We start from the raw sequence: 260,827 nt of genomic DNA on the forward strand, positions 1-260,827 counted from the left end.
GCAGACACTTAACCCACTGAGCCACCCAGGCCCCCCTGACTTGTTTCTGAAATACATTTTTTTCATTTCTATGAAACCACACTCCTAGTTTTCCTTACACTTTTTTTATTGCTCCTGTATTTGCCAGTTCCTCCTTTTCTGCTGGGCTGTACTTCTGAGTTCATCTCTCCAAGGAGGGGGGGATCTATTATTATGGCATTCATTATTTTCTGGTATATCCATTCTGTCCTCCTGAGCACCAGAGTTTAATGGCTTAGTTGAGTGTTGTGCCTTAAGTCTCTCAGTCATACTTTTTTTAAAACAAGTCTTAATTTTTCAGCCAAACCAATCTCTCTCTCAACCTACTACTTACTCCAGCAACCCGCACTACCTATTACTTGTTCAAACTAAAGAGAAGTCCTTTTAGTTTGAAGGGGCACCTGGGTGGCTCAGTTGGTTAAGCGGCCAACTCTTGGTTTTGGCTCAGGTCATGATCTCAGGGTCCTGGGATTGAGTCCCTCGTCAGGCTCTGTGCTCAGTACGGAGTCTGTTTGAGATTCTCTCTCTGCCCGTCTCTTGCTCATGCTTCTCCCACTCTCTTGCTCTCTCCCTCTCTCTAGAATAAATAAGTAAAATCTTTTTAAAAAATGAAAGTCCTTGAGTCCATTCTCATCCCCATTTCTAGTTTATACACAAATCTTGTGGACTCTTCTGAATCTGCCTTGCCTCTTCTCCATTGTTCCTCCATAGGCCAGGCTGTCTGTTTTTCGCTTGACACTATTGCCATGCCTTGCTGACTGCCCTTCTTGTCCTCACTCCCCCTACCCTGCCCTCATCCCATCTACCCTCTACATGGCAGGAAAGGTGATTGCTTTAGGATTTGAAGAGGCCAAGGGACTGCCTTATTTAAATCCATAGTGGCTTCCCTTTATACCACTTTTTTTTATGATCAGACTTCTGCCTTCTGTGACCTCTTCATTTTTCCTTTGTTTGCTTACACTGCTGTAGCCATGGTGGCTTCATTTCTATCCCAAGGCCTTTTCACTTGGCTTGCTGCTACTTGGTCCACTCTTACCTAATATTTGCATGGCTAACCCTTTCTTGTGATTTGGGTCTCAAGTCCTCCTGTATCCCTTCTCCTGTTTCTTATTATTTTGCCTTTATTTTATTCATAATTCTTAATCACTATCTGAAATTATCTTGCTTATTTTTCATCTTCAACAATACTACCCTTTGCCTAGAAAAGAGCTTGTTACGCTAATAAGTGCTCAAAAGTTGTTGAAACAAGGCCCTAAATTAGCACCAAATCTTACCACACCAGGAAGATAATTTTCCAGTTATCCCCCATGCAGCAGATCATCCTGTTCACTGAAGAATCAGACATGGTAGGAATCCATTCAAACCCTTTGCCCATGTACAGCCAAACGCAACCTGAGGCCCACTTACCCAGGAGAGTCCAGCTTGTATGATGGTCTCATCTCCACTCACTGTTTCCCATTCCATTCTTGCTATAGAGCCTCCTCTTTGTGTCCTACTGTGCAGTAGGTCATGGTAACTGAATTCCCTTCTAGTTTTTAGTCATTTCACTTGTGTATCATTACTTCTCAGTTTTAGTATCATCCACAGGTTTCGCCCAAGAAACCAGGATTGAGTGTGGTCAGTAAATTGTCTTGAGAATTTTTCCTACCAGTAAATAAAGTTAACACATTCTTTTTAATGGCTATAAAATAGTATGGTAAATAGGTGCCATGATTTATAATTTAAAATGTTATGTTTTTAGTAGTTCTAATTTAGTGGAATTATTAACTGAGCTGCCTTTTCTTCTTTGAGACTAAGGGTAGAGGGGTGGGGCACATAGATGTAATCTTCCAGAAGGAGAAACAACAAAATGGCAATTGAAAATGCAGACTAGGGGAAAACATTTCTTTAGTATCTACTATGTTTTACACCAGGAGGATTAATATTTTGAAACAAAAAATGATTCCTGGGGCCCCTGGGTGGCTCAGTTGGTTAAGCCTCTGCCTTTGGCTCAGGTCATGATCCCAGGGTCCTGGAATCCAGCCCAGCATTGGGGGGGGGGGGGGGGGTTCCCTGCTCAGCAGGGAGTGCGCTTCTTCCTTTCCCTCTGCCCCTCCTCCCTGCTTCTGTTTGCTCCCTTGCTTGCTCGCTCGCTCTCTTGCACGCACGCACTCTCTCGCAAGCAAAAAAAATAAAATCTTTAACAAAATAAAATAAAATCTCCTACCACAGGGACTGGCTCGATCTTGGACAAGCCACAACTGAGTTTTCTTTCTCCCAACAGAGTGGAGGTGCCTCTGATTGTGAGCAGAGATGAGTTGACTAGTAGTCTATGTTGAGTGACTCTAGACAATTTTAACCTCCTGGTTACAGAAAAGTTAGGCTGAAAAAATGTGACTATCACAGATTCAGAGTTTAGAGCTCCAAGAAATTGTCAAGGTCATTTCTTAGAGATGAGGAAAATGAAGCTTAGAAAGGCAATTCATGTACCTAGTGTCCCCCTTAATTGCCATCCCTGCTATGCTGAGAAACCAGACTTCTCACTTCTAAGGCCCTACCCCCGCCCTGCAACGGAGCTGCTTCTCTTCATGAGGTCTAGGTTAGAAGTCACAGTGTGCTCTGGGCCATTGTTTGCTCGCTGGCTGCGAAGGGATCAGTGCTGCCCTTCAGGTAGAGGCTGCAGAGCTCTCTGCACTTGGACAGTTAACTTAATCTCGTTTCTTAATCTTACAGTGAAAAGTTTCTAAACGTTTATTCAGTGCATTTGGCAACTCAAACATTTTAAAACGGGTTTTGGTGGCATTATTTCGGGAGCTAGTACTCTAGTCCCACATTTGGGGGAGTAGTGCAGGAGAGCGGCGGTAGGATCTCCCCGCAAGTGAGCGTGCGGTGGTCGGACCGAGGCACCGAGGTACCGAGGTCCGCGGCCCCGCCCCCAGAGGGAGAGGGGCGGGGCGAACGCGGCGACGCTGCGGGGCGGGCGGGAAGCAGGAAGGTCTGGGCGTTGAGGAGCCGGCGACTGCTGCAGCGGCCCGCGCCATGTCCGCGCGCAACCGGGGCACGGAGCTGGGTAAGGGCCCCGCGGGTCGTCCCCACCCGTCTCCATCGCCTCCCGCCTCCCGCCCTCGCCCGCCGGGGATGGTCGTCCGGGCGGGAAGCGGCGGCGCCGGGTCTGTGCGCACCCACCCTGAGCAAAGGCCAGTCCATAGAGACTTAACTCTTGTGCACATTGGCACCCAGGCCTTATGTGGTGAGCGGAAGACGTAGGAAAGGATTCGACTTTTCATTTTCCAGCTTAATTCGTTCACCTTCCGGCTCCCTGTTTGCAAAGAATAAACCAAACCAAAAAAACCCACAAAAAACCCAAACCCGAAAACCAGAACCAAAAACAAACCCCCGAAACCAAACCAAACCAAAAAAAACCCCAAATAAAACAAGATAAAAACCTTTCTTACCCACTCAATCGAACCACTGTGCGATTTAATGCTGATTTCCGTAGGTGAGTTTACCACAAGCCGTAACCCTGAAATGGCCATGCTGGTGGGAAAGTTGTTAGATCTCTGTACTGTGTAACTTACTGTCAATTGCGTATGATTTTAGTAGTGCAGAGATTTGTGAAAGTGCCCGAATTATTTCATCATCTTTCATTTTACTGATATTATCAAATACGACTGGCAAGAAAAGTTTAGTTCTGATTTCCTAAAATGTAAATAATTTGTAATTCAAACATAAGCAGAACCATAATTGGAGCCAAAGGTTAAGGATCTCTAAGTATTATAGCTCGGATATCTGTATCCTGGATCTTCAATTTAGCTGTGTGACTTTGGGCAAATTACTTGATCACTCTGTGCTTCAATTTTTTAATCTGTAAAATGCTTATACTTCATAGGGCGGTTTGGAAATCAAATGAGGATTTAAAGTGTTTGGTACTTGTGGATACCTAGTAAGAGTTAATAATAGTATGATATAGAATTCTGGTTTTAAGTCCCAATTTTCAGAAAAGTAGTTATAATTCTAAATAACACATTCAGGCACTTTTTTTTTTCTTTAAAAGTGACTAGTCTAATGAAATAGTCTAGACTCGAAGAGGTAGTCCAGAACTCTTGTTAAATGGTACTCGTGTGTCTCTATAAAGACACTTGATTTCTTCACCATATTGATTCTCCTTTAGTTATTGCCCTTTAGCAGATTATGTTTTAAGCTCTAGCTATATCCCTGAAATGTGGACTTTAGTAATAAAGGAATATTTCCTAGATTAGGTGATCCAGAAAGATGGTGGATGGGCTACAGGGATGGAGTATCCTCAGGGATATGGCTCTCTAACGTTGTACACATCGAGGATACACCCATTATTTTTCCAAAACTTAGACGTTTATTTTTTTTCAAGAAATAAAATTAAAGCTATTTTTACTTTTTTTAATTTTTTTTATTTTTATTTTTATTTTTATTTTTTTTTTAAAGATTTTATTTATTTATTTGACAGAGAGAGACAGCCAGCAAGAGAGGGAACACAGCAGGGGAGTGGGAGAGGAAGAAGCAGGCTCATAGCAGAGGAGACTGATGTGCGGCTCGATCCCATGACGCCGGGATCACGCCCTGACCTGAAGGCAGACGCTTAACCGCTGTGCCACCCAGGCGCCCCTACTTTCTTTTTTTAATTGGTATAATTGACAGATGACATTTTGCTTGCTTTATTTGCAAGAATTAGCATCACATCCATACATTTGTTGAAAAGTAACAGTAAAGGGGGGCCTGGGTGGCACAGTTGTTGAGCGTCTGCCTTCGGCTCAGGGCATGATCCTGGCGTTCTGGGATTGAGCCCCACGTCGGGCTCTTCCGCTGGGAGCCTGCTTCTTCCTCTCCCACTCCCCCTGCTTGTGTTCCCTCTCTCGCTGGCTGTCTCTCTCTCTCTCTCTGTCAAATAAATAAATAAGATCTTAAAAAAAAAAAAAAAGTAACAGTAAAGACAAAAAACAATTGCTAGGTAGAATAATAGTAAATTTGATTTTTATGCTGCAGCTATTTAAAGGATAAGAGTTTTGTTTTATTCTTTTCGTTTAAATAAAATCAGATATATTTCAAGGACTTTTTCCTTCACTGGTATTAATGATTAATCCAGACAGAGGTTTAGCCTAAAATGTAAAATAAGTTACTTGAATTATTTATGTGCTAGGGAAAAAAAATCATTCAGTATTAATTTATGCAGTATATTAACTGATGCCTTTTATAGTTTTCTAATTAAAAGTCTTTTTGAATAAACACTGTCACTTTTAAAGAAATTAACATGTATTCCCTTATTACAAAAGGAATTCGTGTTTATTGTAAAAATTTTAGAAAATACAAATAGCACAAAAAAACTAAAATTATTATTAATCCCATCACTTATTTATATTTTAGTGTATATACTTTTAGTTAATAGACGTTTTTTAAATAAATAGGCTCATCTGAGACTGAACCTCACCCTCATGATAAAATCCTTTAGGGCAAACATTCTTTTCTCTCATGGCATTTAGATATGTGAAAGAAAGAACAAATCCTCTAACTTTAATGTTAATTTTTGTGTCCGTGTATAGTGATCAGTGCTGTCTGCCTGCTTAAGGTATTTTATACTTACAACATTCATTTCTGATTTTCTCCAACTCAAACATAAAGCTAAAAAACCTTTTTCTTTGGGCAGTGTTTGCCTTAAGTTGGTAAGTGACAGCTGTATCCTCATAAAAGCTTGATCAGTTTGGAGTCAGAAGGGAAAAAAAAAACAACCCTAAATCTGGGCCTGGTATCGAGTAGCCTGTGGTTCTGGCCAAGCTACTTGATTTGTTTCCAACTAGGTCAGTGGTTGTCAAAGTTTGCTGCCTGGACTAGCAGCGTTGACGCTGTATGAGAGGGTATTAGAAATGCAAATTCTTAGGGCCGGTTGAAATCTTAATGAATCAGAAGCTCTGGGGTGGGGTTGGGCCTTCTGAGTATTGATCAGTCCTCTTGGGTGGTTCTGCAGCACACCGCAGTTGGAGAACCACTAGCTTGATGATCTCGATGGTGCTATGGAACGCTTCTGGCCCTATGTATTCTATTAAAATGGACCTATGTTCTTTTCTGTATTCTCCTAGACACCTCCAAAGTTTTGCCTAAAATGTACGTACAGTACAGGCAGTGATCTTCCTTTTGTTCATTGATGTATCTCAGGCACCTAGAATAGTGTCCACCACACCAGAGGCCGTTAAACATGTCTGTTGAATGAACGAATGAATTTAGAACTGCTCCTTGTTTGGGAGAACTGGGGCATCCACCTAGACCTTTCTGTGTAAGTCAGGTGCTAGTGGATGTACACCTCCCTCTTTTCTGAATATTATTAAAAATTAGATTTGTCACTTTTGTCTCAAGAGGCTTCTGAAGGATGTTGACTGTATGGCTTCCTTTCAAATGTGATTTTCTTTGGCGGCATCCGGAATATGGGGCTGTTGTATTAGGTGACTTCTAAGGATCTCTGTATCTGTGTATCTGTAAGCTCTTGTGTACAGAAAGAAAATTTTCAAAGATATCTGAAAAACAATGGGAAGAAAGTAATTGAAAGCTGATTTTTAATTCGGAGGGATAGGGACAATTCTGTGGCTTTCCTGTACTGCATTAACAAGAGATGGTTTTAGGCATCTATTCTCGATTGGAATGATCAAGGACCATGATTACTGAGGAATGTAAAGATTCTTTTACTCTGTGGAGGTTCTTCCTGTAGCGCAGATCAGAACAAACAGAAAGGGTAGCTTATTTGTTTAAAACACAGATAAAGGAGATTAGCTTTGGCTAGTTGCCAAGCCAAGAACCATGGTGGGATTTTGTATTGTACAAAGCACATTTATTCATTTAAAAAGTAGTTATTGAGTACCAATTGTGTACTGGGTAGTACTACCTTGGATACAAGATGGACAAGGATAGTTCCTGCTTTCATAGACGTACGTCTGATTCATGACCTGGGCATCAAGCCAAAGCTACAATGAAAATAATTGCAAATGTGATAAGCAGTTATTTTTCATTTATTTCTCTCTATTTAAGAAATTAGATAGATGTACCTAAACTGTACCTTAAATGGATTGTGATAACCAAGTGTTCTGCCTTCTTACATTGTAACTCTTATTTTCCCTTGAAGAACTTAGATAAGAACCAAGAATGTAGGCAGCTCATTTTTGCCACTCTCGTGAAAGCATGACTTTGGTGCAGAATGTAGATTTTGGTAATGGTGATTTTTCCACTGCAAAGTTACCTTTAAACATTTTTTAAGAAATATTTCGAATGAAATTTTAAATCTTAAAGTTAGGCCAAGCATACGATGCTTGAGAGTAGTTCTTTAACACTGGCCATGTGCCAGACACTGTGCCTAGATGCTAGGTACAAAGACAGTGGTTAACATAGAGCTCTAGCTCTGTGCCAGGCACGATGTTAAATACTTTTTGTGTTATCTCAATTACTCTTCACAACAGCCCTGTGAAGATTCTATTATGATGCCCTTTTTACAGATGCATACACTGAGGTATAGAGAGTTTTAAGTAACTTGCCAAAAAACAGTTTGGCAGAGCTTAGGGAGAGCTAATGTGGCAGAGCCAGAATTCAAATGTAGGTGGTTTGGTGCTGACGCTGCATGCTTAACCACCATGTGTTGTCTCTTGGTGGTAGTTGGAGGCACTCAATCTGTAAGACAAGAGAAGGCAAGTTACAGCTGGTGACTCTTTGAGGTTTTGCCTATGTCTTTGTGAAAGCTTTTTGTTTTCTTACCATAATCCATATCTTTTTTTTTTTAAACCTTTCTCTTTCTTTCTTTCTTTCTTTCTTTCTTTCTTTCTTTCTTTCTTCTTTTTTTCCTTTTTTTTAAAGTAAACTCAATGCTTAATGTGAGGCTTGAACTCATGATCCCGAGACGAAGACTCGAGTGATGTACAACTGAGCCAGCCAAGTGTCCCCCCCCCCCCAATAATCCACATCTTAAACATTGCAGTTTGTTTTAGAGAAGATGAAGTTTATCTTGAGAGAGAATGGAAATATCCGATCTTTGGTAGATTAGGAAAGTAGGTTTAGATGTCACTGCATAAGAAATTTTCTGGGATGATGTGTTAAAACCAGCCTTCCTCTGGGAACTTTTTTTTTTTAATTAAGATTTGTTTACTCATTTGAGAGAGAAAGAGAACAACAGAGAGAGAGGAGGGGAAAGGGCAGAGGGAGAGAATCTCAAGCAGATTCCCCACTGAGCATGGAGCCCAAGGTGGGGCTCGATCTCACGACCCATGGGATCATGACCTGAGCTGAAACCAAGAGCTGGACGCTCAACCAACTGAGCCACCCAGGTGCTCCTGGGAATTCCTTATGTAGATATGCTGATTTGCCTCAGAGCATCATGGGGTGGGGACCTGGGAGTGATTGCCAAGTGATCTGAGTAAAGGGGTTTTAGGGTTTTTTAAATTTCTTTTTCTTGTTTCTTTGTGTTTTTATAAAACCCCAGCTCTCATGTTCCAGTCTTTGGGCTTACCTTGGCTTGCTAGGTTTAAGAACCAATCCTGCCTCTTGATGTCATCTTAAGATAAAAAAAAAAGAAGAAAGAAAGAAAATACATACTGAAAATTTGGGGCCTAGCATGGAGCCCAACGCAGGGCTTGAACTCCTGACCCTGAGATCAAGACCTGAGCTGAGAATGAGAGTTAACCTGCTGAGCCAACAGGCACCCCTGTGGGGTGGTACTTTGAAACTATTTAAATATCCTGTTCCTCTGCAAACTTCTAATGTATTTATGTTTGCTTGTTTATATTAGTAGGTATTTGAGGTTTCTTATTTTTCCAATGGGTTGTAATTGTTACTATTATTATTTACTATTCAGATTGTTTCACATTTTGCTAACGGGAGCCCCTTCAGCCTGGCTTCTCTTTCTTTTTGACATGACCATTACTTTTAAGTACTCCCTCATTTTCTGGCTTCACAGGTTATTCCAGGCTTATTTTATACTTTCCCTGCCCTAGCACCAGAGCCAGCCATTTCTCCAAGGAGTGTTTCTTTTGCTGGATAATGGTATTTAGAAGCCAGATCTGGGCTGTTGGTATGCTCATGGTAAATGGAGTGTCTGTTCCCAAGCCTCCCACTTGGCAGGGCTAGAGAATGTATGTACTACACACACACACACACACACACACACACACACACACACACACACACTTACTTCTATATCTACTTATCATCTATCTATATCTCTCTATAATGAAAACCTTACTTCATTATAATGAAACCTTGCTCTCTATTATGAAACCTCCCCCCCCACCTCTCTCCCCAAACAATGGTAAGAAAGGGAAAGGGAAGTGGGGACCAGAATAATTTTTTTTTGTATATTATAAACTTCTACAGTTTTTAAAAAACAAACTACGTGGAGTGCCTGCTGTTCCTGGCACTTGTTCCTGGATGCTTCTGGTAATGGCTGGGATGTCAAAGTAAGCATTACCTGTCCTCTGCTCTCCCTGGAGCTCCCAGTCCGCCAAGGGAGATAGTCCTATAAATCATCACAGAGAAGTAGTCAGATTGCAGGGATAGAGAGGAGTTCACAGACAGTTCAGGGTAGGTTTTTGGGTAAAGGATATTTTTGACAGGGAGTAGTTTCTGCAAAGGGACTGAGTAAAACCAGCGTGGCGTGTTTCGTTAACTACAGGAGCCCAGTTTTTAGATTTCTAGTGTAATCTTCTCATTCTCTTATAATGGCTGAGAGTAATATTTTAGTGAAGAAAAAAAACAGTCCTTCATCTTCTGTGTATGAAATACAGACACAGTCAATATAACAGTTATGTGCATTTTTAGATTTTAAATTGCGCATCCTTTTATGAACGTTTTGATTTTTACCTTATATGTCTTCTACTCTTTGTGAACGTGAGTGTTGAGGCTGTCTTTTATTATTCTGCTACTGTTCTGATAAATAGAAAAAAAAAAGCTAAAGTAATAATTGGGGTTGGTCATATAATTAAATAATTGAAAGTCCTCCATGGTGCCTCCTAAGTTAAAAAAATTTTTTAAGCATCTAAGCCCTGTAGATTTTAATTGTTAGGAAGGAAGATGAACTTCAAGCACTCACTTAAAATGGGATGCCTCTGCCAGGAAAGAAAGACTAGTAAATAGGACAGCAGATAGAGCCCTTGAGGATGCGATTTAAACATGTCACTAGAAATTGTTTAAGTGGAGAGCTCTGGCCGTTTTAAAACACTGTCTGTCACTTGAGGATTGGGTCACCTTGAAATGTGTTCGTCTTTGAGTTAAAGGCATAAAAAGACACTTTGAAATTTTTCAGTTAACTTTGGTGTGTGTTGTGTGTGTGTCTAACGGATGTACCTCTCGTCAGCCTGCCTCAGCTGTAAGTCAGTCCCCTGGAAACCAAAGTGGTTGCAAGAGAAGGATAAATGTTTCATCTCAGCTCCAGCAAACTATACAGAATTTTTAAAATGTTGAGACACTGACTGCAACTTCTGACTCTTTTTGTATAGTCAGGTCTTCCTCCCCTAAAGCAAAGTCTGAGATAAGAGTAGCTTCTGGTAATTACTTCCTAAAAGAGTGCCACTTACTGGTGCTTTGGTTCTTTTGGAATGTGGTTAATGATGTCAAGATCGTGGTCTTTAGAGTCTGGTAAGAATATCCGAATTAACTACTCTTGTAATCCAGATTTGAATAAGCTTTTCAAGTGAACACCTGGTGGACACACTCCCGCCCCCATGGCCACAAGGTAGGAGAGAGAGAGAGAAAGAGAGATTGAGTGTGTGTGTGTGTGTGTGTGTGTGTGTGTGTGTGTGAAATTTCATTCAGATTTAACATTTGACACAAAACTAGGGGTCCGGCATACTTAAGGTATGCAGACCGCTCATCTCTGATGTTGAGATCCTTGAATGAACATTTTCGAACCCCTCAGTAGCTTTAACTATCCATAGCAGGGGGAGGAGCCCAGGAATCTGCATTTTTACAAGCTCCCCAGAGGGTTACTATGAACACTTCAGATTCCGAACCCTTCAGGAAATTGTAGAGTGACCCAGATTAATTAGAGATTCAGAGAATCTTCAGTGACAGTGTATCATTTTTGACAGATCTTCTCTGTCACTTTTACGTTTAATTACTTTATCATATTTTTATATTTGGTTAGCAACATTTCTGTAAGTAAATTTGAGGAGAAATTAGCCTTTTCTTTTTTGATTGCAGGAAGTGAAGAAATGTACATGAAGGCATTTTGGAAAAATCAGGGGGGTTAGGCAGTTAAGTAGTTGCATATAACTGAAAAGTGCATTGTGTCTGAAAAGGAGTATGTTTTATTCAAATAATGCCAGTGACTAATGGGAAATATCAGTGCTCTTCATGGTGATTTTGGAAATTGACATGAGTGTATCTTCTCCATGGTTTCAGACCCTGGAGCGGACAGACCCTAAAGATTTCTCATTACCTGAAGATGCGAGATGATCTACCAGAAGGAGTGGTATAGTTAATTTCCTGGTGGAAGGAAAGAACATATTGATGTTTCCTTGAAGATTATTAATTCTGTTTTGTGAATTCAGTGGGAAGGTAGGTTGTGACAATTCTCATTATATTTGTATTTGGCATAGGAGCTCAAGCTCTGTATGTTTTGATGTGTTGAGGGAGATTATTTTTTTCTCTTTAGTATGTAGGGAGAAACTTCAGTGCTTCTGATAGTTTTCCAAAGAAGAAACAAGAAACATATCTTAGTCTTCTATCTTTATAAGCAGAGTTTATTTTCCTTTTTTTTTTTTTTTTTTTTAAGTAAGCTCCACACCCAGCATGGAGCCCCATGCTGGGCTTGAGCTCAGGACCCTGAGATCAAGACCTGAGCCAAGATCAAGAGTTGGACGCTTAACCGACGCTTAACCCAGCTGCCCCTATTTTCCTTTTTTTCTTTTTCAACTTTTGACTCTTCAGGATACAATCATTATTATAATTCAAATTCTTTTATTCACAGGTGTATATATATATATATATAGAGAGAGAGTATCTACTGTATACTCTGTATTTTTCATGTCTTTGTGAAAGACAGAAGAGCAATAGAAGTTAGGAGGCCCTGCCCTTGAGAAACTTCCCTTTAATCCAACTAAAATATCATTGGGGAAGCGCACTGCTGTACACAGAGCAGACTTCGCTCATCATCAGCATATGCAGCTGCCCTGTTTCAAATGATGGACCAGTCAATATTGGATTATTAACCTTTAGATAATCACTTTAAAATACTGTGGGAAATCTCTTCATATAGGCAAAGATCTGATATGGATTTCTATGAGTGAAAACATCTCCATAGATGTGAAAAAAAAATCAGTTTCGGTCTGTAGATGGATACTGTGTTTGATTGGTTGTAGTATTCCCTTCATAATTGCATAGTACAGAGAAACTGTGGGACACAGTGATTAACATGTAGAGTCTAGACAATAGACATCGATGCTAACAATGCCGAAGATATCCCAGAGAAAAGCGGAGTTCTCTCTACTCCCGAAAGAAAGTTAAGTTGTTTTGGTACATGACAGTAGTTACTTGTACAGACCGGGTTGAAATTTGGTATCCTATGGGATGAATGATGGGAATCTGTACTTGGCCATGTGTGCTTCACTGGATGTGTTGTGGTTTATTTGGGAAGGATATAGGATTGGGACTTAAGCATTTTGGCCCTACCTCTGCATCTGGCCCTGTGATCTTGGGCAGGGCACTTCAGTGTACTGGCTTTATATGATGGAGGCTCATCAGTTGTAACAACTGTATCGCTGTGGTGGGGGATGTTGATAACGGGAGGAGGCTATGCATGTGTGGGGGCAAAGGGAGATGGGAAATCTCTGTACCTTCTGCTCAGTGTTGCTGTGAACTTCCCTAAAAAATCAAGTCTATTTAAAAAATTAAACAAGAAAGCAGACACATGATCTCTGAGAATCCTTCCAGTTCTGAACTTCTTTGAGTCTTCTGATCATTACTTAGAATTACTCTTCTATGGAATTGTAGGTCTGTGGTGTTCCCTGTGCTTGGAATTCATACTTTTTATTCCTCTCCTGGCCATCACAGTCCTCTCTGGCTTTTGAGGCTCTAAGTTCCAGTGATTGGTTTACATTCCCCTTCCCCCCTTTCTCTGATGATTGGACATGATTGAGTGCATAACTATATATTTTCTTTCTCTCTAGATGTTTTCATGAGTGTACATCTTGACTTTATAAATCTTTATGTAGGCAGAGCCTTTTATTTTGTATTTATTCCTCTGCATGGCAGAGTATTGATTATAGTCTTACTGTATCTTCCGTAAAAAATATCTTGTGGATTCACCCCTTTCTCTTTTCTTTTATTCCTATGCTTGGCTTGTTCTACGACACACCTAAATCACAATGGTAGCCTCATAGCTAATTTCTCCACCTCTGGTCTGTATTATCTGCCCCAGGAAAATCTATATTCGGCTAAACTTCTTATTGTTTGTTCACACAGAACAAATTATATTTATCTTCTCAGATTTGCTATTTTGGTTATTTGGTTTCTTTAAGATGTACTTCCATTTCATGAGAAATACCCCTACTTAATCAAATTAACATAACCATTGTCTTCAGTCAAAGGAAATACTTGAGTTAGTGGGGACAGCAAAATAGTGCTGTCAGGAAGTAGTGAATGGGTTTGGCCAGGGAGGAATTCTTACAAGACTAGGAATAGAAATGCCTGTTAAGTTCTGTTAAGATGGTATATTGAATAGTTGAATTAAGTAAATGTGTTTCTCACTTGACTGATTGTGTGTAACAGCATTCTAGAAGTAAGTTGGGTTTGGAATCATGGAGACCTGTGTTTGAATCTTAGCCCTGACATATCCTGCATGACCTTGGACAAATGATTTCATCTCTGAGTGTCAGTTTCCTCATCTGTAAAATGGACCTAATTGCCTATGTGGCAGAGTTAGTGTCAGTATTCGATGAGAAATATAGTTGGATCACCCTTAACTTGATGAGTCACTAATAGATGGTAGACATTATTCCAGTAATCTTCCAAAAATACTGTTTTCATTATTTTACCTTCTCCCTGAAGACTCTTTGTCTCCTCTGCTGGACTGTTCATTGCTCATCTGCTGAGGTCCGTTGCCTTCTCTTCTGGTACTTACTGATTTCCATCTTGTGTTTATATGTTGTAATGATACTTTATTAATAAGCCACTTGAGGGTAGGATCTGCATTTGGTAGGTCTCTGTATCCCTCCTTGCACTTAGAACAGTACTTTTCATGATGTAAGTAATTTGTTTTTATCAGTGTTTATTAACTGGAAAGAATGAAGAAGAATTGTCACCTTTTCTAGGAACTTACAGTGGTTTTTTTACTGCCTGGTGTGCAAATTGCAACCCTTCTCCCCTTTCTTTCTTTGAGGATCCTGGGTCCTTTGGCCTGTTCCTACTACCTCTACCTGCCTCTGCCCTTCAAGGTCAAGCCTGATCCCCCTCCCCCTCTCATGAAAACTTACCCCTCTTGTTTGATAGACGTCCGTTAACACTTATTTTGATTTTTTTTTTTTTTTTTTTTTGCTACAAGTTTTCTTCTCACCATTTTGATCACATTTTCCTTAACACCGAGGACAATAACTGTAAGATGCATACCTGTCTGTGGACTTCGGAGAATGGATCACTGTGGAGTGATTTAAAATGTTTAAAACTTATGTCACCTGGGATGAAATTTTCGTAAAATTAAGTATCTTTAAAAGATATTTTGGTCTACTTACAAAGGTAATACACAGTCATTATAGAAGTTTTTGAAAATTCACAAATATAAAGAAGGGAGTAAAAGTTGCCCAGTATCATCCCATGGAGCAGTAGAACTCTGAAGGTTTAGTCCCTGTCTGTGGGAGAGTACATTGAATAGAATTTAAGAGTTTTGGGGGACTTGGAGGATCATCGTTAGAAGCATGTAACTCCTTGTGAGTACTGAATATTGTAAGTACTCAGTAAATATTAACTTCTAGTATAAAAGGTATAAATGGACTCTTAAGGCTTTTAGAGCTACTTGCCTCTAATTAGGAGGCCCGGCTGCTCTGCTTTTTTGGTTCACTGAGTGCATTTTTAATAAACTTTTAAATTTCTCTCCTGTGATCACTCTTCTGCTCTAGAGATTCCTACCTTCTGATTTGCTGTTTCCAATATGCTTGAGACAAGAGCATCAAGGTTACTAGCAATATGAATAAATAAACTAAGAGCAAGAGGGCTCTGCGTGGAGGTTCTAGCAGCCTTCTGCAGTTGGGGTTCTGCATGAGAATTCAGCCTTCCTGCCCTAAGGCATTCATTATATATCACGGATTAACTTCTCTCTGATGCCTCCAGAAGGATACTGGTTCTCTATTGGGAGGAATGAGAAAAATAGTCATTCAGATCATTTTTTTATTCTCTGGTTCAAATGAGGAACCCTGTCTGAGAACTGCTGCTGGGCTCTCCTGATGAGTCGTGTGCATAAGCACTATTGCGGATGCTGGGAAATCCCTATTCACAGATCACAGCCCTTTCCTTTCCTTGTTCTTGGATTCCTGGCAACATGCCAGAAAGGGAAAGTTGATGCCTGCCTGGTTTTTCTTTTTAAGCAATGGTTAACTGTTATCTCATGTCACCAGTTCTATATTGGGCTCCTGGAGGATTCTTAATAAATATATATTGATGGACCAATTGATTCTTTTAACCTTTTAATTATGAAGGTTTTCTAACATTCACAGAAGTGGAGAGATTAGTGTAATGAACTCATAGGCCTGTCCCCCAGTTTCAACAGAAATCAATTTTGCCACACTTGCTTTACTAGCCCTCCTTTTCTGCTGTAGTAACTTAAAGTAAACTCAAAATGACATCATGCCGATTTGCCCCTCTTCGATATGTATCTCTAGAAAAACATTCTCTTGTTACAAAACTACTTGATTGTTATCATGCTAACAAAATTAAAATTGATTTACTTAAAAGATTTTGAAAGGGAGATACTCTTCATGAAGATAATATAAATATTATAAAAGTTAATATTTATTGAATACTTACAATATGCAAGGCATTGTGCTAAGTACATGGAGTAGCTTGTACTTTACTCTTCCCAACAATTTTATGTAGTCAGGTTTCATCCTCATTTTACAAATCAGGGGGCTGAATTTTGAGAGGTAAAGCATCTTGTGGTCATACATCTAGCAAGAGAGTGGTGACTTGGGACTCAGCACTGGTCTCTGTGACTGAAGAGACTGCTCCTCCCCTGAAAACAACACTGCTTCTATATAGACTTATTTAAAAAATTTTTTTTTACTTATATTTTTTGTTGTCAGTATCACCTCACATTCCATATATGACCACTTGCTGTCTTAACTCGAAACCCAAAATGAAGGGAGGTAGGATATCTATAGGTAATTTCCAAATGTTATTTTAATTAATAATTTTTAAATTTCCTGTTCATTCTTCCTCTTAGGGGAATTCTAAAGCAAAAATGATTACTTTAAAATTCAACTCTGTGTATTTGCATTTTGGACTATATGTTAGACATGCCATGGGCAAGCAGTGAGAACGGGAAAAAGCCAGGGGCCTAGATCAACCTGTTGGGATCATTAATCCCTGAGTAACTGAGAATCAGCCGGTGTCAGGGATACTCCCTGTGAGGCAGGGGAGGTCTTGCCTCTGGGTGCACCAGCCTCTTGTTGCACACCTTCCACACCCTCTGATTGGTCTACTTTCAGGGTACCCTTCCCCTTGTTTTAAACACTGTCTGGGAGAACAGAAAATTCACTTCCCACTCATGTTTGAGAGATTGATGGCATCAAGAGCCACCTTTTCCTGGGAAAGCTAGCTTAAATAAGTACCAGGGAGTGATACATGAATTGTGTAATTGGAAATATTTACCCATAGGGAATATTGGGTGATGGGAGCCTTATTGCTATACCTGAAATCCCACCATTTCTCTTACGGCCGCTCTGTGTTTTGTCTAGTTGACCTTAAGTCAAGTCTCTCAGCCTTCTCTGTGGCTGTTAAATCCTGCCTGCAGACAGGAATAGCCTTATCTGTGAAAATTGGACAAGACCCAGCTTCCCTAGAGAGCTGACACAGTTACATGCCTTCCACAGCTGCTTCAGGTTCCCCCAGCCCCCGAGGAGCAGGCTGCAGGAAGCCCAGTGTTCCTGCGGTGCCCCACCAGGAGGAATGCTTCCAGATGAACATGGCCGCCAAGTTGTTATCATAGACCTCACTCAGACGAACTTCGGAGTTGGCACATCTAATGACTTTGTAAAAGGAGGGGTGGTGGGGCTTTAAAGTTTCTGATGACTTGTCACAGAGCATCTGAAAGCACTGGGAAAATCAGCCACCTTGTCAAAATCTGTGCCATGAAAGAACTTCCTGAGGAGAAATTGCAGAAGGAGATGAGGTGCTGGGGGAAGCGGTGTTTTGAATCAGCACCCAGCAGGTGGTGAATTCCGTTTGGAACAGATATTCGCAGGCAGTGTTGGCAATCATTGTGCTCCATAATGTAGCGGGGGTTTGTTTGTTTGTTTTGGAAGACAATATCAACTCGAGCCCTGTCTGCTTACAGGCAGGGTATTTTAGCACATGTTAGATGCCTGCTGCTTTAGGGGTACACCTACATGCCAAGCTCCTTCTGCGTGTGTTTAAATATATTTTTGAACACAGATAAAGGCATTACCAGAGAGCATGAGACGGTGCTAAGTAGGGATCTGGAAAGCATTTGATATTTTCTGCAAATCAAAAGGTAGGGAGGAGGTGATTTAAGGCTTGTGTAATACGTATGGTAGTCTACTAGAAATATTTGTCTTTTAAAAATTTTTCTTTTTCTTTCAAAATTTATTTCACTTTGGCTTTTCACTTAGTTCACGTAGTTCAAAGGATGATCTCTTATTCAAGTTTGAGAATTTGGTTCTGCAGTTCTAGATGACCCGGATTAAAATTTTCTACAAACAAATCTATGCTTGAGATGTTTACCCATTTAATTAAATAGAGCTTTTGGAGGGGGAAAGGAAGTTGGACTTTGAAGTCAGACTGCCTGGGATTCAGATCCTGATTCATCCATCTATGATTTTTGAGTTTGCACATCTAAAATAAGGTGGTGGATAAAATCTAGGTCATAGAATAATTGTGAAGATTAAATGAGGTATTACAAGTAGAGCAAGTGGCATGGTGCCTGGAACATAGTAAGCCACAATGAGAATTATTTGCTCTTCCCTTTACATGGATAGAGTAGGGAATGTTGGAAAGTTCTGACCTTAAAGCTAAAGAGTAACTCATTTGTGAACAAGGGTATTTGTTGACTAGATTATAACATGGGATTATGAGGAAGAGATTCAAAGGGTCTAGAGCAGTTGGAGCCCCAGTGTATGCTGGAATGTAATGGGAGTTGAAACTAGATATGTACCCAATACCTTTATAGTGATTTGCTTTCCTTCTTATCAAAATGTGATAAAAGGTAGATATCACTGTATTTTTTTTCCCAGATGGGAATTAGTCATCCCATATTCTTTCATTTTTCTAATTTTTTTTCCTGTGATCAGCACCTGTGAAAATTGATCAATACCCAGACTATGGAGTAGGTGTTCATTCAGTAAGTCTCCTTAGTGCCACAATATGACCATTTTAGGTAAATCATCACAGACAAGTACTTGTATGCCATTCAACTGAGAATAGCAATATTTTTTGATAAAAGTAGACATGGGTTTCAAAATTCAAATATACACATTTTAGCATATCAGAATTATGATTCTCAGTAGGTCATTTAAAAAATATTTGCCTAAAAGGTTAAGTATCAGGGATAATAAAAATTCACAAACTTTTGGAAATAATTTAACATCCTTTATAAAACTTGTCATTCATAGTTTACTATATCTTACCATAGAGGTAAAACTTAAAAGTAAATATTCCTGGGACAGGTCATATATTACCTTAAAATCATGAATAAAGTGCAAATGACTAATAATAGGTTTTTCCTGAAATGAGATTTAGGGTGGATAGTGTGTGGTGGGAGCAGAAAGACATTGAATACTGGGCAGTGAAAGTGGGGCAATAGGTTTCAGGAAAAATAAGAATAGATTTTATATAAATTCTAGGTTTCATTAACATGCTAATTTTTTATTTTCTTGGCTTAATGTGCTTATTTAAGTTTAAATGAAATGGATTTTATTATTTTGTTCATTCTATTCTGTAGCATTTAAATTATGTTTTTGATATTTCGATGGGGTGAATTATGTGCAGGTTTGTTTTCGCACGTAAGTATCCCTACAGACTCTGACTTGTAATGGCTAGCACAGCATCTGGCACAGGTGGCAGCTTTATGAATAAGCTTTTCTGTTGCCGTATGGTAGAAACTCATTAAGTAACAGGGCATTTTTGGACATTTTCAAATTTTAATTTAGGAAAGGCTGTCATCAGCTTTCTCATTGAGAGGAAGGAGTTAAATAGATTTTCTTGGCAGCTCTTAGCTCCTGGAGTAATTGATCAAATCTTCTCAAAGGACTGAGAGTTGGATCTTTACCCAACAGGGGGCCACAGTTGTCTAGCTTCTTGGTGAATTTCTCTGAGGTCTAATGTTTCTTTCTGAACACTAGGCACATTTAGGGGCTTGGGGAAATTCTCATCAGAAGTTTTCCCGCAGTATGTTAAATCGAAAGACTGTGTATTTGGAAATCCAGACATGGTTTAGTAAGTCTTATGGTGTATCTTCATGAGAATATAAAGGAGTAAAACCAAGATCTTGGCAATGAAATGTCTTGTGATGTGGGAAATTTTGTCTATTAGCAGTTTTATTTAAGATGTTAATTTGAAAAGCATGGAAGAAGTGATCTTTAGGTTTTTTTTTTTTTTTTAAGATGTTATTTATTTATTTGACAGAGATAGAGACAGCCAGCAAGAGAGGGAACACAAGCAGGGGGAGTGGGAGAGGAAGAAGCAGGCTCATAGCAGAGGAGCCTGATGTGGGGCTCGATCCCATAACGCCGGGATCACGCCCTGAGCCGAAGGCAGACGCTTAACCGCTGTGCCACCCAGGCACCCCTAGGTGACGGTTTTGAAGGATATTGTCAGTTTAAGGATTAATTCACAGCAATGTTTGGTATGTAAATGTGGTGTGTGTGTGTGTGTGTGTGTGTGTGTTTCGAATTTGAGAGGCATATATGAAACCCATGTAGATCCCTAACTTGCTTTGCCTGCCAAAGTCACAGGCATAGATAGAGACTGAATAACCAATACTTGATTTAGGTAGACAGAGTGAGTTTATTTCATAAAGGTGAAGGTTAGTCCAGTTAGACAGTAAAAGAAACTGTAAAGGGGCACCTGGGTGGCTCAGTTAGTTAAGCATCTGCCTTTGGTTCAGGTCATGATGATCCCACGGATAGAGGCCCAAGTCAGGCTCCCTGCTCAGTGGGGAGTCTGCCTCTCCCTCTCCCTCTGCCCCATTCACTTATGCTGTCTCTCTCAAATAAATAAATAAAATATTAAAAAAAAAAGAAACTATAAAGAACTTTTTGTCTTCTTGCTTCTAAGATACTTTCTCTTATTCTTATAAAGCAAAGCATCTGGAATACAGTGATATTTCAGTCACGGTGGAGGTCCGTATGTTAAGTCTTGAATATAAGTCTGGATGGACTGTGAAAAAGGAAAAACTGCCTCATTTAGGTATATAATGGTTTCTAATGACATTGCTGCAATAGAGGGAAATGAAATAGCAGAATGGAACATAGAGAATTACTGGGAGACAATCAGTGACCCTTAATGTTAGATGTGTCCCTGGCAGCAAATCTCTTGGGGGAATTATTAGAGTGACAAAGGAATTTATAAATATCAATAGTTTATAAACACTGAGAAGGAGTTGGCTCTTTGGTTTTAATCTTGGGCTCAAACTCTCACACATGAGTTTTTTGGTCAGCAGATCCTTTGAGAAGATCCCCTTGAAAGAACAAGAGAAATGAAAACCACGCCCTTTTGTTGTACAACATAGAGCCTGCTGATATTGTCTTGATTAATTATAAAATGCTTCCCCTCTCTTCCCTTTTAAAGTATTATTTTATTTTTATTGACCATATATATGTGTGTGTATGTGTGTGCGTGTATACCGTAGATTATACTCTCTAACTCCATCCATGTTGTTGAACATGGGAAGATTTTATTCTTTTTTATGGTTGAGTAATATTCCAGCGTGTGTGTGTGTGTGTGTGTGTGTGTGTGTGTGTATCAAATAATTTTTTTTTAAGATTTTATTTATTTATTTGACAGAGAGAGAAACAGCCAGCGAGAGAGGGAACACAAGCAGGGGGAGTGGGAGAGGAAGAAGCAGGCTCCCAGTGGAGGAGCCTGATGTGGGGCTCGATCCCAGAATGCCGGGATCACGCCCTGAGCCGAAGGCAGACACTTAACGACTGAGCCACCTAGGCTCCCCTATCACATCATCTTTATCCATTCATCTATTGTTGGACACTTGGGCTGCTTCTGTAATTTGGCTATTGTAAATAATGCTGCAGTAAACATAGGGGTGCGTATATCTTTTCAAATTAGAGTTTCTGCATTCTTTGGGTAAGTACCCAGGAGAGGAATTACTGGATCATATAGTAATTCTATTTTTACTTTTCTGAGGAACCTCCATACTGTTTTTCCAAGTGGCTACACCAGTTTGCATTCCTACCACAGTGCACAAGGTTCCTATTTCTCCACATCCTTGCTAACACATGTAGTTTCTTCTGTTTTTTATTTTAGTCATCCTGACAGGTGTGAGTTGGTATCTCATTCTGGTTTTGATTTGCATTTTCCCCTATGATGAGTGATGTTGAACATCTTTTCATGTATCTTTTGTCCACCTGTGTGTGTTCTTTGGAGAACATCTGTTTATGTTTCCTGTCCATTTTTAATTGGATTATTTTTTGGTGTTGAATTGTGTAAATTCTTTGTATATTTTGGATATTAACCCTTATTGGATATATCATTTGCAAATATCTTCTCCCATTCAGTAGGTTGTCTTTTTTTTTTAATTTATTTTTTATTTTTTTAAAGATTTTATTTATTTATTCAACAGAGATAGAGACAGCCAGTGAGAGAGGGAACACAAGCAGGGGGAGTGGGAGAGGAAGAAGCAGGCTTCCAGCGGAGGAGCCTGATGTGGGGCTCGATCCCAGAACGCCGGGATCACGCCCTGAGCCGAAGGCAGACGCTTAACCGCTGTGCCACCCAGGCGCCCCTCATTCAGTAGGTTGTCTTAATTTTGTTGATTGTTTCCTTTGCTGTAGAGAAGCTTTTTATTTTGATGTAGTCTCAATAGTTTATTTTTGCTTTTGTTTTTCTTGCCTCAAGAGACATATCTAGGAAGATGTTGCTATAGCCGATGTCAGAGAAATTACTGCCTGTCCTCTCTTGCAGGATTTTTATGATTTCACGTTTCACATTTAATCCATTTTGAGTTTATTTTTGTATATGGTGTAAGAAAGTGGTCCAGCTTCATTCTTATGCATGTACTGTCCAGTTTTCCCAGCACCATTTGTTGAAGAGACTGTCTTTTTCCCATTGCATATTCTTGCCTTCTTTATTGAAGATTAATTGACCATATAATTGTGGGCTTATTTCTGGGATCTCTCTTCTGTTCCATTAATCTATATGTCAGATTTTGTGCCAGCACCATACTGTTTCAATTACTACAGCTTTGGTAGTATATTTTGAAATTTGAGATTGTGATGGCTCCAGTTTTGTTCTTCTTTTCCAAGATTGCTTTGGCTATTTGGGGTCTTTGTGGTTCCATACAAATTTTAGGATTGTTTGTTCTAGTTTTGTGAAAAATACTGTTGGTATTTTGATAGGGATTGCATTAAATCTGTAGATTACTTTGGTTAGTATGGACATTTTAACAGTATTTGTTCTTCCAATTCATGAGCATGAAATATCTTTCCATTTGTTTGTGTCATCTTCAGTTTCTTTCATTGGTGTTTTTAGTTTGCAGAGTATAGATCTTTCACTTTCTTGGTTATGGTTATTCGTAGATATTTTATTATTTTTGGTGCAGTTGTAAATGGAATTGTTTTCTTAATTTCTTTTTTTGCTCCTTCATTATTAGTGAAATAGAAATACAACAGATTTCTGTACATCGATTTCGTATCCTGTGAGCTTACTGAATTTATCAGTTCTAGCAGTTTTTTGGTGGAATCTTTAGGTTTTTCTTTCTTTTTTTAAAAAAAAGACTTTATTTATTAGAGAGAGAGCATGTGCGTGTGCAGCAAGCAGAGGGGTGGGACAAAGGGGGAGGGAGAGGGAGAGAATCTCGAGCGGACTCTGCTGAGTGTGCAGCCCAACATGGGGCTGGATCCCACAACCCTGAGACCATGACCTGAACTGAAACCTAGAGCCAGATGCTTAACCCACTGAGCCACACAGGAGCTCCAGGGTTTTTCTATATATAGTATCATGTCATCTGCAAATAATAGAAGTTCTTCTTATGCCTTTGGATGCCTTCTATTTATTTATTTTTGTCTGAATTGCTGTGGCTAGGACTTACAAGTAGTATGTTGAATAAAAGTAATAACAGTGGACATCTTGTCTTGTTCTTGATTTTAGGGGAAATCTCCATTTTTCACAGTTGAGTGTGACGTTGTTAGCTGTGGATTTTTCATATACGGCTTTAGTTATATTGAGGTGTGTTCCCTCTAAACCTACTTTGTTGAGGGCTTTTTATCGTACATCGATGTTGTACTTTGTCAAATGCTTTTTCTGCATCTATTGAAATGAATATACAGTTTTTATCCTTTCTCTTGTTGGTGTGATGTATCACATTGATTTGCGAATATTGAACCACCCTAACATCCTAGGAATAAATCCCACTTGATTGTGGTGAATGATTTTTTTAATGTATTGTTGAATTCTGTTTGCTAATATTTTGTTGAGAATTTTTGCATCTGTGTTCTGTCACAGAGATAATGGCCTGTAGTTCATTTTTTTTTTTTTTTTTTGTAGTGTCTTTATCTGGTTTTAGTATTAGGGTAATGTTGGCCTCATAGAATGAATTTGGAACCTTTCTTTCCTCTTCTTTTTTTGGAATAGTTTCAAAAGAATAGATATTAACCTCTCTTCAAATGTTTGGTAGAAGTCACCTATGAAGCTGTCTGGTCCTGTAATTAGGTTTGTTGGGAGTTTTTTGATTACTGATTCAATTTCATTGCTGGTAATTGGTCTGTTCAAATTTTTTATTTCTTCTTGCTTCAGTTTTGGGAAGTTATGTTTCTAGGAATTTATCCATTTCTCCTGGGTTGTCCAATTTGTTGACATATAATTTTTCATAATATTCTGTGATAAACCTTTGTATTTCTGTGTTGTCAGTTGTTATTCTCCTCATTCATTTCTGATTTTGTTTGAGTACCCCTCACCTTTTTTCTCTCTCTTTTTGATGAGTCTGGCTAAGGGGTTTATCAATTTTGTTCATCCTTTCAAGTAACCAGTTCCTGATTTCAGTGAGATGTTCTATTGTTGGGGTGCCTGGGTGGCGCAGTTGATAAGTGTCTGACTCTTGGTTTCATCTCAGGTTGTGATCTCAAGGTTGTGAGATTGAGCCCCATGTCAGGCTCTGTACTGAGCATAGAGCCTGTTTGAAATTGTCTTCCTCTCCCTCTGCCCTCCCCCCCCATACACACTCACTCTCTCAAATAAATAAATCCTTTTTTTTTTTTAAGCAATTTCTGTTGTTTTCTTAGTTTCTATTTTATTTCTGTCCTAATGTTTATTATTTTCTTCCCTCTACTGGTTTTGGATTTTGTTTGTTCTTTTTCTAGCTCCTTTAGGTTTAAGGTTGGGTTGTTTATTTGAGATTTTTCTTGCTTTTTGAGGTAGGCCTGTATTGCTATAAACTTCCTTCTTGGAATAGCTTTTGCAGCAACCCAAAGATTTTGTTCTGTTGTATTTTCATTTTCATTTGTCTCCATGTATTTTTTCACTTCCTCTTTGATTTTTTGGTTGACCTATTCATTGTTTAGTAGCATGTTATTAAACCTCCATGTATTTGTTCTTTCCAAACTTTTTCTTGTTGTTGATTTCTGGTTTCATGGCTTTGTGGTAGGAAAAGATGCATGGTATGATTTCAGTCTTTTTGAATTTGTTGAGACTTGTTTTGTGGGCTAATACATGATCTGTTCTGAAGAATGTTCCATGTGTACTTGAAAGAGTATGTATTCTGCTGTTTCAGGATGGAATGTTCTGAATATATCTGTTAGATCCATTTGGTCCATTGTGTCATTCAAAGCCACTGTTTCTTTGTGGATTTTCTGTTTGGATGATGTGTTCTTTGATGTAAGTGGGGTGTTAAAGTCTTGTACTATTTTTGTATTCTATTGATTACTTCCTTTATGTTTGTTATTAGCTGCTTCATGTATTGGGTGTTCCCATGTTGGAAGCATAATTATTTACAATTGTTATGTCTTCTTGTTGGATTGTTCCCTGTATGATTATTATAGTCCTTTGTCTATTGTTACAGTCTTTGTTTTAAAGTCTGTTTTGTCTGATATAAGTATTGCCACCTCAGCTTTCTTTTCCCTTCCATTTGCATGATAAATTGTTTTCCATTCCCTCACTTTCAATCTTTATGCATCTTTAGTTCTGAAATGAGTCTCTTATAGACTGCATATAGGTGAGTCCTGCTTTCTTATCCATCTGTCACCCTGTGTCTTTTGATTAGAGCCCTTAGTCTATTTACATTCAAAGTAATTTTTGATAAATATGTACTTATTGCCATTTGTTACTTATTTTTTTATGGTAGTTTTTGTAGTTCCTCTCTGTTCCTTTCTTCTCTTGCTCTTCTCTCTCATGGTTTGCTGGCTTTCTTTAGTGATAGACTTGGATTCCTTTCTCTTTATTTTTTGTATATTTATTACTGGTTTTGATTTGTGGTTACCATTAAGTTTGTATATAATATCTTATGCATATAGCAGTCTTTATTAAATTAATGGTTGCTTAAGCTTGAATCCATTCTTTACTCCTCTCCCCCTACATTTCACATATATGGTGTCATACTTTACATCCTTTCATTTTGCGAATCCTTTGACTTTTATAAATATATCTAATTTTACTGCTTTTGTGCTTCCTCCTTTTCTTACTCCTACTTATGGTCTTTCTTTTCCACTCAAAGAATCTCCTTTAACATTTCTTGTAGGTCATGAATTCCTTTAACTTTTGTTTGTGTGAGAGACTCTTTATCTCTCCTATTCTGAATGATAGTCTTGCTGGATAGAATATTCTTGGCTGCAGGTTTTTTTCTTTCAGTGTTCTGAATATATCATGCCACTTTCTTCTGTCCTGCAGTTTCTGCTGACAAATCAGCATATAGCCTTATGGGGTTTCTCTTGTATGTAACTGTTTTCTTTTCTCTTGCTACTTTTAAAATTCTCTCTTGATGTCACTATGTTTTGACATTTTAATTACTATATAAGTTGGTGTGGACTTCCTTGGGTTGATTTTGTTGGAGGCTTTTTGTGCTTCTTGGATCTGGATTTCTGTTTCCTTCCCTAGGCTCATGAAGTTTTCAGCTGTTATTTTTTTAAGTAATTTTTATGCCCCCTTTTCTCTTTCTTCTCCTTTTGGGATTCCTATACTACAAATGTTATTATGCTTGGTGGTGTTGCTGAGTTCCTTAGGACTGTTTTCATTTATTATTATTTTTTTTTTTTTCCCTCTCACCTGCTCAGTTTGATCGCTTTTCATTACTCTGTCATCCAGGTCACTGATCCATTCTTCTGCTTCCTCTAGTCTGCTATTTATTCCATCTAGTATATTTTTAATTTCAGTTATTGAGTTCTTCATCTCTGATTGGTTCTTCTTTACAGTTTTTGTCTGTTTGTCGAGAGTCTCACTGACATCCTTCACTCTTTTCTCAAGTCCCCTGAATATCTTTATGACCATTATTTTGAACTCTCTGTTAGACATGTTACTTATTTCTATTTCATTTAGTTCTCTTACTGTGAATTTATCCTGTTTCTTTCATTTGGGACATATTCCTCTGTCTCCTCATTTTGTCTAACTCTCTCTTTCTATGTGTTAGGAAAGTCAGCTATGTCTCCTGCTCTTAAAAGTAGTGGCCTTATGAAGAAGAGATCCTAAAGTGCCCTGAAGTGCAGTGTCCCTTGTTGAACTTGGCACTTTAGAAGTGTCTCCCATGTGTGTTATGTGCACCCTGCTGTTGTGGCAGAGCCACTTTTGCCTTCAGTCCAGTTGTCTGCAGTGGCTGTTTTTGCCTCTTTTGGCCAGGGTTTTGTCCTTGTGTTGTTAGTGGGCCAGTCTGGGGCCACCTTGGACTGGAGTTGAGTCAAACCAGGCATTTGCAAGAGATTTCAGTAACACTGAGCTGTAGGGCACTTTCTCTGTGTTGTACCCTGAGAAGTGTTCATTTGTGAGTGGGGCCTGCAGTCAGACCAGATGTCTGCCCCCAGCCCACTTCTGGGGCCACAGTTAGACTGGTGTGTGTAGTTATGTTCCCTTCCCCTCAAGGTAGGAGTCACTTTGGGGTGGTGCTGGCCCCTGTCAAGGCTGCTTGCATACTGCCAGGCTTGTGGCACCACTTTGGATGGGCTGTAACCAAGGTTGTATTGGAGCAGGCAGGTCCGCCAGAGAATGCTGGTGTGTGGTGCACAGTGTTAGCAGCGTTTGTACAGGTCTGCTGTGGGAGGGGACCTGGAGCACTTTAGAAAACCTTGTTTCAGGACTAGAAGGGCGAGTCCTTGGGAGAATGCGGGGTTGGGATGCACAGTGTTAGTAAGGTTTGCAGGGGTGTGCTGTGGGAGGAGACCTGGAAAGGAGACCTGGCTGGAGGTGGCCTGTGTACAAGGGAATGTGGGGGCAGGGTGTTGTTAACAAGTGAAGTGGAGAGCATTGGCTGGTGCTGGTTCCAACGGATGTTCGTGTGTATAGGGTGGGGGGCAGAGGAGGGAAATGGTGACCACTAGCTCTTTAGTTCTTGGGGAAGTCTTCCAAGGATCCCTGCCTCTCCAGCACACTTTCTGAGATGTCTGATCTCTCTAAGATTAGTAAACAAATCTCCCTTCAACATACCAGCGTTTTCAAACCACTGCTTCTGTGCTGTATCTCCCCAGGGGCTGTTTGTTGTGCTCTCTTTCTAAGGGCAGGACTCAGTTTTCTCTCCTCGCTGCCCTCTGACTCTCCCAGAGCTGAGCCTGCTGATTTCTAAAGTGCCAAGTGTTAAGCCCTTCTGATTGTAAGGACTCATGAATTTATGCCCCTTTCAAAGCCAGATGTTATGAGGATTCATTTTCCTGGTCTGGGTTCCCTGTACCTGGGGTTCTTGGTGGGAAGATCTGTTTTTCTCCCCTATCTGCACTTGCATGTCTCTCCCTCCTGAGGACAGTCTGGTGGTCTGCCCTTCCTACCCTCTTCTGTGTAGCTTCTTCTGCATTTAGCTGTGGAGAGTCTGTTCTTCCAGTCTTTGGGTTGTTTTCTGGGTTATTCACACTGTGGGTATTATCTAGTTATATTGTGGGAGGAGGTAAGCTTAGGATCTTCCTATTCTGCTATCTTCCCCAGAAGTCTACTGTATTCTAGATTCTATCAGTATTCCTGTTGACAAATTTGTTGCTATTCTTATCCCTATTATATAATGTGGTCTCCTTTATTCTTCTTTCTGGAAGGTGGAAAAATTTTCTCATCGTGTTCAGGGTTCTGAAATTTCATAGTGATGTACTTTGGTGGGAGTGGACTTCTCATTTCTGCCATCCCATTTTTAATTTCTAAGAGTTCCTTAGCTTTCTAACTGTTTCTTTTTCTTTCTTTTCTCTCTCTCTCTCTCTCTTTTTTTAAAGTAGCCTCTATGCCCAGCATGGAGCCCAACTCAGAGCTTGAACTCACAACCATGAGATCAAGACCTGAACTGAGATTGAGTCAGATGCTTAACCAACTGAGCCACCCAGGTGCCCCTAAATGTTTCTTTTTCTTTTTCTTTTTTTTAAAAAAGATTTTATTTATTTGAAAGACAGAGAGAGCACAAGTAGGGGAGAGGAGTAGAGGGAGAGGGAGAAGCAGACTTCCTGCTGAGCAGAGGGCCTGATATGGAGCTTGATCTCAGGACCCGGGGATCATGACCTGAGCCGAAGGCAGATGCTTAACTGACTGAACCACCCACGTGCCCCAAATGTTTCTTTATCTTAATAGCTTTCTTTTCTCGTTTTGTGGATGAGGATGTTACTTATAGTCATTTTCAGGTTTTCTTCTGCTTCCTACAATGTTTTATTTCCTCTAAGTGACCTTCACTCTCTCCTCTCTACTCCCCTCCAGTTGTTTTTCTTCTGCATCTTTCTCATTAGAAGCTTTCCTTATATATCAGGTAATCCTTTTTTGTCCATTTATATTTAAGAATAGGCATGTGTGTGGTAAAGAATTTAGTCTTGTCCAAAGAGGTGTCTCTTTTCCCCTTGGCCCATGGGAAGTAATCTTAAGCTCCTGAAACGTCCTGCCTTATAGACCGTCTTTGTTTATTTGGGGGCTTTGGGCCATGCCAGATAGTCTAACAATGTGGTTCATGTTGAATGCTTTGGGTCAAGTGGTATCAGCTCTTACGTCAAGGGGCTGGAGACTGACCACATCTTTGTGGCCAAACCCCAATAAAAACTTGGGATACCAAGGCTCCAGTGAGCTTCCTTGGTTGGCAGCGATCTGCATATTCTCACACATTGCTACCAGGAGGTGTTGATGCTGTCCCTTGCTCCACCGAGAGAGGACAGCTGGAAGCTTTGCATTTGGAACTCTCCTGGACTCTGCCTCATGTGTCTCTTCCCTTGGCTGAAACTAATCCATATCCTTTTGTTAAGGTAAACTATCACTGTGAGTAGAATAGTCTTCTAGCTTTTGGTGAGTTCTGTACACTGCCTTATAAATTATCAAATCTGAGGTGGTCTTGGGGATCCATCCCCAACAAGCTTGCAATTGGTATCAGAAGTGAGGGTTGTCTTGTACATTTCCTCCACGGTTTGTAGCAGTAAGCTCATTTGAACCTTTCTGGACATGGATGAGGCTTATAAACCGTAGAGTGATATTGCTGTGCCATTTCGGTGAAAGACTCCAAGTTCCGTGTCTCTGAGTCTTTCTTCTTGGCCTGGGCAGTTTTGCAGAAATGAATCCTCCAGTCTTTTGCTTAGGCGAGCATAAACCTAACTGCTAGTGTGTTCAGAGTTGAGTAGGGGGAGGGTAATAGCGCTGAATATCGACTTTCATTTATTCCTTTTATTTTTCTCTATAATAGTCTTGACAGCAAAAGCAGTACAGGGTTTTGAAAGGGCACCTTAGCAGGGACACCTAATGTATATGGGGCATCAAGGAAAGAGTCAAAGACAATGTTTAAACGGATACCCATGGGTGGGTATAGGAAGCTAGGTAAGTGAGAATGGACGGAATGGTATTCTAGGCAGAGGGCTCGTAAATTTATTTGAATAGATGTGTCAGTTTTACTTGGGAAGGGGGAGTAAGTAAGGTGTCAGTTTGTTATAACGGTCCATATAATCAGAAAAATAGTACTAGGGATATAATACCATAGGCAACTTGTAGATTGAAGAAAGTAACCTCTATTGGTGGTTAATTGTGTTATCTAGTCAATACCATATCTTTTTCAGATATGTATGTAAAGGCATTGAGGACCTAAAGTAAATTTTTGTTTAGGAGTCAGGTTTTAAACTTAAACACACTGGGTATGTGAAGTTTGACTTCTCATGAAAAGTTGAATATTTAGGAGTCATATATTTTCTTGTTAATCTGTATTGAGTTCTTTGTTGACTTTGCCTTCCAGATATCATGAGTTTTTTGTTTTGTAATGGTAATCTAGCCAACTAGAATAGTTTTAAGTAGACACTGAAACTTAGATTAGCTATTGCTTATACCTAAGTATTTAGATGACTTGAAGAACTTTTTAATTTACCTTTAGAATACTAGGGCACTGGTATTATACTTTCCAGGTTTAAAACTTTCAGTGTCTTCCATTTGTCTATTGCATTAGATTCAATCTAGTGTTAATCTTTCAGTCTTCACCTTTCATGATATGTTCCCAACCTGTCTTTCAGTCTTTGTTTCTGTCTCTATGTTAAAAAAAAAAAAAAAAAAGTTAGATTATTCTTGAGGTAAATTTGAGTTATTTCCCCTCAGTGTCTTGCTTAGAATACTGCTCTTGCCTTCTCAGCCACCACCCCCCAATCTTAGAGAATGCATGTAAGTGTTCTAAGTTATACTTGTTCAGAATATCCCTTCAGGATATCCCCATTTTATTTACATATTCATTTGACATTATAATTTGATATCAAAGGTAAAAGAGCCTACCCATTTGGCCCTGTTTCCCACTCCCCTTTACCTTTTTCTTTAAACCATTTTATTTATTTATTTATTTTAAAGTTTTACTTAGTTAAGTAATCTCTACACCCAACGTGGGGCTCGAACTCACAACCCTGAGATCAAGAGTTGCGTGCTTTTCTGACTGAGACAGCGAGGCACCCCTCTTTTAACCATTTTATTTTATTTTATTTTATTTTTTTATTTTTAAAGATTTTATTTATTTATTTGACAGAGAGAGAGAGCCAGCGAGAGAGGGAACACAAGCAAGGGGAGTGGGAGAGGAAGAAGCAGGCTCCCAGTGGAGGAGCCTGATGCGGGGCTTGATCCCAGGATGCTGGGATCATGCCCTGAGCTGAAGGCAGACGCTTAATGACTGAGCCACCCAGGTGCACCTCTTTTAACCATTTTAAACTAAGCTTTAGTTTTTCCCTCCCAGGTTTTTAAAGAAGTAAATGTTCATTATACAGAACTGGGAGAAATTTGACTACAATTTTTCCCTTTTTCATTCTACGTATACACAAATTGATCAAATAAATTAGTAGTGGTCCAGTATTTCAAGTTTGGAGTGTCTTGTGTCTGAATTTCAGGATTCTCTGTGACCTACTACCGCCTTGCCTGTGCAACCATATATTTACTCTCAAACACACCTTTTGCCATTGTTAGTGTTCTGAGAACAGGCCATTCCTATATTGGTCTTCATTCAGATTATATCCAATAGTTGAAATGTCTTCCTTCTCCTTGACCTGTAGTTAATTTCTACTAATCTCTCAGGGCAAGTTGGCTTGTTGAAACCTTCTCTGGTCAGCCCAGAGTTCTCATTATGACAGAGTTGGAGCTAGGAACCCGTCTCTTGCCTTGTTTTGCGTTATCATGCCCTCTGCACTGTCATGCCTGCTATTCTGATTGATTGAATGGTTAAAGTAATCAGAGAAGACCTACACTGTCAAATTAACTATACCAGGATAAAACATGATAGGACGCCTGTTGAGTGCCTGGCATAGGGCCGGTGCATCATCAGCAGTTGTCCCTGGTTTTCCAATTCCGAATCCAATGATGACGCATATCACAGAGCCAGAACGTGGAATTCCTTTTTCCAGGGTAGTGCTGTGTACCTAGAGCTGACACCCCCAGGAGCCTATGAATCTCCATCATTGCCAATCCAGTATTAGGCCCCAGTAGATCGCCGATGGCTTCGCGTTGTTACCACTGTACTGTTGAAGTTTTATTGTAAACTCACTTGGAACTATAGTAAATTAAAAACGAAATAGGTGGGAAACTATTGGATATTTTAACTGCCTCTTTCTTGCACTTCTTGATTCAAGCCAAGAGTACATTTCTCAAACAGCTTTGATATGTGGATTGCTGAGGAAAACTATAGTGTTCCAACCTGGCAGGTTAAGAGTTCTTTGAAATAGTTAATGAAATGCTTCATACTGGGAACCTAGTAGAAATACTTAGTTTCTGAAAAACCTTTTGATAATGCTTCCCTTAAGAGTTTAAGAAAAATGCCAACGGAGTAAAAAGTGTTGCTTTTTTCATAGATTTGAACATATTTAAACAATAGTAAAAAAAAAATGCCAGTGAAAAGCTGCTGTTCATTTCCCAGAGAGGTCAGTCATTGGATGACACCAGTTTTATTATAGTGCATGATATTTTCAATGCTAACAGAACTCTTTGGAAAACAGATTAGGAAAACAATGGGTGGATATCAGGTTTTGAAAAGCTAAAAAATATGCAAGCTTTGTAAATAAATTAGGCTAAATTTAAAAACATGGGTGTCCATCACAATGATACTTAGCTTCTAGGGTTTCACTAATTTTGTAAAATAAATTTTATTGAAGCGTGTCTTAGTCTCTCTAGGCTGCTGTAACAGAAATACCGTAGACTGGGTGGCTCATAAACAACAGAAATTTATATCTCACAGTTTTGGAGGCTGGGGAGTCCAAGATCAAGGTACCAGCATATCTGGCTTCTGATGAGGACTGGCTTCCTTGTCGATGGCTGTCTTTTCACTGTAACCTCACATGGCAAAGGGCCAAAAGATCTCTCTGGGGCCTCTTATAAGAGCACTAGTCCCATTCTAAGGGCTTCATTCTCATGACTAATCAATTTCTAAGGGCCCTGCCTTCAAATGCTGTCATACTGGGGATTAGGTTTCAACATAATGAATTTGTGTATGTGTGTGTGTGTATGTGTGGCAGGGGACATGCATAAACATGCATTCATACTGTTAAGACAAAATATATATATGGTAAGCTGTATTAATCGTAAATGTATAGATACCTGTACAAACAAGTTTCAGTATAGTTTGATTTATACATTCTATTAGTAGAGTGTTAAGTATTTACATTTTAAAGTCTGGGAAAAAAATAACTTGTAGTCTGCCATTTTATACTTGTGACACTGTTTGCTATTGGCACCTTTTCATATTGGTTTTTATATGTTATGTATTACTATGAAATAAATGGCTCGCAAACTTAGCAACCTAAAACAATAACCATTTTTTATCTTACAGTTTTGGGGGATCAAACTTGGGAGTGGTTTAGCGGGTTGGTACCGCTTTGGGATTTCTCACAAGGGTGTAGTCAAGTTATCAGCCACGGTTTACCTGGAGCTGGAGCTGGAGCTGCGCTTTCAAAGTGGCTCCCTTCCATTGTTGGCAAGTTAGTGTTGACAGTCAGAGCCCTCAGCGCTTTGTTATGTGAATGTCACCCTAGGGCTGCCTGAGTGTCCCTGTGACATGGCACCTGTCTTCTAAAGAGAGTGATACAAAATATAAGTCAAGAGCTACAATGTCTTTTACTACCAAATGTTGTAAGTCACACATTGATATTTCCCAGGTATCTTAATGGTCACATAGGCCAGTCCTCTTCATTGTGGAAAGAACATGAATACCAGGAGACGAGAATCACTGGGGGCAATTTTGGAGACTATCACTGTTTCTCTTATTCATTGTATTTATTTTAGCTTGCTTTTGTTTACTGTTTAATTACTAAAAATTACAAACATTCTGAGAAGTAGAAGGACTAATGTAAAATCACTGATAGATACCAGTCACCTAGAAGTAATAGGTGTTAATGGTTTACAGTTTGCTTTGGCAATTTTTTTTCTATATTTTAAATTAAAAATTATAGACATCATGACATTTCATTTATAAATACTTGTTTGTGTCTTTAAGGAATAAAGATATTTTCTTACAATATCATGTCATTGTCACAATAACCAAATTTGAAATAATTCCCTGATGTTATCTATTACCAAGTCTTTTTTTTTTTTTTTAAAGATTTTATTTATTTATTTAACAGAGATAGAGACAGTCAGCGAGAGAGGGAACACAAGCAGGGGGAGTGGGAGAGGAAGAAGCAGGCTCATAGCGGAGGAGCCTGATGTGGGGCTCGATCCCATAACACCGGGATCACGCCCTAAGCCGAAGGCAGACGCTTAACCGCCGTGCCACCCAGGCGCCCCAAATACCAAGTCTTTATTTAGATTTTTTTCACTTGGCCCTAGAATGTATTTTGAAGCTGATTTGTTCAAGCCAGAATCTACGTAGATTGCCCCAACTTTAGGATTTATCTGATCATTTCCTCATGATGTCATTTAACTTATTTTTCTCTCTTCTGTATTTCCTTTAATTTGGAAGTCATATCTTAGTTTGGGTTCTCTAGAACAACAGAATCAGTAGATATATGAATAGAGATACAAATATAGATGAAGAGAGTTAATATAAGGAATTAGCTCGCATGACGATGGAGTCTGAGAAGTCCAAGATCTGCAGTTGGTGAACTAGAGACCTAGGAGAGCCACTGCTCCAGTTCCAGTCCAAGTATGAAGAACTGAGAGCCAGGAGATGGTATCGGTTTTAGTTGTAGTCCAAAGGTTTAAGATGCTGGTGAGCAGATGGTGTAAGGTCCAGTCTGAGTCTGAGAGCCTGGGAACCAGAAGAGCCAATGGTATAAGTTCTGGTCCAAGTCCAAGTCCGAAAGCAAGAGAAGACCAGTGTCCCAGCTCAAAGACAGTCAGGCAGAAAGAATTCTTTCTTACTCAGCCTTTTATTCTATTCAGGCCTTCAGTGGATTGGATGATGCCCAGCCACACTGGGGAAGGCAACCTTCTTTACCCAGTCTACTGATTGAAGTGTTGATCCCATCCAGAAACACCCTTGTAAGACACACCCAGAAATTATGTTTAAACAAATGCCTGGGCATCCCGTGGCCCAAAGTTCAAAACCTGATTAGATTCAGATTAAACAGTTCTGGTAAGAGTACTTCATAAGTGATGCTGTATATTTTATATCATGAGGCTCATAAGGAGTGTCTGGTTATCCCACTGTCAGTAATATTAAGTTCGATCATTTGTTTAAGGAGATTGCTAGCTGCATCTGGCAATTGTAGAATTCCAGTTTACCTGCCCCCCTTTTTAAAAGATTTTATTTATTTATTTGAGAGAGAACAAGCTAGGGAGCCAGGGGGAGTGGCAGAGGGAAAGGAAGAAACAGACTCCCCACTGGGCAGGAAGTTGGATGCGGGGCTTGATCCCAGGACCCTGAGATCACGACCTGAGCCAAAGGCAGACACTTAACCGACTGAGCTACCCAGGCGCCCCTCAGTTTACCCCTTTTGGCCTGCAAGTAATGTATAAGGTGATACTTCCATACCATGTGAATATCTGGTTCCCCATAAACCTTTCACTCAGTGTCTTTTACATCTAGGTCTCTAGGATTAATGTCCCCTGTAACATTGATTCGGGCTGCCTTTGGCTCACTTTAACCAATAGAATGCAGCAGAAATGAGGCTTTAATAGCTGTTTTTATGATTTTGGGAGCTCTGAGCTGCCTTGTAAGAGGTTCATCTACCCTGCTGGGGAAGGCACATGGAAAGGAAGAGGTTCTGGTCCTCCATAGAGACCTACTGTCCCAGCAGAGCGTGCCTATATCAGTTATTTCATTAAGTGTGGCTAAATAATGTAGTTTGTTTTAATTTGATTCTTTGTGTTAAGTCCCACATTTTTCTTCTCTCTCGCCCTCAGATGCCAATACTTCTTCCACAGTCTTTGCTGTTTTTGAATCCTTCCTTGTCCCCAGATGCCCCTTCCTTCTGAGGTTTTCTCAACAGATAGTATGTGATGGATCTTGGTTCAGTGAATGGCTGTAATTCTTTTGTTCTAGGGTCTCAAGGCTTCCTCAGATTGTCAGTCCCCTTTCTCTATAATCTATGTGCATTTTTTAAAAAAGATGTATTTATTTGAGAGAGAGAGAATGCAAGGGGGAGGGGCAGAGGGAAAGGAGAGAGAATATTACACAGACCCTGAGCTGAGTGCAGAGCCCAACACAGGCCTTGATCTCACAACCCTGCAGACCTGAGCTGAGACCATGACCTGAGCTGAAACCAAGAGTTGGCCACTCATCTGACAGCGCCACCCAGGTGCCCCTGTAATGTATGTGTTTTTATCATTGATTCCTCAAATGATAGATGATTTGCCGCATGTCACTTAAGTGCAGTGATGGAGAGCTGGGCTAGGGGAGGTAGAAATTTGTATACGAATGAAATGGTCTGAGTGTCTTAGCTTTGTGGAAGCTTCTCATGTTGGCAACATCTAAATAGTTCAACAAACAGTCCAACATAACCCCTAGATTATGGACTTGTGCCTGCTACATAGTAAACACCTAAATATTTGGTGACTGGCTTGGGTAAGAATTGTAATTGTTTATTATCTGTTAAGGTTCTTGTGGAGCCCGGAGGAAGGTTTTGTACTTGAAAGGCTTGGGTAAGTTGCTCAAGGTGACGTAGAGTAGGGTTTTTGATAGGGGTGACCTAGCATGCAAACTAGATACTTTTGACAGTGAAAAGGGGTGTTAAAATACTTAAAATGATATAATTAAAAATATTTATTTACTGACTGACAAATTGTTTTTTATATTTTTAGTGACCTTCTATTCAAGAGAAAATAGTTCTATTCAAAAACTTTAAAAAAACACTTCATTCTAAAACAAAATACATTCATGTACATCAAAGCCAAAGAAATATATTCATCTTAATTTTCTCAGCATATAAAACAACAGAAGTTGAGTCATTGCTCTGCTTTAACCAGTTGCTGAGCTGAATCAGTCTGTTACGTCATTGGTATCTTTTTGAAGAACATTGAAAAAAATTTTTAAATAATTAAAATTCATCAATTTTTTTATTTTTTATTTTTTTAAATAATAATTTTTTATTATGTTATGTTAGTCACCATACAATACATCCTTAGTTTTTGATGTAAAGTTCCATGATTCATTACTTGCGTATAACACCCAGTGCTCCATGCAATACGTGCCCTCCTTAATACCCATCACCGGCCTAGCCCAATCCCCCACCCCCCGCCCCTCTCATTAATATTTTTAAAGTTGCTTTTAAATTTGAAATTCTTGACAATCGATTCTTCTCTGTGGAGCGTATTATTTCTAATTGAGAACATATTTTCTCTATGGATATTGAGGTGTCTGGTAAGCTTAGAGCAAATTCTGTAAGTAGAGATTGTTCTTAGTTCTCATCTTTTAAAAATTAAAATGTATAAATATTTTGGCACAAATAGCTTCACAGCTAATGTATTTCTCCTCAATGCCAAGGCAAAATAGTATGTATTTTTATAAGACAAAACTTGTCAAATAAAATGTCTCCATTTAAGGTTCTTGTGAATGTTTTGCTAAATGTAAATGCTGTAAAACCTCAATTTCATTTCTTTCCAGTACAGAATATAAATGTATCCCATTTAAAATAGGGGTTTATGATAACTAGTCTCCAGAGATGGACCAAGTCTCTAGGATTGTCGTCCCCGACAGCATTGGGCTGCCCTTGACTCACCTTGACCAGTAGGATACAGCAGAGGTGAGGCTTTAATTAACTGTATGATTTCGGGAACCCTGAGCTGCCTTATAAGAGGTTCAGCTACCTTGTTGAAGAAGGCACCTGGAAAGCGAGAGGTTCCCGTCCTCCATGAAGAAAGAGGAGGATGCCTAGTGTCCTAGCAGAGCCCAGTCTTCTGCCTGCCTTCTCTAAGGCACTGGGTATGTGAGTGAAGCTATATTGCATGTTCCAGCCCCACTCAACCCACAGAATCAGGAGAAATAATAGAGGGGTTGCTGATTTTCACCCTGACGTTCTGTGGTGGTCTGTTTTCAGCAGTAGATAATCAAAACAGATTAAGTTGTATTCCAAAGTGCAATTTTAGAATTTTGAAACTAAGGCTTGTTTACTGGTTGAAATGCCCTCATTTAATTTGTTGAAATGTCGTCTTTACTTCTGTAGGGATACATTTAGTGTCTTCCTATTTTCAATGTTTACAAACAGTTGTCATCAGTAATTGTGGTTCACAAAGTTTCAAAAGCTGGAGGCTTTTGGTGTTTTATTTACTTAACAGGTTTTTTAAAAAAAAGATTTTCAGCTGATTTTGAAAAACAATAAAGCCAACCTTAAAGGTCTGATTTACAAAATAGTTCAGGGCTAGTTCTACATCAGCTTAGATTGATTGACAAAATGGTTCTTCCAAGAGTCAGATGTTTCTAATATTCAACTGACGATGATCAGTAAAGAGATAGTACATACTGCCAGGAAGAAATATTTATTTATTTATTTATTAAGATTTTTTTTTTTTTTTATTCGACAGAGATAGAGACAACCAGCGAGAGAGGGAACACAAGCAGGGGGAGTGGGAGAGGAAGAAGCAGCCTCATAGCAGAGGAGTCTGATGTGGGGCTCGATCCCATAACGCCAGGATCACGCCCTGAGCCGAAGGCAGACGCTTAACCGCTGTGCCACCCAGGCGCCCCAGAAATATTTATTTTTAATTAAACATCAGCTTTTTCACAAAGATCAGGTAGTTCACTTATTCTGTGGATATATAAAATATTTAAAATTTGACAGCTATAGCTTGCACTTCGTTACAATATGGAAGCTTATTTGGATGAAATTATAAATTATGCGTCTATCACAAACATCTCCAAGTATATTTCTCCTCCATACGCTTCTTAATTTAATAAGAAAATTGTTTTTATCATGATACTATATTCCAACAGAATTTATATCCATGTTATCATTGCAAAATCAAATATATGTTCAACACCAACTTATTGAACTGAATTTACAGGGTCAGGCAAAATGATCTCAGATGTTTTACCTTCAACATACTAGACTTCTAAAATTTGTCTTTGATTTGATAAATTAGTTTTTTAAAATGAGCCAGTGTTTGAGTTAATTTAACAGATTTTCTCTTTGAAGCACCTGTGCCTCTGATATAAAACTAGTATTTTCTAGTTTTTTGTGAAATTCTGCTTCTGGAGCCAACAAATTGTTTCTTTACTTTGTGTACATATACTAGGAAATTTGGGTGTAAGAATGAACTGTATTTAGAGGACAGATCTTCCTTGACTTATGGTGGGGTCACGTCCTAAGTTAATTAGCCCGTCATAAGTTGAACATACTGTAAGTCAAAAATGTATTTAATGCACTAACCCACCGAACATCCTAGCTTCACCTAGTCTACCCTAAACGTGCCCAAAACAGTTACGTTAGCAAGTGGGCAGGATCATCTAGCACAAAGCCTAGTTTACAGTCAAGTGTTGAGTAGCCCACGGAGTATATTAAATGCTGTTCTGACGGTGAGAAACAGAATGGTTGCTGTGGGTACAGGATGGTTGTCACTGGCTCGGTGGTTTACCCTCGTGACCGCGTGGCCGACCTGGCGCGGTGGCTGCCGCTGCCCAGCATTATGAAGGAGGATCCTACCACATCTTGCTAGCCTGGGAAAAGGTCAAAATTCCAGATTGGAAGAATGGTTTCAATACTGAATGTATATATTGCTTTTACACCATCATAAAATTGAAAAATTGTCAATCGAACCGTCTTAAGTTGGGGACCATCCATACTCATTTTATCCAACTGGAAAGTCATGCTTCAGAGCTTTCTGTAACTGCATCTTCTGAAGATGTGTTAAATTGCCATCTTTAAGCGCAGGCTTCTTAACATAACTGCTAATTTTTGCAGTGTATAAAGATGCTTGTTAGCAGATTTGGGTCTTGGAGTCAGTGATATCGCTGTAGAGCTATTTTGGCACGTGATAAATGTTGAAAAGCATTTTGTGCAAATTACAGATCATCAACTTTTCTGAGAAGTGGAAATTCAGAATTTAATATTTCATTAAGCACCCTTTTTTGGAGCTCATTGTTGCTAACAGATTTTTTTTTCAAAATGAAAAGGGTAACCCTAAATAGGTTTAGGTATATAGAATATGAAAATGACAAAAGCGTTGCTTTCAGTTAGTTCCCCTCTAGGAATCCAGATAGTCCCCATGCATACTGCTTATTCACCTTACCTACAGGTTCTCGCACTTCTCATGCCCTGCTGACTGGTGGCGTGGTGTGTCTGTGTCTCTTGTGGGCTTGGGCCCAGGCCACGGCCCGGCTGGCTGGTGTATTCAAATGACTGCAGAGACACAGGAGCACTGCATACTTCTACCACCACCCAAGACTAGAAGGAGCCAGCCGTGGCTAGCGACAAATATTTCAAGTACCCTCAGTTGTCAGTGAGTGCCCTGCATGCTGGAAGTGTTAGTTTTGCTATGTCTGGGAGATGGGGGAAGAGTCGAGTTTTCTCCTTACTGAGTGAACCACATGTTCAAATGAGGTCTCCGTTCACTGCACTTTCCTCTTATACTGTGACTGGAGAACATGGTAGAAATGTCTGCGAAACCCAGCCTGATTTATGTTGTTTATTAAAAAATGAAATATAGGGTACCTGGGTGGCTCAGTCGGTTAAGTGGCTGCCTTCGACTCAGGTCATGATCCTGGAGTCCTGGAATCGAGTCCCGCATCAGGCTCCCTGCTCAGCGGGGGAGTCTGCTTCTCCCTCTGACTCTCTCCCCTCTCATGCTCTCTGTCTCTCTCATTCTCTCTCTCTCAAATAAATAAATAAAATCCTTTAAAAAAATGAAATACAGAAGCAAATGCTAAACTGGATGGGACAGGGCAGGGTAAATGGGGCATGTCCTGGGCAAACTGGGATAATGGGATCATCCTAGTGAAGACAAGAAGCTCAGCAGATGGACCAGATTGGGAAGAGTAGTCGATTTTATTCCAGTGGTCAGGGCCTGGAGGCAGGGGATCAGCTCTGATGGTTTGTGCCACTCTGTGAACTCTTCCACACAAAGACTTATCTGAGGCTATTTGTGGGTACTGAGCAGAAGGAACTCTTTCTTGAATTTTGTGCTCTGTGAACCTTGGAGCTGTTTCTGGAATATCAGCTTTTCTTGGACTATTCACTCTCCAGACTGGAGAAGGAGCAGCTCGTATTTGTTTGAAGGCGAATTTAAAAAACAAAATAGAAATGCTACATAAGTAAGTCAGTGCACCGATGAGATTTTGGCCATTCTCTCCTCCCCGCTACTATGTTCTGGTTCAAGCTACCACTTGCTGTTGCTTGAGCCTCCTAATTGGCTTCCCCTTAGCAGCCAGAGGGACTTTTTAAAATGTAAATCTAAATCAGATCATTTCATTCCTCTGCACAGAGTTCTCTGAAGACTTCCAGTCTCACATCTAAAGTCCTCCATGCTGAAAAAGCCCTTCTTGAGGGGCTTTCAAACCTTACGGGCCATGCCTCACAACAGGCCATGTATTTTATATGGCCACACAGTACATGCCTACATAGTATAATTGAAACAAAATTTCTGTAAACTACCCTTACTTGTATTATATATAAGGTGTCCTGATGTTTTCCATTTTATTGTTTCTTCTTTTTAAAAAATACTAGTTGCAGCTGACAAACTTGATTTCATGACATGTCCATGGGTCATGACTCAGAGTTTGGAGAATATCTTACTATCTGATCTGGTCCTTGCCCTGCCTCTCTTGACTTAATCTGTACCACTCCCAGTCCTTGCTTACTGTCCTCCAGTTACACCTGGGTCCCTGCTTTGCCGCAAATATGACATGTTCACTCTTGCTTTAGGGCTTTTGCATTTGCTCTTCTCTCTGCCTAGAACACTGTTTCCCCAAGTTGATGGTCTTGTTGCTCACTTCCTTATTTTTTTTTAAAAGATTTTATTTTACTTATTTGACACAGAGAGCCAGAGAGCACAAGCGGAGTGAATGGCAGAGCGAGAAGGAGAAGCAAGCTCCCCAATGAGCAGGGAGTCCGATGCTGGGCTCAATCCCTGGACCCTGGGATCATGACCTGAGCTGAAGGCAAATGCTCAACCATCTGAGCCACCCAGGCTCCCCTCCTTATTTTTTTGTTTTAAAGATTTTATTTATTTATTCATTTATTTATTTGAGAGAGAGAGAGAGAGCACATGAGGGGGGAGAGGGGCAGAGGGAGAGGGACAAGCAGACTCCCCACTGAGCAGGGAGCCTGACATGGGTCTTGATCCCAGGACCCCAGGATTGTGACCTGAGCAGAAAGCAGATGCTTAACCAACTGAGCCATCCAGATGCTCCTCATTTCTTTATTTTATATGGGGCTCTGCTCAGTTGTTTTCTTATCGGAGACTCCCTGACCGTACCCATCCCTGCTGTCTCCATTCTCTTATCCTATGTAACTTTTCATTGTAGCCCACATATATTGCATATTAGATTTAACATATATTTACATGTTTGTTTGTCTCATTTCATGAGAAGAAGCTTTGTGAAAGTAAGGATTTTGGTTTTTCATTCACCGCTGAACCCACTGAGCCTAGAACAGTGCTGGCATCATCATATGTATCCCTTTTTTTATTAGTTGAATGAATGAATAAATGTAATTCATAGATGTGTATTGACCAAACTTTCTAGAAGCAAAGTCCCTAAGCTGTCTTATATCTTAAGGTACTGACTTTGGGTTGGAGACCCCTGTCGACTCTGAGCAGACCTAATGCCATTTGGTCTGGGAATTCTGGAGTCCTGTGCACTTTGCACTTGGACTGGAAGGAGAATGTGATCTCGGGGAAAGTCTGTACCTTTGGCTCCAAAGACTCCTTAACTGTGGGGAAGGGCATTGCTATGAGTGGGCCAGTGAGGGCCCATCTCACCAAAGTGTCATCTTTGTATCATCTAGGATTTATGTAATAATCAGATTCTGTCTGGTGGCCCGGGGTGCTAATGTTTTTAGTGATCTTCTCTATGGGAGCAATAATGGTGGCATTCTGACATTATCATTTCTTCCTGGCATCATGCAGCTGAGTCAGGCTGGATTCGTGGAAGGACTCTGGCAGAGTTTGGTCATGACAGGTTTGGGGTGTGAAATGCCCCATGGAGGTGTTGTATGATGCTGATGCCTGGATTATAGCAACAGCCATCTTGCTGGTCTACCTACTGTAGTCTCTTCCTACCTGTCCTGCACACTGCTGCCTGACAATGCCTCTCAATTCAAAAGAGTTAAGTATATTTTGTTTTTACTGCTCAATAACGTAATGCGTGCTCTTGGTAAAAATTTTCAGTGTTATGGAACTATATAACATGAGAAAGTAGAAATCTTAGTAATTCTAGCTCTGAAGAGAAACTCTTCTATCAATTTGGTATATATTCTATTATTTTTTTTGCACCGTACCAACAGATATATGTTCTATACTTGCATTTTTGTTTTTATAAACATTTTTATTTTAGAAAATCACTACTGTGCAGGCTACTTGTTTTCACTGAGTAAAGTATCATAATCGGTTTTCCATGACAGTACTTACAGATCTACCTCATTCTTTTTGATAGCTGGATCATATTCCATATTATGGATCTGCTATATTTGAAGCAGTCATGGGTCTTGGTGTCACTTGCAACAGTGCTACCATAAATACCTTTTCATATTTGCACTTGCATATTTGTATAAGCATTTCTGTGGGACATATTCTGTATGCTGATCATTTTTAGAAAATGCTTCTTTAATTCTGTTACAGCACAGTTTGGAAATCTTCAGTGGCTCTGATCACTTACAGGATAAAGTCTAGACCAGTGCTGTTTAATAGAAATATAATATGCAACACAACATAATTTAAGATCTTCTAAGTACACATTATAAAGGTAAAAAGAAACAGGTGAAAATAATTTTAGTAGGTTTTTATTTAACCAAATATATCCCAGATATTATATTTTTAGTGTATAATCAATATCAAAACATAATTACATAGGGGCACCTGGGTGGCCCAGTTGGTGGAGTATCTTACTCTTGATCTCAACTCAGTTCTTGATCTCACGGTTATGAGTTCAAGCTCCGCGTTGAGTACCAAGCTGGGCTTTAAAAAAACAGAAAACAAAAAGACCTAATTACAGAGATATTTTATGTTCTTTTTTTGTACTAAATCTTCCAAATCTGCAGAGTACTTTATACTTAAAGCATGTTTCAAATTGGACTGTCTACATTTCAAATGCTCAGATGGCCACATGTGGCCAGTGGCTACTGATCGGATAGCACAGATCTAGACTCCTTAGCCGGGTACTTAAGAAGCTTTACAGTAAGCCACAGTGAATCAAATAGAGCCAACTTGCCTCTGCTGTTTCCCATAAACCTTCAGCGCTTCCTCTTTATTTTTTCTGAATCCTGCCCATCCTTTGAGTAGGGTTTCTCAGCCTTGGCACTGTTGACATTGAGGGCCAGTTAATTCTCTATTATTGGGCTGTTCTGTTGGTCCTGAGCCTGTTGAAGGTAGCACCCTTGGTTAGGAATGCCTGTGGTGGGGCGCCTGGGTGGCTCAGTCGTTAAGTGTCTGCCTTCGGCTCAGGGCATGATCCCAGCATTCTGGGATCAAGCCCCGCATCAGGCTCCTCCGCTGGGAGCCTGCTTCTTCCTCTCCCACTCCCCCTGCTTGTGTTCCCTCTCTTGCTGGCTGTCTCTCTCTCTCTCAAATGAATAAATAAAATCTTTAAAAAAAAAAAAAAAGGAGTGCCTGTGGTGCTCACTTGGGCATATCACTTGTGGCAAATTCCATGGAGAGTTCCCCTACCGGGGCTACTACTTATGGGTGGGCCGTCTCTTTCCATTCTTATGACTGCAAGATACACACTTCAGCAGAAACCATCAGGGAACTCTGAGGATCAGGGTTTATTACTCACAAGTCCTGCAGAGTGCACGGCATACCCGAGGGCTACGCTGTGAGGTTTCGGGTAGAAAGAGCTAGCGTGCACACACAAGCAATGACCTGAGTCTTTATTAGGGTCTGAGGGTGGGATGTCTAGGGTTTTGTGGGCTAACTCTTTATTGGCTGATTTAAAGCAAAAGAGCAGGGATTGGGGCATGAAAAGGGGAAGCAGGGTCACTCAGGCAGGCAGTTATCTGGTCACCAGGGCTTTCTGAAAGAGGAACCTTCGTGTGTGGGGCTGTCTAGTTCCTTATTGGTTGGTTTGTTAGTAGCTGTGTCATACGGCTGGCCATATGTTTATTCAGGATGGATGTCTTTTGAAATGGATGCCTCAGCGATCAAAAGCTTAATGTCCGGCACTTATACTACAATTAGAAAGCTTAATATCAGGCACTTGCACTATTAAGAGACTGTCCACACATTGTAGGATGTTTAGTAGCATCTCTGCCCTCTACCCACCAGGTCCAAGTGGTACTCTCCCACCGCCGGCTGGGTCAACCAAAGATGTCTCCAGACTGAACGTCTGCTTTAGCGTCAATCTCACATCTCCCCTTAATCTACTAAGAGTTTTTTTAAGCCAACTGGAGGAGCCTACTCTGACCTTCCCTTTCTCTGAACTTGACTTACTGTCCAGCCAGTGTGGTGAGTGTATATTCCAGGGAGAAAGCCTTTTGTGGTCCAATGTTTGAGAAATGCTGAGTTAAAGACCATTCAAGAAATTTCTTTGAATGGGACTTAGTTATAGAATCTAATGTGCTAAATGCTTTATGCATCTCTAAGAGAAGCTATCCCATCTAGTATGTCCCAAACTCACTGCTCATTATAATAGAAATTTATCATTTTCTGGCTGACCAGCAACGAACACGCGTCCTCTTAGTTTTGGGTCATTCTATCTTGTACGTAGATCAGGTTGGAGGCGCTACAGAGGAAGGAGTGGATCTTCCGTCTTCCCTGCGCCCCACAGGCATGCATGCATCAGACTTTGGATGCTTTCCTATGGAACCTGAGGCTCTGAGTGAGTTGGGATAAGCGGCAGTGGTGTTGTCTACAGCCGCTGCTGTGGCACCTCCGTCAGCCTGTTGCTGTTCAATGCTGGCCTTGTTCTTCTAGCTTTGTCTCTGTATTGTCTTCAGTTCCTGTCTCTTGTCCAAGCTGGTTCTTCCAATCTCTTCTCAGTTGTTGAGCTTTTACCATCCTTCCCGTTTTGGTTCAATCACCAGAGTCAGTTTTCATCATTTTTAACTGAAAGACTCCTGACCAATGTGACCAGTGGAACCAGTTGGAAATATTGGTTAAACACATTGCTTTTTGTCCCCATACATTGGCTTGTATTTTCTATTTTTCAACTCTTCCCAGTCTGTGGCGTTGTCCCCTAAACTTTGTCAGGACAGCAGCAACGTTTTTCAGGCCACTGCGTTTCTCGGATCGTTCTGCACGGAGCCTGCAGACCAGAGAGGCTAAACGCAGCGGTGGTAGGACTTGGACGTGGGTGCTTCACCCTGCTAAGCGCTCGTGGCTCTCTAGCTACATAACATCAGCCTCTACCTGCTGCCAAACCTTGGGGGCTGGTGACTGAGTGATCAAGGGCATCCTGGGAACAAGTGGAACAGAAATAGACACCCTGGGGACTGCACCCAACAGTATGTTGCTGCCAGAATGAGTGACTAGGTTCTCCTTCTAGTGCCTCGATCAACCTACAGACAATAGCTGATGATCAAGAAGGAGAATAATTGACAGAAATGGATTAGTAAAGAGCAGTGATAGCCGGGAAAGGGCCAATGTCTCAAGGAGGGATGAAGGGTAAGAGAAAGGAAGGAGACCTTAAAATCCCCATGTGATGCTGCTATGTGAAGCCAGGTCCAAGAGCACACGTATCTAGTAATGTGAACCCAGACTCTCTTCCACTGTGATGATGTGTTCTGAGGGATTGTTATAACCCACATGGCTGTGGATACAAGACATACTGGAAATGACAGCCAGAGGGAAGAAGAGTGTAAGCAGAGAATATGCAAGGTTAGTACCGAAGGAACAAGTAAGCAGATCATGTTGGCCTTCCCTTGGTGCCAGAAATCTACATTGAAGTATTTTAGAGGGCGTAGTAAACTCATCACTCACCAGGACTTGGATTCATATTCTCAAGAATGGTCTGGATGGAGAACGTGTGTGGGATGGGAGTTGGAGATTAGTGTCACAGTAGCTGTGGGGAGATGTCATAGTAGTAAGGCTCTGACTGGTGGCAATATTTGCTGTCAAGCTGTTGGTGTCTTGGTTTCTAGACCATCTGTCTGGGTAAACTATCTACATGATAGAATGTTGGAAGAGTTGGCTCATGGTCACTGGGGGCATCTGGGGCTTATTGGGTGGTAGGCTAGACTTCGGGAAGAAAACGAATTCTAGTTTTTACCTGCTAGTAAGGGTGAGGTCTCTGTCTTGTATCGTTGGTTAGGAACTGGACAAGGCTGAGTCTGGTCATTTATGTAAGTTCAGTATCTACTGAGACTGGATGGATCAGGCATGTACTGACATCCAGGGCTCTTTTTTCTAGCCAAGCTAACCTTTTCCAAGGCTAAGATTGAAAGACTAGACATGATCAAGTTGATATTTCACTGGTTTCAGTGTCTGAGGTAAAAAATAAATGTACAATGATGTACCGGGCTCATTGAGCAACTTTTTCTGTCCTGGGTACCTGCACATATGGGAAGCTGTGGCTGATTCCCAGGAAGTTGCAAATTAAAATTGAAAATAAACAAAGAATGAAAAGAGCAAACATGGGATATTTAATCTTTCTTTTCCCAAATTTGGGAGAAAAAAAATCTCTAATAACGTATCACAATTTATTTTTCTCCATTAGGAACAAAGGTAAAATCAAAATACAAAATAAACCTCCTTTCACAGAGTTATTGTTTGGTGTTACATGTTTTAGGAATATTGTGAAGAAGCGTGAGAACACCCGTGGAAGCATCAATGGAAGTAACAGAAGGACTACATGGTGTATTTGTAGTGAAAGTGATTTGTCTCCATTGAGACATAGGAAAAATAATAATAGTAAAAAATTTCAAGAAGAGTATTTGAGAACAAATTTATAACTGACAGAAGGGCCCGAAAGCCACCCAAATGACATAGTAAGAGACACAATAGGATATTTTTTCATGGGAGAGTTTTGAGAAAAAAGTATTATTGCCTTCCAATTATGGCTTCGTGTCTCTTCTCCCCAAAAGCACATGTACTTGAAACCCCTCCTGGTCCCTGTAAGAGAAGATTCTATGGTACTGATGAGATTGCGTGCATTAGAATCACTTCTCCTGGAAAGGAGACGCTAAAGGGTACTCGAATAAAATACTAAAAATTATGAAGGACATAACAAAGGCCAATCAGTCCTTTCTTTTCCCCAGACCCTATAATATGAGAACAAGGGTTATTTGATGAAATTAAAGAGTAGCAAATTAAGTGCTAATAAAATGAGATAGTCACTTATATAATTCATTACCATGGGAGGTCACAGAGGCAAATTCTGTGGCTGGATTAAATATGGGGCCAGATAATTTTATGACCACTAATGATATTTTTAACAGTGGAGGCTGATATTGCAAGAGAAGTAATCCTATTACATCCTCTAGGAGGTGGTTCGTGGGGACCTCTGGCAAGTGTGTCTGAGAAGTGTGAGAGCAGGCCTCGTGGGTTCTAACCTTTGGTGGGGAATTGTACTAAAAATTAATTTTTAAGGTGGATGCCCTTAGGTATTCCATTCATGTGTCAGCCCCAGCTTCTCTTGTGGAGATCCACAAGTTCTTTAATCAGAAGCTGGGGTGCAAAGTTCCATCATTCAAGGTGGGTAAGTTCCACAGATCTAGTGTACAGCACTGTGACTATTGTTTTATGTTTTTTTAAAGATCTTATTTATTAGAGAGAGAGTGAAAGTGAGCCCAGGGAGGAGCAGAGGGAGAGGGACAAGCAGACTCCATGCTGAGCACAGAACCCAACTCAGGGCTTGATCTCACAACTGTGAGATCATGACCTGCCCTGAAATCAAGAGTTGGACACTCAACCGACTGAGCCATCCAGGTGCCCCCAATGTGACTGTTGTTAACAATACTCTATTGTATGGTTGAAATCTGCTGAGAGAGTAGATCTTAAGTGTTCTCAACCCACTCAAAAAAGGGAAAAAAAAAAAGAAAAGAAAGTGGAAAATGGGTGAAGTGATAGAAATGTTAATTAGCTTCATTGTGGTGATTATTTCACCTTGTAGATATATATCAAAACATCGAAGTGTGTGTCTTTTTTTTTTTTAATTTGAGAGAGAGAGAGCACATAAGCAGGGGGAACAGCAGAGGGAGAGGAAGAAGCACACTCCCCGCTGAGCAGGGAGCCTGATGTGGGGCTTGATCCCAGGACCCTGGGATCATGACCTGAGCTGAAGGCAGACACTTAACTGACTGAGCCCCCAGATACCCCTCAAGATGTGTATCTTAAACATATACAGTTTTTGTCAATTTTACCTCAATAAAGCTGGGGGGGAGGGAAGAAAACACTTTTTTTTTTTTTTTTTTTTTTGTAGAAAAATTTGGGAAAGCTATTGCCCATAATTTGATCATGTCTGGTCTCGGGGAACCATTCATTTGATTTATTGAATGCCACCTATGTGTCAGGCACTTTGCTTGGAGTTTTAAAAATCTGTTGGGACTATAAACATTTGGACAAATTGGTGCATTCAGAATAAGGGGACTACACTAAAGGTAGATTATAAAGTTGCATTAAGTGCAAAGAAGCAAAGGAATAGCCCAACTGGTATGGTTCAGAGAAAGTTCACAGAGAAAGTGTCATTTGAACTAAGTCTTAAAGACTGGGGGCGGGGGGGGGGGGGAGTTCACTGTATCGGCCAGATAACAAAGGGCAGAAGGAACAACCAGCATGCACAGGTCCAGAGAGAACGTGACATAATTGCCAGTGAACTCCTGATGGTTTAGAAAGACTGTACCACAGGGTTGGAGGGACAGAGAGGGAGAAGGGGGGTCCTGTGAGGGCAAAGGGAGCCAGGTGGTGAAGTCTTGGGATTGCCAGAGATGTCTCTCCAGTAGCTGTGCTTCCTATGGTGGTCATGTGGGTGGGGAGTAGAGAGGAGGTGGGGAGGAGCATCCAGGAAGGGTCCTATGACAGGTAAAGGACGGCCCTTAGAGCCTTGCCCCGCCAGCATAGGCTTCCCTCTTTTGGCCACTGTCAACAGTTGCTTGGTGGTGAGTCTTGTATTTCACACAATTCTGCCTCGTTGGTTTTTACTATCTGCCTGAAATGGTAAACCTAATCACCATTAACAACAGTTTTTTATAAAAAAAAAAAAAGAAGAATCTCCCCTGTCTTTGGGTAGAAAGCGGTTCTTATAAGTCATAAATTAGGATGAGTCTGGCCTTATTTCTTTGGACTTTACCTAGAACCCATCTGTGGATGGGGAAAAAGAGGCAGATATCATTTGCTTGACCTTAGACTCTGCGATGTTAGCTTAGCAGATGAGCAGGAAACCATACAGTGTCTTGGAGGAACAGATGGATTGAAATTTTGAAAATCTGTTTTGTTAAATGATTTCGGCTAACAAAATAATTTAATTAGGGGAAAAAAGCACCCAGACTCTGCTCCTTATTCAGTGATATTTAAATAAGTGTATCATTATTAATCACTCAGACTCTGACTTGGAATTTCTGTAATATTAATATTGATAAAAAGAACCAATTAGAAATGAGAGAGAGAATGTCTTTTGTAGAAATGTGGTCTTATTTTTGTGGTGGATGCAAATGCTGTATTATTATTATTATTATTATTATTATTATTATTATTAGTGTTGTTACATAGTGCAGTATGCAATCAGTGGTTTCTCCCCCACACTATAGAGAATTGTATATGGTAGTCCCCTCTTATCTGTAGGGAATGTATTCCAAGACCACCCCCAAGGGATGCCTGAGACTCTGGACAGTACTGGACCCTATGTATATACTATGTTTTTTCCTATTCATACAACCTATGATAAATTTTAATTTATAAATTAGGCACAGTAAGAGATTAACAACAGTAACTAATAATAAAATAGAACAGTTATAACAATATGGTATAATAAAAGTTATGTGAATGTGATCTCTCTCAGAATACTTTATCGTATTGTAGTCACCCTTGTTGTGATGATGTGAGATGATAAAATGCCTATCTGATGAGAGGAAATGAGGTGAATGACGTAGGCATTGTGATGTAGTGTTAGGCTACTATTGACCCGCTGATGCCTCAGAAGAAGGATCATCTGTCTTTGGACGGCAGTTGACCACAGCTAAAAAGCAACATTGTGGACAGTTGGGGCGTATTTCCTTTTCCACAGTAGTTTTTTAAGGCTCTTCTAGGAAGAAGGTGCTAGAGGGATATGAAAATGAAGTTAGTTACAGAAGGTAAATGGGTAAGCATTCGATTTACTGTGAAGTCACCTATATGATAGAGTGTTGATGGATAAAACTGAAATACAATTGAAATACACCCTGTGTTTGGTGTTAGTCACTTAAAGATAAGATCATGACTCACACAGAGTAAGGACAGGAGACCATTTTACCACGATTCCTTGATGAACTAAGTACAAGTTGTATAGTACAGCTGTATCCAGATGTAAGCTCTATCTGGGGAGCTGGCAGTGTTTTCACAAAAGCTAAGGTGTAGACTGGGTTTAAAATAGAAATTACAGTTAACTCAGAGAGACGGAGGGTAGGATCAGGGTAGGGAAGGACATTTCAAAACAGAAGCAACAGAGATGTATCACAGAATTTTGAACACCTTGTTTTGTTTTTTTTTTTCTTTCCCTTTTTCTAACTTCTATCAGTGTTGTAACTTCTAATACATTCTCAAAAAGTCCCCTTTGAGGAAAGAATGGGCTATATCATATCAGCATCTAGTAGATATAAGTCTTGTCAGTAAGGGGGGTAGTGATCAAGGATTCCTTTAAGCCCCAACATTAATTCACTTAAGTATTTATTAATCATTTGTTCCCCTGCACTGGACACTTACAAATAAGTCTTTGCTGTCAGAAGTGAGGCACGCGGCACGAGTAACATAACATTTTCTTCCCCTGTTGGACATAACTATGTAATGAATCAATACAGGTTCTTCTGGTTCCAAATGTACTTGATTTTACATGAAGTATGCCTTTTCATGAGTGGGTTTCTTTCAACAAGATTCTTTCTTTGTAATTGTGCAAAAAAGAAGCATAAGCTTTAAAAAGAGCTTTGATGCAAAATGATATAGCCTTTCAAGGACCATGTAAAAATAGGTGAATATATTTAATAAGAAGTGTTCTTCTTTCCCCTTTAGACCTTAGCTGGATCTCCAAAATACAAGTGAATCAACCCGCAGTTCTGAGGCGTGCAGAACAAATCCAGGCTCGCAGAACCGTGAAAAAGGAGTGGCAAGTACGGTTTCTTCTTGAGCATTCTATTCCTGTAGTTTACAATGCCTGGTCTCTTCCCTCAAGGCCACAATATTGAATTTTGCTCAAGATGCATCTAAACTTAAAAGATTGCAGCTGTCCAGGATTTATTTTAATAATTCATATATGATGATGATGGGTTGGAGAAAGATAACACATTTATCCAAACAAGTTAAAAATCTTATCACTCTTGAGTGGCAAAGCCGCAAATGAATTTGAGGCATCTTTATTCATGAGTGAATTAAATGGCATATTTCCTAACACATTTATTCAGTTTCTTAGACATACCTTCTTTGGTTGTCTTCTATTTTAATTTTTAAATCATAACATCTAAACCTGATGTGTCTGCTGTTGAGGCCCTTAGGCATGAGTTGACCTTCTTTGACCATTGTGTTTACCTTACTATTAATTTTCATAAGTCGTTTTCCAAAATTCAAAAAGTGATGTTTTATAGGGTAGTTGTGGTCAGCATATCCTTCGCTGTCTACTGACCAAAGATGTGCTGTGTATCACAGGACTAAAAGGAATTCAGAGTTCATCTCACTAGTGAGGCAAAATGTTGTGATTGAATCCTTTGGGATGACATTTTACATTTTGCTCATTTTTGGAAATATTCCAATTGAAAGATAAAAGGGAATTCATCAGAATGAGTTATGAACTATGAATATTGTTTTAGAAATGGAATTGGATTAAAGTGAAAACAACAATAACAACAAAGAAATTAGAGACTCTTTTTTAAATATCTCATCCGAGATCCCAAGGCTGGAGGTAAAATATCAGATAGACACCCTCTTCTTCCCAAGTTCTGTCATATGGTAGCCATCAGGGGCTCCCAGTGGAAGAGATGGAGAGGTCTGGTGTGGGAAGGCTTGATCTGTTAGGGATTTCACTTTGGAATAGCTATGGAAGGAAAAATAATTTTTTTTAAAGATTCTATTTATTTGAGAGACAGAGGGGGAGTGCGTGTATAGGGGGAGGGACAGAGGGAGAGAGAGAATCTCAAGCAGACTCCATGTTGAGCCCAGAGCCGAGCAGGGGTGGGGGGGGTGGGGGGGAGTCTCAGTCTCACAACCCTGAGATCATGACCTGAGCCGAAATCAAGAGTCGGACGCTTAACCGACTGCACCACCCAGGTAGGTACCCTGGAAAAATAATTTTTAAGGCTACTCTGTATCCCTTTTTTATTTTGTTCTATGTAGTGTTCATTTTTTTGGTCACTCTTGAGCAAGGTTTATTTCACATATGAGGATGACATGCCTTAGAACAGTGTAGACGTTAGATTTTAGCACCCCTGTTTGTCTAATGATTTTTCTACTAACTAACTGGGTTGGAGATAATTTTTTCTTAATCTTGTTTTTACTTTTCTTAAACCAGGCTGCTTGGCTCCTGAAAGCTGTTACGTTTATAGATCTTACTACACTTTCAGGCGATGACACATCTTCCAACATTCAAAGGCTCTGTTATAAAGCCAAGTACCCAGTCCGGGAAGATCTCTTAAAAACTTTAAATATGCACGATAAAGGTAACATTGTTTTGTGTAATCTGTCTGTGTTTACCTCTTTTAGTACTAATCACTAAATCTAAGAGGACTTAAGACAAGACTCAGCTGCTAAAATGGTAACTGATAAAATCCATGGTAGAATTGTGTACATAGACAAATAATTGAGATTCTTCTCTGAAAAACAGCAGGGAGAGAATCTGAGTCTCATTTTTAGGTCAGGTCTTTCCATCCTGGATTAAAGTTGCTGGTAGAGAGTTTCTTTATTTTTCTTTCCAGTTCTTCAGTGTGGGAAATTTTCTGTCTAGTGACTCTAAAATACTGATTCTCATTCCCTAGCCACATGTGCAAAAGCCAGTCTCATTACTTAATAATCACATCTCATACATAAAGTATTTTCTGTGAGTAAATGAAATACTTTTGAGAATAAAATGCAAGTGGGGAATATTGCATGCTCGTATATTAGGTTAGATCGTTTGAAAAAAAGTTATATTCACTCTCTTAGTATACATGAAAGGAAGGACTTTCTAAAGTTGCCATAAGTTTAGAATCCTAACATTTTTGGAATGGAGGAGACCTTTGAGAGTTGATCCGCTATTTCTAAACGAGGAAACTGAGGTCTGGAAGGCTAAAGGGTGTCTCCAAGACCATGTGCCCTAGTACTCACTGGGCTGATTTTAGGAGCCACCTCTTTGCATGGAGGGATGCTTCATGATTCCCAAGAGTGCCTGTCCATAATGAATATGCAACTGGAGATGTTGCATTGGTCCAATGCAGGTCTTTTATCCCAAATAATTTGAAGATAATTTATAGACCTAAACAACTCCACAGCTTTTGAAAAATATTTATTATGTATCTTTTGTCTTGACAATAAAAACACTACTTATGGATAGGCGTTGTTATACAAAATTGTTAAAAGTAACAACTTTGGAGGAGAGGTTGGAAAAAAAGTAGCAACTCTGTAGGAATCTATGTTTTTGCTTTGTCTTTTAGTGGCTGTTTGATTTTTATTTGATTTTTTTTTTAATTTAAGAGCTTATTCCTCCAAATGAGGGCTCCAGATCCAGATTGTATTGTTTCTTGCAAGAGAGGGAATAGGATCAGTTAAATGTCATTTTGCTGTCGTATCCTGTCACGTTCCCATCCACTTTTTTCATCCACTGTCTGTTAGCTGTACAAATCTGGATTTTGTTACCTACGTGAAATAAAATATTCTCACTGAGTCAAGACCATTAAGTTTACTGCTTAGGAATTTTTTGGTATTATAGCGACCTCAAAGTCCACTGTGTCACGGTTAGTTTATTCTGTGACTTGAACAAGGAGAAAATGATCCTTGTTGTCAAGAACTGGAAGGAAATATGGGGAGTCAAAACTTTTTCGTCCGGTGCAGCATCATAGGGGAATTAATGCTCCTCTCATTTTGATTTCTGCCACGGTGGTGGTGTAAATAATAATTAAAAGCCTGTTGTGTAAGTTGAACTTCCCATACAGCAGGCTGTTACGATTTCTTTCTTCACAGGCCTCACGACCGCTGCTGTTTGTGTTTATCCCGCGCGGGTGTGCGATGCGGTGAGAGCGCTGAAGGCTGCGGGCTGTACCATCCCAGTGGCTTCGGGTAAAATTGTTTCGGCTTTCGCTGTTGTCTCCGCAACCTGTTTCCAGTTCTTCAACTCAGACACCTGGGGGGTTTATATACAATGTTATTCTATGATTTTAATTAGCTTTATGTATTTAGTGATTTGTATTTACTCATTCTCTCCGTATCTGCTTGCCTCCTAAGTATCAGACCACATTCATTCCCAAGACTACAGAACCGTATCCCTGTCCTTAAGGAAGCTTGTTTAGGAGGAATAAGCAAGTTTAAACTGTCGTAATGCAGGATATGGAATAGTATATATATGTAAAAGACGATAATAAAGCTATGCAGAAGGTACAGTTGTAACTCTGAGCAGGGAGTGATTTATTTTGCAGAGGCTGGTGACACTCAGAGTAAGGGAATTCTTCATAGGAGAGATGATAACTGCTGGGGCTCTCAAAGGGGAAGGGGGAGTTGATGGTGTTGGCGAGACAGGGAATGGCATTTTAGACAGAGGAACTAGCCTGTGTGAAAGCACAGAAGCATGTTCAAGGAACCACAAGTGATCTGTCATCTAAATTGGGACAAAGAGGGGGGGCTCTGGGAGTTGAAGCTGGAGAGGTAGATCGGGGCCAGGTCACATAGGGGGAAATGGCCTGGTGGTGGCGTTTGGGCTCTATTCTGGTATTGGAGAGGATACTGCAAGATTTTCAGCAGAGGCACGTCATGATCAGCTGCGTGATATAGTGAGTTGAGTTGGAAGGGGAGGTGGTCGTGGATGCAGTAGAGTGGGGTGACAGGAAGTTAGGGAGACTTATCATAGTCCGTGTGAGAGGTGAGGAGTGTCACCCCAAAGCCTGGGAAGTAAAGACGAGAGGGTATATTCAGGAGTTATTCACTTAAGATGGACTCAGTAGGACTGGGCATGAAAGAAGGAAGAGTCTTTAAAGCTTCTGTGTAGGTGAGTGTGTGAGCGTGTGTGAGTGTGTAGGGATGGATAGATATAAAATTAGATTGTACTTTTAGAAGATGTTAAGAGGAATATCTTGGTGCTTTAAAAAAGGAGTCTAAAAAGGTGATTTTTTTATTAGGGATACATCAAAAGAAAACATAGTATTGATATACAAGCTATTTGTGAAGATTCCAAAAGTGTTTGGCAGCTACCTTAAATTTTTCATCAGCCTCACTCAATTCAGCTTTTCTTTTATACAACAGGGAAACATGCTTTCCTCTAAGATAGCAGACCCAAGGAATTTAATAACATCAAGGAAATACAAAAGGTGATCTTTAGTAATGGAAATGGAATTAATGATACACATATAAAAAATGTTAATGGTTTTTCAAAGTGTAGCTGTATTTTTAGTTTTTTTTTTAAATTTGTGCTTGGCCTTTCTCTTCTCAACTCGCCCCGCCCCAATTTTGTCGACCACATTAGGTCCTTTTCCCTCCTGCACTCTCTTCCCTTTATTGTCATCTGTGTGGCTGTTCATTTTAAGATAGGTAGTTGGAAGGGCCTGTATTGCAATTTGGTTACAACAGCTATAAATGTGAGTGAGTAAATCAAGAATACAGTGGTAGCCAACTTAAGAGTAGGATCCATAATTAACCAGTGTTCATCAAGACAGGGCTATAGCTACTATTTTATGACCGTCACTGTGATGATACATATTTTCTCAATTTCTGTTTACGTAAGGCCCTCTTATGAGCATCTCTGCAGAAACCTAATTTCAGGTTTTCCAAATGATAAAATGCTAATACTTATCCTAACACCAATACTATATGAAATGACATTCTATTTCTTCGCACTTCACTTTGTAAGATAGGCGTGAAGCTCTTTAGTGTTATTCATGCTTTGGTCAAAATGCTGTTTTGTTTTTGCTTTTTGTATGAAATTCCTTATTGAGATACTCACCAACTGCAATTTGTCACCCACCCTTCCTTCCTCCCTTCCTTCTTTCCTTTCTTCTTCCCTTTCTTTTCTCTCCCTCTGCTAGTGGCCACTGGCTTTCCAGCTGGACAGACTCATTTAAAAACACGATTGGAAGAGATCAGATTGGCTGTGGAAGATGGAGCTACAGAAATCGATGTGGTGATTAACAGGACCTTGGTGCTGACAGGCCAGTGGGAAGGTATGTGCAAGTCCTTACTTAAAAGGGAGACATAGTTTTACCTGCGTGAATCAAGTGGTGAAGATTGGATAAGAGGCAGCATGTTTTGGAGGTCATTGTTCTAGGTTACAAGTCACCAGATTAGAGGGTGAATTTGAGAGAAAACTTGGCTGGTATTGCTCATGGCTTGTTTCCCTCGTAAATCCTTGGCAGTTGCCCACCTGCATGAACTTTTTAGGTCCCTTTGAGTGCTCAGGTGAGTGGTTGTTTCTGTTCAGTAGATTATTAATTTTTATTCTGTTCTCTACTATTATATTACTCAATACATAAATCACTCTAGGCAAGTCATTTATGCAAAGTTTATTTTAATAGGTGGAGGAAACTTCCCTTTTTTAATGTTAATCTTTGTAGATTTTGAGAATGTGGGATTAGTAGTAAGTCTGGTAAGTCTGTTTTCACTCCTGCTGTTCTTACACATAATTCCTGTGGATACTATTTTATATTTACCTTTGAGATTCATGATTTACTATCACACTGATTATGATAAAACATTACCCATTTCAATAACAAGCTATTGTTTTTATAATTAGATATGTAAAAAATAGATTTGACCTGTGCCTTAAATATAGTTTGTATATTAGGATTGTTGATAGCCTAAATAAGTACAATTTCTACTTCAAAAAAATCATTATAAAAGTAGCTCAACTAAAAAAAATTTTTTTTAAGATTATTTATTTATTTGACAGAGAGACAGCCAGCGAGAGAGGGAACACAAGCAGGGGGAGTGGGAGAGGAAGAAGCAGGCTCCCAGAGGAGCGGGGAGCCCAATGCGGGGCTCGATCCCAGAACCCTGGGATCACGCCCTGAGCCGAAGGCAGACGCCTAATGACTGAGCCACCCAGGTGCCCCTCAACTAAAAATTTTTAATAAAATCCATTAAGATAAAGGCACAATAATATATTGTCTCTTTAGATATGTGAATATGAAATACATGGCATATTTTATTCTAATTATGGCGGTTATACCTGTTCACTGTTAAAAACAAAAATTCTAACCAGTAATAAAGGAAGTGGATGTTCCACATAATCTCATCCGCTAGAAATAACCTCAATAACAGTATAATGCACAACTTTTCAGACTTTTTTCTCTTCATATATACACATGCAACTGACACCCTTTTTTAAAGTTTAAATAAAAAGTAGGATTATACTTGATGTATTTTTTTCTTAATCTACTTATTGGACTTGCCAGTATTTCATGGATATCTTTCTGTGACTCTTATCCATCAGCCCATCTAGCTTATCATCTGTAAGTCCTAATTCTGTTGTTTATCCATTAAGAATTGCTTTTGGTTACAGAGTAACAATGATTTAGTCAGTAGTTTAAACACTCAAGGATTTATTTTCTTATACGAAGTCTGGAGGTGGGTATTTCAGGGGTACTGCGGCAGCCTGGCAAAGTCCATGGTGACTTACGCTGCTTTGATCTTCCACTTCCAAAGTGTGTGGCTTCTACCTTCATACTTAAGTGCACTTCATTGTCTAAGGAGGCTTCTGATGTTCCAGCCTTTCCACCCCTCCCAAATAACAGGAAAGAAGGGCTGTCCTATCCTAAAAATCTCCCACAGCATTTTTGCTTGTACCTTCTTGGCTCAGACTGAGTTACGTGGCCACCTTGGCTACAAGTGAAGCTGGAAAATGTAGTCTTTCAGCTTAGAACAGTCACTACGTTCCAGCACATTCTTAGTAAGTTAGATGGTGTACATTTCTGTGCCCAGATGGAAAGGACTGAGAGGAGTTCTAGCATGGGAGAACAGTGTGTCATAAGGAGCTCAATGGGGTCTGACAGTAAGATGCTTAATAGCAAAGGGCCTTATGAAATAATAGTAACACAAATATTTAAGTAAGAGGAGAGAGGAAGTCAAAAGGCACAGCACTGTTAGCTGTGGGGTGGGTCACGTCAGAGATTCCAGCAGCTCTGGGAGCATCAGTGTGCTCTGGGATAATGCAATCCCTGATACTGCAGTTCTGAATGATCTAGAAAAAAATGTTAAAGCCGTTCCTATTGCCCCATACTCCCAACTATACTCATCAACATTTTTAATCCTTACCCTGTTAAAATTCTTGACAGTTCACAGATGTGTTTTTGGGTTTTTGATTTCTGTTCCTTTTTTTATGGTTCATGTGAGCTTTGACCAATAAAAATCATTCTTAGAAGATTATTTTAAATAATGTCCCTTATTCCTATATATTGATTCTTGTTTCCTTCTAGTCATAGATTTCAGTTAGGATTTCAGGCCAGAGTAAGAGGGAGAAAAATGAATATGCATAATATTGAAAACAAATTTGGAAATAAACTATGTGATTTAGTTAGATTAAAAAAAAAACTATATGCCCTTCATGTCTTTTATTAAACAGTTGTAGACACAGAAGTATAGTTTCTATTATAACTTGTGCTCTTGTCTCTAGAATACTAATGGGAAAATAAAATATATTAGGAGATGGGTTTTGATGTAATTGTCTGTCCCTTAATGAACTAGGAATTGTTGTTTTTAGGAACTGATAATTTCCTAATAATAGGTATTCATGCAAAATATAATAACACATCTTTGTCTTAGACCATACTTTTCTATTAACTTTTTTATGGTGTTAATAACCTCTTGACCCAAAACAAATTGAAAAGGAACATTTAATACTAGAAATTTAATTCTAAATAGAAACCCGAAATGACTGAAGCCTTTTTTCACTGCAGTATTTTGTCTTAATTCGCCTCAATTTGATTACGTATTATATTTTTCAGTGTCATGCTTTCAGATTAGCTGTTTACTAAAATATGAGCCTAAAATTGATTTCTTGAAATGTGCCGACGGAAATGTCTGTCAGGCTAATACCCGTTCAAATCCAGGTCCCTCCCCTCTGTGCACTGAGGTGTGTAGGACGCTGGTTGAAGCATAAAAGAAAGAATCCTATTTTTAAAGCTGGCCATTCAGAGTGTATCTTAATCATTTCTCATGGTCACAGAGTCCACAGAGTCCCCAGTTTCGGGGTAAACTCAGAGAAGAGACTGGAGGAGGGGCTTGTATTCTCTTGAATTCTCCCTGGTGACAATTTAAAATCTCTGCTCTCTTCAAGCTTTTAATTCTTCTGCCCACCTTGAGGCTGGTTCCCTTTTAGCGGAAGACCTAGCTGCTACTTCTCAGAGAAACCAACACCATTAGACAGGAACTCCCTCAGGGTCCTCACAGCAGGCTTTGCCTTCCTTTGTTCCTCCTTTTCTCCTTTCTCCTCAGTCCGGTCCCTCCTCTGTGCGGTGGCTCCCATCTCCTCCCACATTTTCAGAGGCCTTACTCCATTTGTCGGCCATTTTTTTCTGCTGTGTCTTTAGTCCTTGTCTCTACTAGCTCATTCCCATCAGCATCACATGCCAACATTCTCCCTCATCCCCAGCTAAGTCTCTCTGTTCTTCCCTTCATGGCTAAAGTTCTTAAAAGAGTCATATTTACTTGTTTCTCTTGAGTCTGTACTAACCAAGATGCTAATGACCTCTTATTTTCCTATGCCCAGGGAATATTCTTCAGTTGTTTGTTTAGCGTTACCATTCAGCATCTGACACAGTACACTGTCCTCCTTCTGGAAACACTCTCTTGTCATGGCGTCAGTGACCCTAAATTCTTCAGGTTTTCCTCCATGTTTCTGATTACTCCTGTGTCCCTGTGTCTTGTTTGCAATCTCCTCTGCCTCCTCTACCATCCCTGAAGTGTTGGTGGTCCTCAGGTTCTGTCCCAGCCAACTCTCCAACTTCTCCTCAAACTCTGCACTCTCTCCCTTGGAAACGTCCTGTGCTCACCCATTTCAGCCCCATTCCCTGTGCTGAAGACTACAAAACCTCCAGAGCACCAGAACCAACATCTGCCAGACTCCGGAGCTCCTGCTCTGTTTCCCCGCTAAACCATGTTGCTTTTCATTCATCATTTTTACATAAGTAGGACAGTGACTCTTGATCAAATTAGAGAATCTGACCATTTTAGAAAGAAATCCACTTAAAAATATTTGACTTGAATGCTTTCTCTTAAATACACAGTTTAATTTCAGAACCGTGATATCGGTGACTGCATAATCCTGGAGCACAGTGATGCTCCCCGGGCTGTGGAAATCTCTGACATGACCCACCCGCTGGCTAACAGTTCAGGCTGCTGTGCCTTTTGACTTCATGTATCTTTTTATTTAAACATTTTTGTTATTGTTATCCCAACTGGCCCTTTGCTGTTAGGCTTTTTACCGCCAGATCCTGATTTGCTCCTTATGGCACACTGCCCTTCCCTGTCTGTACTTCCGTCAGTCTTTTCTCTTCGGGCACAGAAATGTACACCGTCTCCACCATCTAACTCATCCCTCGGGATGGTAGTTTTAACTGGATAGGGTATAGGATATATTGCTGGTTCCCTGACAAACGTTTCCAAATTATTTGCCCGAGTTCCTCTCCTCCCAGAAGCTAGTCTATCCCTCCCTGAGTATATGTACTATCAGATGTTGGATGTGAGGGAAATAGACTCCTGGGCTGTGAAAATTGCTCCAGGTGATTTTGATTCCACCCCTGCCCCCCCACCATCCTGTAGTCCTAGAGAATCACTAACTTGGAGCATTTTTTTTTTTTTTTAAACATACTCCTTGTTCTTGGTTCCACAAAGTGTCAATGCAGGGTGATTGAAGCATTGTTGAATTTATATGTTGGTTAATTCGTACAAATAGTATTTCCTATGTGTTTCTGGTTAGTTAGCCTGGATCTGCAGTTAGCTGTAACAGAAGGCTTAAGGGATAAAGAGTTACTCTGGCAAGTTTAGCCAGAGAGTACATCTACCTCTTATGCTCTTGGGAAGAGGATGGCTTTCCTCTCCCTGGGAAGGCTGTGCCGGACTAGGAGAGAGTGGGGGCACCCAACCATACAGCCAGCCAGCATATAAGCCAGTCATGACTGGAGGCGGTTGGACCCAGAATTGGCCCAGAACAAATATACTGTGGGGTAAGAAGGGAGCATAACTCTGGGAGACTAGAGGGTTGAAAGCAGATCTTTGCATCAGAAGGACCTTGGTTGGAATCCTGGCACTACCATTAGCAGCTGTTTTCTCTTAGGCAAGTTACTTCTTTGTATCTTCTATTCCTTCTCTGTGAAATAAGAATAATAGCATCCTCTTCACATGTTGTGATGGGGATTCAGTTAGATAATGTATGTAAATCAATTATCCCGTTGCTTGGCCCAGATGAATCCCTCCATGCCAGCTGCGGTTTCTTCTCTTTCCCTCTCCTCCTTCTGATGCCGATAGTGTGTTGTCAAGGGAAGTAACCGTAATAGTACATGTATTGAGTAAATGAAGTAGAACTCTAAAAGACTTGGATTTTAGTCTTTGTAATTTTGCTAATTTATACCTAGTCCTTGGGCAAACACTTCACTTCTCTCTGCCTCCATTTAAATAAGCTACCAATGAGGGGATAAAACTTAATGATTTCTACAGTCCTTTAGAGCTATAATGGCCTGTGATTTTATATTTGGCGTTTTCATTGTCTGGGAGTATTATTCCCTTGATAAGGACCTGTAATACAGTATTTTTTCATGATGATATTAAAGTCGACATCTAAGTTGCATTTCTTAAACAGTTCTTTGAAGAAAGCATTCACCAGAAGGGGTTCATCATCTCATAAATCTTATTGAACAGGTTTTGAAAATTAAATGCATTCCATGCTCTGTAAATACAGAGGTGTTCATTTTTTACTTTTTTATGACCTCTCTCTGCTGCATATATTTACCTTAATATATTACCAGTGACATGGAAATGGTATCAGATTCTGCCTCGTTCAGGAATCTTCCAGTTCTTTGAGCTCAGGACCTAGATCTGACTTTACTAGGTTTTGGAAACCCATCCCATGCTGGAGCACCATCAGACACAACCCCAAAGGTGGCTTCTTCTGTGACATTTTTCAGTATAGTGTATTCACACTTAGTGTTGTCACACTTAGAAATACTGTCTGTGTCCTGTATCCAGAGCCCTATTTTATCCTCTTCAGTTCCTCAGCCCTGACTTGCTCTCCTAAACTTGGTTTGTGGAATACATGCCTCATGCTATCAAGAGTTTTAGGGTGAGAGAATGAAATATTTGGTCCAAGGCCACAGTGTCTGTCATTGTGTCTTATGAAGTGGATTCTGAAAATCTTGCATCTGGGCAACAATTTATTTTTCTTATTTGCTTATTTTTGTACAGGAAGGATGATAGAAAGAACATCTCTTAAGAGAAATTGGAATTTGTCTCTGTTTTGTAGAGCGGTTAATCATAGTATCTTATGAGAAAAGCAATCTCTAAATCTATGGACACTGTTTGGGGAGGAATCGCATAATCTATAATCTGTGTTTTCTCTGTTTGGGGGGTTGTTTATAACGGAGAAATTCTGGAGATACTTATGGCAGCTGTAGGCTTTTCTGGTTTTTGTTTTTAAGTCATGATTCTTTAAAACTTCAAATACTATTGACCAAAATGTGTGTGTTTTATCTCCTGTAGGTTATTTTACTACCTGGTGTTTTAGCTCATCTCTGTCTTAGTCTTACAAGATTAATTAGTTACCTTGGTGGATGAAAACTGTTCTTGAATATTTTGTGACTTTTTAAGTTTGAAAGGTTGCTGTAAATTTATAGTAAGTGTTTTACTGTACATATAATCATCTTAAGAGTTATTTTCAGGCCATTCTTGTGCAGTGTTGAACGTCTTTCTGGTACTCAAAAAATAATTGCTTAGATATATTCGTTAACAATTATTTTTTAAGTGTCTTTGATAGCATGATATATAAAAGGAAATCTACTTTATGACTTTCAGATAGGAAACATGGTCTTTAAACACTTGGATTTTTACTTAAATCATAATTTGTATTCATGAAAGCTTTACTAATCACATAGTTTTCTTTGTCTATAGCAGTGCTTTTCCAGAAAACCTAACTGATTGCCAGGAACCTCACGATTAAGAACTTCCTTTCCTTCTAGGTGGAAGCTGGAGAGAAATAAGATAATTTTGAATAAAGAAAAGTAAAATGCTATAGATGCAATGTCCTGCTGACGCAGGGAGGCAGAAGGTGAGCCAGTTGTCAGCCGTTTGGGACGCTGTTTAAAACAGATGCAGCATGACCCCCTCTGCCCCTTGGACCTACATTCTCATCACACAGGCCTTTCCAAGTGTGGCTGGCTTCTCTGATTCCTGTCAGTGAACACACTCCAGCAACACGGCCTCACTTGTTTTTTCAGCTGGGAATGACGAGCAGAAGGTCGGGCTACGACCTCCATTTCTCCTCCTCAGTGTGGCACTGGTAGGAGGGATGTGAGGGGACAGACAGGAGACGACTCGTCTGCTGGCTGTGCTACTATATTGATTACGCATCCACAATGTAATATATCCTGGGTTTCTGGTACACCCACTTTTGCTACTCCTGAAAACCTCATTATAAGTCAAAACATTTATTATCAGGTTTTTAATGTGACATCACGATACCCGCCACTTCTCTGGTGTATGTGTTTTGTTATATTTTGCATTATTCTGACTAATTTGCGATCGTGGTGTTTGAATTCCATTTTCGTTTGTCAGTCATCTTTTATACTGGCCTTCCAGATTATTATTTTTCTGTTACGTGCAAGAATTATTCTTTATTTTTTTAAAATGGGGGAATTTTTAGTTTCTGTAGTGTTTGAATTTTAGCAATGAACATGGATTACATGTGAGTATGGGAGCAGAAAAATTAATAAAGACTCTAGGGAATAAGGTCATGATGTATGCAAAGATGTAACTGTAGGACGTTTACTGAAGTGTTGTTCATAATAGCAAAAAAATCTGAAACCTTAAGTATCCAATAATAGAAAAATGATTGAATAAATTATTTATAACCATGCAGTGGGAGATTGTGTGGCCATTAAAAATTGTGCTACAAACCTATACTTATTAATATGGAAAGATGTCTGTGATATTTCAAGGGAAAAAAAAGCAGATTATCAAATAATATATACCATATATAATCACATTTTTTTTTTGTTTAAAAAACATAACGGTTGATAATCTCAAAAGGCCTTCCATAAGAAAAATATCTAGAGCTAAATAAATTACAGCAGTGTATGTGAAATGTGTCTTTTTAACATTTATTTTTGAATAATTTGAAACTTACAGAAAAGTTGCAAAAATCATACACACAACTATTTACTCTTCACTGAGATTACACAGTTATTAAATTCTTCCCCATTTACCTTTTGCCTTTTCATTGTGTCTTTGTGAGTATGCATATATGTGTGTGTATGCATGTGCATATATATAAAATTATGTATGTGTAATTGTTTTAATTATATGAGATTAAGTTGCAGACCTGTCGATCCATTACTCATAAATATTTCAGTGTGTATTTTCTAAAAACAAGAACACTTGCACCAAGGCACAGTACGCCATCAAAATCAGGAAATTAACATTGATATCATACTACCATTAAATCCATACACTTTGTTCATTTTGCAGATTATCTCAGTAATGTTCTTTATTAGTTTCAGGATCAATTATTACATGTCTCTTTAGTCTTCTTCGATCTGGAACAGTCCTCAGTCTTTCCTTGAGTTTGAAGAACAGGTGCCTATTATTTTGTAAAATATGCTTCGTTTGGGTTTGTTTCATGTTTTTCTTATGATTAGATTCAAGTTATATATTTTGGGGAGAAATACAACAGAAGTTTTGCTTAGTTCTTCTCAGTGCATTATTTCAGGAGTCATAAGATGTTGATTTGTCCCATTATTGAATGATGTTAATTTTTAAATGGCTAAGATGCTGTCTGGCAAGTTTCTCCATTGTAAAATTAATAAGTTTTTTGTGTTTTAAGAAGTACTTAATGGACTATATGAATGGAGATATTTTGAGACTGTGTTAATATCTTGTTCCTCATCTAACTTTTATTCAGTTGTTTTAGCGTTCATTCATAATTCTTCTGTTATTACTCTGATAGTTGTCAAATGGTGATTTTCTAATTCCGTCATTTCTTCTATACTTATTAGTTAGTATTACCTTCCCCTCCCCCACTTTCTTTCTCTCTGTTTGTAAGAATTCATGGAGTTCTATTTTACTCAACTACTATTTTGGTACTCAGATTATCCCAGATTTGACTCGTGGGAGCTGTTTCGGATTGCTTTCCTGTCCTTTTGACATCTTTGTATTATTCGTTGAGAACTTCCCTGAATTCTTATCAAAGATATTTCAGGCTTATCTTTAACTTTTTCTGCCCAAGCTCTAGAATCATCCATTTTTCCAAGGAGCTCTGCTTCCTTTTATTGAAGACTGGTATTTAGAAACCAAGATCTGGTTGCTCAGTGTGCTCATTGTTGCAAGGCTGTGATTTCTAGGCCTTCTCAGTGGACAGATCTAGGAAACACATGAATGTTCACATATACACAGTGAACACGTATAAACACACATGCATTTATATCCATTTGTCTGTCTGTCTATTATCTATCTATATGAGAAACTATGAGTTCACACTGATGATTTCCCCATAAGCCAATATCACATGGTTATTCTTGCCCTTTCTCTTTCTATATTTATGCCCCTCTTTCTTGTCATGAGAAATCTTGTTCCCATCATCCTCAGTATATTTATTTACTTGATCAGTTGCCTTGTATGTAACAGTCTCTTGACCACGCAGGCTGCCTCCCTGGTCCAGTACCGTGCACTCAGGCTGGTTGAGCTCACCATGTCCTCCAGAACTCCCAGCCCTCACTGATGAGGATGTCCACCCCCCCCCCCGCCGGCCCCCATCTGGCAGCATGTGAGCCCAGAGTTTTTCAAGGCCCCAGTGACAAAGCCAGTTCCAAGTTTACCTCCTCCTTCATGGCAGCAGAGTACCTCTGCTCCCCCACCTCTCTCTGGCTGAGAGTTCCCATGAAGTGGAGTTCCAGATTGTCTTTCTAAACCAATAACAAGAAGCTGTTTGGTCTTAATTGTAACAATATAATGTTTTAGAACAAACAAAGTTTATCTTCATTTTTATAACTGCTTCTTATTAAAGGTGGATCCAAGAGAAAAACAGTTAATCGATTACCTTCATAGTCATTTAAATAACTACTTTTACATTTATTCCCATGATTTGAGATGTCTTTGAGCTCCAAAAGTAAAGATCTTCTATCCAATCTTGAGTAGAAAAATGATGCTTGGAGAGGTTCAGTAACTTTCCCATGTGACACAGCTAATTAATGGTCAAGCAAGTGGATTCAGACAAGTGAGCTTCACTACAACCTAGTGTGCTGTTCTCATCCCATCCAGAGGCTCATAGAGCAGTTTATTGATTTTTTTTTTTTAGTGTATTGAATCATACAAAATTAAGTATTTTATGTTTCTGAATTATTCTGGTACTTCTCAATTTCCTCAACTTTGTTTTCCCCTAGAAGAAAATCAGGTCCTAGGGTTGTAATGCTCATCTGTAATGTTAGTCATTTGAACTAAATGGGAGTTGACATCCTTCTAGGTTCTAGGTTTTGATTATTCTATTACACTAAGTTCTTCAGTTTATTTCCTTGAGAGTGTATTTTAACAACAGTATGTGTGTGTGTGCCTGCATGTATGTGTGTGTTGGGATAGAGGCAGAAAAGTGTGGGAAATTTTAGGCAAGTCATTCATCTCTCCGCATTTCACCTTTCATATATGAAATGTGAAGGTAACTGCCAGCTACCCCACAGGGATGTTTAACTGATGCGTAGAAAACACCGTATATTTGAAGGAAGATGCTTTGAAGACTTAGGGGGTTTCTCATTCTTTTCAGTAGCTGCTCATGAAGAGTTTTTTCGAAAGAGGATCTATTGAACTTGCTAATTCCACTGTAATTTCCTTCACATGTGTATTCCAGTAGCAATTATAGAAATCCACATCCTGATGCTGTCCTTTCCTGCTGATACGGAGGAAAATCCACCCATTTATTTTTGCATTGTTTTGCTCATATATATTGAAAGGAAAGTGACAGTTGAGTATGTTAAAGGACGTTATGATTTGAGGTTGTCTAGGTTACATTTCAGCCATCAAGTCACTTGGATTTGCATATGTCATTTATCACTGTAATGCCAAGGTGCTTACAACTACCTGGGCCTTCTATGGCTTGTGTTGAAGTGAAGTGGTCTATTTTCCTTACATGTTAAATTTGTGAATTCTAATTATGCTTTCATGAGTATTAAAACAGTGCTTGCTCCATTTTGTTTTTCAAAGTTACTTTTGCATTTCTGGAAGTATATAAGGAAAAGTTTGGAAATCTAGTATTGAATGATTAAATGCCTACTAACTGCCTTGTTCTGGTCTAGCCATATGTATTATTTTATCTACTCATCACAAAAATATGTGAGCAAATTGAGGCTCTCTAAGTGATGAGGCTTAAGAAGATGGAACAATTCCTGTAAGTTTGCATAGCTAGCAAATAGCAAAACTCTTATCCTAGGAGTCTGGGAGCATGGGCTCCAAGTTAAAAAAAATATTTGTGATGTAGTAAACATTTTCTCCCAGCCTGCTTTCTAGGCCCCAAAGAGGTTGTGTTTATGTTCTTTAAGAAACGTAGGTCACAGTATCCCCTGCTTTTATAAGTCCCTCTCTGTCAGAACCTAATAAACACTCAGCAGTAACGGTAACAGCACCACCTCCAATGTCAGCAACAGGGAAACAAGTAGCTGACATTCCTTGAGGATTGGCCTATGTACCAGAAACTGTCCTTAGCACTTTATATATAAGAGCCTATTTAATGCTTAAAATAACTCCGTGAGGTGTGCATACCTCTATTATCCCCATTTTATTGAAGAGGAGACAGAGACAAAGTTTAAGAGTTAATTGCCCAAATCAGACAACAAACGAGTTTTGGAACTGGAGTATGAACCCAGGTAAGTGGGACACCCATGCTATTGTCCCACACCATACCAGACTTCTCAGTAAATATTTGTTATACTAAAATTATGAGTTGGAAACTAATGAAACCAATTCAGATTAAGTTAAACGGAAAAGGCATCTATTGGGAGGACATAGAGTAGTTCACCGAGTCAGTAAGAAGCCTAGAAAACCAGGCTTGGAAAACAAGCAGGACTTGGGACGCATGGGTGGCTCAGTCCGTTGGTCCTCTGCCTTTTCTTAGGTCATGATCCTGGGATTCTGGGATCAAGTCCCCCATTGGGCTCCTTGCTCAGTGGGGAGTCTGCTTCTCCCTCTGCTTGCTGCTCACCCTGCTTGTGCTCTCTCTCTGACAAATAAATAGATAAAATCTTTAAAAAAAAAATAAAACAAGCAGGACGATGAAAGACTGGGGAGCAGAGAATACAGCCGGAAGTGCCGCGGAAACGGTGATCATAGGGCCACTTCTGGTGCTGCCGCCACTGGCCAGCATAGGTACTGCTGTGCTGCTGCTGGTGGCCCCTGGGTCATGGGGCTCTTGGATCTGCTGCCCTCAGTGATGCTGCAGTAGTAATACTAATGAACATCCTGACTGCACTGTCATCTTTGCGTCGCTCAAGAAGATTCAGAGGCCCAGGTAGAAGCATTTGCTGGATGGAGCCCAGGTCACGTTATATAAAGGACAGGTTCAGTATGCTTTTTGACTGATTTGTTCTGGTGTACTCTGAGTGGAATAGTAACAGAAAAAAATGGCAACTTTCCAGTGTGGAACTCTAAAGATTAAGATACTTGCTCAGAAAAACTTGACCCTGTTATGTGGTGAACTAGGTCAGTAAAATGATTTGAGGCGTCAAAAGTTAGAGAATGAGAAGGCACCGGGTTGCGTATTTGTCTAAATCCGGTTACGCTCTGAGTGACCAGTTTGGATCATGGATTACAGAGCATCACTTCCAGGTGGCTGATGATTGAGTCATAAAATACATCTTTTTTTTTTTTTCTGGTTAATTTTAATGGTAGGTGAAGAAATTGACTGGGTATCAAAAGGTAATACTCTTTAGAAAAAGGCTGATAATTTTGTTCATAAATATGATCGGGATCACTGGTTTAAGAATTTTGTGCAGATCAGACTTCACCTCAACAAATGTTGTAATAAAACATCCTGAAGCCTTATCTGATGACTCACTGGTTGTAAGCACTAATCCATATAACAAGATTTTGGTGCAATACAAGGAGTTGGGTCAGGCCATGAATAAGATTTGGCTTTTATCACACAACACTTAATTGAAACTCATTTTACTAGAATTTTGAGCTTAAGAATCATGGTTAAACTTTCTGAGTGCTTACAATCAGCCAGACAATGTGTAGAGTACTTTGTATATATACCTTCCCTTTTAATCCTCATAATAACCCTATAAAGTAAGTATTATTGTCACTTCAAGGAGGGGACTGAGGCTGAGAGAATAAGTTGCCCAAGGTCATGCACGAAGGGATGGAGTTGGGTTTTAAATCCACGTTTGTCTGCCTCTCGAGCCTGCTTTTGATGGCAACACTGTACCGTGGAAGAAAAATCATTAATTAAGTCGCAAGTTAACTCTGGGTTAGCATTCTTGAATTTTCAGATCAAGAGATTTCCTTGCCACTAGTTCTTAGCGAACAACTTTCTGTTTTTAGATTCAGTCACTCGAGGAATGTCATTCCATCCAAGATTCGTTCCCTGAGTTAAAAGAATATAAATTGTTATTGCCGCTTAGTCTTTGCTGTCTATACCATTCTCACACATGTCATATTGGATGTGTGGGTGAGATGACTTCTCATGATTTGGGGAGGATGGGCAGGGTGAGGTAGGCAGGGTGGCATCTCAGATCATCTCTAATGCTCCAAACCACTGATTATTAGGGATTTGTGAAAATATTCAGTCCTTTCTTGAAAAACCTTCTGTGGGTGCCATCTCTTGACTGTGACAAACACTAAAACTTACCAAACATCCTGTAAGAGAACACTTGCTTTTATTTGTGTTCAGTTTTCACTTTGAGCTTCAAGTTAGGTTCAGGTTTTCTTGGATTGGGAAGCCAGATTTTCTTCACCTTGTTATAATTTTCGTGGTTTTAACTGAGTTTGCTGATTTGTGACTAATTTTTAGTCTTTTACATGTACTTTAGTAAACCTATGAATTAAGGAATTCTCATGTCTGCATTCAAAACTGCTTACCCTAACCCTAACCCTTACCATGTTTCTTTCCCGCTCAGTTTCGTCTATGTGCTTATATCCTATAAAATATATACGGAGGAACAAAAAAGCCCTTATAGTCATGATAGTGTGGTAATAGCCCAAGTTTAAGACCTGAGTGCAGCCAACCTGATGCAGGGTCAAAGCCAAAATCCGCTGGTATCATGACAGAAGACTATGGTAATTTTTCAAAAATTTCATACTCATTAAACTGATTTTATTTACTAAACATCTGTCAATTTTGTTTGAATATGATGTTTTCCCCTTGATTCTTTTTTTGTTGTGGAGTGTTTTTTTTTTTTTTTTTTTTTTGGTATATGTATATTTTTAATTAAGCTGCTTTCAGGGTGCTATGTGAAGCCCTCAAAAGCCAGATTTGGTACTGGGTTCAGGGGTTAATAGATTCAAGACTGTACCTGTGAGTCTCTCTACAACTGGTTTTGTGCACATACATCTAGCACACCTGGCTAGGCTCAGTGCTTTTTGTCAGATATTGAGACACATGCCCTGTCACATAGTGGGGAAGGCGGTTATGTCTTTATTGTCATTAGCAGAGCTCTCAGGAAAGGCCTGCTTTATATTCTAATAAGAGAACTTATTATGTGTGAATGGAAGAATTAATAAGGACCTGACGATTTTTTTTCTTTAGTTTGCAAAGTGGTACACCCCCACGTAATGGTAGATAAATGTCTCTTTTCTCGTAAGTAACCAACATATGGGAGAGGTAGAAATTATTTGTAATTTGTATGTCATTATAATGATATTTAAAAAGCTGTGTGGCTCTGGACCTTGGGCAGGGGCTTAGAAAGTTCCACGGTAGCAAACTAAGCATTTCTTGTAACAGGATGTGAACGGCAACAGAACGCTCTAGGCGATATTAAATTGGGGTGATTTTTAGAAAGTGACAAATGTTTTATGTTTCCTAAATCCGAGATGGGTTCTACCAGCTGTATATGGCTGCCAAGTTATGTTATCACTTGCCTGCTTTGTAACTGCTTCAATTATTTCCTCCCCCAGCCCTGTATGATGAGATTCGTCAGTTTCGCAAGGCCTGTGGGGAGGCTCATCTCAAAACCATCTTAGCAACAGGAGAACTTGGATCTCTCACTAATGTCTATAAAGCCAGTATGATAGCAATGATGGCAGGTAAGTGTTCTATATTCAAATGATGATAGCTATTGAATTGATTTTTTTAGGAGAAATAAGTAAGCGAAAAGATTTGGCTAGTAGCTAAAAAGTGCTAACCACTTGGAAATTTGGGTGAGAGGACTCAGATATTTTGTGAATACGTGTACAGTGTGAAGTGGTCACAAACTTGGCTTTCTTGCACGTTTTTTCTGGCATTTCATTGCTGCACTATCCTTGTAAGGCAGTAGATGGCTCTCTTGTTAGTGAATTGCCTTCTTGTTATTCTTTGATTATTCATTCATCAACATATGTTAGGCAGGAATTTCTTTAACTCTGACTTATTCCTCTCTGTGAATTTAAGTGTTTGATTTTTTCAGAGACGTGTATCTGCACTGTCTCAGGCAGCCTGTGCTTTTGTTTGTGTTAATTTTTCTTTTTAAATGTAGTGCAGTATCATTGCTTTTTATACTTTCAAATGCAGGTTGACTTATTCTTCCTCTCCTTGAACAGCAGGCCTGTCCATTCATACATCCAAGCTTGAAACCTGGGAGTCGGGCTTGATTCCTTCTTTTCCTCGTCTTCCCTCAAACCAGTGAACGAGTCTGGAGAACTCAATCTCTTCACTGTTATCTAACCCATCTTCTCTCCATCCTGCGTGCTGCTGTCTCCGGCCATTGCCGTACCCCACGTGGATCACTTCAGTCTCCTCACTACTCTTCCTGTCTCTGCTTTTGTCCCCTTCCAATCTGTTTCCCACACTGTTGCCAGAGTGGTCTCTTAAAAATGCTAATTGGGTTTTGGTCCTGCTTGCTTAAAATCCTTCGGTGGCTTAGCCAGTCAGAGACAAAGGAAGATACCCATGCTGCTGTCCACTGGAGCTCATATTTGCCAGCAGGGCATCTCAGAAGCCGGTGGCCTTTACGTAATCTTGCCACCAAAGGATTCTTTTAAAACATAAGAAAAGGTGAAGGTGTAGGGCAAAGGAGGAGAGAGGTGGCAGAGGGAGCAGCCTTCTCTTCAGCAAGATGTGAGGGAAATACAGTTCCCTTCCATAAATAAGAAACAACACACACACAAGGTCTTCACCAGCAGCTGCACTCTCCACCCCCCTGCCCCTACTCTCACATCACTGTCAGGGAATCAGGGTCACCCCACAGGGCACCCAGCCTGTGCACTCAAAAACCAAACATCCTTCAGTGGCTTCCCTTCATCATCAAGGTAAAACATAAATTCCTTCAGCCTGATTTTAAGAAAAGGTCCTTCTGAAGACCCTGCCCACGCCTCTGCAGGCGCCTCATTTCCCTTCACACCATATGCTCCCGCTCTATGACATTCCTCGTCGTTCTCTGCGGATGGCACCATCTAAACCTTTCAAGGCTTCCTGCATGCTGTGCCCCCTGCCTGGATGCCTTTTGCGCAAGTAATTCCTTCACATCTTTGGCTTCAGCACAGGTGTAATTCTTTCAAGAGCATTTCCCCAATACTGCTTCCTCCCTCACCACCTGGTGCAGTATCTCTTCTGTGTGCCCCTCTATAGCATTCCGTCAAACCTCTATCAGATGACCTATCACACTATCTGTGTGATGGAGTATTGAATTTCGAGGCACCCTACCAGTGGCTCCGTAAGTGGGTGAAGATACATGACTTCTCAGGTCTTCAATCAGGGCCTCTATTATAATCCCCCTCTAGAACTTTAGAGTCATGTCCTTTTTGAGTACTGTGAGACCTAGCCTCATTCCCTGGAACTCTACTGAAAATCAGTCTGCGAGGCATTCATGGAGCTATTGCTCTGGTCATTGCCCCTGTAACCAGATGATCTCTGCTCAGGTTGTCTCATTTCGAGCACAGTCTCTGAAAATCTGAGGATGGGGAGGAATGGAACACATTAAACAGTGGGTCATCTGTTACGTTGGTATTTCAAAGGTCCACAGTAATTGAAGCCTCACTGCACCTCCCATGAGCCTGGGTGAAGCCTCTTGGAGTCCTAGGTAAACAGGTAACTCCCTTGTCATGCTCCTTGCCAGGACGAGGGTAGCATAGAGTGCTGTGATCCAGGTCACAATGAAAGTATATTCTTTCTGGGAGGTCAGCCAACCCTATTCTCCTCACTGCACCTACTGCTCATGATAGGAGCGTGGTATTAGGTCATCATGCCAGGAAGTCCCTGTTCTACCCTCCACCCCACCCACCCACAGAAAAAAAGATGTGAGTAAGAACATGCTTTCCACTGTCTCTTCCTGTCTGCTTGTATCCCTGTCCATGTTGTTGCTTATCTCTTTCATTTCTTCACTTAAGCAGTGTCTGTTGAGTACTTACTATGGGTCCTAAAACTTGTATTTGGGGTGTGCTTTACCAGATACTTTAAAATAATATTCCTTAATCTTCACATCAACCCTGTGGTTGATGAAGAAAGTTAAAAAGTGACTTGTCTAAGGTCACAAAGCTAATAGACCACATAGAGTCATTATTTGAATCTGGGTCTTCTGGCTCCAGGATTATTGCTTTCTCTGCTGTAACACAGCTGTCTCCCAGGGCACTGTGCTTGACCTCATAATGAGTTAAAGACATACACAGTCTTTGCAAGGCATAATAAGTGAAAGCATCCGGCTTACTTCCTGGCCCATAGTTTCTGGCTCCTATTCTCTTAAGAAGGTATATAATAGAAATGAGGTATGTTTTGAAGAATTTTTTAAAATTTTGGACTAAATTTACATTTATGTAAGTTACAGCTCTACTTTGGCATTTTTTATTGATTTTTTTTTCCTTAAAAATCAACTTCATTGAGGTAAATTTACACACATTGCGGTGCTAAGTGTCCAATGTGATGACTTTTTACAATTCGTATTTTCGATCATCCCAGAAACATCCTTTGTGACCCTTTGCTTTCAGTTCTACTCTTTTTACTTCTGCCCCAGCTGCAGTCCGTGCTCTGATTTTATCACCATAGATTGGCTTTGCCAGTTTTAGAACGTCATATAGTTACATAGTATGTACTCCTTTGTGCTTATTCTCCCTCCACCCCCGAGATAATAGCTGTGAGATCTATCCATGTTGTTCTGTGTATAAGGAGTTTGCTTAGGGGTATTCCATTGTACAAATATATTGAGTTCCCAAACTTATTGATGTAACATTTATAATATTCTGATGTCTATAGGGTCTGTAGTTATACCTCTTTTTTTACTTCTGGTGTTGTCATTTTTGTTTTCTTTCCTGTTGTTTTTTTCTTTCTTTTTTTTTTTTTTTTTGGTAGAAAAGAGTTTTGCTAGAGGTCTGCCAATTTTATGAATATCTTTTCAAAGAGCCAATTTTTTGCTTTTTTTTCATTGTCATTGAGTTAAAAAACACTTCTAATTTCCCTTGTGATGTCTCTTGATATTTAGAATGTCGTTGGAGTATAAAGAATAAACCTTTATACTGGGGCACTTCAATACATAAAGCAAATATTAACGGACATAAAGAGAAATCGACAGAATGTTTAATTTCCAAGTATTCTGTGCTTTTCTGGGTATCTTACTGTTATTGACTTATAATTTAAAATTCTGTTATGCTCAGGGAATATCCATTGTAAGAATTTTTTGTCTTTTGAAATTAAAGAGATTTATAGCCCATTTTTCTGGTATATTTAAGTATATGCTTCCAGTGCACTTGAAAAGAATGTCATATATTTGCAGATATTAATGGTAGTATTCTCTAAATATCAAGTAGGTCAAGTTGGTTGATCATATTTTCCAGATCTGGTTTTGTTTTATTTTGTTTTGGTCTACTTATTCTATTTATTAACAAGAGACTGGTTTGTTAAAGTCTCCAAATATGATTGTAGGTTTGTCTACTTATCCCTTTAGTTTTGTCAGTTTTTTCTAAATGTATTTTGGAGCTTTGATATTAAGTATATACACTTTTAGGATTGTTATGTTTACCTGTTGAATTGATGCATTCATTATGACATGTCCCTCTTTATCTCTGGTACTAGTACTGTCTGAATGTCTGCTTTGTCTGGTATTAATCCAACCACACCAGCTTTCTTGTGTGTTTCTTACCATTTGCATGGCATATCTTTTTTCCATCCTTTTTTATGAAAAATATATATATGTGTGAAATCTATAACCCATCTTTGGTTATATATTTAAAGCTGTCTCTTGTAGGCTTTTTTTTTAATCCATTGTGAGAATCTGTACTTTTTAATTAGAATGTTTTGTTCATTTTCATTTCATACAATTTTTGATATGATAGGAGTTAAGTCTGTCACCTTGCAATTAGTTTCCTATTTGTTCTGATCCATTTTTTGTTTTTTGTTTTTTCCTGCTACCTTTTGGGTTCATTAAGTATTTGATAACATTTCATTTTAATTTTTTTTCCTGTTGGCTTTTTATCTACAGCCTCTTTGTACTTTTCAAGCAGTTGCTCAGTTATAATATGCATCTTTAACTTACCACAGTTTACATAGATTTAGTATTGTTTTACTTTATATATCATGTGTTATGAATGTAAGAACCTTAACAATAGTTGCCTTTATACCCTCTTTAGTCCTCTGAATTATTTTAGTGTTCGTTCACCTATTTATAAGCTCCTCCTTAATATGATGTGATTTTTGTTTTAACAGTCATTTGTCTTTTAAGGAAATTATAAGACAACTAAGCAAAACTAGTCTTTTATATTTTTTCACACATACATCATTTCCTTCTTTATTCCTTCTTGCAAGTCTGCTGGTGACTAATTCTCTTAGATTTTTTTCATCTGAAAATGTCTTCATTTTACACTCATGTTTCAAGGATTGGTGAATATGGTGTTCTAGGTTACAGTTTTACTCGTTTTTCAGTACTATAAACATGCCATTCCATTTCTTGGAATTCCACTTTTCTTGTTTTCCTGTAAGTAGTGTTCTTCTTACTCTGGCTCTGGTCAATCAGTGTTTTCTCTTTATCTTTGTTTTTCACTAGTTTGACCATGATGTGCCTAAATATGGTTTTCTTTGTATTTATCCTGCTTTTAGTTTGCTAAACTTCTTGGATTTGTAGGTTGATGTTTTCCACCCAGTTTTGGACATTTTATCATTATTTTTTCAAATATATTTTCTACCCCATTTTATCTCTTTTCCCTTCTAGGACTCTAAGTATGTGAGTGTTAAGATATTGTCCCATAGGTTACTGAAGTCCTGTTTATTTTTTTATTTTTATTTTTTTAAAGATTTATTTATTGATTTTAGAGAGCAAGAGCATGAGTGGGAGGGGTAGAGAAGGAATCTCAAGCAGATTCCTCCCTGAGCACAGAGGCTGATGCGGGGCTTGATCTCACGACCTGAGTTGAAACCAAGGGTCTGCACCACTCAGGCACCCCCTGTTCAATTTAATTTTACTCTTTTCTCCTCTCTCTGTTCTTCTGATTGGTTAATTTACATGAATCTTCAGGTTCATTGATCCTTATTTTCCATCTCAAAATTGTTCTTAAGCCCATCTAGTGAAATTTATGCTATTGTACGTTTTCAGTTTTAGAATTTCCATTTGATTCTTTTGTAGGGATTTTCATTTCTCTGCTGATGTTCAACATATTTTCACTCATTGAGATCATATTTTCTTGTAAGTCTTTGAACATATTTATAGTGGTTGATCAAAAGTCCTTACCTGCTACTTTATATATCTGGATTATCTCAGGGTCTGTATCTTGAGCTGCCAATTTTCCAGTACCTGAAGATAGTTGCCTCTTATATTTTGCTCAGCTGTATGGTTGTTTGTAGCAGGAGGGTAAATCTGGTACAATTTATTCTGTTGTGTCTTCATGTCTTTTGTTTTCTCATTAATTTAGCATGAAAACCTCAAAAGGAAAGGTGTTTTACCATTTACATTCATAATAGTTATCTTGTAATATTCATAGCCATTTAGATTATTGCAGAACAATTCTCTGGAGAGTAAGCTAGAGTTATGTAACTGTATTAGTCTGATAGCACATATCATTGTAAATAAAAAGTTAACCTAGGTGTTCGTATTTTTGGTCAATTAAATGTTTATTAGCTTACTTTTGGTTTAACTTGGTTTAGGAATCTTTCAGAATGTTTTAGGGGAAGGAGCCATAGGTCATGGGAGTTGGAAGACCTGGATTCTTATTCATAGTTTATGACTTTAAGTGAATCAATTAATCTGATTATCAGTTCAAATGAAGTAGTGTGTATGGCTGCATTATAAAACGTAAAGTAAGTACTTTGCAAGTTATTAAAAAATATCAGCATACCTTCCTACGCCATCCTACCTCAGTCAGGAAGGAAACATAATTGAATCTTTTTTTTTTTCTAGACTATTACAAGGCATTATTCAGACTATCACTTTTCATAACCATCTGGTGTAGCTGCAGGAGATAGAATATATTGAGCTGGATTCCATTCTGTGCTGATCTCAAAGCTTATTAATATGTTAGTAGGATTGTTTAGTGAATCTTAGGTAGGACCTTGTTTTGCCAACTTTTGCCTCTGTCTTAAAAAGTAAAAGTTTCAAAAGAGTCTGATTAGTTGAGAATCACCATTAGATGTGACCTAGTTAATTTTTTTATGCCACACTTCTCAGCTATGGTTATTTGTCATATCTCCTAATTCTTTAACTCTGGAAAGTATAGCAGGCACCTTAGCTCTTTAGATGTGTATCAGAGTAAAATATTTAACTGGAGATCACTTACTCAGCAGCCATAAAGATCCAGAACCAAGCCAGGAACCAGGAGGAAAAAAAAGAAAGAAACCATTTCAAAGAAATGAAATATACATAATATAATCTATAGTGCAGCAGTACTAATAGAAACATTTCTTGAACATTTACTGTGTGACAGGTACTATTTTTAGGACCTTACGTATATTTACATTTAACCTTCACAGTGACTCTCTGAAGTAGGTACCTTTCTATGGCAAAATGGGAACATCAGTTAAAAAGGATTTTTTGTTGCAATTCTACATGGTCATTATTGATATTTGGAAACATTCCAGATACTTCTGTCTTTGTTCCATCGTTTCCTCTGTCTGTTAGAGCTTTCTCTTCTCCTCTTAGCTGTGTTTAAAGATTTAAATATAATTTTCATCCTTTGTCATATCTCCCCTTGATCCTCTAGAGGCAGAATTAATTGTTCATAGCGTCGTGCTCCTAGGACAGTTGTAAATACCAGTACCATTTGTCATATAGTATCATCATCCATTGTTTTACCTGTTGAGTCTTTTGCAAAACTGTGAGCCTTCCTGAGCCAAGGACTATGTCTAACGTACTTATATTTCTCTGTGATTATTACTATGCCTGGTATCTAAGAGAGCCTAGGAAAATATCTTGAAGTACACGCATGAATACATGGATAGGTGGATGAATGAATGAGAAAGAGATAAGGAAAAGTAAAAACAGGCAAAGTAAACGCTGAAGACCTAGACTCATCTTTCCAGATGTGCCACGACGTTGTAGAGTTTGGACATGTTATCTTGAGAGCCAAATTTTACTTTAATTGAACAGAAAGATAGTTTATACTGTTGACAAGGAGATTATGTATTCGACGCATCGTTTGGATGACCTAAGCAGTGGTATGACATATAAAAGGTTTGAGTGGCTTTGGGGCTAAGAAAGGACTAAAGAAAACTTTCTGCCTTGGCTTTTTTTTTTTTTTTTAAGATTTTATTTATTTATTTGACAGAGATAGACAGCCCGCGAGAGAGGGACCACAGCGGGGGGAGTGGGAGAGGAAGAAGCAGGCCCCTAGCGGAGGAGCCTGATGTGGGGCTCGATCCCAGAATGCCGGAATCACGCCCTGAGCCTAAGGCAGACGCTTAACGACTGAGCCACCCAGACGCCCCTCTGCCTTGGCTTTTTGGCCAAAGAAAATGGATCTGATTTTCACATTACTGGCAATGTGGTGAGAGAAATGCAAATAAAGGAGGAGGGGAGGTAGGAGTAAGCAATTCAAAGGGTGTATAATCAGGAAAGAGAAGCAAGAGCCATATTTTTTCATCAGACAATCCAAGAACAAGGTGATAGGAGGTAAGATAGAAAGGGAAACATGCTTATAGAAAAGAGAAGTCTAAAGCTGGTCCGTCTACTGCTACGGGATTTCAGCCCCGCAAACGCGCACATTAAGAATAATGCCAGAATGTAGAAAAGTGGCTTTATCTTTCAGTAGCGGTGGACTGTTCACACACACGCAACAGCTAACAAGCTCCGCTCTGAAGTTATTCTAGACCTTATCTTCAGAAAGAATGCAGGCATGATAAATAAGGTTGGAGTAGAAAAGCACTAAAGATGCAATCATAATGTCATCAGGTTTGAATTGCTGATGAAGATCTGTGGGAAGAGTACGAACACAAAAATATGGGGCTTGAGAAAAGCAGACCTTGAAGGAATGCAAAATGAGTTTTGAACTTGGCTGGAATTTTGTAATGTATAGGAAATCAAAAATGAAAAAAAAGTAGGAACCAGGGGAGGGGATATTTGAAATTCAACCCAATAAGATCAGAGTAATTCAGAAACAATAAGATGAAGCAGAGAAATAAAAGAAAATACAAGGGAAGCCATTAAAAAAATAAAACGAAGGGGAGAGAGTAAACAGTGGGAAACCTGTTATGACTGAAGGAAACCAAAGCTCTAAAAGAAATGCTGTGATTAGTAGCGAATTAATATCTAAGACTTCTAAAAAACCGTTTTTAAAATTTGAAATAGAAATCAAATAGTAGAGTAAATGACAGTGTAGATATATTTTTCTAACGTCACACTGAGTCCTTCATCTTGGGCTGCAAATCTTTGTATACTCAAGAAGTATTGATCCAGATGGCACATCTAAACCCCTGTGGTGATCCAGCCTGGTTTTCTCATTTTGGGGGTTTTTAAAAATAAGATCTTGCCTTTCATAGGAAAAGCATTTAATTTATGAAAAGGTATGCTACAGTTGAAAGTTCACCACTGGGGAAAGCATAAGAATATAGATGTGTATTGGGGTAGGAGTTAATGGCTTTAAAGCATAAATTCATTTACAGTTCCTTAAACTAGCCCTGAGAATTAAACCACTTCTAGGGTAAAAACTAATTTACTTGCCTTCTAATTCAGGGAGCAAATTTAAATTTAGTGCCCCCCCCCATCCCTGGAGCAAAAATTTCAGAAGATTTACCCCCTTGTGCTCACCCACCCACCCAACCTGCAGTCCTCATCCACCCTCTTGCCATCCTTTGCTGAGCTCAAAATAGAGAGCTCAGTAGGAGAGAGAAGCTACCATGTTTTCTGACAGGAACCTCTGATGGTCCATTTTGGTATATGTGTATCATTTTAAAGAAAATCAGTATACATTTAAACATAAAGTGTTTTCTTTGCATCTTCATGCCTGGGCTTCGAGAGGAAAAAAAGAAAAAGCTTCTAAGCATGGTTTTGTAATGTGGTATATACTAATGTGTGTAAAATTTTACTGTGTGAGATTTTTAAAAATATAACCCACCTTATTCTAAAATCTTATAACGGCTTTCTCCAGACCTAGCTTGCTCAGAGGACTTTATGGGCACAGAGGCCAGCACACAGAAGTGCCTAGGAAGTGCTTGTTGATGGGTTCAGTTGTCAGGTACTGGGGCATCATTAGGTATATTCGTAACCAATGTGTATAAAATTCAGTTTTTTAATGAATCTCTGTTTTGCATTAAAAGAAACATTAAGGGACTTTTTTTTTTCATGTCTTGGTGAAATTCTGATACATGTCATAGAGGCCAGACCTGTCGATATTTGCTCATGTTTCTGAGATTCTGTTACTCATTTGTCTTTGATTCCTAACACATTCATTATTTATTCTTTAATGTCTGTGCTGGATGGTTACTGATCTGTTAGCAAACTCTTAAATCACAGGAAATTGGAATCCTTGAGTGGGTCTCTCAGCGTATTGCACCATGTAGATACTTGATATGCATTTTGTTGAATAAGCAAATGAATAAAGATTAATAAATCATGTGAGGTTACTAGTTCACAGATTCTTTTTGTAATCGTCTTAAGAGGGAACTAGGGGAGGCACTTTATCATCGTTCAAGGGATGAAAGCTGAAGCTCAGAAGTTAAGTGACTAGACCAAGGCCATACATTGAGAAAGTGGCAAAATTCTGAAACTCTTGACTCTAGATTCCGTGCACAAATCCTGTTCGCCACCCTGTAATTGCTCTGTATGTAAGATATCATATGTAAGCTGTGTGTAATCTCTGGGGGCACAGAATGTATTTGTAGAGTCCCTGAATGAGATTTCTATGTTGAGCTGTCCTTTTTTATGGACAAGCAAAATAAGGACAATATAGAAGAAGTAAGGACAATAGACACAGTATTTGGAGAAAAACTATAGGGGGTGGCGGACATGAAATAAACATGAAAGAGAACAATGAAAGCAAGCCCAGGAGCCCATGCAGTAAATCCTTGCTGGAATGAAAAGGAAGGGTGCCAAAAGTACCCTCACCTCAGTAGATTGCACTGTTTTTTTGTGTGTGTTTACCTGCTCTGCTGATGGTCCCATAATGAGGCTCTGGGAACATCAGTGCGGTCATGACTTAATGACCACTGCTCGAGTTCTGCACTGAACTTCTTGATTATTTTCAGATTCCCCTCCCTGGATGCTGAGAGGACAGATAGGGAGTGATCCAGGAAGTGGACCTTTCTCTTACCCACCCGATGGGGGCAGTCTGAGAATGAAGGAGCAGAGGGGTGTCATAAAAGCATATGGGACCATGGTAGTGGCATTGGAGCATATGTGGTGGAATGTCCCAGCATAGGATGAGGGACATTGAAAACTTCCTGTGAAGTGCAATTGAAAGGAAAGTGGGCGTCTTATTTGGAAAGATGGCAATCACTGGGATTGTGATATTGTTTTCAAATACTTGTATACAACCATCCAAAAAGAGTGAAGAAGCATGATTGTTCTCTATGATCCCAGGGTAGGAGAACTGGGACCCAGCTTTTAGAAGTTATGGAAAGATGGGTTTTGGCCTGGTATAAGGCAGAGTTTTGTGAAGGTCCAGATTTTTCAGAAATTGGATGGGCCACATCAGGAGGTAGATGTTCAAAGCACAGGCTAGATCATAGCCCGATGGAGCGACTGTTACATATTTGATACTCAGTGCCCATTAGAGATGCTTGCTGTTTCAGAGCTCGGTGTGATCCTATACAAAAGAGAAAAGCATATATCACACACACACACACACACACACACACACATGCGCACGCGCACACACACACACACACACACACACCTGTTACATGTGTGTGAGACATTCCAGTGTACATTACAATCCAGTATAGACAGGACCCCAAATATGGAAATAATGAGAAAAGAGGAGTGCATTGATTTCCTCGGTTTCCACCTCAAACTGGGTGGCTTGAAACAACAGAAATTTATTGTCGTGGTTCTGGAGGGTAGAAGCCTGAAATCAAGCCTGCAGGGCCATCCTCCTTCTATAATCTGCAGGGTAGAATCCTTGCTTGCCTTTCTAACTTCTGGTGTTTGCTGGCAATCCTTGGTGTTCCTTGGCTTGTAGATGCAACACTCCATTCTCTGTCTCCATCAACACATGGCCCTGTGTATTTCTGTCTGTGTCTCTTCCTTTTTTGCAAGGACACTAGTCACTTAATGGCCCCACCTTACTCAGCAAGATCTTGTCTTTACTCAGCTAATTATGTCTGCAATGACCCTATTTTCAAATACGTCACTTTCTAGGGTACTGGAGATTAGAATTTCAACATACATTTTCAGGGGGCAAGATTCAGCCCATAACAAAGAAAAATAGGGTCCTTGTGCTGTGATTCTGTTATTTCCTGTAAAGACCTGAAGAAGTTAGAAAAAAATACTTTGAGTCAAACCAGCAAACTTAAATTCAGGTACAAAAGATTGATTTTTCCCTCTAAGCAATGTTGGATGGTTTTGTGGATAGGGGAAATCTAGTAGATATTAAATATTTTTATCTGCAAAAAGCATTTGGTAAGGTTCTCAATGGGAGATTAATGGCTAAAATAAAGAATGAGGCATTAGGAGATAAATTTGCTTATGAGCAAGAGACAGAGACTAACAGTAGAAGGAAATACTTTTTAGATTGGAAAGGAGTGACATACAGCACAAGCCAGGAATCAGTTTTGGGACCTATGGGTTTTTCACTTTATTTTTATTGGACTTTGTAATAAAAATACAGATCTTCAAAGAGTCCAAGACAGAGTGAGTAATACTACAAGCATCAGTAATCAAAAGTTATTCTCTATCATAAACTAAATGACTGATAATAAATACTGACACAAGACTACACAATGTACCATAATATTATAAAATGGAGCAAGCGATTCTCCTGTGTTCTGTTTTCTTCTGCATGGGTGAATATTTCTTTATTTGCTTTTTAAAAAGTATTTGCAGTTTCTCGGTTTACTTTATAAGACAAATAAATGAAAAAAAATATATTTTTCTTAAACTTGGGAAGATGTGCTAGCTGAGAGAAAAATTGGTTGAAGCAAGACAAAGGTTATATTGCCAGCACTAGTATAAAGAAATTAGGGACCCTGTGTGTTAAATTGCTCAGCAAGCTATTCAGTAAAAAGACTTAAGGAGTGAGGGGGCGTTCTTGAAATCATCAGCTTATTCTGCAGTCATGACTTTAATGGAAGCATATACAAAAAAGTCATTGTTAAAATGGTGAAGCTATGTATCTGAGGCAGTGAAATATTATAGTATGGAACTTTTCGCCTCTTCTTTTCCATTTTAAAAATTTTAACATAATGGCTCGAAACAATCCATAAAATTCAGTGATTGTGTAGGTAACTTTTGTCCTCCCAGGAACTAGTTAAGTAGGTGGGAAACACACTTGTAAAATTGGAATTTTCCTTGCAACTCCTTTTGTCTAAGTCACGAAAAGGTCTTTACAAATTCATCTCTGTTTTTCCTTGATTTGTACATTGTCAGAGAAGCCGAGAGAAACAGAGCAACTAAACATTTAAAAGTTAACTTGTAAAAATTGCAAATGCTTTGAAAACTGGGAAGGATTATAAGGTATAAAGAAGCCTCATTAACTTCAAAGCTTTCATTTTACAGGTGAGAAAACCAAGATCCAGAAAGGTCAAATTCACAAGGAATTTACCTAGGGACAAATATTCTGAAGTCAAAGCAATCTAGAAGGGGGTTCTCAACCCAGGCTGCATGTTAGGATTTCCTGAAGAGCTTTTTAAATAAGCTATTTAAAAGAGCCTACCACCAGAGATCCTGATTTTACTTTTGGTATTGAATGGAGCCAAGAGAATTGGTACTTTTAAAAACTTGCTCGAGTGTTCCTACTTTCTAGGCAGGAATGAGAACCTCTGTCTGGAATCTAGGTTTCCTGATGTTAAGACAGGACTTCTTCCCACTCACCTTGGTAGTTCCGAAATTATTTAGAGAGAATTTCAAATTCTAGGGGGGAAAAATCCATGAGCATAGACAACCCACAGTTAACAAATCGATTGTCCTGGTGGTTGGCTCTTTTCCGGATTGCTTGTTTGGAACTCTAAGCCTGCCCTCCCATAGAAGCAAGATTATAAATGGTCAGCCCTACATCAGTAGTTCTGTAGATCCTCCCCAACACACGGAACAGTGGTTTTGGAAGGACGTGGATTTATATTTTTAATTAAGTCTCTAAGAATTTAAGGATTAAGGATTTTTAATCCTTTCATCTCCTTGATAGAAGTATCTTGGTTTCTCCTCCTTTCACCTTGAACATATTAGGTGTAGGGTTTGAATGGGGACTCTCCCAGTTCCAAGCTGTGCCAGGAAGGAAAAAGGGGCCGAGAGGGGTGGTGGTGAGGCTGCAGTGAGGACTGGGGAACCAGGGGAGAGGGAAGGAGGCTAGTTGAGAAGAGAAGGGCCAAGGTGTTCTGCCATCTTGATACCTGGGGCCATTCCTTTCTCTTGAATAGGCTTATCCTGTAGGCAAGTATTTAGTGAGCATCTAATGTTTATCAGATGCTGTTCAGCACATGGGAGAGGCATAAGAAGAGAGAAAGGGGAGAGGAAAATTAGATGGAACCCCTTCCCTTTAAAACACATCATCTCTTCATCCGATGAGGGAGTGAAAAGTAAGATCTACAATTGCCTCACTGGCAACATGTTAGGAGCCACAGGGACACTTCTGCCAAGTGCTGCACGAGCAGGGCTACCCTCTGGGAGAGGCATAGAAGGATTCACAAAGCAAGTGGCATTTGTGTAGGCGTCGTTAGCTGCAGATAGATGTAGAGGAAGGTATGGTGGGCGTGGAGGGTCAATGGAGAAATGGCAGGAGAGGTGGAAGTTGCTAAGTTGCTGGGGGCTTAATTCCCCGCTGAAGAATTTGGGTTTCCTGTTTGCAGGTAGGGGAAGTTTTTAACCCTTGGAAGTTTCTCGCCTGAGAAATTCATGCATCCAGCTCTTCATTCACAAGGGTTTATTGAAGTCTGTTCTGCGTTAGCACTCCCACCCCCGGGGATAAAGATCAGTAAGATGCCCTTACTCCAGATACTCTGTAGCAGTGGAGCGGCGCTCAGATTTTCATTCTAGGAACATGGCCTTTGGGCAGTGTGTTTAGGTCGGAGAACAGGGAACCTGTTGGGAAGCTGTTATTACAGGCTAGTTGATCAGGATGTGGAGCTGGGTTAAGGGAGTGCAGAGGGGATGAAGAGGAGTAGAGAGAGCTGGGGGAGCCGTTCAGGGGGCAGCATGAGTAGTGTTTGGTGAATGATTCTATGCTGAGCAGGGGAGGGACGGGACAAAACAACTCATAATGGTGCCATTTGTCTACACCCTCGCTGCAGTCACTCCTGATGGTGTGCCATTTCCCCAGGGTAGGGAGTTCAAGACAAATGAGGCTTCTTCCCACGCCCAGAACCCGAGTCTCTGCTGCCCTTTATAAGACCTCCACCGGTTCATTCCTTTGCTGGCTTACTGCAGAATGCACCAGAGTCTTACCCCTTTTCCTCTACTTTTCTGTTCTCGTAACAAGGAAAAAATATTTAGTGTTTTTAAGGAAATCTGATTAAGGCTGTGGTAGTGAAAAAGAGAGAGGCTATTTTTCTATTGAGAACACATGAACAAGACAAGGCATATAAAGCGAAACGAGGAGGAGAACGAAATTCATGCTTTTACTTGAATTATCGGGGTGATACTTTGCTTTGCTGGTGGCCCAAGAATGAGTGTTATAGTATGCCTTTTGTAAAAAATTTATCATCGACTGGGGCATCGAAAGGAAGTTTCCTGTGCTACAAAGCTGCTAAATTGGGCAGGGACAACAGAAGAGGCACTGAATAGTCAATGAAATTGGAAAGAATTTAGATCATCTATGTCACACAAAGCCTGCAAAAGGCTGTTTGTAGAATGTTAGCTGCTATCACACTGGTTTGATATTAACATTCTAGTGAATAATTAAAATAGGCCTGTTTATTTTTTAATAAAAAGCAAAAGCATATGAATTACCTCAGAGTTTATAGTGTTACCTATAGTTGCATTCTCAGATGTTGAGGTTTCTGCCTAGGATTGTAGATTAGATAATTTAGGCAATTAAAAAGCAGATTTTCCTCTGCCTTTCTTGATGTTCTCATTTTAGAGTATTCATTATTATAAGGCTTTTCAAAAATATAAAACAAAAAATCCTTAAAACAGCGGAGACATTTTCATTATAGATGGTCTTCTCTAAATTGAGTGGTTAGTAAGTATATTCTTCTACTGAAATTATTTTTGAAGTGCATTTCTCATTTTCATCTCCTGTCCGGAAGCACACACCCAGGCGTGGCTGATACTGGATTTCTTCCCGCCTGGCTTTTTAACCAGACTCCCGTGAAGTGATTATGGGAGTGATTATCAGTACTTATGACTGAGTATAATTTTCAGTTAAACCCGTCCCTTTCCACTAACTGTTTTCTTTTGGTTGTTCCTTCAGGGCTAGACTGGAAAAGTTCAGGGTTTTAATTCAAGACAATTGGCTCAGAGAAAAGAGCGACTCCCATAGAGACAGGAATGAGATTCATGCTCAGAAACAGAGAGGACGACAGGCGCTTGTGAAGCCATAGTCTTACAGTCCTGGTCTCGTGGGATGTTGTATTTGCTGCTCTTAAGGTGTGCGGTGTTGAAGTAATCTAGACATGGATGCGATCACTGCAGCTCGGCCTGAGTTTGTCTTTTGGATGGTAGTCAAAAAGGGGACTAGGACTGCAACTAGGAATGCAGTGGGATTAGAGGAAGAATTTCCTAAGAAGGCAAGGTAGTGAGAGAACATAAGACTGACCACCCTGCCTCCTAGTCCCCAGAGATGGTCATGGCTGGGACATTGGAGGGGGAGGCATTTGGCTGCAAAGTTGTTGAGAGTGTAGGTGTTTTAGGAGCTTAGAAAGGAGATCTCAGTGTGGGCTTTTCAGACCAAACATCCCTTTCCTTAGTGCCCCAAATAGGTCCAATTAAATAAAGTTAGGATGGTTACCGGGCACTTTCAACAGCAAGATTATAAACTCTGTGAACTATTTGCTAGAGAAATTACAGATGTAGAGAGAAATACCATGTAGGCCCCAATGTTAATAACCTTGACTTAAATGCGGCTCTTCTTTGTGACCAGGGACTAGTAAGAACATTGGCAGAGAACTTGGGAACGGCCCTGCTCCTCAGAGCTGCCCTCACCACCCACGCCCCCACAGACCTGTCTGCCCAGCCCTTCTCTGCCTTGTCATCTTGAGATTCCTGGTCCAAATGCAAACCCTGTTGGTAATTTAAAGCTCAGAGTGACTCGTTCCCAGCCTGGCAGATGATAGAGGTGTTGGGTTATAGAGTTGGACAGTCAGAGGTACCTAGGCCTTCCCCTCTTTTCCTAGGGGAATTGCTATGCAGAATTCTTAGGAGGGGTTAATAGAACTCAGGTTCAGTAAAGGTAAAACATGCTTTTGGGGCCTGACCTGGGACTTACTATCAGGGGAAATATTATTTATATGGAGAAGTACAGTTTGATTTCCAGGCAGCCATGAATTTACAAACTACTGGAATGTAATCCATTCCTAGATTGGAGAATTATGTATTAAACCTTTCGATTTACTAATTAAAGGTAGAAAAATATAACTGGTTTATCAGGGTTTTCAACTAACAGTTTAATATATGCAGATCATTTAAAGCTGAATCTAAAACCAACTATTCAAAATACAAATACAGAGAAAAAAATTAAAAGCACACATAATTCCTCCAGAGACCTTACATGAGGCAAAACTAAACTAAAAAAGCTTTAACGGCTCCCTGACAACCCTGTTCCCCCACCAAACCTTGTTTCTTTTCTTTAATATATGAATCTAGAAGTCTCATGCCTCCCAATCTTTAATAAAAGATAACTTTTAAATGCAACAATTCTCAATTTTTGTTAATGAATTGAAAAAAAATGAAGCTAATGAGGCAAAGAGGGGGCATTATTTTCTGACATAAGAAGAGAACTGGACATCTTCCTAAATTTTTATTAGTAATCACTGTAACTTATGAAATTGTATGCTGTCTTCTTAAAAACGACTGGGCGTTTGCAAATGTATTCTTTGTATAATGGCAACCAAAGACTTAGTGGGACTTTGGCTCTTTGTTGCATTCTTTTTTTTTTTTTCCTCAAAAATTAACATAGATTAAGTTTATGAAAAGTGTTTAAGAATCAAAGAAAATCCTACTATAAATTAAGATCTAGATACCTTGGGAATTTTCAAAATAAAGATTAGGAACCACTGATTTATAAAGATCATCTGTGTATGTATGTGTCTTAGTGCAAGGGGTTAGAAACCTTTTGATAATTTATGAACCTATTTTAAGAATTAGTCTGCGACTAACTAGATAAAGAAGAAACAGCAGCGATGATTTGGTTTCATGTCCTATGGAGCTCAAATAAAATTATGCTAAAAAAAGAGTTTTAAGAAATTTGAAAGATAGTTTTCTATCTTTTCACGCAGTCTACTTCAAAACACATTTTCAGGGATGCCTGGGTGGCTCAGTTGGTTAAGTGTCTGCCTTCCACTCAGGTCATGATCCCGGGGTCCTGGGATTGAGTCTCACATCAAATTCCTTGCTCTGCAGGGAGCCTGCTTCTTCCTCTGCCTGCCGCTCCCCCTTCTTGTGGTCTTTCTCTCTCTCTCTGACAAATAAATGAGTAAAATCTTTAAAAACAAACAAACAAACAAAAAACACATTTTCCTTGGCTAGGCAATATAATGAACTTGACGACACATGGCCTTGGATGATTTGGAATACTGGAAAAGTAGAGTCAGAACTGAAAGGTTATTCTAAGGACCAGCTTGCCTCCCACCAAATGAATAAAGAAAGGTTGTGTATTGGGGAACAGTTTTTCAGCTAAAACAATGATTTCTAAATTGTGTTCTGTGAAACAGTATTTCAGTGAAAACTTCTCTGACAAAAGTGTCTCATGGTCATACAACTTTGGGGATACTGTGTAATATATAATCCAGTAAGACACTCCTAGTGCACAGGTATTTAGAAAAGATGCTTGAAGCCTTCCAAAAAGGAAAACTGTGTATTTTTGTTTAAGCCTATCGTATCAAACATTTCAAAGTATGGCAAAGTTTTTCTCATGTACCATTATTAATATTGAACTAAAGAATAGAGTAAAAGAATACTCATTAGGTTCTGTCAGGTTCTGTTGACATAGAGGATTGCGGTCTGTGGAAATGTAACTTTTTTAGCAGACAAGATTACAGTTAACACACAGCTGTAGAAGCATTAGCATGCCAATTCATTGTAAGGGGCCAGCTGTAGAAAACCTCCCTTTCAATCTCTGGTAACATCGCCCCCTTCCCCTTCCTGTGGCTCCTGTCTGAAATTCCACTATTAGATCCTCATTCTTTAGTTTAAGCCTTTTAAAATTTAATCTATGAGAAAGAAGTAGTACATTCAGTAACTATGTGACATTACTTGTGCAAAACTAGTTGATAGCTGAAGAGAACTAGGTGTGGACTTCTCGAAAATATTTGATTAAAGAAAATCCATTGAGCTGAAAGCATAGGTTACAAAACCTTCCTCACCTTGTCCTCCCTCCCCACCAATGGAGTCAAGACATTTGTCCAACCCAAATCAGAAACTCTTCCAAGAAAAGAGAAAATTTTCTCTTTAGGCTGAAAGCAGCCTTGCCAATCAAGATATTTTATGTTCATGTTATGACTAAATAACTTAGAAAAGGAGAGCAGAAGAAGTTTAATATAAATTTGCTCTGTTAAACTGAAGGAAACGAGGACCCAAACCATACCAGTTAGTGAGGAATCCTAATTTAGAATGCCCTGGAACTAAATTGTTCTTTCTCCAACCACTGGTCCTCCGGTTCCACTGGGTAAGGAGAAACCTCAGCCACTCACTCCCTCACATCATATCTTGTAGATTCCAATCTGTCGTTGCACCCCAGTTGTACTTTCCAACTGTCCCTCCCCACTCCAGCACTCTGTACAGGCCACTTAGCTCTCAAAATAGAGCCACTTCCTGTCAGGGAAGCTTCTTAGTCATTGCTGAGCACACCAGTTATCCACAAATACTTGGGACAGAATAGGTCAAGGAGAGATCCCCAGAGCCAGGAAGCATCATCCTGTGTTGAAATCAAGGATTTCTCAAGATTTCTTTTTGAGGACGTTAGCCTGAAAATATGTCTTCCCCCTCTGTTCCTCCCAGACTTTCTCAGCAAGATGGCTTCATTTGGAGCCTGAAGCATCAGATAACTGCTTTATTTGTAATAATTTGTCAGGTTATTTTTAAAGCTCTTAGGGCAGTGCCTAGCACATGGTAAGTGCTGTGTTAAGTGTTGATTAAAGAAAATTAATTAAATAAAAACCATTTGTGTATACAAGAAGGCAGCTGTGGAATCATTGAAGTTAATTTGTGTTCAGTGCGGTCATTATTTTTTACTAAAGCTTGACTATTACAGAATTCATGTGGATTGTGTCATTATTAAGTTTATACTATGACCACTGTGCTAGCTGCACGTGGCTAATATCATGATGACGAATGAGGTAGTCACGGCCCTCAAAGAGTGTGTCTTCACTGGGCTGAGGAGCGAGTGACAGACATACATAGAAATTTCTCAACTTCTGCAGGCCCCGTATGTTCTCCAGTTCGCTTTTTTTTTTTTTAAGACTTGTACTTTAGTTTCTTCCTCCATTTTCTACTGTTACTAGAGCTCTTTATGTTACTCTGTGCATTGATAAGACAGTTACTTTCTCTCGGTTTCTTCCGTAACTTGTTCACACAATTGGTGTATAGATGCTTCATTGACTAATCTCTCAGATGGTTGCTTCTCTAGCAGAAATCTCTGCTGTTCAGTGGCTTTTCACTTTTAGCGTTTCCTAATAATTCCTAACAGCTTTCTTGAATCCCCTTTCACTTGCTACTTTTCCTTCCACATTTTATTCAGTTGGACTCTGACTCCTGTGTGATTAACCAAAGTGGACGGAGTGGAGAATTAGAGGCCTGGATAAGCATAGCTGGTGATATCATAGGGGTCTCAGCTGGGCAGAGCAGAGCATATGTGTGTGGGGGGGAAGGGGTGATACTTTGTGTCATGGTTGCAGAGAGGGATGCCCTGGGAGATTAGCAGATGTAGTGTACCATTGGATTTCTAGATCAGCAGAGCAAAAGTGAATAATCCAAAGTGAATAATCAGTTAGGTTTGCATATGGCTGCAAGTAGCCCAGAACTTGACAACAGTGACTTAAATAAATAAATAATTTTTCTTACATAACAAGAAGTCTGGAAGTGTAACCAGTTTCTGCTCTTGGCTCATCATCAGTACCAGGACTGATGCTTGTTGTTCTCTTGGCATTTCCCTCATGGTTGAAAAATGGCTGCCAAGCTCCAGTCATCATGTTACATTCAAAACAGGAAGAAAGCAACGATGGTGCCACTTCCTATTGAAGGGAACAGTTGAACTCGGCCAGATAGGATTTTGACAGGGAGTGGAAGAATAGAGAGTACAAAGTTGATAAGGTAGAGGGTGTTTTTGCCAAACAGTAACTAGTCTGGGCTAGGAGGCAGGGGTGTGTAGTGGTTAAGAGCCTGGACTTAGAAAAAGCTGTGTTAAATTCCATTCATGACATTTAAGAACTGTGGTCTTAGATGAATTCCTCAAATATCTCTAACCCCAGTTTTTTCATTTGTAAATGGAGATCGTAAGAGCACCTGTCTTTGAAGTTATCCTAAAGATTAAATGTGAGTAGATGTATAAAGTGTTTAGCCGGAGCCAAGCGCCCGGTGAGTTCTCAGAAAGGGGGACCTATTCCGTCCCTTACTACCGCTGTTACCGCTGTGTCATCATCAGCATCAGAGTTAGCTGGAGTCCCAGATACTTTCCAGTGAGTAGCAGGAGAGAACAATGGAATACTAGATTAGTTCAGATGCTAGCAAGTGGAAATCCTAAAGTTTTATTCTTTAAGGAGTTGAACGTTGGAGATGAAAAATGCCATGATCAAACCTGTCTTATCTGTCCATTCCATATTACAACACTTTTTAGCTCCTCATACTTAAAAATGTTGTGCTCTTCAGTTTCCATGTGTAAGACATAAAAAAAAAAAGTGGGCCAGGTCAACTCAGAAAATCTTCTTTCTCAAGAGTAAATTTATGGTATTTCTGACAGAAACACAAGTAAATGGATCTCCAACATAAGTTGACACTTGAACTGTCTCTAACGCAGTTTTTTAAATGCCATTTTACGTTATAGGTTATCATTGTGAATCCCATTTCCTATTTTTAGTAATAAACTTAACAGCTGAAATTTTTTCTTCACTGAGGTTTTACATTTTTGAGTTACCTATGTGTTCACTTTGGATTTTGACATTTAATAGCTCCCTGAAATACCTGGGAGAAATTATATCTATGATATAACATGTACTTTAGAGGGAGGAAATAAATGCCACACTCAAAGCAATTATATAGGTAATATTAAAAACATTAAATATGTATCAAGAATTTTAAATGTAGGTTTAAAAGGAAGGTAGGTAAAGACTTAACTTATACATGTAAAGAAACTATTTATATTCTGTTTTCTGGTGGGGGGAATCTCCTAAAAATGAATAGCCTTTTAATCAAACCTATTAGTTTTGTAATAGGAAGTTCTGTGAGAGACAGATAAAACCTCCATATTAAGTGTGTAGTGTAAGCTATTTGTCTGAAATATACATCATTACCGTATGGTTATATGTTATTTCTATTTCCATTTAGTTTCGGAAAAGGAACCCAGAGCCTTTCTGCTATGAGGGAAATTCAGGCATATATATTCATTGGCAAGGCAGTGCTTTAAAGGAAAAAAAAAATGTGTGACATCCAGGGAGATCCTAGATGAGTTCGAGTGAATATGCAAAATGGATCCAGCCTGCACGCGTGTTGTATTAGTCCATCACTTTTGCAGAGTCTAGGTCAGGACTGTTCCTCCTGCCTAGGTCACAAACTTCCTTTGCCCTCCTTTCTCCTTGCCTCATGTGTTTGCAGGAATTTGGGAGGGATTCTACTATCCTAGTGATGCCCATGACTTGGCAAAAGTGTGCAGTGACCCTTTCTGATGATAGACGCTCACCCATTGAGGAGCCTTTGTGGGGCTCTGTCACTTTCTCCTTTGCCAGCACATCCCTCTTTTGCAGAGGGATCAAGGCCTCTGGTGGTGGTGGAATGAAAAGGAGGAAGAAAGCTAAAAATGAAGGCATGCCTAGTTGAAACACAGAGACAGGATTCTAACGGGAAAACTGAACAGTAGGAGAGAGGCAGCGCTGTCTTTGGAAGTGCTGGGTGAGCGCTAACTGCAGTAACCCCAGTGGCCAACTCCAAAGCTCCACATGGCAAATACTTTCTGTTCAGAGCCCTTTCAAGGTGTACCCATCTGTAGATCCGCTACTGGGAAGCATATGATAGGAGTCTCCAGGTACAGCGAAACAATCGCCTAGAGATAAAACTCCCCACAGAAAAATTAACACAACTTCTTTTATGAAAGACAGGTCACTGCGGAAAGTAACTCTCCATACTTATCATCCATTGTTGAAAAAAAAAAAAAGATTTATGATGACATTGAGGTATGATAATCTCAAATATGCTCTGCATTGTTTTTAAAAGCTTTGTGTTTAAAATTCATAGCACTTTCTAATCCTGATAAAGTAGCCTAATTTTCTAGCTTGCTTTGTTCAGTAAAATGTATTTCTAAATCCATTTTAAGCAGCTATTTCTTCAATTTGAGTAATTTTCTCTCAAGTTAATAGATTCCACACAAGCATACCTGACTTTTAATGTTAATATATACTATATATTCCAAACTTGCTAGTGACAATAGAAAGCACAATCAAAATGAAATTCAGTTGTTTGAAGCATATCTAGCTTGTTATTTTGTTAAAATGCTTCTTCATTTTACTCTTCTTTGCCAAAGTATAGTGATACCAAATCACATTTTACCTTGTATTGAGGTTCCCTCTCCCTCTTCCCTCCCAGCAAATGCGGCGGAAAAAAGAATATGTTAGATATGCTTGTGTCATTTTAAGATAAGATGACTTTAAAACTACCATATCAATAGAGGACATTTGCTTAACATAGTAAATCCCTACATCAGTAAGTTCGGCTGCAGGGGCTGGCTAAAAAGGAAAGCATTTTGATTTTGAGGCATTTGGCATCAGTAACTTGATTTACAGATTGATGTTTTCACTTTATATTGAGTCTAAAACACTTTACTACTTTATCCAAACCATTATACCTATACAATAACAACGCCTGTGGGTATTTCTGGCATTTTTGTTTGATCATAGGATACTAGCCTAATCTCGTGAATCTCATTTGTTTCCTTCTCAGCGATGCCACAGTGCTCTCTGAAAAACAGAGGGTAATGTGATGGAGACAGATAAAGATTTTTTTTTTATAGAAGTAGCCAGACTAAGAGAAAGCAAATATAACTTCTATAACTTAAATCAGTGTTCTTCTGTAAAGCAAAGCCTTGGCTTGTACACGCTGCTGTGTCTCTGTATGTACAGCAGTGCTGGCACATAGTAGGTGGTCAGTAAATATTAGTTGAATGGATATGGAAGCGTTGAGAAAGAGATTGGTAGGGTTGAGCACAGAGCTGTGAGTACAAGTCATATATAGTCAAGTGCAGGTTTAGAGTTAGTCCTGTGTGTTTGAAAACTGAAAGCAAGGCCAATTCTAGACAGGATTAAGGGCTGGCCAGCTGGCCAGTTTCCTGGGGTGCTAATCCATAAGAGGTGTTGAAACCACTGAAAATGTTCCAGACAGAGAAAATTGCAGTTGCTAGAATTCCTCTACAGTATATGATTGGGATTGGGTACAAGACATTCCAGGGACATGCTCTTATGTTCTCCAGATGGATAGTCTATACTTTTCAAGAAAGGTGGGTCTAGTTAATTACAGAGCTTTTGTTTGGCTGAGTGAAGGATTCAAATTTGGGGGCAGAGCCAAATTGCTTGGAAAAGAGAGGATAGTTAAGTGCTATCACCAGGGATCTTCTTGCTCTACCTCAAAGGCAGAATTAAACCTTTTTTCCCTAAATAAATTTAAACCACCATGTAAAGGATATAGTTTAAAAGGACATCAAATTGTAGCCTACGCAGGGTGATTACAGAGTTTGGTGTCTCGTTGAAGCTCTAGACCAGTGCTGTCTAATAGAGATATATAATTTTAAAAATTGCAATAGCTACATCAGTAAAGTAAAAAGAAACAGGTGGTGGTAATTATAATAATGTATTTTATTTAACCCAATGAATCCACAATATATCATTTCAGTGTGTAATCAGTATAAAATTTATTTATGAGATATTTGACATTCCATTTTTTATATTAGATCTTCAAAACGCTTTGTGCATTTTACTCCTCTGGCCCATCCCAGTTGGGATTAACAATACTTAGTAGCTGCATTGGTGAGTGACTGCCACGTTGGACAGTGCGGCCCCAGACTGTGCACAGGGCACTCTCTGAACCCCAGCAGGCATCGTTGAGCTGGTCCTGAAAGGTCCTTTCATTAAAATTCTCTCTGTGATCAGCGTGAAATTCTCAGTGTTGGTGCCACTCTTCCAAAATCTTTTTGAGGAACTATAATGATAAAGGTGTCGAACTAATTTTTCTTCAAAAGTAGTGCTTCCGGTTGTTCGGTGCTTTGAGTATGAATGCTGTTCATTTGGTTTAACTTCATCTACTGAGTGAAGCATTGTCAGCGGAGTCCAGATCAATTTCAACCACTGACAGCTAAATGTTATGTTACAATAGTTGATGACAATTAGAGAGGAGGCCTGGATTGTGGGTGTCTTACTTGGGAGCTGGTGGGCACCACCTACAGAGAGGACTAGAAGTTGCCTTAAACATGAGTTCAAGAAAGGGGTGAGGCTACAGTTGATTATATACACTTGATTTGTCAACTTAGAGATAATTTTACTTAGAGTTAGTTTTATTAGGTAGTTTTTTTCCTCCCCCTTTCTCATGAATACATTCTCTTTTGCTTTTTTATTTTAAGTTGAGATATAATTCCCACGAGATAAAATTCACCTTGAAAGTGTGCGGTTCAGGGGGTTTTAGTATATTCACAAAGTTTTGCATCCCCATTATCTTAATTCCAGAACCTTTGTTTTAATTGTAAATCTCCTAGGGCTCACTTATCTCAACTTTCCTTCCCTGATATATTTGCTCAAAAAAGGGAGCGGGAAGAGGAGAGGTAAGAACCCAGAAGTGCAGCATGATATTGGGAGCTCATTTCTGAACTGTAAACTCCATGTAGATACTCACAAACATCCTTAGGAGCACTAATACAATATGAAACATCAGGGGCGCATGGGTGGCTCAGTCGGTTGGGCTTCCGACTCTTGGTTTTGTCTCAGGTCATTATGCCAAGGTTGTGGGATGGGGCCCTTCCTGGGACTCCATGGAACTCTGCGTTCAGCATAGAGTCTGCTTGTCCCTCTCCCTCCCCCTCTGCCCCTCCTCCTGCTCACACATGTGCTCTCACTCTCTTTCTCTTCTCTAAAATAAATAAATCTTTAAAGAAAAATTAGAGGAAGCATAGAGCTAGGTTTAGGAAACATTCTATTGTTTCTCAGTTTGCTGACAATATGGCCTTGTAAACAGTCGATTTAAATAATCCTTTTCTTTTTCCAAATTTGTAAAAAGACACAAAACAACAACAACAAAAAAAAAAACCCCAAAACGAAAACCAAAACCAAAACAAACAAAACATTTAGAGTTGTTTGAAAGATTAAACAATTTAAATCCACTCTAAAAGGGGATGTTGTTTGCATTGACTGGAAACTCATCTCTAGCATTATTACAGTTCTGAAACTCATTTCAAATCACCTAAGTTTTAGAAGTGAAAGGAAACTTTTTTCACATTAGACATAACTCAGGGACTCTTGTTTGTGTCAAGCAGTTCTAACACATATCTTTGTATGGTTAGCATAATGGTTTAGAATATTCTCCCAGGGACATTACTGTCAATTACCAAGGATTATGTAGTCAGAGTCCCCACCTTGTATTCCATTTGAATCATACTGTTCTGCATTATTTTAAATGGCCACATTTTTATTTTTATTGTGGGGAAGGCAACTGCGAGGAATGTGGTTATCATGAACTAATCTTACCCTTGGGGTATTTGAGATATTTTCTAACTCCGAGATTGTGATTGCATTCTGATTGCCATTCTGCTTGAACATGCCTTGCTGCTTAATTATGAAGCTCTGTTGCCTTTCTCACGTGACAGGCTAGACCAACTGAGGAGTATTTTCAGAGCTCACTATTTAGATTGAAGGAAAGAACTGAGAAAGCAGGTGCTTTTATTTTTTTTCTTCTTTCCTTCTTAAGCTTTTCCTTTCTCTTATAGAAAACTTCCCCCTTCACAAGGTTAGTTATTATCCCTGGATCGTGTAAGGATGTCTTTGTGGTTTAATTGTCTCCAGATTGAGTATTAGCACCTTACCGATACCTCCGGGGCCTTCTGCTTCCGTCTCTACTCTGGCCAGTTCTTCAGCCATACACTGGATCTTTATATCTCATCCCAAATTATTGTCAAGCCTGTGTTGAGTGAAAGAACATAGTATCAAAGAAAATCTTTTAGTTTGGGGCTTTGTATATTTGTGCATTATATTTGTTTTAAAAAAAAAAATGTCCCGTTGCAGATTGCAAGTATAAATTAGTGTCAGAATTACCATACAAAACTCTCTTGCTAACTTTAATCGGTAATTTCTTAGAGAGCGATAGAAAACATGGTGCTAATGAATAATGTGCCCAGAAGCTCTTATTATAGGGTTGGCACGAATTCCGCTTAATGACAAGCTTTCTCTCAAGCAGCAGTTGATTTGAAATCCTATTTTTCATTAGCGAAGTATAAGGTGTTAATAGTACCTTCCATTGTGCTGTTCTTTTGTAGCACAGTCGCATGGATCTTCCATGTTCACCACGACTGTCTTTAAGATCCTGCTAGTAACTTCCTATCTCATAAATAAGATTTGTTCGGGAAATAAAAATGTATGTTTTCCCATTGTTAGCTATATGTTTTTCTAATAATCACATCTGAAGCTTATTATGCAGTAATAGCCTTAAGATATTATTTTTTTTAATGTACTACTGTGGTCTTAATACTAGTTTTTAATCTCTTCTTGTTTCTATGAAGTCTGAATGAGATTTTCAAAATTGAATAATAATTTGATCCGTTAATCTTTTGAAGCTAGTAATTTTATTTTCCTCTCTTTGCAGTCTCTGAGGTTCGCAAATGAATAGAGCTTCATTACTGCAGTCTGCATTTAATAACCATTATCCATTATCTTGTAATTAAGACTCCCTGTAACGAATCATGAGGACAATGCAAAAATACATAGTACATTTCTTTAATGAACTGGAAAATGTTCATCTTGTTCTATTTAGTAATGAGTTGCTGAATAGTCATTAAATCCACTGGAGAATAGAGCTAGATGGATTTTGAAGACTGTCTTGAGTTTGTGGTTAATCTATTAGAATTAAAATTTCATCTTCTATTTTTATCAACAGCTGATTAGAAGTCATTCTGTTTGACCAAATTGATTAGAAGACCATATACAAGGGCAGATGTTGTTTAATGAAAGTTTTTAATGAAACTGTACCATGGAGACTTGTAATTATAGGCCTTAGAAAAGCTTTGAGTTGCTTTAGACCACAAAAAAAGTATTGTGCTGGAGATTTCAGATTAAGAAAATAAAAAAATGCAATTGAATATAATACTATAAATTTATTATTAATGTTAATTTCAACTAGTCACAGTTGAATTCTGGGCCATTTAATGTGTTACTTTGGACTTTTCAGGCCTTTTTTCTCCTCATTTAGTCATTTCCTTGGAATTGTGGGCACTGATGGAGGAACATTTATATGGATAGCTGTTTTAATTGTGAGATATTTTCTCAGAAGTTTTTTTTCCGAAAGCTGAGCAGAGGTGAGCTTGGTTAATGTTGGATTTACATGAGCCCTGAGGAGAGTTTATGATGCTCTGTGATGTTGGTAATTTGAAATCTAGCATTTATTTCTCTAAGGTAATTTTGTTTTAGCAGAGGGACAAGGGTAGCAATATTAAAATAAGAAGTAAAACAAAAGCGTGTGCCCACTTAGTCCCACTGGAAAATCCATTGTTCTTTTGACAGTAGTAAAAAATACTAATGAACTTTCTGAACTATTTTGTGTAATTAAAGCTAAGTCTTTGTTCCTGGACATAAGGAAATAACAATATGTCTGAACTGCTGTTTTAATTTCTTGTGTGGTCTCTGGCTCTCAGTTATCCTCCGCTGATCCAACACACACCAGATTTACTGCCTTTAAACACTAATATCAAGTGGTCAGACCTTATGCTTCCTCAAGAACTTAGGTCTCAGGGCAAGCTACCACTTTGAAGTCTGGAGAGATAGTGACTCCTGAGAGTCAACCAGGATCTGCTAGAGCCGTAAACTGGTAAGAACACTTAAATGATAATTTTAACAACTTGTTGGAAGCTGAGTATGGCACCGGCACTTTTGTGAAGAGCCAAGAAAGATCTTCTCTTGGCTGTGCCAGGGGGAGGGGAAGATATGTACAAAGCATTCTCCTTAACAAAGGGCTGCTCTCCAGGGCAAAAGAATTTGCTAGAATCTTATCCCACCTGGGAGAGCATTTCCCTTTCACTCTTCCTGCCTAATCAAAGCGGGAGAGAAAAGCTAAGACACATTTATGAAGGTTTCAACCTAGAGACATGGGTCCACTAAAAGATTGAAGTTTAATCATAGGATTATGAAATACTTGTTCTCCCCTGTACATTATCATCACACCAACAGGACTCCACTATAATCTAATGGATTACAGCTAACAGAGTTTAAAGACAGACTCTCTCTGAGGAGGAAGACTTAGGAAGTCCAGAGTAAACAGGGCCAACAAAAACAAGGATACTATGGCACTGAAGACTTTGGCACTGGTGACTACAGCAGATGTAAAACACAGCCTAGCTCCTGGCCAGATTAGCATAAAATCTCACACAAAAGGCCCGTTTATTTCCGTTCCTAATACGTCATGTCTGGCTTCCAACAAGAAGTTACAAGAGATGCTAAAAGGCAAGAAAAAACACAGTCTGTAGAGACAAAACAAGTAAAAGAACCAGATTCAGACATGACATAGATGTTGAAATTATCAGAAGGAGAAATTTAAAATAATTGTGACTAATATGTTAATAATTCTAATGGAAAAAATAGACAACATGAAAGAATGATAGGTCATATAAGCAGAGAGATAGAAACTCTAAGAAATACTCAAAAGGAAAAGCTAGAAATCAAAAACACTAGAGCAGAAATGAAGAATGCCTTGACGGGCTCATTAGAAGACTGAGTAAAAACAGTGACCATGAAGATATATCCAAAGAAACCTCTGAAACTAAAACATAAAGAGATAAAAGGATGAGAAAAACAGGGGCGCCTGGGTGGCACAGCGGTTGAGCATCTGCCTTCGGCTCAGGGCGTGATCCCGGCATTACGGGATCGAGCCCCACATCAGGCTCCTCTGCTATGAGCCTGCTTCTTCCTCTCCCACTCCCCCTGCTTGTGTTCCCTCTCTCGCTGGCTGTCTCTATCTCTGTCAAATAAATAAATAAAATCTTTAAAAAAAAAAAAAAAAGGATGAGAAAAACAGAACAAAAACTGAGGGACAATTTCAAAAGGTGTGACACATGTATAATTGGAATACCAGAAGAAGAAAGAGAAAATGGAGCAGACAACATGTTTGAATTAATGGCCGAGATTTTCCAAAATTAATGACAGAAAACCAAACCACGGATCCAGGAAGCCCAGAGACCACCACAGGATAAATATGTAAAAAACCAAACCAAGCAAAAAAACTATTCCTAAATATATCAAAATCAACCTGAAGGAAACCAAAGACAAATAGAAAATCTTGAAAAAAGCCAGAGAAAGAAAACACCTTACCTATAGAAGAAAAAGGAAATAATTATAATAGACTTCTCACTGGAAACCATGTCAGCAAGAAGTGAGTAGAGTGAAGTACTTAAATGTTCAAAGAAAAAAAAAACCCAAGCAAAAAATCTATATCCGGTGAAATTATCCTTCAAAAGTGAAAGAGCCCAAACATACATAACTGAAGGAGTACATTGCCAGCAGACCTGCCCTGTAAGAAATGTTAAAAGCAGTTAAGAAGAAGGAAAGTGATATATGTCAGAAACTCTGATCTATATTAAAAAAGGAAGAATAGAAGAGAAGGAATACATGAAGAATAAAAATAAATTTCTTTCTCAATTGATCTAAAAGATAACTTTAAAATAATAGCAGTAATGTACTGGATAATTAATATCACGTGGATGGGATAGGACGGAGGAATTAGGGATACTTTGTTAAAGGTACCTCCATTACCTGTGTAGTGGTAGAGTATTATTTGAAGGTAGACTTAAATTTGTTAAAAATGTGTATTGAAAACTCTAGGGCAACTAAAAAAATGTACAGAAGAAAGTATAATTGATATGCTGAGAGGAGATAAAATGAAACCATATAAAATGTTCAGTTAAAGCTAGAGAAGGTAGAAAAAGAGGTTTAAAAATTAATAAAGAAAAAATAAGACAAAAAGCCCTATTTGGTGAATGTCCTATGTGAACTTAAGAATATGTAGTCTGCTGTTGTTTTTTGTTTTTAAAACTTTCTATAAATATCAGTTTGATCTTGATAATGCTATTAAAGTCAAATATATCTTCGCTCACATTCTACCTGTTTATCAATTACTGAGAGAGGGGTTTAGAAGTCTCCAGCTATAGTAGGAGATTTGTCTGTTTCTTTTTTCAGTTCTATCAGATGTTGCCTCACATATTTTGATGCTCTATTATTAGATGCATACATGTTTAGGATTGTTAATGTCTCCATGGAGAAATGACCCCTTTATCATACTGTAATACCCTTTTTAATCCCTGATAATATTCCTTTTTCTGAAGTCTGCTTTGCTTGAAATTAATATGGGTACCCTGCTTTACTTCGATTAATGTATCTTTTTCCATCCCTTTATTTTTAACTTTCTAAATCTTTATTTTTAAAGTGGATTTCTCATAAACAACGTATAGAAGGGTCTTGTTTTTTGTTAATCTCTGATTTTAACTAGTGCATTTAGACCACTAACATTTAAAGTGATTATTGATTTTCAAATTGGATTAATATCTGCAAAGAGAAATAGTCCAAATAAGCCCATATCTATTAAAGAAATTATTTTGATTTTAATTTAATTTAGTTTATAAATATTATATATAATAATAAATATATAAGCACACATTTATTTACATAAACTATGTTGTAACCTGTTACAAAACTATATTTTAATTCTAGAATATTATAAAATAATTTTCTTTATTATTTAGTTAATAATTAATAAATTATTGAAAAATTAAAACCTTCCAAAAAGGAAAGCACTAGCTAAAGATGGTTTCACTGATGAATTCTACAAAACATTTAAGGAAGAAATATTACCAATTCTCTATCTCTTTCAGAAAATTGAAGAAGAGAGAGTACTCACTCTGTGAAACCATCATTACCCCAATACCAAAGCCACATAAAGACATTGCAAGAAAGGAAAACTATAGATAGTATCATTCATGAACATAGACGCAAAAAAATCCTCAACAACATGTTAACAAAATGATACATCAACAATGTATAAGAAATTATATGCCACGACCAAGGGGGATTTACTCCAGGTATGCAAGGCTGGTTCAGTATAATGTAATCCACCATGTCAATATACTACAGGGGAAAAATCATATGGTCATATCAAATGACACAGATGAGGCATTTGACAGATTTTAACATATATTTATAATAAAAACTCCCAGCAAACTAGGAATACTAGGGAACGTCCTTAGCTTGATAAAAAACATCTACAAAACATACTTTAGCTAACTAACATACTTATGAGAAATTGGACTCTATTCCCCTAAAGTCCCCCTAAGAATACACCAAGAATATTCCTATTCAGCACTCTACTGGAAAGTCCTAGCTAGTGCAAGAAGATGGAAGGAAATTAGATAAGTACGAATTGGGAAGTGGGGTAGGCCGGTAGTGGCTCCCAGGGATATGTCCACATCCTAACGCACTGAACCCGTGACTATTACCTCATTTGGGAAAAAGGATCTTTGCAGATGTGATTAAATTAAGGATCTTGAGATGAACTGATTATTCTGGATTATCCAAGTGGGACCTGAATGCCATCACAAATGTATTATCAGAGAGAGGCAGAGGAAGATGCAGTCTCGACCCAGAAGAGAAGGTGATGTGAAGATGAAGGCAGGGGTCTGAATGACACAGCCCAGGAATGCTGGCAGCTCGAAGAGGCTGGGCAAGTGAGGGAACAGATTTTTCCCAAGAGCCTCCACAAGATGTGCAGCCCTGCTGACAACTCGATTTTGGACTTCTGCCCTACGGAACTGTGAGAAAATAAATTTCTGTTGCTTTAAGATACGAAGTTTGTTATAATTTGTTACAACCACCCCAAGAAATTAATACACGAAGAACGATATAAAACTGTCTGTTCACAGATCACATATCTGGAGAAAATCCCCCTCAGACCCACAAACTCTTGAAAACTACTGAGTGAGTTTATCAAGGTTGCATGATACAAGGTTAATATAAAAAGCCCGTTGCTTTGCTATTTACCAGCAGTGTGAACAATTGGAATTTGAAGTTTAAAAAAACCTTATCACGTGTATAATAGCAATCCGTAAATTTATTACTTGGATATAATCTAATAAAAATATGTACGTAATCTATATGTACACCTGTTAGATTGGATAAAATCCAAAAACTGATAACACCAATTGCTAGTGAGGATATAGAGCATCAGGAACTCTCATTCACTGCTGTTGGGAATGCAAAATGATACAGCTACTTTGGAAGATAATTTGGCAGTTTCTTTCAAAGCAAAATATGGTCTTACCATATAATCTAGCATTTGCCCCTCTCAGTATGTGCCCAACTGATTTGAAAATGTATGTCCACACAAAATCCTGCATATAAATGTTTGTAGCAACTTTATTCATAATTGCCAAAAACTGAAGCAAGTAGTATAGATGTAGATAGTTTAATATGGAATTATTAAGAGATGTGTGTATATAAATGTGTTAGTATACACACATAGATTTCCTTGCTAGGCAGCGGAGAGAGCTAGAAACAAGACCCTGCAGTAGCAATGAGTACACTAAGAACCAAGATTTTGGGTTCCAATACCGTTCTCTAATAAAAGGAACTAGGGCTCTTTGGAGAAATGACATATTCTAGGACTGGGGCAGAAAATGTAAAAGGTGAGCCTGGAGCATTTGGCAATACCAAAGGAAATGCTTTAAAAAACAAAATTCTACATGATGGAGGTGTATAGAAGGAATATAGGAAGGAACTGAAGGAGCCCCCAGTGGCCAAAGGTAGAACCATTTAAGCAATGAAATAAAGTAATATTGGATTATAAACCCAAGTATAAAATAAGTATCTTTGAGTCTGTGCTGATATAAATGATTGTAAATAAGTAAATGAGAGGAGACAAATCTCCCATGCAAAAAAGTCCACACAATTTATGTAGTTTTCCCTCCAAAGGTGGTAAATTATAATTCCTCATTCCTTATGTGTGGGATACACATAAGGGCTTCTTTCCGGGGATACAGTATGGAAAATAGGGAGAAGAGAGTGACTTTGCAATAGAGAAACCTGGCAAATACTACCTCCCAAGTGCTTACGGTCAACATCAACAGTGGTGGGTCATGTTGATGGTAGGTACACTTGATATGATTTGGTGAGAATGGCACTTTACCTCTATGGTCTTCCTCCCCAGAAACCCGTAACCCCAGTTCAATCATGAGGGAAATGTCAGGCCAGTTCCAATTGAGGGAGATTTTACAAAATACCTGATCAGTACTCCTCAAAACTGTTAAGATCATAAAAATAAGGCAAGTCCAAGAAACTGACACCGCCAAGAGGAACCCATGGCAATATGATAAATGTATATATCAAAGTATCCTGAATGAGATTGGATTCTAAGTAAAACTAAGAAAATCTAAATAAAGTATGGATTTGTGCTAATAGTAATATATCTATATTGGTTCATTAATTGTAACAAATGTACAAATGTTGTTAATAATAGGGGAAACTGGGTGTAGGGTATGTGGAAACTCTACTAGCTTGATGTTTCTGTAGCTTTACATATGTTCTAAAATCTAAAATTTATTTAAAAATAAATAAAATGATAAATTCTTCTGAGCCACGTTCAATCCAGTTCAATCCAATCGAACTGGATTGAAACTCAAAACTTTCCGATTAGTCAGTTAAAGATGGGAAATACTATAGTTTGCTTTTTCTTAGTAGCTGTGGCCATCCATCTGTCAGTGGAGCCATCCATCTGTCTGTCTGTCCTTCCATCCGTCCATCCAAAATTCACATATTGAGACTTGCATGTTTGTCATGTTCTGGGGATACAGAGTTCACAGAAAGATACAGCACCTGCCCTCAAATATGCTTAAAATACAATCAAGAAAGGGGGACAAACACACTATGTATAGGCCGTTGTTACTGTCAATGTGTGGGCTTTTGTTGCTCTCCCGATAGATGTTCTGCCCTGCTCCTCCCAAGTATGTTAGAAGGAGAGTCTCCTCCCTTACCCTAAGTCCGGACTCTTTCGAAGGAGTTTGGCGGCTCTTCTGGTTAACTTTAAATTGTGTGATTTTTAAGTGACCATACTTTTTTTTAAGGTCTTCAAATGTGGCTGGACTTGTAATAATCTTCTTATCTAAGATGCTTGAAAGAATTTAGATTATATACCAGTATTGTACCCAAAAGCTTTCTAACGATTCAGAAGACAATGTCACATCTTCAGAAGCATATCTTGGTCTCATTGTGAATTTTTGGGGATGTTCCCCTCACTCTTACGTCTGTTTGGAGTCTTTAATCTCTTCCCCTTGATTGTCTTATTTTTGGTGTTGTAGGGACCAGGCCTTGGTTCTTGGGTCTTATTCATTCATTCATTTAATTAATCAGTTTAGCATATGCCTACTTCAGGGCCTTCGTACTTGCCGTTTCCCTGCTTGTGGATGTTCTTTCCACAGGTCCCTTTCATTCTGTCTGTATTTGAATTTCACTCTTGAGAGATGCCTTTATGATAACTCTGTTTAAGTACAGCTACCTCTCCCCAACTCCATCACTCTCTAACTCATTACATTCCTTTTTTTTTCATAACACTTATCTCCACCTGACATGTATTATATATTTATTTGCTTCTTGTCTTTCTCTTCTAGAAAATCAGCTTGCAGTGGTGGGAGCTTTATTATTTTGCTTAGTGGTCTCTTCTCAGTATCTTCAGCAGAGTCTAGGACATAGTAAGCACTCAAGGACATAGCGCTCAGTGAATATTTGGTAGATGAATGCATGAATGACAGATAATGTCTCCAATTCTTCCAGTGGGCCTACAGACACCACCCCCCCACCCCCACCCACTCCCACCCCCCTCCGCCTCAAAAAACTTCTGATGACCTGCAGTGGGCTAGGGCTGTGAATTGCATGGGAATTACTTAGGAACCTTGTTTATATTCAAATTCCGATTCAGTTGGTCTAGTATAAGCCCCGAAAGTCTGCATTTTTAGCAGGCACCCAGGTGGTATCCATGCTGCTGGTCTGTGGTCCGCATATTGAGCATTGCAGGGGTAGGTAACCACATGAAAGATGGAATCTCTGTTTGGCTACCTGACTTTGTCATCCTAGGTAAGTTTCTTGGAGACACTGTTGCCTATTGGTTAAGCTGTATTTCTTTGGTTAGAATTCTGTCTCTTTCACTTACTAACTCTGACCCCAAGCGGGTAAATTATTTAACCTTTCTGTATCTCCATTTCGTCTTTTAAAATGGGGATCGTGTTAGTACTTACCTTATACAGTTGTCATGAGGAATGACTAAGTTATTACTTCTAAAGCACCTAGAATAGGGCATAGCACACATACCCCCAGTGAATCTTAACTGTTACTATCATTTCTTTGTCTCCTTGTGCTATTCTGTTAAACTACATCAATAGATTTAAGATACATTTGAGAGACAGAAAGTTGTTTAAAGTTATGAAATAGCGTGATGTCTTTCGTGAAACTCCTAATCTCGGAAGACAGTGCTTTTACTAATGAACAGTGCAGTACAAATCATTCTTCTTATGTTGTCACAGCTGTACTGTGTACTTCCCATCAAGCACCAGAAAATGAGGGGAAAATGAGTGGGCACTCCAGTTTTGTAGGAGTGTCGTGATATATGATATTAAGCATAGGGCATAACATTGTTTTATTCATCTCAGTTATGCATTAAATAAACCAACTTGATTTTCATTGATGATACGGAAATACGGAGGCAGGAGCCCCAAGAAGCAGTGAGAACCCAACTGATACTTAATTTCATTCATCTTATAGTAATTGGGGCAGTGGAAAGTATGGGCAGAATTATTTCAAAGAGAGATTTTGTTTTTCATTTTTCAAATAACGAATGAAAAATAAAGTTGTGTTCCTCAGGAAAAAAATTTACGTAGTTCACTTCTTTCACTGACTAAAAAGTGTAAAAAATAAGTTTTTAATTAACACAGAGGTGTGTTTTTTTTTTTTCCTTTTGTTTTAGGATCAGATTTTATTAAGACCTCTACCGGAAAAGAAACGGTAAATGCCACTTTCCCAGTAGCTATAGTAATGCTACGGGCCATTAGAGATTTCTTCTGGAAAACTGGAAACAAGGTATATTATTGCCAACAAATCTTTCTTCAGAGTAAAGATAATGTTATTTATAATACTAGTTACAGCCACGAAAACTGTCTTTATATGCAGAAGGTGTGAATGAGTTACCTTTATGAAGATAAATGTTTAATTTACCTTTCATTACAAAAGAACACATTCATGGAGAAAAATGTGCGATTAACAGAAAGTGAGTGTGAGTATGGGAGTAAGTGTGTGTGATCAAGATGTAAACTCACTTTATGTCCTTTTATTAACTGAAGACAATTTTATCACTGACAAGAGATTCCTAAATGGGTTCTTTAACGAACTAATTCTGCTACAACATAGAGGCTTTCTGGTAAGGCGTTGGCCAGCGAAAACAGGTTAATGCAGAAATTAAACTTCCTTGAGGAATGGAAAGAATTGCAGAGTAACATTTATTGAATGATAAGCTGTGGTGGTGATATGAAAAGTATGCAATATAATGGGAAATAATCTTTTCCTGTCATTATTGAAGGACACACATAAATTGGTTTTTCTGTTGGGAAACCCCCGGTCCAGAAAAACTTATTACTTTTAATAATATGAGGTGAAGAGAAAATTCTCGAGGAGATGAACTTATTAAACAAAATAATGAAATGCTGTGAAACAGCAGGGAAAAGGTAGCTAGACGTTACATAGCTCTTGAATTAAATATCCATTTTTGCGTTTTATGGCAGTTCGATGTGCTCTTTGGAAGACTGTTAAGCTGAGGAGGGTATGTGCTAGCTTTTGTCAGCTTTTCGAAAAATAATACATATTTTTTGAAACATATGAAGTTAAAAAGAAAAACGTGTATGAGGTTTTTTAAAATGAGTTAGGATTTTCCTTTTCAAGTTGCTTGTTTAGCTGCAAATTATCTCAAAGGATTTTTTTTTTTACACATCAAAGAGAAAGGTAGTTTGTTTGTTTGTTGCTGTTGTTTTTTTTTTTTTAATGAGACTGTCCCTTCCTCAGAAGGCATCTTTTAAAAACCAATCTCTGTATTTCTGCCAAATGGAAACCCAAAAAAGACCTTTAATCCTTTGCTAACTAAATGTGATGACTTTAAATGTGACTCTACCTTGGGTTCATTTTGGAATTGGAGACCGTTTTTAGAATGTACTGGGTTTGAGAGGAAATGAACTCCTTCCAGAATTTTCTCCTTCAGAATAACTTCCTACCTTAAAAAAGTCCAAATAGGAAAGATAGCTACTGTGACCTTACATATGACAGTTGACTCTGTCTGAGTAACCTCTTCTTTGGTAGCCTTTCTGCACTGATCCAAATAAAAAAATGTTTAGCCATAAAAAAGAGAGCTCTGTCTTTGGTCCCCTCCTCTGAGACCACCACTATTCATTTAGACCAGTGGTTCTTATTTTCCACCAAAGTACAACAAAATAAACGTGAAGCTTTTTATGCTTGTAGATGCCTGGGCCCTCATCCCGAGCACTTCTGGATGAGGGGTAATCCTCAGGCATCTATATGTTTCATAAGCTTCTATAATCAGGATTAAAACTCACCATTAGAGACACAATCCTGCTGTGTTCTCAGCGAACATTTATTGAGTAGTTAACTGTGTGCCATGTTAACCTATGTTAACAGGGATACAAAACAAACAAGTGCCTTCCCAGGAGAGCTCGTAGACGACAGCAAAGAATTTCAATAAAAGTTTTAGGTGCTCAATATTCTAGGCCAGAGTACGGTAAGAAGGGACTTTTTGCTGTCTTCCAGTACTTCTTTTTAATGGTAATGACCCTTTCCTGAGCTAATAAACAAAATTCATCCCAGTTTTATTACGAAACAGACGGATGCAAATCAAATCATACTCATTTTAATCACGTTTGATTTCACACCGTGAGGACCCATGTATGTATCTGCAAATCAGGTGTATCCTTTCAGGCTGTTGACAAGTTGCCTGGGCAGCCCTTTGACTGTAAACTTTCTACATCATTGATTTAAGGGGTGTTTTAAAATGTGATGGGCCGTCTTCCAGACCATGATTAGTGTCAGTCTGAGCAGCAGGGGTTTAATATTTCATAACTGATTTCATTGCAGATTTATGTTTTCCATATTCTCTCCCTTAAAAAAAAAAGAATAAACTTATGCTAGAACCTCTCTTTAGAAACGTTGCCAGACTTGCTGACACAACTGAACTATATAGAAAAATCTATATGCAGCACAGCCTAATTGACAGAAATGTGCTTATGATTAACATGTATGCTAATATCAGCTAATTGATTTTGGGGGGCCTCTTCTCAGTAAATAATCTCATCCTGTTTATCTCCCCTACTCGCCCCATGTCCCTGCCGTCTTTCAGAGCCACTTGGGCTCCAGGGTAATAGGCATATAGGGTTAGGATCAGTGTCCAGCTGCTGCTTAGCCGTGTGGCAATGAGTGACTGAGACAGGGAAACCAGTCAGGAGACCCACCGATACTAGTGACAACTGATGAGGGTCTAAACTAAAACAGCAGAGGTGAGAGTATGGAGGATGTGTTGGGGGGGGAGGGGGAAGATATAGAAGTTAAGGAGGGAAGATTGGTAGACTTGACTGTTGATTGATTGGGTGTGGTGTGGTGGAGAAAATGGCGGAGTCCAGGTTAACCCTGAGGTTTCTAGCCTGGGTTAATTATGGGGCCATTCATTTACTGTCTCTCTTCTCTAGCATTATTGTAGCCATTAACCCCATATTGGTGCTAACCTGTTGAATCAACGGCTCTTAGTGTTCAAATGCCTGAGCTTTAGCACTTGGGCTCTGCAGTGTTTTCTTGATTGTTCCTGTCTGTAGATTCTCCACTCTACTGGATTCAAGTTCTTGAGACAAGTAAATCCAGATAAGCGGACTTTACTGTTTATAGAACACATTTATCCATTTCTAATGGACTCAGGACATCATTTGTAAACATCAGATATTGGCTGAGTTGTGCTGTTTTATGTTCACCTTCAAAGACTGCTGAACTGTGAAGAGCTCCCACACTATCTTTTTCTCCTGTGCTTATGTAACTGGTCTGGCTGCTTCATAGAATTCTTTCCACTTACGACTTAGAAGTCCCTACACTTAAGTTGATGAAAATAACTGTCAACATTCCTTCCTGATTGCTGCCAGTTTGGTTAGTGTGGCCTAACTGATTCTCCTCTCTTGCTTTGAATACACGTATGTGTCTTTTGCACCTCAGAATGAAGGGCTGAGAGGCGCCTAGACAGGCTTACTTGTAGAAATGTAGAATGAATGGGCTTTTGTGATATCTGTTTTCCTCATTTATTGACACCTCTCTTGTTTATCCCCGGTTCCCAGCTATAGTCTAGGTGGTTGAGGTTTATGACTTTCCAATAAGTGCAATGTTAATGAGGGTTATTAACACTCATTAGTGTCTTCTCAGAAGCAGTGACATTCTTCCCATTAATCTTGGAAAAGTCATTTTGTAGTGTGAATGGGCGTGAGTCAGTGATCTAAGCTCTTTTGCTGGGTGAACTAAAATAGACTTTAAAAAAAGAGAAAGAACGAGAATCCAGACCCTGTATTAACGCAGTACCATTTTTTTGTCGTTGTTAAAGATTTTATTTAGTTTTGAGACAGCACGAGAGCGAGAGTGTGCATGAGTAGGGAGAGGAGCAGAGGGAGAGAATCTCCAGCAGACTCTGTGATGAGTGCGGAGCCTGACCAGGGTATGGATCCCAGAACCCCGAGATCATGACCTGAGCCGAAACCAGGAGTCAGGAGCTCAACCACCTGAGCCACCCAGGCGCGCCCGTGCGGTACCATTTTTTAAAGCACTCCAGTAACAATAAACCTTGCTCTTTCCCACCGTCCCTTGTAGGTAGGCTTTAAACCAGCAGGAGGCATCCGAAGTGCCAAGGATTCCCTTGCTTGGCTCTCTCTCGTAAAGGAAGAGCTGGGAGATGAATGGCTGACGCCAGACCTCTTTCGAATAGGTGCCAGTACTCTGCTTTCGGACATCGAGAGGCAGGTGTGTAATAATCCATTGTCCTTAGGACAAATTGACAAGTGTGTTTTTGAGAAAGAAACGAAAAATCCCTTATTGGGCTATGAGAACTAGAGAAAAAGCCTCATCTGATTTACCTCATTGCACCCAAACCTCTGCTTTCATCCAAGCAAACCTCCACCTGAAGTGGGTTGAATGGACACGAGAGCGAGAGTGCGCATGAGTAGGGGGAGAGAATGGACAGTCCGCTGAAATGCGTAATATGGGCTTTATGATGAAACATTAATTATAGTTATTATTATTTAATAGTATAATTATTAATTGATATATATGATGCATGATAATTATTAATTAAACTCTGATTTTCCTCACAGATTTACCATCACGTGACTGGAAGATATGCTGCCTATCATGATCTTCCGATGTCTTAAATCAGCAACCAGTTCCAGAAAAGTTCTTTAGAGCAACGTTTAAAATGTGTGTTTCTACAGAGTTGCTAAAATTGTTTAATTAAAATATGAGGGAATGAATAGGTAACTGACTTTTTTTCCCCTTAAAATTTTCACTGAACTTAATTCAAAAGAAAAAAGAAAAAAACAACTAATACATACACGGTATTTTTTTCAGGCATCTCTGAAATGGCCCTAATTACTTGAAGATCTGTGTTGTTAATTTTGAGAAGATTTTCGCTTAAAAATTCTGAGTAAAATATTAAGGATAGCTTTGACAACATTAAATTCTAAGGGGAAAAAATGTTAAACTGCCCAAGAAACGGGCCTTAGAGAAAGAAAGCGCAGCCTCCCTGAGCTACCGGCCGCACTCTAATGACTTCAGGAGTCACTGACTTGGCACTAATTTCCTGCCATGAAAATCTGTCTTTAATTTTTGCAACAGATATGCTCTTTTATTAATTGTTTTGCTAATGAAACTTCTGCTGTTGTTACATGGTATTATGGCTATTGCATTTTTTAAATAAAAAAATCTCGGTAGTTTATTTTTTTGGAAAATAAAAACACTTTAAATTGTGACAATACCTACTGAAAAATGAATCATTAAACATAGAAAGTGGTTTTCTCAATGGCTTTTTGAATCTCTTTAGTAGAGTCTGCATATTTATATCATAAAGCCCCTTAGTAACACTATGAATGAATACGACTTACGTATCCATCCTGAAACGTGTAAGATTTCCTGGCATAGTGCATAGGGGAAAAAACAGCCAACATTAAGGTAGCACTGAAAACGTGTTAAGCTCTTTACATAGATCAATGTATTTAATCCTTATTTAATCCCTGCAACAGTACTGATGTTTCCGTCCTTTTATGCAGACGAGGGACTGAGGCACAGAGAGCTGAAGCAACTTGTCAAAGATCACAGAGCTCACCATCGGCAGAGTCAAGAACCAAGCCCAGGCCGACAGGGTGTGTGCGGTCCCCCGGGGTGTGCACCACTGTCCCTCAGCACACGCAGGCCCATCATCAGAGCTCACTGTCCGCTCTGGGGAATGGTTATCTGCTTTGTGGGCTACTCGTTCCTTGGCTCCCTGTCCCTCCCAGTGTTCCCCGTCTGCCATTTTTGTTTGCATGCACCTCTCCCGCGTGATACAACCTACGTTTTCTTAAATGGGGATTTTCATGGAGCGAGGCTCCAACTACTCATAAGTGGGAAACCCCAAACTGGGCGGCCATTTTGGTTTCACTGTCTGATTGTGGGAGGGTAGCCAGCCTCTTCCTCGTTCTAGCCCTGTGACCTTGGTTCAGTCAGTTCACATCTCTGGACCTCAGCTTCTTCATCTGTAAAAGAGAGGGGTTGGGCAGGCGCTATCAGGGTCCTTTCAGACCTAAAATTATATTACCCTAAGGATAATTATAACAAATTCTAGAAGATGTTTTATGGCTATAAAGAGAAAACACTTTTGTAGCAAGCTAAATTAGAATTTGCCTCTCGGGAATCAATTAGGCAAGTCCCCAAAGCAGGTCTCCAACTGTAAATGAAATGACTAAAATAAGAAGGGAGAAGAAGTCCTGCTTTCCCCCATTCCCTTAGCAGAAAGCTGACTCTTGACTTACACTTTGGATACGGTCAGTAGCTCTGAATGCCATATCTACCCTCATAACATGGCAGCCCAGGTGTCCACAGCACAATGGCCAGTCACCTTTAGAGAAGAAACTTTGCAGAAAAATAATTACATTCTATCACCTTTGAAGCTATTCCAATTTCACAGGGGTTTCTGTTTTCCTCCCATTAAACCCAGCTGGTCATTTTAGTTGATCAAGTGAACAGGCATCATTATCTTCAATTCTAATTTATATGAGGCATCCACTGAAATCGACCCCTGCGGACAATTATAGATTCACATAGGAAATTAAGACTGTGAGTCCCTCAAACCTATCAGAGGCTGATGAGCATGGCCTGATCTGAAGGTACATAATCTTATATTTGGGGGGACAATTTATTCCAAGGACTATCAGTCTCTTCATCAGGAATGTCTGCCCCTTACCTGGCTCTTGAAATCAAATGTAACACAGATGACTTTAACGGGCGGACCCTAGTAAATGTTGATTGCTATGAAAACATGAGAGGAAGAGGTCATTTTCGAGGTGACTGTGATTTACTGCAAGCAAATGTGTATACTTTAGAACGTGGACAGCAGGTGCTTTATACGATCAAAAAATGAGGGCAGTGTCCTGTGTTTAAAGCTTCTAAATTAGTAAAGCAACCCACACCCCAGTTGTCCCAGTTGCTCAATAAAGCATATTAGACCTTAAAGTTACTTTTTAAACAATAAATCACATAATTTGGGGGCTTAAAGAGACTCCAGAGAATATGTATTTCTAACTACCATTCTTTATGGAAGAAAAGAAACCGAATGTGGGGAGGTCACTTACATAATAAGACCATATAGAAAGTCAGAGCTGAAACCAGAGCTTGGGTCATATTTTGGCCGTGAAATATTTTACAAAACATAGCCAGGGCTTCGGAACTGAAAGTTTCTTTCTTGTTCATACACTCTACTGCACCTAAGATTGTTTGTCAGCGTGTGAAATTCAGACTTTCAAAAGGCTCACTTTTGCCTCTGAAAGAGTCTTCTGGGGGTCTTGGGTGGCTCAGTCAGTTAAACATCTGACTCTTGATTTCGGCTCTAGATCATGGTCTCAGGGTTGTGGGATCCAGTCCCGTGTTGGCCTGTGCCCGTAGCGCAGAGTCTGCTTGTCCCTCTCCCTCTGCTCGTCGCCCCCCCCCACCCACTCATGCTCTCTCTCTCTCAAATAAATAAATGAAATCTTTCAAAAAAAAAAAAAGTCTTCTAAATAGGGTTTTAGAGACCATCTGAACTAGACCAGGAGATAGTGTGGTTAATTCTATCCGTTAGACTTCCCGAATTTGGGGTGACCTCAAAAACTGAAATTAAAAAAAAAAAAAAAGTTGAATGTTGCTTTATTGTGTTTATTATTTTTTTTAAGGACAAAAATGAGAAGGGGCTTGTTTGGATTCTGGTTTGTCTACAAGTGGAGAAAAACGACTAGTGCAATCACAAAACAATTTCATAATTACAGTATCTTTGCCTCGTTCTAGATTATTTCAGCGCTAACAGGAAATTTAGGCAAATCAGTTTGCAGGAAAAATAACTTCTTACTAAGGAGACCTGTGTAAAAGCAGAGACTGTTAGGAATCCTATCTGGAAGGCTCATCCTCTGTGCACAGAGTCTCTGTCTTGATGGAGCAGAAGAGTTTGCTAGGCCGTATGTAGATGTCTTACACAAACCACATCTAGAAAAAAAACAACATTTAGAAAAAAAACTTTTAGACATTAGACACACACACACAAAATTTAGAAAAAACAATTTATACTTCTCGTACAGAGAGAAACCAAAATTAATTTTTCTTCTACCAACCTGATGATTTTTTGATGCGACATAAATAGGGCCAGAGTGGAGATAGAAGAAAGAATTTGAATAGATCACACTTTCAAAGGAAATGAAGCCTTATGGCCATTTTGGCACTAAGAAAAAGGTATGAGGTGAAGTCAATTTCTACATTTGTTTTCCTGATCGTGCTCAAGAGTCTGGCCTCCCAAAGGAAAATATGTATTTTATAACCACCACCAAATGATCCTTTCCAGAAATGACCACAGGTAACATCTGGCCAATATATAAAATATGTAGTAAAAATAATCATTTTTAATTAACTAAAACCTGCTCAGGAGAGAGAGTCAGAGGACTATCCATCTGGTCAATTCTTATTTAATAGGGCAAATGAGGATCAGAATGTTTAATGCAATATATGTGAAATACTTAGTGACCTTACAATGAACTAAAACTTTTTTTTTTTTTTGTTAGGAAGAAAGGGAGAGGGGGAAGAATCAGAATATCTTGAAATGACAGATCTAAAATTTGATTTTTTTTTTTTAGAAGTACATGTCGTACTTTAAAACACAGGTAGAATATAAGAGACCTAGGTTTTGTGGCATTATTTTCTATGGGTCGATGACAGAAAGTGTGTTTTAATCTACTCGAATGTTAAAATGAGGTGGTACTTTATTCTGGCGATTGACAAGGATGACAAAGAGTTTTAAGTGATTATAAATAAAGGTAAAAGGAACTAGGATTATTTAGCCCAAGGAAAAGATCGAAGAGTACTTGATGTCTAAGTCCCAAGAAAAGTTTTATATTGGCTTCTAGTAACCAAAAGTTCTATATCCCCTCTGTAGAAGAAGAAATGAGTGTATGCTACATGAGAAGTTAGATTAGTTCTAGGGCAGAACCTTTAATAGTCTGGAATGTGCTATTAAGAAGGTACATCTTTCTCCTCCTTTCTCAGAAGTAGATTGTCCTTTGATTGGAGTAGTTTAGTTGTGCTTCCAAAGAAAGTGGTTCTCAAACTTTAGTATACATGAAAATCACTGAGAGGTTTTTGGTTTTTTTTAAGATGTATGTATGTATTTTAGAGCGAGACAGAGGGGCAGGAGTGGGGCAGAGGGAAAAGGAGAGAATCCTCAGGCAGACTCCACGCTGAGCATGGAGCCTGAATTGGGTCTCAATCCCAGGACCCTGAGATCGTGACCTGAGCCGAAACCAAGAGTGGACACTTAACCGACTGAGCCACCCAGGAGCCCCGAGTTTTGTTTTGTTTTGTTTTGTTTTTAATAAAACACTGAATTCTGGGCCTCACCCCCAGAATTTCTAATTCAGTAAATTGGCTGTGGGGCCTAAGAATTTGCATTTCCAGAAAGTTCCCAAATGATGGTGCTCAGTAACCCTGAGAACCACTGGACTGAAACGCCTTGTACTTGATACCTAGATTCCGAAGTAAATGCGTCTCTTCGTGAGTAAAATCCACCAGCCGCAGTACTTTTCTATCTCGGGAAACTGCAGGATGAATGTGTATATTTGCTGCTTTTCAGAGCCATGAACAAGAGAGGGAGCAATGGCAATGATATTATCCCTTAACCCTTTCACAGTAGGTGGCAAACGGGACTACACTTGGGGCTTAAATGCAAGCTTTGGAGCCCAGAATAAACATGTCAGATGAGCTAGGATCATTATGCAAGGCTTTCAGCAAGCCGAGGTAGCAAGTTTCAGCTGTATTTGATCTTACCTATTTGGAATGCTTTGACTTCGGTGATTCCAGTGTAACTGCACTTAAAACTAAGACCTATTGTAACGGAGCCCATTCTTTAACTTGTATTTAAAGTAGATAACATGTTGGAGGCAAGGGACGTTTCACAGATACTTGGCTTCTTAATTTGAAGCTACTGAGTAAGTGATCTCTAGGAAATAATGAAAACATTAGTCCTTGGTCTTTTTAACACGAAAGGATGTTTGAAATTTGTTTTTGGTTTTTTTAACTGTGTGTTCTGCCACCATTAGGCCTTATCCGGCATGGTTCATAGTTGCAAATAACACAACTCCCCTCTACCTAGAAGGCAGCCAGCTAGGAATAATGCCCAAAGCGCTCTTAGAGCTGCTCCATTCTTCAGACACTGTTACCACCGCAGGGAGGTTTGATACCAGAACCTCTGCCTTTGGCGTCTCTGAAAGCTGGAGGGAAACTTAGCACAGTAGCTAAAGGTGGACTCCCCCCATTGCTCTCTCTCGGGTGTCAAAGTCCTGGGTCATTGTGTCTGAGTGTTGGAGCCTCAGTCACATGTCTGTACTTGAGCTGTAAAGGAAGTTGGGAAAGCAAGTTTGGCCTCCTTGGGGAAAGGGGCACATGGTATTTCAAAGATGTTGGGTGGTCACTCATCATGACGGTTTCAACCGCAATATAATAACGTAGTACTGGAGAGATCGTTCATATTTTGTGCTAGGGAAGGATTCATTGCCCCTCAGCTGTCTTTCCACTTCTTGTGAGTCCCTGAAGTTGAATTCTGCAGAAGCTGCCCTTCGTCTCTTAGTCCCACACAACAGGGCTAGAGAAGTCCTATGAAGTCCTTCCTATAGTCACTCTCATTAGCAGTATATGACAGGGCCCTTTATAGTTAAACTTCTATATCTCTAGACGGCTATCTATTGACTTCCTACCATGAGTAATGATGAAATTAGTTTTTCCCCTTGCTCCCCCTATCTTCCTCCCCAACGCACCTGATTCTTGATGATCATATAATTTTTCATACCATATTCTTTGGACTTTGAAATGTACTTGTAGTTTTATTACATGATTTATCAGCTTCCATAATCTTTCTATCTTCTGCTCTACCAGATGAGAAAATCAGCATATTGACATTACTACCCACCATCTGTCCTCTTCCCCTCCAAACCTTTGCTATATTATTTCTACATCATTAGAGTTTATCACATTTCAATTCTGTTCTGTGACCATAATCTCCACAATTACTTTAGTTTTAGTCCTACAGTTAAATGAAGTCAATACTTAGGATCAGTAACCCGCTTATCTCTTTGCTTTTCAAAATTTGTCCTGTAGTGGTTTCTTCAGGAAGGGCTTGGGATATATTGCATGAGTTTTTGCAAGCTCAAAAATGTTCATTTTCATTATACTCTAATGACTCTTTGGCTGTGTATAATTCTTGGATCATGTACTTTATTTCCCGAGGACTTTACTATTATACTATTGTTCTAGTGTCTTCTAGCACTGAACATTTTTGTGGAAAGTAACAATCCGACCTAAACTTTTTGCCTTAATGGACAACAGCTTTTTTCTCAGAGTTCTAGCAACTTTATTAAAACGTGATTCAGGGTTGAATGTTTTGTGTAAATTTTTCCCAGGGCTCGGTGAGTACTCTCAGTCTGTAGAGTCATGAGTTATATTTCTGAAAAGCTACTTTGAAGCGTATCTTTAACTTTTTTCCTATTTTATTATTCTTCAACCTCTTCAGGATATTAGTTATTGCATATGTGAAGGCCTTTTTATCTGTCCCGTCTAGCTATTACTCTCTCATAATTCTTTTGAATTTTTTTTCTACGTCATTGAATTGCACTCTTTTTCTATTCCTCTTATCCTTGTTTCTTTCCATGTTTTTAACAGAATCTGGTTGCTGCCAGTGAAATGTTTGATTCCTGGGCTCTGCTAAATCATATTTCATTTCCTATTGACTTGCAGTATCTTCCCTGAGCTCTTGTATATCCGATATGAGCTCTTGCTTTATAGGTATGGGAGCTCTGTTTAAGTCTTTTACCTTTCAAGTTTTTGGCAATATTTTTGGCCCAAATGTTTATTTGTTTTATGGAATTTTTTGTTGTTGTACATTCTTTGCCTTCCATTTTATCTCTGTTTCTTCTCTTATTTTTCTATAGTAGCATTACATGGGTGCTTATTTTTGAATGAGGTCATTTTTTTTTCTGGACCAGCTATTGACAGGAGGTTTGTGTGGGAGAGATGCCATGTCCATGTTTTCCACTAGCAGGAATTCTTCCTGTTTTCAGATACATAAGCTCCTTATGACACAGAATTGTGTGTGTGTGTTTTTTCCTTAGCAACCAGAGATCAGGGGCTTTAGGGCTACTCACAATGCTGTCCTGCCCTCTGGCTCTGTCTCAGCAACAGGCTACTGCTTGCAAATTTGGGGTTGCCATATGATTTTTCTGATAGCCTTATCTTCCCTGCTTTTCTTTGATGCCAAACTGGGTCCAGGGAAACCCCTGCTGCCAGTCCATGTACTACCTATCCCTATCAATCCCTAGAAGTTCTGGGTCTGTCTCCCTAGGGTGGGCCACCTGCTTTGATCTGCTGCCTTTGTCTGAGCCCACTAGTTGGAATTTGTAACGATGTTCCATTTAAATAGGAAAAGTTGTTAATCGTGTTTGGGGTGAATATAAATTCTGACTCACTTTGAAATCAGTAGCAAAAGCAAGAGCAATTCTGAAACGGAAAGTGCCAAGAAATGGGGGGTGGGGGCTGTAGTGCCTGAGGCAGCTGGCATTACTCAGGATCTCACTCTCAGATAAAACAGCTTCCCAATTGGACTATGGAGGGGAATAATAAATAAAACTGGGCTTGGAAAGTGTCTGGCATGTAGAAAACTGTGCAAAAAGTTCTAGTTCTCTCTACCGTCATCATGACACTATTTTTAAAAGGTGGAAAATCACACATGTAAAAATATACTATTGGGGTAATAACAATCTAATCATTTTATGAGTATAAACATGCGTCTGCTCTAGTTCCTCCTACTGGGCATTCTTGAAGCCCATCTCTAAGCAGCATCAAAAAAGAAGATTCAAAATAGGAAGCCATTTCCCATGCTTCTTCTTCTTCTTTTTTTTTTTAAAGATTTTATTTATTTATTTGACAGACAGCCAGCGAGAGAGGGAACACAGCAGGGGGAGTGGGAGAGGAAGAAGCAGGCTCCCAGCGGAGGAGCCGATGTGGGACTTGATCCCGGAACGCCGGGATTACGCCCTGAGCTGAAGGCAGATGCTTAACGACTGCACTACCCAGGTGCCCCCATTTCCCATGCTTCTAACTTACTGTAATGACTGGTTTCTATCATTCTGTGTGTCATTATTGTACTAAAATTATTGTCTAGTATTTTTTTCTGATTTCTCCTCTATGGCAGGCAGGTTGCGAGGACAAGGGGGAAGCAAGGGATGGGGAGGAGTCTCGGCTAAGTAGCGTCAGTCTTACAGTGCAGAACTGGCAGGCCGATCTCTTACCCGGAGCTTTGCAAGTCTGGGACTCAAGAGCGGAGAAAACTCCAAGTCAGCAAAGAGGCTCCAAGTGGGTCTGTTAATAAATGCACCAACCTGGGTTGGGTATAGGGAAACATTCTAAAGTAAGAGATCACAGAATAAGAAGTTGGAGGCAAATGGCATACACGTCAAGCAGGAATGGTCTACGACAGAGTTCTAGATCTTCATCATGATGACACAGTAGGTCTAGAACTTGTAAAGGGACGGGGACAGAACAGATAGTCTTGTATTTGGTTTATTTGTTTGCATTACCTTTCTGTCCTCCCTAAGGTGGAACCCTGAGGGGTAAGCGTGTTGTCACCAGCTGGACCTCCCCGTTTATAATATCCAGCTAAGTACTTCATAAAGAGTAGGTGATCCAGAGTTATTTACTAATTTAAAAGGTAATTATCACTTTGGATAAATATGGGGAAGATGGGATTATAAAATAACACTGATCTACCAGATAAACATAAAGTATCAGTGCCATCCAAGTAGACAAAAGTGCAGTTTTGCTGGTGAATGCAATTCCAAAGTAAATGCATGATACATGTTTTTAGAGTAGTTTTTCATAGAATAACCACACCTTGAGTTTAATGCATTTTAATCTGGGGGGACAATGATACATTTCACCAATGATTTCTGTAATTTCAGACCTGGGATTTGCTGGATGAGTTGCAAATGTATGAAAAATGGTTTGGGAAAACAATTTTTATTCATTAAGTTGTTTGTTTTGATAGATAAAAAAGCACATATCTTTCTAAAGTGATGCTTATTTCGTGTTCTGAGTGGCAGAAAAAATAATTGCATGTTTGAAATCTTTTGAAATATGTTTTAATGCTTTTAAAATGACTTACGAGCAAATGTGCCAAATTCACCCACTTCTTAAGCCATTCTGCGGTTGAACGTTAGCTTCACTTTCTCAGCTTTATGGAACTATTTAATATGTTCTTCGATTATATCTTTTAAACTGCAGTCAGTGTCTGGACCTGGTGGTATGATTAGAACATTTGACACACCCACAGCAAGATTTTGCAAAGAAGAGATATTATAGATATTGTGTAAATGCTTGATTGAAACTCTAAAAGTGGATATGAATATTTTTGAATATAATAGAACTATACAAACATGGTCTTATAATAGGATTTCACTGGTAGATTCAACAAGTATATGCCTGGTGTATATATACAGGGAATTAGTTTTCAGTAAAGACTAACCGCCTTTCTAATTTGAAATGTTTTTGTTTTACTGAGACAAGGTATTTAAAAAGATTTGATAAGACTATAAAATTCAGATTTGAGATCAGTCTACAGAACATCCTGGGTGCCTATTAAATGTGTGTTTTAAGTTACTGGGTATCCATGGTATTATAGAATTATCTGAATGTATATTTGCTGGTATGACTAGTAATTGATACTTCATCATACACTAAGTATGTGATAGCCACTGTTCTAAGTTTATATATATTAGCTGTTTAATCCTCACAACATGCCTATGAGATGGGTATGATTATTATTATTTCACAGAGGAGTTGATGGAGACATAGAGAAAGGAAGTGATTTGGGACACCTGGGTGGTTCAGTCAGCTGGGTGTCTGCCTTTGGCTCAGGTCATGATCCTAGGGTGCTGGGATCGAGGCCTGCATTGGGCTCCCTGGTCGGTGGGGAGCCTTGCTTTTCCCTCTGTCTGCTGCTCCCCCCTGCTTGTGTTCTCTCTCCCTCTCTCTGGCAAATGAATAAATAAAATCTTTAAAAAAAATGAAAAAAAAAAAAAAAAGAAAGAAAAGAAAGGAAGTGATTTGTTTTAAAGTCACACAGATAGCTCGGATTCGAAGCCAGTTACTCTTAGTTTCAGCATCTGCACTTCTAACCAATGTGACAGGCTATGTGCCAGGAGCTTTGGTAAAATGAAGCTTTTGTGCCATACTTCCAAGGAGAGGAGACCCACCAGAATTACAGAATTTCAGGGGGTAAAAACAGGCCCCCACAAAGGTCATTTAATCTAACCATTCTGCCAATGATCGTGCTCTCAAGGAGTCTGCAGGCTGTCATGGAGATGGGGAGGACTAACAATGCACTGGAATCTCTATAATGAGCTGCTCAGGGACAGAAACAGTGCCCTCCTTATAGGTTAAACATGTTATATCAGGCTTTTATTATATTTACTGCTGGGTCTTAGGATCTGGGATTTGGCCCAAGTTATTTCCAAATCCTTATATAATGAGCTGTGCTACTGCAGGTTTCTACCATTATAGCTATAAATACAAAACACACAAACACACAAAGGCATGCACCCAAGTATAAAATTACTAGGGAAATGGGAAGGATAAAAAAAAATGAATTGTTAGGTTTGAGGGATTAACTACTGGTGGCACTGTTCTGACTAAATCTTGATAAGAAATGAGAGTAGTTTGGAAAGATTTCAGGGGCATCATGCAAGTTGAGTACAGATTTGTGAGGGTCAAATGATGTGGACAGATTTCAGATGGTGCAATGACACGCGTAAATTATCTCATAGAAAAAGGGAGACTGTGTACTTAGTGCTTCCGAATATGTTGACAGAATAAATGTCGGGGCTAAGAATCTGATAGCTGTATCAGAGATGCTGTCATAAATATCATTTCCCCAAGTTTTGGAAGGCAGAAATAGTACATTATTTGTATTTGTGTTCTTTCATGTCTTGCATATAATAGCTTGAATATCACTTGTTGAATTTATGTGTACAAAATGTGTTGTAAGCAGAGGGGAGAATATGTCAGGAGGTTAAATAAAACATCATCCAACAGGTAACATTTGAGTATGATAGGGGGTTTGTAGATAAGGGATATTGTTGGTGGTGTGTGTGTGGAAGTGGGGTGCAGGGTATGTTTCAATCCCATTCCTGTTTTCTTTCATGAGAAAGAAAGCCACTAGCATACCACTCCCCTCAGTTTCTCCTGGTTTTTCCCCTCTGTCATCTGCCTTCTGGAAAGATGGAGTGATGTAGCTACTTGTTGACTCTGGGTTAAGGAACTGGGGGTTGCATATAGCTCAAGTCTTTCCTCCTTTCTGTTCTTGGGAGTAGGTCCTTTTTCTTTCTCAGAATTTAATAATGGAGCAGAGAGACTCTGTTGGAGGCGCACAGGTGCCCAGCCCCGTCTGCATCTGGGTGGGTCTATCTGGGAAGTTCCGGGGGTAGAGTATCAAGAAGCCCATTGCTGCCCTATAGTAAGCTGGCTCTGTTCTTTAAATCAGCCCCATTCGTAATGAAAGTGATACTTGGTTCTCTCTCTGCTTGCTTTTTTGTTTTATTTCTTAGTTTATTCAGAGCTTGGAGAGGGTTATAATTTATTGAGTTCCCTCAAATCTCAATATAGCCACTGGGGACAGGCATTCCTGGAAGCGAGAATAGTATTTATAAAAGCATATAGAGCTGAAAATGCATAACGTGTCTGGGAAGGAGTCAGACTTCTGTATGGCTGTAAGAATGAGCATGATAGAATAATCGATGAAAGTTTAGGGCTGAATCAAGAAAGGACTCATGGCGTGTTAGAGAGTTAGACTTGATTCTTTGGACTTTATGTTCTCTAAGTACTGTCTGCAGAAACCCTGAGGTCTCCAAGACCGTTTCAGGGAGTCCATGAGGCCAAAACTACATTCATAATAATACTAAGACATTGTTTACTTTTTTCATTCTCCTTCTCTTCTGAGTGTACAGAAAAGTTTTCCAAAGGCTACATGATGTGCAATATTGCAACAAATTGAATGCCAAAACAGATATGAGACTTCTGCTTCTACTATAATAGAATATCTTTTAAGCCAGTAATTAAAGAGATTTGCAAAAATGTAAAGCAATGCCATATGTCTCACTAGTGGATTTTTTTTTTTTGAAAATACTCATCTCTCATAAACATGTTATTTGTGTTAACACATAATGGGTTTATTTTTTAATGAATTAAATAAAAAATTCGAATTTTTGTTTATATTAACTTATAGTAATATATTAATTTATGATACAGCAAATATTAATAAGTTAACCCATGTACATAAAAGCTCTTTGGGGCAATAATTATTAAGACAATGAAGAGGTCCTGCTACCAAAAAACTTGAGAATGACTTCTATGGCTAATGGAGAAACTTTGCAGGTTTTCTTTTCTTTTTTAAAGATTTTATTTATTTATTTGACACGGGGTTGGGGAGTGGGGGGAGAGCAAGCCCAAATCCCAGGACCCTGGGATCATGACCAGAGCCAAAGGCAGACGCCCAACCGACTGAGCCACCCAGGTGTCACAACTTTGGAGGTTTTAAAATAGAGGAGTAACATGATCTGTTTCATGTTAGACATTAAATTCTTCAAATGTTACAAAGGCTGTCCATGCTCAGTGTTGGTAAAGATGTAGGAAATGAGCATTCTTTTTTTTTTTTAAATAACACATTTATTTATTTATGATTTTATTTATTTATTTGATGGAGAGATTTTATTTATTTTACAGAGCGAGAGAGGGAACACAAGCAGGGGAAGTGGGAGAGGAAGAAGCAGGCTCATAGCGGAAAAGCCTGATGTGGGGCTTGATCCCAGAACGCTGGGATCACGCCCTGAGCTGAAGGCAGATGCTTAACGACTGCACCACCCAGGCGCCCCAGGAAATGAGCATTCTTATGTTCTCTTGGTAAGACTATGACTCGGTACAGCCTTCAAATGGGTGTTTTGGCAATATGCACCAAATGATTGAAAATGAGCATATTCTTTGGCTTAAAAATTCCACTTTTAGGGATTTATCCTTAGGAAATAACTGAACAAATGTTAAAGATAGAAACACCATATATTAATATTTATTGTAGTATTGCTTATAATGATTAAAAAAATTAAAAAAAACTACCTAAATACTCATGTTTTAGGTTCTGCCAGTTTGGGAAATCACTCCACTGCATGGGCCAGACTGAGCCTTGATTCCTTCTTTTAATTATAATGAGACGGGGACTTCCACATTTCAAGAGGCAGGGGCACATGAAAGGGTTGCATGTGCCCTTTATCCTCTATAACTCAGTGCTCAAATAATGTTCCAAACCCAACTGCACTGCCTTCAGCCATTTGCCTCAAGGTGAGAGAGAGACTTAAAAGTCCAAAGGGTCCAGACACTCAGGGCTGGCATCGTTCCCTCAGGCCCTGTAAGACAGCAGTGATAGAAACAGTACACAGTTCTACACCCACAGATTTGACCGGGCTACATTTCCTAGGGTAAAACTGTAAGCCCACAATAAAATTCTTTGATATCTTCCTGTTGCCATAGGTAGGATGTAAAAATATGAGTTTTTCCGAAAATACTTAAAAAAAAAAAAACGAACAGAGTTTATAAACTATTCAAGCTCTAATCAAAGGATTCACTGAAGAGATTCATTTTACAACAGTGCAAATATGCAGATTTTTTAAGTGTGAGAGCACATGGACCCTTGACAATATTATATTTGTCCCCACAAGAAGAAAAGAAAACGTACTTGGTTGGCACCAGAATTTTCAAACCCATTTAGTATTTCCTTAAGAAATCCCAGTAGTAATCCAACAATAGTGAATTGGTAAAATTCTGGTATGGGAAGACTACTAGTAACCTGAAAAATGAAGAAAGATGTACTTCTTTCTTTTCTTTCTTTCTTTCTATCTTTCTTTCTTTCTTTCTTTCTTTCTTTCTTTCTTTCTTTCTTTCTTTCTTCCTTCCTTCCTTCCTTCCTTCCTTCCTTCCTTCCTTCCTTCCTTCCTTCCTTCCTTTCTTTCTTTCTTTCTTTCTTTTTAAGATTTATGTATTTGAGAGAGAGAGTGCAAGCGAGAGAGCACAAACATGTGAGTGCAGGGAGGGGCAGGGGGAGAGAATCTGAAGCAGACTCCCTGCTGAACGCGGAGCCTGTCACGGTGCTTGATCCCATTACCCATGAGTTCATGCCCTGAGCCGAAATCAAGAGTTGGAGCCTCAACCGGCTGAGCCACCCATGTACTTCTTATCTTCGTGCCTCTGTAGGTAAGATTTTGTCACCCTCTGGTTTCTTTCAGGATTTTTTCCTGTGACTTTCTCTGGTTTGAAATTGATATGCCTAGGTATACTGTTTTGGGTATTTATCCTGTTTGGTATTCTCTGAGCTTCCTGGATCTGTGGTTTGCTCTCTGATAATCATTGGAGGATATTCTCAGTCATTATTGTTTCCGATATTTCTTCTGTTCTTTCCTCTCTTTCTTCTCCTCTGGTATTCTCATTATGTGAATATTACACCTTTTGTGTAGTTGTCTTGGATAGTCTGTTGTTTTTCTCAGCCTTTGTGTTCTTTGCTTTTTGTTTTTTAAGGACACTATTGATATATTGTCTAAAGACATGGATGACAAGAAGGAGGTGGCCTGGGAAGATCCACAGGCAAGGTGTTCCAGATGGAACAGCAAGCAAAGGCCCTGCCTGGAGAGGTTGACTGGAGCAGGAAGATACGTGAGAAAAGCGTTTTGAGAGAGAGGAGATTGAAGAGGTGGGTGGAGGGCCTTGTAGGCCATGGTAAGGGGGTTGGACTTTTCTACCTAACTCAAAGTAGGTAAGGGATTGGGAAACCATTGCAAGAACGTAAGCAGAGGAGTGACACAGTCTGAATTAGGTTTTAAGATGATTGCTCTTCCTGGATTGAGAATGAATTGTAGTGGACCAGGCTGCAGAAAGGGCGGCTGGTCAGGGGGCCATTGCAATCAACTGACCACCACGTAATAATAGTGCTTGGGGCCCGAGGGGTGGCAGTGATGGTGAAGGTGGGTGGATAGTGTGCAAACACCTGAATTCACAAGTCTTTTTTTTTTTATTTTTTTTTTTATTTTTTTTTAAAGATTTTTTATTTATTTATGTGACAGAGAGACAGCCAGCGAGAGAGGGAACACAGCAGGGGAGTGAGAGAGAGGAAGAAGCAGGCTCCCAGCGGAGGAGCCCGATGTGGGACTCGATCCCGGAACGCCGGGATCACGCCCTGAGCCGAAGGCAGACGCTTTTAACGACTGCGCTACCCAGGCGCCCCCTGAATTCACAAGTCTTATGAAGTCCAGGTTACTGCCCCATTTTACAGATGGGGGATAGGGTAATTTTTTTTCTTATCCTAATCTTTTGCAGATGGTTGATAGGTTTTAATATTTTCCCCTAATTCTGATTTGTAATTTTTCATGCCCATATAGAAAGGAAAGCACAAAATAGCACCTTACTCAAGTGTTACCTCCCTATTACAATAAGAAATCCACATTTGTAGCTATCCTTTCTGAGAAAGTGCACATTTCAGATTTCTAATTCCAGCCCAGTTTTTCTTTTACCGTTTTTACATGTTGTGACAGGTGGCTTAGAAATACTTAGATTTTTGTCTCTTCATCACAACTCACTGAACATTAAAATCCAGTTGTTGGGGTTTTATTGGTTTAATATGTCTTTCAGCATTTTATTCCTCAAAATGTCATCAATAGTAGAGGATATATCAATGTCTATCACTAGTACTCAGGTGCTCAGAGGTTCTTTCTTCAGCGGTGTCCAGAATTCAGACCCTCAAAGGCATCCAACATTTCTGTTGCAGTGTTTTTTATCTCTAGCATTTTATTTTGTTTTGTTTTCCCCTTGGAATTTCTCTCTGCTTATATTGCCTATCTATTCTTGCATGTTGTCTCCTTTATCTATTAGCACCCCTAGCATACTGATCATCGTTGTTTTATTTATTTTTTAAAAGATTTTATTTATTTATTTGAGAGAGAGAGAGTGCTCACGAGCAGGGAAGGAGCAGAAGGAGAAGTAAACGCTCCACTGAGCAGGGAGCCTGACAAGGGGCTTGATCCCAGGACCCCGGGATCATGACCTGAGCTGAAGGCTGAGGCTTAACCAACTGAGCCACCCAGGTGCCCCTCATAGTTGTTTTAAATTCTCCATCTAATAATTCCAACATCTCTGCCTTGTCTGTTTCTGGTGCTTAATCTGTCTCTTCAAATTGTGTTTCTTGGCTTTCCTAATGTTCTCTAATTTTTTCTTGATTACTAAACACAATGTACTGGATAAAAGGAACTGTTATAAATAGACCTTCAACAATGTGGTGATGAGGTGTGAGGGCAGGGGAAGTGTTCTATAGTCCTCTGATTAGGTCTCAGTCTTTTAGTGAGACCGTGACTCTGGACTTTGAATTTCACAAGTGTTTCTAAGTTTTTCTCTCCTCCTTAGATGGGACCGGATGACCAGGGTTAGCTGGAGCTGGGTATTTCTCTTCCTCAGGTCAGTTACACTTTGATAATACCTGACTGGGTTAGAATCTGGTTAACTCTTTCCCCCGATGGTAGGTCTTATTAAAAGGAGAATCCCCTGAGGTATTTCAAAGTAATTCCTTTCTTCTCCCCCTACGGAAGCCCATGGGGATTTTTCTCCTATATTTACTGTGGGAATGTGGTTGCACTCCTAAGGGGTAAATCTCACAATATTGTGAGGGCTCCCCTATGACTGGGTCCCTTTGGAATTTTTAACTTAGACTTGTCTGCACTGAGCTTCTGGCAATTCGTCAATTACAGTTCGGATTGTCCTACCCTGGCCCTGGTTCCCATAGTGGTTTCTGCTTGTGAGTCTCTGCGCTCCTGAACTACCACTCTTTGTATTTGCCTGTCTCTCCAATCTTGGAGGTGGCGGTTTGCCCTGAGTCCTCCTCTCTCTTGCAGATCCAAGAAGGGTTATTGATGTTTCAGTCTCCTCAGCTTCTTACTTGTTCTTAAGGTGGAGTGGTAACATCCAAGTTCTTATATGTGGAACGAGAAACCAGAAGTATAAATGATTAAAAAAAAAAAAGAAGAATGAATGCATTAAAATTGATGTTTAAGACCTCCATTAATAGATTTAAAAATAAATGAAGAAATCCATATAGGTCTATAATCTATTTAACCATTTTTTACCAATGTCAGTTGTTGGTTTTGGTAATATAGTACAGTTAATGTAAAGACGTTACCAGTGCAGGAAACTTGGTACCCAGGAACTCTGTAGTGTATTTTGTAACTTCCTGCGAATCTGTAACTACTTGAAAATAGAGTTCTTTTTAAAGTAAATGAAGTTAGCACAAGAAGAGAAAAAATTCAAAGCCTTGATATATAAAAAGCTTACCAATGCAAAATACATCCTAGTAGAAAAATGGACAAAAGTCATAGTTATTTTGCAAAACATATGTAGGTAAATTTATGAAAAGTTGTTCGAACTCACTGATAGTCAAGAAACAGCAAATAGAAGACTTACCACTTTCTATTTATCAGCCTAGTAATGTTAACAATGCACATAATAATACCAAATGTGGCCAAGTGTATGGGTAGTTGGGCACTCCATCTACTGCTAGTAGAAAGGTAAGTTGCCACAATTTTGTAGGAAGCCAATTTGATAACACAAAGTCACAAAAAGTTGCAAATTATATACAGGGATATATTTTACGAAATAAGGATGTGTACAAATACATCTGTAACAATGTTCCTTGGGGCACCTGGGTGGCTCAGTCGGTTGAATGTCTGGCTCTTGATTTTGGCTCAGGTCATGATCCTGGGGCCTTGGGAACAATCCCGGTGTCGGGCTCCAGGTGCAGTGGGGAGTCTGCTTGAGATTCTCCCTCTCCCTCTGCCCCTTCCTTTGCTCTCATGCTTTCTTTCTCCCTAAAATGAATAAATAAATAAATAAATCTTAAAAAATGTTCCTCAAGCATTATTTATAATAAGAAATCTTAAGGAACAGTAAGAAGAAAATAATTGAATAAATACAAGAGCTATCATCATTGTAGAAGAATGTTAAATGGTATGGAAAAATGATGTCTCCTACAAAAAATCAAATTTAAAAAAATACAAGAGGATACGCTCCAAAGGCTCTCCTCATGTCTCCATTAGGTCACTATACAACACCTCTTCCCCAAATGCAACCACTATCCTGACTTCTAATAGTATATCTTAGTTTTGTTAAACTTTAAATGCCTTTAAACAGTATATATATATATATATATATATATATGTATATATATATATACATATATATATATATATAGTTTTTGTCATTCAACTTTATAGTTTTGCATTTTATCCATATATATATATATATATAACTATGTATAGTTTTTGTCATTCAACTTTATAGTTTTGCATTTTATCCATGTTGCAGGCAAAAGTAACATATTAATTTTTATAGCCGTGGGGTATTCAATTGTATGCATGTAATAAAATGTATTATGCATATATTTGTACTCTTATTAGTTTGGTACTATTAATAGTGTAAGGAAATGAAAGTATATATAAAGTATGATGTCAATTATATTTGCAAAGGTTATACATAGAGAGAAATACATGAAAATAACAAATAGCAATAATTAGATGTCCTGGGGTAGTAGAATCATGTATGATTTATTTTCTTCCTTGCAGTTGTGTAAGTTGTGTTTTAGAATATTGATCATTTATTCTTTTTAAGATTTTATTTTTAAGCAATGTCTACACCCAACGTGGGACTCGAACTCACAACCCAGAGATCAAGAGTCACGTGCTCTACTGACTGAGCCAGCCAGGTGCCCCTATCATGTATTACTTTTATAAAATCAAACAGACTTAAATAAAATTTGTCAACCAAATTTATTAAACTCCAATTAGCCTAGGTGATACAGGAACAATACTCTTTTATATTTTTAAAACTTATAATCTCAAAGATAAGCTAATAAAAGGTGGTAGGAACACCTAAACATGCATAAATCAAGTAAAGCTCTATAGGAGAGCTAAGAGGAAATCTGTGAAGAAGAGAACGTGAGCTTGGCAGTTAGTCAGATCTGGCCTTAAGTCCTACCTTTAACGATTAAAAAAAACCCAAACAGCTCAGTTTTCTCATCTAAGAATGGGGATAATAATATTACATCATCTAAGCTATAATGAGAAGTAAATGAAATAGATACATAGATGCCTTGATATACAGAATATGTTTAATAATTGTAAGTTTCCTGTCCCAAAGAGAATTGTGGTAATAAAAGACGTAGGTCTTGGAAAGTTTGGAAAGAGAAAAATAAAAACACAATGAAGAGCAAAGAGGTCCTAGGTTATTCCGGTGGAGTCAGATAGTGTGGGGTGGGAGTGGTGGGGGAGTAGGAAGGTACCAACAAAGACTGAAATGGAAGACAGCTACCCCCTGAGCAAAGTATAGCTTCTGACTGTGGGGTGGGGAAGGACGGTAGGGGAAGGGGATTTGGGAAACCTCCTAAAATATTTCTTACTGTCCCACTGGATTTATGCCCCTTGAGGGCAGGCACCTGTCCGTCCAGTTCCTCTTCTACCTCAGCTCCTAGAAGAGCGCATGGCACCCAGTAGGCACTCACTGAATATTTATGGCACGGACAAATGTTAAATTATAGTACTTATTCATGCGGAATGTTTGTTAATACAACTTCTTCTTTTTATTGCCCTGGTCAGAAGTGCATTATTTATTTATTTATTCACTCATTGACTGTACTACAGTTACTAGATGCCTCCATGTGCCCTAGGGTCCGGCCCCACGGTAGTGAATAACAGCGGAGCCGTGTCCTCAAGCAGTGGGGGGCTGGAGCTAGCTTGCACTTACTCATGAGGGCCAACTGTTAAGTTTTTAGGAATTTTGTTAAACACAGCCAATGTAAAAAATTAAATTATATGACTTTATAAATAAAATAAATTCTCTTACAAATAAAGGTAATAAACACTCAAATATATTACTTCCCAATTCACTTACATCTGTTCCAGCTTCCGATAAATGATGTCATGGTGGTAGCCTGAGCTTGGGCTTGGTGGAAGGATCTACACCACAGAAACTGATCAACACTATAAATCAGAGTTGTTGCTTTTCCTCCAGGAGAATCCATTTTTATTTTTTATTTTTTTTAAGGTTTTATTTTTAAATAATCGCTACACCCAAGGTGGGGCTCCAACCCACAACCCCGAGACCAAAAGTCACGTGCTCCACTGATGGAGCCCGCCAGGAGCCCCCAGGAGAAGCCATTTTTAAAGATTATGAGAACACCACTGCTCTCAAAAAGAGAGTATCTTACCACGCAGAGAGATCCCTGGGAAAGAATCTGGTTTGTGGGTTTTATGGTCAAGGAGCGGAAAGTGTGGCGAACTAGGGTGTCTCTATGATACGGCAAGGCTTAAGCCATTTTATGAGGCTAAGAGGCAAGGTTTTAGTCCCCCAAGAAGGGGGACCAGGAAGAGCGGAATGGGGCAGGGGTGATCAAAGTGGCAACCTCTTCCTGAACCCTGATACATTCTAGGCAGTAGTACGGGGGTGCCAGGGATCACCCTTTGGCCGCCAGACCCCAGGACTTAGTGTCAGCGAAGGTGCACAGAAAGCCCCATTGGTCAGAATCAGAGCACGTGGGAGAATGATTGATATTAAGTCCCCCTAAATATACAGGTACGTATATGTATACATGAACCGGCATGTGTATGTGTGTTGCGGGGGGAATGGAGTGGAGACTGTTTAAATCCTTCTCGCATCTTGCCTTAATTCCCGGAAGGAGTAAGTCTGAGTCTGTGTGTGATGTGGGAGTGAAGATCATCTGATGTGGCAGTGTGGGGTGAGAGGAGGATGAACGGATTTCACTCTGAGATTCTGGGGGAGGCGGAAAGTGAGGAACCGAAGTAGGTGATGAATCCTGGAAGCTGGGAGCCCGCGACCTGAATCCAGTTCATATACGTGACCTCCACAGTAAACGCTTCTTGTTCCGCTGCTCCTCCCGGGACCCTTCCTTGGGAGCGACCCATGTCCTTGTTGCCAGATTGCATAAGGCTTTCTCTTCCTTCTTGACAACGAGGTCCTGATAAATGTGGAAATATAGTAAATAATCCATGCCCCACAATTCATTTCTTCTCTACCACAATGTGATAAATCACCCTAGGTTAGTAAGTGCTGATAAATTTTCATATTTTGTCAAAGCAAAGGCGAGCACTTACCAGCTGAAGGCACTGGTTTTTCCTACAGGCTTTGGACTCAGATGGATGGGAGTGTAAGCCCCCACTCTTCATTTTTAGCTGTGTGGTAGCAGTTGCCCTCGCTGAGCCTCAGTTTTCTTGTCTCTAAAATGGGGATAATAATAGTACTGTATCCATTATATGAGACAATGCATATAAAACACCTACCACATATAGAAAGCACTCAAAAATTTAAAATTATTTTTTAATCTATTTATTTTAGAGAGAGAGAGCGAGCACAAGCCGGGGGTGGGGGGAGTTGTTAGGGGTAGGCAGAGGGAGAGGGAGAGAGACTCTCAAGCAGAAGCCACGCTGAGCATGGAACCCAACACGGGGCTTGATCTCACAATCCTGAAATCACCACCTGAGCTGAAACAAAAAGTCGGTCTCGTAACCAACTGTGCTACCCAGGTGCCCCTAAACTTAAAATTATTTTTATGGACTTAATCTGAACATAATGATTTCACATTCTTGCATGCCAGAAATTGTGTGTGTGTGTGTGTGTGTGTGTGTGTGTGTGTGTGACAATAAATACGGTATGGAAATGAGGACCAATCTCTGTGGATACAATAGCAGAATAGTCACTGCCAAGCCGATGATACGCTCCGCTGTCTGGTGTATTTCACACGAGGTCATGTCTGTGAGATGTATCCATATTGTTGCTGTATCAGGAGTTTTCTGCCTTTATTGAGGAGTAGTATCCAATTTTATGACTATACCACCATTTTTTCACTTGTGGAAGGACATGTGGGTTATTTCCAGTTTAAACTTCCATGAATAAATTTGCTCTGAACTTTCTTGTACACAGACATTGTTGTGCACATCCGTTTTGGTATTTATCGGGTAAATACCTAGAAGTGGAATTGCGGGGTCACTGTATAGGTCATGTTTAACTTTGTAAGAAACTCCCACACCTATTTCCAAAGGAGTCGTACCACTGAACAATCCCACCAGCAATTTATTTGGGCTCTGATTACTTTACACCTTCACCAATCTTTGGTAACATCGATCTTTTTACTTTTATTCATCCAACTGGGTGTGTACTTATGTCTTGGTTTAATTTGCGTCTCTCTGGTGAATAACAACGTGGGGTATGTTGCCAGATTTTTGTCCTCTGTGCTAATTTTGTGTTCTCAATCAAATGGAAATGACAACAATAAAAAATCAAGCACATTCACAGGGTAAGATACCTCCTACAGTCTGCTTATTGATTTACCTTTATTCGCACCCCGGTTGAATGAAAAGTTATCATGTACCCACCTCTAGGATATATGTTAGTTTCTGCCTTTTCTGCGTATTGTTATTATTACTATTATTATCTAGCCGGATTTAGCACAAAGTAACTGCTGTCCTGGTAAAATCCTCCTGATTATTTATATGATAATCATGAAGTGGAGCCTTTTCAATTACTTAATGCCTTGTATTTGGAGACCTGCCTTTCTTCAGGAGCGCTCAAAGCCCTTTGAAGTTAATATTCACAACATCCTTGTGAAGTGGGTGGGAAGCACTGGGAGAAGAAACTGAAATTTTGGAAGGCAAAGAGACTTAGCCCAAATCTCAAAGCGAACTGGTGAAATTCAGGCTGTAACTTGAATCACGGCCATCAGATACGTCGCCAGACCTACTGTCACCTCGTAAACCAAGGTATGTCTCCTTACGGGGTCAGACTGATAAAGGTTTCAAATAAAGTCAAGTTGCTTCATCTGCTGATATAAAGTTAATATAGTTTTCCCCCCAGATCTTTGAGAACCGGAAAGTTATCATAAGCCGTGCCATGGAGAGTCCCTGTGGATTTGTGAGCTGATGGTTATAAAGAAAACCAGAGTCATTCTGCCCCATGGAAAAAGATGTGTGAGAATGCAGTAATGTAAAAAAAAAAAAAAAAGTTTCAAAGAACAATGTACAAAAATCTCCTATCCTCTCATACACACATAAATATTTTCAAATAAGAAGACTGTGTTTTGAAAAAAACAACAAAGAAAAGGATCGGACCTCTAGCAATAAAGAAATAAAACACACCAGTGTTCTGGGTTGGTTTTTCCCGCATCTGAACATATTGCATATTTAAAGAGTCACTCTACAGTAATATGTGTGATGTTTAACAAATATGCCAGAATCCACACACCCAAATAGGTGCTTTTTTCTCCAAAGTAGGCATCTAGGGATGTTTATACGCTTACTTCAATGTCACTTTGTCACTGATGAAAACATTTTTGGGATTGCTACTTTGGAATTGCCTTCAGAGCCTTAGGAACATTTTTTTGAGTGTCTTTGGGATTCTTTGCCTCCGTTAAAAAAAAGTATGCCTCAAATATTCTCTCCCCACTTTATTGTCTTAAGTCTTTGGCTCCCTATCTCGGGTCTCTCCTTCTCATCTTGTAATTCAGACATGACGATTAGCTCCACAATTTTAGCGGCAACCCTCTCTTCTCTTCTTGACCACCATCTGGATTTTTTTTTTTTTTTCCTGCCTGAGGGGCTCCAGGCAGCTCCAGGTAAAAACTCTCTTGGTCCAGCCTGATACCAGGGACAATTATGTCACCCATCCCCAAGGTACAGGATGACACAGCCAGCGCAGTCGTCATTGCCAGGAGCAGTAGATGAAGACCTAGTGGCAGTCATTGTCATTCTCTAAGAGCAAAACTAACCTGGTGTAATGGCCCACAGCCATTTGGTACAATGACTGACATACAGCGGATGACATGTAGGTTCAAGCTGCATAAGGAAAATAAAGGTTGCAAAATGGCTAGAAAGTAGTGGGATTGGATTTATGCCACAGCTCGGAATGCCTCCTGACTCACTCACCGTAGATGACGGAACGTTGCTTTCAGGTGCAGCTCAGTTCATGTCTGGCTCCCACTGTATTTGGTCGCGTTGCGGCTCTGCTCCATGCCTTCTCTCGGGGACCCACACTGATGAGATCTGTCTCGTGATAGAGGAAAATGAGACCCAATGAAACACACCCTCACATTCGGGGTGCTGGTGGTAGAACTAGAATGAATATACTGCTTGCTGTAGTTTGTTGAAGGGAAAGCTAATTCAGATTTATGTTTTAAAGGTAGATTTTTGTTGGTTTTGTTTTAAATATCTTTATTGTGGGGAGGGCATTTATGTTCTTATATATCTCCAGCAACTTGGAAGTATTTACACTGTATAAGCAAATGCAAGGGGTGGGTAAATAGAAACGCCAATAATAAAAGTACATTAGTATTTTCTTTCCCATAGTACATTTTTATAGTGGCATTTACCAATTTAGTTTCCTAATTGCATTTTACCTGAATTACTATAAACAGGGGGTGTATTTTCCAAGTGCAGAAAAGCAGATTATCCCAAATAGAGAAAGGTGAAGGCTGTGTTCGTTTGCAACCCCAGATGTTCCCAGAGGGAAATCTGAAACTGGCCCCAGACCGGGAGGGCAAGGAAAGACCAAAGAAAGAGACAAACCACTCCCGATTGGTAGGGGCCAGTTTTTGTTTTGTTTCATTTATTTATTTTTGAGGGGGAGGGGGCTGAAGGAGAGGGAGACAGGATCTCAAGCAGGCACCAGGCCCAGCCAGAGCCCAATGAGGGGCTCGATTGACCTCAGGACCCTGAGATCATGACCTGAGCTGAAATCAAAGAGTTGGCCACTTAACTGACCGAGCCACCCAGGCGTGCCAGGGGGTAGCAGTTTTAATAAGGAAGGGAACTTACATAAGAGGCTTGCGCCCAGCGGCTGCAAGACAAGGAAATCTGCACAGCCCACTTTCAGAATGTTAAAACTTTAGATAGAGGACTTAATGAGGCTCAGTCACGTAAATGGCCCCGTGGGACTCAGCAACACCTTACTCTCAAGGTTGCGTCCTTGAAACCTCTCTGGCTCCGGGACCGGTGGGCGGAGCGTGTACATTCCCAAGATAGAAAAGGGGGGGGGGGAGCCTCCGATTGCCCCGGGGTCGCACTCAGGTCAGCAGCAAGTCCCATGCCCTTCGAGACCTCCAGCAGCACTGCGGTCCTTGCTCCTGCTCAAAGATGACCCGTTTGTGGACTCCCTGGATACTGTTCATAGGTTGGGGTAAGTCAAAATCCATGCATACTCTGCAATATTTCCCGTGCCAGGTTCCTGCCGAATCTGACTGAAAACCAGAAAGAAACGCACCTACTTAACGAAGGCACTACGGACTAGTGTCAGGATTGAGACCGGTGCAGGAGAGCATGAGGTCGTTCTGTGAGCACGTGGGAAGGAGGCAATCGCGAGGTACGGGGAGGGCAGGGGAGCCCCGGCAGGAGGGGGTGCGGGAGGCCGGCGCAGCGCTGTTCCGGTCTCCATCAGCAAGCCTGCCGCCTACTCTCACCCAGAAGAGCAGAATCGTTAAGGCAGCGAGTTGTATTGCATTTTGTCTTCTGGCCACGCGCTTAGCTCGGTTCCCGACATGCAGGGGAGAGGATAGGAAAGGCCCTCTGTCAAAGCTCCATCATCGAAATCCTACAAAGGAAACAGATTTTAAAAGCTGCAAGAAGGATTTATGACTTCAGGGACCTTTGTGAGTCCTTTTATTAGCCTAGTACATCACTTCTCTCCCATCTTTATGCTGACAACACTCCTCAGCCCTTCTCTGGATTTCTTGTCAAACTGGGCAACTAGATAAAATGAACCGGCAAGAGCTGCCTCTGATTGATTCCCGTGTTCGCCTGTACATTAGGGGCAATTTTATTCTGCTAAGAGGGTCTCTTATGCAGTCTTCCAGTGAGGGGCTCTTGGATTGTTTCTGACAACTATGTGTTTTTAAAGAGTTTTATTTTTTCTTGTAATGGTCTTCCTAGGAGCATAAATCACCATGTAAAGAGAATACGTTGCTAGCCCAAATAGTTCTGTGGAAGTTGTTTTGAGAGTTTGGAGATGGCTCTGATTAACGTGACTTGGCCATCGAAGTCAGTAAATGGCCAGGACCCTTTCACGCTGTCTTTGTGGCTGGCCTTTTGTTTCTAGTCACTTAGGAATGTGAAGTTCATGAGCGAAAGCTCAAATACCTTCTCCATAAAGCCTTCCTTAATTTCTGCAAGAATGAATTAGTTTCGCCCTGCTTTGTATCCCAACGACAACAAAATAGTTGCAAAAGTTTCGCGAACATTTACATTTCTTTTATTTATTTATTTTTTTTAAAAAAGATTTTATTTATTTATTTGACAGAGATAGAGACAGCCAGCGAGAGAGGGAACACAAGCAGGGGGAGTGGGAGAGGAAGAAGCAGGCTCATAGCAGAGGAGCCTGATGTAGGGCTCGATCTCATAACGCCAGGATCACGCCCTGAGCCGAAGGCAGACGCCTAACCGCTGTGCCACCCAGGGGCCCGTGAACATTTACATTTCTATAGGCATTACTCAATGCTCGTTAAGCCACTGATTCTCTACAACGACCCTGTGATGTCTGCACTGTCATTTTCTGAGACCCAGACTTCTTAAATAACTTGCCCAAGATCACACAGCTACAAAGTAGAACATGCGTTTTAACCTGTACGTAAGCAGTGTGACTCTAGACTTTATTTTTTTATTGTTAATATTTTTATGGAAGTATAATTGACATGCAAAATCTTGTTAGTTTCAGGTGTACATCATAGTGATTTGAAATTTTTATATGTTATGAAGTGATCATCACAGTAAGTCTAGTTACCATCTGTCACCAAAGTTATGACAATATTTAGAGCATTAACCTGGGCCCTGTACGGCATCTTTTATTAAACTATTAACAGCATAAAACTTCAGAGACAGTCACAACTTTAGTAGCCAGTCTCTACTGGGTATTGAATATGTCTCAGATACTCGGCCAAATGATTTCACAATCACAAATTGGCTATCCAATTTGTGGGACTGAGTGCAAGATGAAATTGGGGGTCCTTTATTTAAAAAGCTGCTAAAATATAAAGCTTTTTCCTTTTCTTCCGTGGTCTCTCTCTTGGCTTGGTCATGGTGTTTTTCCCTTTGCTACTTAACTGTGGCTAAAAATTTGTATTAATTACTAATGTAAATTTTACCATTTGTCTTCGTATGTATGTGTGCCAAATTTAAATGCAAACAAAAGAATATTTAACTGATCTGTAGAATCACCAAAATTACACAACCAGTATTGTCTATGTACTTTTTGTATTGCTTTTTATTTTGTTTTTGTTCCTATCAGAGTAGCGGAATGCTGTGCGAAACTAGCTGAAGTGTTTTTATTTCTTGAGATGCGTGCATTCTACCCACACTCTCTACATTTGGCTTACTCTTGAGTAAGGAAGGGCTGAAAGAAGAGGAACCAGGGACTGTCCTCTCTTTCCCTTTCCTTTTCCCTCATAATCTTCAGCGTAAGTGGTTGCCTAATGTGGGGAAGTGACATCCCAGTAAGCAAGGGTACAATGGGGTTCCTTGGTTGTTCCTGCTTCTCTGAACGCCCTGCCTTCTTCTCTTTAGTGGAGATGAAGCCGACCTGTAACATTACAGTAGTTTCAGATGTACAACGTAATGATTCAGTATTTGAATACATTGTGCAGTGATCACCACAATAAGTCCACCATCCATCACCATACATAATTACATTTTTTTTTTCTTGTGATGAGAACATCTGTTTGTTTTCTTTCAAGCAAGTTCTGGTTCAGAAGGGAAGGAACACTTCTCAGGCAGGCCGGTGCCCCCATTTACTCAGTGAGAGACCTAACGCAGGTGCCCGATTCTTGGACGTGATGGGTGCACTGGAACCCCGGGCTCCTGGGCCATCCTGAATGTTACCTGCTTGTGGAGTAAACAAGGAATTCACGACGCACGCAGATGGTACACACGGCCTCTGCCCCTGCGCATGCTCCGTTGTCACCTTGGGCTTTGCTTGCACCACCAGCTCCGTGATGAAATTAGTAAGAATTTCGAGTTCGTGACAGCAGAGCGTTAAACCAAGTGTGGGGCCCTTCTGGGTTAGTGCTCAGGTTGCATGTTGATGAAGTTGGCCCTGGCTCTGAGATAGTACCGCATTTCTTTTTATTTTCAGATGAGATAGTGGTGGTGGGAGAAGTAATATTCTTAAGGGGTGTCTGGGTGGCTCCGTCGGTTACACGTCCGACTTTTGATTTCAGCTCAGGTCATGATCTCAGGGTGCTGAGGAGAGCCTGCTTGAGATTTTCTCTTCCTCTCTCTTCCTCTGCCCCTCCCCCGCCTCCGTGCATGCTCTCTCTCTATCAAATAAATAAATAAATCTTAAAAAAAAAAGAAGAAGAAGAAGAAGTAATATACTTCAGTTCAAACAAACAGAAACGGGAGGAGCCTAGATTTGAACTCTGGCTTGTCCGTCTGATCCCGGAGCCCACATTCCTAACTATTCAGTACTGTAATAACTCAGCTGTGCAACTGCCTATAACCATTTGTGGATTTTGGAAATCTAAAGGTAACGATCACTGTGTGGGCCGTAAAGAGTCCAAATGCTTCACCCTCTCTACTCATTCTCCCACGTAGCACTTCGCCAAAGTACCTTACCTCCTATTGTGCTTTCTATTTTTCTGAATACATTCTTTCCAGTGCATTACCTTACATAATCGTCAGTCCCAGGAGTGACTTGCAGTTGTTACTCACTTTGTAGGTGAGGAAATCGGGGCTCGAATTTATGAAGTGGCTTTTTAAGGATACTCTTTCTATCAAGGTCAGGTCCAAGTCTGGGGTTCTTTCCTTTACAAGTAACCTCTTGAGTCAAAACTCAAATAAACGTAACAGGACTTGTGGACAGGTGATAAGGGAAGGAAGAATATTGGCTCAAAAAGCAAAATGAGGTTTTCAGATGTCCTCTACATAATGGGGAGCATGATTAAGTGGGCAAAACCTGTGAATTGAGGTCAGAAAGGCTGGACTTTATGGCTGCCACTTATTAATTGGAGAAACTCGGAATTTCCACCTCTGAGCCCCCAGATTCTCATTTGCAAAAAAGGGTATTTATACTGACCTCAAAGGACTGTTGTATCAAATAAGAAAACTTCTGGGGCTCAGTAACGGTTAGTTTTTCTGTCCCTACTGGTCCTGATCTGCTCTACAGAGAGTAGAGAACTCGGTCCAACGTCCTTCATTCCAAGGAGGGCGTTCTGGCCAAAGGTGAGTTCCGAATGAGGGAAACACCTAGAGTCTTATGGTCCAGCCTTCATCTTCCCATGATCTCTGACTCTGACTCTATCATGTCATAAATATTTGCACACCACCATGTACTATGGTTAATGCATAATAAGATGCCTGAAGGTGCAAGATCGTGGACGTCCCAGTCTTCATACGATACCAGTTCAGAAATGTCATTGCAAAGTCATTTGAAAATATGAACGAATGGGTGCACACTAATGGCTAGTTTGGTCACGCTTACTAGATTTGAAATCATTATTAATTTCTTTAATATTGTAATAACATTGAATTAGATGAACCTTTATAACATAGGAAGTGTATAGTACTTAGCAGTAATTAACATCCTTCAATTACAAAGAATTGCCAAGTAGTTTTCTCTCCCGGCTTTGTTGTAGCTAGGGCAGCTGGATGAAAATTCTGCCTAATCACAAAGGGAATATCTTGGGTCTTAAGTTAAATTTGCCTTCAGTGGATTCGAAAAATATCCTTGGTACTATATTTTATCATAAAAAGGCACCTTTGAATCACTAATGTCATAGAATGCGAATCGTACCACTGCCCTAAACCTTATAGATAAAGCCATTCACCTAGAGATGCACGTAGGTGATACAAAAGGAGTGCAGAAATTTGATCTGTCTGTCCGTGTGCTCGCTGACTTGTGTGGGTCTTTAATACTGGCTTTGCTATTATTATTCCTCTCGAATCACCATGTAAAATTTCATATTTTCAAGTACATTTATAGTAAATGTTACTCTTTGCTAACCAGAGAGGCATTTAGGCGATTGCTGGGTATGAAAATTGCTGACATTTTCTGAATTTCAAATGACAAATGAGACGCTCCTGTCAGTTTACTGTGTAACTCTGTAGCATATGGTGCTTCTGCTGGTGGGTGTTATTTCAAAGTTTGCAAATCACACCATGAGAAAGTCCCTCTGGTGGGCTCCTGGAACACTTAGCAACTGTGAATCTGAAGTGACAGTGCAGAGGGAAATGACTAAAAAAAAAAAAAAAAATAGCTTTTTTTTTTTTTTTTTGACAGTGAGAAGGCAGTACAAAGTGAATGATAAGTTAATTCAGGGAGGTGGCGGGGTAAAGACACCCATCTAGCAAAGGAAAAAAAAAAAAAGAAGCAGTTTTCCCTTTTATAGAACAAACCAGGAAGTTATCTAAGTTCTTAAAACAGAGTGTATAATGTCAGATTTCAGAGAAAGAATAAGAATTAAGAAACCGAGTGAAATGAGAATAATCATCAACTTGGCCGCACAGAAGCTTAGAAATGGAGGGGAGATTGTTTCAAGGGATAGAGAATGGTGCCAGAATTATAGCTACACCAGAAATTAAAAAATAACTCCAAATGATAAAGATTTGAAAAGAAAGCCTCTGCTGTTCAAAATGGGGCAGCTTCCTTGAGACCAGCTCCTAGCAGAATCCCATTTCTTTCATGGTAACCTGAATTAATAGGCCCCTTAGTTTTGCTGTGTTCCATAATGCCCATGTCCCCAAGTGTTTCTATACCTACTCAGGCCGCCAGTCAGTCACATGAAAAGCCACTGGGATTGGTTGCTGGAACTGTTCGACTGGCCAGTTCCATCACAGAAGTTCAGCCAACTGCCCTAAGGACCATTGCCCAAGACCCCTCTTCGGAATTCAAAACCTCTTCCTGTTTATCAACCACAGACTTTGATTTTTTTTTTTAAAGATTTTATTTATTTATTTGACAGAGAGAGAGACAACCAGCGAGAGGGGGAACACAAGCAGGGGGAGTGGGAGAGGAAGAAGCAGGCTCATAGCGGAGGAGCCTGATGTGGGGCTCGATCCCATAACGCCGGGATCACGCCCTGAGCCGAAGGCAGACGCTTAACCGCTGTGCCCCCCAGGCGCCCCCCACAGACTTTGACTTAATTGTATGCCTAAAGAGCACAGGAGAAGTGTGAGTGCCTTAAAATGATGCCTCCAGACCAGAACTGAACTATGCCATCAGCCTTTTTGGGTCTCCAGCTTGTAGACAGCAGACATGGGACTTCTGAGCCTCATTAACCACATGAACTAATTCCTAGGATAAATCTCTACGTATTTATCTATCATCATGTTGGTTCTGTTTCTCTGGGGAACTCTGACTAAATATAGTCGGAGAACAGTGCCTGGCTCACAAAAGAGTTCAGGGAATGTTCCCATTAATCGTCATTTTTATTATCATCATTAAACCTCTGACCCCTTTCCTTTACCAATGGCATCATTCCTACATTCTTTGGATTAGTACTAACCCAGCTTACTTTGAAAATTCTGTAGAAAGACATCATTGGTGAGTAAATTTGATTTATAGGAGCTGTCTGTGTTTCTTTTCTTAAAAGTAATGGTTATTAGGCCCACTACATCTTATTTGCTTGCAAATCTTAGTTTTTTCTGTATTTCTCCGAGAAATACAGCAAACCACTCAAAGCTTCTCTATAGATTTTTGTTTTGTGTGATACTTTTTGAGCAGATAAAGAATTGCTTACCGAAGACATTTTAATAGAACTAGATTTAAATTTACTTTCCAGCTGTTTACCTTTTCCAAGTTTCTTTAGTAAATGGGGATGTACATCTCAAGATAAAGGAGATTATTATTGATAGTAATGCTCAACAAAACCCAGAGAGTCATGTGCTGCAGCTCTCCGGTGTTCTGCTTTCATTTAATATCAAAGTATCAGAGAAAAAAGGAGAAATAATGTAAAAAAAAAAAAGTGCAGTATACAGACTCCAACAGAAAGCCATGACAGGAAATATTAGATTGTATGTTACTTTAGGGCAAGGTTATAATATCTTCTTCTTTCTCTGTGGCTTCACCAGACTTAATAAATGTTGACTGAACTAACTGCCATGGATTCTGCCCTTAATACATTAGAAACAGAACTTCTCCTTCAACATATAATTAGCGTATTTCTTAAGAGCAGCAGGATAAACAGAGACTGCTAGGTGTTTATAGCAATGCTATCATTTCCTTTTATAGAGAAAGAGTACAAACAGAAGAGGGGGATAAGCCATAGTTTCATGCTGGCTAACTCTAGGCAATTATCTATTACTATTATATCCTTATTAGTAGAGATGCTGTTGCGATTTGATGTCATAAAACATTACCCTTCTCTGACAGATATTATAAGCCAAACTGCTTAGAAGAGCCAGTCAGCCTCAAAATGACAGAAGTCCTGTATCCCCATCAGATTCAGTGTTAAAAGTTCTGTCTTTCATCTGTCACGCTTATTTGATGGACGTAACATCCATTGCAAGGCCCACATTTGTAATAGCAAGGTGCGTAGGTGTTCGACTGACGTAGAGCTCGGACGATATAGGCTGCTGCGTCGTGGGAAAGGAAGCCACCAGGATGGGGCATTGATGGCCTCGTGGGTGAACGTAGTCAGGTGTGAGACATGAGGGAGTGCCAGGAGGCTACTGAGTTCTGTTTGAAGGCATGGCCAATACAACTCAGTACGAGATGAGAGTGGTACAGATTGTCTCTGAGAAGCAGCCGTGTGAGCACAGCAGTTGCTAAAAGCAAACCAGACTAAGAACGACCTTTGAACCTAGGTAGGTACCTCAAACCAGGTTTTCATGACCCTAACAAACCACCAGGTCCATAGAGTGCCTTTGTGAGAGTGAACAAAGCATTCTTACAGACGCACACATGAGAAGAGGGCTGCTTTCTAGTTGGTTGTGCCAGTGAGCCATCTCTGGCCTCTCAACCACAATCCCCTCTTCGTTGCCCCACTAGTGATACCGGAACTCGATTTAAGATGAAGATGAATTGCTGTGTCTCAGCTCTTAAGATGTCCTTAGGATAGGGGAAGAGACAGACAAGTCTATAGACGATGGGGGGTAGGCTTTGTTGGGCAGAAACACAGGGTACTGTGGAAAAGTGTAGGAGAGAGACCGTTTCTATTGCTGCATAACAAATTATTCCAAATCATAGAGGCTTAAAACAACAATAAATATTTATTGTCTTACATAGCATCTGTGTCAGGAATTTGGGAGTGGCTTAGTGGAATGATGCTGGCTTGGGGTCTCCTACATTATAGTCAAGGCGTCTGCCAGGGCGCAGTCATTTGAAGGTGCACCCAGGGCTGTGCGATAGGCTTCAAAGGTGGCTCCCTCACGTGACTGGCAAGCTGACACCAGCGGTTGGCACAATGCCTCACCACACTGACCTTTCTGAGGGCTGGTTGAATGATGTCAAGATATGGCAGTGGGCTTCTACCAGAGTAAGTGATAAAAGAGAGCAAGGTGGGATTTGCTATTTTTATAATGACTTAGCCTCAAAACACACATTTGGCCATGCCCTACAGGTCACCCAGGTCAAATTTATTCAGTGGGTATCAGGAGGAAGATGGTTGTGGGCCATCGTAGAGGCTGGCTACTGCAGACTCCCCAGAACAAGCTGGGGGGCGGAAAGCTTCCTGCAGGACGGAACACGGGAGCTGAGTCTGCAGCCGTGCTGGCAAGCGGTGTAGAGTAGAAGGATGTTCCGAGCAGAGGTATGAGTATGTGCAAGCGTATGGCCGGATGAAGAGGAAATGGCAGGTGTTCTGGTACCACTCCGTGGTAGGATCCAGTGTTTTGAGGTTAGGAGGGTGGTGCTGGGCAAATGCAGTGAGAAATGAGTCTGGGTAAATCATCAGGTAAAATCGCAAAGGACCTTGTTGGCATTTTGCCTAGAGGAGATGGGTAGTTCTGAACCGATTTTAATCAGGATGATGTTTCCAAATGCTTGCATCTCAGAAGGAAGGCCCCCAGATTCAGTGCCTCTACTACAGTGTTAACTTCCAACTCTTCTTAGAAGCAGAGTCAAATGCCTACAGAGTAGATTTCCTGCTTTCTTCTTTGTTCCTTATCCAGTGTTCTTCTCTTTAAACTCATCTGAAGCATAAGGGGTTCCAGATTTCTCCATCAGTCCTGGGAAATTCTCTTTAAAGGCCTGTGCCAAGCTGCGGGTGTTGCAGGGGACTCCGGTTAAAAACAGATCAAGGGATATCAGCCTTCCGCACTGACAGTGCTTGAGTCAAGGGACATCATTGCTTTGAAGGACATTTTTTTTTTTATTATTTTTTTTTAAAGATTTTTATTTATTTATTCGACAGAGATAGAGACAGCCAGGGAGAGAGGGAACACAAGCAGGGGAAGTGGGAGAGGAAGAAGCAGGCTCATAGCGGAGGAGCCTGATGCAGGGCTCGATCCCACAAAGCCAGGATCACGCCCTGAGCCGAAGGCAGATGCTTAACCGCTGTGCCACCCAGGCGCCCTGCTTTGAAGGACATTTTATACATGTGTCAATGTGGCAGATCTCTTCAGCTATAATCATAAGAAAAATAATGCTGTCAACATTAGCATTCTTTTTTTTATTTTTAAAAATTAATTTATTTTAGAGCTAGAGAGCAGGGAAGGAGGGGTAGAGGAGAGGGAGAGAGAATCTCAGGCAGACTCCATGCTGAGCACAGAGCCTGACACAGGGCTCGATCCCACAATCCTGAGATCATGACCTGAGCTGAAATCAAGAGTTGGATGCTTAACCGACTAAGCCACCCAGGGGCCCCAACATTAGCATTTTCAAGGGTGAAGGACAACTATCCATACACGTATGCATACCACACACACACACACACACACACACACACACACACACATCACTTAGTCCTGGGACCCTAGGATGCTAGATTAGGAAGCATTATCTGTCTCTCCCAGGGGCAGAAGAAATCCATCAGTCAATTTCCAGTTTTCCGTAGAAGAAGGAGTAGGAATGAGACAGAATTAAGATCCTTACATGACCCTCCATCTGACTTTCATTACTACTGCCATGTTATTCTCTTGAAAACCTTCGGAGGTGTAAGCCAGTCCGCTTACATGCAGCAAAGTGCCTAATTTCAGTCTCTTCCATGGACTCAGCCCCATGCCTTGGCGATTTGCCTTCCTTTCTCAAGACAATTGGCTAACCCGTGAAGCTAGGGAATGGGCATGGCTAGCCTTGACGTCTCCTTCAGATTGAAAAGATCCCATTTTATAAATCACTTTTCAAAGCCATGCTCTTATTGGAGATGCTAATGCATGTGGGGCGCATGAGATGGGAAAAGAGATACAGTAATTCACAAGCCATATAATCAGTCTCTGAATAATTTAAAATTTCGTGTACTACTAGACCCTGCGTTTTCCTTGCTGTTGACATAATTCAGATAACGAAGGGAAGAGTCATCAAAAAACTCTTAATGAAGAGGAAGTCCGTATTGCTGATTCCTGGTCTAATTTTTTTTCCGGAAGTACCCTAACTGAACTAGCGTAGCTCTTAGGAAACGCTCATACACTTTTAAAATTCATTGTCCATTTAAAAGAAATAATCATCTTTTTTTAAAGATTACCTTAGGATCTTATACCTCCTTATTCAGTCCACTCTTTCTAAGATATTTCTTGGTTCCTTATATGTTTTCTCAGTGCTTTGCTACTGGCTTTTACTCTTCATGGTCTGTAGAGGCCCAGTCACGGAGGAACCTTTCCAGCAGCTGATAGAAATACAGGAAGCCCTGGCACACAGGGGCAGAGCTCCCAAACAGGAGCTATTTGAGTTGATTGTGGACAAAACCTCAATTGGTCACTTAGTTTGTTAGCAAATCCGATAGTTAATTTGATGTGTCGACTTGACTGGCACAGGTATGTGGTCAAACATTGTTCTGGATATTTCTATGAGGATGTTTTGGATTAACATTTAAGTTGGTAGAATGAGTAAAGCAGATTTTGCCCCCTCATGTGGGTGGGACTCATCCCGTCAGTTGAAGGCCTGACTAGACCAAAAAGGCTGACTCTCTCCTAAGTAAAAGAAAATTCCTTCTGCCTGTGGGCAGGACTGGCTGCCTAGGTAGAATATACTTATTTTGGGGGTGGGATGAGACAGGGAAAACTTCTCTCTTTCTAACCTCACAAAAGTCTTCTCTGTCTAATGGAGGATGCTCAGAATTCTCCTTCATTCTTTATTTCTTAATATATTTCCAACACTTCCAAGAATATAACATTTTAGGGGTGCCTGGGTGGATCAGTCGGTTAAGGGTCTGCCTTTGGCTCAGGTCATGATCCCAGGGTCCTGTGTGGGGCCCTCTGTGCTGCTCATGCTTTCTCTCTCTCAAATAAATAAATAAATAAAATCTTAAAAAAAAAATACAACATCTCAAACAGTTATTTATAGCATTTTTGGCTCAGCTGGGATTCAGACAGGAAATCAGAAACCACATTAGGTATTTCCACAGGAGGAATTCAAAATAAAGCATTGCTTCAACAAATGTTGGAAAAATGAAAAAGCCAAATTTGAACATTAGGTAACACAGAAATTACAAGAAGTAGCCACCGCTCTGGGCCCTGGAACAAAGGAAAGAGGTCGGAGTTGTTTAAACCTAGAAGCTTACGGAAGAGGCCCTGCGAGGTTAGAATTCAGGCTTCTCAGAAAGGGGAGCTATCCAGCAGCTTCCGGTACCTCAGGAAGTCAGAGAAGTGGCCCCATGGATTTAGGACTCAGAGCTTGGAGGAAAGACGATTCCCAGCTGGTGCTTCTAGGCATCTGAAAGTGAGGAAGAAAGCTGAAAAAGGGACCGCTGCTACCACTAGGTTATTGTTGGCAAGATGGGAACAACTGGCATAAAAAGCATCTCCATTCTCTCTCTACTGCCCCCTATTGGTCATCTCTAACAGACAGAGGAGAACTCTAGTACTAGTCCCCCATTATCATAATTGTGGTTTTCATTTTGTTTTCTGTGGTTTCAGTGACCTGTGGTCAACCTTGGTTTGGAAGTAGACAATAAGTAGACTTATCATCAGAAGGTCAACAGTAGCCTAAAGCTACGTCACAATGCCTACGTCATTCACCTCACTTCATCTCATAATGTAGGTATTTTATTATCTTACATCATCATAAAAAAGAAGGATGACTACAGTTCCATAAGATATTTTGAGACAATGATAGACCACATAATATAACTTTTATTACAGTATATTGTCATAATTGCTTTATTTTATTATCATTGTTATTAGTCTCTTCCTGTGCCTAATTTAGAAATGAAACTTTATTGTAGGCACCTATGTCTGCAACATAGTCATATAAGGTTTGGTTTCAGGCATCCACTGGGGATCTTATAACGTATCCCTGGATAAGAGGGGTGATTACTATAGTTTTTGCTACATCTGAGCCCTAGCGTTTCAGAGTAGAGGGGGATGGGTTTTGATTTGAAAGACAGTAGCTTAATAACTGGCAAGCTTATTATGAATGGAAAGATTGGAAGACTGATTTTGATAGAGAAGAAAACCTAGGGAGATAGATTCTAATGGACTTAGAGGGGAATATGAATGAAATTTCTAGGAGGCTAAACAGAGAACAGGAAGTTATCCTTTTGCACAGTGTCAGCTTTGAAATATTTGATGTCTCTAGATAATAATGTTAACATAGAAAGGTTAAAGCTAGCTGTAACTATTAGCAGGTATATAAATAACAATCAGATACATTTATGCTTATAATCTATATTGCCTATCCAACTATGCTGAACATGGTATAGAAATACTTTATATCCACATGGATATTTCGTAATCCCCAAAACCTTATAAAAATGATTGAACTTACTGTAGATATAAGAAATAACTATAGTAATATAATCAAACATTGAAACATAGTCACTTTGTCTGGATGGCTCAGTCAGTTAAGCATTGGACTCTTGATTTCAGCTCAAGTCATGATTTCCAGGTAGTGGAATGGAGCCCTGCATAAGGCTTGACGCTCAGCGTGAGGTCTGCTTGAGATTCTCTCTCTTTCTCTCCCCATCTGCCCCTCCCCCAGCTCCTGCTCTCTCTCTAAAATAAATAAATAAAATCTTAAAAAAAAACATAATCACTTTGGGAAATTAAATACAATATTCCAAATATTTAAAGAGTTAACACTGCGTAATTACCATGTACCTGGCAGTATTTTAAGTGTTCACATGTTAGTTCTCACTGTAACTATTTCTTTTATTTTCCCATTTATAGGAAAAAAAAAAAACTATGATAGAAAGAAGTAATTTGCCAATAATCACCCAGCCCTAAGAGGCAGAACCAGGATTTTACTCCAGTATTCTGACTCTTAAGCATTCTATTCTACAGTTAGTAAAAAAAAAAAAAAAAAAAAAAATTGGATATAAAAAAAATCCCTTCAAGTTGTATTATAAACCTTAGTTTCCTTCTCTGTTACTATGGTTAATAATTCCTGCATGATGGGATTTGTATAAAGATTAAATAGTCTGATATTTGTAAAAAGTACTAGTACAGGGTCTGTGGTGTATTCTGAATATCTTGATTGAGATAGGTGAAATGTAAGTCATCTATGGGTGCATGTGATATTTTGGAAATAAATAAAAATATCTCCTGTAACCAAGATTAATGAGCGAAGGGAGAAGTCACACCGGCCACTAATACAGCCTGATAAGCAACAAGCTGTTCTAGAAGGCAGCTTGGATTTTATTATATGCTTTCTAAACGGCTAGTTGTATTAAGATAATTATCAGAAAAATCATCTTTACATTTAAAATCTCAATTTCTTAAATAAATGAGGAAGGAACAAAACAGAGCAATTAGTAGCAGAGCCCTGTTATGGAGCTCTACCTTTGGGCCTGCCCTACTGGCCCTACTCAGTCTGCACTCAAGAGGGAAAATACCACTTTGGTACTGGAATACTGATGGGCTATAAGGTGATTTATTTTTCTGCTTGCTTTAAAAAAAAAAGAGATGAGAGTATAATGTAGAGTAATGGCTGCGTTGTGTGATTGCGGATAGAGCAAATATAATAATATGCTTCTCTAACACAAAACAATAACTGATTCCTTCTCATTATTCTTTAAGTGCACGAACACGCAATACAAATGTTCTAAATGAAAGCCCTGTGTTTCAAGGTTATTTATTGAAGAGACCTCATAAAAATATCTGTATAGGACTAAGACTCCATATTGGCTAAAACTAATTTAGAGGGGCCACAAAGAAGAAAAGAAGGAACACTTTGCTCTCGGGGTGTTTTAGGAAATTTCGAAACACGGTTAGAACTGTAATACCCAGAGCCGCTCAGGTTTGTAACCAAGGCAACTCCTCCCGCTCCGTGTTCAGGCTTTCCTGTTGATTATCTATTGTAATGCCAATAATTGCAGCTGAGAGGAGTCTCTGTTTGTTGTGAGAGACAATTAGCACTTGAAATAAAATAACAGATTTAAATAAATTGGGGGACTCAACAGTGTGACCTGATCTCTTAGGAACAAGCAACAGCTTGGGAACAGGACTGACTCTGGTGTTTGCAGCCGCCTCCAGAGTGAGAGAGCCATCATCCCAAGTTACTTGAGGTCTTATTGGCGATTACTCTAGTTGTTATGGTTGAACACCATTTGTTTCTTCTTAGATAATATTGGAAAATAGTTTAATAAGCCCAAACCTGCAAGAAGGTGATACTGAATTTTCAGCGATAGGCTTATTCAAGCAACTTGTCTCTACATGTAATGCTTCTTTAAAAATATTTCTTCCAATTACGGTCATAATTACTCTTCACTGTTACATAGACTGTATTTTAAATTGTTGTTTGCTTTAATTCAGATGTGGACGGGAAGCTTGCCTCTCCTGATCTCGCCTGCAATTTTTGCTTTCAAAGTGAAAGTCACCATTAGTTCTGTGACCATTTACGGAAACCATTACATGGCACAAACTCTCAAAATCGGTGTGAATTAACCCATGGGCCATGATTCTTGGGGAGTTTTTCCTAAGTCGCCCTAAATCTTTAGTATTCCGAAGACAAATAAGTTTTCCCTGACTCAACTAGTTGTCAGAGTCTCAATTGTTATTTGTATAAAAAGTCACTCTGGTTTCATGTTTCCACGTGATGGGATTTCTGCCAGAATGATACTCTCGGCCTCTCCCTTTAGATACCTGATTTGTGAATTCAAGAGAAGAAACCAAACATGCTGGACCCAGCCCGTTCTGGACTTCTCTTTTTCAGAGTGAACAGGTCCACAGGATTCATGCAACCCCATGGCCCCTTTTCTGTGTGGTAAGGGCTCTGTTGCTAGGGGGAAATGGCCTGCCGCTGTCAAACCATACTGGTGAATAAGGAAACAAGTCTTTTCAATTCAGTGATAAAGGCAGATCTAAAGCCACATTCTCCAATCAGCTTTAACAGTAATAAAACTGTTGGTTTGATTTCCATCGCTCTCTCTCTTCTATCTTGAAATTGGTTCTGAGTTCAGTTGGGAGAGATGTTATTTATTGGCTGGCCAAAACACGTAACGTATGTTTTCCATAGCAAATGTAGTTGATAAATATTAAATAATGACAAAGTCATAAAATGTAAATTCCATGAGAGCAGAGTCCTTGCTTGTCTGGTTCACTGCCATTTCTCTCGTACATAGAGGTGCTTAAAACATCTGTTGAATGACAAGTTACAGCTTCTCCGGTTCAGATCATAAGTGTTCTCACTCACATCTTAGAATAAAGCATTTGGGGCACTTCTTATTTTTCTAACACCCAAAATATTAATGAAAGATGATCTCAATGTACATGAAAGGACAGGAACTACAGAATCATTGAATTATTCACAGCAGAGACTGACAGTATGCTGTGCACGGATTTGGAATGTAGGCTTATCTCAGGTTTGTTCCCCAGCCTAGGACCACGGTACTGGGAAACCTTAAAGGATGGAAAAGGAACAAAGGACTCTGACATGGGCCAGTAGGGAAATAGACCTAAGGAACAGAAGGAAAGGATTTGAGTATGTAAAGCGTGGGTCACATAGGAGGTAAGGAGCTCACACAATACTGGGTATGAAATAATCAAAGAGTAATGTCTCTGAGCCACTGTTTCTAACAGGACGTGTAGACTGACGGAAAGTATCATGGCATGGGAAGCTAGGAAATACATTTTCAAAACAGGAAACCCTTCTTCTTGCCAGCAAGAGTGGACTTCAAAATCTACACTTTGATCCAGTCTGTCGAACAGACAGTGACTGGCGGAGAAATCTCTGGCAGGACAAATACTAGCCAAACACAAATGAGGAGTGTAAGCTCCTCGGGGTGCTTGGAAGAGACCAAGATTTTATCCCAGATACCTCAAAACAAAGAGAAGACAATCCTGGAGCCCAAGAGTGTAGAAAAACTGGGGCAACACACAAAGAAAAAGAATCGGGACCACAGCAAAACAGAGATGAGCTATTCTTTTGTTCACGTTAGGTTAAGGTTCCTAAGAGGAAGTGGTACGTCCTCTCCAGTGTACAGTGCTTATAATTTGTTGTCTGTAATCTGGCCTAAGAATACCCCAATGTCCGTAGGTCTCATTCTTGTGTATGGATTCAGGCCTTCCCCAGAAATCCCTTAATGAAGTCCCCAGGCTGCGTTATTCTTTGGGGTATTGTGATAGATAGCACTTGACTATTAGTGTTAGGATCATGGCACCTGGCATGGGTAAGAGCATGCAAACAGAATTGCATAATCCTGTCTTAATAAGACATATTACTTAAGTAGCAGAGCCCCTGGAATTCTGATGGAGCCGTGTCTGAATGCGGGCACTGCGGTCGGAGCACCTGGTTTTGAACTCTGCCGGGGCATTTACTAGCTAGTTGGAAAAGCTCGGGTTAGTTACTCATCATCCTGAGCTTCAGTTACCTCCGTAGACAAGGACAAAGAGAGATAGACTGTAATAGTCCTTACATCATCGAGCTGTAGCAAGAATTCAATAAGGTGAATCATACACACGAAGTATTTATATGAAATGAATTATTACCTGTTTACGTAAATTTAATGAGTTTTCCAAAATAGATGATTCACATAAAGCCCTTGCATGGTGATTGGCATATGATTGAGTTTATACAAATGGTGAGATATTACTATTAATGGATCCTGCAAACATGTGCCGAGTCCCTGCTGTGTCCTAAGGGCTTGTCTAGAATGCACTGAATATCCTGTTACAGCTCTCTTACCATACTTTGTATTTCATGCTAATTTCGGTCTCTTTAAGAGCTGATAATTTTCCCTTTCTCTGCAATAGTAGTCATTTTTTTCATTCCAAAAAGCATGAACAATATTTGATTGGGCTACTTCTCTTCCCTAAAGAAATTTTAGTGACAAGTGAGTTGATGGGACGGTCAGTAAGCCTTGGGTGTCCTGGGAGTGTTATTTAAGGACTCTTACATTTATTGCCCACTTCCTCCCCGTTTCCGTCTCTTCCTTCCTTCTTAATTTATTTCTAAGCCTCTGTCATGTGTATTGCATATGCTAGAACCTGCGGAAAATCCCAAGAAACACACACGCACACACTCCATGTTCTCAAGCATTTAGAATCCATTTGAGGAGACAAGACATGAGAAGTTAAATGTGAGAGTCAAATGGTGATACAAGACGCTATCTTGAGATGCATATTAAGGCTGTTGATGATATGCGATCAGCGATATCCCTTACACATTCAGCATATCTCATTATCAATCTCTGTTGTCAATAATTTGGTTTTTGATTCCTTCTTTCATATAGTCTATAGATCATGAAGATGTTGAAGTCATATAATTTTAGTGATACTGGACAAACTTAGTACCTTAAGCAAGATTAGGTTAGAGATCAGATGACTACATGGAAGAAATTCAGTTTATCAATAACATTTTTGAAATTTGAATCATTATCTTTAGAGGGATTGTCAAAATCATCACCAAATTCTTACTGGGATGTGTATGAGCATAAAATGTTAAAAGAAAATTTGCTGACTAATGATACACAGAGAATTGTTCCAAACAGTGATGTTTTGATAAATGGAGCCAATGTATTTGGGAAATGTGAAATGAAACGCAGGCACTCTTACAGGAAAACGTGAAAAGTAGTAATGCTAAATGGACTGGGGTGATAACCAGCAGCACATTTATATGAACATGTAATGCAAGGGGGTACAGGGAAAAAAAAAGCAATATGACTTTAGGTAGACTACACGAAGAAATCACATTATAGATCACGAAAAATATAGACAAGTCTGTTTATATCTTCTCGGTGAAACACTTTTGGAATAATGCACATGATCTCAGGATTTCAGCACCAGGAAGATGTTGAAAAACAAAGGAGATTCCGATGTGAAAAGCACAAGTGATTATAAGGAACTGCCAGATTGATTTATGAGGTATGAATGGCACAACGACCACCTAAATATGTGCATATATGTGAGTATCTCTTCCAGAAACCCAACGATTATCAAAATAATTATAGTCTCCTTTTGCAGTTCTGTTGTCAGGGATAAGCATTTGTTGGCTTAAGTAAAATCCCTTACCTTGAAAAGGAGATTATTTTAAAATTTCTCATCAGGCAGGCCCTCTCCAGGAAATAAAACTGTGTGCAATTCACATACAATTGTCAAATTCAAGCTCATTTGTAATAAACTAAGGAGACTGTGGGTCTAAAAACAAATGGTTCTAGTGGCAATAGAAATGAAAAATAACCCTAGCTGATAGATAACTAGTAGTTGCAGCGGAACTTATTCCTGGCCAACAGCCCATGTGCAGGGCTTGAAATTTTATAAATATATTATCTTAAGGGCAGAGGTGACTAATAACCTTAGGAGGGGAGAGCTAATAGAATGGGAGAAAGAAATGGGAGAAAATAAAAAGGCCAAAGGCTGAGATGTGTCCATTCAGTGACATAGTTTCTTAGAAAAGGTGAGAGAGCTTGAACTAATTTAATTATCACCAGGAAGTGCATAAATTCACCTCGTTCAGTTAAAAAAAGAGAGAACTATATTATAAGGCACAAATTACTGAATTTATTCTATGAATATATTAAAACACATGAATGTTTTAACTATAGGATAAAAACAGTCCTTGTTACAAATCCTGTTTATTCAAAAGGCTGACTACGCATATATAAATGTTATGAAAGAAATAACTTTAGATTCTTTATGTAATCAACTGACATTTTGGCATTTTAAAGTGAACTGCAAAAAAAAAAAAAAACAAAAAAAAAAACAAAAAAAAACCAAAAAACACCAACAGCGAACGTGAAGAATTTTAGAATACATGTATCTCAGAAATGATTACCTTTTATTTATAAATTGACTCTAGAATATATTCACCATGAATTATTTTCCATTTGGAAATAATTGCCTATAAGTGATATAAAGAAAAGGAAGATTATAGGCAAACACACAACTTGTAAAACTAAAGTATTTTAATGATTGAGGTTCCACACATATTTATGCTGGAGTTTATGGGAAGTGTTTTGAAATTCATGTAGAGCACTGAGAAAAAAAAGTTACAGGACCAATGATTCAAATTGAGGTCAACCAAGTTATAAATCAAAATATAAATGTACTTCACGGTACATTTATTTCCAACATAGTTCCTAAAATAACCTGTTTATTTCTTGAAATAAAGCATATACGTTTTAAAATTTATTTTAGTCAGAATTACCATCTTCTGTAAAAGCCCGAATTAGCTACAATCCTATCACTCCTCTATGTGAAAATTTTGATTGCTCACCATTGTTTATTGAATTAAGTGAATAATTTTCAGTTTATGGGCTCCTCGGTGATCTTTTCCAGTCCTTTCCGCAGTGTAGATGACTCAATCTACTTTTCCTATTCCAGTAATTCATGACTTGTAACTTCATAGTTGGCCGCTTCTTTTTGAAGCGAACAGAATAATTTTAAGCCCTTTCCTAATCCTATTGACATTGTTTCAAGTTCTTAGAAGATATTTCATGGGTTTCTTCTGGATTCATTTTGCAAATTCAGATGCCTACCGAGGTAACATAAAAAAGTTCAGTGGGTCCGGGGGAGACCAGACCGATGGGTGCAAACACACCCTGTCTCAGGCTCAGCGGGTCTGGGGGAGACCAGACCGATGGGTGCAAACACACCCTGTCTCAGGCTCAGCCCCCACACCGTTTTGATTGCTGACATCGCGGTAATGGTGGCCTTGGTTGCCAGATCTTCCAATTCTTTAAGAGGAACCAGAAATTACTCTTATGTGAAATTTCCCACTTGCGAATGTGGGAATTGATTCGAATTTTTTAAAAAAATGCTGTTTTTAGAAGAAAATAAAAGTTTCCAGGATGAGTATGGTCTATACACTGCTAGTTGTACGCTCCGTGACAAACTCTAAACCAACTAAATCCCCAACCCCCAGTTCAGTTTTCTGCCCCAGTCTCCTTGTTCATGACAGTTCCAGAGCCAAGAACTGCCTTCCCTCTTTCCCCATCACTTCACTCTGAAACTTCCTTGATTGTCTTCTTTATGAAACCTCTCTTCTCTACCTTCAGAGCTCTTTTCTCTCTGAATCTGTGTAATAAACCCTTTCTACACCAAATTCTGCCTTGTATCTTACGTGCTTTATTTTTACTGCTAACAGTATAGACTCCCTGACGGCAGAGGTTATTTTACTATGCTTGACACTTAGGAGACATTCAGTAAATGCTTGTAGAATTAAATTGACTTGGATATGGAAGATATCATTTAGAGATGTCCCATCAGCGGTATTTCTCATGGAGACTTTCATTGGAGCTGAACAATGTAGAGTTAATATTTCCAACGCTAAAGTCTAGTGAAAAAAAATCAGTTAAATCATGTTTCCTTGACAGATGGTGCATCTGTGTTTCCTAATGCAATATCCTGACTGTGTATAGTTGTCATAATTAAGTAATAGCTGCCTGCACGATCTTTGGTAACAAGAACCATTCCTATATGTGGACTTCAGTTCCAGTCTTGATCGATAACTGCCCCTGCATTTGATTAGTATGGACTATTTCTGGGTGGATTTCCTTCTCTGACACCCCCCGCCCCCCAAATTGATGAAGTTCTTTTTGGTTTCGGTTGGGGAAAACAGGCAGTTTAGAGTGAGCTGGGCCTGTATGGGTAGTTCCTGAAATGACCTGGGACACAGGACACAGAATTGTCTGGCTTTGTGGTTATTCACAGTTTGGCACAATGCTTGAGTTAATGTCATGAGGGACTCAGCAGAACTCGAGGAGTGTTGATGAATTTTTTCATGCTCTCCAGCACTAACTACACTTACCCATAGAGCATTATTTAGAAATTGTTACAGTTCATACCTCTTCTTGTTTGATCTGTATAGAGTGCATTGTTTATGAGACAGTTGGGTATGTGGTAGAAAGATCCTTGAAAGTGAAATCAAGAGATCAGCTGTTTGATCTTGAAAAGCGAGGAAGTTACCCGAGCACCCTGAGTCTACTTTTCTCATGTGCAAGATAAAAAGATGATGTGCCTGCCTCTTAGAGTAATCCTTACTTCAAGATGAAATGAAAATATTATATGTGAAAACCCTATGTGAACATCCTTTCCAAGTGTTCCGTTTTTGTTTATTTAAAGGACTTACGCACTTGTTCCTTTGGTGGTAGATATTTAATTTCTTGGGAACCCTTCCAAGTCAGCAAACAGTGGCTGCACCAAATCTGGCTAAGCCCGTTGGTTACCTATTGTCTACGGCTGCTCCGCTCAACTGTGGCAATGCTGAGTCCTCAAGACAGAAACCTTGGGTCCCACACAGTAAAAAATATTTAATATCAGTTCTTTACAAAAAAGTTAGCCTACTGCAGTTTTTCATTTGCAGGAGATATTCGAACATGTGGCTTCAGATCTGAACTTGAAGAGCACCCCAACTAGACCTTCTCAGATTTACTGTTTATTTTTCCTGTAGTCACAGGGCGGGAATGAAAACACCTGTGGGATTTGGGACCAGAACAATAATTACTTCTCAGTCTTATCTCCTGCAGCCAGAAGAAAACATCTGCTTTTTTAATTCTGCAGAGAAGGGCAGAATTAAAACTCTCTGGGGACTTGGGCTATATCTCTGGCACAGAGAAGGAAGGGTAGAGTCAGGCAGGAACGTTTCTGGTTTAACTGAATGCAAAATTAACGCAAATCAAATTAGCTGAGGGTGAAGCCTTGGCTTTAAAGTTTAAACCTAAACGGGTCTCGCTGCTGTTCTTGAACCAATGGGTAGTTGTTGGCAGAAGTCCCACTAATTCTTTGATTTGTCTAATAAAAGTCATTAAAAAAAATCAAATGGATCACTGGGCAGGAATTTGACCAGAAACACCTTCCAAGTGATAATTAGCTAGCCAATTTTTTCCTGAGTTTTATGTTACCATAAATATTCATGACACATTCCCCATCAAATTGTAAGTTCTTCAGGAAACACTGTTATCAGTTTAAGAACATGAATCAGACTGATAAAGCTAATTGGTTAGGGTTCTTTTTTCTCCTTCATTTTAAATAAAGCTGTCGAAGGTTCCCAGGGTAATGAAGAGCTTTGTTGTTATGACAACTGCTTATTCCTTTCACTTTGAAGAAGCCTGTGATGTGATAGGCAACACATCAGGAATAATTAAAACAAATGATAAGCGAGACACATCCGCTTAGAGGAATAAACCAGCACAAATTTAAACCATTTTACTGGTTTTTAGGTACTCTTGTCATGGCAGGAAGTTCGCATCATCTGTGCCGGTCATTTGTGCCAATTTCCACCATCTCTCGATCCAGAAATGTGTCACTCTGAGAGTCCGTAGGTACAGACTGAGATCTTATTTTTGTCCGGTGCTTCTCACTGTCTAACCTATTCTTCTGCAGATGGTCTGAAACATAGAACTGATGGTTTATCAGGGCAGTGGGGGCACTCTAAAATGATTCCAGGGGCACCTGGGTGGCTCAGTCGTTAAGCATCTGCTTTCCGCTCAGGGCGTGGTCCCGGAGTTCTGGGATCGAGCCCCACATCGGGCTCTTCCGCTGGGAGCCTGCTTCTTCCTCTCCTACTCCCCCTGCTTGTGTTCCCTCTCTCGCTGGCTGTCTCTCTCTCAAATAAATAAATAAAATCTTTTAAAAAAATAAATAAATAAAATGATTCCAAAAGCTCACGTGATTTACATACTCTGATTTCTTCAAGCAAAAGGGAAATTGTGCTGTGGCCCTTGTGCTCAGTCCCCAGAACTGTAAAACACGGTGTTCACTTGTTGCTTTGTGCTGGGCCTTTCACGTTCCCTCTCTCCCTTAACCTCTACAACAACTCAGGGACTTGTCGATATTATCTTTGTTTCACAGAGGAGGAATATAATCCCAGAAAACGGTGATATGGCTGAAAATAGTTAAGCAAGAATTCAAACTCAAGTGTTTTTTGACTCCGATTGATCTTTATGTAATTCTGTAGCTGAAGGAGACAATGGGTTTGAACGATTAAAATTTAACAGATAATTCTCTACTCAAGTAGACTGTTACCGTTAATCCAATTCCTCCTCATTTTTTTTTAAAGATTTATTTATTTATTTATTTGACAGAGATAGAGACAGCCAGCGAGAGAGGGAACACAAGCAGGGGGAGTGGGAGAGGAAGAAGTAGGCTCATAGCGGAGGAGCCTGATGTGGGGCTCGATCCCATAACGCTGGGATCACGCCCTGAGCCGAAGGCAGACGCTTAACCACTGTGCCACCCAGGCGCCCCTCTTCCTCATTTCTTTGCTAAACACTTAGCCTAATGCATTTCCCCCTCAACTCTAGGACTCAAACCATTGGGGGTTAAAAAAATTTTATAGATAAAATACAAATTTTTTTACTTTTAAAAAAATAACTAAAGACTAAGATAGAAAATATTAGGGTATACATAGTAAGGTAAGTATTGTTTTATGATTTTTTTTTCTTTATATATGCTTGTATATATGTGGTGGTAACTCATGGTCTGAAATGTTTGAGAGCCACCTCTCTGATAATATGATCGTTCCCCTCCTGAGTCTCTAATTCCATTTCACTTCTTTTTCTCTGTCTTTTTTGATGCTGATAGACATGAAATGCACTGGGAAATATTTGTCTTTTATAAATGGTATCTGCAAAAACAGACTTGGCTTCTTCTCTCAGAAATAATACTAAGAAAAAGTATGCTGTTCATTTTACATGAAATTCAAGATTCTGTTTTATCATCATGAAGGTCAGGGAGCTGCGACCTCAATGAAAATGATACTGCGGCCATCTAAGCCAAACTGCCATGTGCGTTGACATGCTTTTCTTCCACATTTTTCTGTGAACTTCTGTAGTTTTACTGAATGGTTCCTGGGGCTTAACTGCTGCTCTTCTTAGAAATAGCCAGAGAATTGGGATGGAAATTATATGACAGGAAGGAATATGAGAGTGTATTGAATAGATGGGTGTACTTCTATGAAGTCTTCTTGCCCAAAATATTTAACCTGAATTCATTGAGGCTGTAGACTTAATCTGTAGTGTAGAGGAAATACAGGGGATAGAGGCACAAGTTAAATGACACCATAGAGAAAGAGAAGGATCCAGAGTGTGGGAAACTCTAAAAGACAAATTGGTCTGAACTTTCTAAAAGGGAAATGTCATGGAGAAAAAAGAAGAGGGGATTAGATAGTAGATTAAAAGAGACTAAAAGAGATAATTAACAACCAAATGTAAAAAGTGAGGCCTGATTAAATAGAGTTTAGAAAAAGAGTTTATGGAAGTCATTTTTGGCAAAATTGAGGAAAATTAAATATGAACTGGATGTTAGATATTATGGAGTTATTGTTAATTTTCTTAAGGGTGATAATATTACGGTTATATAGCAGAATGGCTTTATCCTTTGGACATGCATGGTGAAGTATTTAAAAATGAGTTGTCATGTCCATAATCTGTAATTTAGTTTCTAATGATTTATCTATCTATCTATCTATCTATCTATCTATCTATCTATCTATCTATCATCTATCTATCATCCATTAATCAATAATTATCTATTCAAAGACAGAAAGATATATTGAGAAGGGTGGCCAAATATTTGCAACTAGTAAATCTAGGTTAATGATATATGGTTGTTTTTTTTTTTTATACACTCTTATAACTTTCCTGTAGGTTTAAAAGTTTTCAAATAAAAAGCTGGGAGAGCAAACAAAATATATGCTGTAATTTTCCATTTATATAAAGTTCAAAAATAGACAAAACTAATTTATGGTGTTGGATGTCAGGATATCCATTACCTCAGAGAAGGGCTGCAGGGATTATGACTGGGAGGGGAACAAGTGGACTGAGGTCCAGGACTGTACTAATTCTTAACTTGGGAAGTAGTTACATGACTATGTTCCCATTGAGAACTTACTATTTGTGCATGTTTTCTATGTATCTTGTGCTGAAAAAATTAAAAGAAAGTAGAGAAGTGATATTTTAGAGTAGCCTATTTCTGCTAGGGCCCAGTGATTTATTTTTCAATGTGAGGAAAGGGAAGGTAAAATGTCGGACTTATCAAAGAGCTTTGGCAAGGCTTTCAGAAATCTCTTGAGATTGGGAAAATGGGGGCTTATGCTAATTTGTATAGTTTCTGCATGTGGCTAATGAAAAAATGTTTTGCTGTTAAAATTGCTTATTTAGTTGTAAAATAAATTATAGTAATTACAAAATGATTATTTCTTCAGATGTTGAACTTGAAAGCCCTGCTACACAATGTATGATTATCATACTACTTTAGGCTTATTATACAGTTGGGTTATAGCTATTTCTGTAAGATTTTTATAGTAGGATCCAAAATAATATCTTTAAAAAAATTATGAGAATTCGTGCTTATCTTCCAAAGGTAATGGTACTGCTGGGTGGAATGGAATCTGGTTTATGGGCAAAAATGGATTTCTCTCAACTGGTATCTCTCTAAGCCTTTTACTTTGGGTTAGGAAGAGAATGACTCATTCTCAGCTTCTACTACCCACTTCCCACTCCGATGGCTGCAGGTCGACTGGATGACGGCGTGGAATGCTTTCATTTACGGAAACATCTGCTGCTCATGGGGGTTGTGAGTCCTGTGTTTAATCTTTTGAGAAAGTGTTAAACTGTTTTTTATGGTGGTTGTTCCATTTCCATTCCCTCCAGCAGCACGTGAGCATTCCAGTTACTTTATACCATCAGTATTTTTAATTTTAGAGATTTTAATATGCATGTAATGGTATTTCAATGTGGTTTTAATTTACATTTACCTAACTACTAATGATGTTTAAAACCTATTCAGTACATTTTTATTATTTTTGCTTTACATACTAATTATCCTTTAGGGGGAGTTAAATAATAAAAAAAAAGGTTCTTTTATTATTCATAGTTTCTTTTTTTTTTTTTTAAAGATTTTATTTATTTATTTGACAGAGATAGAGACAGCCAGCGAGAGAGGGAACACAAGCAGGGGGAGTGGGAGAGGAAGAAGCAGGCTCATAGTGGAGGAGCCTGATGTGGGGCTCGATCCCGGAACGCGGGGATCACGCCCTGAGCTGAAGGCAGACGCTTAACCGCTGTGCCACCCAGGCGCCCCTATTATTCATAGTTTCTAATGCATTATTTCTGCTTGTGCATTTAAAAAATATTTTGTCTTCATTTTTGAAAGAGTTTTTACTGGATATAAAATTCGAGGTTGGTAGTTTTATTCTTCCACTACGTTGAAGACGCTGCTCCACTCTCTTCTCAGTTGCTCTTGTTTCCTAATGAGAAGTCTATTATCCCCCTAATCTTTGTTCTTCTGTACATAATGTGACTTTTTCTTCTTGCTCCCTAAACAATTTTTCTGTGTACTACTGGTTTTAGGCATCTTAATTATGATGTTCCTCAGTGTAGTTTTCTTCATGTGTTGTCTTGTGCTTAGGACTTGTTGGACTTCTAGGACTGATGGATTTATAGTTTTCATCAAATTTGGAAAAAGTTTGATAATTATACCTTTAAATATTTTATCTGCCCCTTCTCTTTTATGGGTACCATTTGAAGATATTCCACAATTCATGGAGGATCTGTTCATTTTTCCCCTGTGTTTTTCTTTCTGTATTTCTTTTTGGATAGTTTCTAATTCTGTGTCTGAAAATTCAGTAATATTTTAATCTGCAGTATCTGATCTATTGCTGTTCCCATAAGAGGCATTTTCATTTCAGACACTGTAGTTTCATTTCTAGAAGTTTGATTTGCCTCTTTTATATATTTTCATGTCTCTGCTTAACATGTTCAGTCTTTCCTCTAACTTAGTAAGCATATCAAACAGTTACAATAACTGCTGCAGTATCCTTGTTTACTAATCCCATCACCTGTGTGATTTCTGGGGCGAATTCTCTTATGGGGTATAATTCTCTTATACTCCAGGGAGACCCACTCTAGATCTTCCCCATGCTGCTCGTAGCTCCCTCTTTCCTGTGAATTGGAGCTGCTGTGGCTTACCCAGACTGCTAGCTCTGTTTCCTCAACTCAGGGACACCACTGGGCTCTACCTGGGTTCTTGTTGTCTGTGTTACAACCTGGGAACTCTCCCCGGCTAGGAAGCTGGGGCATTCATAAGGTTCACCTCATTTGTTTCTTTCTTTTTTTTTTTTAGATTTTATTTATTTATTCGACAGAGATAGAGACAGCCAGCGAGAGAGGGAACACAAGCAGGGGGAGTGGGAGAGGAAGAAGCAGGCTCATAGCGGAGGAGCCTGATGTGGGGCTTGATCCCATAACGCTGGGATCACGCCCTGAGCTGAAGGCAGACGCTTAACAACTGCGTCACCCAGGCGCCCCCACCTCATTTCTTTCTTGTCTCTCAGTGATCATTGTCCTTAATTTTCTGATGTTCGAGTCCTTGAAAATGATTCCTTTAATATATTTTGTCTGGTTTTTTAAATTGTTTTAGGTGAAAGGGTAAGTCTGGTCCCTGTTCTTCATCTTGGCTGGAAGTGGATGTCTCTATGTCATTCTTGACCACCCCTTAGAATTTCACTATGACCACCACCACTACCAACAACAAAAGAAAAAAAAGTCCCTAGCAGAGCATTGACTAATGGTGAAGAACATAAATGTCTTACACGCAATCGATACTTAATGTTACACAGGTAAATAAATGAAGTACTGTGTTTGGAAGAGATACTTTGGAGGAGAAATAAAAAGGAGGAAAAAGCAGAATTGTGTTTGCCTTCTTCGTACCACATCTTGGTGGCGATAACAGAGATAAACCTTCAGCTGTGCCTTTTGTCAGGTATTACTGGTTTAGAGAGCAACAGTGGCAGGTGTAGGTGGCAGTGAAATGAAGCATTACTATTTAGCAGAATGGGAACACTTCAATTTTTCATGGTAATGTCTTCATAGGAATAAAAGAAAATATTATTTTAGCAGATACTAAAAAAAGCGGGCTGAAATTTATAGTGTCTGCGGAGTAAAATATCTTTGGATTGAGATGTGCAGTTTGTGAAATAATGTCATAGCGCTTCAAAGACCAGTCTCTTGCCCTGATCCCACCCTGTAATTTTTTCCTTCCTCACCGATGAAAAACCATGTATTGCATGAATGTGGGCCTGTTTGGGAGAACCCAGTGTGTCAGTGTAAAACATCATTTTAGCTGTGTGTAATGAGGAATCCTGCAGCCTGAAAAAATGGGAGACCGCTGTGCCTACCAGCATTACTGTGAGCACATTATTCCCCACATAGAGCTGGGGGCCACTGCTAGTTTGAAAAAACAAAGCACAAACTAAGCCACCTTCGTATTATATAATTCTTGAGATACCAACTGCCCTGCATTTTTCTTTTAAATCCACTTAAATACCTGAAAAGCTTTAAGAAGGGATTTTAATGACTTAATATAAGGACTATGCATAGAATTAGCAAGTCTAAAATTTTTTTTCTCCTTTAAACTTTTGAATAAAGGGTGATAGTTTTTGAGATTGAGATATGTGGCTTATTGACATAAAAACCATGTATCACCAGGACCAGTTTTAGACAATGGGAATGTGGCTTTGTTTTTATCCCTCAGGGAGGGACTTCCTCTCCACTGACTTTCACAACACAGCCCATGTCCCCAAGTTGGCAACTGGGAAGATGAGCTAAGACTGTAGTTTCTATATAGTGGATAACAAATCCTGGGATCTACCCTAGCATATTTTTCAAATCAAATTCTATATCATGTAAAAATTCTGTCTCTGCTATACACAGGCAACATGACATGGTTGCAGACATCCTCCGATGAATCCCAAATTTTCATCCACTTCTCATTCATTTGCTTTTGTTAAATTGTGCTATCCCGTTGACTTCTCAACCTGCAGATATTCCTGGGAAAGGTATCATACGTCTCACAGTGAAAGGTTTTATCAGATCATTTTTTCCCCTCTTTCACAGAAAGGATTGGTCAACATGAAAGGCCTGAATGCCTTGGGAGAGGAAGGAATAATAGAAGAGATGCAGGAAAGGGAGACAGGATCCAAACGTATACCTCCTGCTTCAGCATTTTGGCAAGGGGAAGTGATGCCATCATTCATTCATTCATTTATTCAATTATCAAACATTTATTGAGTGTAAAGAATTTATTATTTTTTACCCTTCTTCTTACTAAAAAGGAACTTTTGTGTTATGGACTAGTAGCACAAAGCCAGTTCTCCATGGAGACATGTCATAGACCCAAAAGCTACAGGATAACAAGTTATAGAAAAATGTAAAAAAAAAAAAAAAAAAAAGACTGATTATAGTTCAAGTTATGAAGTGCTATATAGATGAATGTATCACGAGTTATGGCAGGCACAGTTCAGAAGAAAGGAAAATGCTAGGAAAATACTGTAGGATTTAGGGAGGATGACCCCAAGAAAGGAAAATGCTAGGAAAATACTGTAGGATCTAGTTTGGGCAAGTAAGAGTCACCATACATGAGATACAAAAACAGGCAAAGGAGCGCATCTGGGAGAACGATAATGAGTTCAGCTTTGGAACTATCAAGTTTGGAGGCAACATCCAGTTGGTGGTTGGATATACTGGGTCTGGAGCTAAGGAGAGACATCTCTAAACTAGAGGTAGAGATTTTGGAGTTATCTGTCTCTAGGTGGTAGTTGAATATGTTGTTTGATGGGATTGACCAGGAAGATCAAATACACTGAAAAGAAGTTCGAAGAAAATATAATAACTTTAACGGGCAACATAGGCAATGCAGAAAAAACTGAATTGGGAGGTAAGGGCACAACAGGCAAGAAAGAACCAAGGGACAGCGATGTGACAGGAACCAAGAGAGGAGAAAATTTCGTGGGAGGTGGAGGAGAATTGACAGTGTTGTCAAATGCTTTGGGTTAGTGCAATCGGTCTAGAAGTTGGAAGTCGGAGGACGACTCGAACAGATGCAGGAAGTCAGACTTCAGTGGGTTGAAGAGCGAATGTCGGGGAGAGCAGTGTAAATGCTGACTGCAGTCTTTGAAGGCAAGTTATCTGTGAGTCTATAAAGCTCCTCCAGAATGTGGTCTCTGGCCAAAAAAATCACACTTTGTTACTAAGGAAATCATCAGAGATAGGCAGAAAAATGTATACATATGGATACTAATCACAGCATTGTTTATAATGGTACAAAATTGGAAAGCACTCTGATGTTCAGTTATACGGCGCTAGTTAAGTAATTCATGATTCAGTCATATGATGAAAAAAATTCCTCCCCTAAAATTATATTGGAGAAAATACACAGACATAAAAAACAAAAACAAGAACGCTTATGTAATATGTTTTCTAAGACTTCTGCCTTGAGACTGCATTCATTTTTTTGGTTTTGGGGAAAGTCATTAAAAATGCTGTCTACACCCAAACTAAGCCTGGCTGTGAAGGCAGGGCAGGGATAAAGCAGTTAGCGGAGGGGTCAGTCCAGGAATGTTTTGTTTTCTTCATCTTCCCCTCTCTCCTCTATTTACTTGGAGATACCAGAACATGCAAATTTGCGTAGAGAGACGCTTAACATACGGAGGATGGGGCATGGGATAGGGACGAATAAGCGAGGAAACAAGATTCATCTGAAGTTGGGAGAAACTTAGATCCAGCGAAGAATGAAGAGTGTAATGTTAAACAAGAATGAAGAGGGGTGGGGAAGGAGATGAATAGGTGGGGATAAAAATACGCATGTAGGTGAGGGAGCGGAGAGCGAAAGTTTGAGAAGTGTTCATTCAAGGAGCTTTACCTTTTCTGTGAAAGACAAAGCTAGCTCATCCGTCTGCAGAATGTAAATGGGGCATGGCAGGACTGAAGACTTTTGAGAAAGGCTGAAGCTTAGGAACAGGACCGTTTGTAGGGGATGGGAAATGACACAGCGGTCTTATGAATGAAAACTACACTGCATGCCTTGTTTCCTTTCATACCCATTCCATGATAAGACAAAACAAGGGGAGTAGAGTGTTAGTGTGTTAACGATAGGAATTCACCTGTGCAAATGCGTGAGTGAATAAAGGCCTGGCTCTTGAGCTCATCACCATCATTAATGTGTGTTTATTAAATTCTTGCGATCAAGGCAAGAGGAGATGGCAAAAACGATGAGATATGGTGCCCGTCCTTATGGAACTTACGTCTGGTTGGGGAGATGAATCATAGCCAGTTGAAAAGTTAACTACATTACAAGGTAATTTTGCCGTAAGTGATGAAGGTCTGACATAAGGAATCTAGAGAAATGATCGATCGCTTACAACTGGAGTAGTCAAGGAAGAGTTCATATTATTCTTGCGTTGCCTTTGTGTGTTTATTTATTTCTCCTTTCCAACAGAGTAGGCACTGCCGTATTCAGCTTCAGCTTCGTCACATTTCCTAGTACATGACAAGCACTCAATAACCATTGCTGAATGAACGGACTAATGAACAAGCGAATAAACAAGTCAAGGAAGATTTGAATGGGCGGAGGGGTAGAAATTCATTTCAGTGGGGTTATGCTAACATATAAAAATGTACAAGGAGAAAAGAAGGGGAAAAAAGAAAATAGCATTTATTGAGTAATTATATGCCAGGCGCTGTTATATATGCCTTCAGCTATGATATAGGCTCATTTCATTGTCATCATAATGTTGTAAAATAGATATAAATATCCTCACTTTGATAGATGAAAAAGTTTCAGAGAGATTAGGTGACTTGCTCATGCAGTGAATAAATGTCGGCTCTGGGACTGGAACCTGTGAACGTAGGCTGGGTCTTGGGCAGTGGAGAGGTAGGTTTTTCTATACTCCCTTGTGAGGATGTGGCTCTCTCCAGTTTGACTATAGCACATAGTGTTTCTCTGTTTTTAAATATCTGTAACTACTAGTTATGTTTCAGTTCAAGATGTGATAGATGGCCTGAGTTCCCATTGCTTGAGTTGTCAAGGCCAAGGGAAGTCTTCAGTCTGGCAAAGAGGCCCTTGGTGGCTTGGCCCTGACTTATCTCCCCTGGTAACTCATTCTCAGTAACTACCCCTAGTCACCGGTATGAACATGAGTGCTCCTAGTTTCCTGAACCCTGCTTACTCATTCACCCTTCTCCACCGTCTGTCATGCTGTTCTCTTTGTCCCAAATGCTGTTCCTCATCTCGGTACCTGTTCCTCTCTCAAAATTTAAGTCCATGGCCACTTCCTCTTTTTCTCACTTGCAAATGATATTGGTTGGCATGAATCGATACTTTTGGCTTTATGAGTTTTCATCATGTTCTCTCATCTTTTTTGCACAAATAGCGATGTTAAGGGATTCTTATCTTCTCTCTCCTCCCCGAGAGAGACCCCTGACCAGTCGAGTATTTCTACAGCTACAGTGGCCTCTGTGCTGCAATACTGTGAAACACAAGGGAAATTTGTGCGCTTCTCCCTGAGGCTCTGACTCAGATTTTGTACCCTCTGTAAGTAGGGAACATCCTCCCCTAATTCCATGGGCTAAAGAAAAAAGAATCAATGTTAGGCATATGTGCATTGATTTATTCAGAGACCATATAATTGTTCAGTTTTCTCAAGTTCTGGAATTATCGAACTGTTCTGTCTACATCCTGTCCTGCTCTCATTACATTTCTATACATTTTGGGGCTGTCTCCTGTGCTGCTCAAGAGAAGTAGAGAGGACACTTCCTCAGGCTCTGCCCAGAAGTGGCAGCCAGCATGCAACCACGTAGGCTTCCTGAGAGCTTTTGAATTTCGGAGGCTGGAAGGGAAATGCTGGTGTCCTGAGTTAGGCTCTTTCTCAGGAACAGCATGAAATAGCACCCTTGTCTAGCTTGAGGGATTAATTAGCACTGCTCTAAAATGAATTCCTTAGAAGAATTTTGCTTCTCTGCAACAGAAAGCCATTTTGAAATTTGGACTAATTTGCTTTTAAGTGAAGCTAAGGTGATCTCCTCACAAAGTCATCTTCTGGAAGCAGCTGATGACATTAAAGCCAAACAGCACCCTTACTACCATGATGACTAGGGCTTGCCCCTAAGGCATGAAGCGGGTGTGGCAAGTGTGGTCTTTGCTATAGGCTGTGCCTATAGTTAACTGTTCCAGGTGGTGGTGGTAATGGGGATCGGGGTTGATACAGTTGAACCTGACTCAAGTTCAAAATAGTTTAGATAGCCCTGTTGGCGTCCATTGGATAGAAAGCCAGGAAGGGAAAGAGGACAGTTCCAGGAAATCTTGGGAGAGTCTTTGCTGATTCTCTTCTCTATAGTTAGATGGCAGCTAGAAGAGTAGAGCAGCCAGCCACTAGGCACCCATAATGCACCAAGAAGTCCACCAAGATTCCAGCTCATCCACTCCTTCTTCAGATCTTCCATCTCTCCTTCATTAGTGCTGAGAAACTCCCCAAGGGGCCCTACTCAGCAGCTGTGCTGCCATCTTGCTCTAGTGAAGTGGTATCGCGGAACAATTTTAGGCTACCTTCTGCACTTCATTAAGTTTTACAAAATCTGATAAAATTTTTGCTTCTTATCAAAGAGAATAAATGTTGTCTTCCAACAGATATATAGGCCAAATAAGGATGTGCACCTAAGGATGTTATGACTAGAGGAGGGAAGGACAGGACGTGGGAAGGTACACTAGGAGCCCAGTGTCATACAGTTTCAAAATTACATCTTAAAGTGTTCATTAATACAGTTACTGAGATTCCTAAAGTCTCTGTGTATTAATAACAACTAAAAGCCAGAGGTAACCTATTTTAAATAAATATCTAGCCTTTTTGCTAAAGGTTCAAGTTTTTTGTTTTGTTTCATTTTGTTTCTTTTTGAGTTTAGACAATGAAATTTGAGGCATCCTGAAAACCCTTTTTCTATATAGAATATATTCCCTAAATTGTAGGAAGTGCGGCGACTAAAGATAACAGGGATCATCCAAATTTCTAAGAGCATTAAAGAAATAAACAAAAGCAAAAACGCAAACGTCATTTTGGCTACATATTTGTATATATTTAAGATTATTTAGGATGAATTCTTAAATGTGAGTTTGCTGTGTTAAAGTATATAAAAAATTTATAGCTATTACCATTATAATGCAGTTCTAGGTCCTCAAGTTTAATTCATTTTCACACACTTATTTAACACATTAACATTTAATACATTTATTAAGTCCCTTCCACTAACTGCGGTTCAAGGGACCGCATTTAGGTTGGAGGCAAAAAGTAAATGGAATGTAGTCCCTACTCAGAAGGAACTCCTGATAGAACGGAGGAGGCCCACATGTAAGTCAGTCATGACCAAAGAGCCAGAGAATGTATCAAGTATATGAGTAGTTAAGAAAGCAGTGACTGCTTATGCCTGAAGGTGTTAAGAAAAATCTCAGATAAAGTGATAGTTTAGTGAGGACCTTGAATGATAAGCAGAAGTTCACCGGGTGGGGAATAACTTGGCAGAGGGATTCCAGAGCCCCCATGAAGAGCAATGGTCATGCGTATCTGGTTTGGCTGCATGGGCAGGGGTCTGGTGGAGTGGAGTGAGAGATGAGCTGGAAAAGCAGGTTTGAGTCAGGATGCATATTTTGTTCTTTTGACTGGGGGGAAATCTTTAGAAGACACTCAAGAAAAGGGGGGACACTCTCATATGTTTATTTAGAGTAACATTTGTTAGCAGTGTTGACTAGAGAGAGACAGGAGGTAGGAGGGTATACTAGAAGGTTATGGTCATAAAAGATCAGGAATGAGGCAGAACGGTTGGGAAGAAGGGATGAATCTAGTTGATGCCATTGGGTAAAGTAGTGAGATTTGGTGACCACTCAACCACTCAGTGTAGGGTAATGCTAGAGAAAAGAAGGGTTGACGTCACTTTGAGATTTGGGTTAGGTGACTGGACGGATGATTGTGATGAAGATTATGAGAACAACGTACATAGCCTTGAATGTATTGAATCTGAAGTACATACAAGTGTCCAGGTAGAAACACCTCCTAGAAACGGCCGGAAGAATGTGCGTGGATCAGGAGGATAAATACTTGCAGAGGCGAAGACTTTGGGGAAAAAGCAAACACCTGGCAATTAAAGTTGAATGTGGGGGTAAAATTTCCCAGGGGTACGTAGTAGGGACGAAGGGAAAAAATTGCTTTAAAATATCAAATTTAGTGAACACTGGAGAGGAGAAGGGCCAATGAATTAAAGCCAGAAAGGTAAGAGAACTGGCAGAAAGGGGTGTGGAAATGCTGAGGGAGGAGTTTGGAGAGGAAGAGTTTCACCTTCCTGTAATATAGGTGAAGTAGAAATAAGTTACACCTACTGAGTACATTAGTTCGCATTCTCCAGAAACACGGGACTACTAGGATATATATAAAGGTATTTATAAATAAATAACAATAAATAAATATAAAACATTTATATGTAAATAAGTATGAAGAGATTTGTTGTATGGAATTGGCTGATGCAGCTCTAGAGGCTGGGAGGTACTAAGATCGGTAGCGAGCAAGCTGGAGACCCAGGCCAGCTGACGGTATAGATCCAGTCTGAGTCTGAAGGAAGGAGAAGATGGATGTCCCAGTTCAAAGACAGGCAGAGAGAGAGAGAGTTCTCTCTTACTTGGCCTTTTCGTTCCATTCAGGCCTTCAGTGGATTGGATGAGGCCCAGCCACTTGGGGAGGGCAATCTGCTTTACTCTCAGCCTACCAATTCAAATGTTAATCTCACCCAGAAACCACCTCACAGACATACCCAGAATAATGTTGAACCAAATATCTGGGCACCCCATGGCCCAGGCAAGCCAATACCTAGAATTTATGATCACAGCAGTGAAAAATCACTAGTGACCGGCGAACTTACCAAGAGGAATTCTAGTTGAGTGGTTCTGGTGATATCCAGATACCAAAGGACTGAGAAGTAAACAGGGAAGTGCGTAAATGGAGAGAATAGGTGAAGACTTCGCACTCAAAGCTAGCTGACTGCACAAGGAAGAAAAGAGATAAAGCAATAAATTCATGAGGAACATAAGTTGAGGAGATTTTTTTTTTTAAGGTGAAGGAAATTTGAGTGTGTTTAATATTTATTGGCTGAGACAGACACTTGTGAAGAGCAAGTGATTGAAGTGACACATGAAAAGAAGTGATTGGGGGGCGCCTGGGTGGCACAGCGGTTAAGCGCCTGCCTTCAGCTCAGGGCATGATCCCGGCATTATGGGATCGAGCCCCACATCAGGTTCCTCCGCTATGAGCCTGCTTCTTCCTCTCCCACTCCCCCTGCTTGTGTTCCCTCTCTCGCTGGCTGTCTCTATCTCTGTCAAATAAATAAATAAAATCTTTAAAAAAAAAAAAAAGAAAAGAAGTAATTGGTAGGGCAGGATATTGAGGGAGGCTGAAAGAAGGAGGTTTGTTGCAAATAATTAGAAAATAAAGCAACCTAATGGCAGTAGTAGTAATAGTAGTAGTAATAATAATAATAATATTAAGTGAGAAACATGTTCCGTCACTCAAGTACTAGCTTTAGGCTTTAAACATTCAGAAATGCGAAAGATCCATGGAGAATTATATCCCAATACATGTTCCATGCATTTATGCAAGAAAATGAATAATATCTAGTGATTACAAACACAGGTGGTGCGATTTTGTTTTCAACTGCCCCAGAGTGTAAACCTTGATCATTATAAAGGTGTCAGGAACACTATCTTGAACCGCTATCTAAAGCTATCTAAAGCCCCTGCCTAATTCGTCTGGCTCCAATCTCAAACAGATACCAAGTCAAAGAAGCTACTCAGCTCAGAGAAGACATGTCACAGAAAAATCTTGCAGTGTTATAGATTTTTCAAGAATGACATAATTATCTTTTGTAGTATTCCACCCAGAATGGAAGTGAAACGAGAGATCACTCTGAACAGGTGCGGAGTGTCATCATTATGCAGGATTGAAGAACACCGAGTGAGTCAGCTGTAGCCCACACGGGACTCTGTTCTACTCATCACGGTCTCCCAGGGCTTGGCACCTAGAAAGCATTTAATCAATATTGGTTGAATGAGTGAATGAGAATGTTGTGATCTTAGAAATGTGTTGCGAGTCTTCACTTAAATTGAATTTCAACATATAAAGACAATTCTTTAAAGGCCAGATTCCTAGGCATCTTTGGAACTCTCAAGCAAAACTCCTCTTCAACACCTAAGACCAAAAGGTCCTGAGGGCGCAGGGTGGGATGAGAACTTGTAGAAATAAAGCGAGCCTGATACATGGCTTGACGGAAGAGAAGAGAGGTGTAATGAATGCTCTGGTGCCCTGTCCACTTCCCCTGAAGACTGAGGCACTCCTGTCCTAACACGTGGGAATCTTGGTGGCTGACAGCTCTTAGCTGAGGGACCCTCAGGGAGTTACCCTCAAAAGAAGAGAGAGCTGTTTAGCCTAAGGCCCCACTGCTTCCCCAGGAGCAGCCCACATTTTCTACCACTTGGTTGCTTATTATAATGTTAGGATGTTTAAAGATGGTTTCCATTTAATTTTAAGTATTGGTAATATTAATGTAGCACTTACCATTTATTTGTGTGGCATTTCTACTTAGAATAAAAGACAGATACAGAAAATCACGCAAAAATACGTAGATTAGTGAGCTATGTGTTTGTTGTAACCCCTGCTTGGGTTTAGGAGTAGGACTTTTCCAGCTTGCTGGAAGCCCCTCCATGTACCCCAGCCCAATCTCAGCACGCCTCCTCCCCGAACTAGTCGCCATCCTGAGTCTATAATAATGACTTCTGTGCATTACGTTATAGTTTTCTCAAAAAGTAATGCATCCCTAAACTGTAATTTTGTCTTGCCTATTTTTAAAATGTAGGTCTTTTAAATCTCTTTTAATCTGCGGTTCCCCTTCCATCCCTTTCTTTTTCTCACTAGTTATCTGTTGGAGAACCCGAGGCATCAGATCTGCAGTTTGTCATGGTCTAGATTTTTCCCTTTAACACTTTCTTGTCTCTCCCGTGGTCCCTACAAATCTGCAGCTGGATGCAGACACGCAGCCAGGCTTGTGTTTGATCCCTTCTGCAAAGAAAGGAATTTCAGTCCCCATTCCCTCCATTCAAAGACATCCATTCATGGTTTTATTGAAGCTCAAATTGCCCTGTATTTGGCTAGTAGGAGTCTCTACGTGTTGGCTTCTGAGCCCTTTAACCGACTCTTTGATAACTTCTTTGCTATTTGGTACAGCAAGGTTTCCAGGCTCATCTTGTGTATTTCCAGCCCCAGACATGGAAATAGTTATTTCTCTGGGAAGCTTTGGGTGGTATTTTGGAGGGGGTGGAGTGGCAGTGGTGGTAGGACTTCAAAACCACAGTGTGTTTGCTGGGAACGGTGATTGTTTCTAGGTCTCCTCAGTGGACAGAGTTACTTTGTGAATTCCTACCCATAGGCTTGATTTAGATTCAGGAACAAAGTTTTGTTTTTTTGTTTTTTGTTGTTTTTAAACTAAACTTCTGTATTACATCTGCTTCTTTTCTTCCATACCAGAAATCTTAGTTCTTAAGGACCCAGGAATTCAGAATACCTCGCTGTTGTTCATTTACTCAGTTCCAGTATTAGATACACAGATATTGGCAAGATGATCCCTGAAAGTAACTGAAATGTTTTTTGCATATACTTTCCTCATCTTCCATTAATTTTAATAGCTGTATTATACCTGCATTGCCTAAGCATGTAGCCATTAATCCTATACTTTCCCCCTTTTAATGCTCTTTGGATCTTAGTTCTATAAGAACTGTATGTTTTATAAATTTGGTCCTTACCATCAGCCCTTGTGTCTATGTCTCTCTCGTGATTTTTATTCTCATTTATAGAATATTCTGAAACTCATTTACAGTATATTCCTCAGGAAGGGCTCATGGGAATAATATTCCTTGAATTCTTACATGTTGATAACAGTTTGTTTATGCTCTTCATAGCTGAAAGTCAGTTTTGCTGGATAAAAAATCCTTTTCTCCAAATTTCCTTTAGACATCCCTTGACTACATTAATTAGGTTGCTGTATTTTTTTTTCTGTCATAAAACATTGCTGTTGTTAAGTATGATGGTAGCTTAATTTTTTCCCCTTATAAATCACTTGCCTCCCCCCCCAAATGCTCAAATAATTTCTTTTCTCTTTAAAACCATATGCATTGTTTTAGAATATGCCTTCGCATTGGTCATTCCGAGTTGATAGGCTCAGGTGAGTGGTGGGTTCTTCCAATATATATTCTCAATTCTTTTTTAATTTTAGGAAAGTTTTCTTGAACTATTATTTTAGTGTTTGTTCTCTTCCTTGCTTTGGTTTTCTTCCTTGGGGATTTCTGTATTATGGAATTTGAAGCTTCTTTGCTTATCTTTTCTTTGTCATGTTCTTTTTAATCCTTTTTATCTCTTTGTTTCTTTCTTTCTTTCTGATTGTTAAAGTCTTTGTCCTTCTCACCTTCTATTTTCCAGAGGCATATTTTGTGCTTTTTTGCTTTTGTGTTCCTTCTAATGCAGTCTTTGTTTCTGAAATGTCTTTTCATTTATTTATAATTCTTTCCTATGCTCTGTCACCTCGTTTCTGAATTTTTCTAATTCTGATTTATATTGTTCTTTTACATCTTGTATCATTTCTTAATGTTTTAGCTCATTTTGAAATAGGTTACAGTTTTGATCTGTCCCTGTCTTTCTGATACGCTTTTATTATCTGTAGTGATGTTACTCTGCTCTTTATTCTCTTTTATCTTATAATAACTTTGCATAGGACTTGACTTCGATACTTTTCTGCTGCTCATTTTTATGTGGAATCAGATTCCTGAAATTTTAGAGGCCTGGTTCAGGGTAGATTTTCTTTCTTTCTTTCTTTTTTTTTAAGATTTTATTTATTTATTTGACAGAGACAGACAGCCAGCAAGAGAGGGAACACAGGCAGGGGGAGTGGGAGAGGAAGAAGCAGGCTTCCAGCGGAGCAGGGAGCCTGATGAGGGGCTTGATCCCAGGACCCCGGGATCACACCCTGAGCCGAAGGCAGATGCTTAATGACTGAGCCACCCAGGCGCCCCCAGGGTAGATTTTCTAACTTCACAGAGTTTCCTCTTCTTTTGTTTTCCAGGACTTCTATTTCTGAAATTTTAAAGGCCTGGTACAGGGTAGCTTTTCTGACTCAGAAAGTTCCCTCTTCTGTTGTTTTCCAAGACTTCCAGGGCTTTTCCAAAGCTTCTGTTTTCCTCCTCCACTTTGATGTGTATCTTTTCTTTCTTTTCTCTGTTGAGCCTATTCTGTTCAATTTTGATTATATTCCATCCGTTTTGCCATAGTACAGGGCCCTTTCCTGAAAGGAAGCCTTGTTCTGGAAGAAATCTTAGAAGTGCTGGATTCCTCCAGTGCCTGTAGTCCTCATAGAAAGCCCTCTTTGCACTCACCCCTAAAACCCTCTTGGATTCGGTGGCTATTGCCAAATGGGTACATGGTGCTTTGTTTTTGCTTTTATCTACTTTCTTCTGCACAGACCCTGATACTAGGCTTGCTGGTGTTGTGGCTCTGATAATTCATCCTCACCAGCTGGTATTCTGAGGTTTGTAAAGAAATCCAGTTATCTAGTTTCATTGTAAATGTTGACCATGCATTTTGGTTTGCTATTTAATTGATTGATCTGTTTTAATGTAGATATTTAATAAAAATATACCATGTCCACCATCCTCTTCTCTGAAGCACTAAATATTTGCCAAGCCTTCTACATACGTTATCTCTTTCAATTTTCAGGATATCCCAGTGGGGTAGGAATAATTATTATTCTTACTTCACATACAAGAAAACTCAGGCTCAAGGAGTCAGATGGTTTTTTAAGATCACCTGGCCAGTAAGTGGTAGTGCTAAAATTTGGACCTATGTCTCTTTGATCCCTAAGTCTGCTAACCTTTATGTAAAAAATAATTTTAAATCAGTTCTTTAAAATTTAAAATATAGACATCCATAGAATGTTTTCCCAAATAAATGGTGGTAATTAATGGTTAAGAAAATATTAGAAAATGTGCATCTTTAAACATGAGAATTGGATGATCTTCTTCTTTTGTGCACATTCCCAAGTTTCTTTTTTTTTTTTAAGATTTTATTTATTTATTCGATAGAGACAGAGACAGCCAGCGAGAGAGGGAACACAAGCAGGGGAGTGGGAGAGGAAGAAGCAGGCTCATAGCGGAGGAGCCTGATGTGGGGCTCGATCCCAGAACGCCGGGATCACGCCCTGAGCTGAAGGCAGACGCTTAACCGCTGTGCCACCCAGGCGCCCCCCAAGTTTCTTTAATGAGTATATATTATGTTCAAATCGAAGACCCTGATACACCTTATTTTAAAAATTAAAATGAGCATAGTTGAAAGGTTCCTTGGCTAGTCTCAGAAGTTTATTTAACCCATGATGTACCTGAAATACAGTACAAATATGTGTATGCATGTGTGTATAAATATATAAATACGTATACATACACACATTTGATCAAAGCAGCAAATCATGCATCTGCAATATTAAGTTTTAGCATAATTGTTTAGATGCTTAAGGGTTAAAGATGTAGGATCTGTGTTCAGGTAAACGTCAGTTTCAATTCTAGATCTTTATCTTATTTCAGTTACCTTGGTCAAATTTTTCAGCTTGTTCAAAATTCAGTTTCTTTATTCGTAAAATGGGGACCATTTCTTATGGTTGTCCTGAATATAAAATGACATAATGCTTGTGAAACAAAGCACTCAAGACAGTGCCCACAAAGAATAAGCACTCACTAAATATGAATTTATATGAATATAAATATGAATTAACACAACAAAAACAAATAAATTAGGCTTAGTTAGGGGAAGTAGGTGGAGGATTATAGCCATCTTGAAAATAAATTTTGTATAATATCAAGCTTTTAGAAATAGATGACTTTTTGTTTGTTTTAAAGGGGAGGATTTTTAGAAAATTTATCAATGAATGCCTTTAATAGATTTTCTCACAACTGGGAGAAATAAGAGTTTCAGCAAGTAGCCTTAGAGTAGGTGGCCCAGTGTGGACATATACAGTTCATACATGAGATAAAAAGCATGTTCAACTGAGATACTTGACGTATAGAGGCCAAAGGCAGGCTGTTCCAAGATGGGCCACTTTGGCAGGAATACTATTTTTAGTTGAAAGTAGTCAAAACCCAGCATATGCAAGGAAAGCTCTCTTCCTGGTCCTCAACTCCTAAATTTACATTGGAGAGGAGAGCCTGTACCAGGAAGAGAAGTATTAACAGAGAGCCTTTACCTCAGAAACTTATCTGCACAGTGGGGCAACCTTTGTTTTTCTGAACATCTCCTTTCAGCTTCTTGCTAATGAGCTTTCTCCCCTTTGTATCCTTAGACCCTGCCCCTCTCCTTAGCTTGTATAAGCTTCACGTTGCCTCATTGTCTTTAGAATTTCCATGTCTGTGTGGATTCCCTATATGTATACCTATTAAATTTGATTTTTTCCTGTTACTCTGTCTCATGTCAATTTGATTCCAAGTCCAGCTAGAAGGACCTTAAGTATAAGAGGAATTTCTTCCTCCCCAGCAGGTGTCCCTTGGAAATTGACTTCTTGTGGTGTTGTGGGGCCAAATTGGAAATTGCCCCACTGGCCCAGTATGTCCTTGACAGAAGACTTTGTCAGGCCTCCTTAGGACATGATCTGGAAGGTCATTTGTAACACTGATAATTTAAACAAATTGTACTGAAGTGGTAACTTGAAATATGCCTTGGTGAGATTTGTTAGAATATTCATCTGCAATGAGTTTAACTGGATATAAAAGTGTGGTTCTTTTTGGATAATGTAATACACACTAACTTCCCCCACTGGGTTTGTTATTTTGTGATGTTTGCTGTAGAGATAATAGAAGCATTTAAGTTTATTGAGCAAAAATACGTGATTTGAAATGTATACATGTGATGGCTCCTTCTCTAATTTCTGACTGTAACATCATTTGTTCAATGATGAGATGCCTGTTAACATACAGAAGGCAACATAGAGGTCATTTTCTGTGTCTAGAACCTGAGAAGATAGAGAAAGTTTGGTTACTGTGCATGTATTACAAAAGAAATCACATGGTACCTCAGGCAATGTTGCCATTTGAGGTGCATTCCTGCCAATTAGTGATCCCATTTATGCACCTGCCTTCCTGGGCCCAGCTTTTCCCCCCACTTCTCTCCTCAAAACCACCTGGGAAGTCCAGTAGCGCTGACAATAAGCATGGCTGTGAGCAAATGGGCAGTTGCCTCCAGTGCATTCTATGAAAGAAAATCATAATGTGAAAAGAATCTGTTAGCTAATGTTACCTGTAAAAAACCTCCTACTTACAAATGTTACTTGTGATACATACATAGCAGATGATGTTCAGCTCCAAGAATCTAGAAGATTCTTTTCATGTTCCCAGTTTCTAGAAAAGGTGAATTTCTTAGCAACTAGTTGTTTTTATTTTCTGATGGGTATTTTGTGACCTTTGAAACAAATGTCAGGAAGGAAGACTCCTCTGCCCTTCAAAGTCCTCCTAGCTGAACTTAGAATCAAGTTCAGCAGATGAACAGGAGAAAGTCATGGGAAATCCACACAGACATGGAAATTTCAAAGACATTGAGGCCACAGGAAGCTTATATGAGCTAAGGAGAGGTGGAGGGGCCTGAGGATACAAAGGGGAGGAAGACCATTAGCAGGAAGGTGAAAGGAGATGTTTGGAAAAACAGATAAGTTCCTTAGGTAAAGGGGGGGATGTCTCTGTTAATACTTCTCTTCTTGGTACAGTCTCTCCTTTCCAACGTAAATTTAAACAGCTGAGGACCTAGAAGAGAGCTGCTCCTGCAACTGCTGGGTTTTGATTACTTTTAACTCAAAATAATGTTCAAGCCACGGTGGCCCATCTTGGAGCAGCCTGCCCTGGGCCCCTACACAAACAGTGATTCACTCTTTGTTTTGGTCACTAGGAAGTCACGTTTGTGGTCCATCTCTACAAATCCTACGCTACCTAAGCCCTAAAGAAACGAACTTTAATGTAGTTAGTTATCTGGAGAACAGGGATCTATCTCTAGATGTTTCTGTCTTCGTTTTCCCTTCATCATGATTTCCTCATTTATCATTTATTCCTTAGTATATACACATTGCTGTCAGTCATTTCAAATCCTTTTTGAATCTAGTTAAATTAGATCCATACCTAACATTTTCCAAGCCAGAACAAGAGTTCATAAGGAGGCCTACATTCCTTCACATTGTTTGATCCAGTAATGAAATTGTCACTTATTAAAGAAAATAAAGTTGCAAGGATTTCATATGGTCTGTTCCATTTACTGTCTTTTGAAGAAAAAAACAAACAAACCTTTCTTGCTCATTTACTTGTTATGATCAATAATTACATCTTTACCAAATAAAGAACTTGTAAGATCCTGTTTCTGAATTCTATGTGTGGTGTAATATAGTTTTTAAAAATTCTGTCTTGACTTAGTTTTGAGACTCTGTCTAGAGGCTGGTAGTTCCCCCCTCTTGAGCAGCTAAGTTCACACCCACAACCACCTGCATTATATGGCGTGGTCATACTCCAGGACACCATATACCTGCTTTAATTGCCCCAGGGCCAGATGCCAGACAACCAGAGACAACCTATCAGCCCCAGAGCCTGAAGAACTTATTCCAGTTAGTGAATCCCAAACCTGCTTGCCCTGCCTCATGCTTTCCTTCCCACAGAAACCACGATAAAGGTGCTTGTTCCCCACATCCCCCTTCTGCCTAATGATTGACTGGTCACTTCCCCTGTGTGGTCCTTTGTGGCATGCTGTGTTCTCCCCAGGGAACTGTGCAACAAAGCTGTAAACTCTGTTTGGTTTCTCTCTCTTGATCTGCATCTGGTCTTAGCATATCTCACTCAAGGTAATAAGGTTAAACCAGTGAGCAATACTTAACAGATGCCTCTTCATTTTCATTGTTCCTGGTTTTTAAAAATTTTAGCAGTCCACTTTTTAAAGATTCTCTGTGTTTTTAGGCTTTTTGTTTTGTTTTCTGAGATTTGCTTTGGTATTTTCTATCATTCTTTAATTAATTTAAAAGATGAAAAATAAAATGTAATCCACATAAAATACATTGCAATATATTTTTATCAAAAAATGTAAATTCCAGTGAATGTATAAAACAAAAAATTAAAACTTTTTCATATATGCTTGCAAAAAGTTATATTCTCCTAAAATATTAAAAATCTATTAAAATTAAAAGGCAAAATACAAATTATAATGAATAGATATCAAAATTTAAAATGTTATTTAGTAGTGCTGACATTTTAAATTTAATTTTTAAGATACTTAATTAAATCTTATTAAATATTTTCAGACAGAACTATTCACAGGCTGAGAGTTCAGTATCCATCAGGTTGCAAATGTAATGAAACAATGTCATGTTTCATGTGGGTAATGTCTAGCCTAGGGCTTCTCAACTGGGGACATTTGGCAATGTCTGCAGACATTTTTGATTGTCATGAGCAGGGCTGGGGAGAAACTCCTGGTTTCTAGTGGATGGACCTGCAATGCTGCTAAGTCTAAGAATCTTACAGTGCACAGGAGAGCTCCCCCTCTCCACCAAAAAACAAAAGAGAAAACTAAAAACATCTCAAAGAATATCCTACCCCAATTCTAAATAGCTCTGGGGTTGAGAAATCCTACTGTATGTGTATGTATATATATGTGTCTGTGTGTGTATGTGTATATATGTATTAATTATACACACAAATGTAATAGTAGTATGAATTGTTTAAGAATGTTTTTTTTTTTTTTTTAAGATTTTATTTATTTCTTTGACAGAGAAGGAAAGAGACAGCCAGCGAGAGAGGGAACACAAGCAGGGGGAGTGGGAGAGGAAGAAGCAGGTTCCCAGTGGGGCAGGGAGTGTGACGCGGGGCTTGATGCAGGGCTCCATCCCAGGACCCTGGGATCAGGCCCTGAGCCAAAGGCAGACGCTTAACAACTGAGCCACCCTTAAGAATGTTTCTCGGTGATCATGTATAATGGCTGCACCTATTGTATTAATTTATGAGTACGTCTGGAACCATGAATTGGAACACAAAGAAAATCAAGAAAACATTTAGCATGGCTGGGAAAGAATACTTTGTTATGCAGTAATCTTTGGTGTTCATGCTACCTCAGAGGAAACATTTGGCAGGTTAATTAATTTGTCTTGTCTCTCCAGCACTTCTGCCACTGAAACCTTCATACTCCAAAGCTGGGCCCATTCATCAGCAGTGGCACCGCCCACAAACTTTTCCAGCAAGCGATTGAAGTCCCTGTATGTGTGGTGGATATGGGGCATGAGGTAAAGGGTGTTTCTTTGGGGTCCTAACAGTGTTGATCCTAAGGGTGGATGTTTAGAATATAAAAGGTGCTTCGCCAGTGCAGGATCCCAAGGGACAGCGGCAGCTACGGTCCTTGAGACATTTATTTGTGTGTCAGTGCGTGTGTGCTATGGAGACCCTCTAAAACACCTGCCCAGCACAGAGGCCCCTAGGCTCACATCTAAGGGCAGTACTGACATAAATACTTTTAAAAAAATGTGTGAAATTTGAGACCTTGGATTTTCAGCTTGAAATCACGAGGTGTTTAGGTGGGAACCAAGTCAAAAATGAATAGAGCAGCGTCCTGGGATTGAGCCTGATTCTTCCTCTCCCACTCCCCCTGCTTGTGTTCCCTCTCTCGCTGACTGTCTCTCTCTCTGTCAAATAAATAAATAAAATCTTTAAAAAGAAAAAAGAAATGAATAGAGCATACCGTAATATTGGAGTTTATTTTACATTTCTACCGGAATATGGTAATAAAGGACGGGCATTTCTGTCCATCGGATAGACTACTCAGTAAAGGGAAGGGCATGTGTAGACTGATCCCAGGCAAAGTTGTTTGGGCCTAGAACAAGATGAGAAGTGGAAAAGCCTGACGTGGGCGAGGTCTGGGGGCACAGGGACCCTTGATCCTGAAGCTGCTTTTGCTTGATTCTGCCCAGGGGATCACAGTGAAAGAAAACTTAGGTTTAAATACTTTCACTTTGCTGGATCTTATTTCCCTTCCCCACTCCAATTTCCCTGGTTCATTTTCTCTTAATTGGTCCTGATTGGAAGTCATCATAAATCAGAATAATTTCTCTTTCATGCTCTTCAAATTTTAACTTACCAAAAAAAGTCTTTAGCTGGAAATGTCCATAAAAGATGAATGTCAGTGGTTTCATCTCTAACAGGGAGAAAATGAAACTCAGACATTTTGGAGTCACAGTCAAACTACCTCAGTATGATTGTGAATTGATTTATACAGGGCCTTTAAGAAACTTCATGTCCTTTTTGGAATATACTAAGCAGGAATCACTCTCTCACAAATCCAGAAATTATAGCCACCCGTGAAGTTAAATGCTATATCTGTCTTAGCCTGGGTCTGTACTAGTCCAATAATTTACTTCAGGACTCAAAAAAACGATTTGACTCTGCTATCTAGTTCTCGAAATGACTTATTTAATACAGAGTATTTAGATAAAGGCTGAAGATTTCTTTCCTTCCTCCCTTCCTTCCTCCCTCCACCTCTCCTTTCCTTCCTTCCTTCCTTCCTTCCTTCCTTCCTTCCTTCTCCCTCCCTATCTCCCTCTTTCTTTCCTTCCTTCTCTTATTCCCTCCTTTCCTTCTTCCCTTCCAGATTTCCTTCTAGATTGCTGAGATTGAGAAGAGGTAGAATATGTTTAAGTTATGTCATTTTATTTGAATAATCACTGAATTTATCCTATCTCTTCATGAACTTTCACAGTTAGAATCTGGGCATAAACCACAGAGGAAACTTGAGAAGACATTTTAATAAAACTAATCCAAGTTCCCAAGTTAAATCATGGGCTAGTCTATTTTTTGGAACAGTTTAAAATTTTTTCAAAATTCAGTACATAAGCGCTATCTAGATAAATCATGAAGGTCAATCAGAGAGATCCAGAAAAGATTAATGTTAAAAGAATAGAACTTTCATTTTGGAGCCATGTCTCACTCTTCTCTGTTCAATAGAGACGTTTCCAAATAGAGCTCCTCTCATGCTGTCATCTCAGTTAAGGTCAATAGGAAGGCTGTACAGAGGCCAACTTGGGTGATCTCTTGGGTACTTAACCTACTGAACCACCCAGGCACCCCCAACATCAGTGATTTTAAAGGATGAAGATAGGACAGTTATTTTATGGAGAACAAAAGGTGCAGAATAGAATCCGAGGATTAGGTGGGTGGAATGGGTAAGGTGCCTCTAAGAGGAGGGGTAAAAAGGCAAAGTGTTAAGTTTTTCTCACTTCCAGTTTTGCTCAGGCTTTGTCTAGTATTTATTCATTCCTCTCACCTGATGGGGCCATTTACATTCAGTCTACTGAAGGAAACCCAGATCGTAGGGTTTTCAGATGTGGGGAGTGGCATGCACAGGAGATACAGAAGTATTTCCTCCCACAGGATGTATCAAGGACTACCTGGCCAGAAAACCATGTCCCTCCGCTTAGCCCTTCCAACATTTCTGAGAAAAAAAAAATACGAAGACTTCTAAGTATCATGTCTTGAATAGGATTTCCTATTTTACTAAATAATTGGGTTTGTAAGATACACATCTGCCTATTTTATGCCTGTACATTACAGTACCTGTACAATAAGGTGGTAATAGAAACGGATGGGAAGGGGAGGAAAAGGAGGGCGCAGAGAAGGAAGGGGAGGAAGGGGAGAGAAAGGACGGGAACGTTTATTGGGCATCTGCTCTTTGTCAATCACTGCATCAGGCATTTTACATTGGAGGAAATTAAACCGTATAGTCTAGTATGTTCTTTGCCAGCTCCAGTGACTACTGCACACTGAGACTAATTTATTGTTTTCAGATTAAGTGGTAATAATTGGAGCAATCACTTTATTTCTCATGCCGGGTGGCATCGTTAGGTGGAGTTGTAGTCTGTTTGGGCTGCTGTAACAAAAATACCATCCAATGGATAGCTTTAAAAGCAAACACATTTCTCACAGTTCTGCAGGCTGAGAAGTGCAAGATCAAGCAGTTGGCAGCTTTGGTATCTGCGGAGGGCCTGCTTCCTGGCTCACAGGCAGCCATCTTCTCCCTGTGTCCTCACTGGTGGAAGCAGTGGGTAGTTCACTGGAGTCTCTTCTCTTACACCAGTAAACCCATTCTAGAGGGCTCCACACTCCTGACTGAATCACCTCCCAAAGGCCCTTCTTTCTAATACCATTAGGTTGAGGGCTAGGATTTCAACATATGAGCGGGGGCGCAGAGCACAAACGTTCGGTCCGGAACAGATGGGGAGAAGGAAATGCCTTCTGCCTCACTAAGTAGACAAGGCACGATGCTATACTTCTAAGCCAGAGCTTGGTACTCTACGGTGTAGCCCAGACGCTGAGTGTCAGAGACGGGGACAGAATGCTGAAAGTCCTGAGGAAGCTACTCGCCAGCTCTTGAGAATTTTTCCGTGTTGCCTCCTTAGGAACAGCAAGTTTAGTGATAAGAGATAGATGAATAAAGCCCAGAGACCAATTAACAGGCTAGATGTGCTTATCTCATCAGACCGTGACAGTCAAACAAAAGCTTTCCTGGAGTGCCTGCCTAGAAGGAGTTTTGTGGAGAACACACATGCTTAAAATGAGCACCTGCTTTTGAGGTGAACACACTAGGATTACAGATCTGATTTTTCCCAGGGTTGATGAAATACTTGCCTTTTTTTTTTTAAAGAGTCTTACCTTCCGGCTAAAGGAATTTGAAGTCTTCGGTGAAACTTGACGTTTTCACATTTTAGATAGACTTGACTCATCTGGCCTGCTGGAATTCATGGACCAATTCATAGAATGCATTAAAAAAACAGGGGAAACAAAGACAGGGATCATGGTGGATTTGGCAGTCCCAAGGATTTCTTTCAGTAAGTATGGTGAGGTGCTTTCCCATGGTGGTCCACATTGTCTGCTGTTGTAAGTATCTGATACAATCAACTCTCTGGATAAAAAGTCCCAAATCCCCCCATTTCATATGCAAATGAGCAGCTCTTCTGTTAGAGCAATAGAGTTCTGGGAAGGTGCTTATTTTGACTTTCCGTCTCTTTACTGTAAAACACCTCTCCCCTCCAGTTCACTAAGATCAAGAATGCAAAAGATGGAACCAGTTTAGGGAGGAGTGGATTGGGAGAGGGGAATGAAAAATGAATTCTATCTAGACATATTGAAATCGAAGCTCTCCATGTGGAGATACCTAAGAGACGGGTTAAGAAATAAGTCTGGAACCCAGAAGAGAGATATGGCCTGAAGGTAGAGACGTGGCTCTTATAGGTGTAGATGGTAATCGGCACTGTTATGGGCATTGATGCATAAAGTGAGAAATAGAATCTAGGGTGGGACTGTGGAGGGAATACCAAGTTCTTGTGGCGTCGCTCAAAAGAAAATCAGTACAAGAAAATCACACTAGAACACATGGTTCCTGACTGGAATTGAAATTGAAACTTTCTCCTGGTCTAAGCCATGATGACCGCATTTCAGCCATCTTCATAAATCATACTCTGAGATAGACGGTCCAATTAGTGGTGGCTGGTGGCAAAACAGGGACTCTTTCAGAGTCCAAGATAGCACAGAAACTTGTGTGTGAGGGAGTCAGGGGACCAGAGTGCGGGAAAATGAGAGAGGTAGAGAAAAAGATTCTGAAAAGGAGAGAAAAGCAGAGGTACATGTGTGTGTGAGCTGCAGAATATTCAGTGAGTACCCCTTGTATTTAGCAGTCATTTCTAAACGATCTAATACTGTGAACAGAAATACGTTCCAACAATAACCGATTATGTACTTGATTCTCTGACCACGTGCATCAGCTACCTCGTAAAAGCATTGCTGTGAAGTTTAAAATTACACTTCCAGGGGCGCCTGGGTGGTTCAGTCGTTAAGCGTCTGCCTTCGGCTCAGGGCGTGATCCCGGCGTTCTGGGATCGATCCCCATGTCAGGCTCTTCCACTGGGAGCCTGCTTCTTCCTCTCCCACTCCCCCTGCTTGTGTTCCCTCTCTCGCTGGCTGTCTCTCTCTCTGTCAAATGAATAAATAAAATCTTTAAAAAATAAATAAATAAATGAAATTACACTTCCAGCATTTGTCTCCGTCAGCAAGGTGCATTTAAAATTTAAGAAATTTAAAATGTGAGAGTGCATTGTCTTCCTTGGGCTTATTTATTAATTTTCAGATTTCTTTATCAAACATTTATTGACTTCACTTTTTTCCCAACATTTACATAAACATATAGAAGATCAGGGAAAATTATTTCGTCCTCGTGGGGGGCAAGAGGGTCACACAGGTGAGAAGTGTGAGGCTGCCTCCTGTGGCTCCAGCAAATCCGCTACGGGTAAACCTCCCCGGAAGGTCAGCTGTAGGAGCCAAAGGTCAGGCCATCAGACAACTGGACTGCAACAAAAACTGCCTGGGCAAATTTTGGTACCTGACAAGCCACGTATCTAAAACTCGATTCTTCATCTTCCCTTCTTCCCCTCAACTTCTCCTCTTCTCGTATTTACTTCCCTGTGATAGCATCACCACCACCCCCCAGTAAGTGTTTTCCTAAGCACTTTCTAAATTGTGACCCATTAATGGGCTGTAAAATCAATTTGGTGGGTTGTGACCAGCATTTAAAAACAAAACCAGAAAAGAACACACCACAGTGCATTGCAATATAGTGAGGTTAAGTGTTCCAGAAAACTCCAGTATCTGTTCTGCATAGGTGTGTATGTGTGTGCGTACCCTGGGTGTCAATGTAAAATGTTTCTTGGTGGATCACAGTAAAAAACAAAAAAACAAACAAAAAAAAAACAACAAAATAAAACAAAAATCTTTCTGAAAGCCGCTGTTCTTTATCCAGTTGTTATCCAGCTGAGAAACCTGGGAGTCACATTAACTTTCTTCTTCTGATTAGATATATTTCCTTTCCATCCTTTCCACTATTGCTTTCATTCAGGTCTCCACGGTTTTAGTGAGATTTATAGCAGTAATCTCCTCACTAGTCTCTGTCTCTAGTGGTGTCTTTCTCGAACTATCCTTCATGTATTTGCTGGAGCCATCTTTCTGACATGCACGGTCTGGCCCCAGCCCAACTCTCTGGCCCCATCTCCTTCTACTGTTCCTCATACAGCTCTTCCGTCAGTCACACTAAAAGAATGGCAGTCCCTTGATACTCTTTCTTACCTCTTTTCCCAAGTTCATGTTGTTCTCTGCCTGGAAGCCTCTTGCATTTTTCGTATCCCTCGTTGCTATATACTTAATTCTTATTCTTCTTGTGGGGTTTAACTCAAGACTGCTTCCAATAAACACTCCCTACACCATCCGTCTGGTTTCCCTGATCTTTGTGGTCCAAAAATACTTTGTACATCTCCTCAAATGTATTATATTATCTGAATTTCTGTCCTCAACCTAGGAAAGGAAAAAGTATAAATAGACTTTTTTTGCTACACCTCAATTTATATATTAAACCCCCATTCTCCCAAGGGAGATGGATACTTCATGGCAGTCAAGTTGAGGTTTATTCTATTTTTTTCCCTGGAGTAGAGGCTGAATTTTAGGGGCTTGCCTGATACGAAGGCTTGACCAGAGGGGAGGATCTGGAGAGGGAGAAGAAAGGATCCCTGATGTTCTCTCTATGAACCAGCATCTACTAAATCTCTGTCATCCCACGTTCTGGGTTGAATTGTGGCCCTAAAAAGATATGTCAAAGTCCTAACCGCTAGTCCCTGTAAGCATGACCGTATTTGGAATAGGATCTTTGCAGATATAAAGCAAATTAAAGTGAGGTCATACTGCACTACAGTAGGTCCTAAATCCAATGACTGGTATCCTTATAAAAAGAGACAAATTTGAAGACACAGGGAAGAGACCCCTGTGAAGACAGAGGCAGAGGTTGGAGTGACGTGCCTACGTAGGATTGCTGGTAACCACCAGAAGCTAGGAGACAGCATGGACCGGATCCTTCCCTATAGCCTTCAGAGGAAGCATGGCCCTGCTGAGACTTTGGTTTTGGACTTCCGGTCTCCAGAATTATGAGAGAATGCATTTCTGTTGTTTTAAGTCACCTAGTTTGTGGTGTGTAGTTATGGAGTCCCTAGGAAATGGATCTACTCCATCATCTATGCAGGCCCTTCAGGCCCCTGCTACTACCATGCCTTGCTAGCCGGGAAATCTTTCTGATTTCTGCAGGCTCTCACTGTCTCTCTTTTCTCTTCCTGTGTTGTGCGTAGGTTTGGTGAAGTTACTTAAAAAAATAATATTCTGCCACATGATCAACACACTTTCCTATAGTCCATGATTTACTCGACTGTTTCTGGAACAAAGTGATTATAACTTTCTAAGTTCATATCTGTACTGCCCAACCCATAGTGTGTGTTTAATAAATGAGTCTGGTTGACAGTATGGCCAAAGGAGAAAATAATGAGCAGAGGCTCTCAGACATCTGTGTGTCAACACCCTTTGCAATACTAGAATTTCAGGCAACACACTTAAAGGGATTAAAACACAAAAGTTGTTTAAATAAGCAAATTGGGAAAACTGAGAAAAAAAATATTCATCGTGCTATTTACTTGCTGCCATTCAACGACAACAGGACTGTTTACCGCCCTGAGCATGTTTTCTTATTTATTTATTTATGAAACGAAGTTCTGACAATTTTAGTAATCACGTGGTGTGAGATCACAAATATATTCAGATATGCAAAAAAACGTAAATTCTTAAATTTTTAATAGTAATCTATTCCTCATAAGCTTTCTACCCACTGGATCATGCATGGGGGGGGGGAAGCCAGCTATATTTTATTTTTATTTTATTTTATTTTATTTTTTTTTTTTAAAGATTTTATTTATTTATTTGACAGAGAGAGAGACAGCCAGCGAGAGAGGGAACACAAGCAGGGGGAGTGGGAGAGGAAGAAGCAGGCTCACAGCAGAAGAGCCTGATGTGGGGCTCGATCCCAGATCGCCGGGATCACGCCCTGAGCCAAAGGCAGACGCTTAACCGCTGTGCCACCCAGGCGCCCCTATTTTTATTTTATTTTTAAGAAAGATTTAAGGGGCGCCTGGGTGGTGCAGTCGTTAAGCGTCTGCCTTCGGTTCAGGGCGTGATCCTGGCGTTCTGGGATCGAGCCCCACATCAGGCTCCTCCGCTGGGAGCCTGCTTCTTCCTCTCCCACTCCCCCTGCTTGTGTTCCCTCTCTCGCTGTCTCTGTCAAATAAATAAACAAAATCTTTAAAAAAAAAAAAGATTTAAGTATTGTTTGAGTGAAAGGGTGGTGAGGGACAGAGGGAGAGGGAGAGAATCTCAAGCTGACTGTCTGCTGAGTGCGGAGCCTGACACAAGGCTCAATCTCATGACCCTGAGACCATATCATGACCTGAGTCAAAACCAAGAGTCAGGCACTTCACTGACTGAGCCACCCTGGCACCCCATTTTTAAAAAATGATTTATTTATTGAAAAGCCCACCCGTGTGTCGGTCTAGTGTTTAGTCTATCTTCACGTAAATTGGCCTCTGTGTAGAGACCCAAATACAATGCTCAGTCTTTCGGAATTCCACCTCCATCCCTGTTACATTGGTTTCCCAGCAGTTTCCGTAACAAAGTACCACGAACTGGGTGGTTTAAAACATAGTAATGTCTTGGCTCACAGTTCCGAAGGCCAGGTGTCGAAACTCAGGGGTCTGGCAGGGCCGTGCTCCATCTGAAATTTTAAGGGGCTCCTTCCTTGCCTATTCCTAACTTCTGGTCATACGTTAGCAACCTTTGGCGTTCCTTTAGCTTAGCTGCGGAATTCGAGTCTCTGCTGCTTCATCACGCGGAATTCTCCCTGTGTCTCTGTCATCACGTGGCTGTCTTCTTGTAAGATCACCAGTCAAATCGTAATAGGAGCCCACCCTATTCCAATATCATTTCATCTTTTTTTTTTTAAGATTTTATTTATTCATTTTGAGAGACCAGGGTGTGCTTGCAAGCAGGGGGAGGGGCAGAGGCAGAGGGAGAGAGAGAATCTTAAGCAGGCTCCACGCTCAGCACAGAGCCCCATGCAGGGCTCGATCTCATGCCCCTGAGATCATGACCTGAGCCAAAATCAAGCGTTGGACACTTAACCAACCGGGCCACCCAAGCACTCCCCCAATATCACTTTGTCTTAACCAATTACATGAGCCATGACCTTATTACCAAATAAGGTCATATTCTGAGGTACCGGGGGGTTGGGAACTCAACATATCTTTCTGGGAGGCACACAACTGAAACCATAATACCCACATTTTCTGGTAGGTGGAACTGAGGTACATGACGGCGGGTGATTGCATACCTGAGAGTGCGTCACTGTTTTTTGCATCCTTGCTGGTCTCTGCTGAGACGTGGCTGTTCTGAGTTGCCTGTGGGCCTGTGTGCTGATGTACAACTTTTCCTACTCTTGTCCTAATGGTGTCCTCTGCTGAACTGTGATATTGGCGTGACCCATTCTCTCTCTGGTCAAAACTCCACTAATTTCCTGGCTTCCCTTTGGGAGCATGTGGGAAACTTGGAATCCAACTTCTCAGTCCAGTCTCATCATCAGAGACTGAGGGTGTTCAGGAGAACCGAATTCTGGCTCTCCTTTTGCCTCCAGGTGATGAGTCATGGAGATTACATTACCGTAGCCACTCAGATAGAGGGCAATGCCTAAGGCAGTTTCTTCCCAGGCTTATAAATGGGAGACTCTTGGGTTCTTACGTAGCTAACTGTAGGTTTCTCCAGCTTTCCCTGAACCTATCCCTCTACTTCCACAAGGTTTTGAGAAGGCCGGGGTGGGGGAAGAAAATAATAAAGGGTTCTGATATCTGCCTTCTTTTTCTACCCAAGTCTTCCAAATTCTTTCCACAGTCCCTTAGGGTGAAAGGGATAGACCTTTTTTTCCCCCTAGAATAAGCCGTATTGCCAGGTGAGCACAGAGGGAATATGCCCTTTTCAGTTTGGAAGGAACCCCTGTGATTTGTGTCCTCCAGACATGGGTTTAATATGGGGGCTTAACGTGGCTTTGAATGGAGCATAACCAGAGATAACCAAGTAGATTGGTTTCATAGGACAAAAAAATCTTATGCACTAATAACCTGAATTACAATGTGTAAGTTAAGAGAACAGGCTTTGGAGGGAGACTGCCTGGGGTCAAGCCTCAGCTCTACCACTTTCTTTCTTTTTTTTTTTTTTAAAGATTTTATTTATTTATTCGACAGAGATAGAGACAGCCAGCGAGAGAGGGAACACAAGCAGGAGGAGTGGGAGAGGAAGAAGCAGGCTCATAGTGGAAGAGCCTGATGTGGGGCTCGATCCCAGAACGCCGGGATCGCGCCCTGAGCCGAAGGCAGACGCTTAACCGCTGTGCCACCCAGGCGCCCCAGCTCTACCACTTTCTGTTTGCCATTGGGAAAGTTACCTAATTGTTATGAGTCTGTATTTCCCGGTGTTGAAAATAGGAATAACACCAATACCCCCCTGAGGGTTGCTGTGACGATTCAAGGAAGTAATTAAAGGGTTTCAAGAGCACCAGGCACACAGCACCCGCTCAGCACGTGTTGGCCGACCTCACTAGTAGCATTTGTTTGGCATTACCTACTTTGCTATTATGCTGTGCCTTTGGCTTTTTCACTCCCAGCGAACTGTAGTCTTCTCTCTGTGGCATTTTACCTGACAAGACATTGCCTGTCACACCACAGTATATAGCCTCAGTTTTAACACAGATGCTTCTCCCATTTGGATCACAAATTGCTGTTATCCCTGTGGAGGGTTGGCAGCCCATCAGCGAGTGGTGAGAGCCTGATTAGGAAGCCCCGATCTCGTGGTGAATAGCCCCGTGGCCCCAGTGTAGGCATGAACTTTCTAGCTGAAGAGAACAAATGGTTAGCCTCTTAAATGCTAAACTAGACATGACGCCATTCACTTTTTGTTTGTTTGTTTTATTTTTAACTGGTGTTTTTCTTTGTCTCCTGAATATGCACGCAAGATGACAATTTTCATCTGTAGGACAGTTTTCATCTTCCTATGGGATCTGTGTAACAATACAAAATAAACATAATGGAAAATGTTACGAAGCAAACCTCATCCTTCCTGATGGAAAGAGGATACTCTGATATCTGATTTTTATTTTTATTTTTTTTTATTATTTTTTTTTAAATGATTTTTTATTATATTATGTTAGTCACCATACAGTACATCCCCGGTTTCCGATGTAAGGCTCGATGATTCATTAGTTGTGTATAACACCCAGTGCACCATGCAATACGTGCCCTCCTTACTACCCATCACCAGTCTATCCCATTCCCCCACCCCCCTCCCCTCTGAAGTCCTCAGTTTGTTTCTCATAGTCCATAGTCTCTCATGTTTCATTCCCCCTCTGATTACCCCCCCTTTCTTTATCCCTTTCTTCCCCTACCGATCATCCTAGTTCTTATGTTCCATAGATGAGAGAAATCATATGATAGTTGTCTTTCTCTGCTTGACTTATTTCACTTAGCATTATCTCCTCCAGTGCCGTCCATGTTGTAGCAAATGTTGAGAACTCGTTCTTTCTGATAGCTGAGTAATATTCCATTGTATATATGGACCACAACTTCTTAATCCAGTCGTCTGTTGAAGGGCATCTCGGCTCCTTCCACAATTTAGCTATTGTGGACATTGCTGCTATGAACATTGGGGTGCATATGGCCCTTCTCTTCACTACGTCTGTATCTTTGGGGTAAATACCCAGTAGTGCAATGGCTGGATCATAGGGTAGCTCAATTTTTAACTTTTTAAGGGACCTCCACACAGTTTTCCAGAGTGGCTGTACCAACTTGCATTCCCACCAACAATGTAGGAGGGATCCCCTTTCTCCACATCCTCTCCAACAATTGTTGTTTCTTGCCTTGTCTATTTTTGCCATTCTAACTGGCGTAAGGTGGTATCTCAGTGTGGTTTTGATTTGAATTTCCTTGATGGCTAATGATTTTGAACATTTTTTCATGTGTCTGTTAGCCATTTGTATGTCTTCATTGGAAAAGTGTCTGTTCATATCTTCTGCCCATTTTTTGATTTGTTTATTTGTTTCTCGTGTATTGAGTTTGAGAAGTTCTTTGTAGATCTTGGATACCAGTCCTTTATCTGTAGTGTCATTTGCAAATATATTCTCCCATTCCGTGGGCTGCCTCTTAGTTTTTCTGACTGTTTCCTTGGATGTGCAGAAAATTTAATCTTGATGAAGTCCCATAAATTCATTTTATCTTTTGTTTCTCTTGCCTTTGGAGATGTGTCATGAAAAAGGTTGCTTTGGCCGATGTCGTAGAGGTTGTTGCCTATGTTCTCCTCTAGAATTTTGATGGATTCCTGTCTCACATCGAGGTCTTTCATCCATTTGGAGTTTATTTTTGTGTATGGTGTGAGATAGTGGTCAAGTTTCATTCTCTTGCATGTAGCTGTCCAATTTTCCCAGCACCATTTATTGAAGAGACTGTCTTTTTCCCACCGGATGTTTTTTCCTGCTTTATCAAATATTAGTTGCCCAAAGAGCCGAGGGTCCATTTCTGGGCTCTCTATTCTGTTCCATTGGTCTATGTGTCTGTTTTTGTGCCAGTACCATGCTGTCTTTGTGATCACAGCTTTGTAGTACAGCTCGAAATCTGGCATTGTGATGCCCCCAGCTTTGTTTTTCCTTTTCAACAGTTCCTTGGAGATTCGGGGCCTTTTCTGTTTCCATACAAATTTAAGGACTGTTTGTTCCAGTTCTTTGAAAAATGTCCTCGGTATTTTGATCGGGATAGCATTGAAAGTGTAGATTGCTCTGGGTAGCATGGACATTTTAACTATGTTAATTCTTCCAATCCATGAGCATGGAATATCTTTCCATCTTTTTATGTCTTCCTCAATGTCTTTTAAGAGTGATTTATAGTTTCTAGAATATAGGTCCTTTACGTCTCTGGTTAAGTTAATTCCAAGGTAACGTATGGTTTTTGGTGCTATTGTAAATGGGATGGATTCCCTAATTTCTCTTTCTTCGGTCTCGTTATTCGTGTATAGAAATGCAACTGATTTCTGAGCATTTATTTTGTATCCTGCCACGTTACTGAATTGCTCTATAACTTCTAATAGTTTGGGAGTGGCTTCTTTTGGGTTTTCCATATAGAGTATCATGTCATCTGCAAAGAGAGACATTTTGACTTCTTCTTTGCCAATTTGAATACCTTTGATCCCTTTTTGTCGTCTGATTGCTGTTGCAAGGACTTCTAGTACTATGTTGAATAATAGTGGCGAGAGTGGGCATCCTTGTCGAGTTCCTGATCTTAAGGGAAAGGCTTCCAGCTTTTCCCCATTGAGAATAATATTTGCAGTAGGCTTTTCATAGATGGCTTTTATGAGATTGAGAAATGTACCTTCTATTCCTACACTCTGAAGGGTTTTAATCAGGAAAGGATGCTGTATTTTGTCAAATGCTTTTTCGGCATCGATTGAGAGGATCATATGGTTCTTGAGTCTTTTCTTGTTGATATGATGTATCACGCTGATTGATTTGCGAATATTGAACCACGCTTGCATCCCAGGTATGAATCCCACTTGATCGTGATGGATAATCCTTTTAATGTACTGTTGGATTCTATTAGCAAGTATCTTGTTGAGGATTTTGGCGTCCATATTCATTAGGGAAATCGGTCTGTAATTCTCCTTTTTGATGGGGTCTTTGCCTGGTTTGGGGATCAAGGTAATATTGGCCTCATAAAATGAGTTTGGTAGCTTTCCTTCTGTTTCTATTTTTTGAAATAGCTTTAGGAGAATAGGTATTATTTCTTCTTTGAATGTTTGGTAGAATTCCCCAGGAAAACCGTCTGGGCCTGGAGTTTTGTTATTTGGAAGGTTGTTTATCACTGACTCAATTTCTTCATAATTAATTGGCCTGTTTAAGGAATCAATTTCTTCCGGTTTCAATCTTGGTAGTTTATAGGTTTCCAGGAAGGATTCCATCTCTTCCAGATTGCTTAGTTTATTGGCATATAGCTGTTGATAAAAATTTCTAATAATCCTTCCAATTTCAATGGTGCTCGTCGTGACCTCTCCTTTTTCGTTCATAATTTTAATAATCTGGGTCCTTTCTCTTTTCTTTTGGATAAGTCTTGCCAGTGGTCTGTCAATTTTATTGATTCTCTCAAAGAACCAGCTTCTAGTCCTGTTGATCTGCTCTACTGTACTTCTGGTTTCTGCTTGATTGATTTCAGCTCTAATTTTGGTCAACTGCTTCCTCGTGCGTGGATTAGGCCTGTCCCTCTGTTGCTGTTCCAGCTTCTTGAGGTGAGAATATAAAAACTGCATTTTAGATTTTTCTATTCTTTTGAGTGACGCTTGGATGGCTATGTATTTCCCCCTTAGGACTGCTTTTGCAGTATCCCATAGGTTTTGGACTGTTGTATTTTCATTCTCATTGGTCTCCATAAATTGTTTAATTTGATTTTTGATTTCCTGGTTTATCGAGTCATTCCTGAGCAGTATGGTTCTTAGTCTCCAAGTGTTTGAGTTTCTTCCAAATTTTTCCTTGTGGTTGAGTTCCAATTTCAGAGCGTTGTGGTCTGAGAATATGCAGGGGATAATTTCAATCTTTTGGTATTGGTTGAGACCTGTTTTGTGTCCCAGAACATGGTCTATTCTTGAGAATGTTCCATGGGCATTAGAATAGAATGAGTATTCTTTGGTTCTGGGGTGTAGTGTTCTATATATATCTATGAGGTCCAACTCGTCGAGTATGGCATTCAAAGCCTTTGATTCTTTGCTTAGTTTTTGCCAGGGTGTTCTGTCTATTTCTGATAGTGGAGTGTTGAGGTCCCCTACTATTAGTGTATTTTTATTTATATGTCTCTTTATTCTGGTTAAGAGTTGGCTTGTGTATCTTGCTGCTCCCCTGTTGGGGGCATATATATTTATAATTGTCATATCCACTTGTTGAATACTTCCCTTAAGAATAATATAGTGCCCTTCTGCATCTCTAACTATAGTCTGTAGTTTAAAATCCAATTTATCTGATATGAGAATTGCTACCCCAGCTTTCTTTTGAGGTCCATTTGCGTGAAAGATGGTACTCCATCCCCTTACTCTCAGTCTGAATGCATCTTTGGGTTTGAAATGAGTCTCTTGTAGACAGCAAATGGATGGGTCATTTCTTTTTATCCAATCTGCAACCCTGTGGCGTTTATGGGATGGTTCAAACCATTTACATTAAGACTGATTACTGAGAGATATGATTTTAATGTTGCCATGTTGCCAGTAAAGTCTTTGTTTGTATTGGCTGTGACTTTCTGTTCTGTATCACTCTTGGGGCCTTTTTACTTTTATAGAACCCCCCGTAATATCTCCTGTAGGGCTGGTTTCGTGGTTACGAAATTGGTTAGTGACTGGCGATTCTGAAATGTCTTTATTTCTCCATCAATTCTGAATGACAGCCTTGCTGGATAAAGGATCCTTGGCTGCATGTTTTTCTCTGAAAGAGCTTTAAATATGCTCCCCCAACCCTTTCTCTCATTCCAGGTCTGTGTAGACAGGTCTGACGTAATTCTGATGCTTTTGCCTTGGTACGTGAGAAATTTCTTTGCCCTGACCGCTTTCAATACTGTATCCTTGCATCTAATATTTGCGAATTGCACTATGACGTGACGTGGCGTAGGTTTGTCATGGTTGAGCTTGGGAGGGGTCCTCTCTGCCTCTTGGACACGAATGTTTGTTTCCCTTGCTAGATTAGGGAAGTTTTCAGCTACAATTTGTTCAAATATCTCTTCTAGACCTCTGTTTTTCTCCACCCCCTCGGGGATGCCGATGATTCTAACATTGGATCATTTCATTGAGTCAGTAATCTCCCGTAACCTACATTCGTGGGCGTGGATTTTTTTAAGACCATCTTCTATTTTCATTTTTTCCTCTATTAACCCATCCTCCAATTCACTAACCCGTTCCTCTGCTTCTGCGACCCTGGCCGTCAGAGCCTCTAGTTTTGCCTGCATTTGGCTCATAGAATTTTTAATTTCTGTCAGATTCGCTCTCATTTCTGTCCTTAGGGATTCTATATTCTCAGTAACCTTTTCGTTAATAGTTTTTTCAATTCTACTCATCATTTTGACCATCGTTACTCTGAATTCCATTTCTGATAATTTGGTTACATCCATATCCATTATTTCTGTGGCAGAGGCCACAGTCTCACTGTCTTTTCTTTGCTGGGGGGGGCTTCTCCTTCTTGTCATTCTGATGAAGAGAGGTTGCGGGGTTTCCAGAGCCCAAATTATTGACTGGGTCCCAGGCCGTGCCCCTTGTTTTATAGGGATCTTAGGGATGTGGGCTTTTTCTTTAAAGATTTTATTTATTTATTTATGTGGCAGCCAACCAGCGAGAGAGGGAACAGAAGCAGGGGAGTGGGAGAGGAAGAAGCAGGCTCCCAGCGGAGGAGCCCGATGAGGGACTCCTTTCCGGAACGCCGGGATCACGCCCTAAGCCGAAGACAGGCGCTCAATGACTGCGCCACCCAGGCGCCTCGGGTTGTGGGCTTCTTGATTTTTCAGCCTGCCTTCTGGGGGAGGGGCCTGCCGCGCCGATACTCAGGCAGCCCTGTTTGGGTAGAGTCTCGGCGTCCCCTGCGAGGGGGGATGGGGATGGGCACTCCCTGAGCCGGTATTTCCAGGCTTTTGTTCTCTGGCAGCTTTCCCTGGCGGTTTGCTGTGCCTCTTCTGAGAGTCAGAGCAGCAGCAGCCAAATTTCAGCCTCTGTCACAGAACAGAGGGATTGCGGCCCGTTCTCTACTAATGTTCTGGCCACTTTAACTCTGTTTCTGTTGGTGCTGCTCAACCCTGCAGCGTCCCGGGATGTGCGCCCCACACCCGGCGTCCCAGCCCTCACTTCCAGGGCCGGTGCGTCTCTGTCCTTTGTGTTTCTAATGCCGCCAGCCGCCAGCCGCCCCGCGCGCGCTCCCGGATCTCCCGGTCTCAGTCTGGATCCAGTGAGCGCACCGGGATTCCGGGGTTCCGCGAGATGCCTGGTGGCGCGCGCACCCGGCTCACGGTCTCAGTCTGCTGTTTTGCGGGTGCCGTCCGCGAGCCCCGCCCGCTCCCCCGTGCAAGTGGCTACCGCTTCCCGGCGCCCGAACACGGCGGCTCCCTCCCCCTTCCGTTTATCTTCCGATATCTGTGCACGGTTTCATGGCTCCCCGCTTCGTACCTCAATACTCAGCGCTGGAGATGTTCATTTGTAGAGATCCAGATGCATCTTCCTGCGTCTCAGGCTGGTTCCGTGGTTGTTTAGGCTGGTCTGGTACCTATCCAGCTCGACTCGGAGGACCGGCTGAAAACGGTGTCTCCTACTCCTCCGCCATCTTAACTCCTGATATCTGATTTTTAATTCATGCTGCTGTATGGAAAACTGCCTGATGATTTATTGATTTTGAGAATAAGATCTCAAGGAGCAGGAAAGTTCTATAAGAACAGAAGACTGCCATACCCAAATTTATATTTAGCTTATTGGTTTTGACAAAGGACTTAGTTTATTCAACACATTACATGAAACTCTATCTAGCAAGTGTTCTTGTGGCAGATTTTGGAGAGTAATGGAACCTAATTCACGAGAGCGCTCCATCTACCTTTGTGCAATTAAATGCTTATTGAAATATAACTAAGTCTACTAGTTTTCTTTCTGGAGATTATAGGGTTGAAAATTGTTGAAGTGAGAATTAGTGAGGTTCTGCTCTATTTAGCCCAAGTTTTGTCTACTGTAGCTTAAAAGCCATTAGTTCTTGTTCTGTCTTCTTGACTAATGAGAATAATGGATTCCTGTCTTCTTTTTACATTATCCATTTATGTATTTTTGTCCATTAAGCTTTCCCTTTTAAAGTGATGTTTTCAAGAAATGCCATATAGATGATCTGTGAGTAGAGGTTCCTGGTTATACTAATATGAAAGGGTGAGTAACCTTATTTCTGGGTCATTAAACCAATTGGTGGAATTGGAATTAGACAAACAGATCTTTTCCATCTCTAACTTTATAGTATGTCTATCAGATTGGAATAAAATGCTTTGCTTAATGCTTTTCATTTCCCTACTTACCCACTAATTACTCGAGTCTGTTCTTTATAGAATTTTAGAGCAGGAAATATCATTTAAAACCATGTAGCTCAATTTCATCATTCTACAGATGGCCCAGGATGGTTAGGTTCTTTCCAGCCTCAGGTTTTCTCACGTGCCTGAAACACTTTCCCCCCTCATTCTTTATATGGCTGCTGTCCTGTTACCCATTAGCTGAAAGCTGAAATGTTAAATGTCATCACTTTAAAAAGATCTTCTCTGACTCTTCTGTCTGGGAAGGCTCTCTGTCCTTTCCCATCCCTGTACCTTCTTGATTTTCTTCCCAGTACTTACCGTGTGAATCATAATCCGTGGTGAACTACTTGTTCATTTTCTGCCCTCTTTGCTATGCTGTAAGACTCACGAGGGCAAGATTGGAGATAGAGCTAGCAATCACCCGTGCCCAGTGCCCAGCAAGGTGTCCGAAGCTGCAAAGGCACTCACTCTAACAGCTAGAACTTTTCTCTTTTCTTCTTTAGTCACACACATCCGTGCATGTGTGCCCACACACACGCACACACACATTCCTGCTATAAACCAGCAACATTATTTACCTAAAATTCTTGGTGCCATGATGGCCATTAGGCTTTTGCAAATAGTGTTGAATACTCAGTCCACATAGGAGTTCTCATGTTAGTGTTATGGGCAAGGGACTAATACGGTTATGCCAAAAGCATTAGCGGGAGCATCGAGGAAGTGGAGTGGTCGCTATTTTTCCTCTCCCAATAGGGAATGTAGATTCTGAAAATGGAACATTCATGGTAAGCTAAAGACCCAGCTTTCAAAACAGTATGCGAACATGGCTCACGTAGTAAGTTGAAAGCAGGTATTTTGGAACTTGGTTGCAGTAAGAAACTGTGCTGAGTCCTAGTTTGCAGCTGTGTTGCGACCTAGGATCACCTGTAGAGTTTTTGAAAAACAGATACCCTGATTCTGACCCTGGAGCCATTGGATCAGAAACTGCCGTGGGGGTTTCTGGGAGTATATATGTTTAAACATTGCCACTTGTCATTCTGTCGTGTACTGGAATTTAGAACAAAATAGGGAAAGAACTTGGGTCCTCCATAACCGAATTTGTGCTCAGTGTGTTGAGTATGTCCTTTTGAAAGTCAATAAGCCAGTAACTGCCGTGGATGCAAATTATGCCCACTGTTGAAGTTTCTTAATTGAAAGTATTTTGTAGCTAATCACGGATGATATTACTTCAGGCTGCGGTCTAAATGGGTTGGAGAACAGTTCTGAAAATGGTTCTGACTTATTTTAAATACAGTCCGTCTACATGGTAATTTTGTTGGAGTGATTACTTTTCCTGGAAATATGCCAGTTGTGGCTTCATGTAGATTTGTCACCTCTCTCTGCCCACTCACCATATGGATTTCTTCTCCTGTTTTAAGTCGGGGTTCAGGACTTGCCCCGTTCAGAAAGATTTCCATAAATAGCTCCCTAAGCATACGGTCTGTCACACTGATCCTCACGCACCTTCGTAAGTCGCTGTGTCTTGTGCACAAACTTCCATGAGTTGCTTACTGGTTGCAATGTCTACCTTCCTAAGCAGTTCTGTGACTTTAATCTAGATTACAAGGACCCGAAAACGTATGGCCCAGCTGATAAACGTTCAGTAAATACGTGTTGACTCAACGAATGGCCAGTCCTGCTCATTTCAGGCAAGTGTTTTTACAAGGGAAATTTTAAAGAAAGAAGTAGGGGCATGGAGTTGTTGGCAGTTTGTTCCTGTGAAATAAAAATGAAATAGAGTTTTCTTTTTTCTTGTGGCTGATTCCCTTTCACAGGTTTCTTCACCAATTGGCTAGTGTCCAACTTTGTCAGAGCGGAAACATCAGACAGCTAGAAAAGAGGTTCTCAGTTGATAAATATTTGATTTACAAGGTATTGAGAGGTTTAAAGCAATGGAAGGGAGTTTGCCTAATGGGAGATGTGTTTAATATAGTGAGGAAGATCACCGATAACCAGGTCTGTTTTTCTTTCCAATGGCCAGTGGGTACCTAACTTCATCAGCCTTGTTGCTCTACACATTGTTCCGGACCGAGCTGACAACTAAGCCAGACAAGGAGGACTGGGACACTCCTGGTTCCACAACAGAAATACAGCTGAAGGGAATATTCTTAGATTTTCTTTTCTTCTTTTCTATAACCTGTGATAAATATTGTATGTCTCCGCAGCATAGGGAAAAAAATGATTGATCCTTTCTCAGTAATATAGATATGTGGCTGTATATGTTATATGCAGAATGAATGATTGAGAGAGCGTGGGGAGGGGGCAGAGTGAGAAATGCAAGCCACTATGTATAGAACTGCCAATAGCAATCTATCAAAGGCATGTCAGGAATGCTAGCATAGATGGCGAATTTTCTCTCTAATTTCCTCGTTTGCTATTTTTCTGTTCTCCAAGTTTTGTTTTCTTTTTAAACGTTACTTACCACTCCACCTCCTCAAAGTGTCAAAGAAATAAGAACGATTAAGGGGGAGAAATAACGAACTGATTGAATCAAATGCTTAAGAAAATAACATGCTGCCTTTTATACATGCTGTAAATCTTTGGTACAGAGATAACCCTACAATCCAGCATTGCATTTTAAGAGCAATGCACTTTTTTTTCCCCCATAGAAATGGTGCACACTGTTCATTCTCAGTGGGGATGTTATTGGCCCCAAGGGAGCAAAAATTGTCTTGGGGGGAGGCAAAAAAAAAAATTGGATCTTATTATAGTTTTATGATCCTCCAAAGGGCTATGAGACCGACATAGATATACACCGTCTATCTTTTATTTTAATTTCCCCTGAACGATTGAAAATTTTCTTTGCCGAATATATTGTATCTGAGGACATTCAAACAGGTAATTTTACAAAGACCGTGTTTTGTTAAGAACTTGGTTTCGAGACTAACAGCTGAACAAAAAAAGAGTTCGTGTAGGCTCGCCAGTGTTAAGTCTGAATTCGTCATGGATTACTTAGCTATGTTACTCTCCTCAAACTGCTGGAACGAGTAGGAATATGAGTAGAAGACGGTTATCACAATTTCGGGAAAATGTGCTATCCTTTGATTGTGAATACAATAGACCTGTTGAAAGGCAGTAGCTAATATGGTTGGGTCTGTTTATCCAAACGGTGGAGATGAGTTTATGAGTTTTCACCAAGACATTTTCTTGCCCCTCCCCCCGTCTCCCCGCAGTACGATCATAATTCAGTACTTTATTATAACTCTCAGAGTTGTCTGCACTGAGCCTCCAGCAATTTATCAATTACAGTTCAGATTTTGCTTCCTGGCACTCGTTCCCCTGATTTCTGCTTGTGAGTCTGTGCTCTGGGAAGCTGCGACTCCCTCTATTTACCTCTCTGTCTTGGCAATCTTGGGGCAGCTGTTTGCCCTGTGTCCTCCCCTCTCTAATGGATTCGAGAAGAGTTGTTGATTTTTCAGTCTGTTCAGCTTTTTACTTTGTGTTCAGATGGACTGGCAACTTTCAAGCTGTTTACGTGCAGGAGTGGAAGCCAGGAGACAGGACTTCCTTGGTTGCAGAGTGTTCTTTCGTTCACTGTTACGATCTGGGTTTATCTTGTCTCCACATTTAAATTGTATACTGTGGAACAGAAAAGATCACGTAGAATCAGAAAGCTTAGGGAAAAAGAAAGGGAACTTCACCAAGCCAAAATTCACTTGTTTATTCATTCATTTATTCATCATTCAACAAATATCTGTCGTGTAGGTATCACACAGAAGGCTCTGTGCTCGAATTTTGGGAGGTACAAATATAAATTAGTCATCAACTAATCATGTTTTTAGAGAGCTCAAGTCCAGCAACAGGAATAACACATTTTCCCCTGTTTCCTCAGAAGAATAATTTTTAATGGCTGTATTTTGTGTGAATATACCATGATTTATTCGATTATTCATTTATCATTGGACTTTTTAATCTTACTATAAACCATACTGCAAGAAACATCCTTCCATATAAGACTTAACTCCTTAATTGCTATTTCTAGCATAAATTTCTGGAAGTGGAATTACTAGGCTCAAAAGTATAGATTCTTTGAAATATCTTGACTTTAATATTCTTTTTATATTGCTTTTCGGAATTTTTTTTTTTTTTATCAATTTGCACATCCAGTACTTATGTGTGAGTGTGACTATACCCTCACTGGCACTGAGTATTATTACTGTGAAAATCTTGCTTAATTTAATATAAAAGAGAAAAAAAAATGTTATTTAACACCAAAACCGATTGCAGCAGGTCTTGCTTTTTAAAAAGAGGTGGCATAATTCGGATTGATGAGAAAACACACATCTAAACCTTTCGTTCTTTTCAGAGAACCTTGTGGAGTTGACAGAAGGGCAAGGCAGGACATTTCAAAGTCTCTGTCCGTCGGTTTTTCTGTGCTGAAGGTGGGATGCAGAATAGAGATTTATTATTTAGGAAAAATCAGTGACTCAGGACGCCTTGAGCCATGTAGGGGGTGAACAACGGCAGAAAAAATGGAGGGATGTTAAGTTTTGATGTATGTAGGTAGGAGATTCAGGGCAGGGGTGGAGGGAAATGGGTTGAGGAGTTGAGTTGAGCCTGAGGATAGGGATTCTGACAATTGAGGGGGGAGGCAAGGTTTAGAAAAATAGTGACTCACAACCTCGCTGGCCCTACAAACCTTTGGAAATCTGTTCTTTATGTGAAAATTAAGAAAAGAGGATACGATCTACGTCTGTGGCACGGTGTTTGCAGAAAGGACCACATTATGAGACGGCAAGATGCTCCATCCATGCCCTGAACTCATGGAGCCAAAGTGGAATGAGATTTATAAAGAATCGTAAGTGATTCTGAAGAATTTCAAAGGCATTAGGAAGGATTTAGGCTTTCCCCTGTGAAGACTAAATTGGGTTATATATCATTGATGCTTAAAGTTGGATTTTTTTATTAGTTATGAGGCTGAACATTTTTTCATATGGTTTTTAATTTTTTTGGCTCTTCCATTTTTCTTCTGTGAATTATCTACTCAGATCCTGTTCCACTGGCATTCACAACTTACATGAAAATATTACAACCGGGCTATACGGGAACAGGACAAAGCCCACTTTTCTCATGTCAACACGAGAACAGGATTTGTAAGTGATAAATAATATTCGGTCAGTAATACTACTCTAGATGTTCTTTCTTGTGGATGAGGGCTAATGAATGTCTGTACCACTGTGGGTCTCCAACAATTATTTGTTAAATGTGTGCGAAGATTACTTTGATTCTGTCGAGTGCCTCTTGCTAGGGAAAGGCTAGGAATAGCCCACTTACATTTCAATAGCAGCAAGAAATTCCTTCTCTACCAACTTCCTCCTGAAGCATTATCTCTTATTTTCAGATTAGTCATGAGGGTTCAGAAATAAAATGAACATTTTTTCAGTTGGCTGCGGGATAACATACATTTTTCTAGAGAGCAGGAGTGGAGGAAAGGCACTGCTGGTAGATTTAAGACAATGCTTGGGATTGTGTCTAATGGCACACTAAAGTTTGGACAGACTGTATCATGGAGACCATCAAACTCTACCCAGGGCTACCTGATTTTGGAGCTAAATGCCAGACTACCTCGTTGGTCTCTTCGTGAACTGAGGTGTTTAGTTCTCAGTGAAGTACTCTTCTCAAAAAAAGAAATCCAAAGGTGACTTTGTTTTGCTTCCGATTTGAACACTATCAGAATGTCCATGAGGAAAAAAAAAAAAAAGCCAATCTCAAAAGGGCTTATCATCATAATAGCAATATTTTAAAAGTGATAAACTTCAAAAGCAGGATGGGCTTTTGTCTGTTTTCCTGCTGGGAGAGATAGTGTCCCACAGGAACTTCCTTTGGGAATCCTTGTCAGAGGATGAAAAGAACAAGGTTTATGTAGGCAGTGCCAACCCCTATTCCCTTCAAAAAAGCAAAAACAAACAAATAAGCCAAAAAACCCCCCAGTTACCTCTTCTAGTAGTTTGCCATATGGGTATAGTAAAATTTCAGTTGACCTGCTATTAATTGATCTGTATAAAAAGATAACGGATTTATTTAAAAAACCCATTTAATCGATACATTTCCTTAATTTTCTGCATAAATGAGAGGTGGCTGAAGCAGGATAATATTGAGATCAAAATCCCTTTGGCCCCAGATCATTGATAAATTGATTATGACACTAATCAAAGCCCCAGGCTGGAAAGCAGGAAACCTGGGGAAAAGTTTATTAGGTTTGCTTAAATAAACCTAGGTCTTGGAATTGCAATGGCATTGCTCATAGCTACAAATTATTCTAAGGCGCCCAATAGAGCTGGACAACCTGATTCGAATCGTCTTCCCATCTCTAAGGAAATCCTGATCTTGTACTCCCTGGGCCTGTGAGAGCTGAACAAATCTCGCCTCTGCTAGATGGGGGCAGATTTAAGTGCCAATTGTACCTGAAAACAATAAAATGACTTCCTCCGTCAACTTAACCCTGAAGAAACTGAGAGGCAGATTCGGAGTTCGTGGGTAGCCCTGTTACAGATGGGGCTGTGGGCATGATGCGGGGGTTTTATCTCCCCACAGACCATCTACAGATTGTGGCCCGGAATTTTCTTCCTGTGAGTGTCTTCATTCCGACCATCTTTTATGTGTCAGACTCCTTGATACATAAATAACAGAAAACAATTCAAAGCAGCTTATGCAGAAAAAAAAAGAGTTTTTTGGCTTGGGAACTGTAAAATGTCAGGCTAGAACTCACACTTGATATGCCTTGATCCAGGGGCCAAAATGATGCTCCCAGGACCAATTCTGCCATCATTTCTTCACTCTACCTTCTTTACTGGCTCCATTCACAGTTCTTTTTGGAAGCCAGTGGGAAGCTTGTAGCTTCAGCTCAGCATCTCCTAAGGCTCATGCCTCATGAAGAAATAGAACTCCATTTACTAAAGTAAACTAGACACGAGTCTTGGGACTATCTCTTTTCAGCCCAGATAGGGTCATCAGCTCACTCGCAAATGAAACACGGTGGCCAGGAGAATGGAATTTTCTTCCTGTGTTGTCTGAGTCACGTACTCATCCCTGGGCCTGGTGGGTGATGTCAGCTACGTTAGAATTCCGTACTCAGAGAATGGAGAAGGGAGCGAAGTGAAAGACATGGGGGTACACTGATACCACGGAGAGACGGTAGATGGTGCATGGCCAAAAGACTGCAACATTTAGTACACAGTTATGGAGGCTTATTGAAAAGATCATGAAGCCTGGCTCCCTCCAAAGGCGAAAGACGTAGATTTGATTAGAATAAGAATTAGCCAGCTAAGTCATTCACGGAAATACCTAGTGCCCCATCCTTCATGGCAGTAACTGGAAGACCTTTCCTTGCCAGTCCCTTGGAAAATAGAAATTTCACCTTTGGGAAGTGGGCTGCTGACCTCAAAAGAAAGGCCAGTGTGAAACACTATCATTTCCTTTAACACACCTTTCTTTTTCTGTTTTGTTTTATAGTTATGATGAAAGCTGAAGGCCTGGTGTCAGCTTACTGGGATGTTGTCCACTGGAGGGAGTTTTCCTGGTTTCAGAGTGAGAGTTGGATGAAACAGAAACACGATACTACCGCAGAGATAGTTTTAGGCACAAGGAACACCATTAATCTGGCACCAACGTCCGTAAACAATTGGTTTCTTAAGGCCTTTCTTGGTCTTCTTTGTGTGAGAGGAGATCATCTACTTCTAAGACTTTTTTTTTTTTTTAAGACTTTGAATAAAGTCATATGTGGAGAGATGCTACTCACATCTTTTTCCAGATGAGATTCATTTTCTAGATTCAAGCTGTAATTTAATTCTTACTGGCATCTCAAACCCATTATGTTTAATATAATGTACTCATTATACTCATTATTCCTGTGTTCTCCATGTTGGTTTTGCTACACTATCATTAACCCAGTTACCCGAGCCATAAACTCCCCTCCCCCTATTGATTTCCTTGCAACTTTCAAACCATCTTTTATAAGGTTCCCACTTGAACATTTATTTATTTATTCACATCACATTTCATGTGCCTAAATTGCAAACTTGCTATGTACTAGGTCTGTTTGGGGTGCTGGGGATACTACAGTGAAGAAAACAAAGGTCCTTCTCTCTCTCTCTCTTTTTTTTTTTTGTCTTTTTGTTTTTGTTTTTTTAATGGTCCATCTCTAGAAAAACTATATTTTAGTGGGAAGAGAGAAACTATATATGCATATGTATGAAGAAATTTAAATAAGACAGGTAGAGGGTAGATAGAAACCTGGGAGTGGGGAATTACTTTATCTGTAGGGTAGTCATGGTAAGTTTCTTTATTAAATAGTATCTGACTAAAGAGTTTAGGGAAGCTAAGGAGCCAGTGGTGTGGCTATTGGGGTAAAATGCGATTAAAGTTTTGAAATAGCAGAAAGTACAGAGGTGAGAGTATGTGCAAAGAATAACAAGGAGTCCCTTGCAGCTAGAGTGGAGGGAGTAAGGGGCGTAATGGTAGAAAATGAGATCAGAGGAAATAATGGGGGTAGAAGGGGATGAGATCAGGAGAGAGTGTTGTGAAGTTTTGGCTTTTACGGAATGAGATGAGAATCCACTGGAGAGCTTTGAGCCAAAGAAAGAGTTTTCTGACAGACATCTTAAAAGGAATATTCTGAAAACTGTGGAAAATGACCATAGTTTTAGGGTTGTTATGGACTGAATGGTATCCTCCAAATTCATACATTGAAGCCCTACCCCCAGTGTGACTGTACTTGGAGTTAGGGCTCTTAAGGAGGTATTTAAGGTTAAAAAAGGTCATAAGAGTGGGCGCTGAGGAGGAGTGTCCTTATCAGAAGAGGAAGAGACATAAGAAACCTCTGTCTCCGCATGGGCATAGTGGAAAGACTTTATGAGGACACGGCAAGAAGGCGGGCTTCCACAAGCCAGGAGGAGAAAACTCACCAAAAATCAACTCTGATGCCACCTTGATCTTGACCTTCTAGCCTCCAGAACCATGAGAAGAGAAATTTCTGTGGTTTAAGTCCCCCAGTGTGTGGTCTTTTATTATGGCGGGCTTAGCAGGCTGCTGCAGGAGTGATGCCAGCTGCTAAAGCAAAGGGAAGAGTGGCAGACTATGTCAGACTATATCGATGAAGTTGAAAGTGACACTGACTGGCAATGTGGATAGCACTGGTGACCTTGACAAAGCTATTTCATTGGAACGGAGTGAGTTGAAGAGAGAATGAGAAAAGTGGATGTAAAGACCAAACATGGACAAAGAGATTAGGGACTTGGAATATCAAGGGGACTAGTGAACTAGAGTAGTAACTGGAAGGAGACTGTGGGGACAGGAGAGGGGTCTTGTAAGATAAGAGATATTCAAACAGATTTTATGTTGATAGGAATGGTTCAGTAGAGAGAGAAAACTGTCAGGACTCTAAGAGAGAGAACTGTTGGAGTATCCCTAGAAGATGAGACCTAGTGTTCCAGGGTGGGATCTTGGTTTTAATAGGAATGCAGTTTGGGGCACCTGGGTGGCTCGGTCAGTTAAGCATTGGGCTCTTGATTTTGGCTCAGGCCATGATCTCAGGGTTGTGAGATCAAGCCTCTTGTTGGGCTCCGCACTGGGGTTGGAGCCTGCTTTAGATTCTCTGTCTCTCTCTTCCTCTGCCCCTCTTCCTGCTGCTTGCACGAACTCTCTGTCTCTGAAAAATTAAAAAAAATACATAAATAAATTCGTCCATTGTAACAGGGAAAGGCACAGGGTAAATGGGTTTAGATGCAAGTAAGCAGACAGACCCGGCCGCACCAGTGTGTGGGCATTCCCTTCTGATGGCTTCTACTTTAGCAACATGGGAAGCAGGTCATCAGCTGAGAGTGAGGACCAGGAGAAAGGCAGGGGGGTTGAGGAGAGATAGGAAGGTGTGACTAGTCCCCTAGAAGATGAGGGGTGTACATGCAGTCAGCCAATGCAGAATTGTTGCTTGATATCGGTGACTATGGATTTAGAGTGAGGTAGTAAAAAGAATTCAGTGTTTTTCTTCAGCTTTGTTCAGCATCGAGGTTCTAGTTCACAGTAGACAAGAGTCGGTTTAACCAGCACTGGGATCAGGGTCCAGTTAGAAGACAAACCACACCAGGAACTAGAATAGGGAAAATGTAATATAAATACCGAGGTGAACAATGGCTAACTATTAAAAAGGGGGAAAGGGCAACTCTAAGGTACACAAAGGTAGCGACTGCAGAGAGTGGCTTCCAGGTCTCTGGAGGAAGGAAACATGAAGAGGGGAAGGGATCTGGAAACTTGGAGGAGGGCCACGCTGGAGGGAGAGCCTGGCCGCTGCAGTTGCGTGCTGAAGAGCGACACCTGCTGGTGAACCCCGCCGCCGTGGGGAAGGCAGCCTCGACGCCAACATGCCAATCCACTTGAGTCTGGGGGTAGACACAGCACCAGAAGAAAAGGCACCTTCTTTGTCCTTGGCCTTGCAGTCTCCCTCAATTGGCAGAGCCCATCCTCGGGTAGCCAGCAAAGAGGGAATGATGTCTGCAGAACCCCGCTCCGGTATCACAAAGCCAAGCAAAGAAGGGTGGGTTTGGAGCTGAAAGGCAACAGCAATAATTGGCACAACCAAATGAGCCCAACGCAGAGGGAGGGGGTAAGAAAGTGGAGGGTGTACGTCAGAGAGCAGATCGGATCGCGACGATGAATCGTGGAATCTCATCTGGAAAAGGAGGGAAGACAGTCACAAGAAGTGGGATCAAGGCCATCGCACTGTATGCAGTCCGTGTGAATGACAGTCTCTGGGGGTGTGCAGGGTGTCACCCGCCCCACTGTTTGCCGAGGCCCTGGAATGCATCACAGGACCGAGTGGGACCAATGAAAAGCTGGGGGAAGGTTCTAGGTGTGAGCAGATGTGACCCTGCTATGCTACTTTCCCAAATCCTCATAAAGCTCTACGAGAGTGATCTGTTGCAGAAAAGCCAGCAGGTAAACTTACTCCCCCCGGAGGCATTCCCGTTTACTCTCAGGACCGCAGAGAAGGCAGCTGGCCACCTCAACTGTTGCCATTCAACAATGCAAAACTCCGCTATCTTTCAGCGCTTGTCTTCTATATTTTCTAAGCTCAGAAAAATAAAGCCAAGACCTGTAGTTCTAGTATCTGTGTGACCAAACAATGAACTATTAGGTATGTTTTCCAAACTATGTGAAGATTCTCATCTCGCCTTTCTCCCTCATCGCCTCCGTGTCTCCCTGCTCCCACCTTCTTGGGAATCATTGACCTAAACATATAAATGCCTAATGGGGGAACTTTGGGTATCCGCTAAAGGCCACACAGGAAGAGATCGCAGGCACGAAGCATTTTAGCCCACGAAAATCCTGCTCGTAACTGACAGCCAACTCTGCCTGCCAGTAATTATAGCCTGTCAGAGTTCACAGGCACTTGGATTTCACAAGGATGTGTGAAGTGCACAGGCCTTACATTTCTCAGTAGGGGCCCGCCCTACGGCAATGTTTTTACAAAATGACAGTTTTCAGCAAGATATAGGATCTTATTTAGGCAAATAAATAAATAATAATAATAATAAGCGTCATTCTTCATGTATAGGACTATAAATGAGGCTGTAATTAATGAGCTTGCAGAGTCAGGGGCACTGCCAAAGGCACTTTGTAGCTATTTATTTAGTCATCATTAGGAGACCCCAGATCTATTTGGGGCGACAGGCAGCGTGGTCTTAATTCCTTTATCTACTTTTTTTTTTTAACCTATTCATCCAGATCTCTCAAGGGTAAGATGCCTCTTTTTTAATCTACCTATGCAATATAAAATTAAGAGCCAATTACACCACTGTCAAGCAGAGGAAGGCTTTTAAAGGATAACTGGAGAGTGATATATAAGGTTTTCTAATCACTACACCTAATTGCAAAGAGGAGTAAAGAAATTTTCATGAGTATCTGAACTATAATTAAGTACAAATAATCAACTATGAACTTTCCATTATTTTAGCAGTGTGTTCTCCGAGGCAACCACACTTTTCCCAGGAGGAAATAGATTACTGTTTGTGGTAAATCAACTGTATGTGAAAAAAAAAAAAAGGGGCATAACAACAGAGTGGGAAAGAAGGGAGATAAGAGTCCAAGAAAGTAGCTGTAAGAATTCCTGAGTCAGGAAGAGGTGGGGGAGATTTTGGAAGCTAAATGGAGAAGAATTAAAGAAAAGAAAGACCCAAATAAGTGTGAAATGGGAGGAAGGGGTAGGTGGAGAAGCAGGGCTAAGAAAGAGGGGATAAGGATCCCATCTCCAACCTACTAGGGGAAGACCAATCCAAAGCAATCCGTTTCCAAGCTGGACTTCATTTAAAAAAAAAAAAAAAAATCCCTCACTCAGTGGGGACAGATTCAGCTGCTAATTTGTTTACAAACCTCGGTTGATTTCCTCACTGTAGTGGGAGGTAAGATTCAGGAAGGAAGGCTGTGCACTGGGGATAAATGGGCAAAGTGGAAAGTGTTCTTGCCCTTCTAGAGGCAGGGGATTTATTCATTTTCCTTTAAGTTCACATTTCTTTGGCACGTCCCAGGTTCTAGGCAAAAACACTTTTTTGAAATTGCGAGCCAGACTAGCAAGTTTGTTTTCATTGTCCTTACTTTTTGGCTAAGGAGAAAGATAATCACATGAGTAACCAAGACAATATCAGGTAATAACATCTGCTATGAAGAAATTATAGTGGAATGGTAGGACGGAGGATACACTTTTTTATATGGAATGAATTATTAGATAGTTCTATCTTTCTTCCCTCCCTCTCTCTTGCTGTCCTTTTCTTTCTGTTCTTCACACATTTTATTGAGCTCATAATACATGCCAGGCATGTCTGTTTCATTTTTTAATACTTCCCAACCCCCGCCCAAGATAACAAGTACAGTGCTTTGCACCTGACAGGCACTCAGTGACTTGTTGGAAAGATTCAGTTGTTCACAAACTTAGATTCTACTCGATGAAGAACCTAATATATCAAAAGAGAGGAGAGACAAAAATTCTGCATAATTAACACAGAAACAGGTTAAAATTAGATGACAGTGAGCCTTATTGGCACAAATAATGACTATATCAATATGGCATTTGAAATAGCAGGACCGCATCACAGATCTCACTTTTGTGTCTCATCTGTCTTATGAATTTGGAGAAAGCAAGGCATTTTGCCAAATTTAGAAGCAATTCAAATTTTACGTATTGAGAGTTTCGACTGAAACGTGTGTATGTCTGTATTTGAGCTCTGATTGCTGGCAAGATAAAATTTCCTAGTTAAAGGAAAATCGGTTCTCAAGACTGAGAGAAGGAGGAATAAAGTGGGGGAGGGAGGGGGAGGGGAGGGGAGGGAGGGTGGGAGGGGGAGAGTGCGCCAACGTGCAGAGTTAACTCTAAAGAATCAGAAACAGATGGACTGATGTCTTCAGAGGTGGAAGGGAAAACAAAGGGAAAACAGTGATTGGCAGAATGCAATTTGAAGGTTGTTGCCTTTGATCACGGAGCCTTAGTATGTTGGGTGACTAACAAGCTTAGGCCGATTTCCCCTGGTAAAGAAGCTTTGGATGACATAAGCCAAACATTTTTCCTCTTAATTCTCCTGGTAATAGCCATTTATCTTTTTCAAGCCGTGGTGGAAACGGAGGAGTGTACGTGAATGCAGATGCTGGACCTCTCTGCCCACCTCCTATGTAAATGTTATAATAGGATTTCCCTGACTTAGCCGTACAGGATAGTGGAGGTGCCCAGAATTTATTTGGATTCTCACCCCCGCTCACGAAGACTACTACATAGGTTTGTAGAAAAGATCGGCGCGAAGCAGAAAAAGTCACAGCCACACTAACACCTCTGGGAAGCGTGCGGGTTTACCAGAAAATACAAACCAATCTGAAATCCTAGTAAGAAAGTCACGGGTGTCTTAGGATGGTCGTGGCTGATCCACAATTGACTTGGGCAGATGTTCAACTGCCATTATCTTGCATTTCAACATTCATGAATAAATTCCCTCAACCTAAGGCATATAAACACACATTCATGAAAGAACCCACACGACTCTTTATTTTTAGGAGATTACATAAAATATTTATGTCCCTCTGTCCTCCTAACCAATTACTTCCCCTTCGAAAAAAAATAGTACATATGAAATGTGATTAAAAATTTACCTTGTAACAAATAACTGGCAATTAACTAATTCATTTCCACATTTCTTCGTTCTCAGTTACAGTCAGGATGTATTGTAAAATAACTATCACTTTGGAACCTTTCAAATTGGAAATACACCATATCAATGGTGGCAGGCAAGTCAAAACACAGTGTAGATTTCGTATCAATCAGAATGTCAGATGATCTCATTAGAGTTTCAGGTCTATATGTGGGTGCATTTCAACTACTCTGCTTTTGCGGCATGAAAGTTTAGCAAAGATTAAGTCATTTACCAGCGACAGTTGGCTAAGGCAGCTGAGTGGAAGCTTTGATGAAATGTGTCAGTCATTTCCCAGCACCCCTGCCTTCGACAGGAGGCTATCAGGAGTAACCGCTGTCGCTGAGCCGTTGCCAATGTGGCTGGAATTCTTTTGACAGAATATTCCTACTCTAAATTCTGTCTTTAACTTGTTTGTGAGCCTTCTACGTCTATGATGGTATTTACCATTAAGATTAACTTTCTCAGCATCATAGCCTGGAGTTACTATTCCTTTTTTGAAAATAATTTTGGGGAGTAATGAATTGAAGCGAAACGCTTTAGAGTTTCTAGAAAGAAAGAGTACATAGGTAGTGCACAACGAAACTTATGTAATGTGTTGTTCCAAGCTTTACTTAAAATTAACCACCTACTCTTATTGAGCTCAATTCTGAGAGTCAAATATTGTTTCTGGTCTTGTCCCTCTCATAAGCCTGACGCAAATCCAGATGTCTGGTGCTGTTGGTACACAGCATAAACTCTGCACAGCTGCTTGTGGTGTATTTATGGAAAGCAGAAAAATCTTGGCCTTCCGAGGGTCTCAGTAACAGGTCACTCTAGGAACTTTTCCAACTATTTCAGATACTGAGCTTCCAAAATATTGCCACTTCTCTTCTTCGGAGGAATCGGTAGCAATCAGATCCTAACAAAATTTGGAGTCTCTGAGCATGTGCACGCAAATATTACATAAAATGGTAAACAAATTTAACACCTAAGAAAATGAACTTGAAGTAATGACCATCTGTTATTAAAACAGTGATTTTACCCAATCTTTAAATATTTTTCTCAAACTAAAGGAAGCTACTTTAAATTTATCTTATCGCGAAAATCAGCACAAGGTTCATGACTTCTGTTTGAAAAGTGCCTTGTGGAATTCTTAGCCACACAATACTGATTTTAACTAGCACCTTGGTACTAACTGAGTAGACTGACCTTTAATAATGAGACATATTAGCCTGGCCATGATTACCATCAAATGAAAGCAGAGGACCTTCTAGTTCAAAACTACCCTCTCAAATTAGCTCGTGTGTGTTTCAAAAATTGAATATTTATTTTAGGATATTACATATTAATTTAAGACTTTAGTGAAAGGCATGTATTAAGGAAGCTGAATCACACGGTGGAGCATTCTTAAATATTTTCTAAATATAAAGGAACTTTCTTTGGGGTTAATTTCTTAAGGAGAAAATTTCACTTAAAAGATTCTGAGTCGTGTTTTGAGATCTTGAAAACTTTTAGTAGGTGAATAATCAAGTGGCGTTGATTTGAGGGTGAAAAAGACATGTCAACAGATAATTACAATAAAATGTGATAAGTGCTATTATAAGGATTTGTGCCAAGTCCTCTGAGAGAGCTCCTCCCCTTCCATATGGGAATTTTGGCAATGACAGAATCAGGGTGTGGGTGAATTTGCTGAAGTGATTGCAATCAGGTCAGAGAATTAAAGAACTCTTGAAGTGGGGACTTAAAACAGTCTTCCTACTGATGGTATGTTGAGTATGAAGGAAATAATGTTAAATAGGATCAAAAAAGACATTATTAAGATTATCTAAGAACTCACTGTGGCATTCTAATTGAAATTAAAATTCTGCCTAAAATTGACTACAGTTATAATGCTTAAAATTTATGTAGCGCTTTGTGCTTTACAGAGTAATTTCTCACTGTATTAGCATTTGCCTTAAAAGGTAATTTAATTTTTAATATATTTATTCATATACCATTCATTCGCTCAATAAATACGCTCTGTGCCAGATACGGTGTTAGGAGTTGGTAATTCCAAGATGAATAAGAAACGGCTCTTGTGTTTATAGAATTGTATTCTTGCTAGACGTGAACACCTTTGAAGGAAAAGGTATTTGTAGCGTATAGGTACTCACTAAATGTTTGCTGAATGAATAAATGAATGTGTGTTTTGGTCAAGTTGGCAAATAAAGGATTCTTTTACCAAATAGAAGTTTGGGCATGATAAATTCATGGGTGCTGGAGTCAGAAGCCTGGTTTTAAGTTTTGGCTTAGATATATAGTAGGATACTGGAAAATTCACTTAACCTTTCCAGTCTCAATTTTTCTCGCTGTGGGCATAAAATGATATCTCTCTTATAAGGTTGCTATGAGGATGGATGTGAAAGAGGTTTCTAATCTGAAATGCTATTTAGATGTTAGTCATTATTAAAAATATGATCCCAATATTCTACATTATAGAGCAACATTTAACGGTAAGTGGCTCGATCAGGAATAAAGCAATATAGCCTTTCCAGAGTGGGTAAATCAAGAGTGCTAGTCTTGGCAAAATGCCAGGTACCCTGAGGCGAATACACCAGTGATTAGAATCAGAGGTCAAGACAGAAGTCTCTGTATAGATGAGTAAACCAAAGGGGACTGGAAGTGTTGTGACTTGGAGGTGGTACAGATCCCGGGTAGTTGTAACTGAAGGTACGGGGTTCTAAGTCTGACCAGCAACAGGCAAACGTGTTCCAAGGTCAATGAATGGTCCTACAGTCACCACTCAGGCATCTGAATTTTGGTGCTGGTATTCTGACGACGCTTGGAGTTTCACTGAATGGGAGCTAAGGAGCTGGATGAGTACATAGATGAAGGGCTGTCCTGGATGTTGCTAAAAATATGTGAAGACAGAAGGAATTGCACTGAGGTGGGGCTCATAGACAGCGGGCTTGATGACAAGGATGATGATGGTGATACTGTGACTACAACAGCCACTGCCAGCACGAATAACTATATGTTGATAGTTTACCAAGTAGTCCCCATTATCTCTGTTAATTCTCATTAAAAAGTTGTAAAGTACTTATTCCATATTACAGACAAAAGCATACACTCGATGAATCAAGTCACTAGTCTAAGGTCATATTACAAGTCAATTGACTTAGCCTCTATGAATCCACATCCCCTGTCACTTTGTATAAGATGATTGACCCTTTATGTCAGGGTCCCAGACTATCAGGGTGCTGTGCAGAGTGGCCTGGGGGAGCAGAAATTGTTTCTGGACAGTCAACAGCATTTACTACAGGCTGCCTTGAATTGTTTTTTTTACGTATGTGTGTTTTTTTCCTTATGAAGTGAAAAACTCCTTGAGAACAATAAACTTGACCTTATTCTCCCTTTTCATTGATACATCTTCAAGGGCAGTATTCGTACCTGCTAGACTAGATACGTACATTTAGTAATTATTAGTGTTCTAATAAAAATATTGACTCAAAGTTTGCTTTCCATTCAAATAGCTAATTCATGAATTGCTGCCATTTCTTCCCTCTCTAACAGACATATGCAGATTTCACCACTAAACCCATTTCTTTTTCATGCTACTAAATCCCTCTACTGTACCGTAGGACCAGCACATCACAGCAAAACCCTTCAGGCAGGGAAGTTCCTGAGCGTGGCTCCTTGCTGACTTGTCGCCCATCACGGTGATCCTCTTTTCTCTCCACGTAGCATGTGGCGTATCTAATGTGCCATACACTGTCCCATTTCTTTTTCTGGTTAGCTTCTCCGTTCTTCATATTCTTTGAACTTTATATTTCAAAACTAAATATTTAGCTTATTAAAGGAAGGAGAGACAAAAGAGAAAAGTGGAAGGTTAAAGTGGAATGAGTGAATGAGACAAATAATTGTTAGATTTTAAAACATAACTTGTATTTAAAATTACATTGCATGTCTCATTTTTAATGACTATAAACTTGTTCATAGAATGGAAGCTTAGGTGAGACCAAAGTGTGAGCGCAACGCCTGTCTTTGGTACTTATGAAGCTGCTTCTGGTAGTATAGAATCTGTCTGGCTCTCCAGTCATGCCAGACTCTTTCTTTCCTGGCCTAATCTTTTTAGAAACCAAGTAGGATGGGCTTCAAAGGGGGGGCAGCTGAAATTGGCCATGCTGAGATTGAAGTCTTACTCAGTAGTTCTCGATCAGCAGGCTATAACAGAAACATCTTGGAAGCTTTGCAGCCCATCCGGCCCACTCTTCCTCTCTCTAATGAGTTATCAGAATGCTGAGCGGGGTGATGACCTGAGCCGAAGGCAGACACTTAACCAACAGAGCCACCCAGGTGCCCAACTAGATTTGTGACTTTGAATGAACTACATAACCTCTCTCTCCGACCATCTTATTCTCTCATTTGAAAAATGTAGTTAATAATTCCTGAAACACTTAGACAAAATTTGCTGAAATACGTGCTAGACCTGTCTGGTAAAAACTAAAGAACACTGATAAAAGAAATGAAAGAAAACCCAAATAAGAGGAAAGACATATCACATTCATAGATTGGAAGATTTAATGTAGTTAAGAGTAATTCTTCTCAAATTGATATATAGAGTCAATCCAATATTAATAAAACTCTTATTGTGAGTATGATTTTTATAGAGAATGAGAAGTTGATTCTAAAACTTATAAGGAGATCCAAAGGATCTGGAAGAGACAAAAACAATTTTGAAAAAGAGGAAGGAAGATGGAAAATCACTACCTGATTTTAAGACTTAACTGTAAAACTGTAGTAACCAATACAGTGTGATCTTGGCATAAGGCCATATAGATCAGTGGAACAGCATGGAATCCAGACATATATTATCAATTGATTTTTGACAAAGGTGCCAAGATAATTCAATGGGAGAAAGACAGTCTTTTAACAAATGGTGCTGGGAAGAGCGGCTATCTGTATGGGGGGAAAACATGAAGCTCTGCCCTTATTTCACAACATATACTAAAATAAACTGGAGATGGAGCATAGATCTAAAGACAAGTGGTAAAACATAAAACACCTAGAAGAAAACGTAGAAAAAAATCTTTTAAACATTGGGTGGACAAAGATTTCTTAGGACACAAAAAGCATACAAGAACATATTTAATAAATTGGACCACATCAAAGTTAAAAGCTTCTGTTCTTCAAAACACACCATTGAGAGAAAGAAGAGGGAAGCAACCAAAAGAGGGAAAATATTTGCAATATCTAACAAAGAACTTGAACCCAGAATCGATCAATTACTCTTACAACTGACTAGGAGACGAACAACTCTCCAAAATGAGCAAAAGATTTGAACAAAAACTTTTAAAAAGAAGATGTATAATGGCCAATAAACATGTGAAAAGATGCTGAACATTGTTATGTGTTAGGGAAATTCAAATGAAAACAGAAATGAATACTATTTCACACCAACCCCAGTGGTTAAAAAGGGTTGTAAAGGGACGTCTGGGGGCTCAGTTGGTTGAGCGTCTGCCTTTGGCTCAGGTCAGGATCCCAGGGTCCTGGAATTGAGCCCCACCTCGGGCTCCTTGCTCAGCAGGGAGTCTGCTTCTCCCTCTACCTGCTGCTCCCCCTGCCTGTGAGCTCTCTCTCTGACAAATAAATAAATAAAATATTTTTTAAAAAAAAGGGTAGTAAAGACTGATAAAAAGACTGATAATTCCTAGTGTTGGTGAGGTTGTGCAGCAACAGGAAAAATAAAAACAGGAAGCAAAAACAAAAACCAGAAAACCCCAACCTCTTACTTTGCTGGTAGGAACATAATATGGTACAACCACTTTGGAAAACAGTTTGACGGTTTTTATAAGGTTAAATGTACACTTACCATATACCCTAAAACCCCACTCCTAGGTATATGTCCAAGAGAAATAGATGACCACAAAATGTTCATCATAAATGCTCATCGTAGCTTTTTTGGTAATAGACCCAAACTGGAAACTACTCAAATATCTCTCTGCAGGTGAATGGAAAAATAATGGTATGATAGCCATACAATGGGCTAGTACTCAACAGCCAAAAGGAATAAACTACTCATACAGCAAGATTGAGGAATCTTAAAAGATAATACGGAGAAAAAGAAAACAGACACAAAAGAGTTTGTACTGTATATTTCCATTTAAGTGAAATTCTAGAACAGCAAAAGTAATCCACATGACAGAAATCAGGTCAGTGATTGCTTTGGATGGGGAAGGGTGAAGGAATTGGCTTAACAGCGGTCTAAGGAAATATTTTTGAGATGTTCTATATTTTAATTTAGATGGTGGTTACATGATGTTTTCATTTATCAAAACACATCAAACTCTACACTTAAAATATATGCGTATTGTTGGGGCGCCTGGGTGGCACAGCGGTTGGGTGTCTGCCTTCGGCTCAGGGCGTGATCCCGGCGTTGTGGGATCGAGCCCTGCATCAGGCTCTTCCGCTGTGAGCCTGCTTCTTCCTCTCCCACTTCCCCTGCTTGTGTTCCCTCTCTCGCTGGCTGTCTCTATCTCTGTTGAATAAATAAATAAAATCTTAAAAAAATATATATATATATGCATATTGTTGTTTAAAATTATATCTCAAAATAGTTGACTTCAAAAAAAGCCTGCCTCATATAATTGCTGTGAGAAAAAAGTTATACACATGTGATATAATATAAATATATATTATATAAATATATAGCAAGTGTCTTGCATAATAAAAATTGAATACATGAAATGTATATTTAGTCTACTTTTACAGTTGTCATCAGGACACTCTGAATGAAATACAAGAATATAAGCTATGATCATTATAAAGTGCGAGCAATTTATAGACAGACTTTGGTAAAACAAACAAACAAAACGCCACACAAATTAGCATAACAGTATTTATTTAAGTTCTTTGCTGAAAGTTGGTCAACATTAGCAAAAAAAAAAAAGGTTTATTTGTCCTTTTTAAATTTTATATTATTCTAGTACAGTTAACATACAGTTTATTGTTAGTTTCAGATGTACAATATAGTGATTTGACAATTCCACACATCACCCAGTGCTCATCACAACAGGTGCACTCCTTAATCCCCATCATGTATGTATGTATGTATGTGTGTGTGTGTGTGTGTGATATATGTATAAATATATATTACAACTTCTTTATCCATTCATCTGTTGATGGACACTTGGGCTGCTTCCATAGTTTGGCTATTGTAAATAATGCTGCTATAAATATAGGGGTACATGTATCCCTTTGAATTAGTGTTTTTTTATTTTTTTTGGTAAATACTCAGTAGTGTGATTACTGGATCGCAGGATAGTCTTGTTTTTAACCTTTTGAGGGGTCTCCATACTGTTTTCCACAATGGTTGCACCAGTTTGCATTCCCACCAAGAGTACAAGAGGATTCCTTTTTCTCTACATCCTTGTCAACATTTGTTGTTTCTTGTGTTTTTGATTTTAGCCATTCTGATAAGTGTGAGGTGACATCTCATTGTAGTTTTGATTTGCATTGCCCTGATGATGAGTGATGTTGAGTATCTTTTCATTTGTCCATTGGCCATCTGAATATCTGCTTTGTAGAAATGTATGTTCGTGTTTCCTGCTGATTTTTTTTTTTAAAAATTCATTTATTTGAGAGAGAGAGAGAGAGTATCTATGCATGAGTAAGAGGAAGGGACAGAGGAAGAGAGTCTCGAGCAGACTTCCTGCTGAGCAGGGAGCCTGATGTGAGGCTTGACCTCATGACCCTGAGATCATGACCTGAGCCAAAACCAAGAGTCAAACACTTAACCATCTGAGCCACCCAGACGCCCCTCTGCTGATTTTTTAATTGGATTATTTGTTTTAAGGGTACTGAGTTGTATAAGTTCTTTATATATTTTGGATACTAACCCTTTACTGGATATGTCATTTGCAAATATCTTCTCCCATTTGGTAGGTTGTCTGTTTTGTTGATTGTTTCCTTCACTGTGAAGATGCTTTTTATTTTGATGTAGTCCCAATTGTTTGTTTGCTTTTATTTCCCTTGCCTCAGGAAACATATCTAAAAAATGTTGCTACAGCTGATGTCAGAGACATTTCTGCTGGTGCTCTCTTCTAGGATTTTTATAGTATCAGGTCTCACATTTAGGTCTTTGATCCATTTTGAATTTTTTTGTGTGTATGGTATAAGAAGGTGGTTCTGTTTCATAGTTTTTCATGTTCCCGATCAGTTTTCCCAACACCATTTGTTGAAGACACTGTCTTTTCCCCACTGGATATTCTTTCCTTCTTTGTCAAAGATTAATTGATCATAATATTTTTCCTTTAGATGCTTCATTTTGAAGAATCTGGAAGATATCCTTTACTATGCATTGGCGCCATACCCACACTAAGCACGTGAGTGTTATGACATCAGGTACAGATGGACCACCAGAATGAAGGTGGGAACTTGGAAGTGGGCCAGTGGTAGGAAGTGATGCTGGACACCTTTGTGAGGCAGACTCTGAATGAATTAGAAAGCAGTCTGTCCAGAAAAATAGGGTTATGGATTCGTACCATCTTCTGGGTTCTGTACGTTTATGATAGGCTAACAATAAGATTGTTCTGAATGTGGTAATGGACTTGACTCCTGTAGCTTTCCAAGTACTAACTGAGATTTTAGATTTAGGCAAAGAACACAAATGTACAAAATGTTTACAAGATAGCTTGAAAAATATTTGTAGTTTTAATTGTTCAATGTTTGATATATTTTCAGAGTTAATTTTTCTAGTTAAAATCATCTAATCAATCAACCACAGGGCAGCCAACCGCAACATGGAAACTAGATGCTATCTTAGGCTGCAAAGATAATGGTCTCTGCACTAAAATGGTACAAGCTGTATGACTTTGGACATGTTGCTTCACCTTCTGGAGCTCATTTTCCCCACCTTTCGAATGGCTCTTGCATTATAATACTTCTGTGAAGAGCTAATGCACAGATGGTACTTAGAACAAGATCTAGCACTTGGTAAGTGTAAATTAAATGTTAGCTACTAATTATTACTAATTCTTTCTGGGAGACTAAGGTGGAGATTTCTGTGTGAAGTAGGAGGCTGGGCAAGATGATCTCTAAAATTTCTTCCAATTCTATGTTTCTGTAGATTCAGCATATTGGGAAACATCCTTCTTTTTAGAGGCTTACAGATCATTGCCTTGAGTGTGGAATTCTCTTCCATGAAGACTGAAACAGTAAGCCCATCTGGGTATGATTTCACATGACTTACCAGGCTGGTTTAAATACTTGCACAGGAGACTGGCTTTTCTCTCCAGCAAGTCCGTGATCCGTTGTTCCTGGGTCACTTTTCATCTGTGATATTCTCAGTGAGAAAAAGAGTAGGACACAATACTTCTTTCTGTTGTTTTCCCAAGCATTGTACAAAAAGTTACATGCTATGACAGCTTATTAGAACATATTGACTAACAATCTAACATAGAGAAATCTTGGGCCCCTGGGTGGCTCAGTTGGTTAAGCCTCTGCCTTTGGCTCAGGTCATGATCCCAAGATCCTGGGATCGAGTCCCATGTGGGGCTCCCTGCTCTGCAGGGAGTCTGCTTCTCCCTCTCCCTCAGCCGTGCCCCCCTGCTCACGCCTTCTCTCTCAAATAAAATCTTTAAAAAAATAAAATACAGAGATCTCCACTGATCTATGAATTAATAAATACTTATAGTATGTATGCTATGACATAAACATTGTGTGAAGCGTTGGAAACATACTCATCGCTTAAAATCCAAGTTAAATACTACGTAAAAAAAAAAAATCTCATCCGGATGTGTATCGTGACCCTTGGCTGTGTTACCAAGCCCCTCCAAATTAATGCTTTTCTTTGTCTTGGACTCAGCCAGGCAGTGCTTCTTGTCTCAGCTGGGGTGAGCTTTGTCTTGGCTAGGAAGCCCTGCTTCTGGATGTAGTTGGGTGTTGGCAGCAGCTGTGGGTGACTGGGCCACATATCTCTCATGTTTCATCAGACAAGCCTGGGCTTGTTGTCACTGCAGAATCCGGGGTTTAAGAGAAAGACGCCAGAGCCTAGGTTTAGAACATCATCCTTTTCACCAAATTCTGTTTCACCAAAGCAAATCACAAGTCCAGCCCAGGTTCAAGACTTGGGGAAACTGATTCGTCTCTTCATGGGCAGATCTACCAAGTCACATTGCAAAGAGCACAGATACAAGGGAGGCCAGTGTTTGGGGCCATCCGTGCAATCTATCCCCCACCAGATGCAAACACCAAATAGATGAGAAGTGCTAGTGTAACCCTGTTATAGAGGCAGACACCCTGCAGGACAGTGTAAGAGATTAACCATATTCGCTGTACAAAGCTGCTCAGAACTAATGGAAAGGTAAGCCACACTGGGGTTCTGCCAGCCGGACTTTTTTTTTTTTTTTACTCAGCGTTCCCAACAGATGTCCAATAAGCTGACAAATATATAAAAATTTTTAAAACAGCACATGATATCAATGACAAAATTATAGTGTCCAGAGTAATTTAACTGGAGGTGTCAGAGTAAATAGCCAGCAATGTGAATGTTCTAGAGGTATGCCGATTAATTACATAGTATGAGAACCAGGGACTTCTGTTTACAGACAAGGAGTTAAACTCTCACAGCAGCGCTAGAGAAGACTTTTGAATTAATGGCTAATTTCAAACAAAGCATTTAATGTCACCACTTGAAATGTTTCAGTAATAATTCAAATGGTTTAATTCTAAGCCACTTATGATTAAATTTCAAATATGCTAAGGTATTATTAGACATTTATGGGAAAAATCATTTTTCCCCTGCAAATTAAATGTTCTTCTGTGACAACGATTCAAGTTATGAGGGGGGGGGGTGTCCCTGTTTCCTTTTAATTATAGCCCAAACACTTACACGGATAAAGCGGCAACACGATCACTATTTCATTTTGGAGCCATTATTAACAAAATGCAAAATATCTCAATATCTATCCCTCTCCCCCTCCCCCTCGGTTTTCTTTTTAATCCCATAAAAGCATCTGTCTTTGATTTCAAGTGGAGTACCTGCTGTGCAGGATGCAATGCAAATCCAATTTGTGTGTAACAAAACCAAATGGGCTGAAATGAACTCTGCATTTTAAAGATGTTTTTGTTTAATCATTGCCATCACTCGTCTTTAATGAATGCATAATCAAGTTAAACTTCAGGCAAGAAACGGAATGGCTCTTCTTAAGACAGAGAAAGCGAATTCCTGTGATATCCCTCACCGCCGATCTGCCTCCTATTCCTGTGTTGGCAGGAAGAAAATAAGAAAGATCTTCAAATGCGTCTTACGGCAAACTGTTGAGAACCATGGCGTGAACGGCGGCACTGCTCATTTTTTTCTGCTTTCTTCAGAAATCATTATAATTATTGTTTAGAGCAGAAAGTGAGATGTGAGATTCCTGGGTTCTCATTTCATCCTCCCCTTTTCCACATCTCTCAGAAATGGGAGGTGTAATAAAGTGCTCTGGGAGTTTGGAGGAGCATTTCTCTGTCACACACCATCCAGCCTCAAGGGTGGTTTCTAATGAACTAAGTAGAGAGTTTCTGTGTGGTAGTGAAACTTCGGTGGCTCTTTCTTTGGGAAGGAGGGAAGCTACTACAAAGACCTCAAGGTGTCAGATCATTTTCGTATCGTCTGACACCGGACAAATAGATCAGTGACAAACAAGGAAGTGGGAGGAGGGAATGTTTCATTCATTTCACAGATGGGAAAGCCAAGCTTGAAATGTGCGCTGACTAACGCGGGGTCGCGCGGTTAATAAATGGGAGAGTCCGAGCTGGAACACTGCTCTCTCGGTCCTCAATCTTTCCAGAGCCATCCTGAAATATAACACTGTGTTACTGTAAAGCAGAGATGACAGACATCAAAAAGGGACTACGTAGAAGACTCGTTAGGTCAGTGTACATAAGCTTTGTATTTAAGGTGAATGAGAGTGGCATAGGGTTGAGCACAATGTATAAATGTATCCTTTTTTGTTGTCAAGCAAAAATCTAGAGATTTATGAGAGTGCCAGAAAGCAGCACTTCATTTCTTCTGATTATTTTTAATGGTGAAGAGTTAGGATTGGTTTTATTTATAGCTGAGGTCTCCATGGTAGGATTTCTAAAACTCTTGAGACGGACAGTTTGAACACCTGCCATTATGTTTGAAATTCCAACATTGCAAGTTATTTTTATGTGATAGAGCATTGCCTTCTTTAGGGAAAAATTCTTTTGGAGCCCTAACACTGTGAACCGGCATCTGTCCTTTACCCTTAAATTTCCAAAGATTCATTAATTTCCTTTCTGATTAGGAACATCTCCCTGGGAGCAGAGCCCTGTGATTGCATACCACGATGGTTTGATGACTGATGGGAAGGTTAAGTAAGGTTGGAGAACTGCTTACAGGCCAAGGCTGTTAAGACCCGTGGTGACTATTGTGGAAAGCCAGGGGATGGACCAACCCTGACAAAACCGCAAAGCTAGGTGCACTTATCTGCAACTTTTTTGAGGGTGAGTGCTCGCGAGTTAAGTTGCTCAGAGGGCAGATGCAACGATGCGTGTTCCAAAGATTGGGTCTTAGGAGTTCCCTTATCCTTGTCCTTGATCTGTTTATCTTGTCCTCCACCTACAGGGGTTCTATTCAGATAAGGATATGAATGTGGAGTTTTGAAAGGTATTAAAATTTCCCACGTGACAGGAGGAAAAATTATAAGCATAATAATTAAACTGCATTCTAGGAGAACAATATGACATGATATTTTTTATTGACCAAACTCTTTGATCCCATGACAGAACAGCACCAAACAACTTTCAATAAAATTGTTCTAGAGAGGTTAAAAGACACATGTGTTCTCTCCTCACTGAAAACATTTCAATTCCCACATTGCACTCGCTGGTCAGTGAGACCTCTTCACCCCTCCAACTTCTGCATTTTTTATTCCTACTGCCAAAAGGAAGGCTTCTTCAATATCGGTGTACCTGGCACACGCAGAGGCCAGAAGGTCAGCCATGTAAATGGACTGAGTCAAACAGCTTATTATGTTCAGAATCTTTTTTATTTTTTTGAAGTTAATGTCGTCACGTGATTTGCTTTAATGTTCTAGAATCATTTTGAGCAGCGGACTCCGACCCGGCTACCAGAAATAAATTTATTTGGGGGAGATATACTTGCCAGTTGAGTTCTAAATACAAGGAACTGGCTATCAAAGGATCCCATTTATGAGAGTTTAAAAATAGTTAAAACCAAAACTCTTTAGCCTTCTTTGCAGTACAAGGGTTTATATCAAATCCTAGCGTATCATTGTAGTGATAATTCAGCTGTTATCAACCTAGGTGGCCACTGGATGTCCCCACTCTTCCTCAAATGCAGCCAAGGCATCCCTTAACTGGCAGTTATAAAAACAATGCATTTTGCAAGGAACCTTTAGAAAGATCCTGCAAGAGTTCTGGTGTGCTTAGCAGCCTTGTTTGCCCCTGGCAACAGCAGGGTGGACTAGAAATGGTGACTTAGAGACTGAGTTGAGTGGAAGGAATTCTCTGGGTCATGTCACTCTGCGTCATGCATATTTACTTCCATTTGCTCTCCAGTGACTAGCTTTTCTAAAAAGCTTTAAAACAGAAGTAAGTCTGTGGATATTCTATTATAATTCACGCAGGTGAAACAAGTATGACTGGGGAAGGGTGAGAACATGGGAGAGTGCCAACCTTGCAAAATACATGAAAAACTGCCTCCTGGGAGTGCGGGATAGAAAGCCAAGGACATTCTTCAGCACAGTGGAAACTCTGAATTTTGATCACTCAATATGCTGAGCAGTTGGACCAAACCAGGTAATGGCGATAGGACAAATGACTGAACTTTAAATTTGGAGTTAGGACACCGGGATTTGAATCTTATTAGTAGCTCTGTGCCATTGGACAAGTATGCTTTTGTTTCTGAACCTCTCAGGCCCTTGTTTGTAACATGGAGAGAGTAGTCCTGTCTTCAGATTTGTTGAGAAGCTTCACTGACGTTTTGTATATATGAAAGAGCCCAGGGCAAAGTGCTTACAGAATAGATGTCAAACATATTAGAAATTTGAGATGCAATGAAAAGTTGAAAAAGGACTTTACATCTTCAAAACACCTAGGTCTAGTTAAAATGGAAAATAGAAGGATTTAGTTTTACTTCCAATATAGTTTATGATCTACGTGGAATTAATGAAAATTTGTTTCACCACATCAACTCTCCCTTTACAGTGTCAGGGAGGGAGAATAATGCAAGCTACTTAGGCTTCACCTAAACTGAAAGGCCTTGGAAAGTAGAACCCTCTTAAAAAAAAAAAAAGTGCTGTAGATACCTTGTTACTTTTCAGGATTTTTTTAGAGAGGGAAAGGCAGTGCAAATGAAATGAGGTGTTTTTTGTCTTTTTGTTTTTGTTTTTGTTTTTACTGACGAGAAGCTGAAGCACAGAATGCTGCGCAAAGTTGAGGAAGGATTTTGCACCATTAATCACACGACTGATGCGGTAGAATTTACATTTGTTCTAGAACCATGGTCCGAAACGTTCAGAGAATTATGGAAAACTGGGAATTTTCCTCTCTGAACAGGGTTGGTAAGACTCCCAAATGAAGTCCCGTTTCTCTAATTCTATTCTACCACCAGACTATTTTATTTTCGTTTAGGGAAAACAATAAAACTTGCTTGTAACTAAGGAGCAGTCCTGGCACACTGTTCCTGCTGGGAAAACAGTATTGGAGCTCATCTGCAGGGAGACACTTTCTCATGCTCACTTCCAAGCACTGACTACCAGGCTACTAATTAGTATTTCTCAAAGGAAGAAGCTGACTCTTTTTTTTGGTTATGTATTCTCTACAATAATACCAATGTTTCTATATAGTTTAGCCAAAAAAAAAAAAAAAAAAATCGGATAGTATTTCTGTCATTGGCAGCTTCAGTAAAAGTTATTTCGGAGATGCTGTTTGATTTGAATGACTGAGAGTAAGATTCAAAGGCTTTTATTAGCTTTGGTTTGGTTGAGAGTGATTCTAAGCTGCCGAGAGGTTTGATAGTTCAGGAGTTAGGTGGGTGAAGAACTAATACTTCTCAGGGTTTGTGGCCAAGGTACAACTTTGTAAATTGGCTTTGGTTATCCCACTGAGAGGTTTTTTTTTTAAGATTCTATTTATTTATTTGCTAGAGAGACAGAGAGCAAGAGAGAGAACACAGAGAGGGAGAAGCAGACTCCCCACCGAGGGGGGAGCCCGATGCAGGGCTTGATCCCAGACACTGAGATCATGACCTGAGCCGAACTGACTGAGCCACCCAGGTGCGCCTCCACTGAGAGATTTTATTGACCATATTGTATAAAAAGAATCCACCCACAATGTAACCTCGCAAGGTGCTCCATAGAATGGATTATAGGCTCTGCTACCCTTAAGATCTTTGGACCTAAGAACCAGACGTGAGTTAACCAAGAACTGGAGTAAGTCTCACTGACATTTTCCTTTTTTGGAAACTAATACTAGTCTTGAGTATTAGTTAGGCATTCAAGAAATGCCAATGGAAAAAAAAGATATTGCTCATCACAAATAAAACTGATGCCCTCGAAATTAGTTTTCCGGTTTGGGTAATAAGCTTGACTTTATCTATCCAGACTGTTTCCCCCAATTCCCCATATTGTTTAGCTGTTTTTAGTTGGGAAGAATGCTGAATAAATAAGGAAAGGGTAGAAGTAGAACTGCCAAGCAAAGTTGGCTCTTCTGTCTGAGAATTGAACTGCAGTCTAATTAGCTCTAACTAGCTGAGCTAACCAATCATAGACGTCTAAACTGAGCTCAAACTTTTGTATGTATCAGAATCATCTAAACGGCTTGTTTAAAGCACAGCCTTGGGCATCATCCTCCAAAATTTTAATTCAGTGGATCTACAGTAGGACCGAAGAATTTGCATTTTTTGTGAGGACTACTGTGATTCATCCTCAGATGGTTCTGGGGCCAGACTTTGAGGAACAATGGTAAGTGATACCCGAATCATTTGAATTCACTGGAAGCTAGTTAGGATGCAATGAAGAAGCAAAGCTTTACCTTCCTTCTGAGGGATGGGGAAACTGAGGGAGAAAGGGGACAGGGAGGAAATGGAGCTGGCTAGATGTCTGTAGTGTTGATTGTGAAAGTCATCCATCCTGGAAATGTATGACTTCCCTTTTTCATTAGATAAGTACTTCCCATCGTCCCCTTGGGACTGCGCGCCACACGTAGTTTGGAGGGTAGGACTTACCCCATAGAGTTGCTAGGAGGAGGACATGGGAGAGTACAAGTGAAAGTGCTCAGAACAGTGCTCAGAACTAAAGCCTGGCCCTTAGTAAGTGCTTGATAAAAGTTAGCTATACTCCTGCTTCTGATTCAGTTCTTTTCTGGGAAAGAAAGGGGATGCAGGTGGAGCTGGGAAAATGAGCTCACGCAGAATAGAAGAAAAAAAATCTAGAGCTTGTGAGCTCTTAAATTGTGCCAAACCATTTTGTCACTAGATTTCAGTTATTTTAAGATAAGATATCTCTATCTTGTAAACTTGTCTGTATTTGAACTACATTTGCAGTATTTGTTTTTTATTTTGGTTTTGCTTTGCTTCTTGGGAAAGTCCTGTGTGAAAAGATTCTAATGCTGACGTAAAGTGAGCAGTGCCCTAGAGCATTCCTTCTTGGGCTTGAGGGGGTCTCTGAAGTAAAATTTTGCCTATATGTACTTACGTGCTTTTGTGGATACCGGGTAAGAAATTTTCTCTACCAGATTCTGGGAGAGCACTGGGATACCAGAAAGGTTAACAATCATCCCCTGAGAGCCAGCTCACCTGTGACCTTTTCCTGACCTCACTTTCTGTGACCCGAGGTGAGTGGTTGTCAACCAAGGGCAGCTTTGCTCCTTGCTCTGGGGGCACATGGCAATGTGTTGAGGGAGTTTTGGTTCTACAAGAAGTGGGTGCTACTAGCGTGCATGGGTAGAGGCCGGGGGGCTTGCGAAATATCCTGCAGTACACAGGCAACCACTCACAATGAGGAATTATCTGATCCGAAGTGTCAATAGTGTCAAGGCTGAGAAACCTTGTCCTAGAGGTAAGATCAGCAGAAGCCCAGCTGGGGATTGGACGCAGATCTGGTGAAGCTGGGTGCTAAGTGAGAAGCAGCAGAGCTGGGAACAAGGGAGGTCGTCACTCCTTTCCTTTTGAGCTGTTCCTTTAACAATGGTATGGGCTTCCTATCAGCACAATGCCAGATGCCAATGGCAGCTGATCTTTGTTTGGGTACAGAATATTCCTACCAACACTCTCTTTGGGACTTCATGACTCGCAACTGTGGGGGTACACTCCCGCCATGTTGTCTTACCACTTTCCCTGCTCATAGGTCAGGTATTGGGATCCCTAGAAATTTGGATGTTTGATTCAGAAGCAGGCAAATTTAAATTTCTTCTTTTGTAGTGTAGCTTTTATCAGGGGAGACATTTCCTCACTTGGGTAATGGAGTCCCAATAATAATTAGCAGTAATTGAGATCCAGGTAGGAGCTTTCGTAGAAAGGCTGACAACTCAATCACTCATACTGGTGACCTGGGGACTAGTCTCATAGGTCCTTGTTTAGTCACATGAATGAAGAAGAGGGAGGCAGAATTGAATGAGATTTTTGTTAGTTTTCAGGAAGCATTGCATTTGTTGTAAGCAGTTGGAAAACTATTTATCTGGACTAAATGCCATGAGCCAAATACAACACACACACACATACACGCGCGCGCGCGCACACACACACACACACACTCATACTTTTCTTAAGGAGAATCTGAGCTCTACCTAATTATACACTGAGATCAGAGGGTCAGCAGGATTATTCTTTGAATAATATATAGGTTCTGTCTAGTAGCCTGGGGACAAGATCACATGTGTCCCAGTCATGTCCCTAGAGTGTCTTTGTGTGACTCTTACTTAACTTTCCTTCAGTTTCTCCATTATTAAAATGACCTAAACCTTTATTGTTTTCTGTTCCGTGAAAACTCTCCCATACCTCTGGAGAACGACATTGGGAGGGGAGGCTAACATCAGAGAGAGCTGTGAAGTTTAGAGAGACATGAATTTATTAGCATTCGAGAGTCATATCCTGGTTTTCTGGGGGAAATAGAGTAAGCGTGGGAGAGAAAATCATTTAGACAATGAGGACATCCTTTTAGATGGATCACAGATGAGAAAAAAATTCAGTGGGAAAAAATCCCTGAAAGAGCCAGGGTACCTGCCATGGAAAATAAGATGTAAGACTTTGGCTTTGTCATATAAACCTGGGGAATAGACGCCAATCAAAGTTCACGGAATTTTGACAGTCTCTCTAACGTTCCTCATGAGAGTACAGAATAAGAAGTCATCTGGACTGATAAGGGCAAGTTCTCCATAATCCGGGACAAATGGGGTAGATGCCAAAGCTATAAGAGTGTCAGTAATCTTTGCCCTGTTGTTCTTGTGATTTTTCCATGAGGAGACAAAAGAAAGAATTATCTGGTTTCTAGTTCCAGCTTTGCCACTCACTAGCTGGAAAAAAAAAGGTCCTTCATATGCCAAGAAGAATCCCAGACAACTTTCTGTGACAGAAGTTTCTATGAGAGGGGTGCCTGGGTGGCTCAGTCGGCTAATCGTCTGCCTTCAGCTCAGGTCATGTGGGATCGAGTCCCATGTCGGGCTCCTTGCTCTGCCTGCCATTCCCCCTGCTTGTGCTCTCTCTCCCTCCCTCTCTGACAAATAAATAAATAAAATCTTAAATAGAAAAAGTTTCTAAGATAGAGTAAAATTTCTGTAATCCATACCCCTGGGGCTCCCCAGTTTTAAACAAAATCTCCAGCTTGGACCTTCCCCTGGCTGAATTTATCATGAGAATTATTTACTGCTATGAGTCCCAAGCTTGAGTCTACACTGCTGGCACTCCAGGCAGTAGGACGCATCCACTCCTTTTGGCAAAACCTATAGAATCACTAGAAGCCTGTTTGCATAGAGGCCCATCGACATTTTATATTCTCTGTCCATGATAGAAATTCTTTAAGAAGAGAGTTCTAGACACCCAAGCTTGCTCTACTAGCCTTGGTAGTGGACAAGGTTTTGAATACATAGTGGTGTCCATTATTTTTAGTTTCCTGTTCCCACTAGCATCTCCATGAGACCTAAGGGTGCCTGGCTGCTAGCTTTGGTATTTGTGTGACAGGGTAGAACACAAAATGGGCAAGGCCTTTGGTGGGGAACAGAAGTGGGGCTTCTGTGAATTGAGGGAGTAAGAATACAGAATCTGAGGGGCGCCTGGGTGGCACAGCAGTTAAGCGTCTGCCTTCGACTCAGGGCGTGATCCCGGCGTTATGGGATCGAGCCCCACATCAGGCTCCTCCGCCATGAGCCTGCTTCTTCCTCTCCCACTCCCCCTGCTTGTGTTCCCTCTCTCGCTGGCTGTCTCTATCTCTGTCGAATAAATAAATAAAATCTTTAAAAAAAAAAGAATACAGAATCTGAAAGGCTCTCTCAGAGTTACATTATCAGGAGCTGTCAGGGTACCCAGGGGCTCTGACAAGGGGATCTGGCAGTGGTGATACCTGGAGTGGTCCTGGGGACTCTGGGAAGGAGGACCCTACGGTTAGTGGCCTCACTGTGGGTATAGGCTGCTGCTGTGCTACTGAGATCCTCTTGAGGGGCTTTTTAGGGACTATGTGTGTATGGAAGAGATGTCACAACAGTGTGTACTCCACGTGAGGTGGAGAAGCTTCTTCCGTAAGAACCTGGGAGGTCCCCCTTGGGGGAGACTTTGAGCAAGGGGCAGGAGCTCCAACAACCACAGGTCCAGGGGGCAATTGGACAAACATGGTGTATAACTGTAAATGTGAGCCCCTGTTTTCACTCTCCCTCCTCCTCCTTTAATAGCACCCCTCCACACCAGCCTCCTCCCTCCAACCATTCCCTATTCCTGGTGCTGAAAAACCACTGGGTCAGAAGTGAAATCTTATGGGAAGTCTGAATAGAACTGAGTTAAGTAGTTGCAGTGCTTGTTACTGCATGTTTGAAAGCAGTTCTTATGTAATAGTTAGAAATAGAAATGCTTTCAGGGGGTTTAAGATAATTTGATTGTAAATTTCAGATGATAATGGTAAAATGCAAGGAAAATACTAAAAGATGCATCCGAATGGAATATCCTGGAATAGAACTTGTACACATACCGTAACTTCTGGGAAGAGAGCCATAGCATATGGTGAGCTACACAACCTTACCTGGTGATCCTAGCTTGGAACAGAAAATCATCAAGCTTGCTTCTGTGACTTTTCCAGGTTTAAAATCATGTACAATTTCTTAATTGTGCTGAGCTTTCTACCCTGACATCCTAGGTCAGACCACTATAATGATCTCTAACCTTTATTTTATTTTTGCTTCCTTGCATCAATTTTCCCTATTTTAGGTGACTATACCCCAATTTTCCTTTGGCAAACTACTCTATCCCTAACTTTCTGTACCTGTCCTTCATTCTGATGGAGTAGTTGCAATCTCCAACTTCAGAGATGGGCACTGGGATAGACCTCTGTGTAATTAGAGAATTATATTACTCTAGTTGCAGTGATTGATTCAGAAATGGGCATAGGATCCATTGGAATCAATGGGATATCCTGAGACAATCGTTGGAAGTTTTAAAAAAGAGCTCTGGCTTGTTTCTGCAGCTATCTAGGAACCATGATGTAAGAGCCTGGCTGAGAGTTAGTAAAGCCAACATGGGGGCAAGCAGAAGCAGATAATGAGAAAAGAGACATTGATTTCTGATGCTATCTGGAGCTTTCCATAACATTATATCAAGGGACCAGAACTAGTTTTATGTGTGTATGTCCTGTGCAGGCGCACAGGGCTCCATGCTCGGAAGGATGCTGTGCTTGAGTTTTATGCTCAGCCGTCGTCTTGAAAATCTGAATGCATTTTATTCTTTAACTTGTGTTTTGTAAGTGAGGTCCAGTGGAACAATGGAACGTGTGGGTGAACACAGGAATACATGTAAATGTGTCTGCTCTCCTTGCCACCCCACCTGCATATAGCATTCATGATGAACCAGAAACACAGAATTCCAGTAAACTCCACAATGTATAGAGACTCAGGGAGACTCAAAGCGAGTACAAGGTGAGCCTGTGGTGTCTGTGACTGAGCAGGCAGGGGGATGCTGACGGTCCAGGGAGGCATGCCATCCCTCTGAATCAGAACTCACTTAGAATGCAGAAAGCAAGCAAGGACACCCTAAAAAACTACAAACAACCAAGCATCCCTGTCAGGAGTTTTCTTGCTTGCGTATTACTTCCCTGTATTAGTAACCATTACTCTGAAAAATGATCACTAGAAGGAATGGGAAAGAAAGAGCAACTTTTAGTTGCTTTTCCTTTCAGTCCTTCCATACTCATCGGTAAATGTAGGGTGGAGTGTTGGTAGAATTTATGCGTCTCAAGAAGTAAAATAGAAATAGTTGAGTTAGTTTCTGCGGTGTTTCCACTATTCTTGTAAGATTGGTATGGCTATGCACGTACAGGCTATGAAATACGAGTTGGGCCATTTTGGTGATTCTGCATGTGAGTTAAGTGCTCTTACCTTTGCATTTAAAACCGGCATTGCAGGGCGCCTGGGTGGCACAGCGGTTAAGCGTCTGCCTTCGGCTCAGGGCGTGATCCCAGCATTCTGGGATCGAGCCCCACATCAGGCTCCTCCGCTATGAGCCTGCTTCTTCCTCTCCCACTCCCCCTGCTTGTGTTCCCTCTCTCGCTGGCTGTCTTTGTCAAATAAATAAATAAAACCTTAAAAAAAAAAAAAAACCGGCATTGCACAATCTAGAGGTGAATGGTAAAATTCATGCTAATAATTTAACATTTTAATTTTTCTCTGCTTAGAATGACTTAAGTAGCAAAAAGTAAAAACAAAAATGCCCCCAAAACCTGAACAACAAAACCACCATGATAAGTTGGAGGGAGACAAAAAAGGAAAAAAAGCCTGATGTTTTAGTAGCATTTGTGGTGGTTTTTTGTTTGTTTGATTGTTTTTGTTTTTGTTTTGTTGTTGTTGCTGCTGCTTTTTGAACCAGGAGCACCATAGTTTCATTTTTCACTAGGCTTTGCCAATTATAGCCAGCCCTGTGAGGGACTGGTAGGAGTTTGCTAGGGCTTCTTTTCCTTGGCTTGCAGATGGCCACCATCTTGCTGCCTCTTCACAGGGTTGGCCCTCTGTGCATGTTTACCCCGGTATGTTGGTCTGTCCAAATTTCCTCTTCTCGTAAGGACACCAGTCAAATGGTATTAGGGCCCACTCACCTAATGACCTCATTTAACCTTAACTACCTCTTTAAAGTACCTCTCCAAGTACAGTCACATTTTGAGATTCCGAGGGTGAGGGCTTCAATGTATGAATTTTGAGGGGCTATGATTTAGTCCATAACTAGGCTTTTCAACAGCATTAGCAATAAATTTCCTTTTTTTAAATGTCAGCTGTGTTGGGGGTCTTGTAGCTGGTGTATTAAATAACGAATATGCAGAGTACGACCCGCTGAATGAGGGGGCATCAGCTACACACATGGAGTGGCAGGTAGCTTCCTCAGCATCTGAGCTTCCACTTTGGGGAAGTAAAATCCCGAGAGTCATTTTATTTGAAGGTGCAGTTTCAATAGACTCACTCAAAAGAAATAAAATCACAAGATTTATTACACAGAAATCCCAGAAGTGGGGCAGAGCGCAATGAGCCCCAGGAGAGGGCAGTCCTCCGTCCCAGGTCATGAGCAAGCAGGAGACAGAGAACGGAGAAGGAAGCACCTGCTACTTAGAAGGTGGTAAGGGCAGAGTTCCCTAACTTCTCGTGGGCTCAACCATAGTGGTTATTTTAATAGATGCCCTGGGAAAACCAAAGCAGGAACTTGTGGTGGGAATCCTAAGCTCAGGTCCTTATCTAAATGTCCAGACTCTGGGTGTGAGCAGGTCATACAGCAAATGCCTAAGCAGCAAAATAGTTGTTTTCTCATCCCATCAAAGTAGGTTTCAGTGGTTTTTTTTTTTTTTTTTTTTTTTGTCACGTAGAACTTAAAAGAGTCTAACTGAGACTGCTTCCCAGTGCAGCCTCTCAGCTCCTACTCCTCAGTATTCTGTTCTCTGCGGACGAAATATTTTTAATGCTCTTAAGAGACTTGGAAATGAGGGAAGAGAGACAGACAACGTTGTCATAAGGTGCAACCAGCTGTTTGTTAAAATATGCCTTCACATTTTGTGCATGAAGTTCAGAAAATATTTGTGGTAGTAGAGATCAGGTATCAGCTGCTTCATTCTGTAAATAGTAGAACAAAGCTTGGGGAAGTCAAATTCCATCTAGATAGCTTGGTGAGCAAATACTAGAACCCGCATCTCCCGAAGCCTAGGTCAGGATTCTTTCCATTCTACTCAGTAGTACTTAGCTCCAGTGCCCATACCTAGTACTGAGATGGAGTGCATAATTTTGATCCCTGAATTGGCTCACTTGTTTGATAAAAACCTCACCTCTCAGGTGGTGTTTGCAAAATTTTTTTAAACAAAGGATCATTTGAACGAAAAATGTACCAAATACACAAAAAGGTACGAAGATCCCCGGCTAAATTCAAACTAGCAAAATATGTGCAATAGAAGAGTGTTTTCTCATTTTAAAACAACTTCTTTTATGGAAGTAATGCAAATGCATGCATTTCTCATTCAGGAAAAATCACAAATGCTACAATCAAAACTGAGATCTTTGTAGATGTGACTTCAATTACAGTATGTGCAAGGTGATCAATAATTATAGAAGGCAACTTCTCTAAGGCGATATTGGGCTGTGGAGCCAGGATTGAGATTTGAAATTTAGAACACCCTCTACTCATCCCCCGGAGTTAATTCTACATGCAGGGCATAGACTTTGGTCTCAAGAACGAACAGGGAGCAGAGAAACGCTATTTTACTTGCACAGTTTTCTAAAGAGGAATCACGTACGGGGTGGATGGATATTTTTTATTTATTGAATGTTCACAGCATTTCTCATTGGTGTCTCTAAGCAGCAGCACCTCGATCAATAGGAAGGCATGAAGTTGCAAGATGGGGATGAAAAATGAGATTAAGAGTAATGTTTGTAAAAATGCTAAGATACCTGTTTGAGAGACAGGGGAGGCTGGGTGACCGACTCTCTCAAGCTCCCCTCTCTTCTTCCATGAGAGCACTGATGCTGTGGCCTCCTTAAGAAAGCTCTTTCTAAAGTGTGGAAAAATAGAAGGCATCGTAGAAATTGAGACAGGGATAGAATGAGATTTCAAGGGAAATGACCATTTGGTCAAAGTTGAGGTATTTGTCACTGTCCTAAATACCTCTGACTATAAAGTAATTTGGCTTTTTTTTTTTTTTTTGGTCTTGGTTCTGGTTTTCCACAGATATACTAATATAGCCAAGTAAATGTTTTCATGCAAAATAGTCACCTTGACAATGCACGTATTACTACATAGTAGCCATTGCTTAAAACATCTTTGGGATTGCCTTGATTCTTTGAATATTTTCAGAGCTAATAAACATGTGACTGTTGATTTCTGGAAACTGCCAGAAGCTTGAAAGTGCCAAGTTTGGTGAATAAAGCCATGATTTAAGCAAATCATCTTTTTTCTTTTTTTTCTTTATTGTACAATTGCTAATCAAACATGGAGAGTCAATATGAACTAAGGGAATTGATTTTCTTGTATTGTTTATAAAACGATGCTGAAGGGTTAAGAAAGAGTTGAACAATGACAGCACCATAAATAGAACTTCTGACGGTGGCTATTATGAAGGGTCTAATATTCAAGTACATCTGGTTATTTTTGCAAACACATACATATACATACAAATACACACAGAGCTTACATACAGGTTGTACTATTTTCAATTGTCTTGGTTGTGTAAAAATATAATTTTATATGATTCAACTAAATATACATTCCAAGACACCATTACTCCCTGGTTATAAATATTACAAACAAAGTCAATTCTGAGTTTTCTCTGTTTCTGATTGAAGCACCATCAAGTCATAATTTCTGCTTCTTCCTAGGGCTAAGGTGTGATGTTTTCATAGTCTCATAGCAATAGTGAAGAGATAGTGTCTACTCCTTGGTCTTCACCTGTCCTGCACTGGTCTCTCCTGAGCTAAGCAGTTGTCCCATTTGGTCCTGTATGCTGCTTCGTACTTCGGTGCCCCCTCATCATGACTGCAGGGTCCATTTGGGGGCACTTGTTCTCTCTTTTACTCTGTTCTCTGTTTCAGAGCTAACATCTGTTCCTGAAAAGGTGAAGAAGAAGAAAGAGTCAGTGTACCTCCCATTCCTTTTGGATTGCTGCAGACCGGGAGAAATCTTGGGCCCTCTACCCTAGGCATCCCACGAAGCCATTCAGTTCCACAGCTGCCTTCTTTGGTGGTTTGGAAAAAAAGCCATATAAAGATGTGCCTGGTGTGCAAACAGGATCCCTATGAATATTTTTTGATCCACTGACGGGATGAATGCAGATGTTGTTTCCCAGAGTTCCAGAAGGGAAGTCAGGAATGTGTTTTCTCTTCTTTTGGATTCCCCAAACTAAACAAAGGTTCTATTCTTTTCTCCACTCTCTTTGAAACTATTCCTGAAGTAGGAATGGGGGGAAGAGGATGAAGCCCTTCCGAGAAACCTGGCAAGAATAAATCTAGATCTCCAAGGACTCCGTGTATCAACGTAGTCACTTGAGGAGGCTACCAAGTGTCCCACCTTATCTGGTTAAATTATACTTACCTTTTAGGGTCTAGATGAGCCCTACCCTTAATTCTCCTCTGGACTGTGTGCTCCATGAGGAATCTTCTCTGTTTTTGTCATCTTCGTATTACCAGGTATTGTACTTGGCATGTAAGCAGCCAATACGTATCTTTGAAATAATTAATGTGAATGTGAATAACTGAACTATTTGAACCAGTATATTTGGACATTTCAGAGGGTTACTGGTATTTTCTAGATTTTGGTAGTTTAGTTATCTCAGAAGACTGGAATTATTGTCTTAGTCCTGGCTGCATCTTTACAAATCTGGAGATAGTGGGTTAAGAGGGAAATGTAACTATTCCCAAGTTAATACCCCTTATTGAGCCCAAAACTCAGGGACATGATCTGGTTTTAAGAAACCATTTATTTAGCTTTTCAGATAGTTAGTTAAAAAATTTAGTTTTGCACACATTTAAGGTCCTATTAGAGTGCTTTGGGACAACTTGAGATTTGACAAAGTCAGTAATCATATGTAAATTTTTGGTTATATAACCAACAATCCATTTCTTACACTCCAGATTCCTCAGTGACCATAAATGACTTTGAAAGGAAGAGTAATCCTCACCAACTTGTACAGGGAAATCTCCAGTGGACACTTCCCACAGTGAAGATTAGGAATGGCTGGTAAATCTTTAATGGACAATTGGCTCCACTCTTCATGGGTTTATGAGAACAGCTGCACCAAGCTTACTAAATTGAAATGTTCTGCATTCTGCTAAGATGGGTCAACTTTTGTCTTCCTTCCTTCCTCTCTTTCTTCTTTCCTTTCTCCCTCCCTCTCTTCTTCTATTTCTTCGTTTGTCCCCTCCTTCTTTATTTTTATTTTCCTTATTACATTTCTAGTCATCCTGTCTTTAACCTAGTTAACTAGATTTGCACAGAAGTAATTCTACTTATGATCGGCACGTGTGGGGGAGAATATAGTGCATATTTCCATTTATTTAAGCTGTGTCCATATCCAACTCAGCTGTACGTAAGAGCTACATTTTTTAAGGTTAAAGAATACATTTCAAGAAAAATAATAGTTGTCTGGAATTTCCTCTGGACATATACCTTCCTTTTATCAGTTACCAAAGACAGAGTTATTATACATCCTCAGAGTCAAGACAAAAATTTATCATGTGCGTGCAGTATTCCATCTTGATTAACTTGGGTTAATCGCAATGAGACAGTACAGCCAATATGAAGGGTGGGAGTTAGAAGATGTCAGTCCTTTATCTTAGATTTGGGAAAGATTATTGAACTATGGTTTTGAAATCTGGAGCTTCTTTCACTGGGGCAAACATGCATTCAGTTTTTTTTTTCTTATTTCCTTTCCCTTAGTTTTGACAGTGAATCTTCCAAAGAGATGAAGACTGGATTATCAAGATGCATTTGTTAAACAACTAATTGTGTATGTCACTGACAGACTGATAGCATTTATAGGACACTTAAAAAAAAAAGTTTTTAGTTTGGAATATTTTAAGCATACACAGAAAGAGCGAGGATGGTATTTGCACCCCGTATGCACTTTATGCACCGAACCCCAGGTCCAACATTTGTTAACTCACAGCCAAATTTGATTGATCGCAATTTTTCCCACTTCCCCTCACCTTAAATTATTCTGAAGAAAATATTAGACATCACAGCATTTCATCCATCTGTATTTCTATGTGGATATTCAAAATGATACAAATTGAAAAAAACATAACATCATGTCATTATTACACCTAAAAATTAACAGTGATTCCTAGATTATTAAATGTTGTCAGTGTTCAATTTACCTCATTTCCCCCCACATTTGTGTATTGAATCAGAATCTAAGTCCAAACATTGAAATTGATATGATTTTTAACTTTCTTTTTAAAACTTTTACTTTGTTGTACAGGAGACTGACCCTTTTAACACATATTTAAGTGTACAGTACATTCTGGTTGACTATGGGTGCCCTGTCTTACAGCAGACCTCTAGAGCTGAAAGCTTATGCTGATTAGTAAGTTCCTATTTCCCCTTCCCACAGCCCCTGGTAATCATCATTCCATTCTTTGATTCTATGAGTTTAACTATCTTTGATATTTTCTCCCATTCTGTAGGTTGCCTTTTCATTTTTTGACAGTTTGCTGTGTAGAAAGCATTTTAGTTTCATGTGGTCCCACTTGTTTATTTTTGTTTTTGTTGCCTGTGGTATTCATGTCATATCCATAAAATCATTACCCAAACAAATGCCATTAAACTGTTCCACTGTTTTCTCTTAGGAGTTTCACAGATCCAGGTCTTACATTTAAGTGTTCATCCATTTCGAGCTGATTTTTGTGCATAGTGTAAGATAAGGGTCTAACTTCATTCATGTAGATACCCAGTTTTCCTAACACCATTTGTTGAAGACAAATGGTCCTTTTTCCGTCGTGTGTTATTGGCACCCTTGTCAAAGATCAGTTGACCCTAGGTGTGTGGATTTATTTCAGGTCTCTCTATTCAATTTCATTGGTGGGAATACTGTAGTTTTGTGATATGTTTTAAAATCAGGAAATCGATGTCTTGTTTTTAGTATAGAAGTCTTTCACTCCTTAATTAAGTTTATTACTAAGTATCTTATTCTTTTTGTTATTGTAAATGAGATTGTTTTTCTAATTTCTTTTTCAGATAGTTTGTTGCTAGGGTAGGAAAACAGAACTAATTTTTATTTGTTGATTTTGTATCCTGCAAATTTACTGAATTTATTAGTTGTAAAAGTTTTTTTATGGAGTTTTGGGGTTTTCCATATTTAAGATCATGCCATCCGCAAAAAAAAAAAAAATATTTCACATCTTCCTTTCTGATTTAGATGGCTTTTATTTCTTTTTCTTGCCTATTTGGTCTTGCTATGATTTCCAATACTATGTTGAATAGAAGTGGTGAGAGTGGGCATCCTTGGCTTGTTCCTGATCTTAGAGGAGAAATTTTCAGTGTTTGACCATGGAGTTGGTGTTATCTGTGAACTTTTCATACATGGCCTTTATTTTGTTGAAGTAATTCCTTTCTATTTCTAGTTTATTTAGAATTTTTATTTTGAAAAGATATGTTGAATTTTGTTAAATGCTTTTACTGCATCTTTTGAGATAGTCATGTAATTTATCCTTTATTATGTTAATGTGGTGTATCAAATTCATTCACTTTCATATGTTGAACTATCTTTGTATCCCAGGGATAAATACCACTTGGTTATGGTGATCTTTTCAGTGTGGTGTGTTGGGTTTGGTTTGCTAGTTTGTTATTGAGGATTTTTGCATCTACATTTATCTGGAATATTGGCCTGGAATAATTTTCCTTTTCTCTTTCTTTCTTTCTTTCTTTCTTTCTTTCTTTCTTTCTTTCTTTCTTTCTCTCCTTCTTCTTCTTCTTCTTCTTCTTCTTCTTCTTCTTCTTCTTCTTCTTCTTCTTCTTCTTTTCTTTCTTTCTTTCTTTCTTTCTTTCTTTCTTTCTTTCTTTCTTTCTTTCTTTCTCTCTTTTTTTCTCTTTGTTTGGATTTGCTGGCAGGGTAATTTGGCTCCATGAAATGACTCTGAAGTATTCTCTCCTCTTCAAGGATTTGAAAGAGTGTGAGAAGCATTGGTATTAATTCTTTAAGTGTTTGGTGTAATTCACCAGTGAAACCATCTAGTCCTGAGCTTTTTTTTGTTGAGAAGTTTCTGATTACTCCATACTAGTTATAGGTCCCTTCAGACTTTCTGTTTCTATATGACTCAGTCTTCGTGGGTTGTATATTTCTAGAAGTTTATCCATTTTCTCTAGGTTATCCAGTTTGTTGGTGTATAATTATACACAGTGTTCTCTAAATTCCTTTTTATTTCTGTGGCATCAGTTGTAATGTCTCCTCGTTTCTTCCCAGGCAGTGGCATCTACCTTACTGTGGCATTTATTGCTATGAATTCCCCTTAGTACTGCTTTTGCTGCATTCTATAAGTTTGGGTATGTTGTGTTTTCACTTTTGTTTGTCTTGATGTATTTTCTAACTTCCTTTCTTAATCTTTTTCTTTGACCCAATGGTTGTTCAAGAGTGTGTTGGTTGTATAGCCTAATGTATAAAATTGTCGTATCACTACATTGTACATCTGAAACTAAGGTAACACTGTGTGTCAGCTATACTTTAACAAAAAAAGGACCATGTTGCTTAATTTTTGAAAATTTTTTATATTATTATTATTATTTATTTGAGAGAGAGAGTGAGAGAGAGCACAAGAAGGGGGAGGGTCAGAGGGAGAAGCAGCCTCCCCGCTGAGCAGAGAGCCTGATGATCATGACCTGAGCTGAAGGCAGTCGCATAACCAACTGAGCCACCCAGATGCCCCATATTGCTGAATTTTTACATATTTGTGAGTTTTCCAGTTTTCCTCCAGCTCTCGATACCTAGTTTAGTTCCATGTGCTCAGAAAAGATGTATGGCAAAACAGTAATCTTCTTAAATTTGTTAAGACTTACTTTGTGACTTAACATGTGATCTATCCTGGAAAAAGACCCAAGTGCGCTTGAGAAAAATGGTGTTTTGCTGCTCTTGGGTGCAATGTTCTGTCTAGGTCCATTTGGTCTACAGGTTAGTCAAGTACTTTAGTCCTTATTGATCTTCTGTTTGGATGTTCTGTCCATTATTGGAAGTAAGGTATTGAAGTATCCTACTATTATTGTATTGATGTCTATTTCTCTTTTCAATTTTGTCATTGTTTGTTTTATATATTTAGGTGTTCTCATGTTGGGCGTAGTTGTCCCTTTTGTGACAGTTTTTGACTAAAGTCTATTTGAACTGATGTAAGTGTAACCATCCCTGCTTTATTTTGGTTACCATTTGTATGGAATATCTTTTTCTAATAGACAGCATATAGCTGGATCTTGTTCTTTATCCATTCAGCTATTCTATGTGTTTTGTTTGGAGAATTTAATCTATTTACATTTAAAGTAATTATTGCTTAGGAAGGATTTATTATTGTCATTTTGTTGTTTGTTTCTGTAAGTCTTTTAGTTCTTTGTCTATTTTTTCTTCTCTTGTCATCTTCCTTTGTGCTTTGTTGATTTTTTGTATTGATATCTGCCTTTTGCACAGGACAAATAGGGGAGTTGAGTGGGGATGTGGTGGGAATCTGTGTCTTTCAAGTTCTTGACAGTGACAGTTTCTGCAGTTCCTTCAGGAATGTAGTATTGCCGTTGGTTTGCTATTTTCTGCCATAGAGGCCATCCTAATGGATTCCACTTGGCCTTTCTCACCATAATAACCCTTACCCTACAGGTCAGGAAGCTAATGTGAGCATTATGCCAGCAGCTAAGTATGTCTGTTCCAATTATTCATTCTGGAACTGGAGAAATAACCACCAAATGGGCTTGGGGACCCACTGACACACTGTGATTCATCTTCTGGGACCTGTTAGTCCCTACTCTGTCTTGTGGGCCACTGTGATATTTTGGGTCTCCTGGAATGAGTGTCAGTTCAAAGCCAGTATCTAGTGGTCTTCCCAATATCTGATTATTTCCTCCCCCCCCCCCCATGTACAGGCACTCTGGTAAAAGGCAGTAGATCCCTTTTGGGGAAAGCTGAGAGGAAAATTAACAGTATTGCATTTCTGTAGTGTACTGTGTTTCTTTCTCAAGGGAAACTGGACTCCCTTTCATCTAAGTGTTCTGGGTCTGTAAACTGGCTCAAGCCTGAAAATTGATCGAATGGCTATGACTCTCTGTTTTATGATCCAAGTTAGACTTTTGTGCACTTAACCTAGAATTTTTCTGCTTATACACGGTGAATAAGAATTTTGTATTTCATGTCTAGGAACATCATGAGATCAGCTACTCAATTCCAAAAGTCTGCATGAGTCATGCTATTCTGATTGCCACTTTGACTCTGCTGTCCATTATGGTAACTATGCCCAACCTGTCTTTGGTGGTTGAGTGCTGCCAGTTGGCTCCAATCACTCCTATTGTATTTAGATTTCCCAATTCAGTGACTACAGTTCCCACTGTAAATTTTTACCTACCAAGAAGAGTGATCACAGAGCTCTTCAAGGATGGTGGAACTCCCTCACAAACTTATTTATAATAATATTGTGAAAGGTATGTCTTCTGGATCCTTCCAGTATGGGTGAGTAGGTCTTAAATGACAAATCCATGCTAATATTCCAGTCTTCCTAAGCCCTTGAATCCCTTCTTATACATTAACAGGCTGGGCTTTTCCGGTTTGTTCACTATGGGCCATTCTTTGGTTCATGTTTCAGCCAACCAAATGAAGAAATTGTTAGAAAGCCATTTCTAACTTTCTGAGTTGCATTACGTGCACAATTTTGGCTTAGTGAACCCATATCAATAAATTCTACCTGACCCAGCTTTATATTCCTTCTACCATTATCCCACATCCTTAGTGTCCATACCCACAGATATTCCCTGATTTTCTGTCTGTATAAATCAGAAAACGCATGTAGTTCTTCTGGAAGGTAGTGCATCTCTTCATGGAACACATGCTGTACCTCATCTCTAGGGGTCTACTGGTACTTGAGTATAGTTATAGGTCTAGAAGCATAGAGGGGTGATGGGGTGGGTCATGGGGATACTCAGCATTAGCTTGCAAGGAAACTTCCTCAGGGAGGCCATTACGGTTTCTTCAGGCAATGCAGACTGAGGTGGAAAGGACAATACTATAATGGGTGAAAAGGCGATTCCACCGAGGGTGGGGAGACCACTTCCCCTGGTAAAGACTCATCAGAATTTAGTTTCAATGTCCCCGGTTTCATCAAAGTCTTCCTGCATGTCCCTGTTTCAGTCTGCAGGATCCCATTCTTTCCCAATCAATGCCCTCACTTTAATAGTAGACACCCTGAGAGGCTCTGAGTTCAACTTGGGTTGTCACTCAATCACCAAAATCACAGGATGGTTCTGCATTTGATTTTCAGCAATTTCATCTCCGCACTACAGAAGATAGGGGTCTCCTTTGGGGCACATAAGGAAACTCTTAGGTCATTTATGGGGTGCTTGAACAGGGAATTCAAACCTCATAGCTCATCTTTTTCTTGCATTATTTTGTCCAGCAACATTAGGAGTAACCAGCCAATGTCATTATATTCATTAGTTTTTAAAAAATACTCAAAAATATCATTACGAGTTACCTAGTTTCTTGGTTCACGTAGGTAGTTGATTAGGAGTATCCCATGCAGGTGTTTCGGCTAGGTCATGCTGTGGGTTATCAGTGTTCTCTTTATAACTATTGGAAACAGAGTCATTAGCATCTTTACATCTAGTCAGGTTAGAGAGCCAGTTCCAGAAACTCTGGAACCAATTCAGAAAACTCATTCTTAATGTCCTGTCCCTCGAGAACTACTTTTTGTACCAAAATCTGTATTAGTCAGGGCTTTCTAGAGAGAGAGAGAGAGAGAGCTAATGGGATATGGAGATTAATTATGAAGAACTGGCTCACGCAATTATGGAAGCTGAGAAATCTCACAACCTGTGGTCTGTAAGTTGGAGACCCAGGGTATGATTCTAGTCCAAGTCCAAAGGCCTGGGAACCAGAGGTATAAATCTCAGTCTGAGGTCAGGAGACCTGTTCCAGCTCAGGAGGCAGGCAGGAAGGGGATGAATCCTCCCTTCCTTCACTTTTTGTTTTATGCAAGCCCTCAATGGATTGAATGATGTCTACTCACATCAGGGAAGACAATCTACTTTACTGAGTCCACTGATTTAAATGCTAATCTCATCCGGAAACATCCTCATAGACACACCTAGAAATAGTGTTTAATCTGGACACTTTGTGGCCCAGTCAAGTTGACACATAAAATTAGCCATCACAGTTCCTTTCCATCTCATATACTGATTATCTGTATGAATTTCTAACTCCATTTATAATTCACTTATGAGTACCAAGGAAGTGAAGACTTGCTAATTGTGTATCTGAAGAAATTCCAAATTCCATGAAGTGAAGACTTGTTATGATGAATCAACAGGGACTTTTGTTCTGCTGAATGAGATTTCTACTTCTCAATCTCTTCTAGCTCTCAAATTGAAAGAATTCAGGGTCTGGTATCAAGGTGATTGGTATTAATGGTTAATAATTTTATCTGGAGTAAAATAAATAGGAAAGACAGAATTTTTTTAGTTTTCCTGAAATAATGGTGAGGAAAATCATATTAATTAATATCTATCTGTGAATGGTTTGGGGGGTATAGAAGATGTCCAGTGAATAATTGCTGATTAAAGAGGAGGAGAAAATAGTAGCTGATTCATTTTTACTGCTCATCTCAATGTCTGAGGGTCTTTGCCACATGCATTATACATGTTGACGTACAAAGTATTGTGAAGAATATGTTCTTTTTTTTTCTTTTTTTTTAAAAAGATTTTATTTATTTATTTGACAGAGATAGAGACAGCCAGCGAGAGAGGGAACACAAGCAGGGAGAGTGGGAGAGGAAGAAGCAGGCTTCCAGCGGAGGAGCCTGATGTGGGGCTCGATCCCATAACGTCGGGATCATGCCCTGAGCCGAAGGCAGACGCTTAACCGCTGTGCCACCCAGGTGCCCCGTGAAGAATATGTTCTGACCCTATTTTGCAGATGTAGAAACTAAGGGTCAGAGAGATTAAATGACTTGTCAAAAGCTGCCCAGCTACTAGCATTCAGAGACTTAATTCAATTCCAGTCCTGACTTCAGAGCCTATGTATTTTTACCCTGCCAGCATTTCCAATGTATAGCAAGGAAGAGCAGTGCAGAGAAGTATTCTCTGAGTAAAAGACTGTGTGGCTACATGCACTTGAAAACTCTGTATAAGTACTGCGTGCTAACCGATTGCGCCACTGGAGCATTAGAAAACTCTGGATAGGAAATTTGTTTCTCAGCGATTCCTAATGTATGCAATAAAACTTCTGAGAACTCCTGAGGAAATTAAGTTGTTTGCTAAATCTAGCACTTGACTATGGACACTTTTGTTCTTTCATAATAATTCTTCGGAGAATTCACACTTTACTGAGCTAGGCTAAGAGTCAAAAGTCATGGAAGCTTCACTAGCTAAACAGATGTTTATCTATGGGTAAGTTGGATCACCTCTTTGAGCCTGGATTTCCTCATTTATGAAATAAAAAATTGGCCAGATGTTTCATAAGGTCTTTTTTAAATATAAATGACTGATGACCCTGATTCATTCTTTACATGAACAAAACCCACTGTCTTGTATAGATCACTGGCAAGGTGTCTGAAATCTCCACTCAGTTTCCTACAGGACACCTAAAATTGATTATGTACAAACATGTTTCTATCCTGTTCCTCCATCCTCCTGTATTTCTTTATTTCTCTATTTTATTAAGTGGCATTAATAGTCACTTAGTTGCTTGCCAGAAGCCTGTTAATGATCCTGGACTCCTTTTCCTTTGTCATCACCACCTCCAATCAGTATTAAGTGTGGTAATTACATGTGTGGGCTTCAGTGCGAGACTCTAGAACTCCCAGTTCTAGTTGTCGGAAAATGGGCATGGAGCTTTCCTTCCCTGTGTCTCAGTTTTCTTATGTAAAAAATGAACACAATAATTCCAAGTTTATAAAGTTTTTGTCAAAAATACACGAGATAATTAAATGCACAGTGGAGATTCAGAAAAATGGGTTCTTCTTATTCTGCCTTTGAATTTCTTCTGTTCTTCCCCTCTTCCCCATGCCCAGTACTGCCGCCATAACCTCAGACCTCATTATCTTACAATATTCACTTACATGGAGTCACCAACCCAGGCTAACTCTTGTCTAGTCTGCACCAATTTATCCTCTACATTTCTGACTGAGCTTTCTTTTTGAGTCACAAATCTGTCATACTATTCTGCCCTTGAATCTTGCACTCCAGTCAAACAACTGTTCCAGTCAGGAGTCCAAATGACTTGTAATTTTCAGACTGAGCTGTGATGGTTCACGCTTGGTCATTGGCTTGTGCCACTTTCTGATGTTACCTGGAATGCTCCTGCCACTGCCCTTTGTTTGTCTAACACATACCTGTTCATCTTTAAACTTAAAATGTTCGCAGCGACATTTCTGGTCCCAGATGCATTTCTAGGATCTTGCTACTTCTCATGAAGAAATGGAGCCTATTACTTCTCTTTTTAAGTCTAGACAACACTTTCTGACATCTCAGCAAACAAAATCAGTGTAGGGGATGCTGTGTAGCCCCTGAGGCTTGGTCATAAAAGGCAACAGTGTTTATGCTTGGCTCGCTTTCTTTTTGTGTGTGTGTGGGGGGGGGCAGGGGGTGCGGATGCTTGCTCTTGGATATCAGCCACCAAGCTCCAAAGAAGTCCAGAGTAGCCCATATAGAGACATAACTTGAAGAAGTCCACATGGAAAGGAAGAGAGGCTCCTAGCGAATAGCCAGCATCAACTGAGGGCTGGATCTCAACCTCTCTCCCCCCCATATATGTATGTATATATACTCAATATATATGTATATATTCTCTTTCTCTCTCTATATATATACATTCTCTCTCTCTCCCTCCCTCTCTCCTTCCTATTTATAGAGATCAAGATACTTTATGTATATATAGAGAGATGGTGTATACATAAATATAAATATATGTATGTATGTATATATGTGGAGATAATATATCTCACAAAATATATCTGCACAAAAATCCCTGCCTTCACGGACCAGATATTCCCTATAGCCTGTGGCCGTGTGTAGGAAATAAGGATACTATATAGTAAAAGAGATGTCCTCAATGAAGCCAGAAGAGAGGAAAGTATCCTTTTAGATAGATTTACTCATTAATGTGAAAAATCATTTACAATTTAGCATGAATTAGAAGAGAAAGCTGGAAGGAGAGAAGTGCTTGGATTTTTTCCACCTGCTCATCTAGCCAGTGAACTTCATGGACAGTTATGCATTCAAGCTTCTTTGTAATTGAAGCCTTCTCTTGTGTGCTGCATATGGCGATCTCGGCTAGCCGTATGGGATGTGACTCCTGCTTCAAGAGTAATGCTGAAGTTTGTAGCACTCACTGCCGTGGTGGGAAGCAGACTGTTGTTGAAGTGTTATTATTAATGAGGATTACTGCTGGACAGCTTGAACTAGAGGATAATTTATTCTCCGCGAACTTCTAATTGCAGTAAAATGGTTCATTCACTGCCACACTTGTCCGTCTTGTTTGCTCCTGTCTTTCAGGCACGGTTGGCTGCAGTGAAATAAGGCAGAGCTGCACGAGCCTCACGAGAAACAAAGTCTGCATTTCTGGAGACCCCGCGGAAACTGGTCAGGGAGCTTTCACTCGTGTAAGAGAGGCTTGGGAAAATGATGCAGAGCGGTCTGGCATTCTCACGGGGGTGATAATCAATTCATGCGAAGCAAGGCGCCTACTATGCGCAGTGCATTATGCCGAAATGGGAAATGAGTTTCCAGATGGCCTCTCACTGCTCTCGCTTTTGAAGCTCACACTTTCTCTCTGGCATTTCCGCTAGAGAGCTCTTTCTCTTATTTTAAAATTTAGCATACCCTTTGCGTTCTCTCATTTTGTTTCCAGAGATTGCCTTGGGAAAATGAAAACTGCCTGTGATAATGACGTGTGTGCTTTCTTGGTAGGATCTTTGATGTTATGGTGACTTCCTCTTGATTTTTGCCAAATGTCTGCCTCTCATTGATTCCATTTTTCTCCATCTTTTATCACTGGTAGAACGACTGCCTTGCTCTTTGCATAAATGTCATTAAATGCACTCCTGACTTGCTGCTACCATGGTAATAGACGTTTGTCATAGGCTCATTACTGTATTTATAAGAGATTTGGTCACTTGTGGTTTAGCAGGCTTAGGAAACAACCGGATTCCCAGCCAATAAAATGATGCAAACCTGTCTAAGATGGATGATAGAGTAGGGTTTGGTTGCTATTATTATTTAATAGTTAGTAAGGTCTCTGAGTGGACTGGTGACGGTATATCAGCTCGGGAAGTGATCTTGGCTGTCAAATAGCATCCATTCTGCTGTAGACAATCTTAATGAGACACTCAGCCAGAGAGAGAGAGAGGGGCAGAAAGAGACTGAGAGAGAGGAGAGAACAAGACAGAGAGACTGAGTCTTGCCATCACTATCCTTGATTATCTTTGACAGTTTCAAACTTACTGGATAATAGGCCTGGAGGAATCCCAGGGAATGTCTGTATAGATGCTAAGAAAGTGGAGGGCCTAGGTGACCTCAGGCTCCCATCTTGATCTAGCAACGAGTGCTTTGTATGAGGAACAGGTGGCTTACATTGTGATTTAAGGGCCACTGGGAAAGTAGCCATACAATCGTTATCGGATAGATGTACCCATTCACTGCCACAGAGCCTGAAATTCTGCCCTTAGAGTCATGCCTTTGGCTTTAAGCCAGAGACAGTAATTATTCACAGAAGGGGAGGATGGGAAGCACAAGTTAGAGGTGTTAAGAATTGCTCACTGAGACTCAATCTAGCCATTACTTATGGAAGAAGTTATATTCTTGTGTGGTGGGACAGAAAAAGGTTGGAATCCACTGGGCTAAGACATTGCCTTCCCTGGAATCTCCCTGAGATTGTATAAAAATCTACTATAGACAACAGCTTACTGAGAGGCAGTATGTAGAGAGGGCTAGACCCTGGATTTTGTAGTTGGACTCCCCAGGTCTAAATGTTTACTCTGTCCATAGTCCCTGTATAATCTTTGGAAAGTCATTACCTTCTCTAGGCTTCATATATATATATATTTTTTTACCTGTAAAATGGATTAACAACTGTACTTAGCTCATAGGGTTATTGTGATGATTAAATGAGCTAATACACCAAACTGCTCACTTAAAACAGCGACTTACACTGAGCAAGAACTACAGGAGTCTTTACAATTATTAATATTTTGGGGGGTAAATTTGTTTTTCTCAAATTGCTGTTTTCCAAGGCCGTTTGGAATTGACTGTAGCACACCCAGAACATTCTGATGAAAGGAGAAGGGAAAGATGTTTTGAGCCTAAGACCCCCCACCCCCACCCCAGTCACTCTGGGTGGCTCTTTTCAGTGGAGGACAGTGCATGGCCTCACAAAAGCTGAGCGAGGAAGACGAGATGTTAGAAAGACCCTTGCTTTTTGTTAACCTTTTGTCAGGGTCTCTAACCCAGCCATAACCTTTCTTCTCGTTCTTGTTTCCTTTTAGATGAGGAAGAGAGCGATTCGTGTAAGTGGTTGGGGATGAGCCTGTGTTGGTGACATTGTGAGTGCTGTTTGTAGAAGTTGCTGGCACTTTAGAGACAGAAAGACCAAGGTTCAAGTTCTGTCTGTGACATCTACTCTCTCTGTGAGTCTTGATAAATCACTTAACGTCTCAGAGCTGCAATCCCTCATGTACCAAATGGGCATGCCAAAATGTGCCGACCTCCCAGAGGGGTGGCGCTAATCAGATGTGATGATACGTGTGACAGCACCTGTAAACTGTAAAGGGTGACATAGATGTGAGTTGTTATTATTCGCGGTCCCTTTAATTGCCCTGTTCTCTACCGGCAGACCTGCCTTTCAGCAGCACCTGTGCGCTGTCAGCACTTGGCCGTTGATTTTATTTGAGGGCTTTACTCGTAAGCCTATAACTGGTAATTGTACGCCGGCTTCTCGAACCGTGGAGATGGAACATGCCCGTTGTCGGACTGGTCCAGGGAACTAATGCTGAAGCTGTTTCCATGAGACAAGGAATCCTGGCAGTGCTCGGGAGGGGGGATGCTCTCTCCTCAATTTGTGAATCACACCGTATGAATAGGAAACTTTTTGGTATCATGAGCTGTTTTGGGGTGATACTGTTTCTCTGATGGTCCATCAAACACTTTCAGAAACGACGAGAATTAGAGGTTGGCCAGGGTGGAATGAATGCTATAAATCAAGATTACCTGAGGGGATAGGACAGATAAGAGGTTAAGTTGAGTAAAGAGATAACAAGGGGACGATATCCAAGGAGCTTGGAAAAATTTACCAACTTGCAAGAGCAGATTTCTGAGTATCACAAAAGAAAAAAAAAATCATTCTGATGGAGACATTTTCACTAGCAAATTCATGTACTAAGATTATGGTTTTCTTAATTTCGTGTATCAGCTCACTGCAGTGACGTTTGGCTGCCTTGGATTGAAGTGTTATAAGAAAAAAAGGAAGAGGAAAGAGATGTCACTGTCAGTTGTGGACAGAATCAGATGGGGTCAGATCTGTGCTCTGCGGGTCACAGAAAACATTTTCAAATACCTTGCCTTTCAGGTCTCGATCATGGACAAAAATAGACCACAGAAGGGGCTTCTTAGGGAAGACTTCATTTTTCCGATCTTTCACAACTGAAAAATGGAGCAAATGAGTGTCTGGGTACAGACCCTTGGCACCAAGTGACTGGGAGTAAAGGGAACACTGCAGGGACACGGAACTTTGCCCACCGCTGAGCATATTACCCGAGAAATACAGTACAGACCCAGCAGGCTTCTGCAAACAACACATCCCTTTAAGTTAATTGGTGTTATATAGAAGCTGAAATGCTCCGCTTATTTACAAAGCTGCAGATTTATGTAAAGCAAAACCAATTACACTTAATGCCTAAACTATTCCAGGTGCTCAATGATAATGCTGCTAGGCTCTAGAGAAGAAACTGCAGTGTGAATGCATCCTGTTCCGAATGGAGGCATGTGTAGTTACCGCAATTTAGCTGATCACAAGTGTCAACCCCAATGTGAGAATTCCAAGCTCCTTTGGTGCTTGCTTTGGGTCAACTTTATAATTCGGTAGATCTCTTTTCATCCCTAAGGACGAGTGAAAGCATAATGAGTGCTTTTTTCTATTATGATGTAGAAATTAGGGAGATGAAGGCAAATTAAAAAAAAAAAAAAAACCACACACGCAACAAAATAAAACAGACCCTTATTCTCATGGGGAGAGAGACTGCCAGAGCTCCTCACTGTACTAAGGTGAGGTGTTTAAAGGTTTTCTGGTATTTTGGATGTTCGTTAAACCCAAATTGCAAACGTGGCTTTTAAGCTTTTGCAGCAAAGAAAACCTCTAAGACATATCCAGGGGTTGGCCTCACTATTTTGCCAGAGAACAAATACAAAACAAGAAAGATTTGGAAAAGTTACAGGGCAAGAATTCGTGTACGTAAGAGCTAGTCTTTTTATTTGTCCTCAAAACAAACAAACAAACAAACAAAAAATTGTTTGAGTAAGAGAAACACCTGGTGCTTTACAGCTGCTCTTTTGCAATTAAAAATGCATATCATATCTAATCAAGAGGAATAAATCTTTTATTGTACCGATCTAAAATATTTTAGGTATACACAAGGGAGATGCTTAATTGCAGAACCATTTGCAATCAGCTGATAAACCTACCTATCCTATCCACTGTGAACTGTCCTAGAAAGCAGTGGTGTTTATACTTTAGGGAGCACAAGAATGATTTGGGTGTGTTTGTTAAAACCACTGAGTCCTGGGGGCGCCTGGGTGGCTCAGTCGTTAAGCATCCACCTTCGGCTCAGGGCATGATCCCAGGGTCCTGGGATCGAGCCCCACATCGGGCTCCCTGCTCCTCTGGGATCCTGCTGCTTCCTGTCCCACCCCCCTGCTTGTGTTCCCTCTCTCACTGGCTGTCTCTCTCTCTCTGTCAAATAAATAAATAAAATCTTAAACAAAACAAAACAAAACAAAACAAAACAAAACAAAACAAAAAAACCACTGAGTCCGGGAGAAAGAGTTGGGTTAAAGCAGTCTTTAGGAGGGGCCAGAAAATTTTCCTAAAGCAGGTGACCCTCAAGCGAACTTTGACAAGCACTGCTACAAAGGCTTGGGGCATGAGTTTTATTTTACATTAGTTTATTATTTATTTTATTTTATTTTTTTAGAGAGGGAGATACAGGGATTTGGGGAGGGACCGGGGGAGAGGGAGAGAGAGAATCTTAAGCAGGCTCCACACCCAGTGTGGAGCCCAACGTGGGGCTCGATTTCACGACCTTGAGACCATGACCTGAGCTGAAACCAAGAGTTGGATGCTTAATCGACTGAGTCACCCAGGTGCCCCAGTTCATTATTTTTAATATGCATTTCCACATTTCTTTGTTTATACAGGAGGAATCTCTTTAAGAAGACGATTTTGTGAATGTATCTGAATTGGTAGCACTGGAGACCAAAAGATGTCAGTTGGGTTAGGG

The 260,827-nt window shown here is 39.9% G+C and overlaps 1 protein-coding gene across 12 annotated transcripts; it reads left to right on the top strand.

Moving 5' to 3' along the window:
* Positions 1-2,864: 2,864 nt before the first annotated feature.
* Positions 2,865-130,911, top strand: DERA (deoxyribose-phosphate aldolase). Of its 12 annotated transcripts, none has more exons than XR_008961571.1 (13): positions 2,959-3,067; positions 52,699-52,796; positions 54,188-54,335; positions 55,831-55,926; positions 57,882-58,016; positions 73,153-73,281; positions 110,331-110,443; positions 114,260-114,409; positions 114,760-114,862; positions 115,711-115,803; positions 123,132-123,277; positions 129,818-129,989; positions 130,336-130,911. XR_008961571.1 is itself a non-coding variant. In XM_026502341.4 (10 exons), exons 1-9 carry the CDS (start codon positions 3,037-3,039, stop codon positions 114,814-114,816), a joined length of 957 nt encoding a protein of 318 aa, XP_026358126.1. In that variant the 5' UTR covers positions 2,959-3,036; the 3' UTR covers positions 114,817-114,862; positions 115,711-117,809. The 12 variants fall into 12 exon arrangements, 6 of the variants coding, with proteins under 6 accessions (XP_057174892.1, XP_026358126.1, XP_057174889.1 ...); XR_008961569.1 differs by having other exon boundaries at positions 130,360-130,911; XR_008961570.1 differs by having other exon boundaries at positions 123,136-123,277; positions 130,360-130,911.
* The last annotated feature ends 129,916 nt before the right edge of the window (positions 130,912-260,827 follow it).

This window comes from Ursus arctos, unplaced genomic scaffold (genome assembly GCF_023065955.2).
Source record: "Ursus arctos isolate Adak ecotype North America unplaced genomic scaffold, UrsArc2.0 scaffold_26, whole genome shotgun sequence".
Lineage (NCBI taxonomy): Eukaryota > Metazoa > Chordata > Mammalia > Carnivora > Ursidae > Ursus > Ursus arctos.

What these genes read in the sequence shown, in the direction of transcription:
- DERA (XM_057318905.1), top strand. Translation starts at nt 45,795, where the DNA reads ATGTTTAGTAGCATCTCTGCCCTCTACCCACCAGGTCCAAGTGGTACT. An exon ending in TATGATAGCAATGATGGCAG is followed by an intron (nt 73,282 to 110,330) that starts GTAAGTGTTCTA and finishes CTTTTGTTTTAG; the next exon opens with GATCAGATTTTATTAAGACC. An exon ending in TTTCGGACATCGAGAGGCAG is followed by an intron (nt 114,410 to 114,759) that starts GTGTGTAATAAT and finishes TTTTCCTCACAG; the next exon opens with ATTTACCATCACGTGACTGG.